This window comes from Pimephales promelas, chromosome 19, assembly GCF_988280905.1.
Source record: "Pimephales promelas chromosome 19, fPimPro1.hap1.1, whole genome shotgun sequence".
Taxonomy (NCBI): domain Eukaryota; kingdom Metazoa; phylum Chordata; class Actinopteri; order Cypriniformes; family Leuciscidae; genus Pimephales; species Pimephales promelas.
This window is the reverse complement of record NC_142787.1, coordinates 30,822,176-31,110,533: the sequence shown is the minus strand read 5'-3', so window position 1 is coordinate 31,110,533 and position 288,358 is coordinate 30,822,176. Positions and strand designations below refer to the sequence as shown.

Sequence of the window (288,358 nt, the reverse complement as noted above, 5' to 3'; positions counted from 1 at the left end):
TTTTTCGGGTCGAAATTTTGAGTTTCCATATCTCAGCTCTGGAAGGGTCTAGAGCCTCCATTTTTGCGCTCAGGTCGAAGTCTCGCGGCCCTCTTTCATAATCTAGAGTTTTGAGAAGATTGGAGAAACTTGATTTTTCGCCCAAAAACGAAAAAAAACGTAAGGGGTAACACTGTCGTTTTTTTTTCGGGTCGAAATTTTGAGTTTCCATATCTTAGCTCTGGAAGGGTCTAGAGCCTCCATTTTTGCGCTCAGGTCGAAGTCTCGCGGCCCTCTATCATAATCCAGAGTTTTGAGAAGATTGGAGAAACTTGATTTTTCACCCAAAAACGAAAAAAAACGTAAGGGGTAACACTGTCGTTTTTTTTTTCGGGTCGAAATTTTGAGTTTCATTATCTCAGCTCTGGAAGGGTCTAGAGCCTCCATTTTTGCGCTCAGGTCGAAGTCTCACGGCCCTCTATCATAATCCAGAGTTTTGAGAAGATTGGAGAAACTTGATTTTTCACCCAAAAACGAAAAAAAACGTAAGGGGTAACACTGTCGTTTTTTTTTTCGGGTCGAAATTTTGAGTTTCATTATCTCAGCTCTGGAAGGGTCTAGAGCCTCCATTTTTGCGCTCAGGTCGAAGTCTCACGGCCCTCTATCATAATCCAGAGTTTTGAGAAGATTGGAGAAACTTGATTTTTCGCCCAAAAACGGAAAAAAACGTAAGGGGTAACACTGTCGTTTTTTTTTCGGGTCGAAATTTTGAGTTTCCATATCTCAGCTCTGGAAGGGTCTAGAGCCTCCATTTTTGCGCTCAGGTCGAAGTCTCGCGGCCCTCTTTCATAATCTAGAGTTTTGAGAAGATTGGAGAAACTTGTTTTTTCGCTCAAAAACGAAAAAAAACGTAAGGGGTAACACTGTCGTTTTTTTTTCGGGTCGAAATTTTGAGTTTCCATATCTTAGCTCTGGAAGGGTCTAGAGCCTCCATTTTTGCGCTCAGGTCGAAGTCTCGCGGCCCTCTATCATAATGCAGAGTTTTGAGAAGATTGGAGAAACTTGATTTTTCGCCCGAAAATGAAAAAAAACGTAAGGGGTAACACTGTCGGTTTTTTTTTCGGGTCGAAATTTTGAGTTTCCATATCTCAGCTCTGGAAGGGTCTAGAGCCTCCATTTTTGCGCTCAGGTCAAAGTCTCGCGGCCCTCTATCATAATCCAGAGTTTTGAGAAGATTGGAGAAACTTGATTTTTCGCCCAAAAACGAAAAAAACGTAAGGGGTAACACTGTCGTTTTTTTTTCGGGTCGAAATTTTGAGTTTCCATATCTCAGCTCTGGAAGGGTCTAGAGCCTCCATTTTTGCGCTCAGGTCGAAGTCTCGCGGCCCTCTATCATAATCCAGAGTTTTGAGAAGATTGGAGAAACTTGATTTTTCACCCAAAAACGAAAAAAAACGTAAGGGGTAACACTGTCGTTTTTTTTTCGGGTCGAAATTTTGACTTTCGATATCTCAGCTCTGGAAGGGTCTAGAGCCTCCATTTTTGCGCTCAGGTCGAAGTCTCGCGGCCCTCTATCATAATCCAGAGTTTTGAGAAGATTGGAGAAACTTGATTTTTCGCCCAAAAACGAAAAAAAACGTAAGGGGTAACACTGTCGTCTTTTTTTTTCGGGTCGAAATTTTGAGTTTCCATATCTCAGCTCTGGAAGGGTCTAGAGCCTCCATTTTTGCGCTCAGGTCGAAGTCTCGCGGCCCTCTATCATAATCCAGAGTTTTGAGAAGATTGGAGAAACTTGATTTTTCACCCAAAAACGAAAAAAAACGTAAGGGGTAACACTGTCGTTTTTTTTTCGGGTCGAAATTTTGAGTTTCCATATCTCAGCTCTGGAAGGGTCTAGAGCCTCCATTTTTGCGCTCAGGTCAAAGTCTCGCGGCCCTCTATCATAATCCAGAGTTTTGAGAAGATTGGAGAAACTTGATTTTTCACCCAAAAACTAAAAAAAACGTAAGGGGTAACACTGTCGTTTTTTTTTTCGGGTCGAAATTTTGAGTTTCCATATCTCAGCTCTGGAAGGGTCTAGAGCCTCCATTTTTTGCGCTCAGGTCGAAGTTTCGCGGCCCTCTATCATAATCCAGAGTTTTGAGAAGATTGGAGAAACTTGATTTTTCGCCCAAAAATGAAAAAAAACGTAAGGGGTAACACTGTCGTTTTTTTTTCGGGTCGAAATTTTGAGTTTCCATATCTCAGCTCTGGAAGGGTCTAGAGCCTCCATTTTTGCGCTCAGGTCGAAGTTTCGCGGCACTCTATCATAATCCAGAGTTTTGAGAAGATTGGAGAAACTTGATTTTTCGCCCAAAAACGAAAAAAAACGTAAGGGGTAACACTGTCGTTTTTTTTTCGGGTCGAAATTTTGAGTTTCCATATCTCAGCTCTGGAAGGGTCTAGAGCCTCCATTTTTGCGCTCAGGTCGAAGTCTCGCGGCCCTCTATCATAATCCAGAGTTTTGAGAAGATTGGAGAAACTTGATTTTTCACCCAAAAACGAAAAAAAACGTAAGGGGTAACACTGTCGTTTTTTTTTTCGGGTTGAAAATTTGAGTTTCATTATCTCAGCTCTGGAAGGGTCTAGAGCCTCCATTTTTGCGCTCAGGTCGAAGTCTCACGGCCCTCTATCATAATCCAGAGTTTTGAGAAGATTGGAGAAACTTGATTTTTCGCCCAAAAACGGAAAAAAACGTAAGGGGTAACACTGTCGTTTTTTTTCCGGGTAGAAATTTTGAGTTTCCATATCTCAGCTCTGGAAGGGTCTAGAGCCTCCATTTTTGCGCTCAGGTCGAAGTCTCGCGGCCCTCTTTCATAATCTAGAGTTTTGAGAAGATTGGAGAAACTTGATTTTTCGCCCAAAAACGAAAAAAAACGTAAGGGGTAACACTGTCGTTTTTTTTTCGGGTCGAAATTTTGAGTTTCCATATCTTAGCTCTGGAAGGGTCTAGAGCCTCCATTTTTGCGCTCAGGTCGAAGTCTCACGGCTCTCTATCATAATCCAGAGTTTTGAGAAGATTGGAGAAACTTGATTTTTCGCCCAAAAACGGAAAAAAACGTAAGGGGTAACACTGTCGTTTTTTTTTCGGGTCGAAATTTTGAGTTTCCATATCTCAGCTCTGGAAGGGTCTAGAGCCTCCATTTTTGCGCTCAGGTCGAAGTCTCGCGGCCCTCTTTCATAATCTAGAGTTTTGAGAAGATTGGAGAAACTTGATTTTTCGCCCAAAAACGAAAAAAAAAACGTAAGGGGTAACACTGTCGTTTTTTTTTCGGGTCGAAATTTTGAGTTTCCATATCTTAGCTCTGGAAGGGTCTAGAGCCTCCATTTTTGCGCTCAGGTCGAAGTCTCGCGGCCCTCTATCATAATCCAGAGTTTTGAGAAGATTGGAGAAACTTGATTTTCACCCAAAAACGAAAAAAAAACGTAAGGGGTAACACTGTCGTTTTTTTTTCGGGTCGAAATTTTGAGTTTCATTATCTCAGCTCTGGAAGGGTCTAGAGCCTCCATTTTTGCGCTCAGGTCGAAGTCTCACGGCCCTCTATCATAATCCAGAGTTTTGAGAAGATTGGAGAAACTTGATTTTTCGCCCAAAAACGGAAAAAAACGTAAGGGGTAACACTGTCGTTTTTTTTTCGGGTCGAAATTTTGAGTTTCCATATCTCAGCTCTGGAAGGGTCTAGAGCCTCCATTTTTGCGCTCAGGTCGAAGTCTCGCGGCCCTCTTTCATAATCTAGAGTTTTGAGAAGATTGGAGAAACTTGATTTTTCGCCCAAAAACGAAAAAAAACGTAAGGGGTAACACTGTCGTTTTTTTTTCGGGTCGAAATTTTGAGTTTCCATATCTTAGCTCTGGAAGGGTCTAGAGCCTCCATTTTTGCGCTCAGGTCGAAGTCTCGCGGCCCTCTATCATAATCCAGAGTTTTGAGAAGATTGGAGAAACTTGATTTTTCACCCAAAAACGAAAAAAAACGTAAGGGGTAACACTGTCGTTTTTTTTTTCGGGTCGAAATTTTGAGTTTCATTATCTCAGCTCTGGAAGGGTCTAGAGCCTCCATTTTTGCGCTCAGGTCGAAGTCTCACGGCCCTCTATCATAATCCAGAGTTTTGAGAAGATTGGAGAAACTTGATTTTTCACCCAAAAACGAAAAAAAACGTAAGGGGTAACACTGTCGTTTTTTTTTTCGGGTCGAAATTTTGAGTTTCATTATCTCAGCTCTGGAAGGGTCTAGAGCCTCCATTTTTGCGCTCAGGTCGAAGTCTCACGGCCCTCTATCATAATCCAGAGTTTTGAGAAGATTGGAGAAACTTGATTTTTCGCCCAAAAACGGAAAAAAACGTAAGGGGTAACACTGTCGTTTTTTTTTCGGGTCGAAATTTTGAGTTTCCATATCTCAGCTCTGGAAGGGTCTAGAGCCTCCATTTTTGCGCTCAGGTCGAAGTCTCGCGGCCCTCTTTCATAATCTAGAGTTTTGAGAAGATTGGAGAAACTTGTTTTTTCGCTCAAAAACGAAAAAAAACGTAAGGGGTAACACTGTCGTTTTTTTTTCGGGTCGAAATTTTGAGTTTCCATATCTTAGCTCTGGAAGGGTCTAGAGCCTCCATTTTTGCGCTCAGGTCGAAGTCTCGCGGCCCTCTATCATAATGCAGAGTTTTGAGAAGATTGGAGAAACTTGATTTTTCGCCCGAAAATGAAAAAAAACGTAAGGGGTAACACTGTCGTTTTTTTTTTCGGGTCGAAATTTTGAGTTTCCATATCTCAGCTCTGGAAGGGTCTAGAGCCTCCATTTTTGCGCTCAGGTCAAAGTCTCGCGGCCCTCTATCATAATCCAGAGTTTTGAGAAGATTGGAGAAACTTGATTTTTCGCCCAAAAACGAAAAAAAACGTAAGGGGTAACACTGTCGGTTTTTTTTCGGGTCGAAATTTTGAGTTTCCATATCTCAGCTCTGGAAGGGTCTAGAGCCTCCATTTTTGCGCTCAGGTCGAAGTCTCGCGGCCCTCTATCATAATCCAGAGTTTTGAGAAGATTGGAGAAACTTGATTTTTCACCCAAAAACGAAAAAAAACGTAAGGGGTAACACTGTCGTTTTTTTTTTGGGTCGAAATTTTGAGTTTCGATATCTCAGCTCTGGAAGGGTCTAGAGCCTCCATTTTTGCGCTCAGGTCGAAGTCTCGCGGCCCTCTATCATAATCCAGAGTTTTGAGAAGATTGGAGAAACTTGATTTTTCGCCCGAAAACGGAAAAAAACGTAAGGGGTAACACTGTCGTTTTTTTTTTCGGGTCGAAATTTTGAGTTTCCATATCTCAGCTCTGGAAGGGTCTAGAGCCTCCATTTTTGCGCTCAGGTCGAAGTCTCGCGGCCCTCTATCATAATCCAGAGTTTTGAGAAGATTGGAGAAACTTGATTTTTCGCCCAAAAACGAAAAAAAACGTAAGGGGTAACACTGTCGTTTTTTTTTCGGGTCGAAATTTTGAGTTTCCATATCTTAGCTCTGGAAGGGTCTAGAGCCTCCATTTTTGCGCTCAGGTTGAAGTCTCGCGGCCCTCTATCATAATCCAGAGTTTTGAGAAGATTGGAGAAACTTGATTTTTCGCCCAAAAATGAAAAAAAACGTAAGGGGTAACACTGTCGTCTTTTTTTTTCGGGTCGAAATTTTGAGTTTCCATATCTCAGCTCTGGAAGGGTCTAGAGCCTCCATTTTTGCGCTCAGGTCGAAGTCTCGCGGCCCTCTATCATAATCCAGAGTTTTGAGAAGATTGGAGAAACTTGATTTTTCACCCAAAAACGAAAAAAAACGTAAGGGGTAACACTGTCGTTTTTTTTTCGGGTCGAAATTTTGAGTTTCCATATCTCAGCTCTGGAAGGGTCTAGAGCCTCCATTTTTGCGCTCAGGTCAAAGTCTCGCGGCCCTCTATCATAATCCAGAGTTTTGAGAAGATTGGAGAAACTTGATTTTTCACCCAAAAACTAAAAAAAACGTAAGGGGTAACACTGTCGTTTTTTTTTTCGGGTCGAAATTTTGAGTTTCCATATCTCAGCTCTGGAAGGGTCTAGAGCCTCCATTTTTGCGCTCAGGTCGAAGTTTCGCGGCCCTCTATCATAATCCAGAGTTTTGAGAAGATTGGAGAAACTTGATTTTTCGCCCAAAAATGAAAAAAAACGTAAGGGGTAACACTGTCGTTTTTTTTTCGGGTCGAAATTTTGAGTTTCCATATCTCAGCTCTGGAAGGGTCTAGAGCCTCCATTTTTGCACTCAGGTCGAAGTTTCGCGGCACTCTATCATAATCCAGAGTTTTGAGAAGATTGGAGAAACTTGATTTTTCGCCCAAAAACGAAAAAAAACGTAAGGGGTAACACTGTCGTTTTTTTTTCGGGTCGAAATTTTGAGTTTCCATATCTCAGCTCTGGAAGGGTCTAGAGCCTCCATTTTTGCGCTCAGGTCGAAGTCTCGCGGCCCTCTATCATAATCCAGAGTTTTGAGAAGATTGGAGAAACTTGATTTTTCGCCCAAAAACGAAAAAAAACGTAAGGGGTAACACTGTCGTTTTTTTTTTTCGGGTCGAAATTTTGAGTTTCCATATCTCAGCTCTGGAAGGGTCTAGAGCCTCCATTTTTGCGCTCAGGTCGAAGTCTCGCGGCCCTCTATCATAATCCAGAGTTTTGAGAAGATGGGAGAAACTTGATTTTTCGCCCAAAAACGAAAAAAAACGTAAGGGGTAACACTGTCGTTTTTTTTTCGGGTCGAAATTTTGAGTTTCCATATCTCAGCTCTGGAAGGGTCTAGAGCCTCCATTTTTGCGCTCAGGTCAAAGTCTCGCGGCCCTCTATCATAATCCAGAGTTTTGAGAAGATTGGAGAAACTTGATTTTTCGCCCAAAAACGAAAAAAAACGTAAGGGGTAACACTGTCGGTTTTTTTTCGGGTCGAAATTTTGAGTTTCCATATCTTAGCTCTGGAAGGGTCTAGAGCCTCCATTTTTGCGCTCAGGTCGAAGTCTCGCGTTCCTCTATCATAATCCAGAGTTTTGAGAAGATTGGAGAAACTTGATTTTTCACCCAAAAACGAAAAAAAACGTAAGGGGTAACACTGTCGTTTTTTTTTTCGGGTCGAAATTTTGAGTTTCCATATCTCAGCTCTGGAAGGGTCTAGAGCCTCCATTTTTGCGCTCAGGTCGAAGTCTCGCGGCCCTCTTTCATAATCTAGAGTTTTGAGAAGATTGGAGAAACTTGATTTTTCGCCCAAAAACGAAAAAAAACGTAAGGGGTAACACTGTCGTTTTTTTTTCGGGTCGAAATTTTGAGTTTCCATATCTTAGCTCTGGAAGGGTCTAGAGCCTCCATTTTTGCGCTCAGGTCGAAGTCTCGCGGCCCTCTATCATAATCCAGAGTTTTGAGAAGATTGGAGAAACTTGATTTTTCACCCAAAAACGAAAAAAAACGTAAGGGGTAACACTGTCGGTTTTTTTTTCGGGTCGAAATTTTGAGTTTCATTATCTCAGCTCTGGAAGGGTCTAGAGCCTCCATTTTTGCGCTCAGGTCGAAGTCTCACGGCCCTCTATCATAATCCAGAGTTTTGAGAAGATTGGAGAAACTTGATTTTTCACCCAAAAACGAAAAAAAACGTAAGGGGTAACACTGTCGTTTTTTTTTTCGGGTCGAAATTTTGAGTTTCATTATCTCAGCTCTGGAAGGGTCTAGAGCCTCCATTTTTGCGCTCAGGTCGAAGTCTCACGGCCCTCTATCATAATCCAGAGTTTTGAGAAGATTGGAGAAACTTGATTTTTCGCCCAAAAACGGAAAAAAACGTAAGGGGTAACACTGTCGTTTTTTTTTCGGGTCGAAATTTTGAGTTTCCATATCTCAGCTCTGGAAGGGTCTAGAGCCTCCATTTTTGCGCTCAGGTCGAAGTCTCGCGGCCCTCTTTCATAATCTAGAGTTTTGAGAAGATTGGAGAAACTTGTTTTTTCGCTCAAAAACGAAAAAAAACGTAAGGGGTAACACTGTCGTTTTTTTTTCGGGTCGAAATTTTGAGTTTCCATATCTTAGCTCTGGAAGGGTCTAGAGCCTCCATTTTTGCGCTCAGGTCGAAGTCTCGCGGCCCTCTATCATAATGCAGAGTTTTGAGAAGATTGGAGAAACTTGATTTTTCGCCCGAAAATGAAAAAAAACGTAAGGGGTAACACTGTCGTTTTTTTTTTCGGGTCGAAATTTTGAGTTTCCATATCTCAGCTCTGGAAGGGTCTAGAGCCTCCATTTTTGCGCTCAGGTCAAAGTCTCGCGGCCCTCTATCATAATCCAGAGTTTTGAGAAGATTGGAGAAACTTGATTTTTCGCCCAAAAACGAAAAAAAACGTAAGGGGTAACACTGTCGTTTTTTTTTCGGGTCGAAATTTTGAGTTTCCATATCTCAGCTCTGGAAGGGTCTAGAGCCTCCATTTTTGCGCTCAGGTCGAAGTCTCGCGGCCCTCTATCATAATCCAGAGTTTTGAGAAGATTGGAGAAACTTGATTTTTCACCCAAAAACGAAAAAAAACGTAAGGGGTAACACTGTCGTTTTTTTTTCGGGTCGAAATTTTGAGTTTCCATATCTCAGCTCTGGAAGGGTCTAGAGCCTCCATTTTTGCGCTCAGGTCGAAGTCTCGCGGCCCTCTATCATAATCCAGAGTTTTGAGAAGATTGGAGAAACTTGATTTTTCGCCCAAAAACGAAAAAAAACGTAAGGGGTAACACTGTCGTCTTTTTTTTTCGGGTCGAAATTTTGAGTTTCCATATCTCAGCTCTGGAAGGGTCTAGAGCCTCCATTTTTGCGCTCAGGTCAAAGTCTCGCGGCCCTCTATCATAATCCAGAGTTTTGAGAAGATTGGAGAAACTTGATTTTTCACCCAAAAACTAAAAAAAACGTAAGGGGTAACACTGTCGTTTTTTTTTTCGGGTCGAAATTTTGAGTTTCCATATCTCAGCTCTGGAAGGGTCTAGAGCCTCCATTTTTGCGCTCAGGTCGAAGTTTCGCGGCCCTCTATCATAATCCAGAGTTTTGAGAAGATTGGAGAAACTTGATTTTTCGCCCAAAAATGAAAAAAAACGTAAGGGGTAACACTGTCGTTTTTTTTTCGGGTCGAAATTTTGAGTTTCCATATCTCAGCTCTGGAAGGGTCTAGAGCCTCCATTTTTGCGCTCAGGTCGAAGTTTCGCGGCACTCTATCATAATCCAGAGTTTTGAGAAGATTGGAGAAACTTGATTTTTCGCCCAAAAACGAAAAAAAACGTAAGGGGTAACACTGTCGTTTTTTTTTCGGGTCGAAATTTTGAGTTTCCATATCTCAGCTCTGGAAGGGTCTAGAGCCTCCATTTTTGCGCTCAGGTCGAAGTCTCGCGGCCCTCTATCATAATCCAGAGTTTTGAGAAGATTGGAGAAACTTGATTTTTCGCCCAAAAACGAAAAAAAACGTAAGGGGTAACACTGTCGTTTTTTTTTTTTCGGGTCGAAATTTTGAGTTTCCATATCTCAGCTCTGGAAGGGTCTAGAGCCTCCATTTTTGCGCTCAGGTCGAAGTCTCGCGGCCCTCTATCATAATCTAGAGTTTTGAGAAGATTGAAGAAACTTGTTTTTTCGCTCAAAAACGAAAAAAAACGTAAGGGGTAACACTGTCGTTTTTTTTTCGGGTCGAAATTTTGAGTTTCCATATCTTAGCTCTGGAAGGGTCTAGAGCCTCCATTTTTGCGCTCAGGTCGAAGTCTCGCGGCCCTCTATCATAATGCAGAGTTTTGAGAAGATTGAAGAAACTTGATTTTTCGCCCGAAAATGAAAAAAAACGTAAGTAACACTGTCGTTTTTTTTTCGGGTCGAAATTTTGAGTTTCGATATCTCAGCTCTGGAAGGGTCTAGAGCCTCCATTTTTGCGCTCAGGTCGAAGTCTCGCGGCCCTCTATCATAATCCAGAGTTTTGAGAAGATTGGAGAAACTTGATTTTTCGCCCAAAAACGAAAAAAAACGTAAGGGGTAACACTGTCGTCTTTTTTTTTCGGGTCGAAATTTTGAGTTTCCATATCTCAGCTCTGGAAGGGTCTAGAGCCTCCATTTTTGCGCTCAGGTCGAAGTCTCGCGGCCCTCTATCATAATCCAGAGTTTTGAGAAGATTGGAGAAACTTGATTTTTCACCCAAAAACGAAAAAAAACGTAAGGGGTAACACTGTCGTTTTTTTTTCGGGTCGAAATTTTGAGTTTCCATATCTCAGCTCTGGAAGGGTCTAGAGCCTCCATTTTTGCGCTCAGGTCAAAGTCTCGCGGCCCTCTATCATAATCCAGAGTTTTGAGAAGATTGGAGAAACTTGATTTTTCACCCAAAAACTAAAAAAAACGTAAGGGGTAACACTGTCGTTTTTTTTTTCGGGTCGAAATTTTGAGTTTCCATATCTCAGCTCTGGAAGGGTCTAGAGCCTCCATTTTTGCGCTCAGGTCGAAGTTTCGCGGCCCTCTATCATAATCCAGAGTTTTGAGAAGATTGGAGAAACTTGATTTTTCGCCCAAAAATGAAAAAAAACGTACGGGGTAACACTGTCGTTTTTTTTTCGGGTCGAAATTTTGAGTTTCCATATCTCAGCTCTGGAAGGGTCTAGAGCCTCCATTTTTGCGCTCAGGTCGAAGTTTCGCGGCACTCTATCATAATCCAGAGTTTTGAGAAGATTGGAGAAACTTGATTTTTCGCCCAAAAACGAAAAAAAACGTAAGGGGTAACACTGTCGTTTTTTTTTCGGGTCGAAATTTTGAGTTTCCATATCTCAGCTCTGGAAGGGTCTAGAGCCTCCATTTTTGCGCTCAGGTCGAAGTCTCGCGGCCCTCTATCATAATCCAGAGTTTTGAGAAGATTGGAGAAACTTGATTTTTCGCCCAAAAACGAAAAAAAACGTAAGGGGTAACACTGTCGTTTTTTTTTTTCTGGTCGAAATTTTGAGTTTCCATATCTCAGCTCTGGAAGGGTCTAGAGCCTCCATTTTTGCGCTCAGGTCGAAGTCTCGCGGCCCTCTATCATAATCCAGAGTTTTGAGAAGATGGGAGAAACTTGATTTTTCGCCCAAAAACGAAAAAAAACGTAAGGGGTAACACTGTCGTTTTTTTTTCGGGTCGAAATTTTGAGTTTCCATATCTCAGCTCTGGAAGGGTCTAGAGCCTCCATTTTTGCGCTCAGGTCAAAGTCTCGCGGCCCTCTATCATAATCCAGAGTTTTGAGAAGATTGGAGAAACTTGATTTTTCGCCCAAAAACGAAAAAAAACATAAGGGGTAACACTGTCGGTTTTTTTTCGGGTCGAAATTTTGAGTTTCCATATTTTAGCTCTGGAAGGGTCTAGAGCCTCCATTTTTGCGCTCAGGTCGAAGTCTCGCGTTCCTCTATCATAATCCAGAGTTTTGAGAAGATTGGAGAAACTTGATTTTTCACCCAAAAACGAAAAAAAACGTAAGGGGTAACACTGTCGTTTTTTTTTTCGGGTCGAAATTTTGAGTTTCATTATCTCAGCTCTGGAAGGGTCTAGAGCCTCCATTTTTGCGCTCAGGTCGAAGTCTCACGGCCCTCTATCATAATCCAGAGTTTTGAGAAGATTGGAGAAACTTGATTTTTCGCCCAAAAACGGAAAAAAACGTAAGGGGTAACACTGTCGTTTTTTTTTTCGGGTCGAAATTTTGAGTTTCATTATCTCAGCTCTGGAAGGGTCTAGAGCCTCCATTTTTGCGCTCAGGTCGAAGTCTCACGGCCCTCTATCATAATCCAGAGTTTTGAGAAGATTGGAGAAACTTGATTTTTCGCCCAAAAACGGAAAAAAACGTAAGGGGTAACACTGTCGTTTTTTTTTCGGGTCGAAATTTTGAGTTTCCATATCTTAGCTCTGGAAGGGTCTAGAGCCTCCATTTTTGCGCTCAGGTCGAAGTCTCGCGGCCCTCTATCATAATCCAGAGTTTTGAGAAGATTGGAGAAACTTGATTTTTCACCCAAAAACGAAAAAAAACGTAAGGGGTAACACTGTCGTTTTTTTTTTCGGGTCGAAATTTTGAGTTTCATTATCTCAGCTCTGGAAGGGTCTAGAGCCTCCATTTTTGCGCTCAGGTCGAAGTCTCACGGCCCTCTATCATAATCCAGAGTTTTGAGAAGATTGGAGAAACTTGATTTTTCGCCCAAAAACGGAAAAAAACGTAAGGGGTAACACTGTCGTTTTTTTTTCGGGTCGAAATTTTGAGTTTCCATATCTCAGCTCTGGAAGGGTCTAGAGCCTCCATTTTTGCGCTCAGGTCGAAGTCTCGCGGCCCTCTTTCATAATCTAGAGTTTTGAGAAGATTGGAGAAACTTGATTTTTCGCCCAAAAACGAAAAAAAAACGTAAGGGGTAACACTGTCGTTTTTTTTTCGGGTCGAAATTTTGAGTTTCCATATCTTAGCTCTGGAAGGGTCTAGAGCCTCCATTTTTGCGCTCAGGTCGAAGTCTCGCGGCCCTCTATCATAATCCAGAGTTTTGAGAAGATTGGAGAAACTTGATTTTTCACCCAAAAACGAAAAAAAAACGTAAGGGGTAACACTGTCGTTTTTTTTTTCGGGTCGAAATTTTGAGTTTCATTATCTCAGCTCTGGAAGGGTCTAGAGCCTCCATTTTTGCGCTCAGGTCGAAGTCTCACGGCCCTCTATCATAATCCAGAGTTTTGAGAAGATTGGAGAAACTTGATTTTTCACCCAAAAACGAAAAAAAACGTAAGGGGTAACACTGTCGTTTTTTTTTTCGGGTCGAAATTTTGAGTTTCATTATCTCAGCTCTGGAAGGGTCTAGAGCCTCCATTTTTGCGCTCAGGTCGAAGTCTCACGGCCCTCTATCATAATCCAGAGTTTTGAGAAGATTGGAGAAACTTGATTTTTCGCCCAAAAACGGAAAAAAACGTAAGGGGTAACACTGTCGTTTTTTTTTCGGGTCGAAATTTTGAGTTTCCATATCTCAGCTCTGGAAGGGTCTAGAGCCTCCATTTTTGCGCTCAGGTCGAAGTCTCGCGGCCCTCTTTCATAATCTAGAGTTTTGAGAAGATTGGAGAAACTTGTTTTTTCGCTCAAAAACGAAAAAAAACGTAAGGGGTAACACTGTCGTTTTTTTTTCAGGTCGAAATTTTGAGTTTCCATATCTTAGCTCTGGAAGGGTCTAGAGCCTCCATTTTTGCGCTCAGGTCGAAGTCTCGCGGCCCTCTATCATAATGCAGAGTTTTGAGAAGATTGGAGAAACTTGATTTTTCGCCAAAAAACGGAAAAAAACGTAAGGGGTAACACTGTCGTTTTTTTTTCGGGTCGAAATTTTGAGTTTCCATATCTCAGCTCTGGAAGGGTCTAGAGCCTCCATTTTTGCGCTCAGGTCGAAGTCTCGCGGCCCTCTTTCATAATCTAGAGTTTTGAGAAGATTGGAGAAACTTGTTTTTTCGCTCAAAAACGAAAAAAAACGTAAGGGGTAACACTGTCGTTTTTTTTTCGGGTCGAAATTTTGAGTTTCCATATCTTAGCTCTGGAAGGGTCTAGAGCCTCCATTTTTGCGCTCAGGTCGAAGTCTCGCGGCCCTCTATCATAATCCAGAGTTTTGAGAAGATTGGAGAAACTTGATTTTTCACCCAAAAACGAAAAAAAACGTAAGGGGTAACACTGTCGTTTTTTTTTTCGGGTCGAAATTTTGAGTTTCATTATCTCAGCTCTGGAAGGGTCTAGAGCCTCCATTTTTGCGCTCAGGTCGAAGTCTCACGGCCCTCTATCATAATCCAGAGTTTTGAGAAGATTGGAGAAACTTGATTTTTCACCCAAAAACGAAAAAAAACGTAAGGGGTAACACTGTAGTTTTTTTTTTCGGGTCGAAATTTTGAGTTTCATTATCTCAGCTCTGGAAGGGTCTAGAGCCTCCATTTTTGCGCTCAGGTCGAAGTCTCACGGCCCTCTATCATAATCCAGAGTTTTGAGAAGATTGGAGAAACTTGATTTTTCGCCCAAAAACGGAAAAAAACGTAAGGGGTAACACTGTCGTTTTTTTTTCGGGTCGAAATTTTGAGTTTCCATATCTCAGCTCTGGAAGGGTCTAGAGCCTCCATTTTTGCGCTCAGGTCGAAGTCTCGCGGCCCTCTTTCATAATCTAGAGTTTTGAGAAGATTGGAGAAACTTGTTTTTTCGCTCAAAAACGAAAAAAAACGTAAGGGGTAACACTGTCGTTTTTTTTTCGGGTCGAAATTTTGAGTTTCCATATCTTAGCTCTGGAAGGGTCTAGAGCCTCCATTTTTGCGCTCAGGTCGAAGTCTCGCGGCCCTCTATCATAATGCAGAGTTTTGAGAAGATTGGAGAAACTTGATTTTTCGCCCGAAAATGAAAAAAAACGTAAGGGGTAACACTGTCGTTTTTTTTTTCGGGTCGAAATTTTGAGTTTCCATATCTCAGCTCTGGAAGGGTCTAGAGCCTCCATTTTTGCGCTCAGGTCAAAGTCTCGCGGCCCTCTATCATAATCCAGAGTTTTGAGAAGATTGGAGAAACTTGATTTTTCGCCCAAAAACGAAAAAAAACGTAAGGGGTAACACTGTCGTTTTTTTTTTCGGGTCGAAATTTTGAGTTTCCATATCTTAGCTCTGGAAGGGTCTAGAGCCTCCATTTTTGCGCTCAGGTCGAAGTCTCGCGGCCCTCTATCATAATCCAGAGTTTTGAGAAGATTGGAGAAACTTGATTTTTCGCCCAAAAACGAAAAAAAACGTAAGGGGTAACACTGTCGTCTTTTTTTTTCGGGTCGAAATTTTGAGTTTCCATATCTCAGCTCTGGAAGGGTCTAGAGCCTCCATTTTTGCGCTCAGGTCAAAGTCTCGCGGCCCTCTATCATAATCTAGAGTTTTGAGAAGATTGGAGAAACTTGATTTTTCGCCCAAAAACGAAAAAAAAACGTAAGGGGTAACACTGTCGTTTTTTTTTCGGGTCGAAATTTTGAGTTTCCATATCTCAGCTCTGGAAGGGTCTAGAGCCTCCATTTTTGCGCTCAGGTCGAAGTCTCGCGGCCCTCTTTCATAATCTAGAGTTTTGAGAAGATTGGAGAAACTTGATTTTTCGCCCAAAAACGAAAAAAAAACGTAAGGGGTAACACTGTCGTTTTTTTTTCGGGTCGAAATTTTGAGTTTCATTATCTCAGCTCTGGAAGGGTCTAGAGCCTCCATTTTTGCGCTCAGGTCGAAGTCTCACGGCCCTCTATCATAATCCAGAGTTTTGAGAAGATTGGAGAAACTTGATTTTTCGCCCAAAAACGGAAAAAAACGTAAGGGGTAACACTGTCGTTTTTTTTTCGGGTCGAAATTTTGAGTTTCCATATCTCAGCTCTGGAAGGGTCTAGAGCCTCCATTTTTGCGCTCAGGTCGAAGTCTCGCGGCCCTCTTTCATAATCTAGAGTTTTGAGAAGATTGGAGAAACTTGATTTTTCGCCCAAAAACGAAAAAAAAACGTAAGGGGTAACACTGTCGTTTTTTTTTCGGGTCGAAATTTTGAGTTTCCATATCTTAGCTCTGGAAGGGTCTAGAGCCTCCATTTTTGCGCTCAGGTCGAAGTCTCGCGGCCCTCTATCATAATCCAGAGTTTTGAGAAGATTGGAGAAACTTGATTTTTCACCCAAAAACGAAAAAAAACGTAAGGGGTAACACTGTCGTTTTTTTTTCGGGTCGAAATTTTGAGTTTCATTATCTCAGCTCTGGAAGGGTCTAGAGCCTCCATTTTTGCGCTCAGGTCGAAGTCTCACGGCCCTCTATCATAATCCAGAGTTTTGAGAAGATTGGAGAAACTTGATTTTTCACCCAAAAACGAAAAAAAACGTAAGGGGTAACACTGTCGTTTTTTTTTCGGGTCGAAATTTTGAGTTTCCATATCTCAGCTCTGGAAGGGTCTAGAGCCTCCATTTTTGCGCTCAGGTCGAAGTCTCGCGGCCCTCTTTCATAATCTAGAGTTTTGAGAAGATTGGAGAAACTCGATTTTTCGCCCAAAAACGAAAAAAAACGTAAGGGGTAACACTGTCGTTTTTTTTTCGGGTCGAAATTTTGAGTTTCCATATCTTAGCTCTGGAAGGGTCTAGAGCCTCCATTTTTGCGCTCAGGTCGAAGTCTCGCGGCCCTCTATCATAATCCAGAGTTTTGAGAAGATTGGAGAAACTTGATTTTTCACCCAAAAACGAAAAAAAACGTAAGGGGTAACACTGTCGTTTTTTTTTTCGGGTCGAAATTTTGAGTTTCATTATCTCAGCTCTGGAAGGGTCTAGAGCCTCCATTTTTGCGCTCAGGTCGAAGTCTCACGGCCCTCTATCATAATCCAGAGTTTTGAGAAGATTGGAGAAACTTGATTTTTCGCCCAAAAACGGAAAAAAACGTAAGGGGTAACACTGTCGTTTTTTTTTTCGGGTCGAAATTTTGAGTTTCCATATCTTAGCTCTGGAAGGGTCTAGAGCCTCCATTTTTGCGCTCAGGTCGAAGTCTCGCGGCCCTCTATCATAATCCAGAGTTTTGAGAAGATTGGAGAAACTTGATTTTTCACCCAAAAACGAAAAAAAAACGTAAGGGGTAACACTGTCGTTTTTTTTTTCGGGTCGAAATTTTGAGTTTCATTATCTCAGCTCTGGATGGGTCTAGAGCCTCCATTTTTGCGCTCAGGTCGAAGTCTCACGGCCCTCTATCATAATCCAGAGTTTTGAGAAGATTGGAGAAACTTGATTTTTCGCCCAAAAACGGAAAAAAACGTAAGGGGTAACACTGTCGTTTTTTTTTTCGGGTCGAAATTTTGAGTTTCCATATCTCAGCTCTGGAAGGGTCTAGAGCCTCCATTTTTGCGCTCAGGTCGAAGTCTCGCGGCCCTCTTTCATAATCTAGAGTTTTGAGAAGATTGGAGAAACTTGATTTTTCGCCCAAAAACGAAAAAAAACGTAAGGGGTAACACTGTCGTTTTTTTTTCGGGTCGAAATTTTGAGTTTCCATATCTTAGCTCTGGAAGGGTCTAGAGCCTCCATTTTTGCGCTCAGGTCGAAGTCTCGCGGCCCTCTATCATAATGCAGAGTTTTGAGAAGATTGGAGAAACTTGATTTTTCGCCCGAAAATGAAAAAAAACGTAAGGGGTAACACTGTCGTTTTTTTTTTCGGGTCGAAATTTTGAGTTTCCATATCTCAGCTCTGGAAGGGTCTAGAGCCTCCATTTTTGCGCTCAGGTCAAAGTCTCGCGGCCCTCTATCATAATCCAGAGTTTTGAGAAGATTGGAGAAACTTGATTTTTCGCCCAAAAACGAAAAAAAACGTAAGGGGTAACACTGTCGTTTTTTTTTTCGGGTCGAAATTTTGAGTTTCCATATCTCAGCTCTGGAAGGGTCTAGAGCCTCCATTTTTGCGCTCAGGTCGAAGTCTCGCGGCCCTCTATCATAATCCAGAGTTTTGAGAAGATTGGAGAAACTTGATTTTTCACCCAAAAACGAAAAAAAACGTAAGGGGTAACACTGTCGTTTTTTTTTCGGGTCGAAATTTTGAGTTTCGATATCTCAGCTCTGGAAGGGTCTAGAGCCTCCATTTTTGCGCTCAGGTCGAAGTCTCGCGGCCCTCTATCATAATCCAGAGTTTTGAGAAGATTGGAGAAACTTGATTTTTCGCCCGAAAACGGAAAAAAACGTAAGGGGTAACACTGTCGTTTTTTTTTTCGGGTCGAAATTTTGAGTTTCCATATCTCAGCTCTGGAAGGGTCTAGAGCCTCCATTTTTGCGCTCAGGTCGAAGTCTCGCGGCCCTCTATCATAATCCAGAGTTTTGAGAAGATTGGAGAAACTTGATTTTTCGCCCAAAAACGAAAAAAAACGTAAGGGGTAACACTGTCGTTTTTTTTTCGGGTCGAAATTTTGAGTTTCCATATCTTAGCTCTGGAAGGGTCTAGAGCCTCCATTTTTGCGCTCAGGTCGAAGTCTCGCGGCCCTCTATCATAATCCAGAGTTTTGAGAAGATTGGAGAAACTTGATTTTTCGCCCAAAAACGAAAAAAAAACGTAAGGGGTAACACTGTCGTCTTTTTTTTCGGGTCGAAATTTTGAGTTTCCATATCTCAGCTCTGGAAGGGTCTAGAGCCTCCATTTTTGCGCTCAGGTCGAAGTCTCGCGGCCCTCTATCATAATCCAGAGTTTTGAGAAGATTGGAGAAACTTGATTTTTCGCCCAAAAACGAAAAAAAAACGTAAGGGGTAACACTGTCGTCTTTTTTTTCGGGTCGAAATTTTGAGTTTCCATATCTCAGCTCTGGAAGGGTCTAGAGCCTCCATTTTTGCGCTCAGGTCGAAGTCTCGCGGCCCTCTATCATAATCCAGAGTTTTGAGAAGATTGGAGAAACTTGATTTTTCACCCAAAAACGAAAAAAAAACGTAAGGGGTAACACTGTCGTTTTTTTTTCGGGTCGAAATTTTGAGTTTCCATATCTCAGCTCTGGAAGGGTCTAGAGCCTCCATTTTTGCGCTCAGGTCAAAGTCTCGCGGCCCTCTATCACAATCCAGAGTTTTGAGAAGATTGGAGAAACTTGATTTTTCACCCAAAAACTAAAAAAAACGTAAGGGGTAACACTGTCGTTTTTTTTTTCGGGTCGAAATTTTGAGTTTCCATATCTCAGCTCTGGAAGGGTCTAGAGCCTCCATTTTTGCGCTCAGGTCGAAGTTTCGCGGCCCTCTATCATAATCCAGAGTTTTGAGAAGATTGGAGAAACTTGATTTTTCGCCCGAAAATGAAAAAAAACGTAAGGGGTAACACTGTCGTTTTTTTTTTCGGGTCGAAATTTTGAGTTTCCATATCTCAGCTCTGGAAGGGTCTAGAGCCTCCATTTTTGCGCTCAGGTCAAAGTCTCGCGGCCCTCTATCATAATCCAGAGTTTTGAGAAGATTGGAGAAACTTGATTTTTCGCCCAAAAACGAAAAAAAAAGTAAGGGGTAACACTGTCGTTTTTTTTTCGGGTCGAAATTTTGAGTTTCCATATCTCAGCTCTGGAAGGGTCTAGAGCCTCCATTTTTGCGCTCAGGTCGAAGTCTCGCGGCCCTCTATCATAATCCAGAGTTTTGAGAAGATTGGAGAAACTTGATTTTTCGCCCAAAAACGGAAAAAAACGTAAGGGGTAACACTGTCGTTTTTTTTTCGGGTCGAAATTTTGAGTTTCCATATCTTAGCTCTGGAAGGGTCTAGAGCCTCCATTTTTGCGCTCAGGTCGAAGTCTCGCGGCCCTCTATCATAATCCAGAGTTTTGAGAAGATTGGAGAAACTTGATTTTTCGCCCAAAAACGGAAAAAAACGTAAGGGGTAACACTGTCGTTTTTTTTTCGGGTCGAAATTTTGAGTTTCCATATCTCAGCTCTGGAAGGGTCTAGAGCCTCCATTTTTGCGCTCAGGTCGAAGTCTCGCGGCCCTCTTTCATAATCTAGAGTTTTGAGAAGATTGGAGAAACTTGATTTTTCGCCCAAAAACGAAAAAAAAACGTAAGGGGTAACACTGTCGTTTTTTTTTCGGGTCGAAATTTTGAGTTTCCATATCTCAGCTCTGGAAGGGTCTAGAGCCTCCATTTTTGCGCTCAGGTCGAAGTCTCGCGGCCCTCTTTCATAATCTAGAGTTTTGAGAAGATTGGAGAAACTTGATTTTTCGCCCAAAAACGAAAAAAAAACGTAAGGGGTAACACTGTCGTTTTTTTTTCGGGTCGAAATTTTGAGTTTCATTATCTCAGCTCTGGAAGGGTCTAGAGCCTCCATTTTTGCGCTCAGGTCGAAGTCTCACGGCCCTCTATCATAATCCAGAGTTTTGAGAAGATTGGAGAAACTTGATTTTTCGCCCAAAAACGGAAAAAAACGTAAGGGGTAACACTGTCGTTTTTTTTCGGGTCGAAATTTTGAGTTTCCATATCTCAGCTCTGGAAGGGTCTAGAGCCTCCATTTTTGCGCTCAGGTCGAAGTCTCGCGGCCCTCTTTCATAATCTAGAGTTTTGAGAAGATTGGAGAAACTTGATTTTTCGCCCAAAAACGAAAAAAAAACGTAAGGGGTAACACTGTCTTTTTTTTTTCGGGTCGAAATTTTGAGTTTCCATATCTTAGCTCTGGAAGGGTCTAGAGCCTCCATTTTTGCGCTCAGGTCGAAGTCTCGCGGCCCTCTATCATAATCCAGAGTTTTGAGAAGATTGGAGAAACTTGATTTTTCACCCAAAAACGAAAAAAAACGTAAGGGGTAACACTGTCGTTTTTTTTTCGGGTCGAAATTTTGAGTTTCATTATCTCAGCTCTGGAAGGGTCTAGAGCCTCCATTTTTGCGCTCAGGTCGAAGTCTCACGGCCCTCTATCATAATCCAGAGTTTTGAGAAGATTGGAGAAACTTGATTTTTCACCCAAAAACGAAAAAAAACGTAAGGGGTAACACTGTCGTTTTTTTTTCGGGTCGAAATTTTGAGTTTCCATATCTCAGCTCTGGAAGGGTCTAGAGCCTCCATTTTTGCGCTCAGGTCGAAGTCTCGCGGCCCTCTTTCATAATCTAGAGTTTTGAGAAGATTGGAGAAACTCGATTTTTCGCCCAAAAACGAAAAAAAACGTAAGGGGTAACACTGTCGTTTTTTTTTCGGGTCGAAATTTTGAGTTTCCATATCTTAGCTCTGGAAGGGTCTAGAGCCTCCATTTTTGCGCTCAGGTCGAAGTCTCGCGGCCCTCTATCATAATCCAGAGTTTTGAGAAGATTGGAGAAACTTGATTTTTCACCCAAAAACGAAAAAAAACGTAAGGGGTAACACTGTCGTTTTTTTTTTCGGGTCGAAATTTTGAGTTTCATTATCTCAGCTCTGGAAGGGTCTAGAGCCTCCATTTTTGCGCTCAGGTCGAAGTCTCGCGGCCCTCTATCATAATCCAGAGTTTTGAGAAGATTGGAGAAACTTGATTTTTCGCCCGAAAACGGAAAAAAACGTAAGGGGTAACACTGTCGTTTTTTTTTTCGGGTCGAAATTTTGAGTTTCCATATCTCAGCTCTGGAAGGGTCTAGAGCCTCCATTTTTGCGCTCAGGTCGAAGTCTCGCGGCCCTCTATCATAATCCAGAGTTTTGAGAAGATTGGAGAAACTTGATTTTTCGCCCAAAAACGAAAAAAAACGTAAGGGGTAACACTGTCGTTTTTTTTTCGGGTCGAAATTTTGAGTTTCCATATCTTAGCTCTGGAAGGGTCTAGAGCCTCCATTTTTGCGCTCAGGTCGAAGTCTCGCGGCCCTCTATCATAATCCAGAGTTTTGAGAAGATTGGAGAAACTTGATTTTTCGCCCAAAAACGAAAAAAAAACGTAAGGGGTAACACTGTCGTCTTTTTTTTCGGGTCGAAATTTTGAGTTTCCATATCTCAGCTCTGGAAGGGTCTAGAGCCTCCATTTTTGCGCTCAGGTCGAAGTCTCGCGGCCCTCTATCATAATCCAGAGTTTTGAGAAGATTGGAGAAACTTGATTTTTCGCCCAAAAACGAAAAAAAAACGTAAGGGGTAACACTGTCGTCTTTTTTTTCGGGTCGAAATTTTGAGTTTCCATATCTCAGCTCTGGAAGGGTCTAGAGCCTCCATTTTTGCGCTCAGGTCGAAGTCTCGCGGCCCTCTATCATAATCCAGAGTTTTGAGAAGATTGGAGAAACTTGATTTTTCACCCAAAAACGAAAAAAAAACGTAAGGGGTAACACTGTCGTTTTTTTTTCGGGTCGAAATTTTGAGTTTCCATATCTCAGCTCTGGAAGGGTCTAGAGCCTCCATTTTTGCGCTCAGGTCAAAGTCTCGCGGCCCTCTATCACAATCCAGAGTTTTGAGAAGATTGGAGAAACTTGATTTTTCACCCAAAAACTAAAAAAAACGTAAGGGGTAACACTGTCGTTTTTTTTTTCGGGTCGAAATTTTGAGTTTCCATATCTCAGCTCTGGAAGGGTCTAGAGCCTCCATTTTTGCGCTCAGGTCGAAGTTTCGCGGCCCTCTATCATAATCCAGAGTTTTGAGAAGATTGGAGAAACTTGATTTTTCGCCCGAAAATGAAAAAAAACGTAAGGGGTAACACTGTCGTTTTTTTTTTCGGGTCGAAATTTTGAGTTTCCATATCTCAGCTCTGGAAGGGTCTAGAGCCTCCATTTTTGCGCTCAGGTCAAAGTCTCGCGGCCCTCTATCATAATCCAGAGTTTTGAGAAGATTGGAGAAACTTGATTTTTCGCCCAAAAACGAAAAAAAAAGTAAGGGGTAACACTGTCGTTTTTTTTTCGGGTCGAAATTTTGAGTTTCCATATCTCAGCTCTGGAAGGGTCTAGAGCCTCCATTTTTGCGCTCAGGTCGAAGTCTCGCGGCCCTCTATCATAATCCAGAGTTTTGAGAAGATTGGAGAAACTTGATTTTTCGCCCAAAAACGGAAAAAAACGTAAGGGGTAACACTGTCGTTTTTTTTTCGGGTCGAAATTTTGAGTTTCCATATCTTAGCTCTGGAAGGGTCTAGAGCCTCCATTTTTGCGCTCAGGTCGAAGTCTCGCGGCCCTCTATCATAATCCAGAGTTTTGAGAAGATTGGAGAAACTTGATTTTTCGCCCAAAAACGGAAAAAAACGTAAGGGGTAACACTGTCGTTTTTTTTTCGGGTCGAAATTTTGAGTTTCCATATCTCAGCTCTGGAAGGGTCTAGAGCCTCCATTTTTGCGCTCAGGTCGAAGTCTCGCGGCCCTCTTTCATAATCTAGAGTTTTGAGAAGATTGGAGAAACTTGATTTTTCGCCCAAAAACGAAAAAAAAACGTAAGGGGTAACACTGTCGTTTTTTTTTCGGGTCGAAATTTTGAGTTTCCATATCTCAGCTCTGGAAGGGTCTAGAGCCTCCATTTTTGCGCTCAGGTCGAAGTCTCGCGGCCCTCTTTCATAATCTAGAGTTTTGAGAAGATTGGAGAAACTTGATTTTTCGCCCAAAAACGAAAAAAAAACGTAAGGGGTAACACTGTCGTTTTTTTTTCGGGTCGAAATTTTGAGTTTCATTATCTCAGCTCTGGAAGGGTCTAGAGCCTCCATTTTTGCGCTCAGGTCGAAGTCTCACGGCCCTCTATCATAATCCAGAGTTTTGAGAAGATTGGAGAAACTTGATTTTTCGCCCAAAAACGGAAAAAAACGTAAGGGGTAACACTGTCGTTTTTTTTCGGGTCGAAATTTTGAGTTTCCATATCTCAGCTCTGGAAGGGTCTAGAGCCTCCATTTTTGCGCTCAGGTCGAAGTCTCGCGGCCCTCTTTCATAATCTAGAGTTTTGAGAAGATTGGAGAAACTTGATTTTTCGCCCAAAAACGAAAAAAAAACGTAAGGGGTAACACTGTCTTTTTTTTTTCGGGTCGAAATTTTGAGTTTCCATATCTTAGCTCTGGAAGGGTCTAGAGCCTCCATTTTTGCGCTCAGGTCGAAGTCTCGCGGCCCTCTATCATAATCCAGAGTTTTGAGAAGATTGGAGAAACTTGATTTTTCACCCAAAAATGAAAAAAACGTAAGGGGTAACACTGTCGTTTTTTTTTCGGGTCGAAATTTTGAGTTTCATTATCTCAGCTCTGGAAGGGTCTAGAGCCTCCATTTTTGCGCTCAGGTCGAAGTCTCACGGCCCTCTATCATAATCCAGAGTTTTGAGAAGATTGGAGAAACTTGATTTTTCACCCAAAAACGAAAAAAAACGTAAGGGGTAACACTGTCGTTTTTTTTTCGGGTCGAAATTTTGAGTTTCCATATCTCAGCTCTGGAAGGGTCTAGAGCCTCCATTTTTGCGCTCAGGTCGAAGTCTCGCGGCCCTCTTTCATAATCTAGAGTTTTGAGAAGATTGGAGAAACTCGATTTTTCGCCCAAAAACGAAAAAAAACGTAAGGGGTAACACTGTCGTTTTTTTTTCGGGTCGAAATTTTGAGTTTCCATATCTTAGCTCTGGAAGGGTCTAGAGCCTCCATTTTTGCGCTCAGGTCGAAGTCTCGCGGCCCTCTATCATAATCCAGAGTTTTGAGAAGATTGGAGAAACTTGATTTTTCACCCAAAAACGAAAAAAAACGTAAGGGGTAACACTGTCGTTTTTTTTTTCGGGTCGAAATTTTGAGTTTCATTATCTCAGCTCTGGAAGGGTCTAGAGCCTCCATTTTTGCGCTCAGGTCGAAGTCTCACGGCCCTCTATCATAATCCAGAGTTTTGAGAAGATTTGAGAAACTTGATTTTTCGCCCAAAAACGGAAAAAAACGTAAGGGGTAACACTGTCGTTTTTTTTTTCGGGTCGAAATTTTGAGTTTCCATATCTTAGCTCTGGAAGGGTCTAGAGCCTCCATTTTTGCGCTCAGGTCGAAGTCTCGCGGCCCTCTATCATAATCCAGAGTTTTGAGAAGATTGGAGAAACTTGATTTTTCACCCAAAAACGAAAAAAAAACGTAAGGGGTAACACTGTCGTTTTTTTTTTCGGGTCGAAATTTTGAGTTTCATTATCTCAGCTCTGGATGGGTCTAGAGCCTCCATTTTTGCGCTCAGGTCGAAGTCTCACGGCCCTCTATCATAATCCAGAGTTTTGAGAAGATTGGAGAAACTTGATTTTTCGCCCAAAAACGGAAAAAAACGTAAGGGGTAACACTGTCGTTTTTTTTTTCGGGTCGAAATTTTGAGTTTCCATATCTCAGCTCTGGAAGGGTCTAGAGCCTCCATTTTTGCGCTCAGGTCGAAGTCTCGCGGCCCTCTTTCATAATCTAGAGTTTTGAGAAGATTGGAGAAACTTGATTTTTCGCCCAAAAACGAAAAAAAACGTAAGGGGTAACACTGTCGTTTTTTTTTCGGGTCGAAATTTTGAGTTTCCATATCTTAGCTCTGGAAGGGTCTAGAGCCTCCATTTTTGCGCTCAGGTCGAAGTCTCGCGGCCCTCTATCATAATGCAGAGTTTTGAGAAGATTGGAGAAACTTGATTTTTCGCCCGAAAATGAAAAAAAACGTAAGGGGTAACACTGTCGTTTTTTTTTTCGGGTCGAAATTTTGAGTTTCCATATCTCAGCTCTGGAAGGGTCTAGAGCCTCCATTTTTGCGCTCAGGTCAAAGTCTCGCGGCCCTCTATCATAATCCAGAGTTTTGAGAAGATTGGAGAAACTTGATTTTTCGCCCAAAAACGAAAAAAAACGTAAGGGGTAACACTGTCGTTTTTTTTTTCGGGTCGAAATTTTGAGTTTCCATATCTCAGCTCTGGAAGGGTCTAGAGCCTCCATTTTTGCGCTCAGGTCGAAGTCTCGCGGCCCTCTATCATAATCCAGAGTTTTGAGAAGATTGGAGAAACTTGATTTTTCACCCAAAAACGAAAAAAAACGTAAGGGGTAACACTGTCGTTTTTTTTTCGGGTCGAAATTTTGAGTTTCGATATCTCAGCTCTGGAAGGGTCTAGAGCCTCCATTTTTGCGCTCAGGTCGAAGTCTCGCGGCCCTCTATCATAATCCAGAGTTTTGAGAAGATTGGAGAAACTTGATTTTTCGCCCGAAAACGGAAAAAAACGTAAGGGGTAACACTGTCGTTTTTTTTTTCGGGTCGAAATTTTGAGTTTCCATATCTCAGCTCTGGAAGGGTCTAGAGCCTCCATTTTTGCGCTCAGGTCGAAGTCTCGCGGCCCTCTATCATAATCCAGAGTTTTGAGAAGATTGGAGAAACTTGATTTTTCGCCCAAAAACGAAAAAAAACGTAAGGGGTAACACTGTCGTTTTTTTTTCGGGTCGAAATTTTGAGTTTCCATATCTTAGCTCTGGAAGGGTCTAGAGCCTCCATTTTTGCGCTCAGGTCGAAGTCTCGCGGCCCTCTATCATAATCCAGAGTTTTGAGAAGATTGGAGAAACTTGATTTTTCGCCCAAAAACGAAAAAAAAACGTAAGGGGTAACACTGTCGTCTTTTTTTTCGGGTCGAAATTTTGAGTTTCCATATCTCAGCTCTGGAAGGGTCTAGAGCCTCCATTTTTGCGCTCAGGTCGAAGTCTCGCGGCCCTCTATCATAATCCAGAGTTTTGAGAAGATTGGAGAAACTTGATTTTTCGCCCAAAAACGAAAAAAAAACGTAAGGGGTAACACTGTCGTCTTTTTTTTCGGGTCGAAATTTTGAGTTTCCATATCTCAGCTCTGGAAGGGTCTAGAGCCTCCATTTTTGCGCTCAGGTCGAAGTCTCGCGGCCCTCTATCATAATCCAGAGTTTTGAGAAGATTGGAGAAACTTGATTTTTCACCCAAAAACGAAAAAAAACGTAAGGGGTAACACTGTCGTTTTTTTTTCGGGTCGAAATTTTGAGTTTCCATATCTCAGCTCTGGAAGGGTCTAGAGCCTCCATTTTTGCGCTCAGGTCAAAGTCTCGCGGCCCTCTATCACAATCCAGAGTTTTGAGAAGATTGGAGAAACTTGATTTTTCACCCAAAAACTAAAAAAAACGTAAGGGGTAACACTGTCGTTTTTTTTTTCGGGTCGAAATTTTGAGTTTCCATATCTCAGCTCTGGAAGGGTCTAGAGCCTCCATTTTTGCGCTCAGGTCGAAGTTTCGCGGCCCTCTATCATAATCCAGAGTTTTGAGAAGATTGGAGAAACTTGATTTTTCGCCCGAAAATGAAAAAAAACGTAAGGGGTAACACTGTCGTTTTTTTTTTCGGGTCGAAATTTTGAGTTTCCATATCTCAGCTCTGGAAGGGTCTAGAGCCTCCATTTTTGCGCTCAGGTCAAAGTCTCGCGGCCCTCTATCATAATCCAGAGTTTTGAGAAGATTGGAGAAACTTGATTTTTCGCCCAAAAACGAAAAAAAAAGTAAGGGGTAACACTGTCGTTTTTTTTTCGGGTCGAAATTTTGAGTTTCCATATCTCAGCTCTGGAAGGGTCTAGAGCCTCCATTTTTGCGCTCAGGTCGAAGTCTCGCGGCCCTCTATCATAATCCAGAGTTTTGAGAAGATTGGAGAAACTTGATTTTTCGCCCAAAAACGGAAAAAAACGTAAGGGGTAACACTGTCGTTTTTTTTTCGGGTCGAAATTTTGAGTTTCCATATCTTAGCTCTGGAAGGGTCTAGAGCCTCCATTTTTGCGCTCAGGTCGAAGTCTCGCGGCCCTCTATCATAATCCAGAGTTTTGAGAAGATTGGAGAAACTTGATTTTTCACCCAAAAATGAAAAAAAACGTAAGGGGTAACACTGTCGTTTTTTTTTTCGGGTCGAAATTTTGAGTTTCATTATCTCATCTCTGGAAGGGTCTAGAGCCTCCATTTTTGCGCTCAGGTCGAAGTCTCACGGCCCTCTATCATAATCCAGAGTTTTGAGAAGATTGGAGAAACTTGATTTTTCGCCCAAAAACGGAAAAAAACGTAAGGGGTAACACTGTCGTTTTTTTTCGGGTCGAAATTTTGAGTTTCCATATCTCAGCTCTGGAAGGGTCTAGAGCCTCCATTTTTGCGCTCAGGTCGAAGTCTCGCGGCCCTCTTTCATAATCTAGAGTTTTGAGAAGATTGGAGAAACTTGATTTTTCGCCCAAAAACGAAAAAAAAACGTAAGGGGTAACACTGTCGTTTTTTTTTCGGGTCGAAATTTTGAGTTTCCATATCTTAGCTCTGGAAGGGTCTAGAGCCTCCATTTTTGCGCTCAGGTCGAAGTCTCGCGGCCCTCTATCATAATCCAGAGTTTTGAGAAGATTGGAGAAACTTGATTTTTCACCCAAAAACGAAAAAAAACGTAAGGGGTAACACTGTCGTTTTTTTTTCGGGTCGAAATTTTGAGTTTCATTATCTCAGCTCTGGAAGGGTCTAGAGCCTCCATTTTTGAGCTCAGGTCGAAGTCTCACGGCCCTCTATCATAATCCAGAGTTTTGAGAAGATTGGAGAAACTTGATTTTTCGCCCAAAAACGGAAAAAAACGTAAGGGGTAACACTGTCGTTTTTTTTTCGGGTCGAAATTTTGAGTTTCCATATCTCAGCTCTGGAAGGGTCTAGAGCCTCCATTTTTGCGCTCAGGTCGAAGTCTCGCGGCACTCTATCATAATCCAGAGTTTTGAGAAGATTGGAGAAACTTGATTTTTCGCCCGAAAACGGAAAAAGACGTAAGGGGTAACACTGTCGTTTTTTTTTTCGGGTCGAAATTTTGAGTTTCCATATCTCAGCTCTGGAAGGGTCTAGAGCCTCCATTTTTGCGCTCAGGTCGAAGTCTCGCGGCCCTCTATCATAATCCAGAGTTTTGAGAAGATTGGAGAAACTTGATTTTTCGCCCGAAAACGGAAAAAAACGTAAGGGGTAACACTGTCGTTTTTTTTTCGGGTCGAAATTTTGAGTTTCCATATCTCAGCTCTGGAAGGGTCTAGAGCCTCCATTTTTGCGCTCAGGTCGAAGTCTCGCGGCCCTCTATCATAATCCAGAGTTTTGAGAAGATTGGAGAAACTTGATTTTTCGCCCGAAAACGGAAAAAAACGTAAGGGGTAACACTGTCGTTTTTTTTTCGGGTCGAAATTTTGAGTTTCCATATCTCAGCTCTGGAAGGGTCTAGAGCCTCCATTTTTGCGCTCAGGTCGAAGTCTCGCGGCCCTCTATCATAATCCAGAGTTTTGAGAAGATTGGAGAAACTTGATTTTTCGCCCGAAAACGGAAAAAAACGTAAGGGGTAACACTGTCGTTTTTTTTTCGGGTCGAAATTTTGAGTTTCCATATCTCAGCTCTGGAAGGGTCTAGAGCCTCCATTTTTGCGCTCAGGTCGAAGTCTCGCGGCCCTCTATCATAATCCAGAGTTTTGAGAAGATTGGAGAAACTTGATTTTTCGCCCGAAAACGGAAAAAAACGTAAGGGGTAACACTGTCGTTTTTTTTTCGGGTCGAAATTTTGAGTTTCCATATCTCAGCTCTGGAAGGGTCTAGAGCCTCCATTTTTGCGCTCAGGTCGAAGTCTCGCGGCCCTCTATCATAATCCAGAGTTTTGAGAAGATTGGAGAAACTTAATTTTTTGCCCGAAAACGGAAAAAAACGTAAGGGGTAACACTGTTGTTTTTTTTTCGGGTCGAAATTTTGAGTTTCCATATCTCAGCTCTGGAAGGGTCTAGAGCCTCCATTTTTGCGCTCAGGTCGAAGTCTCGCGGCCCTCTATCATAATCCAGAGTTTTGAGAAGATTGGAGAAACTTGATTTTTCGCCCGAAAACGGAAAAAAACGTAAGGGGTAACACTGTCGTTTTTTTTTCGGGTCGAAATTTTGAGTTTCCATATCTCAGCTCTGGAAGGGTCTAGAGCCTCCATTTTTGCGCTCAGGTCGAAGTCTCGCGGCCCTCTATCATAATCCAGAGTTTTGAGAAGATTGGAGAAACTTGATTTTTCGCCCAAAAACGGAAAAAAACGTAAGGGGTAACACTGTCGTTTTTTTTTCGGGTCGAAATTTTGAGTTTCCATATCTCAGCTCTGGAAGGGTCTAGAGCCTCCATTTTTGCGCTCAGGTCGAAGTCTCGCGGCCCTCTATCATAATCCAGAGTTTTGAGAAGATTGGAGAAACTTGATTTTTCGCCCGAAAACGGAAAAAAACGTAAGGGGTAACACTGTCGTTTTTTTTTCGGGTCGAAATTTTGAGTTTCCATATCTCAGCTCTGGAAGGGTCTAGAGCCTCCATTTTTGCGCTCAGGTCGAAGTCTCGCGGCCCTCTATCATAATCCAGAGTTTTGAGAAGATTGGAGAAACTTAATTTTTTGCCCGAAAACGGAAAAAAACGTAAGGGGTAACACTGTTGTTTTTTTTTCGGGTCGAAATTTTGAGTTTCCATATCTCAGCTCTGGAAGGGTCTAGAGCCTCCATTTTTGCGCTCAGGTCGAAGTCTCGCGGCCCTCTATCATAATCCAGAGTTTTGAGAAGATTGGAGAAACTTGATTTTTCGCCCGAAAACGGAAAAAAATGTAAGGGGTAACACTGTCGTTTTTTTTTCGGGTCGAAATTTTGAGTTTCCATATCTCAGCTCTGGAAGGGTCTAGAGCCTCCATTTTTGCGCTCAGGTCGAAGTCTCGCGGCCCTCTATCATAATCCAGAGTTTTGAGAAGATTGGAGAAACTTGATTTTTCGCCCGAAAACGGAAAAAAACGTAAGGGGTAACACTGTCGTTTTTTTTTCGGGTCGAAATTTTGAGTTTCCATATCTCAGCTCTGGAAGGGTCTAGAGCCTCCATTTTTGCACTCAGGTCTAATTCTCATGGCCCTCTATCAGAATCCAGAGTTTTGAGAAGATTGGAGAAACTTAATTTTTTGCCCCCCCCCAAAAAAACGTAAGGGGTAACACTGTCGTTTTTTTTTCGGGTCGAAATTTTGAGTTTCCATATCTCAGCTCTGGAAGGGTCTAGAGCCTCCATTTTTGCGCTCAGGTCGAAGTCTCGCGGCACTCTATCATAATCCAGAGTTTTGAGAAGATTGGAGAAACTTGATTTTTCGCCCGAAAACGGAAAAAAACGTAAGGGGTAACACTGTCGTTTTTTTTTCGGGTCGAAATTTTGAGTTTCCATATCTCAGCTCTGGAAGGGTCTAGAGCCTCCATTTTTGCGCTCAGGTCGAAGTCTCGCGGCCCTCTATCATAATCCAGAGTTTTGAGAAGATTGGAGAAACTTGATTTTTCGCCCGAAAACGGAAAAAAACGTAAGGGGTAACACTGTCGTTTTTTTTTCGGGTCGAAATTTTGAGTTTCCATATCTCAGCTCTGGAAGGGTCTAGAGCCTCCATTTTTGCGCTCAGGTCGAAGTCTCGCGGCCCTCTATCATAATCCAGAGTTTTGAGAAGATTGGAGAAACTTGATTTTTCGCCCGAAAACGGAAAAAAACGTAAGGGGTAACACTGTCGTTTTTTTTTCGGGTCGAAATTTTGAGTTTCCATATCTCAGCTCTGGAAGGGTCTAGAGCCTCCATTTTTGCGCTCAGGTCGAAGTCTCGCGGCCCTCTATCATAATCCAGAGTTTTGAGAAGATTGGAGAAACTTGATTTTTCGCCCGAAAACGGAAAAAAACGTAAGGGGTAACACTGTCGTTTTTTTTTCGGGTCGAAATTTTGAGTTTCCATATCTCAGCTCTGGAAGGGTCTAGAGCCTCCATTTTTGCGCTCAGGTCGAAGTCTCGCGGCCCTCTATCATAATCCAGAGTTTTGAGAAGATTGGAGAAACTTAATTTTTTGCCCGAAAACGGAAAAAAACGTAAGGGGTAACACTGTTGTTTTTTTTTCGGGTCGAAATTTTGAGTTTCCATATCTCAGCTCTGGAAGGGTCTAGAGCCTCCATTTTTGCGCTCAGGTCGAAGTCTCGCGGCCCTCTATCATAATCCAGAGTTTTGAGAAGATTGGAGAAACTTGATTTTTCGCCCGAAAACGGAAAAAAACGTAAGGGGTAACACTGTCGTTTTTTTTTCGGGTCGAAATTTTGAGTTTCCATATCTCAGCTCTGGAAGGGTCTAGAGCCTCCATTTTTGCGCTCAGGTCGAAGTCTCGCGGCCCTCTATCATAATCCAGAGTTTTGAGAAGATTGGAGAAACTTGATTTTTCGCCCGAAAACGGAAAAAAACGTAAGGGGTAACACTGTCGTTTTTTTTTCGGGTCGAAATTTTGAGTTTCCATATCTCAGCTCTGGAAGGGTCTAGAGCCTCCATTTTTGCGCTCAGGTCGAAGTCTCGCGGCCCTCTATCATAATCCAGAGTTTTGAGAAGATTGGAGAAACTTGATTTTTCGCCCGAAAACGGAAAAAAACGTAAGGGGTAACACTGTCGTTTTTTTTTCGGGTCGAAATTTTGAGTTTCCATATCTCAGCTCTGGAAGGGTCTAGAGCCTCCATTTTTGCGCTCAGGTCGAAGTCTCGCGGCCCTCTATCATAATCCAGAGTTTTGAGAAGATTGGAGAAACTTAATTTTTTGCCCGAAAACGGAAAAAAACGTAAGGGGTAACACTGTTGTTTTTTTTTCGGGTCGAAATTTTGAGTTTCCATATCTCAGCTCTGGAAGGGTCTAGAGCCTCCATTTTTGCGCTCAGGTCGAAGTCTCGCGGCCCTCTATCATAATCCAGAGTTTTGAGAAGATTGGAGAAACTTGATTTTTCGCCCGAAAACGGAAAAAAATGTAAGGGGTAACACTGTCGTTTTTTTTTTCGGGTCGAAATTTTGAGTTTCCATATCTCAGCTCTGGAAGGGTCTAGAGCCTCCATTTTTGCGCTCAGGTCGAAGTCTCGCGGCCCTCTATCATAATCCAGAGTTTTGAGAAGATTGGAGAAACTTGATTTTTCGCCCGAAAACGGAAAAAAACGTAAGGGGTAACACTGTCGTTTTTTTTTCGGGTCGAAATTTTGAGTTTCCATATCTCAGCTCTGGAAGGGTCTAGAGCCTCCATTTTTGCACTCAGGTCTAATTCTCATGGCCCTCTATCAGAATCCAGAGTTTTGAGAAGATTGGAGAAACTTAATTTTTTGCCCCCCCCCAAAAAAACGTAAGGGGTAACACTGTCGTTTTTTTTTCGGGTCGAAATTTTGAGTTTCCATATCTCAGCTCTGGAAGGGTCTAGAGCCTCCATTTTTGCGCTCAGGTCGAAGTCTCGCGGCCCTCTATCATAATCCAGAGTTTTGAGAAGATTGGAGAAACTTGATTTTTCGCCCGAAAACGGAAAAAAACGTAAGGGGTAACACTGTCGTTTTTTTTTCGGGTCGAAATTTTGAGTTTCCATATCTCAGCTCTGGAAGGGTCTAGAGCCTCCATTTTTGCGCTCAGGTCGAAGTCTCGCGGCCCTCTATCATAATCCAGAGTTTTGAGAAGATTGGAGAAACTTGATTTTTCGCCCGAAAACGGAAAAAAACGTAAGGGGTAACACTGTCGTTTTTTTTCGGGTCGAAATTTTGAGTTTCCATATCTCAGCTCTGGAAGGGTCTAGAGCCTCCATTTTTGCGCTCAGGCCGAAGTCTCGCGGCCCTCTATCATAATCCAGAGTTTTGAGAAGATTGGAGAAACTTGATTTTTCGCCCGAAAACGGAAAAAAACGTAAGGGGTAACACTGTCGTTTTTTTTTCGGGTCGAAATTTTGAGTTTCCATATCTCAGCTCTGGAAGGGTCTAGAGCCTCCATTTTTGCGCTCAGGTCGAAGTCTCGCGGCCCTCTATCATAATCCAGAGTTTTGAGAAGATTGGAGAAACTTGATTTTTCGCCCGAAAACGGAAAAAAACGTAAGGGGTAACACTGTCGTTTTTTTTTCGGGTCGAAATTTTGAGTTTCCATATCTCAGCTCTGGAAGGGTCTAGAGCCTCCATTTTTGCGCTCAGGTCGAAGTCTCGCGGCCCTCTATCATAATCCAGAGTTTTGAGAAGATTGGAGAAACTTGATTTTTCGCCCGAAAACGGAAAAAAACGTAAGGGGTAACACTGTCGTTTTTTTTTCGGGTCGAAATTTTGAGTTTCCATATCTCAGCTCTGGAAGGGTCTAGAGCCTCCATTTTTGCGCTCAGGTCGAAGTCTCGCGGCCCTCTATCATAATCCAGAGTTTTGAGAAGATTGGAGAAACTTGATTTTTCGCCCGAAAACGGAAAAAAACGTAAGGGGTAACACTGTCGTTTTTTTTTCGGGTCGAAATTTTGAGTTTCCATATCTCAGCTCTGGAAGGGTCTAGAGCCTCCATTTTTGCGCTCAGGTCGAAGTCTCGCGGCCCTCTATCATAATCCAGAGTTTTGAGAAGATTGGAGAAACTTAATTTTTTGCCCGAAAACGGAAAAAAACGTAAGGGGTAACACTGTTGTTTTTTTTTCGGGTCGAAATTTTGAGTTTCCATATCTCAGCTCTGGAAGGGTCTAGAGCCTCCATTTTTGCGCTCAGGTCGAAGTCTCGCGGCCCTCTATCATAATCCAGAGTTTTGAGAAGATTGGAGAAACTTGATTTTTCGCCCGAAAACGGAAAAAAATGTAAGGGGTAACACTGTCGTTTTTTTTTCGGGTCGAAATTTTGAGTTTCCATATCTCAGCTCTGGAAGGGTCTAGAGCCTCCATTTTTGCGCTCAGGTCGAAGTCTCGCGGCCCTCTATCATAATCCAGAGTTTTGAGAAGATTGGAGAAACTTGATTTTTCGCCCGAAAACGGAAAAAAACGTAAGGGGTAACACTGTCGTTTTTTTTTCGGGTCGAAATTTTGAGTTTCCATATCTCAGCTCTGGAAGGGTCTAGAGCCTCCATTTTTGCACTCAGGTCTAATTCTCATGGCCCTCTATCAGAATCCAGAGTTTTGAGAAGATTGGAGAAACTTAATTTTTTGCCCCCCCCCAAAAAAACGTAAGGGGTAACACTGTCGTTTTTTTTTCGGGTCGAAATTTTGAGTTTCCATATCTCAGCTCTGGAAGGGTCTAGAGCCTCCATTTTTGCGCTCAGGTCGAAGTCTCGCGGCACTCTATCATAATCCAGAGTTTTGAGAAGATTGGAGAAACTTGATTTTTCGCCCGAAAACGGAAAAAAACGTAAGGGGTAACACTGTCGTTTTTTTTTCGGGTCGAAATTTTGAGTTTCCATATCTCAGCTCTGGAAGGGTCTAGAGCCTCCATTTTTGCGCTCAGGTCGAAGTCTCGCGGCCCTCTATCATAATCCAGAGTTTTGAGAAGATTGGAGAAACTTGATTTTTCGCCCGAAAACGGAAAAAAACGTAAGGGGTAACACTGTCGTTTTTTTTTCGGGTCGAAATTTTGAGTTTCCATATCTCAGCTCTGGAAGGGTCTAGAGCCTCCATTTTTGCGCTCAGGTCGAAGTCTCGCGGCCCTCTATCATAATCCAGAGTTTTGAGAAGATTGGAGAAACTTGATTTTTCGCCCGAAAACGGAAAAAAACGTAAGGGGTAACACTGTCGTTTTTTTTTCGGGTCGAAATTTTGAGTTTCCATATCTCAGCTCTGGAAGGGTCTAGAGCCTCCATTTTTGCGCTCAGGTCGAAGTCTCGCGGCCCTCTATCATAATCCAGAGTTTTGAGAAGATTGGAGAAACTTGATTTTTCGCCCGAAAACGGAAAAAAACGTAAGGGGTAACACTGTCGTTTTTTTTTCGGGTCGAAATTTTGAGTTTCCATATCTCAGCTCTGGAAGGGTCTAGAGCCTCCATTTTTGCGCTCAGGTCGAAGTCTCGCGGCCCTCTATCATAATCCAGAGTTTTGAGAAGATTGGAGAAACTTAATTTTTTGCCCGAAAACGGAAAAAAACGTAAGGGGTAACACTGTTGTTTTTTTTTCGGGTCGAAATTTTGAGTTTCCATATCTCAGCTCTGGAAGGGTCTAGAGCCTCCATTTTTGCGCTCAGGTCGAAGTCTCGCGGCCCTCTATCATAATCCAGAGTTTTGAGAAGATTGGAGAAACTTGATTTTTCGCCCGAAAACGGAAAAAAACGTAAGGGGTAACACTGTCGTTTTTTTTTCGGGTCGAAATTTTGAGTTTCCATATCTCAGCTCTGGAAGGGTCTAGAGCCTCCATTTTTGCGCTCAGGTCGAAGTCTCGCGGCCCTCTATCATAATCCAGAGTTTTGAGAAGATTGGAGAAACTTGATTTTTCGCCCGAAAACGGAAAAAAACGTAAGGGGTAACACTGTCGTTTTTTTTTTCGGGTCGAAATTTTGAGTTTCCATATCTCAGCTCTGGAAGGGTCTAGAGCCTCCATTTTTGCGCTCAGGTCGAAGTCTCGCGGCCCTCTATCATAATCCAGAGTTTTGAGAAGATTGGAGAAACTTGATTTTTCGCCCGAAAACGGAAAAAAACGTAAGGGGTAACACTGTCGTTTTTTTTTCGGGTCGAAATTTTGAGTTTCCATATCTCAGCTCTGGAAGGGTCTAGAGCCTCCATTTTTGCGCTCAGGTCGAAGTCTCGCGGCCCTCTATCATAATCCAGAGTTTTGAGAAGATTGGAGAAACTTAATTTTTTGCCCGAAAACGGAAAAAAACGTAAGGGGTAACACTGTTGTTTTTTTTTCGGGTCGAAATTTTGAGTTTCCATATCTCAGCTCTGGAAGGGTCTAGAGCCTCCATTTTTGCGCTCAGGTCGAAGTCTCGCGGCCCTCTATCATAATCCAGAGTTTTGAGAAGATTGGAGAAACTTGATTTTTCGCCCGAAAACGGAAAAAAACGTAAGGGGTAACACTGTCGTTTTTTTTTCGGGTCGAAATTTTGAGTTTCCATATCTCAGCTCTGGAAGGGTCTAGAGCCTCCATTTTTGCGCTCAGGTCGAAGTCTCGCGGCCCTCTATCATAATCCAGAGTTTTGAGAAGATTGGAGAAACTTGATTTTTCGCCCGAAAACGGAAAAAAACGTAAGGGGTAACACTGTCGTTTTTTTTCGGGTCGAAATTTTGAGTTTCCATATCTCAGCTCTGGAAGGGTCTAGAGCCTCCATTTTTGCGCTCAGGCCGAAGTCTCGCGGCCCTCTATCATAATCCAGAGTTTTGAGAAGATTGGAGAAACTTGATTTTTCGCCCGAAAACGGAAAAAAACGTAAGGGGTAACACTGTCGTTTTTTTTTCGGGTCGAAATTTTGAGTTTCCATATCTCAGCTCTGGAAGGGTCTAGAGCCTCCATTTTTGCGCTCAGGTCGAAGTCTCGCGGCCCTCTATCATAATCCAGAGTTTTGAGAAGATTGGAGAAACTTGATTTTTCGCCCGAAAACGGAAAAAAACGTAAGGGGTAACACTGTCGTTTTTTTTTCGGGTCGAAATTTTGAGTTTCCATATCTTAGCTCTGGAAGGGTCTAGAGCCTCCATTTTTGCGCTCAGGTCGAAGTCTCGCGGCACTCTATCATAATCCAGAGTTTTGAGAAGATTGGAGAAACTTGATTTTTCGCCCAAAAACGAAAAAAAACGTAAGGGGTAACACTGTCTTTTTTTTTCGGGTCGAAATTTTGAGTTTCCATATCTCAGCTCTGGAAGGGTCTAGAGCCTCCATTTTTGCGCTCAGGTCGAAGTCTCGCGGCCCTCTATCATAATCCAGAGTTTTGAGAAGATTGGAGAAACTTGATTTTTCGCCCAAAAACGAAAAAAAACGTAAGGGGTAACACTGTCGTTTTTTTTTTCGGGTCGAAATTTTGAGTTTCCATATCTCAGCTCTGGAAGGGTCTAGAGCCTCCATTTTTGCGCTCAGGTCGAAGTTTCGCGGCACTCTATCATAATCCAGAGTTTTGAGAAGATTGGAGAAACTTGATTTTTCGCCCAAAAACGAAAAAAACGTAAGGGGTAACACTGTCGTTTTTTTTTCGGGTCGAAATTTTGAGTTTCCATATCTCAGCTCTGGAAGGGTCTAGAGCCTCCATTTTTGCGCTCAGGTCGAAGTCTCGCGGCCCTCTATCATAATCCAGAGTTTTGAGAAGATTGGAGAAACTTGATTTTTCGCCCAAAAACGAAAAAAAACGTAAGGGGTAACACTGTCGTTTTTTTTTTCGGGTCGAAATTTTGAGTTTCCATATCTCAGCTCTGGAAGGGTCTAGAGCCTCCATTTTTGCGCTCAGGTCGAAGTCTCGCGGCCCTCTATCATAATCCAGAGTTTTGAGAAGATTGGAGAAACTTGATTTTTCGCCCAAAAACTAAAAAAAACGTAAGGGGTAACACTGTCGTTTTTTTTTTCGGGTCGAAATTTTGAGTTTCCATATCTCAGCTCTGGAAGGGTCTAGAGCCTCCATTTTTGCGCTCAGGTCAAAGTCTCGCGGCCCTCTATCATAATCCAGAGTTTTGAGAAGATTGGAGAAACTTGATTTTTCACCCAAAAACTAAAAAAAACGTAAGGGGTAACACTGTCGTTTTTTTTTTTCGGGTCGAAATTTTGAGTTTCCATATCTCAGCTCTGGAAGGGTCTAGAGCCTCCATTTTTGCGCTCAGGTCGAAGTTTCGCGGCCCTCTATCATAATCCAGAGTTTTGAGAAGATTGCAGAAACTTGATTTTTCGCCCAAAAATGAAAAAAAAACGTAAGGGGTAACACTGTCGTTTTTTTTTTCAGGTCGAAATTTTGAGTTTCCATATCTCAGCTCTGGAAGGGTCTAGAGCCTCCATTTTTGCGCTCAGGTCGAAGTTTCGCGGCACTCTATCATAATCCAGAGTTTTGAGAAGATTGGAGAAACTTGATTTTTCGCCCAAAAACGAAAAAAAAACGTAAGGGGTAACACTGTCGTTTTTTTTTCGGGTCGAAATTTTGAGTTTCCATATCTCAGCTCTGGAAGGGTCTAGAGCCTCCATTTTTGCGCTCAGGTCGAAGTCTCGCGGCCCTCTATCATAATCCAGAGTTTTGAGAAGATTGGAGAAACTTGATTTTTCGCCCAAAAACGAAAAAAAACGTAAGGGGTAACACTGTCGTTTTTTTTTCGGGTCGAAATTTTGAGTTTCCATATCTTAGCTCTGGAAGGGTCTAGAGCCTCCATTTTTGCGCTCAGGTCGAAGTCTCGCGTTCCTCTATCATAATCCAGAGTTTTGAGAAGATTGGAGAAACTTGATTTTTCACCCAAAAACGAAAAAAAACGTAAGGGGTAACACTGTCGTTTTTTTTTTCGGGTCGAAATTTTGAGTTTCATTATCTCAGCTCTGGAAGGGTCTAGAGCCTCCATTTTTGCGCTCAGGTCGAAGTCTCACGGCCCTCTATCATAATCCAGAGTTTTGAGAAGATTGGAGAAACTTGATTTTTCGCCCAAAAACGAAAAAAAAACGTAAGGGGTAACACTGTCGTTTTTTTTTTCGGGTCGAAATTTTGAGTTTCCATATCTCAGCTCTGGAAGGGTCTAGAGCCTCCATTTTTGCGCTCAGGTCGAAGTCTCGCGGCCCTCTATCATAATCCAGAGTTTTGAGAAGATTGGAGAAACTTGATTTTTCACCCAAAAACGAAAAAAAACGTAAGGGGTAACACTGTCGTTTTTTTTTCGGGTCGAAATTTTGAGTTTCCATATCTCAGCTCTGGAAGGGTCTAGAGCCTCCATTTTTGCGCTCAGGTCGAAGTCTCGCGGCCCTCTATCATAATCCAGAGTTTTGAGAAGATTGGAGAAACTTGATTTTTCACCCAAAAACGAAAAAAAACGTAAGGGGTAACACTGTCGTTTTTTTTTTCGGGTCGAAATTTTGAGTTTCCATATCTCAGCTCTGGAAGGGTCTAGAGCCTCCATTTTTGCGCTCAGGTCGAAGTTTCGCGGCCCTCTATCATAATCCAGAGTTTTGAGAAGATTGGAGAAACTTGATTTTTCGCCCAAAAATGAAAAAAAACGTAAGGGGTAACACTGTCGTTTTTTTTTCGGGTCGAAATTTTGAGTTTCCATATCTCAGCTCTGGAAGGGTCTAGAGCCTCCATTTTTGCGCTCAGGTCGAAGTTTCGCGGCACTCTATCATAATCCAGAGTTTTGAGAAGATTGGAGAAACTTGATTTTTCGCCCAAAAACGAAAAAAAACGTAAGGGGTAACACTGTCGTTTTTTTTTTCGGGTCGAAATTTTGAGTTTCCATATCTCAGCTCTGGAAGGGTCTAGAGCCTCCATTTTTGCGCTCAGGTCGAAGTTTCGCGGCACTCTATCATAATCCAGAGTTTTGAGAAGATTGGAGAAACTTGATTTTTCGCCCAAAAACGAAAAAAAAACGTAAGGGGTAACACTGTCGTTTTTTTTTCGGGTCGAAATTTTGAGTTTCCATATCTCAGCTCTGGAAGGGTCTAGAGCCTCCATTTTTGCGCTCAGGTCGAAGTCTCGCGGCCCTCTATCATAATCCAGAGTTTTGAGAAGATTGGAGAAACTTGATTTTTCGCCCAAAAACGAAAAAAAACGTAAGGGGTAACACTGTCGTTTTTTTTTCGGGTCGAAATTTTGAGTTTCCATATCTTAGCTCTGGAAGGGTCTAGAGCCTCCATTTTTGCGCTCAGGTCGAAGTCTCGCGTTCCTCTATCATAATCCAGAGTTTTGAGAAGATTGGAGAAACTTGATTTTTCACCCAAAAACGAAAAAAAACGTAAGGGGTAACACTGTCGTTTTTTTTTTCGGGTCGAAATTTTGAGTTTCATTATCTCAGCTCTGGAAGGGTCTAGAGCCTCCATTTTTGAACTCAGGTCGAAGTCTCACGGCCCTCTATCATAATCCAGAGTTTTGAGAAGATTGGAGAAACTTGATTTTTCGCCCAAAAACGAAAAAAAAACGTAAGGGGTAACACTGTCGTTTTTTTTTTCGGGTCGAAATTTTGAGTTTCCATATCTCAGCTCTGGAAGGGTCTAGAGCCTCCATTTTTGCGCTCAGGTCGAAGTCTCGCGGCCCTCTATCATAATCCAGAGTTTTGAGAAGATTGGAGAAACTTGATTTTTCACCCAAAAACGAAAAAAAACGTAAGGGGTAACACTGTCGTTTTTTTTTCGGGTCGAAATTTTGAGTTTCCATATCTCAGCTCTGGAAGGGTCTAGAGCCTCCATTTTTGCGCTCAGGTCGAAGTCTCGCGGCCCTCTATCATAATCCAGAGTTTTGAGAAGATTGGAGAAACTTGATTTTTCACCCAAAAACGAAAAAAAACGTAAGGGGTAACACTGTCGTTTTTTTTTTCGGGTCGAAATTTTGAGTTTCCATATCTCAGCTCTGGAAGGGTCTAGAGCCTCCATTTTTGCGCTCAGGTCGAAGTTTCGCGGCCCTCTATCATAATCCAGAGTTTTGAGAAGATTGGAGAAACTTGATTTTTCGCCCAAAAATGAAAAAAAACGTAAGGGGTAACACTGTCGTTTTTTTTTCGGGTCGAAATTTTGAGTTTCCATATCTCAGCTCTGGAAGGGTCTAGAGCCTCCATTTTTGCGCTCAGGTCGAAGTTTCGCGGCACTCTATCATAATCCAGAGTTTTGAGAAGATTGGAGAAACTTGATTTTTCGCCCAAAAACGAAAAAAAACGTAAGGGGTAACACTGTCGTTTTTTTTTTCGGGTCGAAATTTTGAGTTTCCATATCTCAGCTCTGGAAGGGTCTAGAGCCTCCATTTTTGCGCTCAGGTCGAAGTCTCGCGGCCCTCTATCATAATCCAGAGTTTTGAGAAGATTGGAGAAACTTGATTTTTCGCCCAAAAACGAAAAAAAAACGTAAGGGGTAACACTGTCGTTTTTTTTTTCGGGTCGAAATTTTGAGTTTCCATATCTCAGCTCTGGAAGGGTCTAGAGCCTCCATTTTTGCGCTCAGGTCGAAGTCTCGCGGCCCTCTATCATAATCCAGAGTTTTGAGAAGATTGGAGAAACTTGATTTTTCGCCCAAAAACGAAAAAAAACGTAAGGGGTAACACTGTCGTTTTTTTTTTCGGGTCGAAATTTTGAGTTTTCATATCTCAGCTCTGGAAGGGTCTAGAGCCTCCATTTTTGCGCTCAGGTCGAAGTCTCGCGGCCCTCTATCATAATCCAGAGTTTTGAGAAGATTGGAGAAACTTGATTTTTCCCCCAAAAACGAAAAAAAACGTAAGGGGTAACACTGTCGGTTTTTTTTCGGGTCGAAATTTTGAGTTTCCATATCTTAGCTCTGGAAGGGTCTAGAGCCTCCATTTTTGCGCTCAGGTCGAAGTCTCGCGGCCCTCTATCATAATCCAGAGTTTTGAGAAGATGGGAGAAACTTGATTTTTCGCCCAAAAACGAAAAAAAACGTAAGGGGTAACACTGTCGTTTTTTTTTCGGGTCGAAATTTTGAGTTTCCATATCTCAGCTCTGGAAGGGTCTAGAGCCTCCATTTTTGCGCTCAGGTCAAAGTCTCGCGGCCCTCTATCATAATCCAGAGTTTTGAGAAGATTGGAGAAACTTGATTTTTCGCCCAAAAACGAAAAAAAACGTAAGGGGTAACACTGTCGGTTTTTTTTCGGGTCGAAATTTTGAGTTTCCATATCTTAGCTCTGGAAGGGTCTAGAGCCTCCATTTTTGCGCTCAGGTCGAAGTCTCGCGTTCCTCTATCATAATCCAGAGTTTTGAGAAGATTGGAGAAACTTGATTTTTCACCCAAAAACGAAAAAAAACGTAAGGGGTAACACTGTCGTTTTTTTTTTCGGGTCGAAATTTTGAGTTTCATTATCTCAGCTCTGGAAGGGTCTAGAGCCTCCATTTTTGCGCTCAGGTCGAAGTCTCACGGCCCTCTATCATAATCCAGAGTTTTGAGAAGATTGGAGAAACTTGATTTTTCGCCCAAAAACGGAAAAAAACGTAAGGGGTAACACTGTCGTTTTTTTTTTCGGGTCGAAATTTTGAGTTTCATTATCTCAGCTCTGGAAGGGTCTAGAGCCTCCATTTTTGCGCTCAGGTCGAAGTCTCACGGCCCTCTATCATAATCCAGAGTTTTGAGAAGATTGGAGAAACTTGATTTTTCGCCCAAAAACGGAAAAAAACGTAAGGGGTAACACTGTCGTTTTTTTTTCGGGTCGAAATTTTGAGTTTCCATATCTTAGCTCTGGAAGGGTCTAGAGCCTCCATTTTTGCGCTCAGGTCGAAGTCTCGCGGCCCTCTATCATAATCCAGAGTTTTGAGAAGATTGGAGAAACTTGATTTTTCACCCAAAAACGAAAAAAAACGTAAGGGGTAACAATGTCGTTTTTTTTTTCGGGTCGAAATTTTGAGTTTCATTATCTCAGCTCTGGAAGGGTCTAGAGCCTCCATTTTTGCGCTCAGGTCGAAGTCTCACGGCCCTCTATCATAATCCAGAGTTTTGAGAAGATTGGAGAAACTTGATTTTTCGCCCAAAAACGGAAAAAAACGTAAGGGGTAACACTGTCGTTTTTTTTTCGGGTCGAAATTTTGAGTTTCATTATCTCAGCTCTGGAAGGGTCTAGAGCCTCCATTTTTGCGCTCAGGTCGAAGTCTCGCGGCCCTCTATCATAATCCAGAGTTTTGAGAAGATTGGAGAAACTTGATTTTTCGCCCAAAAACGGAAAAAAACGTAAGGGGTAACACTGTCGTTTTTTTTTCGGGTCGAAATTTTGAGTTTCCATATCTTAGCTCTGGAAGGGTCTAGAGCCTCCATTTTTGCGCTCAGGTCGAAGTCTCGCGGCCCTCTATCATAATCCAGAGTTTTGAGAAGATTGGAGAAACTTGATTTTTCACCCAAAAACGAAAAAAAACGTAAGGGGTAACACTGTCGTTTTTTTTTTCGGGTCGAAATTTTAAGTTTCATTATCTCAGCTCTGGAAGGGTCTAGAGCCTCCATTTTTGCGCTCAGGTTGAAGTCTCACGGCCCTCTATCATAATCCAGAGTTTTGAGAAGATTGGAGAAACTTGATTTTTCGCCCAAAAACGGAAAAAAACGTAAGGGGTAACACTGTCGTTTTTTTTTTCGGGTCGAAATTTTGAGTTTCCATATCTCAGCTCTGGAAGGGTCTAGAGCCTCCATTTTTGCGCTCAGGTCGAAGTCTCGCGGCCCTCTTTCATAATCTAGAGTTTTGAGAAGATTGGAGAAACTTGATTTTTCGCCCAAAAACGAAAAAAAACGTAAGGGGTAACACTGTCGTTTTTTTTTCGGGTCGAAATTTTGAGTTTCCATATCTTAGCTCTGGAAGGGTCTAGAGCCTCCATTTTTGCGCTCAGGTCGAAGTCTCGCGGCCCTCTATCATAATGCAGAGTTTTGAGAAGATTGGAGAAACTTGATTTTTCGCCCGAAAATGAAAAAAAACGTAAGGGGTAACACTGTCGTTTTTTTTTTCGGGTCGAAATTTTGAGTTTCCATATCTCAGCTCTGGAAGGGTCTAGAGCCTCCATTTTTGCGCTCAGGTCGAAGTCTCGCGGCCCTCTATCATAATCCAGAGTTTTGAGAAGATTGGAGAAACTTGATTTTTCGCCCAAAAACGAAAAAAAACGTAAGGGGTAACACTGTCGTTTTTTTTTTCGGGTCGAAATTTTGAGTTTCCATATCTCAGCTCTGGAAGGGTCTAGAGCCTCCATTTTTGCGCTCAGGTCGAAGTCTCGCGGCCCTCTATCATAATCCAGAGTTTTGAGAAGATTGGAGAAACTTGATTTTTCACCCAAAAACGAAAAAAAACGTAAGGGGTAACACTGTCGTTTTTTTTTTCGGGTCGAAATTTTGAGTTTCATTATCTCAGCTCTGGAAGGGTCTAGAGCCTCCATTTTTGCGCTCAGGTCGAAGTCTCGCAGCCCTCTATCATAATCCAGAGTTTTGAGAAGATTGGAGAAACTTGATTTTTCACCCAAAAACGAAAAAAAACGTAAGGGGTAACACTGTCGTTTTTTTTTTCGGGTCGAAATTTTGAGTTTCATTATCTCAGCTCTGGAAGGGTCTAGAGCCTCCATTTTTGCGCTCAGGTCGAAGTCTCACGGCCCTCTATCATAATCCAGAGTTTTGAGAAGATTGGAGAAACTTGATTTTTCGCCCAAAAACGGAAAAAAACGTAAGGGGTAACACTGTCGTTTTTTTTTTCGGGTCGAAATTTTGAGTTTCCATATCTCAGCTCTGGAAGGGTCTAGAGCCTCCATTTTTGCGCTCAGGTCGAAGTCTCGCGGCCCTCTTTCATAATCTAGAGTTTTGAGAAGATTGGAGAAACTTGATTTTTCGCCCAAAAACGAAAAAAAACGTAAGGGGTAACACTGTCGTTTTTTTTTCGGGTCGAAATTTTGAGTTTCCACATCTTAGCTCTGGAAGGGTCTAGAGCCTCCATTTTTGCGCTCAGGTCGAAGTCTCGCGGCCCTCTATCATAATGCAGAGTTTTGAGAAGATTGGAGAAACTTGATTTTTCGCCCGAAAATGAAAAAAAAACGTAAGGGGTAACACTGTCGTTTTTTTTTTTCGGGTCGAAATTTTGAGTTTCCATATCTCAGCTCTGGAAGGGTCTAGAGCCTCCATTTTTGCGCTCAGGTCAAAGTCTCGCGGCCCTCTATCATAATCCAGAGTTTTGAGAAGATTGGAGAAACTTGATTTTTCGCCCAAAAACGAAAAAAAACGTAAGGGGTAACACTGTCGTTTTTTTTTTCGGGTCGAAATTTTGAGTTTCCATATCTCAGCTCTGGAAGGGTCTAGAGCCTCCATTTTTGCGCTCAGGTCGAAGTCTCGCGGCCCTCTATCATAATCCAGAGTTTTGAGAAGATTGGAGAAACTTGATTTTTCACCCAAAAACGAAAAAAAACGTAAGGGGTAACACTGTCGTTTTTTTTTCGGGTCGAAATTTTAAGTTTCGATATCTCAGCTCTGGAAGGGTCTAGAGCCTCCATTTTTGCGCTCAGGTCGAAGTCTCGCGGCCCTCTATCATAATCCAGAGTTTTGAGAAGATTGGAGAAACTTGATTTTTCGCCCGAAAACGGAAAAAAACGTAAGGGGTAACACTGTCGTTTTTTTTTTCGGGTCGAAATTTTGAGTTTCCATATCTCAGCTCTGGAAGGGTCTAGAGCCTCCATTTTTGCGCTCAGGTCGAAGTTTCGCGGCACTCTATCATAATCCAGAGTTTTGAGAAGATTGGGGAAACTTCATTTTTCGCCCAAAAACGAAAAAAAACGTAAGGGGTAACACTGTCGTTTTTTTTTCGGGTCGAAATTTTGAGTTTCCATATCTCAGCTCTGGAAGGGTCTAGAGCCTCCATTTTTGCGCTCAGGTCGAAGTCTCGCGGCCCTCTATCATAATCCAGAGTTTTGAGAAGATTGGAGAAACTTGATTTTTCGCCCAAAAACGAAAAAAAACGTAAGGGGTAACACTGTCGTTTTTTTTTTCGGGTCGAAATTTTGAGTTTCCATATCTCAGCTCTGGAAGGGTCTAGAGCCTCCATTTTTGCGCTCAGGTCGAAGTCTCGCGGCCCTCTATCATAATCCAGAGTTTTGAGAAGATTGGAGAAACTTGATTTTTCGCCCAAAAACGAAAAAAAACGTAAGGGGTAACACTGTCGTTTTTTTTTTCGGGTCGAAATTTTGAGTTTCCATATCTCAGCTCTGGAAGGGTCTAGAGCCTCCATTTTTGCGCTCAGGTCGAAGTCTCGCGGCCCTCTATCATAATCCAGAGTTTTGAGAAGATTGGAGAAACTTGATTTTTCGCCCAAAAACGAAAAAAAACGTAAGGGGTAACACTGTCGGTTTTTTTTCGGGTCGAAATTTTGAGTTTCCATATCTTAGCTCTGGAAGGGTCTAGAGCCTCCATTTTTGCGCTCAGGTCGAAGTCTCGCGTTCCTCTATCATAATCCAGAGTTTTGAGAAGATTGGAGAAACTTGATTTTTCACCCAAAAACGAAAAAAAACGTAAGGGGTAACACTGTCGGTTTTTTTTTCGGGTCGAAATTTTGAGTTTCATTATCTCAGCTCTGGAAGGGTCTAGAGCCTCCATTTTTGCGCTCAGGTCGAAGTCTCACGGCCCTCTATCATAATCCAGAGTTTTGAGAAGATTGGAGAAACTTGATTTTTCGCCCAAAAACGGAAAAAAACGTAAGGGGTAACACTGTCGTTTTTTTTCCGGGTCGAAATTTTGAGTTTCCATATCTCAGCTCTGGAAGGGTCTAGAGCCTCCATTTTTGCGCTCAGGTCGAAGTCTCGCGGCCCTCTTTCATAATCTAGAGTTTTGAGAAGATTGGAGAAACTTGATTTTTCGCCCAAAAACGAAAAAAAACGTAAGGGGTAACACTGTCGTTTTTTTTTCGGGTCGAAATTTTGAGTTTCCATATCTTAGCTCTGGAAGGGTCTAGAGCCTCCATTTTTGCGCTCAGGTCGAAGTCTCACGGCCCTCTATCATAATCCAGAGTTTTGAGAAGATTGGAGAAACTTGATTTTTCGCCCAAAAACGGAAAAAAACGTAAGGGGTAACACTGTCGTTTTTTTTTTCGGGTCGAAATTTTGAGTTTCATTATCTCAGCTCTGGAAGGGTCTAGAGCCTCCATTTTTGCGCTCAGGTCGAAGTCTCACGGCCCTCTATCATAATCCAGAGTTTTGAGAAGATTGGAGAAACTTGATTTTTCGCCCAAAAACGGAAAAAAACGTAAGGGGTAACACTGTCGTTTTTTTTTCGGGTCGAAATTTTGAGTTTCCATATCTTAGCTCTGGAAGGGTCTAGAGCCTCCATTTTTGCGCTCAGGTCGAAGTCTCGCGGCCCTCTATCATAATCCAGAGTTTTGAGAAGATTGGAGAAACTTGATTTTTCACCCAAAAACGAAAAAAAACGTAAGGGGTAACACTGTCGTTTTTTTTTTCGGGTCGAAATTTTGAGTTTCATTATCTCAGCTCTGGAAGGGTCTAGAGCCTCCATTTTTGCGCTCAGGTCGAAGTCTCACGGCCCTCTATCATAATCCAGAGTTTTGAGAAGATTGGAGAAACTTGATTTTTCGCCCAAAAACGGAAAAAAACGTAAGGGGTAACACTGTCGTTTTTTTTTCGGGTCGAAATTTTGAGTTTCCATATCTCAGCTCTGGAAGGGTCTAGAGCCTCCATTTTTGCGCTCAGGTCGAAGTCTCGCGGCCCTCTTTCATAATCTAGAGTTTTGAGAAGATTGGAGAAACTTGATTTTTCGCCCAAAAACGAAAAAAAAACGTAAGGGGTAACACTGTCGTTTTTTTTTCGGGTCGAAATTTTGAGTTTCCATATCTTAGCTCTGGAAGGGTCTAGAGCCTCCATTTTTGCGCTCAGGTCGAAGTCTCGCGGCCCTCTATCATAATCCAGAGTTTTGAGAAGATTGGAGAAACTTGATTTTTCACCCAAAAACGAAAAAAAAACGTAAGGGGTAACACTGTCGGTTTTTTTTCGGGTCGAAATTTTGAGTTTCATTATCTCAGCTCTGGAAGGGTCTAGAGCCTCCATTTTTGCGCTCAGGTCGAAGTCTCACGGCCCTCTATCATAATCCAGAGTTTTGAGAAGATTGGAGAAACTTGATTTTTCGCCCAAAAACGGAAAAAAACGTAAGGGGTAACACTGTCGTTTTTTTTTCGGGTCGAAATTTTGAGTTTCCATATCTCAGCTCTGGAAGGGTCTAGAGCCTCCATTTTTGCGCTCAGGTCGAAGTCTCGCGGCCCTCTTTCATAATCTAGAGTTTTGAGAAGATTGGAGAAACTTGATTTTTCGCCCAAAAACGAAAAAAAACGTAAGGGGTAACACTGTCGTTTTTTTTTTCGGGTCGAAATTTTGAGTTTCCATATCTTAGCTCTGGAAGGGTCTAGAGCCTCCATTTTTGCGCTCAGGTCGAAGTCTCGCGGCCCTCTATCATAATCCAGAGTTTTGAGAAGATTGGAGAAACTTGATTTTTCACCCAAAAACGAAAAAAAACGTAAGGGGTAACACTGTCGTTTTTTTTTTCGGGTCGAAATTTTGAGTTTCATTATCTCAGCTCTGGAAGGGTCTAGAGCCTCCATTTTTGCGCTCAGGTCGAAGTCTCACGGCCCTCTATCATAATCCAGAGTTTTGAGAAGATTGGAGAAACTTGATTTTTCACCCAAAAACGAAAAAAAACGTAAGGGGTAACACTGTCGTTTTTTTTTTCGGGTCGAAATTTTGAGTTTCATTATCTCAGCTCTGGAAGGGTCTAGAGCCTCCATTTTTGCGCTCAGGTCGAAGTCTCACGGCCCTCTATCATAATCCAGAGTTTTGAGAAGATTGGAGAAACTTGATTTTTCGCCCAAAAACGGAAAAAAACGTAAGGGGTAACACTGTCGTTTTTTTTTCGGGTCGAAATTTTGAGTTTCCATATCTCAGCTCTGGAAGGGTCTAGAGACTCCATTTTTGCGCTCAGATCGAAGTCTCGCGGCCCTCTTTCATAATCTAGAGTTTTGAGAAGATTGGAGAAACTTGTTTTTTCGCTCAAAAACGAAAAAAAACGTAAGGGGTAACACTGTCGTTTTTTTTTCGGGTCGAAATTTTGAGTTTCCATATCTTAGCTCTGGAAGGGTCTAGAGCCTCCATTTTTGCGCTCAGGTCGAAGTCTCGCGGCCCTCTATCATAATGCAGAGTTTTGAGAAGATTGGAGAAACTTGATTTTTCGCCCGAAAATGAAAAAAAACGTAAGGGGTAACACTGTCGTTTTTTTTTTCGGGTCGAAATTTTGAGTTTCCATATCTCAGCTCTGGAAGGGTCTAGAGCCTCCATTTTTGCGCTCAGGTCAAAGTCTCGCGGCCCTCTATCATAATCCAGAGTTTTGAGAAGATTGGAGAAACTTGATTTTTCGCCCAAAAACGAAAAAAAACGTAAGGGGTAACACTGTCGTTTTTTTTTCGGGTCGAAATTTTGAGTTTCCATATCTCAGCTCTGGAAGGGTCTAGAGCCTCCATTTTTGCGCTCAGGTCGAAGTCTCGCGGCCCTCTATCATAATCCAGAGTTTTGAGAAGATTGGAGAAACTTGATTTTCACCCAAAAACGAAAAAAAACGTAAGGGGTAACACTGTCGTTTTTTTTTCGGGTCGAAATTTTGAGTTTCGATATCTCAGCTCTGGAAGGGTCTAGAGCCTCCATTTTTGCGCTCAGGTCGAAGTCTCGCGGCCCTCTATCATAATCCAGAGTTTTGAGAAGATTGGAGAAACTTGATTTTTCGCCCAAAAACGAAAAAAAACGTAAGGGGTAACACTGTCGTTTTTTTTTCGGGTCGAAATTTTGAGTTTCCATATCTTAGCTCTGGAAGGGTCTAGAGCCTCCATTTTTGCGCTCAGGTCGAAGTCTCGCGGCCCTCTATCATAATCCAGAGTTTTGAGAAGATTGGAGAAACTTGATTTTTCGCCCAAAAACGAAAAAAAACGTAAGGGGTAACACTGTCGTCTTTTTTTTTCGGGTCGAAATTTTGAGTTTCCATATCTCAGCTCTGGAAGGGTCTAGAGCCTCCATTTTTGCGCTCAGGTCGAAGTCTCGCGGCCCTCTATCATAATCCAGAGTTTTGAGAAGATTGGAGAAACTTGATTTTTCACCCAAAAACGAAAAAAAACGTAAGGGGTAACACTGTCGTTTTTTTTTCGGGTCGAAATTTTGAGTTTCCATATCTCAGCTCTGGAATGGTCTAGAGCCTCCATTTTTGCGCTCAGGTCAAAGTCTCGCGGCCCTCTATCATAATCCAGAGTTTTGAGAAGATTGGAGAAACTTGATTTTTCACCCAAAAACTAAAAAAAACGTAAGGGGTAACACTGTCGTTTTTTTTTTCGGGTCGAAATTTTGAGTTTCCATATCTCAGCTCTGGAAGGGTCTAGAGCCTCCATTTTTGCGCTCAGGTCGAAGTTTCGCGGCCCTCTATCATAATCCAGAGTTTTGAGAAGATTGGAGAAACTTGATTTTTCGCCCAAAAATGAAAAAAAACGTAAGGGGTAACACTGTCGTTTTTTTTTCGGGTCGAAATTTTGAGTTTCCATATCTCAGCTCTGGAAGGGTCTAGAGCCTCCATTTTTGCGCTCAGGTCGAAGTTTCGCGGCACTCTATCATAATCCAGAGTTTTGAGAAGATTGGAGAAACTTGATTTTTCGCCCAAAAACGAAAAAAAACGTAAGGGGTAACACTGTCGTTTTTTTTTCGGGTCGAAATTTTGAGTTTCCATATCTCAGCTCTGGAAGGGTCTAGAGCCTCCATTTTTGCGCTCAGGTCGAAGTCTCGCGGCCCTCTATCATAATCCAGAGTTTTGAGAAGATTGGAGAAACTTGATTTTTCGCCCAAAAACGAAAAAAAACGTAAGGGGTAACACTGTCGTTTTTTTTTTTCGGGTCGAAATTTTGAGTTTCCATATCTCAGCTCTGGAAGGGTCTAGAGCCTCCATTTTTGCGCTCAGGTCAAAGTCTCGCGGCCCTCTATCATAATCCAGAGTTTTGAGAAGATTGGAGAAACTTGATTTTTCGCCCAAAAACGAAAAAAAACGTAAGGGGTAACACTGTCGGTTTTTTTTCGGGTCGAAATTTTGAGTTTCCATATCTTAGCTCTGGAAGGGTCTAGAGCCTCCATTTTTGCGCTCAGGTCGAAGTCTCGCGGCCCTCTATCATAATCCAGAGTTTTGAGAAGATTGGAGAAACTTGATTTTTCACCCAAAAACGAAAAAAAACGTAAGGGGTAACACTGTCGTTTTTTTTTTCGGGTCGAAATTTTGAGTTTCATTATCTCAGCTCTGGAAGGGTCTAGAGCCTCCATTTTTGCGCTCAGGTCGAAGTCTCACGGCCCTCTATCATAATCCAGAGTTTTGAGAAGATTGGAGAAACTTGATTTTTCGCCCAAAAACGGAAAAAAACGTAAGGGGTAACACTGTCGTTTTTTTTCGGGTCGAAATTTTGAGTTTCCATATCTCAGCTCTGGAAGGGTCTAGAGCCTCCATTTTTGCGCTCAGGTCGAAGTCTCGCGGCCCTCTTTCATAATCTAGAGTTTTGAGAAGATTGGAGAAACTTGTTTTTTCGCTCAAAAACGAAAAAAAACGTAAGGGGTAACACTGTCGTTTTTTTTTCGGGTCGAAATTTTGAGTTTCCATATCTTAGCTCTGGAAGGGTCTAGAGCCTCCATTTTTGCGCTCAGGTCGAAGTCTCGCGGCCCTCTATCATAATGCAGAGTTTTGAGAAGATTGGAGAAACTTGATTTTTCGCCCGAAAATGAAAAAAAACGTAAGGGGTAACACTGTCGTTTTTTTTTTCGGGTCGAAATTTTGAGTTTCCATATCTCAGCTCTGGAAGGGTCTAGAGCCTCCATTTTTGCGCTCAGGTCAAAGTCTCGCGGCCCTCTATCATAATCCAGAGTTTTGAGAAGATTGGAGAAACTTGATTTTTCGCCCAAAAACGAAAAAAAACGTAAGGGGTAACACTGTCGTTTTTTTTTCGGGTCGAAATTTTGAGTTTCCATATCTCAGCTCTGGAAGGGTCTAGAGCCTCCATTTTTGCGCTCAGGTCGAAGTCTCGCGGCCCTCTATCATAATCCAGAGTTTTGAGAAGATTGGAGAAACTTGATTTTTCGCCCAAAAACGAAAAAAAACGTAAGGGGTAACACTGTCGTCTTTTTTTTTCGGGTCGAAATTTTGAGTTTCCATATCTCAGCTCTGGAAGGGTCTAGAGCCTCCATTTTTGCGCTCAGGTCGAAGTCTCGCGGCCCTCTATCATAATCCAGAGTTTTGAGAAGATTGGAGAAACTTGATTTTTCACCCAAAAACGAAAAAAAACGTAAGGGGTAACACTGTCGTTTTTTTTTCGGGTCGAAATTTTGAGTTTCCATATCTCAGCTCTGGAAGGGTCTAGAGCCTCCATTTTTGCGCTCAGGTCGAAGTCTCGCGGCCCTCTATCATAATCCAGAGTTTTGAGAAGATTGGAGAAACTTGATTTTTCACCCAAAAACTAAAAAAAACGTAAGGGGTAACACTGTCGTTTTTTTTTCGGGTCGAAATTTTGAGTTTCCATATCTCAGCTCTGGAAGGGTCTAGAGCCTCCATTTTTGCGCTCAGGTCGAAGTTTCGCGGCCCTCTATCATAATCCAGAGTTTTGAGAAGATTGGAGAAACTTGATTTTTCGCCCAAAAATGAAAAAAAACGTAAGGGGTAACACTGTCGTTTTTTTTTCGGGTCGAAATTTTGAGTTTCCATATCTCAGCTCTGGAAGGGTCTAGAGCCTCCATTTTTGCGCTCAGGTCGAAGTTTCGCGGCACTCTATCATAATCCAGAGTTTTGAGAAGATTGGAGAAACTTGATTTTTCGCCCAAAAACGAAAAAAAACGTAAGGGGTAACACTGTCGTTTTTTTTTCGGGTCGAAATTTTGAGTTTCCATATCTCAGCTCTGGAAGGGTCTAGAGCCTCCATTTTTGCGCTCAGGTCGAAGTCTCGCGGCCCTCTTTCATAATCTAGAGTTTTGAGAAGATTGGAGAAACTTGATTTTTCGCCCAAAAACGAAAAAAAAACGTAAGGGGTAACACTGTCGTTTTTTTTTCGGGTCGAAATTTTGAGTTTCCATATCTTAGCTCTGGAAGGGTCTAGAGCCTCCATTTTTGCGCTCAGGTCGAAGTCTCGCGGCCCTCTATCATAATCCAGAGTTTTGAGAAGATTGGAGAAACTTGATTTTTCGCCCAAAAACGGAAAAAAACGTAAGGGGTAACACTGTCGTTTTTTTTTCGGGTCGAAATTTTGAGTTTCCATATCTTAGCTCTGGAAGGGTCTAGAGCCTCCATTTTTGCGCTCAGGTCGAAGTCTCGCGGCCCTCTATCATAATCCAGAGTTTTGAGAAGATTGGAGAAACTTGATTTTTCACCCAAAAACGAAAAAAAAACGTAAGGGGTAACACTGTCGTTTTTTTTTTCGGGTCGAAATTTTGAGTTTCATTATCTCATCTCTGGAAGGGTCTAGAGCCTCCATTTTTGTGCTCAGGTCGAAGTCTCACGGCCCTCTATCATAATCCAGAGTTTTGAGAAGATTGGAGAAACTTGATTTTTCGCCCAAAAACGGAAAAAAACGTAAGGGGTAACACTGTCGTTTTTTTTTCGGGTCGAAATTTTGAGTTTCCATATCTCAGCTCTGGAAGGGTCTAGAGCCTCCATTTTTGCGCTCAGGTCGAAGTCTCGCGGCCCTCTTTCATAATCTAGAGTTTTGAGAAGATTGGAGAAACTTGATTTTTCGCCCAAAAACGAAAAAAAAACGTAAGGGGTAACACTGTCGTTTTTTTTTTCGGGTCGAAATTTTGAGTTTCCATATCTTAGCTCTGGAAGGGTCTAGAGCCTCCATTTTTGCGCTCAGGTCGAAGTCTCGCGGCCCTCTATCATAATCCAGAGTTTTGAGAAGATTGGAGAAACTTGATTTTTCACCCAAAAACGAAAAAAAACGTAAGGGGTAACACTGTCGTTTTTTTTTCGGGTCGAAATTTTGAGTTTCATTATCTCAGCTCTGGAAGGGTCTAGAGCCTCCATTTTTGAGCTCAGGTCGAAGTCTCACGGCCCTCTATCATAATCCAGAGTTTTGAGAAGATTGGAGAAACTTGATTTTTCGCCCAAAAACGGAAAAAAACGTAAGGGGTAACACTGTCGTTTTTTTTTCGGGTCGAAATTTTGAGTTTCCATATCTCAGCTCTGGAAGGGTCTAGAGCCTCCATTTTTGCGCTCAGGTCGAAGTCTCGCGGCCCTCTTTCATAATCTAGAGTTTTGAGAAGATTGGAGAAACTTGATTTTTCGCCCAAAAACGAAAAAAAACGTAAGGGGTAACACTGTCGTTTTTTTTCGGGTCGAAATTTTGAGTTTCCATATCTTAGCTCTGGAAGGGTCTAGAGCCTCCATTTTTGCGCTCAGGTCGAAGTCTCGCGGCCCTCTATCATAATCCAGAGTTTTGAGAAGATTGGAGAAACTTGATTTTTCACCCAAAAACGAAAAAAAACGTAAGGGGTAACACTGTCGTTTTTTTTTCGGGTCGAAATTTTGAGTTTCATTATCTCAGCTCTGGAAGGGTCTAGAGCCTCCATTTTTGCGCTCAGGTCGAAGTCTCACGGCCCTCTATCATAATCCAGAGTTTTGAGAAGATTGGAGAAACTTGATTTTTCGCCCAAAAACGGAAAAAAACGTAAGGGGTAACACTGTCGTTTTTTTTTCGGGTCGAAATTTTGAGTTTCCATATCTTAGCTCTGGAAGGGTCTAGAGCCTCCATTTTTGCGCTCAGGTCGAAGTCTCGCGGCCCTCTATCATAATCCAGAGTTTTGAGAAGATTGGAGAAACTTGATTTTTCACCCAAAAACGAAAAAAAACGTAAGGGGTAACACTGTCGTTTTTTTTTTCGGGTCGAAATTTTGAGTTTCATTATCTCAGCTCTGGAAGGGTCTAGAGCCTCCATTTTTGCGCTCAGGTCGAAGTCTCACGGCCCTCTATCATAATCCAGAGTTTTGAGAAGATTGGAGAAACTTGATTTTTCGCCCAAAAACGGAAAAAAACGTAAGGGGTAACACTGTCGTTTTTTTTTTCGGGTCGAAATTTTGAGTTTCCATATCTCAGCTCTGGAAGGGTCTAGAGCCTCCATTTTTGCGCTCAGGTCGAAGTCTCGCGGCCCTCTTTCATAATCTAGAGTTTTGAGAAGATTGGAGAAACTTGATTTTTCGCCCAAAAACGAAAAAAAACGTAAGGGGTAACACTGTCGTTTTTTTTTCGGGTCGAAATTTTGAGTTTCCATATCTTAGCTCTGGAAGGGTCTAGAGCCTCCATTTTTGCGCTCAGGTCGAAGTCTCGCGGCCCTCTATCATAATGCAGAGTTTTGAGAAGATTGGAGAAACTTGATTTTTCGCCCGAAAATGAAAAAAAAACGTAAGGGGTAACACTGTCGTTTTTTTTTTCGGGTCGAAATTTTGAGTTTCCATATCTCAGCTCTGGAAGGGTCTAGAGCCTCCATTTTTGCGCTCAGGTCAAAGTCTCGCGGCCCTCTATCATAATCCAGAGTTTTGAGAAGATTGGAGAAACTTGATTTTTCGCCCAAAAACGAAAAAAAACGTAAGGGGTAACACTGTCGTTTTTTTTTTCGGGTCGAAATTTTGAGTTTCCATATCTCAGCTCTGGAAGGGTCTAGAGCCTCCATTTTTGCGCTCAGGTCGAAGTCTCGCGGCCCTCTATCATAATCCAGAGTTTTGAGAAGATTGGAGAAACTTGATTTTTCACCCAAAAACGAAAAGAAACGTAAGGGGTAACACTGTCGTTTTTTTTTCGGGTCGAAATTTTGAGTTTCGATATCTCAGCTCTGGAAGGGTCTAGAGCCTCCATTTTTGCGCTCAGGTCGAAGTCTCGCGGCCCTCTATCATAATCCAGAGTTTTGAGAAGATTGGAGAAACTTGATTTTTCGCCCGAAAACGGAAAAAAACGTAAGGGGTAACACTGTCGTTTTTTTTTTCGGGTCGAAATTTTGAGTTTCCATATCTCAGCTCTGGAAGGGTCTAGAGCCTCCATTTTTGCGCTCAGGTCGAAGTCTCGCGGCCCTCTATCATAATCCAGAGTTTTGAGAAGATTGGAGAAACTTGATTTTTCGCCCAAAAACGAAAAAAAACGTAAGGGGTAACACTGTCGTTTTTTTTTCGGGTCGAAATTTTGAGTTTCCATATCTCAGCTCTGGAAGGGTCTAGAGCCTCCATTTTTGCGCTCAGGTCGAAGTCTCGCGGCCCTCTATCATAATCCAGAGTTTTGAGAAGATTGGAGAAACTTGATTTTTCGCCCAAAAACGAAAAAAAAACGTAAGGGGTAACACTGTCGTCTTTTTTTTCGGGTCGAAATTTTGAGTTTCCATATCTCAGCTCTGGAAGGGTCTAGAGCCTCCATTTTTGCGCTCAGGTCGAAGTCTCGCGGCCCTCTATCATAATCCAGAGTTTTGAGAAGATTGGAGAAACTTGATTTTTCACCCAAAAACGAAAAAAAACGTAAGGGGTAACACTGTCGTTTTTTTTTTTGGGTCGAAATTTTGAGTTTCCATATCTCAGCTCTGGAAGGGTCTAGAGCCTCCATTTTTGCGCTCAGGTCGAAGTTTCGCGGCCCTCTATCATAATCCAGAGTTTTGAGAAGATTGGAGAAACTTGATTTTTCGCCCAAAAATGAAAAAAAACGTAAGGGGTAACACTGTCGTTTTTTTTTTCGGGTCGAAATTTTGAGTTTCCATATCTCAGCTCTGGAAGGGTCTAGAGCCTCCATTTTTGCGCTCAGGTCGAAGTCTCACGGCCCTCTATCATAATCCAGAGTTTTGAGAAGATTGGAGAAACTTGATTTTTCGCCCAAAAACGGAAAAAAACGTAAGGGGTAACACTGTCGTTTTTTTTTCGGGTCGAAATTTTGAGTTTCCATATCTCAGCTCTGGAAGGGTCTAGAGCCTCCATTTTTGCGCTCAGGTCGAAGTCTCGCGGCCCTCTTTCATAATCTAGAGTTTTGAGAAGATTGGAGAAACTTGATTTTTCGCCCAAAAACGAAAAAAAACGTAAGGGGTAACACTGTCGTTTTTTTTTCGGGTCGAAATTTTGAGTTTCCATATCTTAGCTCTGGAAGGGTCTAGAGCCTCCATTTTTGCGCTCAGGTCGAAGTTTCGCGGCACTCTATCATAATCCAGAGTTTTGAGAAGATTGGAGAAACTTGATTTTTCGCCCAAAAACGAAAAAAAACGTAAGGGGTAACACTGTCGTTTTTTTTTCGGGTCGAAATTTTGAGTTTCCATATCTCAGCTCTGGAAGGGTCTAGAGCCTCCATTTTTGCGCTCAGGTCGAAGTCTCGCGGCCCTCTATCATAATCCAGAGTTTTGAGAAGATTGGAGAAACTTGATTTTTCGCCCAAAAACGAAAAAAAACGTAAGGGGTAACACTGTCGGTTTTTTTTCGGGTCGAAATTTTGAGTTTCCATATCTTAGCTCTGGAAGGGTCTAGAGCCTCCATTTTTGCGCTCAGGTCGAAGTCTCGCGTTCCTCTATCATAATCCAGAGTTTTGAGAAGATTGGAGAAACTTGATTTTTCACCCAAAAACGAAAAAAAACGTAAGGGGTAACACTGTCGTTTTTTTTTCGGGTCGAAATTTTGAGTTTCATTATCTCAGCTCTGGAAGGGTCTAGAGCCTCCATTTTTGCGCTCAGGTCGAAGTCTCACGGCCCTCTATCATAATCCAGAGTTTTGAGAAGATTGGAGAAACTTGATTTTTCGCCCAAAAACGGAAAAAAACGTAAGGGGTAACACTGTCGTTTTTTTTCCGGGTCGAAATTTTGAGTTTCCATATCTCAGCTCTGGAAGGGTCTAGAGCCTCCATTTTTGCGCTCAGGTCGAAGTCTCGCGGCCCTCTTTCATAATCTAGAGTTTTGAGAAGATTGGAGAAACTTGATTTTTCGCCCAAAAACGAAAAAAAACGTAAGGGGTAACACTGTCGTTTTTTTTTTCGGGTCGAAATTTTGAGTTTCCATATCTTAGCTCTGGAAGGGTCTAGAGCCTCCATTTTTGCGCTCAGGTCGAAGTCTCGAGGCCCTCTATCATAATCCAGAGTTTTGAGAAGATTGGAGAAACTTGATTTTTCACCCAAAAACGAAAAAAAACGTAAGGGGTAACACTGTCGTTTTTTTTTTCGGGTCGAAATTTTGAGTTTCATTATCTCAGCTCTGGAAGGGTCTAGAGCCTCCATTTTTGCGCTCAGGTCGAAGTCTCACGGCCCTCTATCATAATCCAGAGTTTTGAGAAGATTGGAGAAACTTGATTTTTCGCCCAAAAACGGAAAAAAACGTAAGGGGTAACACTGTCGTTTTTTTTTCGGGTCGAAATTTTGAGTTTCCATATCTTAGCTCTGGAAGGGTCTAGAGCCTCCATTTTTGCGCTCAGGTCGAAGTCTCGCGGCCCTCTATCATAATCCAGAGTTTTGAGAAGATTGGAGAAACTTGATTTTTCACCCAAAAACGAAAAAAAACGTAAGGGGTAACACTGTCGTTTTTTTTTTCGGGTCGAAATTTTGAGTTTCATTATCTCAGCTCTGGAAGGGTCTAGAGCCTCCATTTTTGCGCTCAGGTCTAAGTCTCACGGCCCTCTATCATAATCCAGAGTTTTGAGAAGATTGGAGAAACTCGATTTTTCGCCCAAAAACGGAAAAAAACGTAAGGGGTAACACTGTCGTTTTTTTTTCGGGTCGAAATTTTGAGTTTCCATATCTCAGCTCTGGAAGGGTCTAGAGCCTCCATTTTTGCGCTCAGGTCGAAGTCTCGCGGCCCTCTTTCATAATCTAGAGTTTTGAGAAGATTGGAGAAACTTGATTTTTCGCCCAAAAACGAAAAAAAACGTAAGGGGTAACACTGTCGTTTTTTTTTTCGGGTCGAAATTTTGAGTTTCCATATCTCAGCTCTGGAAGGGTCTAGAGCCTCCATTTTTGCGCTCAGGTCAAAGTCTCGCGGCCCTCTATCATAATCCAGAGTTTTGAGAAGATTGGAGAAACTTGATTTTTCGCCCAAAAACGAAAAAAAACGTAAGGGGTAACACTGTCGTTTTTTTTTTCGGGTCGAAATTTTGAGTTTCCATATCTCAGCTCTGGAAGGGTCTAGAGCCTCCATTTTTGCGCTCAGGTCGAAGTCTCGCGGCCCTCTATCATAATCCAGAGTTTTGAGAAGATTGGAGAAACTTGATTTTTCACCCAAAAACGAAAAGAAACGTAAGGGGTAACACTGTCGTTTTTTTTTCGGGTCGAAATTTTGAGTTTCGATATCTCAGCTCTGGAAGGGTCTAGAGCCTCCATTTTTGCGCTCAGGTCGAAGTCTCGCGGCCCTCTATCATAATCCAGAGTTTTGAGAAGATTGGAGAAACTTGATTTTTCGCCCGAAAACGGAAAAAAACGTAAGGGGTAACACTGTCGTTTTTTTTTTCGGGTCGAAATTTTGAGTTTCCATATCTCAGCTCTGGAAGGGTCTAGAGCCTCCATTTTTGCGCTCAGGTCGAAGTCTCGCGGCCCTCTATCATAATCCAGAGTTTTGAGAAGATTGGAGAAACTTGATTTTTCGCCCAAAAACGAAAAAAAACGTAAGGGGTAACACTGTCGTTTTTTTTTCGGGTCGAAATTTTGAGTTTCCATATCTCAGCTCTGGAAGGGTCTAGAGCCTCCATTTTTGCGCTCAGGTCGAAGTCTCGCGGCCCTCTATCATAATCCAGAGTTTTGAGAAGATTGGAGAAACTTGATTTTTCGCCCAAAAACGAAAAAAAAACGTAAGGGGTAACACTGTCGTCTTTTTTTTCGGGTCGAAATTTTGAGTTTCCATATCTCAGCTCTGGAAGGGTCTAGAGCCTCCATTTTTGCGCTCAGGTCGAAGTCTCGCGGCCCTCTATCATAATCCAGAGTTTTGAGAAGATTGGAGAAACTTGATTTTTCACCCAAAAACGAAAAAAAACGTAAGGGGTAACACTGTCGTTTTTTTTTTTGGGTCGAAATTTTGAGTTTCCATATCTCAGCTCTGGAAGGGTCTAGAGCCTCCATTTTTGCGCTCAGGTCGAAGTTTCGCGGCCCTCTATCATAATCCAGAGTTTTGAGAAGATTGGAGAAACTTGATTTTTCGCCCAAAAATGAAAAAAAACGTAAGGGGTAACACTGTCGTTTTTTTTTTCGGGTCGAAATTTTGAGTTTCCATATCTCAGCTCTGGAAGGGTCTAGAGCCTCCATTTTTGCGCTCAGGTCGAAGTCTCACGGCCCTCTATCATAATCCAGAGTTTTGAGAAGATTGGAGAAACTTGATTTTTCGCCCAAAAACGGAAAAAAACGTAAGGGGTAACACTGTCGTTTTTTTTTCGGGTCGAAATTTTGAGTTTCCATATCTCAGCTCTGGAAGGGTCTAGAGCCTCCATTTTTGCGCTCAGGTCGAAGTCTCGCGGCCCTCTTTCATAATCTAGAGTTTTGAGAAGATTGGAGAAACTTGATTTTTCGCCCAAAAACGAAAAAAAACGTAAGGGGTAACACTGTCGTTTTTTTTTCGGGTCGAAATTTTGAGTTTCCATATCTTAGCTCTGGAAGGGTCTAGAGCCTCCATTTTTGCGCTCAGGTCGAAGTTTCGCGGCACTCTATCATAATCCAGAGTTTTGAGAAGATTGGAGAAACTTGATTTTTCGCCCAAAAACGAAAAAAAACGTAAGGGGTAACACTGTCGTTTTTTTTTCGGGTCGAAATTTTGAGTTTCCATATCTCAGCTCTGGAAGGGTCTAGAGCCTCCATTTTTGCGCTCAGGTCGAAGTCTCGCGGCCCTCTATCATAATCCAGAGTTTTGAGAAGATTGGAGAAACTTGATTTTTCGCCCAAAAACGAAAAAAAACGTAAGGGGTAACACTGTCGGTTTTTTTTCGGGTCGAAATTTTGAGTTTCCATATCTTAGCTCTGGAAGGGTCTAGAGCCTCCATTTTTGCGCTCAGGTCGAAGTCTCGCGTTCCTCTATCATAATCCAGAGTTTTGAGAAGATTGGAGAAACTTGATTTTTCACCCAAAAACGAAAAAAAACGTAAGGGGTAACACTGTCGTTTTTTTTTCGGGTCGAAATTTTGAGTTTCATTATCTCAGCTCTGGAAGGGTCTAGAGCCTCCATTTTTGCGCTCAGGTCGAAGTCTCACGGCCCTCTATCATAATCCAGAGTTTTGAGAAGATTGGAGAAACTTGATTTTTCGCCCAAAAACGGAAAAAAACGTAAGGGGTAACACTGTCGTTTTTTTTCCGGGTCGAAATTTTGAGTTTCCATATCTCAGCTCTGGAAGGGTCTAGAGCCTCCATTTTTGCGCTCAGGTCGAAGTCTCGCGGCCCTCTTTCATAATCTAGAGTTTTGAGAAGATTGGAGAAACTTGATTTTTCGCCCAAAAACGAAAAAAAACGTAAGGGGTAACACTGTCGTTTTTTTTTTCGGGTCGAAATTTTGAGTTTCCATATCTTAGCTCTGGAAGGGTCTAGAGCCTCCATTTTTGCGCTCAGGTCGAAGTCTCGAGGCCCTCTATCATAATCCAGAGTTTTGAGAAGATTGGAGAAACTTGATTTTTCACCCAAAAACGAAAAAAAACGTAAGGGGTAACACTGTCGTTTTTTTTTTCGGGTCGAAATTTTGAGTTTCATTATCTCAGCTCTGGAAGGGTCTAGAGCCTCCATTTTTGCGCTCAGGTCGAAGTCTCACGGCCCTCTATCATAATCCAGAGTTTTGAGAAGATTGGAGAAACTTGATTTTTCGCCCAAAAACGGAAAAAAACGTAAGGGGTAACACTGTCGTTTTTTTTTCGGGTCGAAATTTTGAGTTTCCATATCTTAGCTCTGGAAGGGTCTAGAGCCTCCATTTTTGCGCTCAGGTCGAAGTCTCGCGGCCCTCTATCATAATCCAGAGTTTTGAGAAGATTGGAGAAACTTGATTTTTCACCCAAAAACGAAAAAAAACGTAAGGGGTAACACTGTCGTTTTTTTTTTCGGGTCGAAATTTTGAGTTTCATTATCTCAGCTCTGGAAGGGTCTAGAGCCTCCATTTTTGCGCTCAGGTCTAAGTCTCACGGCCCTCTATCATAATCCAGAGTTTTGAGAAGATTGGAGAAACTTGATTTTTCGCCCAAAAACGGAAAAAAACGTAAGGGGTAACACTGTCGTTTTTTTTTCGGGTCGAAATTTTGAGTTTCCATATCTCAGCTCTGGAAGGGTCTAGAGCCTCCATTTTTGCGCTCAGGTCGAAGTCTCGCGGCCCTCTTTCATAATCTAGAGTTTTGAGAAGATTGGAGAAACTTGATTTTTCGCCCAAAAACGAAAAAAAACGTAAGGGGTAACACTGTCGTTTTTTTTTTCGGGTCGAAATTTTGAGTTTCCATATCTTAGCTCTGGAAGGGTCTAGAGCCTCCATTTTTGCGCTCAGGTCGAAGTCTCGCGGCCCTCTATCATAATCCAGAGTTTTGAGAAGATTGGAGAAACTTGATTTTTCACCCAAAAACGAAAAAAAACGTAAGGGGTAACACTGTCGTTTTTTTTTCGGGTCGAAATTTTGAGTTTCATTATCTCAGCTCTGGAAGGGTCTAGAGCCTCCATTTTTGCGCTCAGGTCGAAGTCTCACGGCCCTCTATCATAATCCAGAGTTTTGAGAAGATTGGAGAAACTTGATTTTTCGCCCAAAAACGGAAAAAAACGTAAGGGGTAACACTGTAGTTTTTTTTTCGGGTCGAAATTTTGAGTTTCCATATCTTAGCTCTGGAAGGGTCTAGAGCCTCCATTTTTGCGCTCAGGTCGAAGTCTCGCGGCCCTCTATCATAATCCAGAGTTTTGAGAAGATTGGAGAAACTTGATTTTTCACCCAAAAATGAAAAAAAACGTAAGGGGTAACACTGTCGTTTTTTTTTTCGGGTCGAAATTTTGAGTTTCATTATCTCAGCTCTGGAAGGGTCTAGAGCCTCCATTTTTGCGCTCAGGTCGAAGTCTCGCAGCCCTCTATCATAATCCAGAGTTTTGAGAAGATTGGAGAAACTTGATTTTTCACCCAAAAACGAAAAAAAACGTAAGGGGTAACACTGTCGTTTTTTTTTCGGGTCGAAATTTTGAGTTTCGATATCTCAGCTCTGGAAGGGTCTAGAGCCTCCATTTTTGCGCTCAGGTCGAAGTCTCGCGGCCCTCTATCATAATCCAGAGTTTTGAGAAGATTGGAGAAACTTGATTTTTCACCCAAAAACGAAAAGAAACGTAAGGGGTAACACTGTCGTTTTTTTTTCGGGTCGAAATTTTGAGTTTCGATATCTCAGCTCTGGAAGGGTCTAGAGCCTCCATTTTTGCGCTCAGGTCGAAGTCTCGCGGCCCTCTATCATAATCCAGAGTTTTGAGAAGATTGGAGAAACTTGATTTTTCGCCCGAAAACGGAAAAAAACGTAAGGGGTAACACTGTCGTTTTTTTTTTCGGGTCGAAATTTTGAGTTTCCATATCTCAGCTCTGGAAGGGTCTAGAGCCTCCATTTTTGCGCTCAGGTCGAAGTCTCGCGGCCCTCTATCATAATCCAGAGTTTTGAGAAGATTGGAGAAACTTGATTTTTCGCCCAAAAACGAAAAAAAAACGTAAGGGGTAACACTGTCGTTTTTTTTTCGGGTCGAAATTTTGAGTTTCCATATCTCAGCTCTGGAAGGGTCTAGAGCCTCCATTTTTGCGCTCAGGTCGAAGTCTCGCGGCCCTCTATCATAATCCAGAGTTTTGAGAAGATTGGAGAAACTTGATTTTTCGCCCAAAAACGAAAAAAAAACGTAAGGGGTAACACTGTCGTCTTTTTTTTCGGGTCGAAATTTTGAGTTTCCATATCTCAGCTCTGGAAGGGTCTAGAGCCTCCATTTTTGCGCTCAGGTCGAAGTCTCGCGGCCCTCTATCATAATCCAGAGTTTTGAGAAGATTGGAGAAACTTGATTTTTCACCCAAAAACGAAAAAAAACGTAAGGGGTAACACTCTCGTTTTTTTTTCGGGTCGAAATTTTGAGTTTCCATATCTCAGCTCTGGAAGGGTCTAGAGCCTCCATTTTTGCGCTCAGGTCAAAGTCTCGCGGCCCTCTATCATAATCCAGAGTTTTGAGAAGATTGGAGAAACTTGATTTTTCACCCAAAAACTAAAAAAAACGTAAGGGGTAACACTGTCGTTTTTTTTTTTGGGTCGAAATTTTGAGTTTCCATATCTCAGCTCTGGAAGGGTCTAGAGCCTCCATTTTTGCGCTCAGGTCGAAGTTTCGCGGCCCTCTATCATAATCCAGAGTTTTGAGAAGATTGGAGAAACTTGATTTTTCGCCCAAAAATGAAAAAAAACGTAAGGGGTAACACTGTCGTTTTTTTTTCGGGTCGAAATTTTGAGTTTCCATATCTCAGCTCTGGAAGGGTCTAGAGCCTCCATTTTTGCGCTCAGGTCGAAGTCTCACGGCCCTCTATCATAATCCAGAGTTTTGAGAAGATTGGAGAAACTTGATTTTTCGCCCAAAAACGGAAAAAAACGTAAGGGGTAACACTGTAGTTTTTTTTTCGGGTCGAAATTTTGAGTTTCCATATCTCAGCTCTGGAAGGGTCTAGAGCCTCCATTTTTGCGCTCAGGTCGAAGTCTCGCGGCCCTCTTTCATAATCTAGAGTTTTGAGAAGATTGGAGAAACTTGATTTTTCGCCCAAAAACGAAAAAAAACGTAAGGGGTAACACTGTCGTTTTTTTTTCGGGTCGAAATTTTGAGTTTCCATATCTCAGCTCTGGAAGGGTCTAGAGCCTCCATTTTTGCGCTCAGGTCGAAGTCTCGCGGCCCTCTATCATAATCCAGAGTTTTGAGAAGATTGGAGAAACTTGATTTTTCACCCAAAAACGAAAAAAAACGTAAGGGGTAACACTGTCGTTTTTTTTTCGGGTCGAAATTTTGAGTTTCATTATCTCAGCTCTGGAAGGGTCTAGAGCCTCCATTTTTGCGCTCAGGTCGAAGTCTCACGGCCCTCTATCATAATCCAGAGTTTTGAGAAGATTGGAGAAACTTGATTTTTCGCCCAAAAACGGAAAAAAACGTAAGGGGTAACACTGTAGTTTTTTTTTCGGGTCGAAATTTTGAGTTTCCATATCTTAGCTCTGGAAGGGTCTAGAGCCTCCATTTTTGCGCTCAGGTCGAAGTCTCGCGGCCCTCTATCATAATCCAGAGTTTTGAGAAGATTGGAGAAACTTGATTTTTCACCCAAAAATGAAAAAAAACGTAAGGGGTAACACTGTCGTTTTTTTTTCGGGTCGAAATTTTGAGTTTCATTATCTCAGCTCTGGAAGGGTCTAGAGCCTCCATTTTTGCGCTCAGGTCGAAGTCTCGCAGCCCTCTATCATAATCCAGAGTTTTGAGAAGATTGGAGAAACTTGATTTTTCACCCAAAAACGAAAAAAAACGTAAGGGGTAACACTGTCGTTTTTTTTTCGGGTCGAAATTTTGAGTTTCGATATCTCAGCTCTGGAAGGGTCTAGAGCCTCCATTTTTGCGCTCAGGTCGAAGTCTCGCGGCCCTCTATCATAATCCAGAGTTTTGAGAAGATTGGAGAAACTTGATTTTTCACCCAAAAACGAAAAGAAACGTAAGGGGTAACACTGTCGTTTTTTTTTCGGGTCGAAATTTTGAGTTTCGATATCTCAGCTCTGGAAGGGTCTAGAGCCTCCATTTTTGCGCTCAGGTCGAAGTCTCGCGGCCCTCTATCATAATCCAGAGTTTTGAGAAGATTGGAGAAACTTGATTTTTCGCCCGAAAACGGAAAAAAACGTAAGGGGTAACACTGTCGTTTTTTTTTTCGGGTCGAAATTTTGAGTTTCCATATCTCAGCTCTGGAAGGGTCTAGAGCCTCCATTTTTGCGCTCAGGTCGAAGTCTCGCGGCCCTCTATCATAATCCAGAGTTTTGAGAAGATTGGAGAAACTTGATTTTTCGCCCAAAAACGAAAAAAAAACGTAAGGGGTAACACTGTCGTTTTTTTTTCGGGTCGAAATTTTGAGTTTCCATATCTCAGCTCTGGAAGGGTCTAGAGCCTCCATTTTTGCGCTCAGGTCGAAGTCTCGCGGCCCTCTATCATAATCCAGAGTTTTGAGAAGATTGGAGAAACTTGATTTTTCGCCCAAAAACGAAAAAAAAACGTAAGGGGTAACACTGTCGTCTTTTTTTTCGGGTCGAAATTTTGAGTTTCCATATCTCAGCTCTGGAAGGGTCTAGAGCCTCCATTTTTGCGCTCAGGTCGAAGTCTCGCGGCCCTCTATCATAATCCAGAGTTTTGAGAAGATTGGAGAAACTTGATTTTTCACCCAAAAACGAAAAAAAACGTAAGGGGTAACACTCTCGTTTTTTTTTCGGGTCGAAATTTTGAGTTTCCATATCTCAGCTCTGGAAGGGTCTAGAGCCTCCATTTTTGCGCTCAGGTCAAAGTCTCGCGGCCCTCTATCATAATCCAGAGTTTTGAGAAGATTGGAGAAACTTGATTTTTCACCCAAAAACTAAAAAAAACGTAAGGGGTAACACTGTCGTTTTTTTTTTTGGGTCGAAATTTTGAGTTTCCATATCTCAGCTCTGGAAGGGTCTAGAGCCTCCATTTTTGCGCTCAGGTCGAAGTTTCGCGGCCCTCTATCATAATCCAGAGTTTTGAGAAGATTGGAGAAACTTGATTTTTCGCCCAAAAATGAAAAAAAACGTAAGGGGTAACACTGTCGTTTTTTTTTCGGGTCGAAATTTTGAGTTTCCATATCTCAGCTCTGGAAGGGTCTAGAGCCTCCATTTTTGCGCTCAGGTCGAAGTCTCACGGCCCTCTATCATAATCCAGAGTTTTGAGAAGATTGGAGAAACTTGATTTTTCGCCCAAAAACGGAAAAAAACGTAAGGGGTAACACTGTCGTTTTTTTTTCGGGTCGAAATTTTGAGTTTCCATATCTCAGCTCTGGAAGGGTCTAGAGCCTCCATTTTTGCGCTCAGGTCGAAGTCTCGCGGCCCTCTTTCATAATCTAGAGTTTTGAGAAGATTGGAGAAACTTGATTTTTCGCCCAAAAACGAAAAAAAACGTAAGGGGTAACACTGTCGTTTTTTTTTCGGGTCGAAATTTTGAGTTTCCATATCTCAGCTCTGGAAGGGTCTAGAGCCTCCATTTTTGCGCTCAGGTCGAAGTCTCGCGGCCCTCTATCATAATCCAGAGTTTTGAGAAGATTGGAGAAACTTGATTTTTCGCCCAAAAACGAAAAAAAACGTAAGGGGTAACACTGTCGGTTTTTTTTCGGGTCGAAATTTTGAGTTTCCATATCTTAGCTCTGGAAGGGTCTAGAGCCTCCATTTTTGCGCTCAGGTCGAAGTCTCGCGTTCCTCTATCATAATCCAGAGTTTTGAGAAGATTGGAGAAACTTGATTTTTCACCCAAAAACGAAAAAAAACGTAAGGGGTAACACTGTCGTTTTTTTTTCGGGTCGAAATTTTGAGTTTCATTATCTCAGCTCTGGAAGGGTCTAGAGCCTCCATTTTTGCGCTCAGGTCGAAGTCTCACGGCCCTCTATCATAATCCAGAGTTTTGAGAAGATTGGAGAAACTTGATTTTTCGCCCAAAAACGGAAAAAAACGTAAGGGGTAACACTGTCGTTTTTTTTCCGGGTCGAAATTTTGAGTTTCCATATCTCAGCTCTGGAAGGGTCTAGAGCCTCCATTTTTGCGCTCAGGTCGAAGTCTCGCGGCCCTCTTTCATAATCTAGAGTTTTGAGAAGATTGGAGAAACTTGATTTTTCGCCCAAAAACGAAAAAAAAACGTAAGGGGTAACACTGTCGTTTTTTTTTCGGGTCGAAATTTTGAGTTTCCATATCTTAGCTCTGGAAGGGTCTAGAGCCTCCATTTTTGCGCTCAGGTCGAAGTCTCGAGGCCCTCTATCATAATCCAGAGTTTTGAGAAGATTGGAGAAACTTGATTTTTCACCCAAAAACGAAAAAAAACGTAAGGGGTAACACTGTCGTTTTTTTTTTCGGGTCGAAATTTTGAGTTTCATTATCTCAGCTCTGGAAGGGTCTAGAGCCTCCATTTTTGCGCTCAGGTCGAAGTCTCACGGCCCTCTATCATAATCCAGAGTTTTGAGAAGATTGGAGAAACTTGATTTTTCGCCCAAAAACGGAAAAAAACGTAAGGGGTAACACTGTCGTTTTTTTTTCGGGTCGAAATTTTGAGTTTCCATATCTTAGCTCTGGAAGGGTCTAGAGCCTCCATTTTTGCGCTCAGGTCGAAGTCTCGCGGCCCTCTATCATAATCCAGAGTTTTGAGAAGATTGGAGAAACTTGATTTTTCACCCAAAAACGAAAAAAAACGTAAGGGGTAACACTGTCGTTTTTTTTTTCGGGTCGAAATTTTGAGTTTCATTATCTCAGCTCTGGAAGGGTCTAGAGCCTCCATTTTTGCGCTCAGGTCTAAGTCTCACGGCCCTCTATCATAATCCAGAGTTTTGAGAAGATTGGAGAAACTTGATTTTTCGCCCAAAAACGGAAAAAAACGTAAGGGGTAACACTGTCGTTTTTTTTTCGGGTCGAAATTTTGAGTTTCCATATCTCAGCTCTGGAAGGGTCTAGAGCCTCCATTTTTGCGCTCAGGTCGAAGTCTCGCGGCCCTCTTTCATAATCTAGAGTTTTGAGAAGATTGGAGAAACTTGATTTTTCGCCCAAAAACGAAAAAAAACGTAAGGGGTAACACTGTCGTTTTTTTTTTCGGGTCGAAATTTTGAGTTTCCATATCTTAGCTCTGGAAGGGTCTAGAGCCTCCATTTTTGCGCTCAGGTCGAAGTCTCGCGGCCCTCTATCATAATCCAGAGTTTTGAGAAGATTGGAGAAACTTGATTTTTCACCCAAAAACGAAAAAAAACGTAAGGGGTAACACTGTCGTTTTTTTTTCGGGTCGAAATTTTGAGTTTCATTATCTCAGCTCTGGAAGGGTCTAGAGCCTCCATTTTTGCGCTCAGGTCGAAGTCTCACGGCCCTCTATCATAATCCAGAGTTTTGAGAAGATTGGAGAAACTTGATTTTTCGCCCAAAAACGGAAAAAAACGTAAGGGGTAACACTGTCGTTTTTTTTTCGGGTCGAAATTTTGAGTTTCCATATCTTAGCTCTGGAAGGGTCTAGAGCCTCCATTTTTGCGCTCAGGTCGAAGTCTCGCGGCCCTCTATCATAATCCAGAGTTTTGAGAAGATTGGAGAAACTTGATTTTTCACCCAAAAACGAAAAAAATCGTAAGGGGTAACACTGTCGTTTTTTTTTTCGGGTCGAAATTTTGAGTTTCATTATCTCAGCTCTGGAAGGGTCTAGAGCCTCCATTTTTGCGCTCAGGTCGAAGTCTCGCAGCCCTCTATCATAATCCAGAGTTTTGAGAAGATTGGAGAAACTTGATTTTTTGCCCGAAAATGAAAAAAAACGTAAGGGGTAACACTGTCGTTTTTTTTTCGGGTCGAAATTTTGAGTTTCCATATCTTAGCTCTGGAAGGGTCTAGAGCCTCCATTTTTGCGCTCAGGTCGAAGTCTCGCGGCCCTCTATCATAATCCAGAGTTTTGAGAAGATTGGAGAAACTTGATTTTTCACCCAAAAACGAAAAAAAACGTAAGGGGTAACACTGTCGTTTTTTTTTTCGGGTCGAAATTTTGAGTTTCATTATCTCAGCTCTGGAAGGGTCTAGAGCCTCCATTTTTGCACTCAGGTCGAAGTCTCGCAGCCCTCTATCATAATCCAGAGTTTTGAGAAGATTGGAGAAACTTGATTTTTCGCCCGAAAATGAAAAAAAACGTAAGGGGTAACACTGTCGGTTTTTTTTTCGGGTCGAAATTTTGAGTTTCCATATCTCAGCTCTGGAAGGGTCTAGAGCCTCCATTTTTGCGCTCAGGTCGAAGTCTCGCGGCCCTCTATTATAATCCAGAGTTTTGAGAAGATTGGAGAAACTTGATTTTTCGCCCAAAAACAAAAAAAACGTAAGGGGTAACACTGTCGTTTTTTTTTCGGGTCGAAATTTTGAGTTTCCATATCTCAGCTCTGGAAGGGTCTAGAGCCTCCATTTTTGCGCTCAGGTCGAAGTTTCGCGGCCCTCTATCATAATCCAGAGTTTTGAGAAGATTGGAGAAACTTGATTTTTCGCCCGAAAACAAAAAAAACGTAAGGGGTAACACTGTCGTTTTTTTTTTCGGGTCGAAATTTTGAGTTTCCATATCTCAGCTCTGGAAGGGTCTAGAGCCTCCATTTTTGCGCTCAGGTCAAAGTCTCGCGGCCCTCTATCATAATGCAGAGTTTTGAGAAGATTGGAGAAACTTGTTTTTTCGCCCGAAAACGAAAAAAAACGTAAGGGGTAACACTGTCGTTTTTTTTTCGGGTCGAAATTTTGAGTTTCCATATCTCAGCTCTGGAAGGGTCTAGAGCCTCCATTTTTGCGCTCAGGTCGAAGTTTCGCGGCCCTCTATCATAATCCAGAGTTTTGAGAAGATTGGAGAAACTTGATTTTTCGCCCGAAAACGAAAAAAACGTAAGGGGTAACACTGTCGTTTTTTTTTCGGGTCGAAATTTTGAGTTTCCATATCTCAGCTCTGGAAGGGTCTAGAGCCTCCATTTTTGCGCTCAGGTCGAAGTCTCGCGGCCCTCTATCATAATCCAGAGTTTTGAGAAGATTGGAGAAACTTGCAATCGCAAGATGCAATCGCAAGATGGCCGCGGCGTGAGTGAACGCGTGTCAAGCTCTACTCAAGCATAGTAACTTTTTGGATTACACAATTGGCGCAATGGAGGACTCGCATATCTCACTTCAAACTCTGTGGAACGCTATTCAGCAGAGTAAGACTGATATGCTGACTCATCTCGATGTAAAAATGGACGGCATTTATAGCAGACTGACAAGTATTCAGGATTCATTAAGCACTTTGGGAGATCAAGTTAATTTGTTAGAGCAACGTGTTGGGGCGAATGAGGACAACGTGCAAGTATGTGTCGCTCGGATGCAACAACTGGAGAAAGACAACTCCTACCTGCTGGACAAAGTTGACGATTTGGAGAATCGTAGTCGACGTTCTAATCTCCGCTTCGTTGGAGTTCAAGAGTCATCGGAAGGCAGTGATATTGCTGGCTTTATGTCCCGGTTTATTCCGCAGCTTCTGGGACAAGATAACTTTTCCACTCCGCTGATCATTGAGTGGGCTCATCGCTCTCCGACAGTCCGTCAAAGCGATAGAACCAGTCCTAGACCTATTATGATCAAGCTCCTTAATTTCCAGGACAAGGTGAAAATTCTTCGCATTGCGAGGGAGAAGAAGAAGCTCGAGTATAACGGGGCACGCGTATATATCTATCCGGATTTCAGCGCGGACCTGATGAAGAGGCGCAGGAGCTTTGATCCTGTTAAACGAAAGCTACGCGAACTTAATATGAAATACTATCTTCGATATCCTTGCACGTTGTGTGTTTTTGTTGATGGCAAACAACGGTGTTTTAGTTGCCACAAAGATGCTGAAGCTGTCTACATGTCACCTCAGATTTCACCAAGATAATAATGTTTGTCGAGGTGAGGCTTGATTTTTCTGATAAACGAAATTTGTTAGTAGCACATTTATATTTATTGTGATTGAGGTAGTCTTATGATGTTAAATTAATTTTTGGAGCGTTGGATTTTGTATTACCTCACAGTGCTACTGTTTGGCATAGCTGATATTTTCCTTTATTTTATATATATATAGCTTATATATATTTTTTCTTCCCTTCTATTTTATTTTCATCAAGTTACATTCTTCTTCTTTTTTTATTATCATTATTGCTGTTTGAGTTGAGTTAATGAGACGGCTTTTGGTCTACTTGGTTTACTCACTGGAATGCCCTGGAACATGGTTTCTAGGGCAGCTGGGTTATTCTTGATGGGTGTTGTGTTTTTATGTGTATATGTTTTGTTTGTAAGTGTTATGTTTGTTTGTTTCATTGTGAGCAGTTTATTTGATAATCTTTGCACCTTTCTCATGAATTTTTGGGTTCAGTTGTTTGTGTCCTTATATTCGACCGGACTTTCTTTATGCTGGATAAGGTAAAGGGATTAAAAATCATTCACTTGAATATTAGAAGTCTGGTGTGTAAAATTGATTTACTTCGTGCGTGGGTTGAATTAAATAAGCCTGATGTTATCACACTTTCGGAAACATGGCTCAATAGCAATGTTTCAGATGTCGAAATTAATTTAACCAATTATGTAGTTTATAGATTGGACAGGTGCTCTAGGGGTGGAGGTGTGGCTATATATGTTTCTATAAGTCTTGTTTCTGAATTAATTATACCCTCAGTTGATCCTTTATATTCTGAATGTATTTTTGTTAAGGTGGTTTTTCATTTAAATAAATGTATTATTATTGGTAGCATATACAGGCCACCCTCCGCACCAGTTGAGTCTTGTAACTGCCTGATATCTACTATTAATTCAGTTTTTGGTAAAAATGAGTTAATTTTATTAGGTGATTTCAATAAGAATTGGTTGGATACATCATGTAATAAAGAGAAAAATATGTTTAATAATTTAAATCTTACCCAATTAATTACTGAGCCTACTAGAATCACTTCTCGCACACAATCTCTTCTTGATTGGATACTTGTTTCACATCCAAATAGATTTTTAAAGTCAGGTGTGATGCCTGATTGTTTTAGTGATCACTCGATTATATTTTGTGTATGGAAAATTAAAGTACCTAAATTGCCACCAAAATTAATTAAAATCAGACAATATAAAAAACTGAACTTAGATTTATTTATTCAAGATTTGATTTCTGTTAATTGGAATAGATATAATTTAATTCCAAATGTTCAAGACGCTTGGGATTTTTTTTATACTGAGTTTATAAATGTTGTAAACAAGCATGCACCTTGGAAAACTGTTAGGGTTAAGGGCAATCATCTTCCTTGGATTAATTCAGAACTTATTAGTCTCTTTAGGGAAAGGGACAAAGCATGGACAAAATTTCGTCAGACAAGAAGTAATGTTGATTGGGAAGTTTATAGGCATTTGAGAAATTCGAGCAAGACAAAAACTAGAAATGCAAAGTCTAATTACTATAAAGAATGTCTTTCTCTTCATTATAAAAATCCTAAACAATTTTGGAATAAAATGAAAGACATTATTAATACATCAAATAAACATTTCGTTAATCAAATTAGAGTTGATAATACTATACTTCATGACTCCTTATCTATCGCGCAAAAATTTAACCAGCATTTTTCTTCAGTTTGGTCTTCTTTAGTATCTGCCTCTTACTTGAACACTAATATTTCTAATATGACTGCATCGTGCAATAGTTCATTTTCATTTGGGAAGATTGCTCCAATTGATGTTCAGAGTGCCATCGATGAATTAAAATTGACCAGTGGTGCAGGACTAGATGGAATTGAAAATAGGTATCTTAAATTAACTTCACATATTCTTATGTATCCACTAGCTGATTTATTTAATCTTTCTTTGTTTACATGTGAATTGCCGGCGATCTGGAAATGTGCACGTATTACTCCACTTTATAAGGGAGGTGATGTACTTGATATCAATAATTACAGGCCAATATCTATTATATGTTCTATATCCAAAGTTTTCAAAAAAATAATTCATAAACAACTCTCAAATTATTTATGTATTAATAATATTCTATCACCATCTCAATCTGGTTTTAGGAGTAACCATTCTACAACTACTGCACTACTAAAGTTTACAAATGATGTGTTTTCAGCTTCAGATAACGGCAAGCTCACAGGTGCTATTTTTCTTGATTTGACTAAAGCTTTTGATTTGGTTGATCATTATTTGCTTTTAGATAAACTTTATGCTATTGGTTTTTCAAAAAATACTATTTTGTGGTTTAATTCATATCTGCACAATAGGAAACAATGTGTTGTCTTAAATGGAAACAAATCTGATTTTTTGGTCCAACAAAGTGGTGTGCCTCAAGGTTCTGTTTTGGGACCACTTCTTTTTTCCATTTATGTGAATAATATACCATTGCTTCTCAATAATTGTCAAGTGCAACTTTATGCGGACGACACTGTCATATATACTTCTAATTCAGATCCTATACAAATTCAATTATTTCTTCAATCTGATTTTAATAGTCTACAAGACTGGCTTTTGGCTAATAAATTAGTACTGAATAAAACCAAGTCATACATCATGATCTTTGGTTCTAGACATAAACTTAACTCAAAAGCCTGTTCTTGTGCTATAACATGTAAAGACAGCACTCCTCTGCATAGAGTTGATACTATTAAGTACCTTGGTGTATGGCTTGATTCTGAACTCTCCTTTAAACCTCACATTAATCATGTCCTGCGAAAAGTCAATGTTGGGATGAGTATTTTGTATCGATCTCGAAATTGCTTTACTTACAATGTTCGTAAGAAACTAGTTGCTCAATTAATATTTCCGTTTTTTGATTACTGTGATATAGTTTATCAGACGGCATTAAAATCTGATCTTGTTTTACTTAATTTAGCATATAATAGAATTTGTAGATTTGTTTTAGGATGTTCTTTTTCCACTCACCACTGTACAATGTATGATGCACTTCAGTGGTCACCCTTGAATGTGAGAAGGCAGATGCATTGGCTCCAATTTATATTTAAATGTATCTACTTTGATTATCCTTGTTATTTACAACAATATTTTGTACTCTTTTCCTCAAACTATCAAATTAGGCATTCCGTCCAGACTTACTTTTTTGTTCCTCGTGTTAAAAGAACAATTGGTAAGAGAGCATTTATGTTTAAAGCTCCATTAGACTGGAATAATTTACCTACAAGTATTAGATCCATTACTTCACTTCGGTTGTTTAAACAATCTTTATTACTTTATTTAAAAGTAGACTGCTCATGTTATTATTGAAACTGGTGTTGTAGCTTTGTGTATTGTTGTTGTGTATTGTTGCTTATATGTATGTGTGTGCATATATGTATGTATATGTATACATTGTTTTTTTTTTTGTTTTTTTTTTGTTTTTTGTTTTTTTCTGTATTGTTGGTGTCTTGTTTCATGTACTGTAAATTGTAATTTGTTATGTTTTTGTTAGTTCTAATTGTTTCACTGTAAGGACCCCCTCGAAAACGAGATGATACATCTCAAGGGGTTAATCCTAATAAATTCTAATAATAACTTGATTTTTCACCCAAAAACGAAAAAAAACGTAAGGGGTAACACTGTCGTTTTTTTTTCGGGTCGAAATTTTGAGTTTCCATATCTCAGCTCTGGAAGGGTCTAGAGCCTCCATTTTTGCGCTCAGGTCGAAGTCTCGCGGCCCTCTATCATAATCCAGAGTTTTGAGAAGATTGGAGAAACTTGATTTTTCACCCAAAAACGGAAAAAAACGTAAGGGGTAACACTGTCGTTTTTTTTTTCGGGTCGAAATTTTGAGTTTCCATATCTCAGCTCTCAGAGCCTCCATTTTTGCGCTCAGGTCGAAGTCTCGCGGCCCTCTATCATAATCCAGAGTTTTGAGAAGATTGGAGAAACTTGATTTTTCGCCCGAAAACAAAAAAAACGTAAGGGGTAACACTGTCGTTTTTTTTTTCGGGTCGAAATTTTGAGTTTCGATATCTCAGCTCTGGAAGGGTCTAGAGCCTCCATTTTTGCGCTCAGGTCAAAGTCTCGCGGCCCTCTATCATAATCCAGAGTTTTGAGAAGATTGGAGAAACTTGATTTTTCGCCCGAAAACGAAAAAAAACGTAAGGGGTAACACTGTCGTTTTTTTTTCGGGTCGAAATTTTGAGTTTCCATATCTCAGCTCTGGAAGGGTCTAGAGCCTCCATTTTTGCGCTCAGGTCGAAGTCTCGCGGCCCTCTATCATAATCCAGAGTTTTGAGAAGATTGGAGAAACTTGATTTTTCGCCCGAAAACGAAAAAAAACGTAAGGGGTAACACTGTCGTTTTTTTTTCGGGTCGAAATTTTGAGTTTCCATATCTCAGCTCTGGAAGGGTCTAGAGCCTCCATTTTTGCGCTCAGGTCAAAGTCTCGCGGCCCTCTATCATAATGCAGAGTTTTGAGAAGATTGGAGAAACTTGATTTTTCGCCCGAAAACGAAAAAAAACGTAAGGGGTAACACTGTCGTTTTTTTTTTCGGGTCGAAATTTTGAGTTTCGATATCTCAGCTTTGGAAGGGTCTAGAGCCTCCATTTTTGCGCTCAGGTCAAAGTCTCGCGGCCCTCTATCATAATGCAGAGTTTTGAGAAGATTGGAGAAACTTGATTTTTCGCCCGAAAACGAAAAAAACGTAAGGGGTAACACTGTCGTTTTTTTTTTCGGGTCGAAATTTTGAGTTTCGATATCTCAGCTCTGGAAGGGTCTAGAGCCTCCATTTTTGCGCTCAGGCCAAAGTCTCGCGGCCCTCTATCATAATCCAGAGTTTTGAGAAGATAGGAGAAACTTGATTTTTCGCCCGAAAACGAAAAAAAAACGTAAGGGGTAACACTGTCGTTTTTTTTTTCGGGTCGAAATTTTGAGTTTCCATATCTCAGCTCTGGAAGGGTCTAGAGCCTCCATTTTTGCGCTCAGGTCGAAGTCTCGCAGCCCTCTATCATAATGCAGAGTTTTGAGAAGATTGGAGAAACTTGATTTTTCGCCCGAAAACGAAAAAAAACGTAAGGGGTAACACTGTCGTTTTTTTTTTTCGGGTCGAAATTTTGAGTTTCGATATCTCAGCTCTGGAAGGGTCTAGAGCCTCCATTTTTGCACTCAGGTCTAAGTCTCGCGGCCCTCTATCATAATCCAGAGTTTTGAGAAGATTGGCGATACTTAATTTTTCGCCCAAAAAAAAAACGTAAGGGGTAACACTGTAGTTTTTTTTTTCGGGTCGAAATTTTGAGTTTCGATATCTCAGCTCTGGAAGGGTCTAAAGCCTCCATTTTAGCACTCAGGTCTAAGTCTCATGGCCCTCTATCAGAATCCAGAGTTTCAAGAAGATTGGGGATACTTAATTTTTCACCCCCCCAAAAAAAACGTAAGGGGTAACACTGTCGTTTTTTTTCGGGTCGAAATTTTGAGTTTCGATATCTCAGCTCTGGAAGGGTCTAAAGCCTCAATTTTTGCACTCAGGTCTAAGTCTCATGGCCCTCTATCAGAATCCAGAGTTTCAAGAAGATTGGGGATACTTAATTTTTCGCCCAAAAAAAAAACGTAAGGGGTAACACTGTGGACGGGTGGGTCCCCACTAATTTTTGCCATGGTCGATATTGTCCCCACCACTTTTTAAAAGCTCTCGTGGCACGGATAGCTAACAGTAGAAATAAATAAAACATCTCCAACTGGCAGACCATTCATTTAGTTCGTTTGTAGAATAAAAGAAGCGATCTAGCCCTGAAATACGTTGTTTTTTAAATAAGCGATCAAAGTGCTCCTTGCCGCCTGCGATCGGTGGAGCGGTTACAGTCTATCTCGTGGCTCACGCACAGTCTTCACATGCATGTGCGCTTCAATCCGTTCCGGAGACTATTTGTTCGTTCCGGTGCAGAGCATATGAGCGGGAGCGAGCGGGCGAATCTTGGACAGAGCGCAGAGGGGCATTTTTAAAAACACGGAGTGTCGTCGCCCTATTTCCCGCTCCAATTTCGCTCCGCTCACCTCACACCACGAGTCTGGCAGAGGGCAGAGAGGGTTTTCTCCGCAACCACCGCATGAGTCTGAATCCTCAGACATTGTCCAAACTTGTGTTCTTGAAGGTGAACTCAAAAGAACTGTAGATAAGGAAAGCAATTCATTTTCTTTCTTTCTTTCTTTCTTTTTTTTAAAGGTTTGACAACATAAGCCATTTAAATTGTAATCCATGTGCACTCTGCATGCGCAAAAGTTCAGTTATACGAATTTTGGCCTAATAGTTCATTTAGCATACTTTTAAAACGTTGATGTAGCCTACTGTATGCCTATAGCCTGTATATTTCTATTTATATATAATTAGGCCCATTGATTCGTTTAATTTTACAGCATTTTTTTTTTGGCACAATTGATATAAGCATAATTTTATATTATCTGTGCAAAAGTTTAGTTATCAAAATGTTCGCCTAATAGTTAATTTACTTTTTAAATGTACTTTTAAAATGTTTATGTAGGCCTTTATTTTTTTTACATTTTTGTTTATACACTTTTTTTAATCTTTATTTATATTATTAGGCTTATTTATTCGTTTAATTGTACAGCAGTTTGTGTGTACAATGGAGAGGCTATAAGCCAATTTAAATTTTAATCGTGCACGTTCCACAAAAAAAAACAGTTATCAAAATTCTGGCCTAATAGTTAATTTACTTTTAAAACTTTTATGTATATTTTTGTTTATATAATTTTTATTCATATTATTAGGTCAATTTATTCGTTTAATTTTACAGGACTTTCTGTATAGGCTATTTCCATTGGACATGTTGTAAAGTCGGATCTATGTTTTTATTAACGCGTCACGTGATTCATTCATTTATACATATGTCCCACCCACTTTTTGAAACAAAGTTACGCCACTGTTAACACACATACCTCTGTTATAATCTCAGAAAATTTGGTTTGGGGTTTCATGACCCTTTAATGTTAATAGTTTTAACAAACAATAGTTATTTAAAAATAGAAATATCACATACTGATAAAAGCATGTTATACAGTGTTCATATGCTTTTGCAAATTAAGACTATGTAATAATAATTCACCAAATTTTAAACATGAATGTCCATTGGACTGCAAAATCCAAGAGCAAGACGAGGTTTCTCATTTGAGAAGTCCACCACAAGCCTCTGAAATTACATCTACTCTAACTGCTATTTAATGGAGATCGGTATATTTTCACATGCATAAAGGTCAAGTCGGGTCATTATTGAAAAAGTAAGAGCCTTTCATTAGAAGTTATCACCAAAAACTTCAAAAGTTAGTCGAATACTAATAACCTTAACGCTTCATTTTGGCTGCTACAGTATACTATTAAGCCACAAATGGGCTTTCTAATAAAATCTCAAAATATATGCAGTAGTGAAGTTAGACAATTTGTTCTTTGTCATTACATTGGACTTTTTCAATCAAAGCACCCGAGACACTTCTATTACACTTTAATGCTACATTAAACGCTTTGACTTTTGGTTAACAGGTCCTTGATGAGCTCAGGTTTCATTTGACCTTACTGTTAGCAATAGGTGGAGACTGATATTGACTTAGTTAAGGTATATTTGGGTTTTCAAACCATGTTCACAAGGGAATCATAGGTACATTTATATTATATTTTACCAGTTTATGCACTCCCTGGGAATCAAAGCATGACCCCGGTGTTACTCGTAGCGCATACTTTTTGAGCTACAGAAATGCCCAAGGTAACTTCAGTCGATCATTATTTGATCAATGCATCATTGTCTATGTCCCCAGCTGGCTTTTTTTCTTTACACATACTGTATACCGTCATGAATAATAAAGCAAGAATGTTATATATCCGTCTGTTTGTGAAATAAGAATGTTGTCGAGGTGTACAACACACTAAAATCTGGTTGATCTGTGTGTCTAGAGAGCAATGCATCAACAACAACAAAAAGACTGGTACTTTCAAGCCTTAGTCCAGTCGAGACAGTTTACTACTCTGAGTTCTTTAGACTCACAACGGTAGCAGGAAAGAAAAGCATCTACCTCTGACCAGAGGCTTCTCTGTGAATAAATTCTCTACTCTGTCAGTTTTGCAGCGTATACTATCCCCGACTCAACAATGCACCGAGATGGGAATTAATTCAGCAGTTTTGGAGGACGCAATCTAGAAGCTCCTCTGACTTTCTAGTGCTTGTATTAGATGAAATCGATACTTGGACAACTACAGCTTTAGAGTTTGTGACAGTGTGAGAGTTGACCGTTGTTTCGTTTGCTCCGCATTTGTTTTCTTCCTTGCACTTTTACATTTAACTGAGGGACGAGTTTAAATTACTGTATATCGATAGAGAGGTTGAAAGTTTCTGTTTTTAACCTGGAGGACTTCTGCAAGGAGAAATCGCTCCCCATACATGTCAGACCCGCTTGTAGGGGTGTGAAGTATCAAATAACAAATACTCACGTTACTGTAATTAAGCAGATTTTATCCGAAATCTTTACTTTTTTAAGTTTTACCTGCACTGCAGAGATGCATTTACAGTAGCACTACTGCTTTTGCGTAAACAGTAAAATACTGCAAATGCCCATATACAGTAAGATACTGTAAATTTCATTAAAAATACCCACAATGCAGTGCATATTACAGCAGTTAACTGTAAATAATATAAACGGTATTTTACTGGGCTTTTTTGCGGTAAGTAACTGTAAAATTACGGCAAAGTCTAACAGTGTGTGTAAATTTTAATGGATATAAATGGTGTAAGCTATGCCATAACCATGCTGGATAACAACGCATTCTCACCCCAAGGCGTCACCTTTGACCATGCTTCAATATTTGACGTTTTAGGCGCCCTTTAGCGTCACTTACATGACGCGATCCTACGGCGTCATCTAACTGACGCTAAAGGAAAGCGTCAGTTAGAGGACGCGGTTAGGTTTAGGTGTGGGGTGGGGGTAGGGTACACGCGATCCTAGGGCGTCATCTAGCTGACGCTAAAGGGCGCCTAAAGCGTCAGATATTGAAGCATGGTCAAATGCTTCCCAAGGCGTCAGTTAGGTGACGCCTTGGGAGTGAGAATGGGCTGTGGATAAAGCAGCCAAACCCTAACCCAGAGAGATCAGTGTTGGCCAATTACTTTTAAAAAGTAATTTACAGTTACTAGTTACTTCTTCCAAAAAGTAACTAAATAAGTTACTCAGTTACAAATTTTAAAAGTAACCAGTTACTTAAGAAAGTAACTATTGCGTTACTTTCAAGTAAAAAAAATTTTTACAACTTGCATTACTTTCAAGTAAAATTTTAATTTTAAAATTTTAAATGCTCAAATGTGACTCCACCTCTACCCCTATTTAATGGAACTTAAAACACATGTGCATGTTCAATTATTTATGATAAATTTTATAATGAAATGGACACTTAATACAATACATTATTAACAGAAGCATGAAACATTGTACACACAACTAAAAAAAAGTGAGACTAGCCTCCAATCAAATCCCATGTATGTAGATATTATGTTCAACAGGTGCCCTCAACAGGGCACAATTGGGAAAAATTAAATTAAGCTTGTTAAGCTGTTGAGTTATCTGTTCTCATTAACTATATTATTTTATGTTTCTTACTGTTATTTAGTTTTTCTTTATGCTATTGACTGTTGTATACAAAAAATGTGCAAGAGTTCATTGTGCGCATGTGTGAACAAATGGGGACTTTTATTTTGACTCAACTTGTGTTTGTGCTGCTGCTCCCTGAAAACTAACAAATAAATAACACTGAGAAATTATATCTGGATTGTTCTTTAGTGGATGGATGATCGCAACATATTGTGCATGGACATGACGGACGGAAATGAAGACTTAACATAAGCAATATACCATTTAGAGAAGGCTACTTTTGGATTATTTGGACTCGTCGGCATACCTGTCTCTCGTTGACTGACTGGCTTTTGTTGTTCCTTGTGTGCCCTGTCCTGTCCGACTATGCGTTATGATGGGTCGTTCGCAATTCATGAGCGTGTTATTGATGGGTCGTTCGCGAAAGCGTTAGTGATGATGGATCGACTCGTTCGCGAATGAGCTTTTGATTGGTCGTTCGCGATTCGCGAATGAGCCGGCTCTTTTAAGTGAACGTCGAGAGCTGGCTCGCATATCTGAAGAGCCGACTCTATTTTTACAAATTTAGCCTATAGAAATTAAATAATTATGTAATATAAAATGAAATATTATAGTCAAAGTCATTTAAAGAGCCGTTTGTGAGCAAATAGAGCCGGCTCTTTTCAGTGAGCCGAGTCAAAAGAGCCGAATGCCCATCACTACTGTATGAATGAAATTTGGACGCATTACATCCGAATAGTGAAACAAATTGCTGTTGCCAGGAAGTAATAAGTAAAGTAATTACATTAGTTTTAAAAGTAATGTAATGAGTGTTAAATTAATTTGTGAGCCCAAAGCTTCAAGTAATGAAAGAATCTAAAGCAAACATCCTGAAACACATGACTTTAGTTTGCTTAACAACACTGTTCAGCTGGGGTGTGTAATCACTATACAATGAAGTGCATTTATTACTGCAACGTAAAGTGATCACTGAAGCCCTATTTAAAAGTCTCAAAGTGTGGTGTGGAGCAATGGTGTGAAAGAGACAAATATGAGAAAACTGCAGCTTTAATCAAAGCGAACAGAGAGCTGAGGAAGAGTCCAGAATGAATTCTTGCTGGGAAAAGGGAGGCGAGGATGAACAATTACACCCTAAGGGAATGCAGCTGAGTCAAGTGAGACATACTGTACTGTAGGGTTTGTTTACGCATACACGAGCATGACTAGTATGGCACATGTGCAGCTTACAAATGAAGAACTTTTGCTTTGCGGCTAGAGCCCCCCAAATGGGAATGATCGCGAGTCGTTGCGCAATTTGCTGTTGACCCACTGGACCCACCAATCAAATCGTTGCTTTTTTCCACCAGAAACTGTACATAAGTTGATCCAATTATTCACATGTATCATACATTCCATTTTTTCCAATGATTGCACAAGTACTGCAGGAATTCAGAGCTATATAGACCCAATCAATATGGGTGTCGGGAAAGATCATGTGGTCTTGTTGAATTGATTGAAGTCATGGCAAGTGAAGTTTGGTTTTAATGAATGCATAGATTTCCTTTACCATATCATTATACCACCACCGCAAACCCCAAGGTCCACCATGTCATCTGTTTTGCATTTAAAAACACATACTGCTTGAATAAATCTTTATCAGAGCAAAGATAACTGCATAAGACTCTAAAAAATTAATGCAGTGCATTGCAAATTATATTAGCCTATACTGTTCCGTATCAGGGTGAAAATAATGAGCGTTTTTTTCCCATAACATCTGTCCTGTGAGTGTAACCTTTCCCCTGAGCAAATCGCTGCCAACACAAAAGAGTGATTTACCGCGTAAAGAAAATATACAATGAAGGATTTTCACTGTCGCTTGCCAATCAGATTCATAGTGGGCAAAAGCGGTGTTGCTAATGTGAACCAGATGACTGTTAAGCAATCCTTTACAGGCTCGTCCATGAATTCCACAGGACCGTAATAATCCTAAAAATTCACAAGTGGATTTTTGTACGTCAGTCAACAATGTAGTGCACTTCACAGATAGATTTCATGCATATTTATGATATTTAACGTAATGTTGAATAGTTTGGGGAAAAAAACATTAAGTATCAGTGTAGGTATCAATTTTAAATGTGTAATAAATGGCTTGTTAACATTATATTATGTATTTTAAAAATGTTAAATAACATACATTAACTCACATGTATACATATAGTCTATGATTCCCTGTTAAAAATGCAGGTTTTTGAGGTATTGATGTGGTAACAAACAAACATAAACGTGTAGCCCTCAAACCGTATTCACTTTATAGCCCTTAATCCTGTAATTGTGGATTACAGGTGTGATACAAATTTTTATTTATTATAAATGTTATATCACTGTCTTCGATAAAGTTTTTTCTATCCATTTATGGTGTTTTTTTATTTTGGGGGTATTTTTGAATTTATTTACTTCAAAAAGTACCATATTTTCTATGTAAATTATGCTTATTTTTATGTTTTTTTTTTATTTGTTTGTTTTTTTAACAACCGGTACATTAAAATATCATTCCAAAAAGTTCTTAGAGCTAAAACCTAAAGATGAAGTGACTTTGCTGTCACCTGGTGTCTTATTTTGGCTTATTTTAAATTACAGTTTTTCCCATTCATTTCTATGGGTGCCCATTTTTGACCCAAATACAAGATTAAGGAGGTTTTTTTTCACCCACATTGTACATTGTAGAATTGAGTCAAAAAATTGTGTGTGTTCAGGAGGCAAACTTAGGAAAAGTAGCCAAGTCTTGTACCGCTCAGATCAATGGAAGTATTTTAAAAAAAATTAATCAAAACTATTTTGCCCATGCACATTTGTCCAGAATACAGTTTTAGGGTTAAGGAAAAAAGTTCACGCAGTGACCTAAATATTCAGTGGATTTGGTTTGTGTGTGTCAATCAACAATGCCAGTTCATGATTCTTTCATAGAAAGAAACCTAATGAAAGAATCATGAACTACTGTTTCATCCCGAAAACAGTCATGCAGAACTCCATGTTTAGTCGTGAGGAACAAAGCTGACGATAAGACATTGCTAATTATATTTCACTGTTGAGATGAATGCGCATTTGAAGTTTCAACAAGCTTGCACTCTGTCCAAAGTTTCTGCAAACAGTAATACTGTGCCGTTCCACTTGTGGAGAAGAGTTCAAATAAGGAGGGAGGCAGGATGTCTTTTTAGCCGTCTGACAAGTCCCACGGATTATTTTCACTACGGAAGGCCATGCATTTTTAAGCTGTGGTTTAAAGTTTAAAAAGACAGATGGGTAGGAAACGACAGCAAAAAAAATAAACAAAGATGGCAGAATCTGTTGCTCATGTTGGGTATTTGGTGTGTTAACACAGAATTGAATTATGCCTGACATATGGCAGCAGAGCGTCTGTGCCAGTAACATGCCATGATCCGGACTGCCAGAAGCTCAACATATTCTCTAGGGCAGGACGAATCTGCCCGGGTCAGTTTATGTGTTCATGTGTTTGCTCTGGCAACAGGACGTACTAGTAAAGCTGCTTTGTAGACCTGAAACCTGGAAATAAATGTGTCATTTTGAACAATGGGTTCCTCTATATGATTGGATCATTATCATGATTCATAACAGTGATTATTGTGTTTCTAGCATTTTATATCTGGCAACAGTTCTTCTAACCCTAACTGATGGAGTGCGTAACTTTTCATTTCTTAAACAAGCATGTAGGAAGACTCATCACGGCCATAACCCAGGATGAAAATGTCAAGATTAAATTCTTAAATTGTGAAAGAATGTTTGGGAGGAGCATGAAGGATCGTTTTCACACATGAATCCAGACCTTAAATTCATTGAAAGTCTTTGGGATGTGTTTGAGATCTTGAGCAAACATTTAAAATAACATCACAAAATTTTAATCCAAACAGCGACTTTTTGTTTGGCCAGGCAGTGTATACACATACATTTGCTCATTTATGTAAATGCAACTTTAAATGTTAACGTTTTTAAAAATAAATTAAGCACTCATGTTTGTTAATGTTTGCAACTTAATATTCGAAGTGTGATTGTAGTTTATTTTATAGAACAAAAAGCAAATGTCTCTTCGAGTAATGTGATCGGAATTAAATCACTGCAATAAATCATATTCTTGCAGTATTACTCAAAACATTTTAAATTGGAAGCAAAATTAAATACACATATAATCTAAATAAATCTTTAAAACTTGTTTTCACATTTTAAACAAATCTCTCTATATTTGGTCAGACTTATGCGTAAAAAATATTGTTGGTTTAACTTAAAAAAAAGAAGTAACCTGATCGCCTTAAAATTTTAAGTTCATTGAAATGGAAAATTTGAGTTAATACAATGAAGGAGATTGATTTAATCATCAGAAACTCAAAATATTATGTTATCTGAACTACATGAATTATCTAAGTCGATTTGACAAAAGAAAAAATGTTGTGATTACAAATCATGAAAATATTTTTTTTACAGTGTACATATTTTATGCAATTTTGCTCACAAAACAAAATCTTAATATATGGATAATTAAATATTTGCGGCGTACAACAAGAGAAAAATATGAATTAAGAAAATGACACTGTGTAAGCTAGAACCCATGGGATTAGAGGACGACATAAGAATGAATCCTGAAACAATATTGTTGGGATATTTAACTGAAAATATTATGTTATATTAACTACATAAATTATTTAAGTTGATTTGATTACAAATCATGAAAATATTTTTTTACAGTGTACAAGAAAATTCAATATTTTCATGATTTGTAATCACATTTTTTCTTTTGTCAAATCAACTTAAATAATTTATGTAGCTCAGATAACATAATATTTAGAGTTTCTGATGCTTAAATCAATCTCCTTCATTGTACAAATTCAATTTTTCCATTTCAATGAACTTAAAATTTTAAGGCAACCATCTTACTTCATTTTTTAAGTTAAACCAACAATATATTTTTACAGCGTAATTGTAAATGTCATCCTTTGTAAGCACATTAAGAACTTAAAAAAAAATCCAGTCACGACAGATCGGACAGATCCGTTTAGTAAGGAACCAAATTGTTTGTTTGGAATCAAAGAGCCAACGTCAAAAGAGCTGACATATAAAAAAACAGAGAAGTTCTCCTGTGAAAAGGGAAGTCACGGTAAAAACAAAACGGCTGGAGAAAAAGCAAAGATAAAGAAAAAAAGGGGACCGTCCTTGCACAGTTCCCCACCCTTCATCAAAAGAGACATCCAAACATAACATTTAATGATCGTGTATGACTGCGGACTTTATCTTCGAGATGAGGAGGGGTGGTGACGCTTAACCCCAAGTAGATGCTATTTCCTTTTCAGGCTCCTCTGACCCCTAACTTAAGAGGAAAAAAGTTTTCTCCCCCTTTCCTTTTCACTCTCTCTCTCTCTTACACAATCTCATTTTAGAGGGTGTCTGCAAACTACATGCAGACTTTTTGCATCAAGTGTCAGGCTAGCAAGAAGAAACCTCCTTCTCTGTGGACTCCCAGCTGGACTCGACCGCGCTCAGATGGAGTGAAACGCCACTGGAGAGCGTATGGATATGGCACACATGGTGAAAACTCCACTCAGGAGGTCTTTTAGCGAGCACGTGAAGGATTCAACTAACAAAGCTTGGGATACATTTTGGAAGAGTGCACGTGAGAAGCGGCTCTCAGGTAAAGAGATTGTGGCTTTCTCTGTTGTGCCTTGGTGGTCCATTGACGCTCTTGCTGTATGATTTTGGTGTAATGACAAGCTAAACGTTTGTTTAAGCATACCAGGAGTGCGCATTGGGAATTCTCCGGTTTCAATGGTTTATATGAAGAGTTCAGATGCGAAAGTCTCTAAATGCCATTGGAAATTTTCTTCTTTAATGATGATTTTTATCAAACGTTCAGTAATTTCACTTAAATAACAATTAATAGGTAATTATCATTGCCATTTAAGTGAAATTACTGAACTTGCTTGATAAAAATGACCATTCTAGAAGAAAATTTCAAGGCTTTTGCATCTGAACTCTTCATATGTGAATTGCAACTAAATATTGATACATGTGTCATCAACTTCTCAAAGTTGTCAATGACGATGGCTTTCCAAATGTCTAAAATGGTTTGAAACGTTTCTGTTCAATTGCTCGGATATCTCTGGCACCAAGGCACCGCAGGAAATGGCCTTCGGTCGATAAGAGGGCTAAATCTTCCTTGATAGTTTTTCTATCTCGTGGGACACTCCTCTCGAGTTCGTCATACATTACAAGCCTGTCCTAATATTTACGCCCTGACCCAGCGTGTCATAACTCGGTGTAAACACGGTCGCACGCGCATAGATCACGATGTGCATCCAGATGCGGCTCATAAACGCGCGAGAACTCATTAGTGGGAGAAAAGCTTCCAATTAAATCAGATTGTTGCCAAACACGAACGCACCCCAATTAAATGCGGCACAGCGACTCGCACTTCGCACGACACCACGGACAAGTGAAATTACAATGCGGCACTTGCAAAAATGATGGTCTGGCATGTGCAGTAAACATCTGGCCGGGAAAGATTGGAGCTTTTATCGACGTGGGCTGACGTGTGAGGTATTGAGGTATCTGGGTTACGTCAAAGTCGGAACGCAACGATAATTGCTTTTCCTTCTTTTCTATTGTATTGCTTCACTTATTTTTTTTTTTACCTGAGGTTGAACAGATTGTCCTCGCCATTCACGGTCAGCTCTCGTTTCACCCATGCCAAGAGGCATTACCTCATCGCAGGAACCGGAGCCACGTGTTTTTTTGTGTGCCTGTCAGAGCGGGTGTTTGCGTGTGTGAACGATAGAGGAACTGTGTATAAAGAGTTGTGAGCTCCATTATGATGGAGAGCAGACCTGTTAGCTCCAGAGATTACTGTGAGAAAGCCTCACCAGATGTTGCAATCTTTAAAAAAAAGAAAAGAAAAGAAAGAAGATTGGGTGGGGGGGTTATGGGGAAGAAGAGAAACATACACAGCTGGGAGAAAAAAAAGGAAGGAAATGGGGTCAGATTCCACATTTTCCTAAGCTACAATAACAGAATCTCTGAAAAAATAATAAGTTCTTCTTTTTGCCACAGCCATGAATATTTTGCAAGTCGCTTTGAGGAATTGTTTAATTTTGAAACATCACATATGGGAAATCACTGTTCTTCTGAATTCCTGAATTGAAAATGTCATGACTGTTAATATATATATATACACTCTAAAAAATGCTGGGTTGTTTTAACCCAATTTTTGGGTCGAATATGGACAAAACCAAATGTTGGCTTAAAAATGCAATGTAAAAAATTTTCCATATTTTGTCCATATTTGACCCAAAGTTGGGTTAAAACAACCCAGCATTTTTTAGAGTGTATATATATATATATATATACATACATATTACAGACCCTTCACTCTAAAAAATGCTGGGTTGTTTGAACCCAAATTTGGGTAAAATATGGACAAACCTAAATGTTGGGTTAAAAATGTAACTTCAACTTTCACTTTCAACTGTAAATTTTTTTATTGCATTTTTAACCCAACATTTGGGTTTGTCCATATTTGACCCAAATTTGGGTTGAAACAACCCAGCATTTTTTAGAGTGTTCTAGTTTGGAATATTCTGGTGTTAAATTTGTTTTTAACACCGTGTCCTAACCAGACATGATAAGTGATTTTGGAGTGGAAGCAGCATCACACAGGTGCAACATTTTGGTTATCATTACCACTGTAGAAATATTATTCAACGACATATTCATCACACATCAGTCATTTATTCTGCCACCAAAACTATGCATCAATTAGGACGGATATCAAGTGTTTTCAAAATGGCAGCCGACATGTTTTCATCTTATGGAAGCCTGTTTCCATCAATACACCAATGTATTTGATAAAGTGTAAAGTAAACATTTCAACTTTTTTGAAAATGTTACACTCTAAAAAATGTTGGGTTGTTTCAACCCAAATTTGGGTTGTTGGGTTAAAAATGCAATTAAACATTTCACGATACTAGAATTTTCAATCCAAATTTGGGACAAATATGGACAAATCCAAAAGTTGGGTTAAAATGTAATTTAAAAAAAATTACAGTTGAAAGTGAAAGTTGAAGTTGGGTTACATTTTTAACCCAACATTTGGGTTTGTCCATATTTGGCGCAAATTTGGGTTAAAACAACCCAGCATTGTTTAGAGTGTATGATTTTGAAATAAAAGAATACAATAAGTTGTAGATATGAACAAGAAATGTGAGATATACATATAGGAAGTCACAATGAAATAAATAAAATTTAGTAAACAAAGTAAATCTCAATTATGAGATTATAAATCACAGTGAATATTTCTTTTCTCTGGGGAAGTAATGTCCTTCCCCAGCACATCACAACACCTTTTTTTTCCGCCCACAGTTGAATTGACTATATCATTTTCAGAAGCAGAATTCTTTTGAGTCTGTTAATGTTTTTCACAAGTGGCGTTGCTGGAATAACTGCAGGGCATCAGTAAGACTATAAATTCCACTGACTTGTTTTTCAGAGCCTTTGCAGGTCTCCATTTCATAGGCTTTACCTAATAGGCAAAAGTATTAAAACATATTTTATGGCATCTTATATGTACAGCAGATTACTAAAGGTTTTAAAAGGTATGTCACTGTTTACTCACTCTCACGTTGTTCTAAACCTGTATGAGTTTCTTACTTCTGTTGAATTCAAAAGAAGATATTTTGAAGAATGTTGTTCATGTTGTCAACTCTCTGGTTACAAACATTCTTCAAAATATCTTCTTTTGTGTTCAGCAGAAGTAAGAAACTCGTACAGATTTGGGAAAACGTGAGGGTGAGTGAATTACAATATCATTTACATTTTTAATGGACTGTTACTTTAAGAAAGACCAACGTAAACAACAGAAGTCCGCTGACTTCTCTTGGAACTAAAAATACAGAAGAACAGTCAGGAAGAATCTCTGAATGATCAACTTCTTAACACTGTCTGCCCTGTATTAAACCAAACATTGAGAAATTGATCGCATCTGTCAGCAATTTACCATAAAAAATGTAAATAGGTGATTAGAGTAACAGATTTACGCGTAGACCCCTCTTTAAATTGGGCTCAAAGGTTAGGTGGGCATGAGGTAGGCGTTCACACACTCGCATAACCATATATAATCTGGCTTCTCATTGCAGGCCAAGGCTCATTAAACCGGCTGCAACTCAGATTTACTGCTCAGTCTCCCTCTATTGTCCCATGTGACCAGGGGTTCGTTGGACATCGGATGTGTTGGAATTTGTGCTGCTCCGGTCAATGGCCGTCTGTGCGACTGTTAAATGAATGAATGAATGGTCTGTGTTAAATGATCATACTTCATTTTGACAAAGACTTTTTTCTAAATGCAGAATTACAACGCACAGGGTGTTATAACCCCTCAATCGATTAATTAATTCAATAAATGGTTTATTAAAATAATAATTTCATTTAATCCATCAATCAATCAATCAACCCATCCATCCATTAACCTGTCAACCCATCCATCCATCCATCAATCAGTCAACCCATCCATCTACCCATCCATCCACCCATCAATCAGTCAACCCATCCATCCACCCACCCACCCATCCATCCATCCATCCATCCATCCATCAACCCATCCATCAGTCAACCCATCCATCCATCCATCCATCCATCAATCCATCCATCAATCAGTAAACCCATCCATCCATCAATCAACCCATCCATCAATCCATCCATCCATCAATCAGTCCACCCATCCATCCACCCATCAATCAGTCAGCCCATCCATCCATCAATCAATACATCCATCCATTCATTCATCAATCAATCAATCAGTCCACCCATCCATCAGTCAACCCATCCATCCATCAATCCATCCATCAATCAGTAAACCCATCCATCCATCAACCCATCCATCCGTCAACCCATCCATCCATCCATCCATCAACCCATCCATCCATCCATCCATCCATCAATCAATCAATCAGTCAACCCATCAATCAATACATCCATCCATTCATTCATCAATCAATCAATCAGTCCACCCATCCATCAGTCAACCCATCCATCCATCAATCCATCCATCAATCAGTAAACCCATCCATCCATCAACCCATCCATCCGTCAACCCATCCATCCATCCATCCATCAACCCATCCATCCATCCATCCATCCATCCATCCATCCATCCATCAATCAATCAATCAGTCAACCCATCAATCCATCAACCCATCAATCCGTCAACCCATCCATCCATCCATCCATCCATCCATCCATCAATCCATCCATCATTCAACCCATCCATCCATCAACCCATCCATCCGTCAACCCATCCATCCATCCATCAATCAACCCATTCATCCATCAACCCATCCATCCGTCAACCCATCCATCCATCCTTCCATCCATCCATCAATCCATCCATCAATCCATCAACCCATCCATCCATCAATCCATCCATCCATCTACCCATCCATCCATCCATCCATCCATCTACCCATCCATCCATCAATCAATCCATCCATCAACCCATCCATCCATCAACCCATCCATCCGTCAACCCATCCATCCATCAATCAATCGATAAACTGATTCAAATTTGCTCTAGGTTATATTTGAACACCACTTGGGCCAATAATCAAAGGGTGCATGCCTTAAAACTTGAAGCATGTTTCCTGTTTTTCATAACTCGTCAGTCGTATATTATTGCCTCAAGACTCTAACAAGACATTTATGCTACATTTTATGAATGCTGAGGATCAGTTTCCAACTTGAAAAATGCAATACTGTTAATACAATAATACGTTTGCTAATAAAACATTTGAGAATACTATGCTACCCCACAACTCATAGATTAAAGTTAACATGCATGACCTCTGTAACGGCCGAAATGTCCTCCATATGACTCTCAGGCCACCGTTTATGACTTTTCTCTCTCTAATGACCTCATTTTCCTCCCCTTAAAGCGTTTTCAAAAAAGAAAGTCTCTTCAGCTTTCCTTCATGTTTATCCAGTTCAAAAGGATCATCTGGAATTATGGCCTAATCAAAAGTATCTTCCCTGAAGGAAGGATCCAGATCCTTCATTACCTTTGATGATGCATAAAATTGTCATCTCTCAGTGCTTGCACGGCCAAGGCGACTGTCTCTACGGCCCCACGAGTTATTAAATCAATACTTGCTGAAGCTCTACACCGTTGAGAACATGCCAAATGACCGTCACAAATAAGAGTCTCGCAACGTCAAGTCCGACTTAACAATGAAATGAAAAATATTCCAGCGTGAAGTGCTTCTTTTACCATCCCTTGCCACTCGAAGACTATTTTTATGGAAATTACAGTGCCATGTTGAGATCATGTAAAGCTCTTTAGATGAATAGAAATGGTCATGTGAACTTGATCCTTTTGACGCACACCCTTGACTTTATGAGATCATTTGACCATGAAAACACAACTTTCTCAAAGTAAACAATGAGCAAATGGGAATAAACAGCTTACATAAGCCAGTCAAACAGACTAGCCATGAGAGTGCACTGAAATTGAATGGCACTTTCCACAAACATGACTTTAACAACCATATTTGGCACAAATCCCATGTTTATATATTTTATTTTTTACATAAAATCATCCATCTGTATACTCCTTTTGGCCTGTCTCACCTCAGAGGTCTTGTCCTTTTTGAATGTACCCAAAAATAAAAACATTGTCCAAATGTACAATTTTGAAACTTCTGAATTTATATTAAATAAATAAATAAACTTAAATTTTATAAATAAATAAACTTACATTTTATAAATAAATAAACAAATAAATAAATAAATTTATTTATAAACAAATAAATTTTATAAATAAATAAACTTTAAAACGTAATTAAAAAAAATACATAATTTTAACGACCAAGCTTTCTGAGTTCAGCCCTATTGATGCAACATTTTTTTACACAAAAAAGATAATTTCTTAAAATTCTGTATTGCAGAAAGTAGTAAATAATCTCATTCTATTTTCTCAAATTTTACTAATATTGTTGTGTTGAGATTTCTTGCTATCTACTGTATGAATGTAAAAATATATTTTTTGTAGAAAATTAGTTTATCAGTAATTACAAACAAACATTTGGTCCACTTAAATCTCTAACCGTGTGACATTTAAAATATTTTGTCTATTTAATTTGAATGTTTATTTAATGATTTAATCTCAATAAATCAATTCCTTATTTAAAAAAAAACAAACTCCTAAAATCATCAGTTTGACTTCTTATTCAGATATATTCAGAAATCTAAAGGTTAAGCACACATTTTTTAGGCTGTATTTTGTACATCTTGAGTAAAAAGAGCTGGCTGATCTTCAAAATAATGACTTCTTTTCTTTACATTAAAATACTGACAAAAGCAACATCTAAACAGTAACTTTCACTGTAAACGATCAATACAGTCCAAATCCCAAACTTTTATACGGAGACATCCAGAAGAGAGCAGAACAAGCTAACTTTTCCATGTTGCGAATCAAGGCTTTAGCATAATTTGAGACCAGAGCTTTATCATTGAGATTAGCTGAAAGGTTTGTTCTATTCTGGTTCAACCCTGATAAGTAGCATGTCTTCCTTACAGGAGTTTGCATCATTAGTATGAGTTCCAAAGGTGCAGGTCGCCTAATGGTTTTTCACACTGCAATCTGCACAGTGTCTTCTATAGTGTCACTTGGCAAGCATGTCTATTATTAAAGGCCTGAGCTTCAGTGTCTTTCTCAAGCGCGGAGAGTGTCATAACCTTAAATGGCTAGACACCGTCTGGGAGACATCCAAGAGCCTAGTTTCGGAGTAGACTGTTAACCTTCAACAATTTCCTCAAATTTGTTCAGTCTACTTCCTGCATCCACTTGTGCAATGTTTTGAGTATCTACAGAAATGCAATATGAGTAAAATAAGTTTTGAGTATCTACAGAAATGCAATATGACATCCATAATGTGTTCAGTGTTGTATGAAGAACTTACTTAATAAAGAATGAGACATTCTTTAGAATTAAGGCAGTTCTGAAGGCGAAAGGGGGTCAAACACAGCATTAGTATAGTGTTCCTAATAATCCTTTAGGTGAGTGTATATTAAGACCCTTGATCCTGGTTTATAATAGACTGTGGTACAGAAACAGGGCCCTATGAAATCCGTTTTATTTTTTTCCCAAATTCCGTTTTTTCCATTTTAATTTTTGGGAATTAGTTTTTTTTTTACCCTTGACTGTTATTTTAGTTGTAAAAAATAGTATGCTTCTAAAGTTAATGATTAAAATGTATTTAAAAAATACAAATAAATTAGGAATGACCTTAAATTTATTGAGGTAATACAGACATTTACTCATTGGACTGGCTCAAGAAGACGTTTGGCAGATTTTTGTCGAAGTGAAATAAATTAAGAAAATGAAACAGAAAAAAAGTAATAGAAGTTTGAGTTTATGGAAATGAACAATTTTAAAAAAAATATTCACATTTTATATAAATATATATTTTCAAAACCTGGGCTACAGACATTTACTCAGGAGCCTTTTCAGGACGAATACTGGACTCTTCAAGTAACAACAAAATATTGGTTATGAGCTTTAAACTGTAATATAAATTATATTTGTTTATATAAGTTTAAATAAAGTCACACTCTGTCTCTCACGGAGTTCGCTTCGCTTAATTGTCCAGTCCGGCGCCTCATAGACAGACGCGGTGTGCACGTTGTGTGTGTGTGTGTGTCGGAGGGACGGACGGAGAAATACAACTGAAAGAATACGCTGCGTGTTTAATAGTGTTAAAAACCGAAACGCAGTATGTGGCGGCGAATTAGTCAATGTGTGGGAAACACTGCATAAGTCACGTGCGAACTGCTCGGCTCGGCACTGACCGCTTATAGCGTCGAGTTTCTTAACTTTTAGCCGATGAAAGCAGAGCCATGGAGAGCCGCTTCGCCATTCTTTCATTGATTTGATGTCGTCATTGGAGCTGAAATGACGGGTTGAGGGGTTTGTGTCACCCAGATTTGCTTCCCCTGGTCTGCATTTTCACCAGACATGCGTTCATCTCCCACACAAAAACAGAATTTCACACCAAATATGTAAAAATCCACGAAATTCCGCGTTAACACTAGATTCCGCGTTAATTGGCCAATTCCGCGATTCCGTCCGTGATTTTGTTATCGCGGAAATCATAGGGCCCTGTGTTACACTCTCTTGACTTACTCTGGCTATTCTCTGCTGTCTCAGACGACGATATGTTTGTCCCGTTTTAGTCACCGTAGCTTCTTCGAAAGGGAGCCCTTAGTGCAACTCGCAACCGAACCACTAGATGTCGATAAAAAAATACACACTGCACCTTTAAGTCTGATTATTATATCAGTATATATTCTACTGATGCTCTCTTAACCCTCTGGGGTTGTTCAGCCCAAATGGACCCGAAGAATTTAAATAAAATTTTTTTTAAATCACAGCTTCCTCGGAATGGTCCAAAATTTGGTGACTTTGTTGGTATTTGGTATTTGAACACCCCAAAAAATTGGGGACAGGATGTGAGTAGTCTAAGTGGTTGTAAAAAAAATAGTCACACTTGGGGTGTTCAGGTCCAAATGGACCCACATGGAAAATGAATAGGAAATTGGCAAAAATGTGAAAAAAGTTTTTTTGTGCGTACAATCTACAAATCATCTACGATCTTGAAAAAAGCACACAACAGTGAAGGGGTGAATCTATAAAACATCAAGAGTGCAAAACAGACACATCCAAACACACTTTTATACACAAACACACCAAAAAATTAAGATTATACATGTGTTTTACATTTTTAAAATGCTCAGTTTGTCCACCAGATGACATCCATCTCATTTCAAAAATTACTTTTATGAGGCCTAGGCTTGACTCTAAAATGAAATACAGCTTTTTTTTTTTTCTAAAAAAATATATTTTTTTAAATATATTTTCTATTATGTTCAATGGGGGGAAATTTTGTCATAATTATTGCATTAGTACTAATTATAATTTTTTTTTTTTTTTTTGAAATTTTCTCAAAACACCAAAAAAGAAAAGAAAAAATATTATAAAAAAACAAGTAAAAAAAAAAAAAATCATGATTTTTTTTTTTTAAATATGAATCCCACCCTTTGGGTCCATTTGGACCCGAACACCCCAAGTGTGACTCTGAAACAAACAACCCCAGAAGGTTAAGAAATAAAACTACCCCACTGTTTTGTTTTGTTTTTTTTTGGAGCTTATATAACTTTTACAGTGCCTTGTATTTATTCAACATGGCTACAGGGCCCACTCATATTTTTCGTTATGTCTTCTGATTGCTGATAACAGAATGTTAGACAGCTAATCCCCATTGGTTCCTGAACAACAACCAATTCTTAGACCAATTCATCTGCATGCCGGGCCGCATGTGGCGGGTGACAATAAAGGAGGAGCCGTTGAAACGAAATCATTGGCGCTTCCCAACGTCTCCTATTAGTTTTGATCTCAATCTAGTTTCACGCACAGCTGGAGAGAGATCGCAGATTATTTCCAGTAGACTCATGGAAAGTAGAAAGATAGAATCGCTTGATTATATTCTGATACTGGGCTGTGTGTGAACCCTGAAGCACTATTGTGTGTGCAGAATGAACATGCAAACAGGAAGTGACAGTTGCGTGTTCGTGTTGAGCTCCTAATGCATACTTCCACTTTTGGGACCCAGAGAATATGTGAAACAGTTTGTTGTCTTGGGGAGTTTCACATAATACGTGAAATGGATTAACTGTTTAATCTGGATAGTGAATAAAATAAGTCATGTATCTATAAAATAACCTTCTGTTTATTGGTGATTTACTAATACTGTAAATCCGTACAATTCATACAGTCATGGCACATTTATTTACAGTAGTGGGAGTTGAGAAAAAGGGCCTGAAACTGATGAAAAAAAGATTTTTTTTTTTTAAATGGTCAGTAAAAGGAATTGTTTGTTTGCGGTTATATAAAATATTGACAAATCATTAACAAACTAGTTTAAAGTTATTTAACATATTGTAGTATCTGTGCTAGTATCCCAACCTGTTAACTGACTGTCACCCCCCTTTTTTTAATAGACATGGAAATGCACATTTCAAACTTAAATAGTTGTAATTCAGGAATGCTTTGGAATATAGACGTAATTGGTCTCGTTTTAAAGAAGACGTTTGGCAGATTTTTGTCGAAGTGAAATAAATTAAGAAAATTAAACAGAAAAAAAGTTATAGAAGTTTGAGTTTGTGGAAATGTACAATGTAAAAAAAAAATATTCATATTTTATATGAAATATATATTTTCAAAACCTGGGCTACTGTAAAATTGCAGAAAAATGAAAGCCAAAAATCTGAACAAGTTGTGTTTCAAATTTTAGGTTGATATCTCAAAGAAATGAGCTTTCAGTGAGATTTTGTTTGGGCGCAGTACCGAACGCTTCCACTAGGGCACAACCAGACTCCATTACTGCCCATATACGGGCGCCTCAACTTCCATATGTGCTTTGAGTGATATGAACAATTATTTCAACAATTTTCATACAATTTATGAAGTAGAGATCCTATTTAGAAGTAATATGGGATGTTTAGCAGATTTTAATATGAATTCAACCTCTAAGAAATGCATACAAAGAACACGCATGTGCATTATAGCTTCCTGCCACATCACAAATGGTGAAATTTTTTTTACATTTTTTTAGACCTTTTTTGTAAAAGAATTGAATGGATGCAATCTTTTGAACTCTTGGCATGAAAACAAACTGAGGTTTCTACCTTTTTTTCATGTTCATCATTTTTTCAAAATAAAGGTCTGAACATGCTTCATGAGTATGAAAATATTCTTGTTGCAAATTGATAAATTAAGAACATTTTCTAAGATATTATTATTTTAAAAATATAATAGCAAGCATCCCACCTGTGACAGTTAAGGGTTATAAAGGCATTGTCACTGTAACCAAATTATTCTTGTTTAATTAAACAAATGTTGTTGATATATATATATATATATATATATATATAGGGGAAGGGCTAGTGTAAGGGGATAGAAAATACAGTGTGTACAGTATAAAAACTATTATGCCTTTGGAATGTTCCCATAAACTGCATGTGTGTGTATTTGTAAGCATTTAAAGGAACACTGAATATGAATGCGATTAATGTGCAATGAAGGTTGGTTTAAAGCACTTAATTACCGTAATGACATTTTCCCATTTCCCTTGACCTAATCTAAAGTGAGAACTATTTACTCATAATGACCAATTAAAAAGTCCTTTAAAGCTAATTAAACACAGTTTAATTAATGAAGAACTCACTATTTGTATATACAATCTAAAAAATACTGGGTTGTTTTAACCCAATTTTGGGTCAAATATGGACAAACTCAAACGTTTGGTTAAAAATGTAACTGAAAAATGTAACCCAATAGCTGGGTTTGTCCCTATTTGACCCAAAGTTGGGTTAAAACAACTCAGCATGTTTTAGAGTTTCTCCTATTAATAAATTAGCAATGTAGAGACTACAATAAACTATGAACTATAATGTAAGTTTGTTAATAATTTGTAAGTACTTATTATTAAAGCGTTCCCAAATGTAGGAATAGAGACACATTTTTCTTATGTTGTATTTATGAGTTCTCAGGCCGAACATGATGTTTATAAACGGATCAGCAGATGTACCATATTCATGGAAAGCACAGGGAATCATTTAAGCGTTACAAATAGAGAGCAGTAGTTTGGTGTCGTGCCTTCCACTGCCAAAATGATAGTATGTCTATCTGTGTTTCCTCAGCCTTAAGTCTATGTGTGTGTGTGTTTGTATTAAATCACAGCACGAGGGTGAATGAACCTGCTGATTTACAGAACAGGTCCGTAATGATGACTAGAGCTCACGATACGCCATCAAACTCTCATCAAATCTGTCTTTTAAAACCTTTGTTTGTGGGCTCAGGTGTGTGAGCCCTATTTGCCCTTCATGGGCCTCAGGTTAGATGTCTCTGTCAGCAGCGTCTAGACACCCAGTCGGACAAACAATAAAACCCCTCCGCCTCTGTGAATGAGGATGCAATGGTCAAGAACTACAGCAGTGACACTATTATTGATGTCATACAAACTCCGTCACACAGTCTTCAGACAACAGATGAAATGTCTCGCTCATACTCTTCTCCCGTTCCCCACATTTGAACCCGCAGAGGCAAACATTTGTCGGTTCTTTCAGAAGTCATTCCCGTTGAACCCTCCTGTGTTTCTCCATTTATTACCGTAGGCTCTCTGCAGTCTTATCAGAAAGATCGCTCTCTCCCGCCCGCGCTGTGCCGCTTCTCTTATCCTCCCTCACACACTCAATCTCTCTCCTCACCCTTCTTGAGGAATCGCCAGTGTCTCCTTTCTGCGAAAAGCGGTTCAGGGCCCCGGCTTGATTGATTCGGGCCGACAAAAGACACTCTCGTTTTGGGGTGAGACGAGGGCCGAATAATGCTGGATAAGCAGGCCTGAAGGAACAGGGCACAGATCGAGAAAACAGCTGACTATAAACGCTAAGAAGGAGAGAGTGTAAATCTACCCGGTGAGAGAAAATAAGCTGCTGGTAAACTGGCAGGAAAGGTCACTTTACACATTTGATCCTATTTGTAATATTGACATGGGATAAGACCAGGCAAACACTGAGCTGCCAGTCAAAAAGCAGAGATACTGACACTGAGTGTATAGGCTTATGTTGAAATTAAAACGGAGAATTATGTAGGTGGCATTTTGATGTAGGAGCTTTATAGCCAAACAAAAAAATATATTAACTGGATATATATATATATATATATATATATATATATATATATATATATATATATATATAGTACACTACCAGTTTTTGATCGGTAAGATTTTTAATGTTTTTAAAAGAAGTTTCTTCTGCTTGCCAAGGCTGCATTTATTTGATTAAAAATACAAATACAACAAAATAATATAAATATTATTACAAATTATATCAGCTTATATAGTAAAGTGTAATTTATTCATGTGATCAAAGCTGAATTTTCAAAGCTGAATTTTCATTATACACAGTGGTGCACTGTGTATATAAATAAATATATACAAATACACATAAATATATAATAAATAAATATATATAAATACACACACATGCATGTATATTTAAGAAAAAATATTATTTATATATAAAATAAATTACGAGATTTTCTCAGAAATACGAGATAATTTTTCATGGAAAAAAAGATTTTGCTCAGTTTTTTTCTAAATTAATGAGTTAATTATCTCAGAATTAGGAGATCATTTTTCATGGAAAAATGTTTTTGCACCGTTTTTCTGAATTAACAAGTTAATTATCTCAGAATTACGTTATAATTTTTCATGGAAAAATGTTTTTGCAACGTTTTTCTGAATTAACGAGTTAATTATCTCAGAATTACGCGATAATTTTTAATGGACAAAAAAGGTTTTTGCTCTGTTTTTCTGAATTAACGAGTTAATTATCTCAGAATTAGGAGATAATTTTTCATGCACAAAAAAGGTTTTTGCACCGTTTTTCTGAATTAACAAGTTAATTATCTCAGAATTACGAGATAATTTTTCATGGAAAAAAAGTTTTTCCACCGTTTTTCTGAATTAACGAGTTAATTATCTCAGAATTAGGAGATCATTTTTCATGGAAAAATGTTTTTGCACCGTTTTTCTGAATTAACAAGTTAATTATCTCAGAATTACGAGATAATTTTTCATGGAAAAAAGTTTTTGCACCGTTTTTTCTGAATTAACAAGTTAATTATCTCAGAATTACGAGATCATTTTTCATGGACAAAAAAGGTTTTTGCTCTGTTTTTCTGAATTAACGAGTGAATTATCTCAGAATTACGATATAATTTTTCATGGAAAAAAATTTTTGCACCGTTTTTTTGAATTAACGAGTTAATTATCTCAAAAATTCATTAATTCAGGAAAACAGAGCAAAAACTTTTTTCCATGAAAAATGATCTCGTAATTCTGAGATAATTAACTCGTTAACTCAGAAAAACAGAGTAGATTTTGTTTCCTCAAGAGAATGCGATACGCTTCCATATTGTTCAGTCAGTGCACCCTGTTTAAGTTTAGTTGAAGAAATGGTGTTCCTGATGTACAGAGCGAGGTCTGTTTCGCTGCTCACGGCTGATCACTTTCTTTGCCACTTGCTGCAAAAATTCTCGAAAGAGCAGGAAAAAAAATGTCTAGCACTCTGCAGGACACAAACGCAAGAGTTAACCTAAAGGCCATGTAACAACAGGAATCGTAATCTTCCAGAGTCAGCACAGCTTGAGTATCATCATGTACACACTGTAGTGACCTGCATGCCATGGGCTGGTGTGGCTTTCGCCTGCTAGCCACTGTCCAGAGCTTCTGAAGAAGAGTTTCATAGTGAGAAACTTATAAAGCTAACAGAAAAAAATATCCAAAATAGACTTTTAATCTATCTTTTAGAGCACTTTCTATTTGTGTGTGTAGATTTCAATTACAGTATCTTTAAAAGCGAGTTTTTCCTCCAAAAATGTTTACTTCAGTAACACTCACAACAAACTTCCAGTTTTATTCTTATCTATATTCTGAAGGTTTTTTACAGAGGGGTTTGATCATATATAATTTTCCAGATTTTGTACAGCATTTCATTTCTGTGTGATAAATAATAAAAAAATAAAAATAAAAAATAAAAAATAAAATGCTGGGTTATTTCAACCCAAATTTGGGTCAAATATGGAGAAACCCAAATGTTGGGTTGAAAATGAAATTTAAAAAAAAAAATCATAGTTGAAAGTGAAAGTTGAAGTTGGGTTAAAATTTTAAATGTCATTTTTAACCCAAATTTGGGTTGAAACAATCCAAAAATAAAAAATGCTGGGTTATTTCAACCCAACATTTGGGTCAAATATGGAAAAACCCAAATGTTGGGTTGAAAATGACATTTTTAAAAAAAATCATAGTTGAAAGTGAAAGTTGAAGTTGGGTTAAAATTTAAAATTTCATTTTTAACCCAAATGTGGGTTGAAACAATCCAGCATTTTTTAGAGTGTAGAGATATTCACAATCTCCACTGTAAAAACCTTATATAGGTTAGATATGACTCTAATATATAAAAAAAGAATTTAGAATTTTGTCTTCATCCAATGTTCAGATTTCTGTTCAAAAAATGTATGCAAATTAGGGCATATTTAATTAGATAATGCTTAATTTGCATATTTAAACATACAATTCCAGAAAAATTTTAATGCCATTTTTTTGGTGCAATTATTAATGTAATCAATCAACTGGTGAAGTATGGTGATATTTATTCGTTTTTTTGTTTTTTTTTTGTTTACCTTATTCACCTGGGGTGTCTCGACTTTTGCATATTTTAAATGTCGCAATATTACTGTTTTACTGTATTTTTGATCAAATAAATGCAGCCTTGGTGAACATAATGCCCTAAAGATTTTTTTGTCTGTTACGATAGTCACTGTTTCAGATTACGCGATTTTGACTCCTTAAATCTTGTCGTGTCGTGGACAAGACAAATGTCAGACTACACGTCGCTTCCTGAGCCGCGCGTGATGTCATCGAGACGGCGAAACTAGTAGCGAGTGGCTTCCGGAAACGAACGTAAACACACAATGGGTGAAGCTGGCTGTCCTGTGTTCAGAAAAAAGTAAAAAAGAAAACCCGACAATGGACACGTTCCCGGATTGCTCGAAGAGGACAGTATGGGCTGTCAATCCTCCAAAGAGAACTTGAGGTAAAATATTGTTTTCCCTACTTTTTAGTTTTAACGTTAGCACCATCGTCTCTCTTTCGTTTCGCCATTTTTGGAAGTTGTGTACGGAAAAGATTCTGTGCTCCTATTGGTCAACCTCATACATGTGACGCAACTGTCGTTTAAAATGAAACATGCTAGACTTTTTGTGGTGAAGCATCGTAGGTCGTCGCCCACTATGACACACTATACAAGATGATACGATTGAATCTTGCGTCCCGACGCCCGTTGTTGTTTACGAATCCCCACGACACCCTACGTCAAACGGATCGTGCCAAAATCGTGTAATCTGAACCAGGCATTAGAGACATCTTTCACAATCTTACTGACCCTGACAAACAAACACTGCAAAGCCTATAAACCAGGCAACCCTAACAATAGACTAGTTGACCATCGTGGCTGATCCCTCGAATATTACAACACAATATTGTACAGATTAGATCACATTTGATTATTCAGTGCCCATCCCGCATGGTGTCCTATCTTGTCTGTCTTCGTGAGCCAGGGGAGAGCACGCCACCTGCTCAGGCCTGATGTCGGGAACGCTCCTCTCGTTCACCATGACGGATGAGCAGTCTGCAGGGCCATGTTAACCATAATGGAAACCATGATCACGACCGAGCTTTGGCGCTCCAATCCCAGAGTCCATAAAAAGCCCCCTAACCTTGAAACTTCAGTCAGCTCTGCTTAGTTTCCGAATCTATCACAGACTGCAGGCTTGAATAATAGATGAGAATAACAATAACGCTTAATAACTGATTCACCCGTTCAACATGATCGGTGGCCTTTCTTTTCGGATAGTCTCCACAACGGTTTTGTTCCTCGAGTCGAGATTAAGATCGATTCATACCGCGAGGCAGTTAAGAGTGGCCCGTTTGACTCTGTATTATTCTTCTCGAAGAAAAACGACTGATGTGTGCTTTAAATATCTGGGGGATTTTTGGAAATACCCTTCACAGGGGAGTAATGTCAACAAGTCGGCAGGTGGTGGGAATCAAACAGAACCTATTTATCAAGCTAAATGACTATGGCTTGGAGACCAGACCCAATCATTTGCTTGGTAACACTTCCAAATTTTTGTCTGTCCTGGATGTTGCCTGTCACGCTTGGGATCCTTATTGACTGGGAGTGCAACGTTTAGAGGACCATAACAAATCAGTTTCAGGAGAACGTTGCCTTTCGCTCTTAACCCAACAGGCCAAATTTAGAAAACAACTGAGAGAACAATTCCTGAATTAAACAACCAAATCGATTGCTGATCTTACAGTAACCACGATACTTGCAAAGCATTAATGCATGCATTCGTGTGCGGTCATTTGTATGCCAACCAGGCTCTTCGGAAAAACGTTGGAATTTCTGCTAAATGAAATTAAGATTCTTGCTCATTTCACAACACTTTTAAAGTGAAATTTCTTTAAAAGCATTCAGTTTTATTTGGAACAGATGAATCTGAAAACGTTATTATTTACAGGTCGGAAATTAAGTGAACATTGAGTGTTTTTAAAAGGTTAATGCGCAATCGTGTTCGAAAATTATAGTACTGTACACGAAACTGTGTTAACAGAAGCAAACTTGAGATAAAAATGCATTTGCTGAAGCAACCCAGCCATTTTAGTTTGCTTCCTTGAGTTTTTTTTGCAGGAGTAAAAAATAAAAACGTAATTTTTACCGTTAAAAAACGGCAGCTGTGGTTGCCAGAACTTTATCGTTAAAAATACGGCACACTGTAAAAAATAATCCAGTAAAAACGGTAAACTACTGGCAGCTGTGGTTGCCAGCATCATACTGTAACTATACGGTGTGTAACTGTTTTTGTGTTAGAGCATATAGCTGTTAAATTAAAGTTTATATACTGTAGCTGACAATACAGTATTTACCTGTTAATTTCAAAAACAGTAACACACCGTATTTTTACGGTATAGTTTACTGTTTTTTTTACTGGATTTTTTTTTACAGTGACATTAATGGTTTTACAGACTTCGCTTAAAATTTACAGTAATAAACCGTATTTCATTATCTGATAAAATGTTGGTTTACCAACCACTTGATAAATTGATGTCTGTTTTGTACCATTGTAATTAGGGATGGGCAACGATTAATCGCATCCAAAATAAAAGTTTGTGTTTACATGATATATGTGTGTGTGGTGTGTATAATTATTTTGTATATATAAATACTAACACATGCATGTATATATTTAAGAAAAATGTGTTCTTAATACTTATACTAATATTCATTATGTATAAATATATATAAAGTATATACATGCAAATATTTCTTAAATATATAACATGCATGAGTGTGTATTTATATATACAAAATAATTACACACAAATATATTATGTAAACACAAACTTTTATTTTGGATGCGATTAATCGCGATTAATCGTTGCCCATCCCTAATTGTAATAAACTGACAACCAACAATCATCACTGTAGCATTTTTACAGTCTATTTACAGTCTTTTACCATTAAAATCACGATTATTTTTTAAAGTGTGCATCAGAAATTACTGAGCATGTTTCCTGTATCAGAAAAGCCATATACTGTATAAGCAATGCAAACATCAAATCATGCACTACGATAAAAGTGTTTAGAGGTCACAGCATAATATTATGCAAGTAACTGTGTGAAAATAAGTCTATTAATTGATAATCTGCCCTTATAATCATCATCAGTGTGAAAAGGAATAAAAGTTGTATGTTGTCTTGTTCATTTCAACTGGAAAGGAAAGTTTTTTTGGAGAGAGAGAGAAAAAAAATAGGTAGAGGCATGTCTTTCAATGAGTCTATGTTGTTTGTATGCCCAGACATCAACTTGACCCAGACATGCAAGGATAACACTGTGACAAAAAAACTCTTGAGGAATAATTACGAGGAGAAACACGTTCAGAAACAAACCATGGAAAGTTCCACTGAGCCGTATCTCGCAGATTGATAGGACTTCCAAAGACTGCATAACAAACGCATTACCATTCCTGCCATTTGTTTAGTCTCTTCAAGCATTCACTTCATTTAACTGCTGCAAAGGACATCTCCTCTGCCCTTTCAGGTGTGACAAATAAACAACAACACTTCAAAATGGAGTTTTCCACTGCGTCTGACCTGTATGCAAATGGAAAACTCATTTTGGGCTGGTGGGATTTAAAGCTTTATTGATTGGCATTTGTCATATCAATAAGCCGGGGTGTCAAAGGAAGAATAACAGTTGAGTATGTGTAGCATTACCTATTATAAGGAATAGTGAAGCACGATATATCGGCCGCCGATATAATATCGGCCGATTTGGTCAATTTTTTACACATCGGTATCGTTCCGATGTCAAAATAGGGCCGATGTGAACAGGCCGATGATCATTCTATTTGACGTGCGTGGGGGCGGGGGTGTTTGTTTTTGCACGCGTATTAAAAGTGCAAGTGCGTTTAAACATCAAGCGCACGAAGACTGGAACTGGTGAGCTGTTTTCTGCCAGCCTTCCTAATGCGTATTTTTGTCCCCCCCAAAGCCATATTTGACCGGTAAGTGATGTAGATGAGTGACTGGTGCGCTTGTTTAACTGAGGGAACGAGAGTCAATTAAAGCACCGGTCACGCGCGCCGCCTTCCAAATGTCTTTCGCTTGTTTAACTCAGGGAACAAGAGAGAGTGAAAGCACCGGTCACGCGCGCCGTCTTCAAAATGTCTTTCGCTTGTTTAACGGAGGGAACAAGAGAGAGTGAAAGCACCGGTCACGCGCGCCGTCTTCAAAATGTCTTTCGCTTGTTTAACGGAGGGAACAAGAGTGAAAGCACCGGTCACGCGCGCCGTCTTCAAAATGTCTTGCTCTCTCTCCCCCTCACGCATGTTTATGAATTGAGTTGACTGAATATCTTTGAGAATACACGATGGTAAAAGGTCGGAAGACCGAAGTTTTTTTCTTCTGAACTACTGGTTGTGAATTGTGAAACCACACTTTCAATAAACCAAAAAAAAAAAATCTATCGTGTTGATGAAATGTTTTCTGTGTCGACTGTCGAGACCATAGACTGTAAAAATAAGTCGAGACAAATCTCGTGCGATGTTCTAAACTGCCTGGATAATCACAACGTGTGCCGTGGTTCCGTTAATGACACGTCCGATTCGCGAACTAATGACTCATTTGAACCGATTCACTTTAATGAATGGTTAAAACAACTGATCTGTCCAACACTGAGCTCAAGATACATAAATCGGAAACACTTTACAATAAGGTTCCATTTATTAAAGTGTACATTAAATGAACACTTTAATAAATGGAACCTTCTTGTAAAGTGTAAGGTTAATAGTTTAATAGAATGTTAACAAATTTTGTTAACATTCTATTAATATTAGTTTCTGTGGATATACTCCATGACAAAACTACCCCAGTCATTCTAGAATGATTCATTCTTTCCAAATAGAGCAATTCAAGTAATCTGGTGAAATTGTTTTTATATCACAATATATATCGCAGAAAAATAAAATATCACAATGTCATTTTTTACCAATATCGTGCAGCCCTAATCCTCGCTATGTGTTTTCTATACAGGGATATCGACATCGGTAAATATCGGTATCGGCCATAACAGCAATGTTAATATCGGTTATCGGTATCGGCCACAAATTTTCACATCGGTGCATCACTAATAAGGAAGCAATATACGGTGCTTTAAAGGTTATGAGGACAATATTTCTGAATGTGCTATGAAAACCGCCAAGTCAAAATTATTGCCTTTTGTCTGTAACAGAGTAAAAAAAGGTTGCAAAAAGTATTTAATAAAATGGTCAACGTGTTTTTGGAGAAAAGCATTTCTTTCATAATGTGATTTAACCCCCCACTTTCAATTCTTTTACAAATCCATCCAATTCATCGTTTTTTTTCTTACTAAGTGGAAGCCAACTAGAGGCATTCATCATATTGCCATATGGCTGGACATCCTCCACAAGAGCTGAAAATAGGAATTGCATAATTGATGTGGATTTGGAAAATGAGCTGAAAATATAATAATAATGATTTGTCTCTAGAACTGGTACAAAATAAATGTTTTTTTTTTTTTTTTAAATCACACTTAAAGAGGACTAATAAAAGACGTGGCTGTGGTTACAAGAGGTAAAACGATATAAATACAGTTCGTTTTCTCACACAAACCGCTCGTTTCATGTCTTAGGCCATCAATGTGTACTTACATTTACGAGTCATTAAATCATATTTAATTTGGACTTCTCTGTGCATGCTCTTTGAGGTGGTGACCATAGACCTCAATTATATGACTGACAGACAAGAATGGTTTGACCTAAAAATATCAAAATTGAAACTACTGCGGAAACAAAGACACCTACATCTTGTATGCCCTTGAGGTAAGATAAAACACACCAAAAATTAATTTCAAAGTGAACTATCCCTTTAATATGGTAACTGAAGAAGAATGGCGGGAAAACAAGACGTGACTGAGAATGAAAACAAACTGAAAGCCACACTATGCATTTCTGATGTTTTTGTAAAACAGTGACCCCTAGAGCCGCTGAGGTGAACTTGCACTGTCGTAATTAACTGTTGTCACTGCATATCAAAGCTACTGAACTGTCAAGTGTTAGACTTCTTTCTAATAATAAAGTTGCCTATTTTCTGGCTTATAACGTTTTTACATGATTTCTGCTAAATCACAAGTAAATAGCCTATACTGTAGGAACACTGTAGTTTCATTTGTGTTTTTTGATTGTAATGTAAACATTACAAAATGTCAGATGACATCAATAAAGTTAAATGTACGTCGCATTATTTCATAACCAGTGGCTGTTATGATTTCATTAGACATGATTATTACAATTTATCATAATAGTTATCAAATTGTGTTACATTTACAATCTCTAGGCTTGATATGTCCTAATAATAATAATAATAATAATGTGAGATATTGACTATTCTCATGATAATCGCAGGAATCAACATCAACATCGTCAAGATTTAATTAACTCATAATTAATACAATTTGAAGAAAAATTACAGTCTGGAAGTGCACTGTTACTGTTAGTCAGATGAAGTTTGTATAATAGCCTAACTTACGCACGCGATAAACGTGATAAATACACATCACAGCACCTGAGTTCAGCTGGCAAACTATCTCTTGTACCAAGATCGGCAATAAAACATAACAAAAAAAACAACAACAAAACTAAGAGAAACGACTGTTTATTAGGATGTCTGCTTACAGCTCTGGTAATCGAAATCTACATCTGTGAGAAAGAATTAGGCTATTGAACTGGTCTAATTATCAACAACGGATGAATGAACAGCACCATAAAAATGACATAATATAAGCCAGCGCAGCAACATACAACAGTGAACGCAAACAACTTTACAAATAAGAGATTCATTTACTTACAAGTCCGTCAACAAGATCGCCAGATCAGCATCGCGCCAACGAGTGAAAGCCCGACCGAGTGGACTCTTGTCCGGTTTCTGGCACGGTCCGATTTTCTTTTCCTTTTTCTGGACACTTCTGACTGAGTTTTCTTGGATGCGCAAATGGCTTCAGTATGTTGTTGTTGATGTGTGTGACGTCGTTGCCGTAAAACATTTCGTCATTCTCGCGCGATTTGTCAGGGGCGCCAAGGATGATTCGCCCACCGAAACGACTTTGAAGCTGTTATATTAACCCTTGTGCATCCTTATGGACATTTTTGTCCTTTTCAGTTTTGTTTTTTTTTTGATCACTTTGCCTGTGTTAAAGCTAACTGCAAAAAACTTGGCACAGGTGTGTATTTTTATTGGAATTTTACTATTTCACCGTCATTTTCTTAAAAAAAATATTATTTGCATTAGGTACAAAAAAATACTCCCTCTCAGCACCGTTTGGACAAAAATGTCCCCATTGAAACCCATTAAAACTGCCATTTTTAATCCCCGGTTCAGTTAACTATAAAATTATGCAATCTTTTTTTGAGAGGCTTTCATTCTGATGGCAAGGCTTCAAAATTTTATTTTTTACTATTTTTTTATCAGATGGTGCCATTTTTTTTAAAGTTTGACCTATAGAACAAATATCGCTTTATTCCTGTTTTCTGGTTCGGCATATTATAGAGCCAACTGGATAAATTATGCAACAATATTTGTGTGGGTGTGTTGGTATGGATGTCAGAGTGTGGTTAGTATGTGTGTTATAAAAAAATATGTGTGTGTGTTTGTAATACTGAGAGAGAAAAACTGCAAATTCAAATCCAATCACTGTGAGCTCCAGTGGGGTTTTGCTGGCACCCAATGGGGAAAATATGTTACTACGCCCAAACAAACTGTTACCGAAAGCTCATTTTTTAAGATATCATCCTCAAATTTGGAACACAACCTATTTAGATTTATGGCTTTGATTTTATTGCAGTTTTGAGTTTAACCTGATTTATAAAATATATATTTTATATAAAATATTTTTTATAAATAATTTTCATAAAAAATACCTATATAACTTTTTTTTTGGATTTACTTATTATTATTTTTTTTACTTCAGCAATAATCCACAAAGGGTCTTCTTTAAAATGATACCAAACTTAAGTCTGTGCTCCAAAGCGTCACATTTTTATGAGTTTTTTGACATGGACATTTTTGTCCTCTTTTTACCTATGTGTAACTTTTTTTAATTAATGCACAAGGGTTCAGATCTTGCAAATGTGCCTTGAAGATCTAAACAGACACAAACGTGACACTGCTTACCCTCAATAATATTATAAATATTTGTTAATAATATTGTAAATACAGTTTGCAACCAATATTTTGTGTTTCTATGGAGAACCAGCAACTTCATTGAACAGACTCCATGCATGTCAGGGTTTGTTAGTAAACACCAGACTGCACAAATATTCCATAATCTCACAAACACTGATTGAACATGTTCAGTCTGTAAAAACAAACACAGACATGATTAACACAACAATCTTGAGAAATTGGGGTTCGTTGGAGCGGCATGAACTAGCTTTACCTCTAAAAGAGGAGTTGCCCTCAAGAAGAATTTGTTTATTTTTACTTTAAGTTATTGCTGCTAAATATAGTTGTACAATATGCAATATACACTACCACACTCTAAAAATGCTGGGTTGTTTTAACCCAAATTTGGGTCAAATATGGACAAACCCAGATGTTGGGTTAAAAATGTAATATAAACATTTAACCCAATGGCTGAGTTTGTTCATATTTGACCCAAAGATTGGTTAAAACAACCCAGCATTTTTTAGAGTGCAGTATTATTAGTAATACTTGTATACGGCATTAAAATGATGAAAAGTGACAATAAAAATTGAATACATTTTATATTGTGTCACCTAATTAACCTGGTAATGTCCTCTTAGATAATTAGAGTTGTAATTTGTTTTCTGCATGACCAAATAAGGTGACACTGAACTTGCCAGACATTACATCAGATTCGAGTGACCTCTTATATCCCCTTTTGGCCACTAGGGGAGTAATAAACTCATTATGATTATTCCCAAAAACCCTAAAGCTAAATCCCAAACGAGACTTTAAAGTTTTAGGCACATGGCCCATACTACATGTGAGGACACAAGGTATAATTCCCAGTGAGATATGATGTCTACTGGTGCTTATGCAAGATGCAGCTGTGACTGATGGGACTGTGACTGTTTATATATAGCTTGAAGTATTGCTCAACAGAGAGGTTTAAAAATAAATAAATAAATAAAATCCTAGAAAAATAGTGATTCCATGGCGAGATTATCATTTAAATCAACACTCTCTGGATTCCTATAATTCATATTGACCATGAATTACTGTCAAAGAATAGGACATCAATGGGGTCATGCATCAATATCTGGACAGCTCTTGTGAAACGTTGTCTCCTTATCAGCTGATGAATGGACATCCCGTCTATGATTTTTTCTCAGGCACCAATGGGACAGCCACATTAGGACTCAGTGTTGGCCAGAGGGCATCTGTGCTTACTTGTACGATGTTTATGTACCCGTCTAGTTCCTTAATGTCATGATCTTTAAGGTGTTAATGATTTTCAATAAGAAAAGATGGTGTGACATTTTCATCAAAGCCTGGCTCATCCAACAATTTGGGAGAAAGGTTATGAGTATTGGCATGTTACTTCCTCGACATATTTATTCTGTCATCCGCATCCTTTCCTTCCAATTTAAACTGGTTTAAAGGATTCTACCTTATTAATGTCTAGTCTCATTAGTGTAACAGTAAATACTGGCTCATAAGAGAATATTGACAGTAACACATGATACCGTTCTGTTTATTATGGTTATGTTTTCTGCTGCTTTAAATGCTTCTGATAGGCTGAGAAGTGTTTTTATTGTTCATGAAAGTGATTCTAACAATATAATTTTTCTGCCGCTATGGTTTGGACTTCCCCATTGCCATAGAATTAGAAGCATTATAAACACAGTTCACTTTTTAAAAAACTTTTGCTGATAATTTACTCACCTCCATGTCATCCGAGATGTCCATGTCTTTCTTTCTTCAGTCGAAAAGAAATTAAGGTTTTTGATGAAAACATCTTTTTCTTCTTCATCTTTTTTCATGTCATTTGGTTCATTCAACAAAGGAAATGAACGAGTTGACTCTGGAAAAGATTCGTTCATTTTGATGAATGAGAATGAGTTCGAACAGGAGAGTCACGAACGCGCATCACAGAACAGAGCAAGGCGCCACCTAGCCGCCTGGAGTGCATACTACATTGAATTTCACACACTGTTGCGTCACCATATGCACGCGGATTTCCCACCCAAAACGCTCGTCTAAACGAAGAATAAAAAGTGATAACGCAACGCCACTTTTGCGTTTTCTCTTCAGAATCGTTTCAGTGTAAACATAGCCTAAATGTGCAAGATCTTGAATCAGTCAGATTGCAAAAGAAATAATAGATTATATTTATCCACCAAAGCGTTTTTATCCAGCTGAAAACACCAGACGCTCTGCTGAAGACGCCGTGATTGGGCGCTTGAGAGCGTTTTGGCAGCGCGGCGTTTTTTCTGTTGAGACGTTTCGTTGCTATGATACAGAATATACGCAGCAGTTTGAATGTTGTGACAGTTGGTCGGTGTGCTTTAGTCCCGCCCCTCCTCCACTGTGATTGGACGGCTCGGAAGGTGTGACAGTGATGAGCGCTGCGTTTTATCCAAAGTTGAACATTTTTCAACTCTCAGCGACCAGTAAAAAACGTGAAAAAAGTCAGAAAAAAACGCTCAGAGCCTCGGTACGCTCATGGCGTTTAAAAAACGCGGCGCTCCCATTGAAAACAATTGAAAACATACGCCAGGGGCGTGGAAAAACGCTTTGGTGGACACACGGCCTAAAGGGAAATATTTTACAGACATCAAGCCATTTTAATGCAAAGTTCCAAGTCATATTCACTTATCACCACTAAATTAACCACGCTGTTTAGGTTTCAATACATCATTATTGGGGAATCTGACACTCTTAAGGAGCTGGTTTATAATTACATCTGGGCTCCACACTAAATTGTTCTTGTTCTCGTAGCTTAAACACTCAGTTAAACAAAAGTCAACCTAATGAAGACACACAGCTCTTGTTACTCAACAGCTTCTAAATGACTCCATTTTTTAAATTTGGGTATGATATCTGGCACCTAGAGCACTGAATAGGCCACCTTAAAAGCACCGATTATGACAGATTTCACTTAACATGTTACTCAAACTAAATAGTTGCGCATTTCCAAATTACACAAGAAAGCACTCAAAGATAATATATTGTTCGCGCTACTTTCCATGTGACGATACTTTGACCAGCGCCAGCTTTCTTTAATCTCCCTATAAAAAGGTCACAGCACAGCATTTCAGCATTTTTTTATTTCAAGGAACTTCGCCGTCCTTGGGAGTTGGCCATGTCCGTTCCTAAAATAAGCATTAAAGATTTAATATATCTGCTGGGTGCGTGTATTAAATTTGGCAGTTTAAATATGGTTCTCCATTAACACTTCAAAACAGGATTATGAATGACCAATAACTATGAGGAGTAATTTTTCCTCTGAAATATCAGTCATCTTCCTATCAAAGGTTTATGGGGCCCATGAGGGTTTGGAAATATGATGTTGGAGCGCCGCTCTAGTCCTGTCAAACACAATTAGCGAGAGCCCGGTCGGAGTGATTCAGTCGAGTCCAGTCCTAACTCCTCGTATCTTCATCTCATGGACATCTGTCCTTTCGTAAAGCTCCTCATTCATTACTTATCTTTCTGTGTCGGTCTCTCTCTCTCTCTCTCTCTCTCTCTCACCTTGGGACTAAACAGGAAAGGGCTGGGCTCTGGGCCTGAGGGCAGGACTTGGTTAATCAGGCGAGGATTTCCTCTGGAGACAAACTTCTATAAACGGCAATATCACCGCTCAAGATCACACAGTTCAGTTTCCATCATTACATCCTGAGTGTCACTGACCGATCTCTCCTCATAAATCAGCGGCGGACACATATTTGGCAAGCGCGCATTTTTACATGCATACAGACCCAGACTTTTGTCCTCAGACTTTATAGAAGTACATAAAAAGAGATGCGAATTCAAAAGCACTAGTTGAAACATGAGGAAGTTTTATTAAAACGTCCCTTTGTTTTCGATCCATTGTTATGGTTAAATTGGGGGTGACTGTTCCTTTTTTTTGTTAAATCTTGGGAACTAATTCACACAATGTTCTCATGTTTTAACTGATACAAAGGAATGATTTAATTAAAATAGAACAATTTCTTCATAGACAATATATATTTATGGCATGTCATGTCGACACTCTAAAAATGCTGGGTTGTTTCAGCCTCAAATATGGACAATCCCAAATGTTGGGTTAAAAATTTAAAAATAAAAAAAATAAAAATAAAATAATTTTTTTTTAAAAGTACAGTTGAAAGTGAAAGTTGAAGTTGGGTTAAAACTTTAAATTACATTTTTAACCCAACATTTGGGTTTGTCCATATTTGACCCAAATTTGGGTTGAAACAACCCAGCATTTTTTAGAGTGCAGGGCTCTCGGGAATAAAACGTTAAGATAACAAATAAAGTGTGCTCATATTAAATAATAATTTCTATTTTTTATAATTTTTTATTTTACAGCATAATGCACACCTCTTTGATGTGTAAAATCTAAAATGCTGGCTATTACTGCACAGTAAAAAAATAAGCATGCATGCATCTTTACTGTAATATTTCACCACAGTATAATACTGTATGCCAGTTCAATTCAGCGATTCATTCAGGTATCCAGAAGCTTTTATTTAGTTGGGATTATGTAATGTAAGACTTCATATTCAGGCTTGTCATTTAACATTCCCAAAATATGCCGCCACTTTTGGATTCTTCCCAAATTAAAGGGTTAGTTCACCCAAAAATGAAAATAATGTCATTAATGACTCTCCCTCATGTCGGTCCAAACCCGTAAGACCTCCGTTCATCTTCTGAACACAGTTTAAGATATTTTAGATTTAGTCTGAGAGCTTTCATGTGTGTACGGTATACTGTCCTTGTCCAGAAAGGAAATAAAGACATCATCAAAGTAGTCATGTGACATCAGTGGGTTAGTTACAATGTTGTGAAGCATCGAAAATAGGCTACATTTTGGTCCAAAAATATCAAAAACTACAACTTTATTTAGATGTATTGTCTTCCCGATGTGGTTACAGTAAATTATTATATCTTGTGAGCGATTTTATATTATAGTTTGAACAGTTAGATGATGCATGGGTGCATGTACAGTATATGTGAATGAGTGTTTACAGTTTTGGCATTGCTGACTGAAACCAGCAAGATATTACGCGAAGTTGAACCTAAACAGTTTGCATATTGTGAACTCACGCTGTGAATACTGGCTCCAGGCCTCCTGAGAGTCTGACAGCTGGCATTGCAACTCGACTAGAGAAACAAACACATACTCTCTCTTTCTCTCTCTCTCTGCTCTGTTTTACTGTGTGCAAACTGTTTGAATACAGCCATCCCCTCAATTGCTGCGATTCTGCCATTTCCCTCTCATTCAAAATCAGACATTAAAGGGATAGTTGTCTTTAAAAATTAATTTATGGTATGTTTTATCTTACCTCAAGGGCATTCAAGATGTTGGTGTCTTTGTTTCCGCAGTCGTTTCAATTTTGATATTTTTAGGTCAAAGCGTTCTTGTCTGTCAGTCATATAATGGAGGTCTATGGTCACCACATGCACAGAGAAGTCCAAATTAAACATGATTTAATGACTCGTAAATGTAAGTACACATTGATGGCCTAAGACACGAAACGAGCGGTTTGTGTGAGAAAACGAACAGTATTTATATCGTTTTTACCACCACGTCCAAGTGATCTGAGGCCGCGGGCGCTTTGTGGCTGTGGTTACAAGAGGTAAAAACGATATAAATACAGTTCGTTTTCTCACACAATCCGCTCATTTCGTGTCTTAGGCCATCAATGTGTACTTACATTTACGAGTCATTAAATCATGTTTAATTTGGACTTCTCTGTTCATGCTCTTTGAGGTGGTGACCATAGACCTCCATTATATGACTGACAGACAAGAACGCTTTGACCTAAAAATATCAAAATTGAAACGACTGCGGAAACAAAGACACCTACATCTTGGATGCCCTTGAGGTAAGATAAAACATACCAAAAATTAATTTCAAAGTGAACTATCCCTTTAAGCGGAATTTGTAATCTTGTTGTCTCCAAAACAGAAAAATAAAGCTCAATCTTTGTTTCCCTGGATATAGGATATAAAGCAGCAATATCAATTTAATGTCAGGTTTTGGGTGTCGCTGGCATGAATGTAAAGTCATTCTGTATGACTTTGGGACCAAACAGCCGACTAGCTCACTCCTACAAGGACATTCCCGCAAAACATATGGGGATTATGGGCTTGATGCTAAACACTAAAAGTAAAACGTTTATGGTAAAATTTCTCTTCACTTCCTGTGAATAAAAGCACTATGTTTGCCCCTGATGCCAACAGCAGGGCTGGCATGGAGATATGGGAACACTCGGTCCCTCATCAACAGAACACAGTGTCCTTCATGCCAACAAGGCTGAGTATTTTCCACAAAATGCAACAACAAGAACAACTGGATAACTTTAAAGCCATGGTTCCCAAACAGAAACAGATGCTTCCCAAACGATCACCGTCAAATGATGCCTGTGTTTTAATTTCAGGCAGGCATCAAATGGAGAATCAACCAATCATCTCAGAGCTACCCAGAATAACACAAAGTTCAGACTCTAAATTAATTGATCACAAGATGAAAAGGTAGTAGTAAATATATGGCAAGCCATCTTGGCTTTTAGTAGTAATTCAATTTAGACATTCATGGCTTTATCAACCCCAAAAGTGGAGTCACGGTTTGATGCGCGCCTCGGTTCGGTACATTTATATGTTCGCTCAATTTCAATATCATTCAAAACTTTAAAGGGTCTATTTTTAATTTTTTATAATGTGGGACTGTGATCGATGTGCTATATGGGAAAAGACATTCAGCTTCAGTCACAGAAATGCACGTCCATTGAAATGCATTGCAGTTAGTCAGTTTTCATTCGTTTTTTCTTGTCATTTTAAGTTTAAAATATCATTCCTGGATCATTGAGTTATTGAGTTCAACTCAAGAACCACATCAGTCAGATTAGTGAATGACACATTAAGAATCAATGGATTCATTGATCAACGATTAGTTCACGAATTTACCTATGGCTAAGCCACGCCCTCAAACGCGATGAGCCAATCACAGTGCGCAGCTGACATTCTCCGCTTCCACGTCTATTGAAATGCATTGCAGTTATTTAGTTTTCATTCGTTTTTTCTTGTCATTTTAAGTTTAAAATGGTCAAGCGGTGTGCATGCAACTCCGACACTATATAGGTTCCCGAGAGGCTGGGCGACGGTGTGTGTTTTTACCCTTTCCCAAGCCACATCTCAACCGAGATAAGTGTCTGCTCTGGATTAAGTTACGCGGACCACAACAACAACAAAACGTGGATAAATTAAACGAGGATGTCTACATCTGATCGAAGTTCAGTCAACAACGTATGTGAGCGTTATCTCTAAAATCTCTAACGTAGCGTTAGCCTAACATAGGAAAACGTCAACATTAGCTTCTAGCTACGTTGTATATCATGTAACGTATCTGTAAATAACCGGGATAACAAATGTTAACAATGTTGTGCTGAATGATTCATCATGTAAATACTGTAGCACCAAACGCTGATGGCAACGATATGCGGTTTATCACGTTTACACTGAAGCTTTTCATCGACCTTCTCAACAATACAATTATTAATATAACCCTCCAATGAATAGTTAAGGCGCTTTAGGTGACTTCGAGATGATATATAATCTTTCTGTCTACAAAAATCACCAATTGCCTCCTGGGAAATGTCTCCTACTGTGACGGCTGCATACGCCTTATTCACGGCAGCGCCATCTTTGATTTTTATTGAGAATGAAAGCGAGGCTGTGAGGGGATAGACATGCATCTCTTCAATGGGCTGTACTGTTATTTAATGTGTTTTCGGATTGTTCTGCTCATGAAACACTGGAAAATATCTTTCCAAGAAATGTCAGTTGACAAAAAACTCCCGACAATGTAAGCTGTGGAAAATTGTAAGTGATCTAGCCGCTTTATTCAGCTCTTTACAGCGGATGCCATTGGAAACACGGTAAGTCTATCCCTCACAGCCTCACTTTCATACCTGTCATGGCGCTGCTCTGAATAAGGTCTATCCACAAGTTTCCTACGCCCCATGAGGCCTTGCGTCAAAAGTGGGCGCGACTTCCGGTTGGAAGTAAACAAAGCGCGATTTGACATGCTTGACACTCGTTCATTCAACAGTTGACAGTCATTCAAGTTATAGCGATCCAAACTAGCTAACGATGTGGGAACACAACCTCAACGAAATTAAAAAGGGTGAAATAGCAGTACCTTTACCCTCCGCAGTAGTTGATTGGGAGTATTATAATAACATTATTAATAATCAATACTCATCAAGGCATGGTGACAGACAGTTGTGCGAGCTGACAAACAATTAAAATAAAAAATACACACTTAGTCATTGTGCTTTGGAGTTTATTCAAAATTATAAATGAATGTGCTACTTGAATACATTAACTGGCACATTTGGTATTCTGTCAACACAGGCTTTGATCCTGAGTTTAGGTGTAACATCAGTAGAAAACAGCCAAACACATGCTGATAGAGTTTATAGAACGTTAAGAATTTAAACAAATGTACACAGGAAGATTCGTCGTCTTTTGGGAGGTGATGAAAACTACAGTCGTTGGCAGGATCAGAGACGGGCTCTGGCAGGATCTCTGTGATTTCGTTTTCAGCTTATGTTCAAAACAATCCCGTTTAAGCCACTAAATTAGTTTAGTCCGGTTATACATACAACCGCGAGCAGCACATGTTGTCCCTGAGCTCCGTAACGACATCTCTCAGAAAGATTTGCGTCTTTAAATAGTAAAATAATTCTCCGAAAAACAGCTAGCCTCTTCGCTAACTAACACACAAAATACCATTGGAATGCTACTTCCGCCGCCTCACCGGAAGTTTCACCCACTTTATTTTTTACAGGAGCGCCCCTCGGAAACTTGTGGATAGCGCCTGTGTGTCCGACTGAGTGGAGGGGGCGGGGCTTAGCCATAGCTCAATTAGACGGCGTGCTTCATCGTGGGCCGACAGGTTGACGTCCCTGGTGGGAATAGCCCCATAGGGATCTGTTGTTTTGACCCAAGAGCGTCACGTCGTACACGTTGTACATTCGCATCGTGAAAGGCCCTTAATAAGACATTTTCTTTTCACAAAGTTCTGACTGCAAAGTTCAGGACGTGCCTGATTTAGTGCCGCATAAAACCCGAGGGCCAGTTGGACTGACAGTAGATTGCCATTTCTTTCAAGGCCACAGGAAACACTAAGTGCCACAGATCAGCAATGAGCGCTTGTTAATGTAATCTCTAATCATATTCACTCCTAATTGAATCTCATCTGGACCCGAGCCCACTGCATCTCTTCTTGCCCCCGCACCAGATTGATTAGATGGCTCTCTCAGTTCTGCAAGGCTATTACTTGGAGAAAAAGTCTGGAATATAGTCATCTCCACAGTCGGGATTATCTCGATAATGTATTTCACACTCTTAATTTCCTATCTCCACCGCCCCTTCGAGAAGGTCAAAGTCGCAAAACCAGAGAAGATTACGACCGCACAACAGTCAGATCAGGGGCCCATGGAAGTGGAGCCGATAGTCGCTGCTGCCATTACATAGTGAGTGTGTGTGTGTGTGTGTGTACAGGATATGGCAAGCCGTTTTAACTTTAAATCATTTGGATATGAATTCTTGATATCAACAATTACATTTTCACTAGTTAATGTAATAGTTATTGATATCAGGAATTCGATTTCTTATAGTAACAGTATCAGAAATTACATTTCAACCATGATATCAACAATTCATTTTTAACTTGTAAAAACTACAATTCTTGATATTAACAGTTGAATTTCAACTAGTAAAAGCTATAATTCTTGATATTAACAATTTATATCCTGGGAATGGTATGGCAAGCCATTTTGACTTTTAATCATTCGCAGGATATGAATTCTTGATATCAAAAACTACATTTTCACTATGGCAAGCCGTTTTAGCTTTTATTCATTTCCAGGGTATGAATTATTGATATCAAGAATTCAATTTTTGATATCAAGAATTCAATTTTTCATATCAACAATTGTATTTTCACTCGTGAAATGTCACAAAATCAATTGTTGATATCAAGAATGGATCTCTTACTTGTGAAATCCCAATTTCACATATCAGAAATACAATTATTACTAGTAAAAACCTTTATTTTTGATATCTAGAATTCAATTGTTATAGTTGAAATGTCTATTCTTGATATCCACAATTGAATTGCTACAAGTAACAATGTTCATTTTTGATATCAATAATTCAATTTTTACTAGTGACAATGTTAATTTCTGATATCATGAATGTGATTGTTATTAGTAAGAAAGCCATTTTAGATATCTGAAATAATATTGATATCAGAAATACATTTTCCAGATATCAAAAATGGTAATTTTCACTAGCAACAATTAAATTGTTGATATCAAGAATAGACATTTCAACTAGTAACAATATAATTATTGATATCAAAAATGATATCTCTACTAGTAAAAAATCAATTCTTGATATCAACAATTCATTTTGAATGGCAACCTATGCCGTTTTAGCTTTTATTCATTTCCAGGATATGAATTCTTGATATCAACAATGCCATTTTTTGATATCAAGAATTGAATTGTTGATATCAAGAATTGAATTGCTGATATCTGTAATTGTATTTTCACTACTGAAATGAATTGTTGATATCAATTTTTACTAGTGACAATGTTAATTTCTGATATCATGAATGTGATTGTTACTAGTAAGAAAGCCATTTGAGATATCTGTATGGCAAGCCGTTTTAACTTTTAATCATCCGCAGGATATGAATTCTTGATATCAACAATGCCATTTTTTGATGTCAAGAATTTAATTGTTGATATCAACAATTAAATTCTTGATATCAACAATTAAATTCTTGATATCAAAAAATGGCATTGTTGATATCAAGAATTGAATTGTTGATATCAATAATTTAATTGCTGATATCTGTAATTGTATTTTCACTAGTGAAATGTCACCATAGGCTGGCAAGCCGTTTTAGCTTTTATTCATTTCCAGGATATGAATTCTTGATATCAACAATTACATTCTTGATGTCAACAAATACATTTTTTGATATCAAGAATTACATTTTTGATATCAACAATTAAATTATTGATATCATCAATTCAATTCGTGATATCAACAATTACATTTTTGATATCAAGAATTCAATTGTTGATATCAAGAATTACATTTTTGATATCAAAAATGTAATTCTTGATATCAACAATTGAATTCTTAATATCAACAATTGTATTTTCACTAGTGAAAATACAATTGTTGATATCAAAAATGTAATTGTTGATATCAACAATTGAATTCTTGATATCAGAAATGTATTTGTTGATATCAAGAATGTAATTGTTGATATCAAGAATGTAATTGTTGATATCAAGAACATAATTGTTGATATCAATAATTTAATTGTTGATATCAACAATTAAATTCTTGATATCAAAAAATGTAATTGTTGATATCAACAATTGAATTCTTGATATCAAGAATTCATATCCTAGAAATGAATAAAAGCTAAAACGGCTTGCCATATATCTGAAATAATATTGATATCAGAAATACATTTTCAGATATCAAAAATATAAAATGTTACTAGTAGCAATTGAATTGTTGATATCAAGAATAGACATTTCAACTAGTGTCGATTTAATTATTGAAATTTTTACTAGTGATATCAACAATTGAATTCTTGATATCAAAAAATGTAATTGTTGATATCAAGAATTCATATCCAGGAAATTAATAACAGTTAAAACGGCTTGCCATATACAGGAAGGACAGCCAGTTCTTGGAGCAGAACGCTTACGGAAATATAGGAAATACCACTGTAGAGACTCAAGTCGGCCAGTTCTTCCTCGCATTTACAAAAGAACCCATCTATAAATATAACCAAAACAAGGGGCTCACCCTTTAATAACATCACAAATATATCTTTACGGTCATCCCTGAAAAGGAAACGTGCTTGTGTAACCTCTGTAAAGGGTGATGAAGGGGTCAACAGACACAAATTTACGATCACGCAAACAGCAGGTTCACTTTGACAGATCGAGGAAGACTATCAGCCGTCAGCCATCTGTCGCTTTGCATACAAACGTCCAAAACAAGGCCATTCATCTCCATTCGAGTTGGAACACTTTTTGTCTCGATCACCTCACGCCGTTCTTTCACGGTTCGATCAAACAGATGTTTTCGTCTTTAATGAAAGCAGAAAGCTGCCACCGGAGTAAAGTAGCATGTTGTGTTCTCTTGAAACGAAACACGCTGATAGTCCTGCCACCGCTAGTTCACGTCAGCGCGTCCGAAAACACACAATTATGTGAGCTGAGCTGGAATGATTTCTACATTCACGTCTGCTCACCGAACGACTATTCTTCTCAGACGCACTCCTTCATGAAGAGATCTGACAAGTCCGTGACAATGCAAATGCCAGGCGGGACACAAAAACAAACCTTAAACAGAGCTGTAATTATCCCCGGTGTCCAAACAGCTCTATACCCAGAACAACTGGAAATAAATAAATGACTTTTTCAAGCGATTGAGTGCATCGTTTATGATGTCCAAAGAAGCAATCTGGAAGTAGCCTACGTTATATTTGCTTTGTACTGTCAGTAAAGCTTTTGACCTTTTGACTTATTCACTTCAATTCAGCCTGAATACATATTTTTCCAGTCTCTTTCATTTTGTAAATAGTAATTGAGTTTTTTTAGATTACAGAAATTGCCATGGAAACCAGGCAGTGTATGATTTATACACTTATTATGTAAAATGTCAGCACTTGTCCTTATCAAATAAACATTATTAAGAATACTGACTCAGTGTGAGCAGTTCACTTTTAAAAAAGCTTTTGCTAATAATTTACTCGCCCCCATGTCATCCAAGATGTCCGTGTCTTTCTTTCTTCGGTCGAAAAGAAATTAAGGTTTTTGATGAAAACATTCCAGCATTTTTCTCCATATAATGGACTTCAATGGGGTCCAAATGAGAGTTTCAGTGCAGCTTCAAAGAGCTTCAAACAATTCCAGACGATGAATAAGGGTCTTATCTAGCAAAACCATCGCTCATTTCAAAAATAAATAACAAAGTTTAAGTTTTATAAGCTCAAATGCTCGTCTTGCTCTATTCTGATGCGCGTTCGTGACTCTCCTGTTCGAACTCGTTCATCAAAATGAACGAATCTTTTTTCGAGTCATTTCGTGCTTATAAAACTTAAACTTTTTTATTTATTTTTGAAACGAGCGATCGTTTCGCTTGATAAGACCCTTATTTATTGTCTGGTGTCGTTTAAAGCTGCACTGAAACTGGCTTTTGGACCTTGAACCGTTTGGACCCCATTGAAATCCATTATATGGAGAAAAATGCTGGAATGTTTTCATCAAAAACCTTAATTTCTTTTCAACTGAAAAAAGAAAGACATGGACATCTTGGATGAAATGGGGGCAAAAGTTTTTTTTTTTTTTTTTTTTTAAATATGTGTAAACGTAACATACCAATAGCTGAGAATATCAATAAGATCAAGCTGAACAGGCGCCATAGTTCATCTATAGAAGTACTCTTCTTCTATCCAATTGAACAGGCTTTTATAGTGACACTTGAAACGATTTGAAACGGAGCCAGAGAGGAAACTGCAGTGTTAGTAGCGCTGGCGAATGACTCCATCAGCCTTCAGCGAGGGTGGGACAGGCTGGGGACACGACGGAGCCAGGAACGCCGGTCATGCCTTCCGCTAACTTATCACATTGCATGCTTTGTTATTCCTTCCTCTTTCTTTCCACTGGACACTGATATTTTTAATACAAAACAACAGATTTGTCTGCTCTTATAAGAACTGACAACTACACTAGATTTGCATAGCAGTGCATTTATTACAAAAACCCTCTCTTAGTTTTCTCTAATCAAGTTCAGGAAATGTTCGCGGAAACAAAGTAAAAGTAAACCGTGCTGTCCTCATCTGTACTTTCAACATTTCGAACGAAGAAACTTAAGGCTTTCTCGCTTAAGAGGATGTAATCAAACGCCGGTGTGTTTAATGAGAGCCATTAGTGCTAATGGGTTACTATGGAGTAAGTCCTGATGAAGCCTCAGAGTCAAAAACTATTAGCTGTGATGGGCTGTGTCGATATCCTTATGGGATTAAGGGCACTCATTAGCGTCATAGCTCTGCGAAGACATGCAAGAAAAGAGCAGATGTTCAAATCTAAAACCCTTTCACCAAACTTTCATTTAGGCATCAGTGAATTGCCACTATCTAGACATAATATATCAAGATTGAGTGCTGATATAACCCTCTGGGGTTCTTCGGGTCAATAATGACCCGAAGCGTTTAAATAAAAAAAATGTTACAAATCGTAGCTTCATCGGAATGGTCCGAAACTTGGTGACTTTAATGGTACTTGGTATATGAACACCCAAAAAAAAAAAATGGGGACAGGATTTGAAAAGTCTAAGTGGTCGTAAAAATAGTCTTTGGGTCAAAAATGACCCACATTGGAAATGAATGGGAAATTGGCAAAAATGTGAAAAAACTAAGTTTTTTTGTGCGTACAATCTACAAATCAGCAACGATCTTGAAAAAAAGCACACAACAGTGAAGGGGTGAATCTATAAAACATCAAGAGTGCAAAACAGACACATCCACACACACACACACACTTTTATACACAAACACACCAAAAAATTCAGATTATACATGTGTTGTGGATTTTTAAAAAGCTCAGTTTGTCCACCAGATGGCATCCATCTAATTTCAAAAATTGCTTTTATGAGGCCTAGGCTTGACTCTAAAATGAAATACAGCTTTAAATTTTTTTTTTATTTCTATTATATTCAATGGGCGAAAATGTGGTCATAATTATTGCATTAATACTAATTATAAATTTTTTGTATTTTTGAAATTTTCTCAAAACACCAAAAAAGAAAAGAAAAAATATTATAAAAAACAAGTAAAAAAAAAAATTAAATTAAAATTAAATATGAATCCCACCCTTTGGCTCAATTTTGACCCGAAGTTACCGAGTGTGACTGTTAAACGAATGAGGGATAAGGGCGTTTTCATGGCTTGCCTCAACATTAGCGTTTGAATAGCGCACGCTCTCAGTGGGCGGGGTCACATTAACATGTCATACGCTGTAAGATTAAAGGAAAAAGACTGACATCTCTCTCTTTTCATACAGATTACATCAACTGAGAATAGTTGCTTTTTTTATACAAATTACTTCATTTAAAAGAAGAGAATTTCAGCTTCATAAAGAGAGATCTTTCGTGTCTCTGTGACAAGTATTTACTGAGTTACAGTTCATTTTTCGGACGCGTTTCAGAAAGATTTTTGCGGAGACAGAGTGTTTATTTGATTTGAAACACAAGTTTTTTTTAGTGCTGTGCAAAAATTAATTGCGATTAATCGCATCCAAAATAAAAGTCTGTGTTTACATAATATATTTGTGTGTGCAGCATTATTTTGAATATGTAAATACCTATGCATGCATGTATATATTTAAGAATTATTTGCGCTTACATTCTGTATATATACATAAATACATAATCTATATTATATAAATATAAATATTTTATATATCAATAACACATTTTATTAAACATATACATGCATGTGTGTGTATTTATATATACAAAATAATTATGTACAGCACAAATAAATATATTATGTAAACACAGACTTTTATTTTAGATGCGATTAATCGCAATTAATTTTTGCACAGCCCTAGTTTTTTTTTATGCACACAAAAAAGAAGACCCATATAGTTTATAATCATGTACTGATTTTATTTAAATTACCATTAAAGACGTAGTATTTTTGCAGCTTTGTGAAAAAACACAGAGACGCGGTTTTGGTTCTCATGGGGTTAAGGCAAATTCCTAATAAACTAAAAGGTTATACAGTGCAATGCCTTAGATTTATACACATATATACAAGCCATTCAACATACTTACTACATGAATGACCAAACATAACAATTTTCAACAGATGCTTAATAATTCGAGGCATTCACTGTAAATAACCCAGGCAAAAGTCATTGTTTACTTTGGGATCAACCCACCCAGTCAAAGTTGAGTTTGGTTTGGTCCAGTGAGGAAAGAGGGGAATGCCTTTCCTGTGATTTCATTATGATGACCAGTGTGAATGAGTAGCTTTCTCCATAAAGTAGCAATACTTTGCATCTATTATTTGGAAGCTTGAAGCTTCTTGCCAAGATTTATTTATTTATTTTATTTTTTTTTTTGTGTGGTAATGTCTAAAACTATTTGCTACACTTAGTTTTTTGTATGACATTTCTCCGTAAGAACCAAACGAACAACAATGCTCATTACAAGTAAGTAATAATCTTTATGTCTGCTCATTTTTATTTTAACCTTCAAATGGTCTTCGATTCCTGTTTACACTTCTGGGCTTCAGGGTCTATACAACCCCAACAATTTATTGAGTAATTGTACAAAAAATATACATTTTTAATCATACAAATTATATCTATTTTTTTTTTTTTTTTACTTCTCATCTATTCATTAATGCTGTGTTTTTTAGTACTTTTGTATCCAGATACCACACAATTCCTCAACTACACCATTTTTTAATGATTAATGATACATTGCATGTATGCTCTATAGGCCTTCATTTCTGTGTAAAAAAAAAATTAATTTAAATTTTTTTTGACACATGAATAAAATATATTTAGTTTTTTCACATTTCCCATTCATTTCAAGGTGGGGTCATATTGACCCCGAAGACCAGAAGTATAAAATTTTTTCTTACATACCTTCAGAACAACCGAATCAAGCCCAGTTTTGTGTGTGTGTGTGTATATAGATAGATAATGTATGAAAAGTCACAAAATCTTATTCCACTGAGATGAAGGGAAACTTTTTTTATGAAGTAAAAGTCGATTGGGGTCGAATAGATCCACTGTAAAAAAAAAAAAAAAATCTTTTCATGATTTGTAATCACAATATTTTTTTTCTTTTGTCAAATCAACTTAAATAATTTATTTAGTTCAGATAACATATAATTTTGAGTTTCTGATGATTAAATCATTCTCCGTTGTATTAACTCACTTTTTCCATTTCAATGAACTTAAAATTTTTAAGGCAACCAGGCTACTTACTTTTTTAAGTTAAACCAACAATATTTTTTACAGTGGACCCCATGACCCGATTGAGGGTTAAACGATGCTTAAGTTTTATGTCAAATGAATCTAAGGCTGATCTGAGCCATTTTATGACTATTTTATGTGTGGCCACATCTAATAAATATAGCAGAACAAGCATGAACATAATTTAATTGGATGAATACAACTGTTCGATTGAAAATCAGAAGCCCACTTAGTAATCAAGAGTGCATACTTTGTCACTGAAAAACAAAGTAAGTGTTATTAGAGGATGTTGCATGTTATTACCTGTCTTTACCTGTCTATGCTTTAAATTGAGCATTATCAGCGATATATCTGACAATTTGCAAAGATTTGTACATGCAGTAATGATCTCTGATTAACTGTCACAGAGTCTCTCATCTGATCTATGAAAATATTGTTGTTAGCAACCAGGAGTAACAAGAGTGTGTCTGAACAATTATCCCAATGACCTCATTGTTCTGTACCTGCCAAGATTTTCATCGAAATCAGTCCCGTCACTGATGAAATGGGGCATATTTGTCAGAACGAAAACAGCTGTGCGGGTTCATAGTTATGGAAAATGTGTTTACATGACTCAAAAACTTTTTCGGCCACATCTGGAGATTATTACAAAGCTCGTCACTTTTACTCTTGATGTATCAACTGTGAGAGGGGTGCATTTGTTTAGAACTCTTTAAAAGTTCCGCATAATTAAGGGCGTGGCCACTTGAGTGACGGATGGATTGCCACTGCTGTCAGCTGATCTTCAAAAAGATTTGAATTAGGTTCTGTTCCTGTTCTGGAAAATTTGGATTACAGTGTAAGATTAAATTGGATTAGGTTCATAATCATTTGCATTTTATAGGTCCATATTTAGCAAACTGCCACATCCCGAGGAAAACAAAATACATATTACATAAGTAATGGATTTCTTTTTATTAATTTTAAATTGTAGCTTTGTTTATACAGTACGTCACACTTTGAATAGAGAGTTGTTTACATTTAGAGTTGTTTATATTTGTTTACATTTACATTTAGACGCTATCAATACTTTGCATATTAGTATCTGACTGAGTAATGCAAGTAAATGGGCGTGTGGTTAAACCAAATTTTACATAAAATACATGCAAATATTCATGAGAACACATTGGAGCAGCAGACCTTCTCCCTGTGGGGCGTTTGACTTGCACTGCTGTCAAAACCCAATTTAAAAAGATTTAAAGGGAGTAAAAAATCCCTCATCGTTTAACTGGCTTATTTAAGCCGTGAATCTCAGTTATCTTCCACACATTCAATTTTACAGGTTTGTACCAACTCTACGAATGAATATGAAATGTGATCATCTTGGATGTGAATACAGGTTTTATAAAAGTACAATGACAAATCAAAACTATTAACACATTAAGTCCTAGAGATACTTTTTGAATGAAACGAATGAGACCTCTATTTTATTGAACTGTACTTGCACTGTATTCTATTATTATCAAACATAGGCTAAGTACATACGTATATATTCAGACAATTGAATCTTAACGCAAATATACTTCTCTAGACTTCTCACGAAACCTTTAGTTCTCTTAAAGGGATAGTTCACTTTGAAATTAATTTTTGGTATGTTTTATCTTACCTCAAGGGCATCCAAGATGTAGGTGTCTTTGTTTCCGCAGTAGTTTCAATTTTGATATTTTTCAGTCAAACCATTCTTGTCTATCAGTCATACACTGGAGGCTAAGGGGGTCCACCAAAACGCATGCACAGAGAAGTCCAAATTAAACATGATTTAATGACTCGTAAATGTAAGTATTGATGTATGATGGCCTAAGACACGAAACGAGCGGTTTGTGTGAGAAAACCAACAGTATTTATATCGTTTTTACCTCTTGTAATCATCGCCATGACAAAATGATCTGACAGCACGGGCGCTTCGGTCTGGAAGTGATCGCTTGCGCGCCGACGTCACTCTTTGTTTATACAGAGATTTCGGAAGTTTTACCTTTCACTAAACATATTTAGATATACGGGAAACCGCAATGGAAGACGATTTCGGTAAATCTAAATATGTTTAGTAAAAGGTAAAACTTCCGAAATCTCCGTGTAAATATTGAGTGACGTCACACGCAAGCGATCACTTCCGACGTAACATTGAACTGATTCAGTTCGGTTCAGTTGGACATTGAACAACTGATTCAGATCACGGTGATTACACGAGGTAAAAACGATATAAATACTGTTGGTTTTCTCACACAAACCGCTCGTTTCGTGTCTTAGGCCATCAATGTGTACTTACATATACGAGTCATTAAATCATGTTTAATTTGGACTTCTCTGTGCATGCTCTCCCTTCACCTCCAGTGTATGACTGATAGACAACAACGGTTTGACTGAAAAATGTCAAAATTGAAAATACTGTGGCAACACTACATCTTGGATGCCCTTGAGGTAAGATAAAACATATCAAAAATTAATTTCAAAGTGAAAAATCCGTTGAATTTCTTCCTAAACTTATACAAAAGCTAAAGGTTGCTCTGCTTGAGACTCTCCAGGTTAGAACTGTTCAAGATGTCAGCCAAACATGATGTTCACCACCCCTCAGGGGTCCCATAGATGCATTTCTCATGTCAATCGACTCCTCTGAAGATTGGTGTTTATGGCAGTCGCTGAATCCCCAGGGGTCCTGCTGTAGCACTTTATTACGTGGCTTCGACCTGGAGTGAGATATCAGCCAGCCAATCTAACAGCGTTTTGTATCATTCATAGCTTACAGCCTGTGCAGCACGTAGCACCATTAGCCAAGACCCTCCCAGACCATTCAGATGTTTGTAGAGGACAATCACAAGCCACATCTGTTATCAGCATCCAAACCCTACAAGCACAACTTCCTGTAGGGCCGCCTGAGGTATTTAGAAAAGGAAGTGCCTTTCCCTGCTCAGCTCTATTAAACAGTGGAGAGGCATTGTGATACGATCACACTTACATAATTCCCATGCTAGAGTTCTAAGAAAATGGCTGGAACTGGGTAATTTGCAGCGGTAGCAGTTATTGCATCAGAGTATGTGCCTTCTAGATTCACACCCACTGTCTGAGAAACTTCTGATCTGCAATGCTCATTTATTCAGACCAGAATTCAGCAGCCCCATGCTGACCTCATGAAATTGCGTGTGTATGACACGCCAATTCGTATTTCCATTTTTGGCGCGCTATCAACACGCATAATCACTTTTCAGCGCATTTATGAACGCCGTTGACTTATTACTGCATATATAAATTAGAACCCGACCGATACCGATACAAATATTTGTTGGTTTTAAAATCCGATATATCGGCCGATATTTGTTTTAAATTTCAGAAACGCGCAACAAAACTAACAGATTTCCCTAACATTAGTTATTTGTAGTTATTTATGAGTTTTAACTACAATAATATGATAATGCATTTTAAAAAGAAACTTGTTTCTATTGTCACAACAGAACAGAGCAACATCAAAAGTTCTGATAAATAAAATAATAATTAGTCCCTACATTGCCTTATAAGCTACCTTATAATTACAATATCAGCTTGCTTATCCCTTTACCTGCACTTTTTTTTTAAAAAATTCTTTCCATCAAGCTACATCAAACCATTTTCAATCATCAGTTGCTGCCTGCCTTTTAAAACCTACTACGTTGGTGTGAATAAGTGTTGGCACCCATGCTAAAGCTGCCTAAAAAGAGGAATAAAAAATCGTCTTTTGGATATTGATCTTAATGCCTTAATTAGAAAAATGAGGAAAACTCCAACCTTTAAGGACACCAATTTTCTTTGTGAATGAATAATGTATCATAAATAAATAAATGTTTTTCCTTAAAATACAGGGTGCATAAGTCAGGGCACCCCTATGTTAAATTCCCATAGAGTCAGGCAGATTTTTATTTTTAAAAGCCAGTTATTTCATGGATCCAGGATAATATGCATCCTGATAAAGTTCCCTTGACCTTTGGAGTTAAAATATCCCCACATCATCACACACCTTCCACCACACCGAGAGATTGGCACGGGGTACTTTCCATAAGATCATCTTTCAATGCAAATCAAACCAGCTATTAGGCTAACTGAAGTAAAACCGTGCCAATCTCTAGGTGTGGTGAATGGAGTGTAATGATGTGGGGATATTTTAATCCCAAAGGCCAAGGGAACTTTATCAGGATGCATATTATCCTGGATCCATGAAATAACTGGCTTTTAAAAATAAAAATCTGCCTGACTCTATGGGAATTTAACATAGGGGTGCCCAGACTTATGCACCCTGTATTTTAAGGGAAAACATTTATTTATTTATGATACATTATTCATTCACAAAGAAAATTGGTGTCCTTAAAGGTTGGAGTTTTCCTCATTTTTCTAATTAAGGCATTAAGATCAATATCCAAACGATGATTTTTTATTCCTCTTTTTAGGCGACTTTAGCATGGGTGCCAACACTTATTCACACCACTGTATTTAGCGATTCTAAATCCATTACAGAACGACAGTCTGCAACGCACACTTGGCGTTGGATTTCACACACATGTAAAAGAAAAGCTAACTTTTATGCATAGGATGTGTGCCGCGTTATTTACGAGAGTTGCCAACAGGGACGGTGTATAGCGCCCTCTGGTGGACAAACTATACAACTCCAACACTCATGACATTATTGAAGCGAGTTTCGTCCATTTTTATTTTATTTTTGAAATATTCATTTATTATATTCATTATAACTGCCGATGCCGATAGTTTGGAAAACGCCTAATATCGGCCGATAAATCGGTCTGGCTCTAATATAAATATATGATTGACCCCAACCCCCACCCTAAACCTACCCGTCACTGGGGTTAATAGCATTTATAAGTCTTCCCCTACCATCCTAGGGAAAAAAAATATCGCTCCCCAGATGTAGATCTACATTTTGCTTCGTTTCACTCGTACATTTAACGGCGTGTACATGCACGCACACACACACACATACACGTGGATAGCTCAAAATGCGTATAGATAACACGCCAGTTGACTTGAAAGTGGCGTGTATGTTTACGCAAAAGTCATGATGTCATGTTGGCAGCCCAGATAAGCTACAGTAATGCAAGCCATGGTGGTAACCTACAGATTGTCTGCTCAGCTACATGACTTTACAGGCCACTTCTGCGTCAGAGCAGGGAGTGGCGGCATTAACTCGGTCCCTGTGTTTACATATCTGAGCCATCTGTTCTTCGCAGCACAGATCCAGCTGTCTTCCCCTGACCCCTTCGCCACTCATGAGAAAGATAGACTCCTATGCAAAGGTTTTATGGATCGCCAGTCAGTGCAAAGAAAGGATTTGTTTCCACCATCTGTTCCTGGCAGTGTTCAGGAAGGAAAAATGTGAAAGCAAATGAGTGACAGAGGAATAGAAGCAGCAAGAAAGGCTGAAACCATATGTCTTCTTTTGGTCAACCATGTAAAAGCCAAAGACATTCAATTAGCAGCAAATTAGCCAGCCTCCACTTTTAATCCACATGAAATTAATGAAATGAGAAGATGGTTGATAATAAACTTGGGGTGGCTTTGAACAAAAAAAATGCTCCACTTTCAATGTTAATTAAAAAATAAATTGAATTAAGTGGTAATAGTTTGCCTCTTAAAAGCTAAACAACCAGAAATAACATACTTCATATGCGCTGATTCTCTTTTGTAGAGATAGAAGCGAAGGAGGCTTGTGATTGGCTCCATGCAGCTGGTTTCCCTCAGTATGCACAGTTATTCACCGGTAAATATTTATTTTCATAATTTCTCATTGCATACTTTAATGTGTCCTAATAGATTGCAAATATTATTGTACTGCAATTCAATTTAATTTGTTTGCTTTCCAGATTGCTGTTTCCCTATTGACATAGACTGGGTGAAGAGTGATCATGAATTTCTGGATAAGGATGCCTTAGATTCTCTATGCAGGTAGTGCTTTTGAGACTATGCTGACGTAGAACGAGCGCTTCTTGCTAATCACAGTGGCAGGAATTTGAGGGGAACATCATGCTGTCTTCCTGTTTGACATCAATGTTTTCTTTTGCCTTCAGGAGATTAAGTACCTTAAACAAGTGCGTGGAGATGAAGCTGGAGTTGAGCCGGTCCAAAAGAAGAGTAAGTGTGAGAGAAAACTCTAAGAGAAGATGCATGTAAACATAGTAGATAAACAAAAGAAAGCCTGAGCAAAAGTTTCCTTTCCACCATCCTTCGCTGTGTATAAGCCAACACATTCTCATCCTTTAGGCCTGTTCACACCGGGACGAATTTCGCACACGTTATTCGCCGACGTTTAACAAAGGGCGCCAATGTGAGTGTGCACACCGACGCGTAAAAGCATAATTAAAAAAAAAAAGCCTCGGGTTCATTTTTTAGTTTGACGCGCGCCGTCAAAAACCATCCGACCAATGAGATTGGCGCTTTTGCTCACGTGTTTGGAGCTTCTGAAGTTACGGTAAAACACAACTTGGGGGCGCTCAAACACAAAACGGTCTTGCCGAGCACGCATACATAACGGCGAAGAAGATATACGCCAAGTAGCTTCGCCGTCTACACCATAGATATCTATATAAAGGCTAGATGTGTTACGGCGGAGTTTCCATCGTCATCACCGGCGGCCATCTTGTCACAGGCAAGCTGATGTAAGATGAGTTGGTCAGCACGAACACAAATACTCTTATCTCGTTTAAATCTTGACGGATTTACAAACGGTTTGGTTTCTTACAAACGTTATTAACGTGGCTATAATTATCTGGATGATTATTTTTTATACATTTATTATTCATAAGTATGCAGTGTCATAACTACATCTCTGACGTTTATAACAAAACAAACCGTTCGGTAGAAAATTGAGCAAGTTATGGTCATTTAAATAGTACATGTACCATTAACACAATGTTACGAGTGAGCGAGCTGCCTGTGACAAGATGGCCGCCAGGTGCAGACGTCGACCTCCATTGGCCAGCAGCGTGGACGATATATCTAGTCTTTATATAGATATCTATGGTCTACACTGCCAGGAAGACAAACACGACTGTGACTACAAACATCTTGATAAAAGAGAACTGTTATTGCAGAGCAAATTGGCGCCATCTAATGTCAGGGAATGAATTTGCATGTTCACTCGGCTCATCGTCAGCGAAAATCGCTTGGGTGTGAACACAAAAAACGCGCTGAAAAACGCTGACGAATAACGCGCGCCAATATTCGTCGCGGTGTGTACGAGTGACGGGTCATATAAGTAACGCCATATGACATTTCGTCGAAATACTACGCACATGGCACCCTTTAGCGTCAATATAACACGCACTGTTATGGGCAGTGGTGGAACGTAACGAAGTACAAATACTTTGTTACTTTACTTAAGTACATTTTTCACGTATCTTTACTTTACTTAAGTAGAATAAATAGTGCATACTTTTTACTTTTACTTCGTTACATTTTGCAGCAATTATTAGACTTTCTACTCCACTACATTTCTACAACTTCTGTTATATTTTCATTACATTTTCTGATCAGTTTTCCCCTGCCAAAACGTAATCTGACCGTCCGTTCGTTGCACGTTTGTCTCACCAGTGACGTTTGGTTGCCATAGATACATCAACTAAATGCGTCTCGGACGCAGTGTGTTTATCGTGCAATTTATACGCGAAAATTTGTTTTTACGTGTCTACTGCCAAACATAGTTATTAACATACAGTAAGGATAAGCATGGTTTATATTGCCGAATTGCAAGCTTGTTTCAGAAATGGTGACAACATTTTTTTTTCCATCATTATTGAACATCATTATAGGAGTATTAGGTTGAATGAGTTAGAATTAAATGATTAGAAAATGGTCATTAAGAGAATCAATTGTTATGCAAGTACTTTTACTTTTAATACTTAAAGTACATTTAAAATCAGGTACTTTTTACTTAAGTATGGTTGTCATTGTGTTACTTCTACTTTTACTAAAGTAAATATTTATCTGGTTATTTGTACTTTTACTTAAGTACTGAGATTCAGTACTTCCTCCACCACTGGTTATGGGTAGGTTTAGGTCTGGGGTAGTGTCTGAGTCTCATTTTGACGATAAAGGATGCCTCCTCTATGAAGCCTTGGGTTCTGCGTGTTATATTGACGCTAAAGGGTGTCATGTGCGTAGTATTTCGCCAAAACGTCATATGGCGTCACCTATATGACGCCAAAGCATGAGAACAGGCTCGTATAACCCATTGATTTGTTCATGTAGGGAGATGAAGAGGAGGAAGAAGACGTCTATGCAATCAGCCCAAAATGGTCATTCGACAGAAAGAGCCGGCGATGGATACGTGTGGATGACGAGCACTCACCGAACAGCCCCGTTTCAAGTTATAGGAGATGCTGTGAGGCCTCTCTTTCCGATAGCGGTGAATGCCATGAGCTTTGCTCCACTCATAGCTCCAGTAATGCGGACAGCGATGGGGGAAGCGCTCCCAACACAACGGCAGAGGAACCCGAGAAAAGTCGTAGCTCCTCCAGATGCTCCTCGAACTACAAATCGTCCAGCAGACCTCCGTCCCCTAGTGAACATCACCCGTTGGGCAGTGAAGAGTGCCTTGCTGAGAAGCCTCCAGTTAAAAAAGGAAAAAGCCTTCTCCGAAAGATGGAGAAACTCAGATTAACCGGAGGCACACTACACCCACACACCAGAAGCATAAAAGCAAGACTCGTCATAAGTGGACCAATTATCCAGGAAGGTCTTGGCGAGGAAAGGCTAAAGCATCTCCAATGTCTAGATCTAGCAAGGCTCCAAGACAAGACCGAAAGTCCTGCATCCAGCACACCGCCCTCGGGATCCAGTAGCAGTCCCTCGGAAAGCAGCAGCACGGTCAGCACGCCTAGCCCAGTGACCAAGGTGCGGAGCAACTGCAAACGCCCCGGGCCGACCAAACAAGACGACGGCCACACACAAATCAACCCCATCTTTGAAATTCCCCATGGACACAAGCCAGGCACATTCCCAACTGTGCTCTCCCACGACAACGCCTTCTCACCCATCGACAACACCTCGGTCAACTGGAGGACCGGAAGCTTCCATGGTTACCGAGGCAGAAGCAGTAGCTCCAAGGACCAGGAACAAACATGCAGCCCATTGGCTACTTGTGATCACCGCGTCAGCATTTATGACAACGTCCCAGTCCCAGATCACATGCAGATTTTGGACGACGACGTCTTCTCTGCTTTGGACAGTGTGATGGAACGCATTTGTGGCCTGCAGCAGTTGGTGACCTCGTGGACGGATAAGTTGTCAGAGGATGGGGATTCAGATTTTTCCCACTCGGGTTCCCCCTCGCCCTCCTCTCTGACTGACATCCACCTTGAGATCAAAGAGCCAGAAGAGACGGATGAAGCGTTTGCACACACTGCTCAGCCTACAGAGCACAGTGATCACAGGTAAGAGACACAAACCACCATTTTATGAAGGCAGCTGGATCTAGTGCAGGGGACCACTATTCGTAATCAAGAATTTTCACGGACCACCTCATAATACACATATTATGATATTACACATTATAATCAGGTTCCTTTGAACCACAGGCTTATTTCCAAATCTATACAGTAATGAGAACACAGCATTTCAAAACCTTTATCGATTTTATTAACGTTAATCTACGGAGTTCTACGAGTCCTCAAAAAGTAGGCTTGAGTTTGTCCACTTAACAGCACGTCCGCAAAACATTTCAGAGAAACTAACGTTAACTGGAAATTAAAATAATAACAGGCCTTATTCATTCCATTTATAAACATTTCGTTTCATATAGGCCTAAACTGCCTATAAAGGCTATGCATGTGATTTGATAATGAGAACATATTTGCCTCTGCCCTATAACGTTACACATTTAAAGCAAACACAGTAGGCCTAACGTTATTCCAGATTAAAAATAAAGTTGTCAAAAGGAAAAGCCATTGGAGTCTATTTGCCAGCCCGATGTTGCAACACTATCTCACGACTAGGGTTGGGTATCGTTTGAATTTGAACGATTCTGATTCCGATTCCTTGTTTCGATTCCGGTTCCTAACGATTCTCGATTCCGATTCTTTTAAGAGGCGGGGTCAGAAAAGTTTAGCTAACCTTGCTAACCAACGGCCTTTCTGAAGGAAATACTCCTTCTGTCACAAATTTTGCATTTTGCCGAGATTTCGTTATTTTTAGAAAAGTGAAGCCACACTTTGGACCGCCGACGTAAGCTACTCATGTTCGACTCGCGCGGTTATGCCAACACTTCCGGTAGACGCTTCTTCGTTGGTGTTGTTCGGCGGTTTCTTCTTCCACTCGGCGGACTGTGAATATCGAAACTGGGAATCGAAATTTTAACTTTTGAACGATTCCGGGAAAAACGAAAAGTTAGTCCTGATTCCAATCGATACTCGATTCTCGATACCCAACCCTACTCACGACCAATTCGTACGAATTCGACGCATGATTAAAAAGTGTCTAATTCGTGCGACCTCACTCGTACTAATTCGTACGATTTGTCTAAACCCACGTGATGGTTAGGTTTAGGGGCGGGGTTAGGGGTAGGTCATTTGTACGAATTCATAATTCGTAAAATATGTACGATTTAGCAAAATCGTATTAATTCAGATATGAACGTAATATCCCCCTTTGTCACCCTCCACATCTCTACAATTTAATTTACATTTTATATAAATAAAGGCCTACATATTCTTTTTCCTTTTTTTAACGGGAATTTCTTGGTAAAATATTTTATATTTTATTTTGCCTTTTCACGGACCACCTGCAGTACCCTCACGGACCACAGTTTGGGAATCGCTGATCTAGTGTACACGCATTTGATAAAGAGCAAAGCGTATTCATGCAAAAGTTGGTTCGCTTCCTACATTTCAGAATTCAGAGGCCCCACTGGTCCAGTGCACAGATGCTTTCACTGAGCAACCCCAGCACGGGCATACAGGCAAAATCAGCACCACATGTCTCCATGCTGCAAAGACTGAGCCTTCTCCGGCTCACGGCTCTGATGGACAAGCACTCACCCTTCAGCAAACAAGGCTGGAACTGGTAAGATGGGAGGGGAAGAGGGATAGACACAATCTGGTAAAAGTAGCTTGCTAGACAATGAGAGTGAGAGACCTGCGGTTTAGAGATTCATTCATTATTAATGCTGAGTTGCAACCTTGGAAAGTCTCCCAGCAGACAAAATAGACGAGGTTTCGAGAATAGTGAGTGAGTGAACCCTCTCACACCATAGGTTGCATGACACAGCATGAGTCTTGCTCTTTTTTACCATTTTGGAAGACACTCTCACACTGTGATTCGAGATATAAATTAACAATGAAAATGAGTCCATTGATGTCCAATTCATGAGTAACAATGGGTTCTTAAAGGAGAACTCCGGCGGTACCTAGTCAACATCGGTACCTAGTCAACCGTTCTCTGAGATTTGTTTTCATGACAATCGAATGTAAAGAGTTGTATCTCTAAAAACTGTTTAGCGTATATCCCCGAACGCCGTTCATACAGTTCAGCTCACTCAGCACGACGTTCGGGGATCGACTTATCGAGACTATTTTTTAAGATGGCTCCTGTCTGTATACGCGAAGTGAACCGTCTTTATAAAGTATCTTTTTATTAAACGGTCTGTACACTTACAAAGTTCTCAATGCTTCGTTTTGCGTGTATGGAGCCTCATTATGTTACTGTGTTAGTGTGGGGCTATTTTGAGCCTTATTAGTGGTATAAACTAGCGAGTTCTTTTTACTTAGTCAATGCCCCCATTACTAGCATTATACGCTAAATAGTTTTTAGAGATAAAACTCTTTACATTCGATTATCATGAAGAACGGTTGACTAGGTACCATTTTTTTTTGTAGACCAAAGGTTCATTTTTTGCCGGAGTTCTCCTTTAAGAATTGTTTTTCTCCCCAACTCACGTCATCTTATTAAAAATTAAAGGTTCGATGTCAATTTTCTCCGATTGCAGTTTAACAGGTTCGCGTTCCCCTGAAAAGTGTATAAACAAGGGCTGTCAGTTAAGCGCGTTATTAACAGCGTTAACGCAAACAGCGTCAATTTTTTTATCGCGCGATTAACAATCTTTTTGGCCTAGCAAATTTTTTTGTTATTTTTTGCACGTTTTTGCATCACGGTATGCGTGACGACCGACGACTAAAACGCAAGCGGATCTAGCTAGACCGTAAACAAAACAACAGACACGGCACACACACTCGTTTGGGCTTGCGAGCCGGCCAAATAGTTGATTAACGTTGCGTTTTGAGTGGATGACGAGCGCGAGACGCTAAAATGGATGCCAATAAGATCCTGAATGGAAAGTTTACTTTACTAAAAAGTTGCCAAATGGTTCAATTGACCAAAAAAAACAAAGCGATCTGTGTGTTTTGTCGTTGTGAACTGAGCAATCATCATCGCAGCACGTCCAGTCTGAAACGCCACTTGATTGCCAAGCACACAGACGATGCAAATTCTCCGCCCCCTCGTCAGTATTTCGCTCACCCTTTTATTGATGGACAGCGTTACATTGCGTGAGAGATTATTTGCTCCAAGTGAGAATATTAGTGTGAAATTGAACACCGTATATGCCAATGTTGTTTTAAATAAAAAAACATTTGCACAAAGCAATCCGATCCACTTGATTGCCAAGCACACAGACGATGCAAATTCTCCGCCCCCTCGTCAGTATTTCGCTCACCCTTTTATTGATGGACAGCGTTACATTGCGTGAGAGATTATTTGCTCCAAGTGAGAATATTAGTGTGAAATTGAACACCGTATATGCCAATGTTGTTTTAAATAAAAAAAACATTTGCACAAAGCAATCCGATCCACTTTTCTACGTTGATAAGAGCATTAAAATCAAGAAAAAAAGAAATCAAGAGACATTTAGAATAGATAAAAATCGAGCGATTAATCGCGAGTTAATGCGATTAATCGCGATTAAATATTTTAATCGTTTGACAGCACTAGTATAAACTGTTACTCTGTGGCAATACTAGAGTATTATGGGATGAATTTGTGACAGACTAATGGTAGATGGGGGTTAGTGTGCAGGAAATACTTATCTATTGGCTATTGATGACACTCCCGACAAGTCAACACACATGAAGTACATTTCAATATGTTTAAGGACTCTTTGATCAGATCAGATAGGAAATGTTTCCCTTTTGCCTGCCTGATATTGTAACCCAAATCTGAGAACTAAGCTCCCCATGGAGCAATTAATAACATGTTTGAGATTACACATTTGTGTAGTTAACTGGACAAAAAAGAACAATTGCTAAAGCTGAAGAGGAGAGGATAATTGACATCTTGGGAGATGAATAATTGGGCTATTTGTTTTAACAACCACTGAGCTAACTACAAAAGAAACCGCTTTTAAGTCTAGCCCCACATTCATATTGATCGCTTGCTTGAGTATTCAGCATCTTAACTGCGTGTCAGCTCACTCGATTTCAGATAAGCCGTTGATTCAAAATCTTTAATTGTTCATTTATTTTCTTCTACAATAAGATGTGAGACTGGCTATTGCTAATTTTTGCAGAATGCAGAGCCTCTTGAATCTAAACAATCACATTGTGACACTAGGAGTGGATATTGATATTGTCTTTAATTGAACAACCAAGCTTGATGTTGAGGAGAGTTGGGCTAGAAGATAAATGAAGGGGTAATTGAGGCTAACGCTATCAAGAGAACCTAGATTGTATGAAATTTTGAAAATCCAATTTTTTTGACGAATTAGTTGGCGAATTTAATTGGCTTTGAGGTCCCTGAACCTGATTTATATAGAAATAATGAGAAGCAGGACTTAAATTGCTGTCAGGTTATCTTCTCTACTACACCGTCTAATGAAAAAAGGCCTTTCATAATGTAAATCAATATGGGCTTTGCTAAACGAAAAGGACAGTTCGAAATTCATCACGAGCCTTTCGCCAGCAGGCCAATATGTACTCAAAGATTAAAACCACTACATCCATTTTAATTGCTTTATTTCTTTACTACTAGATCATACACAGAAAACAACAAGAAGCTTATCACAGCAAACAAATGAAATGTCAGTTCAACACATGCAAGCAATTATAGCCGATGCCTCACAACACTGCTGATAAATCCGCTAATTTAGCACAACATATCATTATCTCAGACTAATGTAGGTGAGTAATCTCAAAATACATCATTCTGCACTTCTGCCATTCTAGGACTGTGCCGAAAGTCTACCGAAAGGTTAAACCTTCAGAACATAAGAGCAGGAAGGTGTTTGAGGTGCCTTTGCTCCAGAGTGTCCAGCAATCGGGAAAACCTTTACCACCGAGCATTTTGAGAGCAATGGAGTACTTGAGGACAGAGTGCTTGGATCAGGTATGCCGACCAAAAATAGAGACTGAATGTACAAAGTTAAATTTGCAAAATCATCCGAAAATTAAGCTATATTGAATCGCAGTTATTCTTGCAAAAGGGAAGTATTATTCTCATAAACATCAACAAATAAATACTGCATAAAAGTATTTCTCTGATGTTTTCTCAAAGAGTGCAAACATAGTATTTCACAACCACTCTGATACTAAGATACAGCGAATTTGAACTGAGGCGTACTAAATATACGTAGAGTCACGTTATTTCCCATGAGACTAAAGTGTACGTGCGCCCAAAAGCCAAAATTGGTGTATATGCCAACAAATATTCAGATTTATAAAACCGTTCGAACGCCAGAACCTGCGCAGAATTCACTTTATAAATCCCAGTCAGACGAAGATTGTGCGCATGTGCGTCTCCTCCCCGAAATAACCATATATGGAGCTCACAACGCCTAGTTTAAATATGCATATCCTCATCTGCATATGATTATTCATCCACGTGATACCATGTTAAGGTATAAGACTTTAGGAAAATATGAAATATTGTTATTTATTTATTTTTTTAGTAGTCGATATCCTTGCCTTCTTTAGTGTACAATTTGAGATTTTCTCAATCTTTTCCACTGGCCTATATAAATTTATATTTTTAATGGAAACAGATAGACATGGTTTTATTGCATTATTTGCATGGACCTATTTTCTCAGACAATCTGCTATTATCATGATTAGCAATTATTTCTAGTGAAAACATTAAAACACAGCATGCCAGAGAAAAAGTGTTCAAAAGCATTGGATCTGCAACAAATAAATATTTCTATTTATTGAATATATATATACAGTATATATATATATAACCCAATAATATATATAACACAATAATATAATATATAATAACGATTACAAGTAACTTCGCGGTAATGATTTCATGTAGTTTAAGTGTTTAACTCCATTAATGAGAATGGGATATTTAATCTAAATGTTTATATCAGAAGTAAAACATAGTTTAAATCATTCTTTTATTTACTGTTATTGAGAACATGCACTGTATTTCTTAGAAATCGTGAAGATTTGCGGTTTTACTTCATCTGCCGTTAGATTATAGGCTATATGTGCGTCAGTTTCACTAACGGCCCAACGCGCTCGTTAGCGCGGACATTTAATAAGGGCTGGATATTGGCTTCAAGCGATAAGCTTGGTGAGTGAAATTTTAATTGTAGGCTATTATCTTTCTGTAGCTTATAGGCTATAATTTTCTTTCGATTTTCGGTCAAAAAGTGACCAAAAAAACATTTAACTCCAGCTCACCATCGGTGTCGCCAATTCCCTTTGTGTCCAGAATGTGCGCACGCACGGCTCAGAGTTTGCCATGTTATTTTATCATAGATCACAACCTTTGCGTGGAAACTGGCGTACGTACGTTTACAGCCCCGTTTGTGTATGCACGCTTCATAAATGAGACCCCTGCACTTTATAAATGTGACATATCTCGACAGGTTGGGCTCTTCCGAAAGTCTGGGGTCAAATCCCGCATTCAAAATTTAAGGGAAATGGTGGAGGCTGACCCCGAGGGCGTGTCCTTTGAAAATCAGTCGGCTTTTGATGTGGCTGACATGGTGAAGCAGTATTTCAGAGACCTACCCGAACCCATCTTCTCCAGCAAACTGTGCGAAACCTTCTTGCACATCTACCAATGTAAGTTGAAAAGAGTTTAAAGGGTTAGTTCACCCAAAAATGAAAATTCTGTCAGTATTTACTCGCCCTCATGTTGTTCCAACCCCGTAAGACCTTCGTTCATCTTCGCAACACAAATTAAGATATTTAAGATATTAAGATCGCTCCTGTATACTAGTCCATAGGCTTCTTGAGGGAATGACAATTGATGGCCTCGAAAAGTCATTAAAGACATCGTTAAAATAGTCCAAGTGACTACAGGGGCTCAATCTTAAGTTTATCAAACGACGAGAACACTTTTGTGCGCAAAAAAACAACAAAAATAAGGACTTTATTTCAACTATTGGTTTATTTCTCCCTCTGCGCGAGTCAGGTTACTAGTTTAATAGCGTAAGCTTCTGTTATTGTACGTCACACGCATCACACACACATGACCAGCGTCGGCCAATAGTGAGCCTTCGTGTGACGTAGCTTTACGCAATCACACTACGTTAACTGACTACAGGCCCATGGAGAAGGAAGTGAATAGTTGAAATAAAGTCGTTATTTTTGTTGTTTTTTTGTGCACAAAAGTGTTCTCGTCGTTTGATAAACTTAAGATTGAGCCCCTGTAGTCACTTGGACTATTTTAACGATGTCTTTAATGACTTTTCGAGGCCATCAATTGTCATTCCCTCAAGAAGCCTATGGACTAGTATGCAGGAGCGATCTTAATATCTTAAATATCTTAATTTGTGTTGCGAAGATGAACGAAGGTCTTACGGGGTTGGAACAACATGAGGGTGAGTAAATACTGACAGAATTTGCATTTTTGGGTGAACTAACCCTTTAAGAAACCGCTGAAATTGATTGTTTTGAAACAAAGTGAAGCATCTGCTTCCAAGCTCTTATTCTGCATTGATGATTTCCCTACAGACTTCCCCAAAGATCAACAGTTTGTGGGGGTTCAAGCAGCCATTTACCTCCTGCCTGATGAGAACAGGGAAGCCCTTCAGAGCCTCCTCCTCTTCCTCCAGGAGGTGGTCTCCTGCGTGAAGGAGAACCAGATGACTCCGACCAACATCGCCGTGTGCTTGGCGCCCTCTTTGTTCCACCTCAACTCTTTCAAAAGAGACAGAACCAGCATGAGGTAGAGTTTATTTTTTTAATATAATATTGCATTGGTTGCAACGTCCAATACACATTTTTATTGCAACCAGCTCCAGATTTTATGCACCATTTTGGCGACACTTAAAGGAGTAGTTCACTTTTTAAAAAAACTTTTGCTGATAATTTACTCGCCCCCTTGTCATCCAAGATGTCCACGTCTTTCTTTCTTCAGTCGAAAAGAAATTAAGGTTTTTGATGAAAACATTCCAGGATTTTTCTCCATATAATGGACTTCAATGGGAACCAAATGAGAGTTTCAGTGCAAACTGTTCAAACGATTCCAGACGATGAATAAGGGTCTTATCAAGCGAAACGATCGGCCATTTAATAAATAAATAACAAAGTTTCAGTTTTATAAGCACAAATGCTCGCCTTGCTCTGTTCTGTGATGCGCGTTCGTGACTCTCCTGTTCAAACTCGTTCATCGAAATGAACGAATCTTTTCCAGAGTCAACTCGTTCATTTCGTTCGTTGAATGAACCAAATGACACGAAAAATGATTTGTTGAGCAATCGTTTCGCTTGATAAGACCTTTACTCATCGTCTGGAATCGTTTAAAGCCCTTTGAACAGTTTGCACTGAAACTCTCATTTGGACCTTGAACCGTTTGGACCCCATTGAAGTCCATTATAGAGAAAAATCCTGGAATGTTTGCATCAAAAACCTTAATTTCTTTTCAACTGAAGAAAAAAAGACAAATTATCAGCAAAAGTTGTTGTTTTTTTTAAAGTGAACTACTCCTTTAAGACTCTTTCGTAATATTACAATCAATTTCAGTCGAAAAGTCAAAATCTTTTTGTATGGCAGAATTTTTGGGTCCGTTTTGTGGGAGAGCTGCTTATGTAACAGCGCAATTCAACATCTGGCTTTAATTTCACAGATAACGGAGATATTGTATCTGTAATACAGTTCATCTGGTTAATGAAACACTAGGAGAGAGAGAGGCGATAGATTCTAGAAGAAATCTGCTCCCTTCAAACTTTATTTCGGAGAAGATAAGGACTAATGTTTGGCATGTGTTCCACAACAAGTTATCTAATACTTTTGGCTCTGAAGTATAGGGATGCTATAGACACTCGTTGGTTTTCTGGAAAGCGAGACACTTACGTCACGTTCCTGCCTGGGCAAACGCATTTAAGAGGCTGACTTGAAGAAACTCCCCCTATTTCTGCAAGCCAGCTGCCACGGAGCCAACGCGCTCTCTTCACCCTCCCGCTGAGCAGATTCAGTGCGCTGCTATAAGAAGAACCACTAGAAAACAAACGAATTGACTAAATGTGTTGTGAAATGCAGTCTTTGTGTCAGCAAACCCATTCCTCATTTCAAATTCTCCAGACAGAAAACATAAGAAACCCAAGTGTCTAATAGCATATCAATACCCCTTTTCCCTCTGGGTCAATGTTAAAGCATATAGGTGAGTGTTACTAACTTGGAAGGCAGCTCTGTGTGAAACGTGTGCTATTTCTGCTTTTGGACACAGGTCCAGACAAAGGAAATACAGCTTGGGGAGGCCGGACCAGAGAGATCTGAGCGAGAACCTGGCTGCAACACAGGGACTGTCTCATATGGTTTCTGAATGCTCTCGCCTTTTCCAGGTACAAAGCATCATGTGCATTGAGTTCAGTACTAATGACTATCAGCACTTCCAGCGGCATGCAATCTCAATCTAGAGCTCTCTTGCACAATTGTTTTTGTTGTTGATTTTTAATCTCAGGTGTCATAAGGGGAAAAAAAGTTCCAAACTAGGGGTATTACAAAATACACATACACACACTTCCTTTCCTGTATTTTTATATTTATTTAAATATGCATTTAATTATTTTATATGTATTGAAATATTTATTTGATTAGTTATTCTGTATTTATTCTGTATATGACTTGCATTTAGTTATTAAAAATATTTAATTATTCATTCAGCTGAAATTAATGTGCCACATTTTTAATAATAAGAAAATTATTGTAAAATTATTATATATGTATTTTTGGAAAAACAAAAACTGCTACTTATTTTTAACTACTGCAACAGTTTTTGCTGATAATTTCCTCACCCCCATGTCATCCAAGATGTCCATGTCATTCTTTCTTCAGTCGGAAAGAAATTAAGGTGTTTGATGAAAGCATTCCAGGATTTTTCTCCATATAATGGACTTCAATGGGGTCCAAACGGTTCAATGTCCAAATGAGAGTTTCAGTGCAAATTGTTTAAACGATTCCAGACGATGAATAAGGATCTTATCAAGCGAAACGATCGGCCATTTTAAAAAAAAATAACAAAGTTTAAGTTTTATAAGCTCAAATAGTTGCCAAAATGAACAAATCTTTTCCCGAGTCAACTCGTTCATTTTGTTCTTTGAATGAACCAAATGACACGAAAAAAGATTCGTTCATTTTGATAAACGAGTTCGAACAGGAGAGTCCCGAACGTGCATCACAGAACAGAGCAAGGCGAGCATTTGAGCTTATAAAACTTAAACTTTGTTACTTATTTTTTAAATGAGCGATCGTTTCACTTGATAAGACCCTTATTCATCGTCTGGAATCATTTAAAGCCCTTTGAACAGTTTGCACTGAAACTCTCATTTGGACCTTGAACTGTTTGGACCCCATTGAAGTCCATTATATGGAGAAAAATCCTGGAATGTTTTCATCAAAAACCTTAATTTCTTTTCGACTGAAGAAAGAAAGACATGGACATCTTGGATGACATGGGGGCGAGTAAATTATCAGCAAAAGTTTTTAAAAAAAAAGTGAACTTCTCCTTTAAAGGGGTCCCTCACAATGGTTACTAGACTAGTCAAACCTATACCAAAGCTTCTTAAGGGGCTGGGAAATTTTAAATGCAAGCATAAACATATCTGTAATCAATACAGATCCCGAAATACTGGGAAGAGCAGGGAGCCGGCAGCTTTACTGAAGATTCGCAGCAAAATGATGCAGGTCTAAGTTCTGTGTCTCACTGTGGAGAAAATGAACTTCCAGACCGTGCCAGGCTGTTTCTACTCACACAAAAACTCTTGAAGGAGGTCAGAGACAAGTCTAAAAGGTGGATCTCCTGTTCGAGCTGTGATCATGTGGATGTGGCGAATAAAAAGGTTTGTATGTGCTCCTCCGACTTACATCCTAATATCGGGTTTAGAGACCCAAATTAGACTCTACTCGCATTCCCGCCTCTAGAGAAAGTCGTCTAACGCCTGGTTCAGATTACACGATTTTTTTTTTCTTTCTTTCAATATATTTATTAACTTTTTTACCAACATATAAAACACACACCCAGAACAAAAATACTAAATACAGTATAGACACATATTGATGTCTTTCGCATCATTACAACTTAGCATATCTCAATTTGTACAGGATTCGCATCTTCAAGATTAATGAACATAAAAAAAAATAAAAAATTAATAAAAAAAAAAATAAAATAAATAAATTTAAAAAAAAAACCGTACAAACTATTAAGGCCTCCTAATACAAATATATCCTATAAACTCATATCTTCAATTGTCTCTTAGATTACACGATTTTAGCGGGATTTTGGCACGATCCGTTTGACGTAGGGTGTCGTGGGGATTCGTAAACGACAACGGGTGTCGGGACGCAAGAATCAATCGTATCATCTCGTATAGTGTGTCATAGTGGGCGACAACCTACTTCACGACATCACAACGAAAAGACTAGCATGTTTAATTTTTTTACCGGTCATCCATGACGGTTGCGTCACATGTATGAGGTTGACCAATAGGAGCACAGAAGCTTTTCCGTACACAGCTTTCAAAAATAGCGAAACGAAAGAGAGACGATGGTGCTAACGTTAAAAGTAAAAATCTATAAGAAAACGATATTTTACCTCAAGTTCTCTTTGGAGGATTGACAGCCCATACTGTCCTCTTCGAGCAATCCGGGAACGTGTCCATTGTCGGGTTTTCTTTCTTTTTTTTACTTTTTTCTGAACACAGGACAGCCAACACAACACTCGCCGCTTCATCCATTGTTTGTTTACAGAAGTCACTCGCTACTAGTTTTTGCTTTTAAAATTGCATATTGTGATATTGTACAGCACTTTGGCGCAACCCTGTTGTTTTTAAATGTGCTATAGAAATAAAATTGGACTTGACTTGACTAGTTTCGCCTTCTCGATGACATCACGCGCGCCGATAAATACAGGTCAGGAAGCAACGTGTGGTCTGACATGTGTCTTGTCCATTTTAGGAGTCAAAATCGCACAGAACAGACAAAAAAAAAATTGTGTAATCTGAACCAGGCATAAATATATTATGCGCACAAAGGATGCCATAATCAGTTGCAATTCCTCTTTATAAACGTCCTGCAAACCAAGATAAGAAGGTGATGACTCTGATGTGATTTTTGAAGGTGGAGGATGGTTACCCTTTGCGGCTGTGGAGAGGAACGACAGAACTGGACGCTCCGCAACAGGAAGTCTTCCACCACGTGTTACGAGAACAGAGTCAGTGGCAGAGAGACCTCTTGCACAGCGAGGTGGTGGAGACTCTGGACAAGGATGCAGACGTGTACCATTACATACTCCAGGCTGCAGGGGCCCGACCACCACTACAACATGTTCTGTTACGGTAAAGAGTTACTCGACAAGTGTGTTTGGCTAGTTTCAGCCTGACGCAATTATCATTTTTAAGTTGTTTAAACAGCAAATGCATTTGCGCCAATGGCCGTGCTGGTCTGAAAACGAGGTGTATACGGTCGCATTGTTGGCGTCTTTCTATTTTCAGGCAACTGAAATAGTCAAATGGCGCTGTATTTGTTTTTTATTTAAATAGCGTTTTAGTAATGTGCGGGTCCACAACGCTCATACACTTAGTCGCATAGATGGTCTCCTCGCGATTGTTTCCTCGCTAGAGAAGCGTTCAGTTTTCCGCTCGCAAAGTCCATCATGTAAATTAACTCTAATTAGTTTTATTGCACGTCATGACCAAAACACACCTATTCCCCTTTAAAGGAGCAGTTCACTTTAAAAAAAACTTTTGCTGATAATTTCCTCACCCCCGTGTCATCCAAGATGTCCATGTCTTTCTTTCTTCAGTCGAGAAATTAAGGTTTTTGATGAAAACTTTCCAGGATTTTTCTCCATATAATGGACTTCAATGGGAACCAAACGGTTCAAGGTCCAAATGAGAGTTTCAGTGCAAACTGTTCAAAGGGCTTTAAACGATTCCAGACGATGAATAAGGGTCTTATCAAGCGAAACGATCGCTCATTTAATAAATAAATAACAAAGTTTAAGTTTTATAAGCTCAAATGGTCGCCTTGCTCTGTTCGAACTCGTTTATCAAAATGAACGAATCTTTTTTCGTGTCATTTGGTTCATTCAATGAGTTGACTCGAGAAAAGATTTGTTTGGTTCCCATTGAAGTCCATTATATGGAGAAAAATCCTGGAATGTTTTCATCAAAACATTAATTTCTTTTCGACTGAAGAAAGAAAGACATGGACATCTTGGATGACATGGTGGTGAGTAAATTATCAGCAAAAGTTTTTTTGATTAGGGACAAACCTTTTAGACTATTTTTCCCGTCGTTAAACTAGCAAAAGTTGACTTGCGCCGTGCACTTTAGATCATGCACATAGATTGTTAAAATAGGGTCCTATATATTATCATCCTTAATGATAACAATTCAATAACAGGGGGGGAAATTGAAAACTATTACAATAGAAATATTTAGAAGGTCAAACGTTCAACCAAACTCAAGGCTTATCACCCAAAGGCAATAAAGTACTTTGAAATGGAACGACGCTCACAGAATGAGCTTTGCTCTTCATATTTGCATAATTCCCTGCATTAGCATCTGGGACAAATTATACTGATGTCTAAAATACCTTGCTGGAATGATAATAGGTGAACCTCTCAGCAGAAAATTGAAACTTAACACGGGTCCCATCCTGGATTTCATTTTGCAAATTCGGTGACAAATTAGCACAGTAAAGAGTAAATCCCTTAACAACGGCACGTCATGGCATGCTCGTGTAATCCCGTTAACCGCTGCCATGGCTGTAATCCAGCCACCCCACATATATGAATACGCCTGCACTGTCGCCCTACAGGATCTTTCAATTACAACTTTTCCGTCTGTTCCTGCAGGACGTGGCAAACGGATCATCCCACGGGGTCTATGTTTGTGTCCTCCACCTCGGTCGAGCACGCCGCGGTGGCTGTCAGAGGAGTACGGGCGCAAGTTTTCTGCAGCTTCTTTTTAATCGAGCCGCTGGGGTCGAAAAAGTCAAGAGTCACGCACCTCTGCCGGACCGACACGAGGTGTGTATTTCAGGCTACAAATTTATGGTTGGCTCAAAGATTTCGTTACTTTTACCATCAATTTGTTCCCTGCTGGTCTACAAGTGCCCCTATAGATTCATATTGTAGGGTTGACTCAATGAAACACAGGAATGTAATACAGAAAACTGTATGTCATTGAAAATTGAGATGCGTTCCTGGGGATGTGATGTGACAGCGCAAACATGCGGCACAATCATTGAGACGTATTATATTACCTCCGCCGGCTGGAACTTGTCTAGCTGGCATATTTGAGAGTGCAGGTGAAGGGAGACACTATACGTTATTGTGACTGCTGCATGTATTTGTCCTGTCAAAACAAAGTTAGCATTATATTGCCGAATACTGATTGGTGGGTTGGGAGTGTTTTGAAAACGTGTTTCAAAGAGCACGTTTTTTTAAAAAAACAATACCGTTACGTGTTTGCTGGGCGGTTTGACCAAAAATTTATATCAGTTTTTTTTCAACGTTTTTTTTTTTTTTTTTTTTTTTTTTGCAGAACCCTTAAACCGCATTCTGGACAAATGTGGGCAAATTAGTTTTGATTTATTTTTTAAAAAATACTTCCCTTGATCTGAGCGGTACAAGACTTGGCTACTTTTCCTTAGTTTTCCTCCTGAACACACACATTTTTTTTTTGACTCAATTCTACAATGTTAAGTGGGTGAAAAAAAAACTCCTTAATCTTGTATTTGGGTCAAAAATGGCCACCCATAGAAATGAATGGGAAAAACTGTAATTTAAAATAAGCCAAAATAAGACACCAGGTGACAGCAAAGTCACTTCATCTTTAGGTTTTAGCTCGAAGAACTTATTGGAGTGATATTTTAATGTAGTTAAAAATTAAAAAAGAAAAAAAAAGCATAAAAATAAGCATAATTTATTTTACACAGAAAATATGGTACTTTTTGAAGTAAATAAATTCAAAAATACCCCCAAAATAAAAAAAAAACACCGAAAATGGATAGACAAAACTTTATCGAAGACAGTGATATAACATTTATAATAAATAAAAATTATAATCACACCTGAGTCCTCTGTGCCCACATTTGTCCACAATTACAGGATTAATAACTATAAAGTTTTTATAAAAAACTTTTGCTGATAATTTACTCACCCCCATGTCATCTAAGATGTCCACGTCTTTCTTTCTTCAGTCGAAAAGAAATTAAGGTTTTTGATGAAAACATTCCAGGATTTTCTCCATATAATGGACTTCAATGGGAACCAAACGGTTCAAGGTCCAAAAGACAGTTTCAGTGCAAACTGTTCAAAGGGCTTTAAACGATTCCAGACGATGAATAAGGGTCTTATCAAGCGAAACGATCACTCATTTAAAAAAAAAAAATAAAGTTTAAGTTTTATAAGCACAAATGCTCGCCTTGCTCTGTTCTGTGATGCGCGTTCGTGACTCTCCTGTTCGAACTCGTTCATCAAAATGAACGAATATTTTTCGAACGAGTCAATTTGTTCATTTCGTTCATTGAATCAACCAAATGACTCGAAAAAAGATTTGTTCATTTTGATGAACGAGTCCGAACAGGAGAGTCACGAACGCGCATCACAGAACAGAGCAAGACGAGCATTTGAGCTTATAAAACGTAATTTTTTGGTTTCGCTAGATAAGACCCTTATTTATCGTCTTTTAAAGCCCGTTGAAGCTGCACTGAAACTCTCATTTGGAGCTTGAACCGTTTGGACCCCATTGAAGTCCATTATATGAAGTAAAATCCTGTAATTTCTTTTTTCGACTGAAGAAAGAAAGACATGGACATCTTGGATGACATGGGGGTGAGTAAATTATCAGCAAAAGTTTTTTTAAAAGTGAACTACTCCTTTAAAGCTTCGGTTTACGTTATGACGCGACATGAACCCCTATATTGACTTTTCACTCTTTTCTCTTTCATCAGAGGTCGATCGCCAGAATGGCACCATAAAGTCGGAGGACACCAGGTATCATCTGTGTTGATGGCCATGAAAGACTCTTTTAGACACAAAACAAAAGACTCAAAGCATACTAAGGAGTCCAAAGAGTAATCCATTAAAGCTCAGACAGCTTTCCAATCCCAGAGCTACGAGTGGGCTCGAAAAACAAAGAAATAAAGTGAGTGTGAGCGAGCGAATGGGGTCCAAAGCTCTGAGATGATGAAGTGAAATCTTCAAAGTTGTTCCAGACTCTCGGTACCGTGGAGACTTACGGGACCATTTCAATGCAAAGACAATTCAGCCTGCAGACACTGAACAACAGCAGTGTGATGAGGTGCACCAGGAGAGCCGGTGCACTTCGCATTATCAAGACTGACAAGAGAGAGTGTCAGAGTAATGAAATGTCTCATCCCATTTAAAGGACCGTTCCACGGGACTCTCAAACTCTCAAATCCTGCTGTTCTTAAGCATTAAAGGATGGACTGGGTGACTTGATCTGGAACTATATCACACTTTCATCATAAACATGAGAAACACTGTGTACAGAAGCCGAGACTCTGATCCACAGGCGCGTTTTTCAGTTGCCATCGCTTTAATTTATTTGTGAGATTATCTGATTGACCATTTGGTGATATACATGACCTGGCGCATTATAATTATATTGCATTTTAGTTTTATCATGAACTATACGATCAAATTGTGATTCTACACATTTGATCAAATCAAAATATTATAATTATACTATAAATATTGACTTTATAAGAGGAATTTCTAATATAACTTATATTTTTGTGATGGTATTGTTGATATGTTACAGATTTTTATTTAAATATATATATCATTGAAGTACACCATGGCTTGACTTATTTCTTGATGCTCTGATGACTTTATGGAATACTTGATTCTGATTGGTCGATCACTAGCCTGACTGTTTTTTACATTGTAATACACCATTTTAATTCTTATCTGATCTTTAAAGGGTTAGTTTACCCAAAAATGAAAATTATATCAACGATTTACTCACCCTACACCCATCCTATAGGTGTACGCTATATGACTTTGCTATCTCACGACCAATTCGAATGAGTAAAAGGTGGCTAATTCGTTCGATTTCATGCTATTTGTCTAAACCCGTGTTAGGTACACTGTAAAAAATATTTTCATGATTTGTAATCACAACATTTTTCCTCTTGTCAAATCAACTTAGATAATTTATGTAGTTCAGATAACATAATATTTTGAGTTTATGGTGATTAAATGACTCTCCTTCATTGTATCAACTCAATTTTTCCATTTCAATGAACTTAAAATTAAAGGCAACCCGGTTACTTACTTTTTTTAAGTTAAACCAGCAATATTTTTTACAGTGTAGGTTTATTTAAATGCATACGAATTGGGCAATTCGTAAAATATGTACGAATTCGTACAATTTTTGCAAAATCATACAAGTGAGGTCGTATGAATTCGTACGAACTAGCCACCTTGTAAAATTCGTACGATCGGATTGGTCAAACACAGAGTTGAAAATAAACCCATGAAGTATACGGATGCCCTTGGAGTAGCTTAGAAGAAAAATAATGGATTCGCCAAAGACTCGACCAGGTAATTAAGTGTCCAGATCTTTAATTCTGATCTGAGACCTGAAATTATCACGAAAATCCCAGTTGCAAAACATCCAACGGGTAAATAACCACTGACCCTGCGAGTGAATTAAATCATTCCTCTTAATCTTCATCCAGATTATCAGGTGCGGACGGACGCTGCATTTATCACCCACAACTAATTAAATCCTAATGGCAAGAGAAAAAACTCTATTAAAAATCTTAAATGAAATCTCAAACTGAATAATGCGCCGAAGGTCTCAAGCGAGAGCAGATACAGGAATACACCAGTGACTACAAACACATTACAAAATTGATTTATTGCATTACAATTCAAAGGAGAACAATATTTGATGCATATTGTGGAATAAAAAGTAAGCAAAACTGTTGTAAAATCTTTAGGTCAGGGGTGTCCAATCCAGCTCTAACCCCAATTAAACACACCTGAACCAGCTAATCAAGGTCATACTAGAAACTTCTAGGCAAGTGTGTTGAAGTTGGAGCTAAACTCTCCAGGCCTGTGTCTGAAATCAGAACTTAAAATTTAGCAAACTGGCGCTCCAGTAGTAATGATAAGATTTAGTCATGGAAACCTTACATAAACCTTAAAGGAGTAGTTCAATTTTCTACTTCTTCTAAAAAAAAATTTGGTTAATAATTTACTCGCCCCCATGTCATCCAAGATGTCCATGTCTTTTTTTCTTTGGTCGAAAAGAAAGTAAGTTTTTTGATGAAGACATTCCAGGATTTTCTCCATATAATGGACTTCAATGGGGACCAAACGGTTCAAGGTCCAAACGACACTTTCAGTGCAAATTCCGAACTGTTCAAAGGGCTTTAAACGATTCCAGACGATGAATAAGGGTCTTATCAAGCGAAACGATCGCTCATTTAATAAATAGATAACAAAGTTTAAGTTTTATAAGCTCAAATGCTCACCTTGCTCTGTTCTGTGATGAGCGTTCGTGACTCTCCTGTTCGGACTCGTTCATCAAAATTAACGAATATTTTTCCAAGTCAATTCGTTCGTTAAATGAACCAAGTGACACGAAAAAATATTTGTTCGTTTTGATGAACGAGTTCGAACAGGAGAGTCACAGACAGAGCAAGGCGAGCATTCGTGCTTATAAAACTTTATTTTTTAAATGAGTGATCGTTTCGCTAGATAAGACCCTTATTCATCGTCTGGTGTCGTTTAAAGTCCTTTGAAGCTGCACTGAAACTCTCATTTGGACCTTGAACCGTTTGGACCCCATTGAAGTCCATTATATGGAGAAAATCCTGGAATGTTTTCATCAAAAACCTTAATTTCTTTTCGACTGAAGAAAGAAAGACATGGACATCTTGGATGACATGGGGGTGAGTAAATTATCAGCAAAAGTTTTTTTTAAAGTGAACTACTCCTTTAATTAAACAGTTTTTTTAATAATTAACTAAAAAGGAATTTATTCCTATAATATATTACATTGGGCCAGCGGTTTTGGACACCCCTGCTTTAGGTGAACCAAAATTCTTCCTGCTAGACAAAAATAAGATTCAGACTTGTTATATAGAAGGGAAAGGTTTAACAGATTGACTTTTTGGCAGTTTTCAGGGTCCAGTTGGCTAATCTGACATTTAAGTGAGGAGAAATGACCAGGAAAATCAAAGTTTTTTTTTTTTTATGGACAGTCGAATGACTTTTATTTGGCATACCATAAGAATCCGTCGGGACATGTGTGTTTTTGAGAGAAAGGTCTTGAGTTCAGAGGAGGAAGGCATTGATCAATTCACATCCTCTGAACTGGATTGATACCCAGAATGTCAAAGCCTTTGGCCATCACAGCTGCGGTGGCTTCACAGAGGAGCATCCGCCACATGTTGACTTTGACCACTTCCCCTGAGGAGAATGATTTAGAGCCGTCATTAGTCAAACAGGCCATTTTCAAAGGTTCATTTCAATCAAATCAATGACGTTTAGTCACGTCTTGGTCATTTAGGAAATTAAAATGTCATTAAAGGATTAGTTCACTTTTAAAAAAAAGATTTTGCTGATAATTTACTCACCCCCATGTCATCCAAGATGTCCATGTCTTTCTTTCTTCAGTCGAAAAGAAATAAAGGTTTTAGATGAAAACATTCCAGGATTTTTCTCCATATAATGGACTTCAATGGGGACCAAACGGTTCAAGGTCCAAAAGACAGTTTCAGTGCAGCTTCAGTTGAATGAACGAAGTAACTCGAAAAAAGATTCGTTCATTTTGACGAACGAATTCGAACAGGAGTCACGTACGCGCATCACAGAACAGAGCAAGGCGAGCATTTGTGCTTATAAAACTTAAACTTTTTATTTATTTTTTAAATGACCGCTTGTTTCGCTTGATAAGACCCTTATTCATCGTCTGCTGTCGTTTAAAGCTGCAGTGAAACTGTCTTTTGGATCTTGAACCGTTTGGTTCCCATTGAAGTCCATTATATGGAGAAAAATCCTGGAATGTTTTCATCAAAAACCTTAATTTCTTTTCGACTGAAGAAAGAAAGACGTGGACATCTTGGATGACATGGGGGTGAGTTAATTATCAGCAAAAAATTTTTTTAAGTGAACTAATCCTTTAATTTAATTTAATTTAATTTTAGAAAGTTTACTTTCTAAACTTTAGAAAAAAATGGTCTAATGCACTACCAATAAAAATAGTTACAAAGCCTTTATTATAGTTTTAGCTGGTTACAATTGGACGTTAAATTTTTAATTTTTTTTTTTTTATATTTTAATCTTTTTTTATTGTGGAACTTAGCAGTTAATTGCACTTACACCTGTAACATTTTTGCTTTCTGACCCAATCTGAGGAAGACTTTATGCAAAAATGCATCAATGTGCAGTTTTAGTTTTGTTTTATATTTTCAGTGCCCTCATGTGACCAACTAATTTCTGTTGTTTTAATACTTTAATATTTTTTTTTAATTTAATATTTTTAATTGACTAGTTTAAAGTGACACATTAGTCACCCAAAATACACTATTCAGGAAATTTGAAAATTATTTTTGCATTTGATGCCACGGAAATGACATTTTACCTTTAAATCCATGAGCTTTTAAAGTACTGTGCATAAACAAAAGGAAACCCAAAAGTCCCACAAGCAGCAGTCTTTATCAAACTCACAGTACAGCTCATTTCATTAGTCTATATTAAAAGACTAAAGAAGCTGTACGATTCAAGAGACGGTGCTTAAGTAACTAGTTTTTAATGGGAGAAAAAAAACAACCAAGGGACTTTCTATCTGATATTATCCCATATTAGATTTCCCAGTTCAAATGAATCATTTGTTGTTCGTTAAAACATATTGCAACAGTAAATTATTACATCTAAATTAAAACTCCTCTATTTAGCATCTTTCACTGCAGTATGAAAGTTTATACTGGCCTATGAGTTGAAACTAAACACATTTCTGGACCAATTACACTCCTGACACATCTTCTAAAGAGCATATGCTCCAAGTACATGGATTTATTTAACCATTAAAGCCTCAAGGTTTTGGGCACCGAATCTGTTTTTCTTTCTGGGCGAGCTACACTTATTTGTATTCTCGTGTCGGGCTTCAGGGTACGCACCTGTCTGCCGGTCCTTCTCCACGCAGTAGCAGCTGTCGTAAAACTCGGTGAAGGTGGTGGCCAGCTCGTACAGGTAGTCGCACAGTGTGTGAAGCAGCAGGTCGTCTGTGATCTTCTGCAGGATCTCGGGGAAGCGCAGGATGCACTTACCCAGTTTCCACTCCTTCTCATGGTCCAGTAAGACCTCTGTGGTCTCGGCTGCTTTGCGCAGGACGGCCTCCTGGATGTTAGCCAGTCTAGCTATAGACCTGCAGGTAGACCGAAGAAGAATGCGTCTTATAAAACATACTATACATTTCAGCATGGTCAAACTGGGTACATCAACATTTGATCTTGGAGAAAATTTACTTTATATATTATATATATATAATTTATTTATAGTTTATTTCATTTTTATTATAGTTCAAAAGCACTTTGAAATGAATTTTTGGTGTGTTTTATCTTACCTCAAGGGCATCTAGGATGTAGTTGTCGCAGTAGTTTCAATTTTGATATTTTTAGGTCAAACTGTTCTTGTCTGTCAGTCATATAATGGAGGTCTATGGTCACCACCTCAAAGAGCATGCATAGAGAAGTCCAAATTAAATTTAATTAGATTTAATGACTCGTGAATGTAAGTACACATTGATGGCCTAAGACACGAAACGAGCGGTTTGTGTGAGAAAACGAACAGTATTCATATCGTTTTTAACAACAAAAACCTGCGCTCTCAGATCACTTGGACGTGACTGTGGAGGTAAAAACGATATAAATACTGTTTGTTTTCTCACACAAACTGCTCGTTTCGTTTCTTAGGCCATCAATGTGTACTTACATTTACGAGTCATTAAATCATGTTTAATTTGGACTTCTCTGTGCATGCTCTTTGAGGTGGTGACCATAGACCTCCATTATATGACTGACAGACAAGAACGGTTTGACCTAAAAATATCAAAATTGAAACTACTGCAGAAACCAAGACACCTACATCTTGGATGCCCTTGAGGTAAGATAAAACATACCAAAAATTAATTTCAAAGTGAACTATGCCTTGAAGTATTTTAGGGCTGCCAAAATGTACACCGACCGCCTATACTGTGCATCATTTAAAAATGCTTAATGCCGTTAATAGTCTAAGTAATAAACGTGAGGGTATTTTTAAAAAGTATTTAATCATCTTGATGCCATGCAGGCTATTTACATGTACTGTAGTCATCAACGAACTATGCTGCCATGCCCAAATTACATTTTAGAGGGTTGGTGTTTAAAAAGGTTTTTATATAGCATAATATTTTAACATCCGTTTCTCACTAAAATCACAGAAACCAGCTCGTACGTCATTTAGTAAAAAACTTTTATGATGCTTTTTTTTGTCCATTTTGGATCTTGACAGCCACTGTGTATATTTTTACAATGTGGGGAAAAGCACTTCTTTTGTGTTTCATATAAAGAACAACGATGACGTCATTTTCATTTTCAAACAAGCTATTCTTTTAAATGGTCAACTATTGAGATCAACACAAGATGACAAAAAGCTAAACGTACACAAGAAGTGACATTTAACTGTAACAAACAGCTCACATAATTAAGAAAACATGTTACGAGAAAGAATCACCATGAGTAAGTGTCTAAAAGGCCCTTCTGCCAGAGAAATAGAGGATCGGGTTATATTGGCTGGATTCTGAGAAACGAAACACTGAAATCCCCATCAACTGCTGCCATGGCCAATTATTATTTTTTTGGCTCCTTCTCCTGTCATTGGCTCTGATTTCTACCTTCGCTTCTCCCAAATATGATTTTCTGTTAGCAATTGTTTTGAACAGCCAATTAAAGAAGACAGGAATAAGCTCTCCACGAGAGGGATTGTGGTACCCTACGCTCCTGACATCAGGTCAACAGCCCTCCTGAGACAGAAGAGCAAACACAAGGTGATAAAGAGTGAGAACAACAGAGCACATCCACTCAGGGGCCAGCAGAAGTAGATCTGTCACAAACACACACATTTCAGCCAGAAAACACACTCGCATTCGCCCCCGATTCCCACACACATCCCATTCCCACACAGCAGCACGGTTAAAACTGCCAGGACAACAGATAAACCGACTACCATTGAGAATGAACATGAAGGGCCGTTCAACAGTGTTGGTGAGCTCTATCCCAACATCCATGTGGGAAACATTCACGCCAACGTTTCCAGTACAGACCCACGTAAACATATCCCAGAATGCCTCACCTGAGGCACAATGGCTCAATACTTGTGTTGTCAAAATATTCGGTACCAAGTCGGTACTAAAAATTTTTAAACGTCACGGTACCAAGTCCCTGTTCTGGATGCGCATGATTTTGCTGATAATTTACTCACCCCCATTTCATCCAAGATGTCCATGTCTTTCTTTCTTCAGTCGAAAAGAAATTAAGGTTTTTGATGAATTGTCCATATAATGGACTTCAATGGGGTCCAAACGGTTCAAGGTCCAAATGAGAGTTTCAGTGCAAACTGTTCAAAGGGCTATAAACGATTCCAGACGATGAATAAGGGTCTTATCAAGCGAAACGATCGCTCATTTAAAAAATAAATAACAAAGTTTCAGTTTTATAAGCTCAAATGCTCGCCTTGCTCTGTTCTGTGACACGCGTTCGTGACTCTCCTGTTCGAACTCGTTCATCAAAATGAACGAATCTTTTCCGTGTCATTTGGTTGATTCAACGAACGAAACGAACACATTGACTCGGATTGATGAACGAGTTCGAACAGGAGAGTCACGAACGTGCCTCACAGAACAGAGCAAGGCGAGCATTTGAGCTTATAAAACTTAAACTTTGTTATTTATTTATTAAATGAGCGATCGTTTCGCTAGATAAAACATCACGCGATATCCAAAATGGCAGCTAGCGGCTAAATTATGGACATCAAGAGGATAAAACTTGGATATGAGTCTCCGGAAATACTCCGGAAGGATGCACGGCTACGAAAGTTCCAGGCTGGATAGAAAACCTTCTGGAAAGGCTAGAAAGACACCCCCGTGATGGCTAGCGCTAGCTCTTTAGCTTTCTGCTGGAAAAAAATGGTAAGAAAATTGATAAATCTGTCATCGAGTCGGAGGTGCCACGTGGCGTCGTGGACGATGCCATCGGTCTCTGAGGGTTCGCCATTTTTAAATACAGATTTGACTCGCTTTTGCAGCCTGCCTCAAGTGGCCACTCGATGAACTGCAGTTTATTTCACTTCCGTGTTGGCTTCACGAGAGAGACGGGGAGGTTGCCGCTTGGTTGAAACTCGCGGTTATGTTAAGGGGACAGACATACGGACTGGGAAAATGAAATGGAAAATACATTCAAGCATGAAAACCTATTCTAATAGACCCAAAACTTTGAAAAAGTCCATAACAGGTCCCCTTGAAAATACTCGAGTACCACATTAACGCAGATCAATACCCAGCGGGATTAATCCAATCCAATCCAATCCAACTTTATTTCTATAGCGCATTTTATAAACAGGAAGTTTCCAAAGTGCTGCACAGATGATTCATACATCCAGATCAATTAGCATACAATAAAAACAAAGAACAAAATAAAAACATCTCAGTCCAAGAATACAGTAAAATAATAACAGACATCAAAAGACCGATTAAAGACCTTAGAGATTAAAGACTGAGTGCTCACCTGATGCGTGTGAAGGCATAGAGGAGGTACGCTGCGGTGTTGCCCCGGTCGTCCAGCATCTTGTCGAAGGAAAAGACGTAGTCGTTGATGCGGTTGTGCGAGAGGTCTGCATATTTAATGCAGCCAAAGGCCACGGCACGCTGAGCCTTTACCAGCTCCTCCGGGGTCAGCACCTGTAACACACACACTTTCAATGTGGGGTTGAACAGCCAAGACCTTCAGAAAAACAAGTTACCCAGTATGTGCCGAATATGCAATGAGGATAAAATTACCAACGTAACTTCTGGAGCTGCCCTCCACTCGTTTATTTAGTCGACTAATCGCGCATTTATAGACCATTTCACAAGATGTAAACAACACTGGTCCAGAAGCACTTCCTGTTTCAGTTTTTTAACACTACATAAAAGCTGGGATAAAATACAACCAACAGAACATGTAAAACTGAATCAAAAAGTTAAACAAACATGTGAAATAAAGAAAACAGTTACAAACTGAAACAGGAAGTGCTTCTGGACCAGTGTTGTTTACATCTTGTGAAATGGTCTATATTAAAAAAAACATAAATCATAATAATGAGCCTTTAACTGCCAGGAACACATAAAACGTGCCACATGATTATGAGTGTGTGAACATGTTAATTTATTAATAATCTTTTTCTGTGTTTTTGGCTGCAATAGGTCTGAAGAAAAGAGAGGTTGTCCCGGTATATTTTTCTGTAGATATGAAAAAAATCAGATACGTACTGGTTAATTATGTATATGAACAAATGAGCAAATCTTTTTTCGAGTCATTTGGTTGATTCAACGAACGAAATGAATGAATTGACTCTAAAAAAGATTCGTTCGAACAGGAGAGTCACGAACGCGCATCACAGAACAGAGCAAGGCGAGCATTTGAGCTTATAAAACTTAAACTTTTTTATTTATTTTTTAAATGAGCGATCGTTTCGCTTGATAAGACCCTTATTCATCGTCTGGAATTGTTTAAAGCCCTTTGAAGCTGCACTGAAACTCTCATTTGGACCTTGAACCGTTTGGACCCCATTGAAGTCCATTATATGGAGAAAATCCTGAAATGTTTTCATCAAAAACCTTAATTTCTTTTTGATCTTGGATGACATGGGGGTGAGTAAATTATCAGCAAATGTTTTTTTTAAAAGTGAACTACTCCTTTAAGCCCTGTATGTGTGTGGAATTGCAAAACTACAGGTGTTGCAACAAAAAAACGTTGCCAGAAAACCAGAATTGCTCCATAATCGCGATGCCCCTAGTGTTCAGAGTGCTTTAAAAAGAAGAAAAAAATAGCGTCAGATCAGATCAAATATTGGCTCTGTCCTACATCACTAACTATGCTCACAGGATCGTTGCACGATTACACGCCTGCTAACTTCTTTGCCTAATTTAATGCAGCATATGCTACTTTCAATATTCCTGACAAATAAGGCACTTGGCAAAAGTCTGATTCACTTTAGGGAAAGCAAGTCTTTTTTTATACTTGGTACATCTGTAAAATAATAAAATCTACACAAAAAAAAAGTTTCCAAGTAAGGCTATTCGAGGACATTTACTTTGCTTACTTGCGTCTGAAACAATATAATGGTCTTTTACGCTCAGAAGCTCACTCGTTTGGGTGAGTGAGCCATTAGCATGCTCTTCATTTCTGAGCACAAAGGAGTTGTGAGAAATATAGGCAGTGATTGTCATTAGCACATCTGGTCTCATTTGAGATCCATCGATCTCTTCTGAATCGAGCTGACGGACTCAGGCACACAAAAGGAGTTGGATGAAGCTTTCAGGACGAGAGGCATTCGAAGGTGGCTCACCTTATCTCTCTCCTTCTCCTTCAGTTTGTCCATGGATCTCTTCAGACCCTCCTCCAGAAGGTCCATTAATCGCACCGTGTCCCCTGAACGAGTCTTGAACTTTTTCCTGGGATGGAAATTCCATGTTTATTAAAAAAAGACTCAAATAGCTCATCCAAAACAATATTTCTATGACAGCTAAAACCAGTGCTACATGAGCCACTAGCTGATTTACTGAACTGATTAATCAATTATTTCTTTGATAAATCGTACATTAAATTTTCTATTGGGTACCTTGCAAAGTTTAAAGTTATGGTTTAAAACGTAAAAAAGTCAAAACAAAGTAATTGGAAAAAAGACCTTTCAGCAGATAAACCACTAATGCTAGCACACATCTCCTCTGAACACCGAAGTGTAATTATTTTTCATTAATTTATATTATTTATATATTACAAATAATAATTTAAATTAATAATTAAATTATTTTAATTAATAATAATTTATATATTATATCAACATTTATATTTTGCCAAAATGTTGATAATATAATGAATTTGTACACTGTATTTACCTAAAGGATTTAGCGATTTATATTGTTTTATTGTTTTTATATTTTCCTTGTAAAGTTTTAACTGCTGTTTTTTTTTTTTTTTTTTTAAGTTAGACAATATTAACATCTGTCCAGGGACAATGGATGAAAAATAGCCTTTTGGCTAATTCTAGTACATTTGCAGTAATGCTAATTAATGTACACTGTCCCTGTCAAATAAATAAATAAATAAATAAAAATAAATAAAAAATAATCCTTCCGTAATCCACCTATCATTCATATAAAAATACTATTTTTGGCATTTCATCAAATCTGAAGCTGAACAGAATCAAAAATTCATTGCATTAATGTTACCAAGTGTCAAAGTGTCGCACTGATAGTGACAGTTAATTACACTTTTTTGCCCAAATAGAAATGCATTATAAGAATATACTCAAAAGTTAAGGTTCGGTAAGATTTTGAATATCTGCATTTGTTTGATCACATGTAAAATAAAATAAAAAAATAAATAAAAAGTTTTAAAAGTTTTTTTAAAAATAAACTGTAATATTGAGAAATTTTATTACAATGTTTTCTATCTGAACATGTGTGAATGTGAATTACTCCAGTCTTCAGTGTCACATGATCCTTCAGAAATCTTTCTAATATGCTGCTAAACATTTCTGATTGTTATCAGTGTTTGAAAACATTTCAAGTTGTAACATTAACTACGTTTTTACGGTCAGTTTACTGATCGACTTTACTGAATAAAAGAATTAGAGCGCAATTCGAAAGTAAATGCAAATGTTTTGTTTCTCATAGAAATGCATTTAAACTAATAGGGTCACACCACAGCTTTGTTGTGGTCACGCACAAAGATTTTGTTGATTATTTTCTGAATCCATTGTTATGCATATTATTGATTACTAGTTGTTGCAACACTATGGGTCAACATGATGCTGACAAAAGCTGACTTCCATACTGATCAATGCACTTACTTGTCCTCCCCGAGCACCACGCCGAAACCGGCATGCTCAACCCGTGTGACCTTGGGATCATACCAGCCTATCAACTGAGCAGCAGCAAAGACCACCTGGAAGTGCATTGCCTGCCGAACATCGTAAAAAAAAACATTATTTACATGACCATTAATACAAATAACACACAGTTCTACACAGTTTGGATGAAGATCCACTTTTTGGATTTTGGATAAATCCTTAAAGGGACACTTCACTCTGGAAAGATGAATGTGTATTTAAAATGGTTAATTTATGTATAATAAATGTGAAATTATGTTTTAATGGAGCTTTCTAGGCTGAGAAAAGGCAGAAAATGTATTTTTGGCTTATGTGGATGAAAGACAACAACTCCCAGAATGCACTTGCTTGTCTGAAATAAATAAATTAGATTGAAATAAAAGCTGTGCATGTAAACAATGAATGGCGACTGCAGAAATCCTGAATCCCGGACATGTCCGTGAAAAAGAGGATGGTAACCCCGACTACTCAGCTTTCGCCACAGAACAAGAGCCTGCTAGCTTAGCTTCCAAAAAAAGATGGCCGACACTATGTGTTCATTCTGTGAGTGAGATCGCCCTCTATGGGCGGGTTGAGGACCTGCGGGACAGACCCTACGACTGACTGTAGTCTGATCTCTGATGACGAAAAATTACGATTTTTGCGTCATCTGAGGATTTTTTACAGACAAAAAAAATACATAAATCTCTCGTCTCAGGGGGATATGCACTGTAATTCAAAAACACTACAGGTTTTCTACTAATACAAAGCTTAATGCTAAATCCTGAAGTATCCCTTTAATCAATTTTAAGCAAAGAAAGCATATTTCTTATCTAAACAAAGCAGAATTTTAAACTAGCAGTGTTGATAGAGATGCGAGCAGACCGTGTTCCTGACCTATGCCGACATTAATATTTGAATAGGTGGGGAGTCTATTGCACACATCTATAAACATACACAAATATGAATTCTGTGTCTCGCCCAGCATCAGATAACTTTGGGAAGGTTTTGTTCCCCAACACTCTCCATTACAAACCCATACACCCACACACCTGGCCGCTGTCAGTCACGTAGATGATGATGTCAGCTTTCTCGTCAAACAGACGATTTTTGATGGCAGCCAGATCGGAGGTATCGTATGTATAGCCTCCGTCCGATTTGACAACCGTCAGGGGAATAGACTGGCCCGGAGCAAAAACTATCTTCCTGCCCTCGTCCAACTCCACCAGCCCTGGCGAGAGAGAAGAGCATCAGCAGGGAATGTGAAATTGGATGTATAGTAAAGTCTAAAAATCTATCTTGGAACAACACTGCCCCCCAATGGACATGTGCGGATTGACATGCAATGCTTTTTTTAAAGGGATGTCCTGGGTCAATCAATTTTTGTCGATTGGCACAGAGTCGGTTTGTAAAAGCAAACGAAAATTGTGTTTACAGTATTGTACTTACGGTTGCACTGCACCAGAGTAAACATTAAACACTGGTTTGGAAGAAAAGACACTAGTACATGACACCAGTGCAATAAAATATAGACATTTTGCCTGTACAACGTTATATTCAATCTTAAAAAACATGATGTCAATGTAAATCTTCACAAGGATAACTGGGACTGTTCACTTGTCAATTATTCTTCAGAACAAACACTCAAATAAATATTAAGCAAGCAATTAAAAATAATAAATTAACAAAAAAAATTAAATATTAAATAAATATTACATTTAAAAAAAATTAACTGATACAAATAAAAATGTAATACATTTTAAAGTAGCAAAAACTAAATTTTAAAATGTGTTAATCAACTAAAAAATAATAAATAAAACAAAAGATACAAATAAAATAATAAATATGAATAAACTAAAAATAAACACAAACTAAATTATTTTATAAATAAAATAATAAAATAGTAAAAAAAAAAAAAAAAAAAAGCAACAAAAATCCCACAAACTTTATTTTTTCCCCATCTTAAAAGTGAAGTCCATTATTTTGGTACCACTAGCAGCACAAGACTTCCTGTTTGTCTGAACAAAAAAAGATTTGAAAAATTATTTATGCAAAAAAATAAAATATTAAATAAATATAAAATATTAAAAAATATATATTAAATAAATATTACATTTTTTTAAAAAAGAACTGATACAAAGAAAAAAGTAATACATTTTAAAGTAGCAAAAACAAAATTTTAAAATTGAAAAAAATATGTTAAATCAACTAAAAAATAATAAATAAAACAAAAGATAAAAATAAAATAATAAATATGAATAAACTAAAAATAAACACAAACAAACTAAATTATTTTATAAATAAAATAATAAAATAGTAAAAAAAAAAAAAAGCAACAAAAATCCCACAAACTTTATTTTTTCTCCATCTTAAAAGTGAAGTCCATTATTTTGGTACCACTAGCAGCACAAGACTTCCTGTTTGTCTGAACAAAAAAAGATTTGAGAAATTATTTATGCAAAAAAATTAAATATTAAATAAATATTAAATATTAAAAAAATATATTAAATAAATATTACATTTAAAAAAAAATGAACTGATACAAAGAAAAAAGTAATACATTTTAAAGTAGCAAAAACAAAATTTTAAAATTGAAAAAATATGTTAAATCAACTTAAAAATAATAAATAAAACAAAAGATAAAAATAAAATAATAAATATGAATAAACTAAAAATAAACAAAAACTAAAAATTTTATAAGTAAAATAACAAAATAGTAAAAAAGATAAAAGCAACAAAAACCCCACAAACGTTATTTTGTCCGTTATTTTGGTACCACTAGCAGCACAAGACTTTTTGTTTGTCTGAACAAAAAAAGATTTGAGAAATTATTTATGCAAAAAAATGCATAAAGGGGTCATGAACTGGCTTTTTAAAATTTTATTATATTGTTCTCTGAGGTCAACTTATGACATTTGCTTGGTTTTTACATTCAAACACATCAAAATGAATAAGTAATGGGCTATTTTCTACATAAGTTTTATACCTAGCTGAAAAAAAAACCGCTCGTTTGCGTAAAGTTTTTTAGTGCGCTCGCATAATTGCAGTGTGAAATCAAACCAAAACTTTCTGAAAGTATAAAATGCATCAAAACGTGAACTTTAGTTTTACACTTTCAGGGGTGAAAACGCCCTAAGACAACAACAGACTAAAGAAAGAGTCAAAGAGCTCTCCACCTGTACCTTTTTCCTCAAACTCCTTCACCACGGCGGTCATCATGTCCTGGTAGAAGGACTCTCCTCGCTCTTGTATGCGAATTTCCAGGCAGTCGTAAATCTTCTGAAACTCTGCATCAGCAAAGCGGACAGAAGCGGAAGGGACAAGACGGTTTAATTACAACAGTCACACCACAGGGAAATCAAACGCAGCACCCTCCTGGTTTAGCAAAGCCTAGCAGAAAAAACACACACTAATTGACCTTCATTAGGCAAGCCTCAGCGGGGGAACGAGGTTTGATTAAAGGGTAAAGGTGGATGCCGTCACATCAGAGTCGAGATCTGCTGTCGCCGGATGTGTTTAATGTGTCCCAACTTGACTTAACAAACATTTTTCCTCTGCAATAAATGTGTGAGTAATGTCTCAGCTTAACCCTAAAACCGTATTCTGGACAAATGTGGGCAAATTAGTTTTGATTTATTTTTAAAAAATACTTCCATTGACCTGAGCGGTACAAGACTTGGCTACTTTTCCTAAGTTTGCCTCCTGAACAAACATTTTTTTTGACTCAATTCTATAATGTTAAGTTGGTGAAAATAAAACTTCTTAATCTTGTATTTGGGTCAAAAATGGGCACCCATAGAAATGAATGGGAAAAACTGTAATTTAGATCATTCTAAAATAAGCCAAAATAAGACACCAGGAGACAGCAAAGTCACTTCATCTTTAGGTTTTATCTCTAAGAACTTATTGGAATGATATTTTAATGTAGTTAAAATAAATAAATAAATAAAACGTAAAAATAAGCATAATTTACATAGAAAATATGGTACTTTTTGAAGTAAATAAATTAAATTTATACTGATCTACTGTCCTAAAACATTAGGTAACATTTCAGAATAATGGTCCGTCATTATTAGGTAAAGCAGGACAAATGAGTGGCACTACATTAACACTTCAGATACTATTATTAACTAACATGGAAACAAGATTAACTAATCAGTGGATGAACCAAACATTACTTAGACTCTAAACCCTGGTGATGTCAAAAGTGATGTCATTGTTCGGTCTCGTGATCCTAAATTTGGTCAATGTGCACTTTTAGGCTTCAATCCCATTGGAGGAATATGAGGGAAGTGTGCCGGAGTAGATAGATGCTACATAGAGAAGAAAATTATGTTTTTATGCTAAAAATAAAAGCATAAGACTGAAGACTGCAGAAATTCACATTCACACATATTCAGATAGAAAACATTGTAATAACATTTCTCAATATTACAGTTTATTTTACTTTTTTTTATTTTTAAAAAACTTTTAAAACTTTTTATTTATTTTTTTATTTTATTTTACATGTGATCAAACAAATGCAGATATTCAAAATCTTACCGAAACTTAACTTTTGAAAATATTCTTATAGTGCAAGCATTTCTATTTGGCAAAAAGTGTAATTAAATGTCACTATCAGTGCGACACTTTGAATACTTGGTAACATTAATGCAATGAATTTTTGATTCTAGATTTGATGAAATGCCAAAAATAGTATTTTTACATGAATGATAGCTGGATTACGGAATGATTATTTTTTTATTTTTTTTTATTTTTTTCAAATTTTCATAATGCATTTTCATAAAATGTCAAATAAAAATCTACTTAGATTGATATAAGCATTTTTAATTTATTAATATAGTTTAAAACTGTGAATGCAATAAACAAAAATGTATTACATTGTGAATATAGACTGCAGTTGGCAATATATTTTAAAGTCGAACCAAGGCGTCATTTAATTGATCAAAAATACAGTACAATGCCAAGTAACCATTATCAATTTTAATGTATTTTATTCCTGTGGAGGCAAATATGAATTGCTCCAGTCTTTAGTGTCACATGATCCTTCAGAAATCATTCTAATACGCTGATTTGTTGCTCAAGAAAGATTTCTGATTATTATAAATGTTGAAAAGTCTCATATTTCTGTGGAAACTGCGATACGTTTTATTCAAGATTCCAGTGAGATCAAAAGAACAGCATTTATTTAAAAAAAAATTTAAACAAAATAAACATTTTTAATTGTAATTTTTGAACAACTTAATAAATCCTTGCTGAATAAAAATATGAAAAAGTTATAGGTTGTTTGCATCTTTGATATTTTGCATAGCTTCCTTTACCAGTTAACAGCTCACATGATCCTGAGATAAATACAGTTAAAGTCCCCGTGAAATCAAAATTGAACCTATTTACTTTGTTAGTGCATATTACTAGTCTTGTGGTGAACAATTAATCCGTGCAAGTAAATATATATTAAAAAAATGTTTTACCTTAGTAATCTTTAATAAAAATCGGAAAAGTTACTTCCGGTCTGGAACGGTTTCTTTTTCTGATGACGTAGGTTTCACAGTTTGGGTGGGGAAACGCTTAACCACTCCCCTCAAACCGTTAGTTTGCTATGAGCGAGAGATGGAGAGGAGGAGCGCTAGAGTAAAACCCTGCCCTCTGTTCAATATTCCGTTTCACTTGGAAATACGTCACAGCACTGGAGAAAAATCGTTTGCAACTTCCGGTTCACGGGGACTTTAATATGTACATTTTAGGTGCTAATATGTACATTTTAAGTGTTAATAGGTGCATTTTAGGTTCTAATTTGTACATTTTCGGTGCTAATATGTACATTTCAGGTGCTAATATGTATATTTTAAGAGTTAATATGTGCATTTTAGGTGTTAATAAGTACATTTCAGGGGCTAATATGTCTATTTTAGGTCATAATATGTACATTTTAGGTGCTAATATGTACGTTTTAGGTTCTCATTTTAGAAGTTAAAGTCCCCGTGAAATCAAAATTGAACCTATTTACTTTGTTAGTGCATATTACTAGTCTTGTGGTGAACAATTAATCCGTGCAAGTAAATATATATTAAAAAAATGTTTTACCTTAGTAATCTTTAATAAAAATCGGAAAAGTTACTTCCGGTCTGGAACGGTTTCTTTTTCTGATGACGTAGGTTTCACAGTTTGGGTGGGGAAACGCTTAACCACTCCCCTCAAACCGTTAGTTTGCTATGAGCGAGAGATGGAGAGGAGGAGCGCTAGAGTAAAACCCTGCCCTCTGTTCAATATTCCGTTTCACTTGGAAATACGTCACAGCACTGGAGAAAAATCGTTTGCAACTTCCGGTTCACGGGGACTTTAATATGTACATTTTAGGTGCTAATATGTACATTTTAAGTGTTAATAGGTGCATTTTAGGTTCTAATTTGTACATTTTCGGTGCTAATATGTACATTTCAGGTGCTAATATGTATATTTTAAGAGTTAATATGTGCATTTTAGGTGTTAATAAGTACATTTCAGGGGCTAATATGTCTATTTTAGGTCATAATATGTACATTTTAGGTGCTAATATGTACGTTTTAGGTTCTCATTTTAGAAGTTAAAGTCCCCGTGAAATCAAAATTGAACCTATTTACTTTGTTAGTGCATATTACTAGTCTTGTGGTGAACAATTAATCCGTGCAAGTAAAAATATATTAAAAAAATGTTTTACCTTGGTAATCTTTAATCAAAAACGGAAAAGTTACTTCCGGTCTGGAACGGTTTCTTTTTCTGATGACGTAGGTTTCACAGTTTGGGTGGGGAAACGCTTAACCACTCCCCTCAAACCGTTAGTTTGCTATGAGCGAGAGATGGAGAGGAGGAGCGCTAGAGTAAAACCCTGCCCTCTGTTCAATATTCCGTTTCACTTGGAAATACGTCACAGCACTGGAGAAAAATCGTTTGCAACTTCCGGTTCACGGGGACTTTAAAGCTGCAGGTTCAGCTGATATTCTGACTGTTGTTTCAGAGAATAATGTGACGCAGAGCGTGTGAATGCCTCTAGAGGGCACATGCTGTCTGTGGAGGTTTGTGCTAGCATTAATGTGGAAGGCTTTGGTCTTTTCAATACTTGATAAAGTGAGAATGACATCATTAGTGTGCCTCGCACGTACCGTTCCGGGACACGTCACAGATCAGGTTCCAGGCTTTGATGAAGTCGGGCTCTTTGCTCTGGAGTTTAACCACACACTGGTAGGCTCTCTTCTTAAACTCTTCATCCTCATCAAACCTCTTCTTAGACTCCTGATAGCCATGAGAGAAGAAACGAGTTGAACAGCTTTGAAAAAGCTCTTAGATTGCTTCAAAGCCTCCTGTAAAGACTACAGGGTCCCATAAAAATACAAAATGCAAACAGATCTAAATTAAAGCATGACTCAATCAGTATAGTGTGCCAAAAAGAAAATAAAAATTAATAATAAGAGGGTAAAGACTGTCAAACTTCACTTTCATTTCTTGGCACACAGCAGTTTTGCAAGGAAACATTGTGTTGGGTAAGCAAAAACGGCTCTGTAAGCAATAAGCATCAAATGCATCGCAACAAATGAAAAGCACAAAGTGTTCGGACAGACCTGCAGAAAACAGCTGATTCTTGCACTCTGTGTGCTTTTTATTTGAGAATTTTGACTATTTTTATGACAGAGCCAGGAAATTACAGGAGTTTTTGAGTAACACTTTATCTATGCAGTAGTTAAGCATTAACACACCGCTAGTTCATGATAGCAAAGGCATATTTATGCAGTAGATAAGCTTTTACATAATTAAATGAACACATATTAACTAAGGGTATATTAAAGGGATAGTTCATTTTGAAATTAAAGGAGTAGTTCACTTTAAAAAAAACTTTTGCTGATAATTTACTCTCCCCCGTGTCATCCAAGATGTCCATGTCTTTCTTTCTTCAGTCGAAAAGAAATTAAGGTTTTTGATGAAAACATTCCAGGATTTTTCTCCATATAATGGACTTCAATGGGGTCCAAAAGACAGTTTCAGTGCAAACTGTTCAAAGGGCTTTAAACGATTCCAGACGATGAATAAGGGTCTTATCTAGCGAAGCGATCGATCATTTAATAAATAAATAACAAAGCTTAAGTTTTATAAGCTCAAATGGTCGCCTTGCTCTGTTTGACTCGGAAAAATTGACTCGGAAAAAGGTTTGTTCATTTTGATGAACGAGTTCGAACGGGAGAGTCACGAACGAGCATCACAGAACAGAGCAAGGCGAGCATTTGAGCTTATAAAACTTAAACTTTGTTATTTATTTATTAAATGAGCGATCGTTTTGCTTGATAAGACCATTATTCATCGTCTGGAATCGTTTAAAGTCCTTTGAAGCTGCACTGAAAGTGTCTTTTAGACCTTGAACCGTTTGGTTCCCATTGAAGTCCATTATATGGAGAAAAATCCTGAATTTCTTTTCGACTGAAGAAAGAAAGACATGGACATCTTGGATGACATGGGGGTGAGTATATTATCAGCAAAAGTTTTTTTTAAGTGAACTTCTCCTTTAATTTTTGGTATGTTTTTACCTCAAGGGCATCCAAGATGTAGGTGACTTTGGTTCCGCAGTCTTTTTATTCAGTATATAAGAAATATTTAGCTTTTTATGTTAAATTAATACCATGAGAAATTTATATATAAATTTATATAGATATATCGTGCACCAATATAAAGTACAATAAATGTTAGTGAAACATCAGCAAGTCCGATCATTTTTAAACACACCCCTTCAGGTTGTATATAACATGTACTCACTTTGTAGAAAGACTGAAGGTCACAAATAGGCGGGGAAACACTGAGATAATTTGGGAACTTGTCTTTCAAATGAGCAATGAGCATCCCGAACTGTGTCCCCCAGTCTCCAACATGGTTCAACCTGACAGATAGAGATAGAGGAAGAAAGGATTAAAGAGATGCACTCCAACACTAATGAACACACAGATTACTGCTGGCCAATTCATTCAGTAGCACCTCATTGCAGTACACGAGATCCAGGGGGCGGAGTCGGATCCAGATCTGAGGGGTGGAGTTGGGTAGGTTAAGGGGTGGGGTTAGGGATCAGGGGGTGGAGATGGGTAGGTTTAGGGGTGGGGTCAGGGATCAGGGGGTGGAGATGGGTGGGGTTAGGGATCAGGGGGTGGAGCTGGATAGGTTTAAGGATTAGGGAGTGGAGATGGGTAGGTTTAGGGGTGGGGTTAGGAATCAGGGGGTGGAGATGGGTAGGTTTAGGGATCAGGGGGTGGAGCTGGGTAGTTTTAGGGGTGGGGTTAGGGATCAAGGGGTGGAGATGGGTAGGTTTAGGGATCAGGGGGTGGAGCTGGGTAGGTTTAGGGGTGGGGTTAGAGATCAGGGGGTGGAGCTGGGTAGGTTTAGGGGTGGGGTTAGGAATCAGGGGGTGGAGCTGGGTAGGTTTAGGGGTGGGTTTAGAAATCAGGGGGTGGAGATGGGTAGGTTTAGGGATCAGGGGGTGGAGCTGGGTAGTTTTAGGGGTGGGGTTAGGGATCAAGGGGTGGAGATGGGTAGGTTTAGGGATCAGGGGGTGGAGCTGGGTAGGTTTAGGGGTGGGGTTAGAGATCAGGGGGTGGAGATGGGTAGGTTTAGGGATCAGGGGGTGGAGCTGGGTAGGATTAGGGGTGGGGTTAGAGATCAGGGGGTGGAGCTGGATAGGTTTAAGGATTAGGGAGTGGAGATGGGTAGGTTTAGGGGTGGGGTTAGGGATCAGGGGGTGGAGCTGGGTAGGTTTAGGGGTGGGTTTAGAAATCAGGGGGTGGAGATGGGTAGGTTTAGGGATCAGGGGGTGGAGCTGGGTAGGATTAGGGGTGGGGTTAGAGATCAGGGGGTGGAGATGGGTAGGTTTAGGGGTCCTCCCCGTGGATTTCATGTTCTGCAGTAAGGACAATCTCAATTCATTCCCATGTGTTACGCAGCACGTTTGAGGTTCATCCTCGTGTCACGAGTGAAGACGTGACGTGGTGGACTGACTGCTTTAGGCCCCATCCACACTACTATGTTTTAGTTTAGAAACAGAGAGCTTTTTGCTACGTTTGCACCTCCCGTCCAGACTAAAACGGAAAAAACGAAGGACTTTAGAAACGATGACGGAGGGGCTCACGCTCGGCTCTCTGATTGGGTGTCATCAGTCATGGCGTGTCCTTCCCTGAAGCGTTACTGACTGTCTTTGCTAGCAGCTGTTGTGCCGTTTTATAATACCTCTCACGCGACCATTAAAGATTTCCACGCAATTTCTCCCGACAGCAAAAAAAAAAAAAAAACGCAACGGCTAAGCCGGTTTTTCCAGCAATCAGTAATCATCATCGGTCGATATTTAAATTTGATGAAAGCTCACAGTTGAGCTTTACTAACACACACCAACCTTAGCACTTCATAACCCAGGAACTCGAAGAGTCGACACATGCTGTCTCCAATAATGGTGGAGCGCAGGTGACCGACATGCATCTCTTTGGCAATGTTAGGTGAGGAGAAGTCCACAATAACCTGAAAAACAGCAATAAGAGTAAAGACACTGCTTTATAGAACGATTTTGTGAAACATTTCATCAGTGAAACTCCTACCTTCTTTTTCTTCACCAGTGGTGGAGGCTGAACGCCATTCACAAGCAGGTTTGAGAGAAGTTTAGAGACAAACATTCTCTTGAGATGAACGTTGATAAACCCTACAACGCAATATGTACTCGGTTATTTATTATAAATCTTTAGAATGATTATTTGTGAAAATGATGTTCTGAACAAACCTGGTCCTGCGATTTCTGTTCTCTCAATTAACTCGTTGTTGGGAACGTTTTGGATAATCTTCTCTGCTATCTCCCTGGGGCTGACCTTCTGTCCTTTAGCTTTCATCATCTTAAAACATGCATTTGCAAATATAATTCCATACAACTGGACAAAAGAAACAATATTCTTTTCTTTCAACAAAAAGTTTGGAATGATATTAAAGAGGAACATCAGACAAGTTCACCCAAAAAATGAAAATGTGGACATCATATAAAGAAAACTGACCTGAGACATGGCCATGGCACTGTTACACTGATAATCGCCAAACTTGGCCTGCTGGTTGGGCGAGACCGAAAGTGGCGGGTTCTCCAGGTCCGGGTAGGCTGTGCTGATGGCCTTCCCAAAGATCTGCTGCAAACTCTGGTTGATGTTCAACATCGCCTTGCCGTCTTGGTTCATCTCCTCCTGTAAACTCTGAGGAAACACAGTAGCAACAGATTTAATTACGGTGTTATTTTAGTATATACTATGTATATGTTCACACAGCAGCAGAATATGGTTGTCAGTCCTGTAATTAAGTCCTTAAAGGAGTAGTTCACTTTTAAAAAAAAACTTTTGCCGATAATTCACTCACCCCCATGTCATCCAAGATGTCCATGTCTTTCTTTCTTTAGTCGAAAAGAAATTAAGAAATTTCAGGATTTTTCTCCATATAATGGACTTCAATGGGGTCCAAACGGTTCAAGGTCCAAATGAGAGTTTCAGTGCAGCTTCAAAGGGCTTTAAACGACACCAGACGATGAATAAGCGTCTTATCTTATCTAAATTACAGGATTTTTCTTCATATAATGGACTTCAATGGATCGTTCATTCAACGAACAAATTGAACAAAAAGACTAGAAAAAAAGATTAGTTCATTTTGATGAACGAGTTCGAACGGGAGAGTCACGAACGCGCATCACAGAACAGAGCAAGGCGAGCATTTGGAGCTTATAAAACTTAAACTTTGTTATTTATTTTTTTAAATGAGCGATCGTTTCACTTGATAAGACCCTTATTCATCGTCTGGGATCGTTTAAAGCCCTTTGAACAGTTTGCACTGAAACTGCAGATGAAAATTCGCCTGTATGGCTAAATCTGGCACACTTACATGTTGGACCTTGTACTCATGGTAATTAATGTGCATTGTCCCTTTAAATAAAGAAACTCAAACTCTCATTTGGACCCTCAACCGTTTGGACCCCATTGAAGTCCATTATATGGAGAAAAATCCTGAAATTTCTTAATTTCTTTTCGACTGAAGAAAGAAAGACATGGACATCTTGGATGACATGGGGGTGAGTAAATTATCAGCAAAAGTTTTTTGAAAAGTGAACTACTCATTTAAGTGAGTGTAAGATGATGACAAAAATATCCAATATTGACACAGATTTTTTTTTTTTTAAATCTGATAACCGATATGCCATAATGCATAATTACAGTGTAGATTGTTTTGTGATCCTGTTGCAATGTACTAAAGCTTTGCAAATACAAGTTTTACAGAACATTATACCACAAAAATAAAATGTGCTCATGACGAGTCCAAATTATTGTGTTTTATTCTTACATTAGCTCCTGACACAAAATTGAATATGTGAAATTAAATGAAACGTGCATTGAACATTGGCAGTGAAGGTCAAACGGTCACAGATTACAATCATCTCATTTAAAGGAAGAGCACATCACACTCACGGCTCTCAGGATGTTGAGGCGGTACTTCAGACGGGAGTTCTCCTCTCGTAACTCATCCAGCTGTGAAGAAGTGAAGTCCGGCTGCTGTGGATCTCTCAGTCTTTCGATTTCGTCTTGGAGTAACTTGATTTCTCTCTCCTACATGGCATATTGAAAACAGAAAATCTCAGGAAGGCAAGGGACAAAGATCACACAACCATCAGATAGCACACATCTCAGTTATAAGAAGTATTCCAAAGTGCAAGCTGATTGGGGCAGTACCAATGAGACACGTGACGTCACTAATATTGTTTGGTATACTACACATTTCTATTTCAGTTTCACTTTGACTGGTTACTTTGTGGCTTTCTGTTCAAAGTAGGTACAAAAAAAACACCACATTCACAAGCATACGTCTTTGCATTTAAGCATTAGCTGTGGACTTCAGTTTCATGATGCTCATATTGTCAAAGTACACACAATAACTCAACGCATCCTAGCTCTGCAGCTCACTAGATATTAAGGCACACTCAGTACAGTACGTCATGATCTATTCTCCCCATATTTAAATAAAACAGTTAGACTAAAGTATTTTACATCCCATCCGAGCCGAATGTGTAGGTTGAACGATCATGACTGTCAGACCTGATGCGTGTTTCAGTCCCTTACGTCAGAACACGAGAAACACATGGAAACATGAACACAACTTTTAACTGTACAACTTTTAATGCAAAGCTGACCTGTCGCTGAAGTCGGGACGTGTGCTCGCCAACGGGGTCGCCCATTTTTTTCCGATAAAGTTAGGTAAAAACAGCCACAAATTCTATAAATGTGCACTTCTCCAACGTGAAGAGTCGCTTTCGCCGGCTTCGTTGCGTCACTTCCGTTTTAGCAGCGAATGGTGAATCAGTTGGACGGGGATCAATCAAAAGCATAAAATCAAAGCGTTTTCTCCATAAAGTAATTGATTTTTGGATTTATACCCTACAAACCTTTAAAGAAACATTTACAGTGAGCGAAGTATAACGTTATTTGTTTTAATAATATCGCACACCATGGTGAGAAACTACATTACCCATGATTCTGTGTACTTTTTGATCTTGTTTGGAATGGTGTGATGAGAGTTTTATTTATTTATTTTTTTCAAGCGAACATTTTGATTTTGGATCGATTTTTCAATTTTCGTTTGTGGGTCATGGGTTCGACATTTTATTTGCAGACGTGGGCGGTGCTGAAACGCTCCTTTCATCTGATTGGTCAAACCGCTCCGCCTTCAGGACCGTTCAGGGGTGCGTTTCCCGAAAGCATCGTTAGCCAACTATGGTCGCAATTTCCATTGAACTCTATTGGAAAACGACGGAACTTGCGACCATAGTTGGCTAACGATGCTTTCGGGAAACGCACCCCAGGACGAGCTTTTATTTTTATTTCTCTCTGCCGCTCAAACACACACACACGCACAGATTACTTTTTACCAGCAGGTGGCAGTAGACGCAGCAGTCAGCCAATCATAAGCAAACTCAGAGAGAAGAAGAACAAAGCAAAGCAAATCTTCTAGCGGTGCCTGCTGTAGTCAGCCTGAGCTTTGAATGAACTGGATCATATAGCCTATATATACACGTGAGAAACCTTTCCCTAATCTTTTTGTCTGTTTAGCATAGCTGTTTTAGATTAAATTATGTAGAAGTGAATGGCGTGATCACGAATATCAGATCAGTTTTCATTAATGCATTACATGCAAAACAACTTAATGACTTAAAAGCTAATGAAGCTAATGCATGCTTTGTCATTAATGCAATTTGCTAGACCCATCTATCCCTTGATCGAGGGCTTTGAGATGTAGAATTGCAAAACAACTACATCAACTAGTTAGTTACACTTTTTTTTTTACCAACATGGCATATGCTTAGCTTGTATTTTATTAGATTGCATTTTTTTTTAGCTGAGGTTGTTGTTTGCAAAAAATGTTTTACAGTGATGTAGCACCTGACCCATTTGTCTTGTGTACTGAACAGTGGATGCTGATGTTGGTGTAACGTTTCCAAGGTAACACATCCAGGGGTTAGACAATGAAACCGAAACATGGTTCAAACATTGTGTTATCAGGAAGATATCGCACCAATACACACAGAAAGACTTGCGATAGAAAAGTTTGAAATCTCGAAATATTTCTGAGCCACTGTAAGGGGTATTTTAGTTAAGCAAGTCACAGTGACATTTGCTGCAAAAGGAAGCCCTATACCATAATAATATATTATCGTGGTCTAAAACTAGATGTTTCCGTTTCATCGTCCAACCCTATGTATGCTGATGAACTCCATAAAGTGTTCATTGTGTTTCTGACACTTGATTTCATATCAAAAATCATTCCAATGACGTGCTAATAACACAAAACCGCCTTTACAGCTCATCCACCAGCATGTCTGTTTCGGTCATTATCAAGTGGGGTGGGCAGGAGTACTCCATTAGCACACTGTCTGAGGAGGACACGGTGTTGGATCTGAAACAGTCCATTAAATCCCTCACAGGAGTTCTTCCAGAACGACAGAAGCTCCTGGGGTTGAAAGTCAAAGGTGAGTGGTGTTAAAAACACACTCTATTTCTGATACACAATATGCAAATAAAAACAGAAACGTTGTTTAACCTTCTACTGTTGTCAGGTAAACCAGCAGATGATGAAGTCAAACTGGGGGACTTGAAATTGAAGCCCAATACCAAAATTATGATGATGGGCACCAGAGAGGAAAGTTTGGTTGGTAAAATTATTAAGTGTAATTGTATTTATTTTTTAAATATTCTACCTGATTTATGCATGTATGTGTGATATAATATATATATATATATATATATATTATGCAATATCTAATATATAGTGTATGTGTACACATTATATATAGCCAATAGCAAAGTCGTGTGTGTATGTAAATATATTATATGTGTATATAACCTTTCTATATATCCCATAAACTTTGATTTTCCTCTCCATAGGAAGATGTGTTGGCGCCTCCACCAGAAAATGATGATGTGGTCAATGACTTTGACATTGAAGAGGAAGTGACTGAGGTTGAAAACAGGTCAGTGAAACCCTGCTATTTATTCCACATTCAAGAGTCTGGGGTCAGTAAGATATTATATGTATAAAATTAATAAACTCTTTTATTCAGTAAGTATGCATTGAATTGATCACAAAGGCATTGAATACATTTTAATCTGACAAAATTTCAAATAAATGCTGTTTAATTGAGGCTTTTTCTATGAAAAAATAAAGTATGGTTTCCATAAAAAATATTAAGCATCACAACTCAACATTTATGATGATTTTTTAAGCAGCAAATCATCATATTAGAGGATCATGTGACACTGAAGACTGGAGTAATGATGCTGAAAATTCAGCTGTGATCACAGGAATAGATTAAATTTGATATTTAATTAAATATTTAAATAGGAAACTGCATGTTAGATCAAATAAACGTACTGTTTGTGAGAATAAGAGACTCAAAAACCATACAGACCCCACACTTTTGAACGGTATTTTTAAATAATTGTCTTTTTACTTGTATACATTTACTAAAAAGCCACTGTCATACATTTGGAAACAATATTATTCAGCCCACTGTTCTGAATTAACCTTTTATATTTGTTTTCCTTTCATACAGGGAGGAGAATTTGGCCAAGATAGCCCGTCGAGTGAAAGATTATAAAGTTGACGAGTTAAATCCCCCAAGACCAGGAAAGAGATTGCTTGTTCTAGATATTGACTATACACTCTTCGGTGAGTCTTTGAAACCCAAACCACGTGCATCTGATCATATAAGAAGCACTGGGTAAATCCGTCTAGCCAATTATAGCAAAGTCGTCATTAAATCAAAACTTACCCTCGTAATCTTCTTGCAACGACATTTTGATGACTTGTTCGCTGGTGTAAGGGGCGGGACAACCTGTCAATCACATGACATCACACCAATAACAAACCACACAACCATCCAGACAATTCCAGATGGACAAAATCAAGTCCCGCTCTACATTTCGTCTAGTTTGAGAAGTTGTTTCACTTGAATATTCAAGAAAAGACTTCCGTTTCATGCTGACCTTTAAATTGAAATGCAAAGATCTGCTCTGCTTGAATTGTTTAAGCAGTCCCTCCAGAAAAACGCGATTATGCGATCGCTGAATTTAAATGCAAAATCAGCCAAAGTCCGCATATTTATGCGGGGGCCGCATTTTTTCAAATACGCCGCACTTTCGCCGCATAAATTGCCGATTTACGTGCAAAATATGCGGAGTTTGCATAATTTCATAATCCTCGCATTTTCGTTGCAAAAAAGTCACATGTATCTTATCAGAAAGTTGAAAAATGTTGCGTTTGCTTCACATAAGAGCAGCCATTTCCCCCTGTTTCCATGGGAACGTTATGAAGTGACGCAATTACACGACGCCAGACAGACTCACGGAGGCGATTGACATCTCACAAATCGAACTGTCACATCGTTACTTAATAAACAACATAAGATAAAAGAAGTAGCATCAAACAGAAATTAACCGCACACATGGGGTGTACGAGGCGCACATATAACAACGCAGAGAGTTCAACAGGGAGCGCGCAGCTCTTAAAGGGGCCACGCCTTATTTACACTCTTACAGTCTGAAATAAAACAAGATGAGAAATTAAACATTCCCAGCACTTTCTATGATGTAGTATGCTTGTTTATCAAAGGAAGTAATAAGAAATGACTCTTACATTAACAGGATGTTGGGGGAATCACTTTTTTTCTCTTTTTCATCAAACCGCAATTTTTGCAAGTTCCCTCAATTTTTGCAAATTCCTGCAATTTCATCGCATAAAATTGCATAAATATCCCGCATATTCCATCGCATTTTTAAAGAAAACGGGCCGCATAATCAATCAATTTTTGCCCGCAACAATCACAAAAAAAAACGTTTTTCTGGAAGAACTGAATACTATTATGGTAAATGTTAAATATAAATCGCTAATTTTTTCACAAATTTTGGGAAATTACCACCACAAAATCAGTCATTTTGATCGCAAAAAAATCACAAAAAAAAAATCGTGAAATCCTGGAGGGACTGTTTAAGGTCCCTTGAAAGAAAAATCAACTAAATATAGAGCGAACACAAGCGTCTTGCTTATAGTATCTGCATCGGGCACTTTTTTGACATGATGCACAACCCAGCATACCCAGTTAAAGAAGTCACCGCTTGCCACTGATTTATGTATATAAACGTATTTGTTTTTTCTTCTTTAAATGTAGATCATAAGTCCTGTGCAGAGACGGGTCAGGAGCTGATGAGACCGTACTTACACGAGTTTCTTACATCAGCATATGAGGACTATGATATTGTCATCTGGTGTAAGTATCCATCTAGATAATGAAGTTTTGTGGACTCTTCAAGACGCTCAGAGACTTAGATCTGCTGTTTCTCTTTCATTCCTTTTTAGCTGCTACAAGTATGAAGTGGATTGATGCTAAAATGAAAGTAGGTCCTCGTTTTGTTTTCCACATTACAACAAAAACGCAAATCTGTGAAGATGATGATGTCATCCTCGCGTGTATTACGTGTTCAGTCAACAGTAGTAGTAAAATCTTTTTTTATTTTGAGGTTGAAGCAATTTAAGTAACTTCAACCTCACAAAACATACGAATTTATAAAAAAAAACAGCAAAAACATCAGACATAAAAAAAAAAAAAAAACACAAACCCCGGGCATTTATAAATTTTAGTCTAGCTGCTATTTAAAATTAAAATTCATTCACGAATTTTAATTTATCAATCGAATTCACGAATTTTTTTCGTGAAGTGTGTCATCGCCACCTACTGGTCTAGCAGCCAAAGGAGGCGGGGCTCATTTGCATATTCATAGAACCGCATACACTAAATGAAGCAAGGGTGTCGAGTTACATTCACGCTATTTTAAGGCATGATGAATATTTTTCAAGGAAAAAAAGCACTTTTTGGAGTTTTAAGGGATAAAATTCTGGGGGACTAAACTTTACTTTATTATTACTGACATTAACATAATCCAATACCTGTGGTCTTTTAGGAACTGGGAGTGACGGACAACCCAAACTACAAGATCACCTTCATGTTGGACAGTGCAGCGATGATCACTGTACACACACCGAAAAGAGGAGTCGTAGAGGTCAGATTCTAGTAAAAAAACATGCCATTGTCTCTACATTTGATTTGCATGATGCATAATGTCTGCTTGGCATGTTTCAGGTGAAGCCTTTGGGAGTCATATGGGGTAAATATAGCGAGTTCTACGACAGGAAGAACACCGTTATGTTTGATGATATCGGAAGAAACTTCCTCATGAATCCACAGAATGGACTGAAGGTATGCTGGAGTCTATGTTTACGGGTTATTTCTGATTCAAGTTGGGGATAAATAAAGAATTATGAAGGCACCTTGTGATCTGATTTGACCTGATTCTTATCATTAATTATTCTAAAGTAATATACACTTCTGTAAGATTTTTATTTGTAAAAGAAAGTAATACTTTTATTTGTCACGGATGCATTAAATTGACTTGTATTGTTAGAAGAGTTCAGATGCAAAAGTCTCTAAATGCCATTTGAAATTTTCTTCTTTAATGATGATTTTTATCAAACTTGTATATTTAAGTTCAGTAATTTCACTTAAATAACAGTTAATAGGTAATTATCATTGCCATTAAAGTGAAATCACTGAACTTAAATATACAAGCTTGATAAAAATGATCATTCTAGAAGAAAATTTCAAACGGCACTTAGAGGCTTTTGCATCTGAACTCTTCATATATATATATATATATATATATTATTTTTTGAGGAATTTGGGGTTTTCATGAGCTATATGCCAAAATCATCTGTATTAAAACAATAAAACACCTGAAACATTTCAGTTGCTGTGCAATGAATCTAAAATATATGAAAGTTTAATTTTTATCATTACATTATGGAAAATAATTACCTTTATCACAATATGCTAATTTTGAGAAGGACCTGTATTCTTTCTCTTTGTATTTTTATATCAACGTGGTGGAAGATTATCCGATTCAATTTAATGTGATTTAACGAGCCAGGTCAAAAGTAATCTGATTATATTACCTAAAATATGCAATGTAATGGATTTCAATGGATAGTTACCAGTGGTGGAATGTAACGAAGTACAAATACTTCGTTACTTTACTTAAGTACATTTTTCACGTATCTTTACTTTACTTAAGTACAATAAATAGTGCCTACTTTTTACTTTTACTTCGTTACATTTTGCAGCAATTATTATACTTTCTACTCCACTACATTTCTACAGCTTCTGTTACATTTTCGTTACATTTTCTGATCAGTTTTTCCCCTGCCAAAACGTAATCTGACCGTCCGTTCGTTGCACGTTTGTCTCACCAGTGACGTTTGGTTGCCATAGATACAGTATATCAACCCAGTCATACTAAATGCGTCTCACACGCAGTGTGTTTATCATGCAACTCATACGCGAAAATTTGTTTTTACGTGCATAGGAAACACACCGTGTGTAATATGTTTGGTTTGGTTAGGATTATGGCAAGCCAAGAGGCTCAGAATTACACCATAAATGAATCGCGTTTACTGCCAAACATAGTAATTAAATTAACATATAGTACTAAGGATAAGCATGATATTGCCTAATTGCAAGCTTGTTTCAGAAATGGTGACATTTTTTTCCCATCATTATTGAACATCATTATAGGAGTAGGCTATTAGGTTGAATGAGTTAGAATTAAATGTTTTATTAATCATTAGAAAATAGACATTAAGATAATAAATTGTTATGCAAGTACTTTTACTTTTAATACTTAAAGTACATTTAAAATAAAGTACTTTTTACTTTTTACTTAAGTATGGTTGTCATTGTGTTACTTCTACTTTTACTAAAGTAAATATTTATCTGGGTATTTGTACTTTTACTTAAGTACTGAGATTCAGTACTTCCTCCACCACTGATAGTTACTAACTACAATTTGTCGTGTGATTTGGAAGCCGTAACCAACTACAATTTGTAAGTAATCTACCCAGCTGTTGTTTTTTTCTCCCACCACTAGTATCTCTCTGTTGTTTTTGTGTCTGCGTTATAAGAAAGTGTATTAAATGTTTTTAAAGATGTATTCTCCTCCATGTATTGGTCACAGATCAGACCGTTCATGAAGGCACACTTAAACCGTGAGAAAGACAAAGAGCTCTACAAGCTGTCTCTGTATCTGAAGGAAATCGCTAAACTGGAGGACTTCTCGGGTCTCAACCACAAGCACTGGGAAAGGTGATTCTTCATGCCTTACAGCACTCTATAAGCCTCATTTAGTACACGCAAATCCATGAATATGCTAACTAGCCCCATGTCCACTCACTCATGTCAGGTCAGAGACTTGATTACAAGGTTGTTTGTGACGTCAGAAACACCAGCGATTTCAAACCATGCTTTGAGACTCTTTTTTTAAGACATATAAACAATATTAAATACATGATTTTCATCAAAGGGGGACTTTAAAACTAAAAGGGATACTCCACCTTTTTTGTTAGCACTTAGCTTAGCCCAGTTCATTCATTAGGATCCAAGCAGAGAAGCGGCCAAACACCTCCACGTTTTCCCTATTTAATTACAAATAGGAGTCAAAGTGCTCCCAATCACTTGCTGTGGTATTCTGCCAAACATTATAGTTCGAGTACACTACTCGTGTAACTGGTTTTAAATAGGGAAAACGTGGAGGTGTTCGGTCGTTTCTCTGCTTGGCCCATATTGAATGAATCACGTGAAAATTCTCACCACTTACAACATATATTAGATCTCATTAAACGACAAATTAAACACAATGTACTATTGAATACCATGTAACACGACTCCACAAGTACTCCACAGCGACTCTAGGGGGCGCTGTTTGACAAAAAGGGGATTCCTGCCTGGTGTGCCTTTTTAATATGGAAATAAAACACACGTTGTCTCTTCATTCAATGCTGTTGTCTTCCACAATAATGTAGCGTATTTGCTGTAATAAAATCCCTTAAAAAGACGCTACACGCGACTATCACTTTGACTCGGTAATAAGCATGTCAAGTGTAATGTGACGAATGATTTGTCTCCGACAGGTTCCTCTCCAAGAGGCAGAATCAATGACATGTCCAGCACTGAGTCTAGAAGGTACCTGACCAAACAACTGCTGCTCCACGTCATCCGCTTCTCTGTGTCTCGCGTCCTTCATCTCCTTATAGTCGCTCGTTACAAATATTCTAGCATTTGGACTCCTGAAAACACTATTTACCTCAACAGGTCAATGAAAAGCATTTCAACAATTAATAGCATCGAGCATGACGGTACTTTGACCTCATCCCCCGCCTGACACACTTCCTGTAATTCACTTTTTTTTTGGGTGGATGCAAATGTAATAGTTTTTTGCTAAATCTTACGTCACAGGAAGGCCGTGTGTTAACAGAAGCGGTAATTCTGGCCTGGCTGCTTCGTTCTTTGTCTGTTAGAGATAAACGTACATTTGCAGCTTCGTCGGCAGATAAAAACACTTCTCCAAATGAACAATGAGGATATTTGACATGTTTACATGCATGTTTTTTTTTTTTTCTAAATGCAGATGATGTATGTTTTATGTTCATAAAGCGGTCACATGATAATGGGGAGAAAAAGAGATATCAAGATTTTTTTTTTTTTTTTTTGTCATAACATTGAAGCTTGTTGGTGTTTCCCCCACTTCTGTTTTAAACACAAAGTATGTGTTGTCATCGATTTCGATAGATATTAACTATGTAAACAGTATTGCGTTTTGTGTAACTGCATTTCATCCGGTGCTCAGATGTGGGTATTGGATTTATGGTTGTAACCTTAATGTAAATTAAACTTTAATGGTTTTACAGTAGTTTGTGTGTAGTTTGTCTAAAATGAAAAGTTTATATATCAATCAAGATTTTATACACATTATTTTTTTTATACGTCCTCTTATATATATGAACGTTGCTGTGTATTTATGCACGTTTTATCATAAATAATGCTATATATAGTATATGATGTAAAGATAATATTTTTCGTTAAGGTTCAAAAATAAGTAATATGAACTTCTAAAACATTTACTAATCTTAATTTTAATAATTGTCAATTTTATTGTTGATTTGATTATTCAAATCAAAAGTGGATGTTGATTGGACCTGAGCTAATATGGGCAACAAATAACAATGATCAGTCGAAAACTAAAATCAACAAAGATTAAGTACTGCAACAAATTTAATAATTGTTTACTAATGTTAACTTGTCTAGTAAAATATTTCAAAAGGGCTGGGCAATGATTAATCGCATCCAAAATAAAAGTTTGTGTTTACATAATATATGTGTGTATAGTGTGTAAAATTATTTTGTATATATAAATTCACACACATGCATATACATAATTTATATTAAATATAAATATTTTATGTATTAATAACACATTTTTCTTAAATATACATGCATGTGTGTGAATTTTTATATACAAAATAATTATACACAGTGCACCCACATATATTATAAACACAAACTTTTATTTTGGATGTGATTAAACTGATAAAACTGAAATATGAAGCCATTGAGTATTTGAATGATCTGGAAAATTTATTGCAAAAATCAATTTTACAGTGGCACATACAAGAAAATGAATATAAATATGAATAGCTGCAAGCGAACTGATGTATCCCTCGAGACCGGCTGCATTCATAAAACAAAGAATCGAAATGTCAATAACTGCACTAGCATACATCATCAATTAAAAATTATCAATATGTTCATTAAAAACAAATCAACACACCTTTTATTGCTCCGAAGTGTGCCGGTGTTTCCTTCTGTTACACAAAATATACACAATGTAAAGCTGAATATTTTCATAAAATATCAAACACTACTGCAGGTCAAAGTTTACTTACATATGATGGCGACTCCAGTCACTCCAAAGTGTTTTGGCTATTTTGTCCTGAGCTCGGACGCAGAAAGTGTATGGTTTTTTGGCGTTCACCTTGTAATGCGTCTCAATGGTTTCCACTTTCTAATATTACCAGAAATGAACATCTTTAATGTTTTTGATCTTGAAAATAAAAAAAATAACAAAAATAAAGGACGTTGTCTTACTTCGACACGACTTCCTGTGGAGTCACAGCTATGATTGTTGGGAACCACTTTGACCTCGTAGGACAGGGGAAAGAAACTGCAGGGGAAACTCCACGTCTCAGGGGGGCGCCACTCAAACACATCGTCCTGGATCTTGGTCATATTTACTTTATCTGGTTGGACTGAGAGTTAGAGTTAGAGTTAGGACAGAAGGAAGAGTTGAGGACATTAGTTCCCAACCAGGGCCCATTTAGATTTAGTAAAATCGTACAACGTCATGGGCATTTTTATAATGAATACAGATTTTACTATTTACTCCAAACTCCAAAATATTTTACTAGTTACAAATTTGTGAATAAAAAAATATTTTTATTATTATTTTTTTTATATATTTAAATACATGACATACAAGTTTCAACAGAAATGACATTAATGTAACTTTAGTTTACTATAATTGAATTACATTTAATATAAATTTAACCTAAACTATACGTTTAGTTATAAATAACATGCAATTAAGTGTCTGAAAGCACATTCTTTTAAAGTGTATTATTTCTGTAATATTCCATAATGCATTTTTTTTTTTAGAAGTATGCTAAAGTGTAATTTTTCACAAGAGTATTTATTTACACGTAGTGCCCACAAAAATGATTTGGTCACTATTTCTTGCGTCAAATACTAAATCAACAGATATACTCATCAGAATTAATATAGTTAGTTCACTTTTGAAAAAACGTTTGCGGATAATTTACTCACCCCCATGTTATCCAAGATGTCCACGTCTTTCTTTCTTCAGTCGAAAAGAAATTAAGGTTTTTGATGAAAACATTACAGGATTTTCTGCATATAATGGACTTCAATGGGGACCAAACGGTTCAAGGTCCAAAAGACAGTTTCAGTGCAGCTTCAAAGGGCTTTAAACGATTCCAGACGATGAATAATCTTCTCTAGGACCCTTTGAGTCATGACTCGAAAAAAGATTCGTTCATTTTGATGAACGAGTTCGAACAGGAGAGTCACGAACACGCATCACAGAACAGAGCAAGGCGAGCATTTGAGCTTATAAAACGTAAACTCGTTTATTTATTTTTGAAATGTCCGCTCGTTTCGCTTGATAAGACCCTTATTCATCGTCTGGAATCGTTTAAAGCCCTTTGAAGCTGCACTGAAACTCTCATTTGGTCCCCATTGAAGTCCATTATATGGAGAAAAATCCTGGAATGTTTTCATCAAAAACCTTAATTTCTTTTCGACTGAAGAAAGAAAGACATGGACATCTTGGATGACATGGGGGTGAGTAAATTATCAGCAATAGTTGTTTTTTTTTTTTAAAGTGAACTACTCCTTTAAGTATCATGTATTAGTGTTCATATAAATGATGAGTCCAATACATGTGGTGACCACCCGGGGGCGCACATCTCTCACCAATGTCCCGGATGAAGAAGGTCCTCTGGTGTTCCTCCAGCCGATACAGGTTTCTGACGAACAGAGTGAGGTTGATGCTCCTAGGCTCTTCAGAGTACCGACAGTAATCCCCGTCGATACACGTCAGTCCGGAGATATCCGAGTCCAGAGTGCAGTTGATCAAACTAGAGTTCCTGTATGAACGCATGCCCAGTTCAGCTCTGGTTTGCTCTTTCAACACAAGCTGGTTTCACTTTATTTTGATGGTCCTTAACACATATTCTGTTGGCTATAAGTAACATTGCACTTATATGTCTACTAACTCTCATTAGAGTTTTACTAGAGTATTAGTAGAATGGTAGGGTTTGGGATAAAATAAGTTGGAGTAGTTTCAGTAGTTTCAATTTTGATATTTTTAGGTCAAACCGTTTTTGTCTGTCAGTCATATAATGGAGGTCTATGGTCACCACCTCAAAGAGCATGCACAGAGAAGTCCAAATTAAACATGATTTAATGACTCGTAAATGTAAGTACACATTGATGGCCTAAGACACGAAACGAGCGGTTTGTGTGAGAAAACGAACAGTATTTATATCGTTTTTACCTCTTGTAACCACAGCCACAAAGCGCTCGGATCACTTGGGCGTGGCTGGTGTTACAAGAGGTAAAACAATATAAATACTGTTGGTTTTCTCACACAAACCGCTCGTTTCGTGTCTTAGGCCATCAATGTGTACTTACATTTACGAGTCATTAAATCATGTTTAATTTGGACTTCTCTGTGCATGCTCTTTGAGGTGGTGACCATAGACCTCCATTATATGACTGACAGACAAGAACGGTTTGACCTAAAAATATCAAAATTGAAACTTCTGCAAAAACAAAGACACCTACATCTTGGATGCTCTTGAGGTAAGATAAAACATACCAACAATTAATTTTAAGTGAACTATACTCTAATAATTGGCAAAGCTACTTATAGTCAACAGAATGTTCAAAAGTGACCATCAAAATAAAGTGTTATTATTAATTCTTGTTCAATGATTATCCAGAATAGTTACCGTATTGCTGCGAAATACACCACGGCTCTTTCTTTCCGCTCCTGATGCCACTTCCAAGAGCAACGAAACCGTCCGTTATAGTTCCTCGCAGAACAAGAAACAAACTCTACACAGACAATAAAATAAAAATAAAGTTGAGCAGTTCTGAACAGTGAGGAAAACAAACAAATCATTTGTTTAAATCAGTTTAAATCACTGAATCTTTTAAATCACTGAATTAATCTTTTACTCAACTTGTTTTTTTAAAGTATATATATATATATATATCATGGACACGAATTATGGACTTTTAACACTGTGAGGTATTGTGTAATTAAATATGCACTTGGCTATTTCTCATTTCCAGAACAGAAATCTAAAGATTGGATACAGCCCGTTTCATTGTGTTGACATGTTGGAGTTTAACCCTAAAACCGTATTCTGGACAAATGTGGGCAAAATGATTATTTAAACTTTTTGATTTATTTAAAAAAAAAACACTTCCCTTGATCTGAGCGGTACAAGACTTGGCTACTTTTCCTAAGTTTGCCTCCTGAACACACACATTTTTTTTTTGACTCATTTCTACAATGTTAAGTGGGTGAAAAATAAAAACTCCTTAATCTTGTATTTGGGTCAAAAATGGGCACCCATAGAAATGAATGGGAAAAACTGTAATTTAGAGCATTCTAAAATAAGCCAAAATAAGACACCAGGTGACCGCAAAGTCACTTCATCTTTTGGTTTTAGCTCTAAGAACTTAGTGGAATGATATTTTAATGTAGTTAAAAAAAATTTAAAAAATAAAACATAAAAATAAGCATAATTTACATAGAAAATATGGTACTTTTTGAAGTAAATACATTCAAAAATACCCCCAAAATAAAAAAAAAACACCATAAATGGATAGACAAAACTTTATCGAAGACAGTGATATAAGATTTATCATAAATAAAAATTAGAGTCCTCTGCGCACACATTTGTCCACAATTACAGGATTAAGGGCCATAAAGTGAATACGGTTTGAGGGCTACGGTTGTACACAACCTCCATAAATAAGAAAAAACAGGCAGATTTTTTTTTATTACTATTTAAATCATATGAAAATATGAAAAATATTTTTTTATATAAGAGCTACTAAAGTGCAGATTTCTGACTCTTCTGGGTTTTTTTTTTTAAAAGAAGAGCCTCTTTTACTTATTTTAAAAAACAGATAAAGTGCAGTTAACATATATTTGTATTTTTTGGATATTTTCTTCCCACAAGTCTGCAAAATAACCCGTATTTTTAAACTTTATGTGTGCATCTTGACTGGCAATTCCCAAAACGTTAAATAGGAACAGAATACACTGCTTCAGCACATTCCTATAGGCACGTGTGTGTCGCTATGCATACAAATTTTCCAAAAGGCAGATGTCAAGGGCTTTTGATATCGCGTTTAAAAGCCAATGAATATCCCACAAACTCGCACATTTATTTGCATGTATTTTTTTTTTTAAAATAGACCTATATTTTAAGATTTAAGACATTTAGTTCAAGATAAAAATGTTTTATAATAAATTTCTATTAAAAACTTGTCTTTATAGCTAGATATTAGTATATATATATATATATATATATATATACACACACATGCTGTTGAACTATTTTTTGGGACCAGAAAAGATGTCCTCCTATTACTTGAACACAGAAATGTTCTTTATATGTACCTCCGTGAGCAGATTGTGTAAGAACTCCTTTAGGAAAGTTGACGGGATGGACCAGTAACAGCGTGTAGTTCAGGGTCTCTCTGTGATTGGCTCTGTGACACGTGAAGTTTCCCCCCCGCAGCCCGTCTATGGTGACAGTGATGCGGTTTCCTGTCTCAGAGATGCTTTTCTCGTTCCTCTCCCAGCGGATCTGCTCTCCTTCATATTGCTCTCCACAATGCAGTGACACATCCGAGCTGGACAGATCCGACACGTCCAGAACCATGACTACAACACAAAACCTCCATCAGACTCGCCACGGGAAACCAATAATGCATACTTTCAAAAATGTAAACTTAGGTCGTATTAAATTGATCAAAATGTATAATATTCACTGCCGGTAAAAGGTTTGGGGTTGCACGATTTTTTTAACATCTTCTGCGGCATTCATTTGATTAAAAATACAAAAAACCCTAAAATTGTGAAATATTATTACCATTTGAAATGACTGTTTTCTATTTGAATATATTATAAAATGTAATTTATTCCTGTGATCAAAGCTGAATTTTCAGGATCATTACTCCCGTCTTCAGTCCCATCACTCTAATATGATTATTTGCTGCTCGAGAAACTTTTCAAAATTATTATTATCAAAAATTTTCTTAATTTTTTTTTTTTTAAACAGCATTTTTCTGAAATAGTAATAGTTTGTTTATAATAGGGCTGTCAAATGATTAATCGTGATTAATCGCATCCAAAATAAAAGTTTGTGTTTACATAACATATGTGTGCACTGTGTATAATTATTTTATATATATATATATATATATATATATATATATATATATATATATATATAAATACACGCACATGCTTGTCTATATTTAAGAACTATTGTCATGTATATAGATATATTATATATATAAATATTTTAAATATAAATGATATTTTCTTTCTTAAATATACATGCATGTGTGTGTATTTACAGTATATATACAAAATCATGAATGTGATTGTTACTAGTAAGAAAGCCATTTTAGATATCAGAAATAATATTGATATCAGAAATACATTTTCAGATATCAAAAATGATCATTTTTACTAGCAATTGAATTGTTGATACCAAGAATAGACATTTCAACTAGTGACAATTTAATTATTGATATCAGGAATTCACATTTTTACCAGTAACAATGTAATTATTGATATCAAAAATGATATTTCTACTAGTAAAAAATCAATTCTTGATATCAACAATTCATTTTGAATGGCAGCAATTATAGAAATCAGCAATTAAATTGTTGATATCAAGAATTCATATCCTGGAAATGAATAAAAGCTAAAACTGCTTGCCATACACACACACACACACACACACACATATATACATTGTTTAAAGAAATCAGCTAAAGATACCAATAAATGAGATTTAATCAATATTCACCGTTTTCCTTGAGGATCCTCAGTGAAGTGCCGGCTGTCGACTGAAGGACAGCTTGCAGAATGAGAAACACAATCTTGTTCATCTAAACAAAACAATTAAATGTTAATATTATAGTGTTATTGTGTCAATTAAAGTAAATATTAAAAGAAAAGCATTATATCAATATTTCTTGATGATATCTGAACCGGCGGTCACACACATCTGTGTATGTGAGCAGTGCAGATGTGGAGGAGTCTTACCTTGAACTGAATGAGTTGTGGTGACCCTTCCTTTCACTGCTCTTTTAAACCTGAGATATGAATGCGAGACAGAAGTGTGAATTTCCAGAAAGCAGAAGTGTCGCGCTGTAAACAGAGGGATGTGGAAACCATGTGGTGCAGCCAGTTTATTTGGGATTTCCATGAGCTGTGTGACCGTGTGTGTGTTGTGTGTTAGGGGTTTCAGCGGGAGTGCTTGACCATAAGAATGAAACACCTTACAGGTCATCAATTCAATCAAATTGGTAGATTTTTTTTTTGTGTGTGTGTGATTCATACTTTCACTGCTGTTACATGATGATTATTTGTTTGTATGTATATATATATATATATTAGATTGTATATATGTATATATATATATATATTAGATTATATGTGTGTGTGTGTGTGTGTATGTATATATATATATATATATATATATATCCAAATTAAAATCACTATATATATATATATATATATCCAAATTAAAATCACTATATATATATATATATATATATCCAAATTAAAATCACTATATATATATATATATATATATCCAAATTAAAATTGCTATATATATATATATATATATATATATATATATATCCAAATTAAAATCACTATATATATATATATATCCAAATTAAAATCACTATATATATATATATATATATATATATATATATATAGCCAAATTAAAATTACTATATATATATATATATATATATATATACAAATTAAAAATTAAAACTACATTATTAATATAATATACATATATGCTGGATATATTAATATGTATGTATGGATCTATAAATGTATGGATGGATGGATGGACAGTAATTTATAAATATAAGGTTGTAGGATTTTATATATATGCAAGGCTTCCATATGGAAGTATATAGCAATTTATAAACATTGTAATTTTTAAATATATTACTTTTTTTCATAAATGAAAGGCATCAATATGGGATCATATATTGATTTATAAATATATCATAATTTATAAACAATTACATATTTTTTACATATATAAAAGGCATCAATGGGAGCATATATGATTTTATAAATATATTACATATGAAAGGTTTCTATATGTGAGCATAGAGTAATTTATATTATAAATATATTAGAATTTCTAAATATATAATTACATATGAAAGGCATCATTATGGGAGCATTTTTATTTATGAGCATAGAGTAAGTTATAAATATATCATAATTTCTAAATATATATTTACATATGAAAGGCATCATATATATATATATATATATATATTAATAGATTTCTATATGGGAGCATAGACTAGAGTAATGTACTAATTTATAAATATATAATTACATATTTTTACATTTATGAAAGGCATCATTATGGAAGCATATAGTAATTTATAAATAAATTATATTTTATAATTTATAAATATAATTTTCATATTTTTACATATGAAAGGTTTCAATATGAGAGCATATAACAATTTATAAATAAATCATAATTTATAAACATATAATTACATATTTTTCTCTATATAAAAAGCATTCATCTAATTTATAAAAATATCGTAACGAGTCTCTTCGAATGGCTCTGTTTGTTTATAAATATAAAATGACACATTTTTGATTACAATTATGTATATTTGTTCCTTCAAATGAAGTGAATTCGGTCGCTGCTGCCGAATGCGTGTGGATTTGAACATTATGAAAGCATCACCGTGGAGATATTTCAGTAGTTATGCAGATATCATAGTGTGACTTACACATTTTAGTGTAGTGTAAAAGCACCAACCACAAGAGAAAGTGTGTACATTGTCACGCGACGTTCAACCACAAACCACAAATGTATTTTTTTGACATTATAAAGTAGGTTGGGTAACATAGGCCATATATAAATCTAAAAGGGTAAATTGTTGAACGTCATCATCATTAAGATGACACAAATATTTTCTAGATCCCTAACAACCATCCACTCAAATCCTGCCTCAAAATCAATAATAACGAGGAGGAAGTTTAACGTGATGCTTCTGGACCACAAATGCATCCGCAATAAAGATTTCTTCTCAAACCTTTGGTTAGTTGTACATTAGCAGCATTGTCATTCTAGCGTAAAGTTCCACAGTTCCTCTATTATGTGAATTGATAATAGCGTAAAAAACAAGTTTATTAATTATTAACAGCAACACGTGTATGAAAACCTCTTTTATAAATGTCAAAGTAATAAAGCAGAGGGAAAAATCAGTTCTCTCAGGAAACAAAGAAGATCCAGGGAGAACTGCAGCTTCCCCATCCTAACACAATGGACTTTTTGAATGGGCTGAATAATAAAGTACATATTTTTAAACTGAATGAAAGCATGTATTTAACTTGGTTTAGAGTTGAGGTTCGCAAAAAATCCAAGCCAATTGTGTAATTGAACATGAAATGTTATTCATATTTAATTTAAGAAAAAAAAAACAACATAATTTTGTGTATGGTTACCACTTAGCAGGGTCAAATAAATAGGCCTAGAATAGACTGAATATTACCAATAATTCATTAATAGAAATATCAAACCACGTGGCAACAGCAAAATGTTAAATATAAATTAATTACAGTACCTTTTTTAAATATGTAATATTGCTTCAAATACATATTTAAAGTAATTATTCTATGAATATTCCTAAATATGCATGTGCACACACTTTTTTTAAAATATGAATATACATTTTAGTGTGGGGTAGGTAAGATTTTATTTTATTTTAGGGGAAAAAATTATACTTTTTGATGCATAAAGGTGACAAGGCTCAGAACTTTGCAATCACAGGATCATTGCAAAATATATTAATATTAAAAATATTTTTTAATTAAAATTGTAATATTTATATAATAAATTGTATTATAGTTTTTACATGCCTTTTAGCGTTTTTTGATAAAATAAATGCAGCATTAGAGACTTTAATTGAAGCATTCAATGAAACTTTTAGAAAAATTCTCCCACTGTAAAAATTATTTTCAAGATTTGTTATCACAACATATTTTCTTTTGTCAAATCAACTTTATAATAATTTATTTAGTTGAGATAACTTATCATTTTGAGTTTCTGGTGGTTAAATTAATCTCCTTCATTGTATTAACTCACTTTTTCCAGTTCAACGAACTTAAAATTTTAAGGCAACCCAGGTTACTTACTTTTTTAAGTTAAACCAACAATATTTTTTTACAGTGTAATAATCACAACATTTTTTCTTTTGTCAAATCAACTTTATAATAATTTATTTAGTTGAGATAACTTATTATTTTGAGTTTATGATGGTTAAATTAATTTCTACTTCATTGTATTAACTCACTTTTTCCAGTTCAATGAATTTAAAATTAAGGCAACCCAGGTTACTTACTTTTTTAAGTGAAACCATCAATATTTTTTTACAGTGTACCGACCCCAAAGTTTGAATGGTATGTGAATATATATATAATATATATATTTATTTATTTAAAATATATTAAATGTATTTTATAATACTGTAACAAAATCAGACACAGCAATACTGAGGTGTACAAATGTTTCATCCTCTTTTAATTAAAAACGCATTCTGTATCATTAAAATATGCAAATGTTTTGAAATTCTCTTTCGTCAGGACAAAGTCTTGAATCCTCTGAAAAACACTGCTAGCGGTTAGCGCCCGTGCTACGACATATTGAGCTGTTTGAGTCAATTTCCTGTCCTACTATCCCTCTCAACATAAAAAATAACAAAACAAACCATGTATGTAGAGTACGTTGTGAGATTGTGGTTCATTCAGAGCTCCCTTCCAACCCTTATATATCCCTTCAGGCAAAGCTGAATAAAATCATAAAAGTGCCTCAAATTACAAGGAATCCAAATGGTTGCGCAGGTAATAACTGAAATACCGATTTTACACTTTTGCGAAGACGGCGTGAGAAAGTCAAATACGTTATCGGTGAAGGATATCGATCTCTCTGAACTGAAAGCTATCTGAAAATGTGACGACCGCCAGCAAGTATGGGGGGAAAACATCCCCTCTTTTGAAATGAACGCTGTTTAAGAACAAGGATCAAATATGGTGGGGTGGTTTTTTTGCAACATGTAACAGACCTCCTCTTAAAAATCTTAATATATTTTTGGTTACAGAGTTTCTAATAAAAACAAAAATTAATAAAAGAGTCCAACAAGTGATCCTCCTGTTGCTGAAAGCCAATAGCGGTTCATAAAGTCCAATTGGCCCCAAGTGTCTCCGTTTCAGACAGACACGGGTCGGTCCTCGCTCCTGGTCTGCCTTGCAGACATATGCTCTGGTCACAAGAAAAAAAAAAGACAAAAAATAGAATATGAAGAGTATAACTCCATAATCTTGAAAGATATCAAGTTTCCCATATCCTCGTCGTTGGACCTCTATTGGTCAATTCAGGGCTCCAGTTTTCTAGACCTGAGACTTTTAACCAGAAAGTCTGCTGATGAAGAGCTGTCCAAGTCAAAGGCAGTGTGTTATTTAAAGGGAGAAGCCTCTAGAGACGTTCACTCTAGACTCAAACGGCCAATCCCGAATAGGAGAAATCCTGGTTCTCGCATACACACTCGGTGTGTAATGTCGGAGGCATTAGTTTTCCACAGGCGTGGGGTTTTGGGGCAGTGGTGGGGTTGCGGGAGGCTGGCTGACGATCACCTGAACGACATAGTCTCTGGAGATCTTCAGCTCTTCCAGCTTCATCTTGTCGGTGAGCGGTCGGCCGGAGAAGAACCAGCGCTGGCTGGTGGACGCCACGCCCTCCTGGGCCTGCAGACGCCGCTTCATCTGCTGGACGCTGTCGCTGGTGCGGACCGCCAGGCGCAGATCCCGGCCCGTGGAAAGACGGAGACGCAACTGGCACTCCTGGCCCTCGCAAGCTGGAGCTTCTGGGACCTCGATGGTCTCCGACTCGCTCTTTTCCTCGATCATGTTGACGGGTGGGGAGAGGCAGTAGACGGGCAGCTGGTAGCGGTTCCCCAGCTCATCATAGCACTCGGTCAGAGCGCCTGGAGATAGCAGAAAAACAAGCCATTTAGACATGTTTAGTCCCTCTTTGTTGACTTAATATTATAGGGGACCGTAATATTCTAATATAGAATGTCTAAGATGTAGTTGAATGCAAAAGTTTGAGATCAAAAAATAAATGTTATGATTAGGGCCGTGAAACGATTAATCGCATCCAAAATAAAAGTTTGTGTTTACGTAATATATGTGGGTGCACTGTGTATAATTATTATATTATAATATATATATATAAATACACACACATGCTTGTATATTTAAGAAAAAAATATTATTTATATATAAAATATTTATTAGGGCTGTCAAACGATTAATCGTGATTAATCGCATCCAAAATAAAAGTTTGTTTTTACATAATATATGTGGGTGCACTGTGTATAATTATTTTGTGTATATATATATATATATATATATATATATATATATATAAATACACACACATGCTTGTATATTTAAGAAAAAAATATTATTTATATATAAAATATTTATTAGGGCTGTCAAACGATTAATCGAGATTAATCGCATCCAAAATAAAAGTTTGTTTTTACATAATATATGTGGGTGCACTGTGTATAATTATTTTATATATATATATATATATATATATATATATATATATATATATATATATATATACACACACATGCTTGTATATATTTAAAAAATATTTTCCTGTATATACTGTATATAGATTTATATATAATTTATATTATATATAAATATAAATATTTTATATATAAATAATATTTTTTTCTTAAATATACATGCATGTGTGTGTATTTATATATATATATATATATAAAATAATTATACACAGTGTACCCACATATATTATAAACACAAACTTTTATTTTGGATGCGATTAATCTCGATTAATCGTTTGACAGCCCTAATATTTATATTTATTATAAATTAGATATAAATCTATATACAGTATATACATGAAAATATTTCTTATATATATATATAATAATTATAGTTCTGTGCTGTGTTTCGAACATTATTCAAATGAGCAAAATTCATGCACCTCCTTTGTATAAATTGTCAGATTTCCTTGCTTTCATTGAAGCTCAAGAAAATAAGCTTTAAATCATTCTCAAATGCTGGATAAAACCAATCATTTGTTTTTACACAAATTAAGAAGTTCAATCGATACCCTCATGTCACAACACAATATGATTAGGTAAGTTTACTAACTGTTGATTAAAATCATAATGCTAAATTTGATATTTACATCATGTGTGTAAATGAATAGGCTTGGACTTTGGCTGGTAACCCAATGCACAGGACCCAATAGTGACAACTGATTAAAAAATATTCATGATTCTGAAGCTGAAAACAATTATTTTACATGAATAAGCTTGCACTTTCACTGACTAGATATATTTTAAATAATATATAGGCCACTGTTTACCGGTAACATAAGACATTTGGCATTAAAAAGACCCACAAATATTCCCCCATTGCGTTATTATACATTATATTCAACATAGAAGTTTAATGTAGTTTTGACACTAAAACTTATAAATTATTCCACACACAGTAATTTTAATTTTGGGTGAACTACACACAATGCATTGTCACTATCTACGATACATATTTTTGATAATATAGTGACAAACCTAGTCCATAGATAAGTTGGATAGATAGACAGAGTACCACAAGGCTCAGTCCTGGGCCCGTTTTTATTTTCTTTAACCAAACACAACTTTGCATTTTATTTTTTTATGCTGGTGATATGGTTATCAATTGTGTGTCCGTCATCATCAAGGCCGAAAGAAACCGAACGAAAGCAGTTTTGTAAAACAAGTGTCTTACAAACCCCCCAGTGTTCAAGTGAAAGGTGAGAGTGGTGAGAAACTCCCTAAGATGTTTAAGAAGATGGGAAGAAAACCTTAGGAGGAACTAAGACTCAGATGGGGAAGCCCTCCAACTTGGATTGGCACAAATTTAAACTATGGCATAGAAACGTTAATGCAAATGTATTAAAACAGTATAATTATATTAAAATAATATTTTAAGAACCATCATAAATCCTCCAGGCTTTTGATTCTGTAGAACAGACACTTGGTGTGGTATTATTTGGTAGTTGTATTAAGGTTGTTCTAAAATCCTACAATTCCTACTAATAAAATGAACAAAGAAACGCATCACATGATTAGCATTCCTATGACATAGACTAGAGAATGACTGTGGATCTCTCAAGCAAAGAGGAAGTTGGAGTAATGAATTTACACCAAAGGAACAATAAGCTTACATCACTGGCTTCTTCCAAAGAGGAAGTAAGTCATTTTAATCATAATGAGCAACACCTCTAAGGAATTTAGCTAAAATTATTATGTAATTATCATTCTCTTATAATGACACAAGTAGGTTTTGTTTATATGGATTGTTTTTGTCGTATCAGTGATGAAAAATGTCATTAATTGTTTCTGAAACTTTCTGGTGAAACCCAGAAAAAAAAAGTTCAACAGTTCACCAAAAAATGAAAATGAAAAAAAAAATACTATACTATACTATACTATACTATACTATACTATACTATAGGCAAGGCAAGTTTATTTATATAGCACATTTCATACACAATGGCAATTCAAAGTGCTTTGCATAGAAGAAATTAAAATAATCAAAAGAAATCCGAATAATTAAAACAGTTTAGAATAAAAATAAAAAATTATGATAAAAATAAAATACAGTAAATTAAAACCATTTAGAATAAAATGAATTACAGTAAATATTCTATACTATACTCGTTCCATGCAGTGAAATCAAACATTAGAACAATAACTACACCTATTAAGTTTTTAAAAATCATCCAAAGAGAATATCAAAGTCCACACCACAACTCATTTGGCAGTTAAGTTTCCTAAAGACTCTCATTATAGCAGTATAAACATTTTAACTTATAAATATGAGAGCGTAATGAGACATTTTGATGCTTTAAAATCTCATGATGTTTGATTCTTTTCGCATTCATGTTCGATTCAATATCGTGCTGCATTTTTTATTGAAGTAGGAAATTCCCTCCATCTACTTTTTAAAGGAATGCTATTGATCTTATGGGGAAAGTTTCATCCATGCAAGTTTATTTATTCTATTTAAAATTTTTAGGCAATATGTCAATCTCCCAGTGAAACAACAGACTTGTCCAATCGTTTTATTAATTCAAGTCAAGTCACCTTTATATATGATTATTATTATATATTCTTTGTGTTTATTTAGCGTTAAGTAAAAATAAGGAAACCAAGCCTTAATTATAACTGCATTTTACTTCTTGCATAATACATTTTGAATGTCAGAAGTGGCCACCTCACTGCAGCACACGAGATCCAGGGGGCGGAGTTGGATCCAGATCCAATGGGTGGAGAATGGTAGGATTAGGGGTGGGGTTGGGGATCAGGGGGTGGAGATGGGTAGGATTAGGGATCAGGGGGCGGATATGGGTAGGATTAGGGGTGGGGTTAGGGATCAGGGGGCGGAGATGGGTAGGATTAGGGGTGGGGTTAGGGATCAGGGGGCGGAGATGGGTAGGATTAGGGATCAGGGGGCGGATATGGGTAGGATTAGGGGTGGGGTTAGGGATCAGGGGGCGGAGATGGGTAGGATTAGGGGTGGGGTTAGGGATCAGGGGGCGGAGATGGGTAGGATTAGGGGTGGGGTTAGGGATCAGGGGGCGGAGATGGGTAGGATTAGGGATCAGTGGGTGGAGATGAGTAGGATTAGGGGTGGGGTTAGGGATCAGGGGCGGAGATAGGTAGGATTAGGGGTGGGGTTAAGGATCAAGGGGCGGATATGGGTAGGTTAAGGGATCAGGGGGTGGAGATGGGTACGATTAGGGAAAGTGTTAGGGATCAGCGGTCAGAGATGGGTATGTTTAAGGGGTGGGGTTAGGGATCAGGGGGAAGATATGGGTAGGTTTAGGGGTGGGGTTAGGGATCAGGGGGTGGAGATGGGTAGGTTTAGGGGTGGGGTTAGGGATCAGGGGCGGAGATAGGTAGGATTAGGGGTGGGGTTAGGGATCAGGGGGTGGAGATGGGTACGATTAGGGAAAGTGTTAGGGATCAGCGGTCAGAGATGGGTATGTTTAAGGGGTGGGGTTAGGGATCAGGGGGAAGATATGGGTAGGTTTAGGGGTGGGGTTAGGGATCAGGGGGCGGAGATGGATAGGATAAGGGGTGGGGTTAGGGATCAGGGGCGGAGATGGGTAGGATTAGGGATCGGGGGTGGAGATGGGTAGGTTTAGGGATGGGGTTAGGGATCAGGGGGCGGAGATGGATAGGATAAGGGGTGGGGTTAGGGATCAGGGGCGGAGATGGGTAGGATTAGGGATCAGTGGGTGGAGATGAGTAGGATTAGGGATCGGGGGTGGAGATGGGTAGGTTTAGGGATGGGGTTGGGGATCAGGGGCGGAGATGGGTAGGATTAGGGGAAGTCTTAGGGATCAGGGGTCGGAGATGAGTAGGATTAGGGGTGGGGTTAGGGATCAGGGGGTGGAGATGGGTAGGTTTAGGGGTGGGGTTAGGGATCAGGGGGTGGAGTTGGGTAGGTTTAAGGGTGGGGTTAGGGATCAGGGGGCGGAAATGGGTAGGTTTAGGGGTGGGGTTAGGGATCAGGGGCGGAGATGGGTAGGATTAGGGGTGGTGTTAGGGATCAGTGGGTGGAGATGGGTAGGATTAGGGGTGGTGTTAGGGATCAGGGGGTGGAGATGGATAGGATTAGGGATCAGGGGGCGGGGATGGGTAGGATTTGGGGTGGTGTTAGGGATCAGGGGGCGGAGATGGGTAGGTTTAGGTATATGTGAGGTGGGAGGAGTTGGATCTGGATCTGCTCCCCCTGGATTTCCTGTTCTGCAGTGAGGACAATCTCAAATTGGTCAAATGGTGATTCCTCCCAATGAAGAAAAAGAGAACAAAAGGCAAAATTTGTGTTGCTATATCGCCCAGGCCTAGTGGACAGCGTCCTTGCAGATGTTTCAAATCAGCATCCTCCACAGTGTAAGGGATATTCATGTCCTAGTTGTGTCACTCAAAGTGAAGACCAAGCAAGGATGAAAGGAGTCGAGATGACACTGACCGACGTATTATTCCCTCCACATGAACCTCTTCTCTATTCAATCACAATCTTAAGTACCCCTCTCGTCATATTAATGTGCCTTTGACAAACGCCTTTAGATGGTTATTCAGCCAGTGAGAGTCAATAAATGTTTAAGAGCTGCTTCAGAGGCGATTTCTTGGCTCTCAGTCAAATACAGTACCTGTCCGAATATCAAGAGCCTGACCAGAGACCCAGGAAACAGCTTCAATGTAACAATACGTATATCTATTTTTATTTTTAATGGAACTGGTTAAAAAAAACGTTATGGAATCTGTCTACACTGTACAGAAAAAAATGAATGTATATTATCAAATTAATCATTTATGAGATCTTTTGTGAAAAAATATTAAACATATAGTATGGCTATTGTAGTCCAACCAATTTCTAAAAGAAGTGAAATATCTTATAAGCAAACATACAATGTAGTCTGATTCAGTGTTATACTAGTATCATTTATATACTATTAAAGTTAATTAATTTCTTCAATTTAAACTTTCTTCAATTTTAGCCATTTTGTTTTGTGATTGACATTTTTTTATTATTTACATTTAAGATTAATTTATTTTTATTTCAGTTTTAGTTCAATTTAGTTTCTATTTACTTCCAAATGCTGGGTTGTTTAAACCCAAAGTTGGGTCAAATATGGACAAACCCAACCGTTGGGTTAAGTCTTATATTTACATTTTTAACCCAATGTCCATATTTGAACCAACTTTGGGTTTAAACAACCCAGTGTAATATTAGTGCTTTAACTTAAACTTATGCCAAGGCAACATTTACATTTTTTGTTTAGTTTTCTAAATGAATCTAATATTCATATTTTTTTTATGTGGCTATATTTACTGTAATAAAAATCTGTTATAAATTGATATATCGCAAGTAAAAGCATTTATTTTCACTATTGGCCACGTTTTCTGAATTCAGGGATGTTGAAGTTAACGTAACAAAAAGATAGATAGATAAAGAGATAGTTATAATATTAGTTTAATAGTTTTAGTTAATAATATCTGGTCTGATTCCCAAATACTGTATATGACTTTATGAGTCAGTTTCTTTGAATTAAATCAAACACATGCAGGTTATTATAGTCACCACCAAAATGACTGAAACATCATTAAAAAGCTTTTTTTGAAAATTGTTTTAAGAAGTCTTTCAATTTGAAATGATGCGTTTCATCAATAACGCCCATTAAAAGGAATCAATTGATTCTCGTTGCTAGTTAGGACACATTTTGGTATCAAAACACACAAGGAATAACACGTTTGTGATTTAACTAAATATAAAAAGCTGCACTTGATCCTCTGGGATGAAAATGATAAAACTGGGTTAGACAAATGTTAGAGATGGAGAAATATGCTGAGATCAGCAGTTAAAGTAAAAAGGCCCGACGGTTCTGCAAGACTAGACACATTCAATGTCGTCTACAATACCAAGTTTCCAAACACTGAAAACAATGTGATTCAATACCAATACAGTGAATGAAAGTCAAATGCTCTTCGCATAAACGTGACCACAATTTCTCTGAAAGCAAGAGAAGTGCGTAACCCACCTCTGTTTACTCACACCCAGAGAAGAGAAAGTGGAGACTGGTTATGATCTGTGACCTTCTCACTGCTATAAATACACCCAGTAGCAAGTCCAACAACCACAGGCCCGATTCATGACAAGAGCGGCTGTAGGACTCCCCGAAAATCTCCCGCTGCTGATGCGCACTATGACTACATCGCTGCGTTTAACATGGCCTGGTCATCTGGTGTGGTGTGGTGGGGTTATACTTTGACATGGCCACTATGGGGTGAACGTTTTGGAAGCCGTGGGCTTATGAAGAATACGTGCAGGGAAAATTTGTACATTGCCGTTTATGATAAACGTGCCAAATTCATAAAAAAATAAACAACTTTTAATTTTAATGACTCGGAAATATGCCATGCGGTGTAACCATCGATTAAAAAAACATCAAACATATTTTTCTGGACCATGACATCATTTTTTGCAGAACTGCTTTATAGATGACATTAATTTAATAATTGGTGATCATGGCACCAGAACTGAATCAACACATCATTTTAATAAATAAAGATAACTTGACTTGTCAAATCAACATTTATATTAATAATAATGAGTCAAATGACAAATATTGTTGACACTTATGGAAGAAAACGTGAAAATTCATGAAAATGTAAATAAGTCGCATGAGGTCCTGAATAGCTTTTATACAATTTTTAAGGAAAGTTCTTAAGAATTTAAAGTCAAGTAAAAACTTTACAATTACACCTTAACATTTTTATTACACATTGAATAATTTTTTTAAAAAAGTTCAAATGTTTTTTTTAGGGCTGTGCAAAAATTAATTGCGATTAATCGCATCCAAAATAAAAGTCTGTGTTTACATAATATATTTGTGTGTGCTTTATAAAATTATTTTGTATATATAAATATTTATGCATGCATGTCTATATTTAAGAATTATTTGCGCTTAAATTCTGTATATACAAATACATAAATACATAATCCATATTATATAAATATTTTATATATGAATAACACATTTTCTTAAATATATACATGCGTGTGTGTGTATTTATATATACAAAATAATTATATACACATATTGAGAAGAAAATGCAAATTGTAGCCAACATGGTTTTAAAGCTGTTGTTATCTATTTTTTAAAAATTTATTTATTTATTTTTTTTTTTCACAACATCTTAAAATGCACATCTGTAGTTCAGAGAAATCCAAAATTGTCATCATAATTTTCATCATAAAGGAATTATGCTTAGGGCACCAAAATGGCTAGCAGCAGCACTGCTGTTGTACAGTAGTATTTAGATTTGTCCTGATCACAATAAATTAACCAATAAATCACAATAAATTATCATCAAAATTAATTTAAGGAATAATCAATTTTTCTTCCATGTTATAATTTTAACAGTAAAGCTCATTGTGCAGCATGTTATTTGATAAATTATCAAATTTGTGTTTTATGTAACAGAAAAAGATTTTTTCATTGATTTTTTTTTAAATGTTGTACAAGTTTAAATGATTCATATTACATAAATTACAAAAAAAAATGTACACCAGGTATCCGTAACACCCCCTCGTGTGTTTATAACGGAGGCGGTGCGCTGGTCTGTGAGATGTGCCTCTTACCGTGTGGTAACGTTATGCTGGCGCCATCAATGATGGCTTGAGCAAGTTCGTGGTCGTTGCTCTCGAAGGCCTGGGCAGCCGCCTTAAGTGCATCCCAGATTTCCTTGCGACCTTCAAAAGCCGGTGCCGTGTCCCAGAATTCATCACGCTTACTGCGCAGCTGGCCATCGGTCATTGGGTAGTCGCTCTTCCATTTGGGCTTCTCTCTCTTCAGGGGCTGGTTTCGGCCCAGTGCAACTGCAAAACACACACCAACAGGTCAAAACATATGGCAAATCAGATTTCAAAGCCTAAACTTTCCATGATATACATATTTATCATTGATGAGCTGATAGCATAAGGCAAAAATAATTAGGGCTGTCAAACGATTAATCACATCCAAAATAAAAGTTTGTGTTTACATAATGTATGTGGTATAATAATAATATTATAAATAATGTAATAATAATACATAATATAATAAATAATGTATATTTTGTGTGTGTGTGTGTGTGTGTATATATATATATATATATTTAAATACACACACATGCATGTATATTTAAGAAAAAAAAATGTATTTATATATAAAATATTTCTATTTATATATAATAGAAATTATATATAAATCTATATACAGTATATACATGAAAATATTTCTTAAATATACAAGCATGTGTGTGTATTTATATATATATATAAAATAATTATACACAGTGCACCCACATAAATTATGTAAACACAGACTTTTATTTTGGATGCGATTAATCACGATTAATCGTTTGACAGCCCTAAAAATAATATAATATAATATAATATAATATAATATATAACCCTGTGATCCAACTACATAGGACAAGCGGTATGGATGAAAAATAAATAAATAATAATTTATCAAATAAAATAAAATAAAAAAGTACATTTGAACATTTAGGACAATGATGGATATTATATTATATTATATTATATTATATTATCCAGTACACAATGTGCCTTACACAGCATAAACATAAAAGTAAATCTAAACAAAATAAGCAAACCATTTAACACACACAATATACACTCTACAGACACAGCGGAGCCTAAAACAATAACACAGTCCAGTGAGATGAATCACACACACATTCTTATATACCAGTCCAAGAGAATAAAAACTGGACAAATAAAAATGCCCAAACAAGGAATCCCTTACAGGCACAACATCAAATGCAAAACGCCTTTGCCAACACTAGTCTCTACAAACAGAGAACTTGAACGACCACTACAAACCACCAACAATACGTGAAAAGACGTTGAAATTGAATCCAAGAATGTTCTTTATATGAATATGAAGCATGACCAAAAATACAAAGTCAAACAAACAGCTTTTGGTTTTAATACAAAAACATGCATACAGGCCAAAAGGTGTCAGTATCGAGTTCAGTTACGAATAAAATGCTAACAAACAAAAACAGAAAGTCTACCGTTGGCATAAGAAAAGATATTTGGGGAAATCCAGGAAAAGGGTTGAGGGATCATACGGTTTCCAGGCGGTGCTGTGTGTGATATAAGACTTAGCTTAGTTTGGTAACAGATCATCTTGTATTCATCTTGCATGTCCTAAATTATTGAGGTCACAAGTCATTTTTGGGCAAAAAAGAAATTTTTATAGCAACATATTTTTTAAAGAAGTCACTATACATTTATATATAATAATAATAATAAGTTACATTTAATGTTTTTAATTTGCAATTACAGCTATAAAATGCAACTAATGTTACCTTGCTGACATATTTACAGCAGAATATGCTAAAACCTCACAGAATCCTAAATGTTTTCGAGTTTACAAAGCCTAAAACTGAAGCTCCATGCCATCTATATTAATAAACCATAAAAACAAGCCGTTTTAGCTTTTATTTATTTCCAGGATATGAATTATTGATATCAACAATTACATTCCTGACATCAACAATTACATTTTTTTTATATCAACAATTTAATTTTTGATATCCACAATTAAATTCTTGATATATCAACAATTGTATTTTCACTAGTGAAATGTCACCATAGGCTACCATTCAAAACCAATTGTTGATATCAAAACTTCAATTTTTACTAGTGACAATGTTAATTTCTGATATCATGAATGTGGTTGTTACTAAGAAAGCCATTTTAGATATCTGAAATTTGATTGATGTCAGAAATCAAAAATGATCATTTTTACTAGTAACAATTGAATTGTTGATATCTAGAATAGACATTTCAACTAGTGACAATTTAATTAATGATATCAGGAATTCACATTTTTACCTGTAACAATGTTATTATTGAGATCAAAAATTATATTTCAACTAGTAAAAAAAATCAATTCTTGATAAACAATTCATTTTGAATGGCAGCCTATGGTGAAAATACAATTACAGATATCAACAATTCAATTGTTGATATCAAGAATTCATATCCTGGAAATGAATAAAAGCTAAAACGGCTTGCCATAAAAACACCTCATATGAAAAGCAAGTGGATGTTAGTGGCACACGTTGTAACATTCTGTCCTTTGGGAATAGATATACCGCAGTAATGGCATTTGTTGAAAGCAAAACCTTGAGATGTATTGCACTCTCTATAAACCAGCACACAGACTACAGACACACAGACTCCCAGTCAATAACACTGGCAGAATTACCAAGGGCTGAAATCCAAGCAGTTACATCAGACGTCTTTGAGAAAAGGAGATTTATTGGGTAAAACATCTGGCTGCCATTATAAAACCTTTTTGGTCAGGAACGCAGGTTGCAGAACAACCAAAGCCTGTGATAATGCTACCCAACACTAAGATGTTCAGTGATGAGACACAAAAACAAGCATAAAACTCCAGACAAAGACTAAACCAGCAGCTGGCCATGAATAATTCAGCCACAGCCAATACACCAGTATAGCACTTTTTATGACCCAGAAACAATTTCAACAACCCAGAATCAATCCTTGTCGTTGATACAGCACCTTACTAACGCAAGACGGGATGATTGATTTCCTACATTCTGCAAATGAACTTCCTGTTTGTGTGCATTGTGAAGCGGGGCTAGTCCTAGGCGACAAAGCAGCTCTCTGATGACCTCTTCCTGTTGTCAAAGAGCCAGCAACACATGCAACTTCATGAATGAAACCAAACAAATGAAAAAAGTGTGTTATTGCAGAGTACAGACCATGGTCCAATCACAGGCTGTGAGGAGGAGACTGTGACTTTGGTTTTTGGATGTCTCCTACAGTAGGTTTACATGTAATTAAGATTACATTTTCTCAATATAAACATTGAATTGTCTCAAAATACCTGAAATCATGGAGACGGACCCATTATTTATCTTAGTGACACCTGTAAGATTGGATTAAAAACTGCCTTATCGGAGCCCGACCGATAAAGGATTTTGAAGGCCGATACCGATACAAATATTTTTGGGTTTTAAAATCCGATATATCGGCCGATATTTTATTTTTTTAAAGTGGAGATGATTAGTCACAAATTTTGTCCTGCTTATTTGAGTTAAGAGAACTGTTTTTTAATTGTTATTCAAGCAATGTATGTCTCGTGACCAACTCAACGAGTGTTGCCAACAGGAACGGTGTAGAGTGCCCTCTGGTGGACAAACTATACAACTCCAACACTCATGACATGGTTCAAGCGTGTTTCATCCGTTTTTATTTTATTTTTGAAATATTCATTTATCGGCCATTATAACTGCCGATAGTGATAGTTCGGAAAATACCTAATATCGGCCGATAATATCGGTCTGGGTCTAGCTGCAATACGCTGTGTTTTCCGCCAACTGGCAACCCGGGGTGTCGAAATACTATTGGGTGAATTGGCAGCAAGGTTATAATCGTTAACGAAAACTAACGAAAAAACGAAAACTAGATGGGAAAAACATTGTCGTTAACTGAAATAAAAATAAAAACGAGCCATTACAAAAAAACTATAACTAACTAAAACTGTAATGTCTGTTTGCAAAACTAACCAAAATAAAATAAAATTATAGAGCAAATGTCCTTAGTTTCCGTCTTTGTCAATGCCGTTAATTTTAACGTTATTTAAAACACGCAGTGTATTTGTTCAACTGCATTTCATTTCCCTGTAACGCTCTCCCTCCGTCTCTCTCACATGCACGCGCGCGCACACACAACTACACACACAGCCCCTCCCCCTCCATGCAGTACACACCGTGAAAGGTTGGTATCTCATCATGAACATCTTTACACAATCACACATTAAAAGGTGGTGTACAAATATTATAAATTCGAGAAGCGATTGAGCCTTCGTTAGAAAAAGTTAACTGACTTAGTCGCAATTTTGAGGTAAAATGCTGCTGGGTTGTCGATGTCAAAACTCTATAAGCTGTGATTCAAATATTAAATAATGTTATGTCATTATTCTACTCGGTAACACTTTATTTCGATAGTCCACTTTAGACATTCAACTGACTATAAGTAACTTGTCTACTACAAGTAAACTTATTCTCCTAACCCAAATCCTAACAATAACCATAATCTAACAGTCTACTGACAGTCTACTATAATATACTAATACTCTAATGAGAGTTGCTTGAAATGTAGTTGAAAAGTTACTTATAATTAGTAGAATGTCTAAAGTGATCGAAATAAAGTGTAACCGAAATTGTAAAGCTGTGGGATTTTTATATAGAAAATATGTAGATTGTTGGTACAGTAAAGGAATTTCACATTGTAGGCTATACATTTGGTTTTAATGTTGAATAGATATTTCTAAAAATGTATGTTTGTGTTGAGTTATTATTACACAATTCTTTTTCTGACCTTTTTCAACCTTGCCCCTGACAAATAACCCAAATTACAAAAAAAAAACTAAAACTAACACTAAAACTAATAAAAACTAAACTAAAACTAAGCATTTTCAAAAAATAGAAACTAAACTAAACTAGTAAACCCACTTTTAAAACTAATTAAAACTAAACTGAATTTGAAAACAAAAATTCAAAACGAAATAAAAATAAAAACTAATGAAAAATGCAAAACTATAATAACCTTGATTGGCAGTGGGCGGGATCACAGAGACCAAAACAAACACAGTCATTCTGACACAGAACGCACATTTTCGAAGTAGAATAACTGGTTGTAGCTTTGTTTTTCAGAGAAACGAGTTTGTGAACTTAGCATGTTTCTTAAATATATGCTATTTTTATGCTTTAGTACAGTCAAAAATACACAATACTGATTTGAAACGCTCCATGTAGGAAACAACTCTGTGTTCAGTAGAGTTTGATGTTAGCATGTGGCTAAGCTAACAATGAGATGCTGCAAAATTAATAAAAAAAAGTGAAAGAATGAACAAAGTGAAATAACAGTGACGGCAAGCAAATGAGACTGTACACACTACATGATTGTTACAGGCGCTCTCTGGGATTAAGCTCTCACCCAGACAATGACTCCAGCAGCGATATACTAGACTCTATACAAACAAATCACAGTGTAAATACACTAAGAGCCGCAAAAGTGACTCTCTATTCCTCGGGGGGGACGAGGACAGTCGCTCTTGGAGAGCGTGTGGACTTCCCTCAGGGCACACATTTCTCCATGCCGCTGACAGAAAATCTATAACATTACAGTTCTATTTCCTGTTTATAATGATGCACTAGCGGCACTAGTCTTTATTTATAAAGTGGGTTGAATGAGGTGACAAAAGCCCAGGGTTGTTTGGAATATCTTATCTTAATTTTTGTACAGTACATATAGTTAACAGGGTTTGAAATTAACTTTTTCAATATACATATGAAGAGTTCAGATGCAAAAGCCTCTAAATGCCATTTGAAATTTTCTTCTTTAATGATGATTTTTATCAAACTTGTATATTTAAGTTCCGTAATTTCACTTAAATGGCAATGATAATTACCTATTAATTGTAATTTAAGTGAAATTACTGAACTTAAATATACAAGCTTGATAAAAATCATCATTCAAGAAGAAAATTTCAAATGGCATTTAGAGGCTTTTGCATCTGAACTCTTCATATATATATATATATAGACACACACTCACCAAAAGGATTATTAGGAACACCACACTAATACTGTGTTTGACTCTTTCGCCTTAATTCTACGTGGCATTGATTCAACAAGGTGCTGAAAGCCTTCTTTAGAAATGTTGGCCTATATTGATAGGATAGCATCTTGCAGTTGATGGAGATTTGTCCACCACATCCCAAAGATGCTCTATTGGGTTGAGATCTGGTGACTGTGGCGGCCATTTTAGTACAGTCAACTCATTGACATGTTCAAGAAACCAATTTGAGATGATTCCAGCTTTGTGACATGGTGCATTATCCTGCTGGAAGTAGCCATCAGAGGATGGGGACATGGTGGCCATAAAGGGATGGACATGGTCAGAAACAATGCTCAGGTAGGCCGTGGCGTTTAAACGATGCCCAATTGGCACTAAGGGGCCTAAAGTGTGCCAAGAAAACATCCCCCACACCATTACACCACCACCACCAGCCTGACCAGTGGGAACAAGGCATGATGGGTCCATGTTCTCATTCTGTTTACGCCTCTACAAGGTGAGCCACAGATCAGGTACAGTTAGGGTTATATCGGCACCAGTTGGTTTGGCATGCTCTTGAAAGCACTTTTAATATGTTTTTGCGTTTTCATGTGGACAGAGATTTTCTTTTAACCGTGTTTGTGTGGACAAGATTTTTATTTTATTTTACGGAGTAGGGGTGTAAGTGGTGCATTCAGATTGATTTGAGAGCAAATTATCTCTATATATTATTAGGCGCACACTGCTGTGCTTCTTGTAAGTGCTCATAACATACTGTTCCTAATATATTAGCATTTACTACGCCAGCAGATTAGCTTTTAAAGCTAACTAAGTTTATACTATAAAAAGTGATTTGAGTTCTGCCAACTTATTTGGGTTTACAGTGTACTTCATAGATTTAAGTTATAGTAACTAATTAGTACTATTAACTTACTTGGAGTTACTTGGAAACAAATCAAATATTTTTTCATGCTTAAATTGTTTGAGTTTATAAACTTAAATGATTTAAGGCAATCGGTTTCCTCAAACGGTTTGAGTTGAACTAACTCATCAGGTTTTACAGCGAGTTTGATGCTAACATTAAGTGGCAAAAAGGGTCAAATCAGGACGCAATTCTATGGTAGCACACCAATACTACAGTACAACCCATAAGTGTATACTAAACAGTATAGCTGAGGGTAATGAATGGCTTCGGAATGATTTACAAGAGAATTAAACTTGAGGTCACCTGATGTAGACCATAGCTGTCTCACTTAAATAACAAAACCCAACAAGACTCATTTACAAGAGTTTAAAACACCTGAGAGGTATCTGGACAGATACAAACAAACCCTTATAGATTTTATACAGCTCTGGAGACCGCTGATTCAACCTAGTTTTTCTGCAGGATTGTGGATTTCATTTTCACAAGAATCCCGAAACGAGGACCATCTGGATTAAGCTCCGAAAGGAGAACATTTCGTGATGGCATGTGTGTGCGTGTAAAAAGCATCCTCACACGATTTTCCTCTTATTCGACTGCCGAAATCTTTGGTTTCATCCTCGTTCTTCTTTTTAATCCTTTCCTTCGTTCCTCCCCCAACTGAGAGTCAGCATCAAAAGCCCATTAGAGAAACCGTAGCCACCACACCCCCCATAAAAACACCGAGAAAAAGACTTCACCCGTATGGTATTTAATACTGCATGTACTTCCCATCAGGCCGGTCGGCCACAGGACGTTTGTGCGAGGACATCTGGGAACTATCGGGCCTCCAGATACACAAATGTGCAGAGAGAGGGAACCGGGGGAGAAAGGGTGAGACAAAAGAAAAGCCAGACGCAATCAAGTCTACCACATCGACCGAGGAGATCGGCCTTGTCGAGACTCCACACGGGGTGTCAATAATTCAATGGCGACTGGCACGAGCTTTGTGTCTCGTAGTCATCCGTCATTTGGTTTCTCTCAAGATGCATCATGTATAGCGGGAGATAAAATGATGGCAGTGGAAGAATGGTTCTCCTTTCAAAGGCCTACGTATGTCAGGATCACATGACAGATAGGTCGAATCGGTCCGGGAGAGGCGTCTCGGATCTCCGCGAGTCTCCGGAGACGAATACACCCATCTTCATCTCGGGTTCCACCTCTTCTCAGAATGGGAGAACTGTCCTCTCAAGGGCGAACTCAAGGAGAGACTGCATTTCCTCGTTTGATTCTTAACAACACAATGTATACCCCGTTGTTAGATATAATTTTTAGGGCTGGGTATTGACACAAATTTCACAATTCGATTCACAAGCTTGCAATTCGATTTCGATTCCGATTCGATATTGATTATTTTGGATATCAGTTACAATAAATGTCAAATTTTATCAAGGAAATCAAATCTCTTAACTAATGCCGTAAACTATGGGAGTCTAGTTGTAGCCAATAGGCTTCATTAGCCTAATATGAAGGTAATAATCAACTGTTTTGTAGCTATACAAACACTTAAATTACACTTTTATTTATTTTTATAATAAGAAGATCATATAAAATATAAACGTTTAAATGGTGGCTGTCAAAAACGTGCCGGATTTATTCAAATATGCATTAAATATTGAAGAACATTAAGATTATAATGCATATGTAATATATTTAGCAAGTTATTTTTTTCTAGCTGACTAACGAGTTTATGTTGGTTTTCTGAGGTAAATATGACGATACATTGATTACAAGCTGTTTAACTGATGTCTTTCCATGGTTGAAACGCTGATTGAGCGAATCAATGTGACATGATACGGATTTCGATAAGTTGTACTCTATCTTTAACACACTTTCAGGAGCTCGTTCATGTTTATTTGGCGCTGTGACTGGTATTATTAAGCCGGAAGAGAGATCAGCGCTGCTGCTTCTCCAGAGCGATCTCACGCCACAGCGACAAAACGCTATTTATGTTTTTGAATTTCTAACGAAAATGGACGTAATTTGAAAATTGAGACTTTGTTTCATATCAATAGTAACAAAGGACAAAGATTATTGCGATTTTTTGGATGCGCGCAGCCGCGATACAATGATCCATTCATTCAAATGAAACAGGATGACTAATCGATTCTTGAGATTTAAGAATCGATATCGGTTCGTAAAAATGAGAATCGATTAATATCGAGAAATCGATATCTATTACCCAGCCCTAATAAGTGTAATATTTAACAAATGAATATGTATTTCTTAAATACTGTGATTCCTAAATTTCCTTGTAGCATTGAAAATGATTCAAAATGTATGTGATTTAGAAAAAAATACTAACGTTTTAGTTAGTGGAGTTGCCGGAGATGAATTCCATTCGTGCCACTTTTACGTAAATCGGACGAATGTCTTTAGTTGTTGCATTAAGGCCTGTTCACACCACCGACGTTTAACGCCTGGTGACTAAACCAATGTGAGTGTGCACACCGACGCGTAAAAGCGTCATTTAAAAAAAACGCCTCAGGTTTATTTTTTTTAGTTTGACGCATCGTGTCAAAAACTACCCGACCAATGAGATTGGCACTTTTGTTAACGTGTTTGGAGCTTCTGAAATTGCAATAAAACACAACTTGGGGGGCGCTCAAACACAAAACGGTCTTGCCGCGCACACATATGCAACGGCGAAGAAGATAAACGCCAAGTAGCGTCGCCGTCTACACTGCCAGGAAGATGTAAGGCAAGATGAATGTAGAGCTGCTGGTCTCGTTGGTGCAAGAACATAAAGAGCTATATGACAAACCTAACAGCGACTACACAAATCTTGATAAAAGAAAACTGTTATTGCAGAGCAAATGGGCGCCATCTAATGTCAGGGAATGAATTTGCATGTTCACTCGGCTCGTCGTCGGTGAAAATCGCTTGGGTGTGAACACAAAAAAACGCGTTGAAAAACGCTGATGAATAACGCGCGCTGATATTCGTCCCGGTGTGTACGGGCCTTTACACCTCAAAACATACTGCAGGCCATCGTCATGTGACATGACTGACCATCTCACTGCCTCGTTACCGTAATTAAATTAAGCATGCACTACTATTTTAAATGTCACTAGCTTGACCTTGTATTTTCAAATAGGAACTGTTTGCTTCCAAACTGTAAAGTGCAATCACATATCGCACCCAATCAAAAAATAAAAACGTATACATATAAGGACATAATGGAATCTCAAATTTTCGCTACAGATAAAAATGAACGAATATGTGAACTGCGGAGTAAACCGTTTATCTTTGTCTTAATCACCTGACACTCAAAAAGAAGTGACATTTTATCAGTACGTGTTTAAATCTTTCTTCTGTTGAACTCATTCGCCGTCAATTCGTTCGTTGAATGAACCAAATAACTCGGAAAAAAGATTCGTTCATTTTGAGTCACGAACGCGCATCACAAAACGGAGCAAGGCGAGCATTTAAGCTTATAAAACTTAAACTTTGTTATTTATTAATTAAATGAGCGATCGTTTAGCTTGATAAGACCCTTATTCATCGGAATCGTTTAAAGCCCTTTGAACAGTTTGCACTGAAACTGTCTTTTGGACCTTGAACCGTTTGGACCCCATTGAAGTCCATTATATGGAGAAAAATGCTGTAATGTTTTCATCAAAAACCTTAATTTCTTTTCGACTGAAGAAAGAAAGACGTGGACATCTTGGATGACATGGGGGTGAGTAAATTATCAGCAAAAGTTTTTTGAAAAGTGAACTACTTCTTTAACTATGGAGAACATCAGTGTTTCAACACTTTCTGCGCTGCCTGAAATGCCCTTGCGAATGCCTCTGAATAACTTCCAGCTGTCTTGAATTCTCTGTTAGCTGGCCAACAATAAAACATCTTCTAACATGAAAGGAATTCTGGGAAACTAATGGCAAGCTGTCTGGGTTATTAACATAGGCAGGTATGGGTCACTTCACCGAGAACATCTGTAAGCCAATAGCTCGCGTTTCTGAAGTCATATTTCACTGTAATTAAAGACAAAGGCCCGGGGCATAATCATGCCAATAAAATGTATTTGTCACAGAGGAACGATTTTTTTAATCCTTACATCCTCCAGTAAATGAATAAACATTCCTTTAAGGGTATAAACTTAGACATTATGCAAGACGTCGGGCCGACTCCACGTTCCACATTCATCTCCATGACGACCCAATGATCCAGGTGAAGCGTGGCCTGGCACGAGGACTCCTGTGCCTGCTTGGAGAACTCGAACACTGCATAATGCAAGACAGACGAGACATGGCACTCGAGTTTCACCTCACAAACAGCCGGCATGAGCAGCGAACACACTGCTGACTCAGTGTTACGATGACAAAAATATCTGAGTGATAATGTATGAACAAGTTGCGTTCACACTTGTAGTTTGGTTCTCTTGGTTCTTTTGATCCGGACCAAAAAGGAAAATGGCTCGCTTTGCATTCACTCTACGTTTATAACACTGAGATATGAAACAAAACTGTATGAAACTGTAATGGGCATGATAACTGTAATGGGAGCGAACATATATCAGCGAATGTGTCCATCAGCGATATATTAGGGATCCGTTAACAGACGCCTGCTTTCAAACACTTCCATGTGCATCTAAGCGAACGGTGAAGACCGTCAAAAATGTCATTATAGCCAATCACAGACATTTATGTTGAATGCGTCAACACAATGGCCAATCAGAGGCGTTTAAGAATCGTTCAACAGCATTTTGACAACTCTAATACTTAAAGGATTTGATCACTTTAAAAAAAAAAATTTGCGGATAATTTACTCACATTACTGGATTGTTTCAGGATTTGAAAACATTCCAGGATTTTCTCCATATAATGGACTTCAATGGGGTCCAAACGGTTCAAGGTCCAAATGAGAGTTTCAGTGCATCTTCAAAGGGCTTTAAACGATTCCAGACGATGAATAAGGGTCTTATATAACGAAACGAGCACTCATTTAATAAATAAATAACAAAGTTTAAGTTTTATAAGCTCAAATGCTCGCCTTGCTCTGTTCTGTGATGCGCGTTCGTGACTCTCCTGTTCATCAAAATGAACGAATCTTTTTTTTTTCGAGCTATTTCGTTCGTTGAATGAACCAAATGACTCAAAAAAAGATTGGTTCATTCTGAGTTCGAACAGGAGAGTCATTTGGACCTTGAACCGTTTGGACCCCATTGAAGTCCATTATATGGAGAAAAATCCTGGAATGTTTTCATCAAAAACCTTAATTTCTTTTCAACTGAAGAAAGAAAGACGTGGACATCTTGGATGACATGGGGGTGAGTTAATTATCAGCAAATGTTTTTTTTAATGTGAACTACTCCTTTAAATAAAAGTTAAATTAAAAAGCCTAATATAAAGAATTAGCCTGTCAGTACACACTGAACTGTGTAAGTACAGAACTACACTATCTAGCTGCTGCGGTGTGTACGCGGCTATAATAAACGTCATATTCAACTCAAAGTTTGCTATTACTTCTTTGAAACATTAGCAATTCCTCCAGGCACAACTACCTCCTCCATCCCCAAGGAGCTGTTCAATTGTTGACATCCAAATCAAGCGCTGTGAGCCGTGGAAAATTAGCAGCCATTAAGTCCGCAGGTAACTGTCATTTTCAGGAACCGTTCAGGGTTTCATCTAAGGGTGCCGCTCTCATTACAATAATGACACATGGTGAGCAATTTAGTCCCATAGGCTTTGTCTAGAAGCTATTTTTGTTCATCATATGAGAGCCTGGAAGAGAAAAGCAGTAATTGCTGACATCTTATATATTGTTTTTATATCATCCATTTATTGTGATTTGGCACAAGCTTCCTGCACTTATCCGAACAAAAACACCAGTTTGATTGTGACTAGAGCGGGAAATCACGAGTGTCTCAACTATTAACAAACACAGACGACTTTGATGCTTGTGATGAAATAAATTCAGTTTTGTGGCTAATCCATGCATGTTATTGCAGATTTTCTCTTCCAGCAAAACAGACCATAAATATCAGTGACTCATTTGGCACTGGGTGATCATTCATTTTGTCTGAAGTGGTCAAGGTTTGGCCCTAGTCAATTAGCCCTATTATACAATTATTAAAATATCAGATGTTGTTGCAGATTGTCCTATGGTGATATAAAGATGACAATAACGATAACTAGCCTAGGGACACTCTGATATTGTTCCTCTTTGTCTTCATTGTTATAGCTGTGGTGTGTCTTCCCTATTCTCATTTAGAAATGATTATTAAATTGTTTAAATGATTTAAAAAAAATCTTTATTCCGACTGCAGGTTTATGTGGCCCAAATCAGAATAGTTTTGTTCATATGTGACAGGTCTGTTTTTCTCATGACAGTGTGAACAGATTTACAAGTATTACAGTGACAGCTCTATGAGCAAAACATGAAGGCTCGTATAATAAATGTTTAAAACTCTGGACACTTTTTTATGTCCTCTGTTTGCCTATGCAGGAGTAGTTCGCTTTTAAAACAACTTTTGCTGATAATTTACTCACCCCCATGTCATCCAAGATGTCCACGTCTTTCTTTCTTCAGTCGAAAAGAAATCATTCCAGGATTTTTCTTCATATAATGGACTTCAATGGGGTCCAAACGGTTCAAGGTCCAAATGAGAGTTTCAGTGCAGCTTTAAACAACACCAGATGATGAATAAGGATCTTATCAAGGACCCTTCAAGTCATGACTCAAAAAAAGATTTGTTCATTTTGATGAACGAGTTCGAACAAGAGTCACGAACGCGCATCACAGAACAGAGCAAGGCGAGCATTTGAGCTTATAAAACTTGAAATGTTGTTTATTTTTGAAATGGCCGATCGTTTCGCTTGATAAGACCCTTATTCATCGTCTGGTGTCGTTTAAAGCCCTTTGAAGCTGCACTGAAACTCTCATTTGGACCTTGAACTGTTTGGTTCCCATTGAAGTCCATTATATGGAAAAAAATCCTGGAAGGTTTTCATCAAAAACCTTAATTTCTTTTCAACTGAAGAAAGAAAGACATGGACATCTTGGATAACATGGGGGTGAGTAAATTATATATATATATTAAACATATCAGAGCGATAAATCGGATTTGAGCGTAGTGTGAACGTAGCCTTAGTTGCTCCACTCATATTCATGTTCCACAGAGTCACACAAATAGTTTATTTTCGGTTCTTTTGAAACTATATGAAAGTATTTTTGTTGGAGAAGAAAATATATAATTTAACTAACCAATTGAAACAAGTTACAAGTTGTATAAAAGCAATATCACACTCACCATCTGAATATCAGCACGGCCTTGCGCTTTATGGCCAAATCATGGCCATGCAGATATTCAGTATAACAGCACTCCTGTCCTGAGTGAGAGATACAATATTTGAAACCAAATGGTTTGCAATAAACAAGATAAAGATAAAGATGGAGAATAACACAGAATTTGTGCAATCCCAGACAAAACCATGACCCACATTTTACTAAAAAGAACAGAAACAGATCCACACTAGCCATGAAGCTAACTCTCTTTATATATAACACACAGCTAAAGCTAACCAGCTAGTAGGAAGGTGTTATATGCAAAAACGACTCAATGCACAAAGACAAAGAGCGGTGGGGGAGAATTAAGAAAATATTTGCATAATCACAAAATCACAGTCTTAATTGTCCCTACAGCCATGCGCGTGTCCGAGAGGAGCGATCGAGCGACGCAAAACCCAGCACGATGTTTCAGAGCACTAACTAACAAGCCGAGAAGGAGACAAGGGAAGCAACGCAGACCCAAAAAAAAGCACAAATTGAATCGCATTTCCTGGGTATGCTTCATTTCCTACCTCCGGTTCCGTCCGAGTTTTCGTTTAAACTGCCTGAAGAATCATGATGACTGCCCACACAGCCACCCATGGATGTTTTCATGCGCCTCTTCCCCCCGCGGACCCGCTCTGGTTCGGTTTCCCCCCGTCCTCTCCCTCTCTGCCGGGATAGAGATTGACAGGGCGCGGGCATCAGCTGGAGAGAGGCGGGGTGGGTGTATGCACACGCGGCCGTGACTCAAACCCTAGTGTGCTGCCTGCTCACAAAACCAATCGAGACGCGCACTTTATGAGCTTCCAAAATGTTATCTAGCTAGGCAGCTCACTAGGTTTTGGGACGCGGCCAATGTGATCGTCTCTAGTTCTATGTTGCAGTCTCACCTGAACTCGAGGTCTTGGATGCTGTTGGACACGTTAAACAGAATTTTATTCAATTCTTATGTAAAGTCACATTTAACTGTCTTTAAATTGCCAGTTAAAATTGACATGTAAAATAAAAGCACTTTTTTCAATTAAAACAATTGAGGGAGGAAAGAATATAGAGTAGAGTGGGTGAAAACGCCCCCTTGGGGTAAAGGGCCCCACTGTTTTTCCCAAAATAACTACTACGCTATAGCATACTATACTACTTCTGTTTTTCCCAAAATAACTAGGCTACTAGGCTATGTAGTATACTACTACTGTTTTGTTTGTTTGGGTTTTTTTTTTTTCAAAAATAACTACTACTATACTACTGTTTTTCCCAAAATAACTTCTATATACTTGTTTTTTTCCAAAATAACTACTAGTTTACTATACTACTGTTTTTCCCATAACAACTATATACTAGTGTTTTTCCATTTTGCAAGATGTAAACAACACTGGTCCAGAAACACTTCCTGTTTCAGTTTGTAACTGTTTTCTTTATTTCACATGTAAAGAAAACATCTTAAAGATGTTGTTTAACTTTTTGATTCAGTTTTACATGTTCTGTTGGTTGTATTTTATTCTAGCTTTTATGTAGTGTTAAAAAACTGAAACAGGAAGTGCTTCTGGACCAGTGTTGTTTACATCTTGCAAAATGGTCTATAGTAGTTATTTTTGGAAAAACAGTAGTGGGGCCCTTAAGTCTATAGACACGTTTTTGTTTTTGCTGACAAGACTGATGTAGAAGTTTTCATGGATTCAGATCTAATTTTCAGCAGTAAGAAAAATAGTGTTTAGGCATAGTGTTTAAAAAAAATATTTTTAACTCATGCTTTTTTGCAGAACATTACCGGTATTTATATAGTGATGCCTGTATAGGGAGTAATTTAAGAAAACTATAAATATTTTTAGAAGGACACTTTTTTCCTCAAACTATCTCTGGGGTAAAACGCCACAGAATAAAACATTTTAAAAGATGATTGCGACTTTTTTTTTTTTCTCAAAATTGCAATTACATCTCACAATTCTGAAGAATTTTTCTATTTCTATTTAAGACACATTCATTTATTAATATAATCACACATCCTTCTGAGTCTCCCTTTGAGTTCCATAAATTCCAGCAATTGACTCTTGACACCACATATTATAAACAAAATCTCCCAATATATTTATCATAAAAGAGTTCAAGTTCTCTATACTGAGTTATGCCTAGACTCAACACAGGGTGGCAGCACTCCACCACTAGAGATTTACTGAACAAGCGCTATTGAAAGAGCTGCTGAAATTGCATTCAACGTTAATATTATTATTTTATATTGTTTATTGTATTGTATCTGTATTGTATAAAGTGTTAGGCCTATATAAATAAATTTGACTAGACTTGACTTAAAAATAGGTATGAACTTGCATTTCTTATAGGCCTAAGTATTTCGGGGGGACCTTATAGTTATTTATAAAAAAGCTGGAATGCAGTCCATTATACTATTTATACTCGATCTATAACTATCTATAATTATTTTAAATAAATGTTATATAATTTATTATAATGCATAAACCAATCATATGCTTAAATCCCATCTTCTATGTGTAAACGACGATCGCCTATTTTTTTCTATATTATGTAGGCTATTCATTAACAGTTTTCTTCTTAGCCTACTTATTACATTCGTCTATGGGTTTTACATCAACGCATTCTCACCCCAAGGCGTCACCTTTGACCATGCTTCAATATTTGACGTTTTAGGCGCCCTTTAGCGTCACTTACATGACGCGATCCTACGGCGTCATCTAACTGACGCTAAAGGAAAGCGTCAGTTAGAGGACGCGGTTAGGTTTAGGTGTGGGGTGGGGGTAGGGTACACGCGATCCTAGGGCGTCATCTAACTGACGCTAAAGGGCACCTAAAGCGTCAGATATTGAAGCATGTCCAAATGCTTCCCAAGGCGTCAGTTAAGTGACGCCTTGGGAGTGAGAATGGGCTGTTTACATACACACACACACACACACACATATATATATATATATTACCATTTGCGTTTTAATTTGATAAAGTCCCAGGGTTCTGTTTTATTGATTTGATTTGTATAAATTATTTGGTTACCAACGCTTTAAGTCTCATTGTTAAAGATCTATGGTAAACGTGTTATGAACCAAGGTATTTCAAATAAAATAAATACATATAATGTGAAATAACAAATCATTTAAGCTTTCCTGTGGTCTAAAATGAACAGCACAAAACAGCATTAATAAAAAATGATTATTGATATATTGATGTATTGATTCAGTTCTTATAAATTAAACAGACAGTCTCCAAATATGCCTATAACATAAATTAGCGCTTTAATAAAATGTGCCAATGAACATATCTATGAAAATAAACAGGTTTACAGTCCATTTTTACATAAAGGACATGTAGACTGCAGTACAGTAAGTAGTTAAATGGAGATTAGTTTCATAATACAGCAACTGATTTTAACTGAAAGTTATTTCATAATGTGATTCAGAGATAAGAAATTAATGACGCTGTGCTGACATATTCTGACAGGTCCGCTCCTGGTCGTTTGCTTTTGTGTGTAGGCTGAACACCTGCTGGCAATGTGGAAAGCATTTACCACTCTTCTTTCAAGGCCTTTCAGACTGATCTAAAAACAGTTCATTCCGGAGATGAGTCAAATTATCTTCAGGGTGATGTTAAGAGTCTCTTGGTGAGCGTCTTTCTTTCCGCGCCTTGCTTCGATTCATTCATTTGCCATCTGACGAATTCTTTCGTTTGCTCTTTAATTCAGTCTTTCTTTCATGTCTCAAAATAGCTGGCTACAACTGAAAGTATAAAATGAGGTAAAAAAAATTGCCTGTCATTCACAACACAACTGAATAAAATAATAAAAATGTGAATTCATTCATAAGCCTCACCCTTTGGCCTTCAGAACTGCCTTAATTCTACGTGGCATTGATTCAACAAGGTGCTGAAAGCATTCTTTAAAAAAATGTTGGCCCATATTGATAGGATAGCATCTTGCCGTTGATGGAGATTTGTGGGATGAAGCTCCCGTTCCACCACATCCCAAAGATGCTCTATTGAGTTGAGATCTGGTGACTGTGGCGGCCATTTTAGTACAGTCAACTCATTGTCATGTTCAAGAAACCAATTTGAAATGATTCAGGCTTTGTGACATGGTGCATTATCCTGCTGGAAGTAGCCATCAGAGGATGGAGACATGGTGGCCATAAAGGGATGGACATGGTCAGAAACAATGCTCAGGTAGGCTGTGGCGTTTAAACGATGCCCAATTGGCACTAAGGGGTGTAAAGTGTGCCAAGAAAACATCCACCACACCATTACACCACACTCTCAGAAAAAAGGTACAAAAGCTGTCACTGGGGCTGTACCTTTTCAAAAGTACCTAAAGGATGCATACCTTAATGGTACATATTAGCACCTAAAATGTCCATATTAGCACCTAAAATGTCCATATTAGCACCTAAAATGTCCATAGTAGCACCTATGTACATTAGTACCTAAAATGTCCATATTAGCACCTAAAATGTCCATAGTAGCACCTATGTACATTAGTACCTAAAATGTCCATATTAGCACCTAAATGTCCATATTAGCACCTAAATGTCCATATTAGCACCTAAAATGTCCATATTAGCACCTATGTACATTAGTACCTAAAATGTCCATATTAGCACCTATGTACATTAGTACCTAAAATGTCCATATTAGCACCTAAAATGTCCATAGTAGCACCTATGTACATTAGTACCTAAAATGTCCATATTAGCACCTAAATGTCCATATTAGCACCTAAATGTCCATATTAGCACCTAAAATGTCCATATTAGCACCTATGTACATTAGTACCTAAAATGTCCATATTAGCACCTAAATGTCCATATTAGCACCTAAAATGTCCATATTAGCACCTAAAATGTCCATATTAGCACCTAAATGTCCATATTAGCACCTAAAATGTCCATATTAGCACCTAAAATGTCCATATTAGCACCTAAATGTCCATATTAGCACCTAAAATGTCCATATTAGCACCTAAAATGTCCATATTAGCACCTAAATGTCCATATTAGCACCTAAAATGTCCATATTAGCACCTAAAATGTCCATATTAGCACCTATGTACATTAGTACCTAAAATGTCCATATTAGCACCTAAAATGTCCATATTAGCACCTAAATGTCCATATTAGCACCTAAATGTCCATATTAGCACCTATGTACATTAGTATCTAAAATGTCCATATTAGCACCTAAATGTCCATATTAGCACCTAAAATGTCCATATTAGCACCTAAAATGTCCATATTAGCACCTATGTACATTAGTACCTAAAATGTCCATATTAGCACCTAAAATGTCCATATTAGCACCTAAAATGTCCATATTAGCACCTATGTACATTAGTATCTAAAATGTCCATATTAGCACCTAAATGTCCATATTAGCACCTAAATGTCCATATTAGCACCTAAAATGTCCATATTAGCACCTAAAATGTCCATATTAGCACCTATGTACATTAGTACCTAAAATGTCCATATTAGCACCTAAATGTCCATATTAGCACCTAAAATGTCCATATTAGCACCTATGTACATTAGTACCTAAAATGTCCATATTAGCACCTAAATGTCCATATTAGCACCTAAAATGTCCATATTAGCACCTAAAATGTCCATATTAGCACCTAAATGTCCATATTAGCACCTAAAATGTCCATATTAGCACCTAAAATGTCCATATTAGCACCTATGTACATTAGTACCTAAAATGTCCATATTAGCACCTAAAATGTCCATATTAGCACCTAAATGTCCATATTAGCACCTAAATGTCCATATTAGCACCTATGTACATTAGTATCTAAAATGTCCATATTAGCACCTAAATGTCCATATTAGCACCTAAAATGTCCATATTAGCACCTAAAATGTCCATATTAGCACCTAAAATGTCCATATTAGCACCTAAATGTCCATATTAGCACCTAAAATGTCCATATTAGCACCTAAAATGTCCATATTAGCACCTATGTACATTAGTACCTAAAATGTCCATATTAGCACCTAAAATGTCCATATTAGCACCTAAATGTCCATATTAGCACCTAAATGTCCATATTAGCACCTATGTACATTAGTATCTAAAATGTCCATATTAGCACCTAAATGTCCATATTAGCACCTAAAATGTCCATATTAGCACCTAAAATGTCCATATTAGCACCTAAATGTCCATATTAGCACCTAAAATGTCCATATTAGCACCTAAAATGTCCATATTAGCACCTATGTACATTAGTATCTAAAATGTCCATATTAGCACCTAAATGTCCATATTAGCACCTAAATGTCCATATTAGCACCTAAAATGTCCATATTAGCACCTAAAATGTCCATATTAGCACCTAAAATGTCCATATTAGCACCTAAAATGTCCATATTAGCACCTATGTACATTAGTACCTAAAATGTCCATATTAGCACCTAAATGTCCATATTAGCACCTAAAATGTCCATATTAGCACCTATGTACATTAGTACCTAAAATGTCCATATTAGCACCTAAATGTCCATATTAGCACCTAAAATGTCCATATTAGCACCTAAAATGTCCATATTAGCACCTAAATGTCCATATTAGCACCTAAAATGTCCATATTAGCACCTAAAATGTCCATATTAGCACCTATGTACATTAGTACCTAAAATGTCCATATTAGCACCTAAAATGTCCATATTAGCACCTAAATGTCCATATTAGCACCTAAATGTCCATATTAGCACCTATGTACATTAGTATCTAAAATGTCCATATTAGCACCTAAATGTCCATATTAGCACCTAAAATGTCCATATTAGCACCTAAAATGTCCATATTAGCACCTATGTACATTAGTACCTAAAATGTCCATATTAGCACCTAAAATGTCCATATTAGCACCTAAAATGTCCATATTAGCACCTATGTACATTAGTATCTAAAATGTCCATATTAGCACCTAAATGTCCATATTAGCACCTAAATGTCCATATTAGCACCTAAATGTCCATATTAGCACCTAAAATGTCCATATTAGCACCTAAAATGTCCATATTAGCACCTATGTACATTAGTACCTAAAATGTCCATATTAGCACCTAAATGTCCATATTAGCACCTATGTACATTAGTATCTAAAATGTCCATATTAGCACCTAAATGTCCATATTAGCACCTAAAATGTCCATATTAGCACCTAAATGTCCATATTAGCACCTAAAATGTCCATATTAGCACCTAAAATGTCCATATTAGCACCTAAAATGTCCATATTAGCACCTATCTACATTAGCACCTAAATGTCCATATTAGCACCTAAAATGAACAAAAGTTTTCCCTTTTGAAAAGGTACAGCCCCAGTGACAGCTTATATCTTTTTTCTGAGAGTGCACCAGTGCACCTTTCTTTTTCCTGACCAGCCTCCACAGTGGTAACAAGGCATGATGGATCCATGTTCTCATTCTGTTTACACCAAGCCACTGTCATTCGTCGTGCTTCATGGGAGTGTGTTCGTGTTCTTTTGGCTCAATTTGCTCGTCACAATTCTGGTAATGTAGTTTTTCCATCAGGAATTCAGCTGTTAAACATTATTAAACATAACATAATGTAGGCTGATGGAAACCACAGTAGTCTGTCTTTACAGGTTTATAAGATGTCATTAAAAATCAATACCCATGGGTATTAATGGGATTTTTTCTTTTTACTTCTCGAACCTGACTGTTGCACTCAAAATATATATAATTTTTCATTTATCTTAAATGTGATGTGACAGATTTAAAGTGCTAGTTTTCCCCAAAATGAAAATGTTTAATTACTCACCCTCACGTCGTTCCAAACCCGTAAGACTTTCGTTCATCTTCAAGACACAAATGAAGATCTTTTTGATGAAATCTGAGAGCTTTCATTCACATATAAACACAGAAGATCAGGTGAAATTGTGGTCAATAAACAAGCAGGATATCAGGACAGGAAGATCAGGAACAGACAAGGTCACAACAGTCAGGTAAACACATGGAAAAATGCTTGCAAATGTTCGCAGCAGCAAAACAAGACTTAGCCCAAAGTGTGTGAGTGTGGCTTAAATGAGTGCTTGAACAGAAGACTAATGGCACAGAAAAGATAATTATATGATAATTACTATTTAATAATTTATAATTAATGACAGAATTTACATTTAAAATGAACAAACCTTTTTCCGAGTCAATTCGTTCATTTTGTTCGTTGAATCAACCAAATGACACGAAAAAAGATTCATTCATTTTGATGAACGAGTTCGAACAGGAGAGTCACGAACGCGCGTCACAGAACAGAGCAAGGCGAGCATTTGAGCTTATAAAACGTAAACTTTTTTTTTTTAATGAGGGATCGTTTCGCTTGATAAGACCCTTATTCATCGTCTTGAATCGTTTAAAGCCCTTTGAACAGTTTGCACTGAAACTCCCATTTGGACCTTGAACCGTTTAGACCCCATTGAAGTCCATTATATGGAGAAAAATCCTGGAAAGTTTTCATCAAAAACCTTAATTTCTTTTCGACTGAAGAAAGAAAGACGTGGACATCTTTGATGACATGGGGGTGAGTAAATTATCAGCAAAACTTTTTTTTAAAAGTGAACTACTCCTTTAAGGTGAGATTCGAGATTCGGCCCTTGCCTGTGCTCTTTGGAGCAATAACACCAGTCAAACCCCAGTACACAATATAATCCAGTCTGTTTAAATGTTAAATGCATGGATCGACATCACTATATTAATACGATTTTTTCTGACTTTTTGTTGTTCACAGCATGCAACTTGTCACAATCTTCTATTTGTCTGTTGTTGCCAATTGAGCAGGACATGGTGTAAATATGAAGAGTTCAGATGCAAAAGCCTCTAAGTGCCATTTGAAATTTTCTTCTTTAATGATGATTTTTATCAAGCTTGTGTATTTAAGTTCAGTAATTTCAATTAATTGCCATTTAAGTGAAATTACGGAACTTAAATATACAAGTTTGATAAAAATCATCATTAAAGAAGAAAATTTCAAATGGCACTTAGAGGCTTTTGCATCTGAACTCTTCATATGTTTTTAAATGAACACTGCAAAAATGTAATGTATGATAACACACATCCTGCTTATTAGAGCCTATATTGAAGCAGTGGTGTCAGCGTATAGCTTTAAACCCTTACATGTTTGTCACACGTGATGTCGCATACAAAGATGAGGGCAATTTGCCATCCTTGTTAAGCACAGCATTACTAGAACATTGTGTTCAGTCAGATGGAGGAAGCTAATTAAGCTCACCTCACGTCTAGGCAGAGATTCAGTGTTTTAAACTATATCTCTATGCTTGCTGTATTTTTGACATGTCAAATACTATATTTACTCATTTTATATTGACATAATTGACCCTGAGCTGAGGCATATGTTAATTAGTTTTGAAGTAGCTCTACCTGACATTATCAGGTTTTAATCCATGAGGATTATTTGATCGTTGTTGACATTCATGAACGAATCAGCCATGCATAACCTCAGGGTAGGTTCATTCAGACAATTCACAGGCCGGCTACTGAGAAAAGTCAATATCTTGTGAAAGGTACATAGTCACCCAAGGGGATTGTCTGTAAAGTAACCAGTGTGCACGTATTTTGACGATCATTGTTTCCTGAGATACGCTGACATAATGTTATGTAACCTAATTCATGCTTCATATGTTTGCTTGTGATTAGGTCAAACACATTATGATTTAATCAACCTGATTACATTAGATTACACCAGAGTAGAAATAAAAATGTGACATTTTTTCAGCGCACTTAAACAAACCTTAATGGAAAATACAACAATTGAAAATACAAAAATTTGTATTAAGGTGCACGGGGAAATTGCATTGGTTTGATTGGTGCATGTTTATTGTGTCCGACATGCTTAGTTTCTTAAGAATATTGATATGGAACAAGTAATAATTGTAGTTCTTGAAAACTGATCAGTATCATTTCTCCATTCTCAAATATTTTGATTGAAATTCATCAAAAAATAATGATATTTGTTAGTTATTTCATAAAAAAAACTTAATAGATTTTAGACAAGATTTACCATTGGATTTTTATGCATTTATTTTGGTATGTACAACTCAAACAATCAGAGATTTTACGAAGGTAATATTATGCACTAAAAAACAAATGATGTGGAAATTGCTAAAATTCACAATTAATTACAAATAAAATACAAGTAACACTTTGAATTTAAGTATTTTCTTGTTAAACATACTCCAATAATCTTTGTTTTATTTACAACTTAAACTTTTTTACAGTGTAGTTATTTATGTGTAATTGTTACAGTCAAATTCCATCAATTTTGGCTTTAATTGATTATTTTATTTTATTTATTTATCTTACTTTGACATTGGACAGACATTTGGAGTCACAATATAACTCTTGCAAAACTGAGAAGCAATGGATTTTGTTGCAAATACCAAAAATATCAAACATATACCATTAATATTCACTTTTCTTTGGTGTTCTGATTGAATATCTACAATATCAGTCTCTTTACATTCAGCACAAAGTTATGAGAAGAAATGAAGGAGAAATGTATATATATACAGTATATATATATATATATATATATATATATATATATATATATATATAAGAAATGAATGAACCCTTCTCTGCAGGGTTTCCCCAGAAAAAGTAACACTCATGAGAGTCTAATTTCACCAATGAAGTGATTGCGATGAAAGCTCAAGAGCTATTGGGTTGTAGTTCATATCATCAGCCTTTTTCAGTGCTGATGGGAAAAGTAGGAAAAGAGAGATGGCATTAATGCTAATAATATGCATAAAGCGCTTTAAGTCTTGTTATAAATGAGCAAATGAGAGCCGAACGATGAGTATGACTATATTGCATGCTCTGTTTTTGAGTCTTGTGAGATTTTAAGAAACACAGACACCTGTCAGTGAAAACCTCCTGAAAGAGCCGCCACATGCTAGATGCTAGTGGCTAAGACAGCAGTGGAGTCGAAGGATTGATCTGTTGGTCCACCAAACAGCCTTTGGTTTGGGCAATGACCTTTAAGTCGATGGACTAATGCCCTGTGCTGCAGCAAAAAACAACAAAAAAGTTTACAAAACTCTTGATGTGCTATTTATTTCAGTGTTAGTTTAGTAACGCTTTAGATTACAGCCCAGAAAGTACTGTGTAATTACACTCTAAAAAATGCTCGGTTGTTTCAACCCAAATTTGGGTCAAATATGGACAAACCCAAATGTTGGGTTAAAAATTTAATTTTGAAATCTTTGAAATCTTCATTAAAAATTCATTTAAAACACTTACTCATAGGGCTGTCAAACGATTAATTGCATCCAAAATAAAAGTTTGTGTTTACATAATATATGTGGGTGCACTTATTTTGTATATATAAATAGACACTTGTATATATTTAAGAAATATTTTCATGCATATACTGTATAAAGATTTAAATATAATTTATATTTTATATAAATGTAAATATTTTATATATAAATAATATTTTAAAAATAAAATATACATGCATGTGTGTATATATATATATATATATATATATATATATATATACAAAATAATTATACACAGTGCACCCACATATATTATGTAAACACAAACTTTTATTTTGGATGCGATTAATCGCGATTAATCGTTAGACAGCCCTACTTACTCATGTGCAATAATGGGTGTTGATACTGTTTCTAATCCAATGATAAAAGCTTAAAAACTGACCATTTCAGACAGAGGGTCACAATGAGGATTGAAAATAATTGTTTTTCCACATATACAATTTTTTTTTTTTTTTTGGTGCAAAAAAAAAACAACCTTACATAATAAGCTAACCTCAAAGAACATATTAAAATAATAATAAATACAAAATTCCATGCATGACCCCTTTAAGCGTATATTGCACTCACTGATACAATAGTAGAATACATAACAGAGTTCATTGTTTATGTTCATATATCTGAACTTGTGTCTATAGAGGAAGTGGGATACATTAACTGTCCCAGTAAAATGACCTATGGCATGGTGCTAATGCTGTGGTCATGGGTTCAATTCCTAGGGACTGTGTGAATGCATACATTGAATGCTAGTTGCCAGAATTGTGAATCAATGTGTCCTGCATTCTCAGAAAAAAAGGTACAAAAGCTGTCACTGGGGCTGTACCTTTTCAAAAGGGCTGTACCTTTTCAAAACTTTTGTCCATATGTGTAATATGTACATTTTAGGTGCTAATATGGACATTTTATGTGCTAATATGTACATTTTAGGTACTAATATGGACATTTTAGGTGCCAATATGGACATTTTAGGTACTAATATGGACATTTAGGTGCTAATATGTACATTTTAGATGCTAATATGGACATTTTAGGTGCTAATATGGACATTTCAGGTACTAATATGGACATTTTAGGTGCTAATATGTACATTTTAGGTACTAATATGGACATTTAGGTGCTAATATGTACATTTTAGGTGCTAATATGTACATAGGTGCTAATATGGGCATTTTATGTACTAATATGGACATTTAGGTGCTAATATGTACATTTTAGATGCTAATATGGGCATTTTAGGTGCTAATATGGACATTTCAGGTACTAATATGGACATTTTAGGTGCTAATATGTACATTTTAGGTACTAATATGGACATTTAGGTGCTAATATGTACATTTTAGATGCTAATATGGACATTTTAGGTGCTAATATGGACATTTCAGGTACTAATATGGACATTTTAGGTGCTAATATGTACATTTTAGGTACTAATATGAACATTTAGGTGCTAATATAGACATTTAGGTGCTAATATGTACATTTTAGGTGCTAATATGTACATTTTAGGTACTAATATGGACATTTAGGTGCTAATATGGACATTTAGGTGCTAATATGTACATTTTAGGTGCTAATATGTACATAGGTGCTAATATGGGCATTTTAGGTACTAATATGGACATTTAGGCGCTAATATGGACATTTAGGTACTAATATGGACATTTTAGGTGCTAATATGTACCATTAAGTTACCAATATGCACCCTTTAGGTACTTTTGAAAAGGTACAGCCCCAGTGACAGCTTTTGTACCTTTTTTTCTGAGAGTGTGTAAGACTTATTCACAGGTTGTTGAAACTGAACAGGAAACAATTAACAAATAACATGATAGAAAACTATCATTTAGTACTTTATTTATTATGATTTAAATCCTATCGCTGACAGTTGTCATTGTGACAACATGTAAAAATACTTCCCAAGACTTCCCGGAAGTCTGTTAGAGAGCCATTAAATCTCTATAGATCGTCAGGCATGTGATGAATTACTTAATAGCACTGCTAGTCCCATTCAAATCTGCTGTAGGTAAATATGTGCCTGCATGCTGGCGTTCTTCCACTCAGAGTAAAGCTGTGATGCTTGTAAGAAAACATTACGGCTCATTTTGTAAGCGTGATCGGTCTATTTTCTAACCCCAAGGATCACTTTACCTGGCAGCACTTGGGATTGAGTTCAGAGCCAAGACTCTCTGTGAGGCACTGGCCTCTAAAAGGTCACTGGAGGATTGCCAGCACGCGCTGGGTTACGTTTATGTAAGACAATGTACTAATGTGAAAGTGTCTCACATGGAGAGACCGTGGCTTGTGCTGATAGATCTAAAATTGATTACATGTTTAGATGGATGGCAATTGAGATAGGCCAAAGGTAAATGGTAAGATGTACTCCTGGGAAATATGTAGCTTCTGTATATTAGTCTGAAATCAGCATTTGCTGGAATGGGTCAGGGTTTTAGGTAATGCTAGTCATAAAACAGGTCTCTTGGGGGGGGCATTTAAAAGGATAGTTCACTCTCAGAAAAAAAGGTACAAAAGATGTCACTGGGGCTGCACCTTTTCAAAAGGGAAAACTTTTGTCCATTTTAGGTGCTAATATGGACATTTTAGGTGCTAATATGGACATTTTAGGTGCTAATATGGACATTTAGGTGCTAATATGTGCATTTTAGGTGCTAATATGTACATTTTAGGTGCTAATATGGACATTTAGGTGCTAATATGTGCATTTTAGGTGCTAATATGGACATTTTAGGTGCTAATATATACATAGGTGCTAATATGGGCATTTTAGGTACTAACATTTTAGGTACTAATATGTACATTTTAGGTGCTAATATGTACCATTAAGGTACCAATATATGCACCCTTTAGGTACTTTTGAAAAGGTACAGCCCCAGTTACAGCTTTTGTACCTTTTTTTCTGAGAGTGTTCACCAAAATTGAAAATTATGTCATTCATTTTAATTATTTTCTCACCTTAATGTAATTCCAAACCAATGAAATGGCAGCAAATGGCATTGCGACTTGAATGCTTAAAAAAATTCGCCCAAGAATATCAGCAAAAAATAATTCATGCATTTGCAAGTGCTCTGATTGGTTTTGGTGAGAAACCTAATATGTAGGCTAATACATTTTATAGAAATTATTTTGATTAGCAGGAAATTATTTTGACCTGTGGTGGACATTTCTTTTTTTTTTTTTTTTTAAAGCCTAAAATATGGTTTAAAGTGGATGGAGCCAATGTGTAAATATTTAAATACTGTTTAAATAGGCAAACGATGTGAACAAAAACAGTGTGGAAAAGAAGTGTGCTAAATTGTAAATGTACTTGTAATATACTTATTGTATTTTAAATACATTTTAGCATATTTATTCTTCGCTAGGGAAGATTTAAACAAAGCCTAAAAAATGGAACTAGCAAAAACACTCAGCCAAACATACTTTAGTTAGTAGCTTGCTTATACTCGAATCAGTTGATGTAAATAATGAGAAATTACTCTTCATGCGCTGTACAACTTTGCATAAAAGCATTTAAATTTATATGGAAAGTCTGTTAATGTTTGCTATTAGCATTACATTGGTGAGCATGGGAGCACTAGAACCACAATTTGAATGTGTTTTACCAGCCTCATTTATTCCAGTTTTGAGAGAGGCACCTTAGCCTCAATCTAATAATATGTGATATAAAATAATCCAGCATTCATTTATTTTTCTCTTTTCCATCATTTGGTCTTCGCTTTCCCTGGACGCCGTCACCATGGTTACTGAAACACAGCTGATTGACTTGCCGTACATTAGTATTAAAACCATTATAATCTGACCACCAGTGCTGCCTGACACACACTGGTCAAGTTCTCTATCACCATGGTGATGTGATGTTGAAATGCTCATGGGACTGTACACAATGTACGAGAGCTGCTACTTGAAATTAATTTGCATATGTGGCCTGATATAGCCTACCACCGTCCATTTCAACAGAGATTTTTTTAGCTTAAACTCCAACAGTCAAGGCGTGACTCGTGCACTCATTGTCTCTCAACCCCATCAAAGTTATAATCAGGGGAAGTGTGTCAGACTAGTAACATTCTTTCCAAGACTTATGACTGGGTACACTGGAGCACATTGCGGCACAGTCATTCTCAAACACTTTGCTTCCCGTAACAGATAAGAGGACTGTCATTCACTGGAGGTGCAGGCATTGACTGGCAAAAAACAAAAAGAAAAAGAAATGACATGAAGCGCTCCCCCAATCACAAACGCATTCACATATTCATGTCTTTGTGAACAGACAGCCACACCCACATTTTACTTAAAGGTTAAAACTTTGATAGTGTTTTAAAAATGTCCCCCAATTCTGTCATCATTTACTCACAATGTTTCAAGATTAAAGTCGAAATATTTCGAGATTAAAGTTGAAAAATTTCAAGATTAATGTCGAAAAATTTCAAGATTAAAGTTGAAATGTTTTGAGATTAAAGTCAAAATCTTTTGAGATTAAAGTCAAAATGTTTCGAGATTAAAGTCAATATAATTCAAGATTAAAGTCGAAATGTTTCGAGATTAAAGTCAAAATATTTCAAGATTAAAGTCGAAATGTTTCGAGATTAAAGTCAAAATATTTCAAGATTAAAGTCGAAATGTTTCGAGATTAAAGTCGAAATGTTTCGAGATTAAAGTCGAAATGTTTCGAGATTAAAGTGGAAATGTTTCGAGATTAAAGTCGAAATGTTTCGAGATTGAAGTCGAAATGTTTCGAGATTAAAGTCGAAATGTTTAGAGATTAAAGTCGAAATGTTTCGAGATTGAAGTCGAAATGTTTCGAGATTAAAGTCGAAATGTTTCGAGATTAAAGTCGAAATGTTTCGAGATTAAAGTCGAAATGTTTCGAAATTAAAGTTGAAATGTTTCGAGATTAAAGTCGAAATGTTTCGAGATTAAAGTCAAAATATTTCGAGATTAAAGTCAAAATGTTTTGAGATTAAAGTTAAAATATTTCAAGATTAAAGACAAAATATTTCGAGATTAAAGTCGAAATGTTTCGCGATTAAAGTCAAAATATTCTGAGATTAAAGTCGAAATATTTCGAGATAATATTCTCAAAATATTTTTACTTTAATCTGGAAACATTTTGACTTTAATCTCGAAATATTTTGACTTTAATCGCGAAACATTTCAACTTTAATTTCGAAACATTTCGACTTTAATCTCGAAACATTTTGTCTTTAATCTTGAAATATTTTAACTTTAATCTCGAAACATTTTGACTTTAATCTCGAAATATTTTGACTTTAATCTCGAAACATTTCGACTTTAATTTCGAAACATTTCGACTTTAATCTCGAAACATTTTGTCTTTAATCTTGAAATATTTTAACTTTAATCTCGAAACATTTTGACTTTAATCTCGAAATATTTTGACTTTAATCGCGAAACATTTCGAGATTAAAGTCGAAATGTTTCCAGATTAAAGTCAAAATATTTTGAGATTAAAGTCGAAATGCTTCAAGATTAAAGTCAAAATAGTTTTTTAGTTTGTAGTTTTTTAACACTTTTTACTCGTGTTTGTAGTCCTAACCGAATCCTCGTTCAACGCGCGATGGGTTGAGGTATTATCAGCACTTTGGATTCTGACCGGATATAATAGACCATCCGGGTCTCTTTGAAACACTCATTTCAGCATACTACGATTTGGGACGTACTAATTCTATTTTCGAATAATATTTAGGACAGATAGTAGGCTATGGAATTAGGATGCAGCATTAGTCACGTTGTGGGTTTGTCTTGTCATGTTTAGTGGTTCCCTGTCCCAGGCAATATTATGAACTACTCGTCCCAGGTGTTTCCCATTAACCACGCCCCCTTGTCATCCTGTCTAGCTCGTTTACCCCTGTATTTAAGCGGTGTTTCAGCCCTGTCTTAGTGAGTTCTTGACGTTGGTTGTTCTGTTCCTGAGTCCTGTTTTCTGCTCCGAGTTTGTAAGTTTAGCCTCCTGTAGCCTAGTTAATAAAGTGTGCTTTTGAATCCTGCTTCCTCCCCTTGCTTCAACCACTTCATGACAGGCATCACCGAAGAAATTAAACCTGTCTATTGACTTTGAGGTAGTACAAAAAAATGTATAATGCTAAAAATGCAGTTTTGCTTAAAGAATTTGAAGTACTTTAAGACACAAAACAGATCTTTTGAAGCTTTTGCAAAACAAACTCATAATGGCATGGCCCTCACATCCAGTACTTTGAAAAATCCATTAATTATTTTAGAAGTGCTTATAATAACAGCCTGATAACAACTTCCAAACATTTAAAAGCATCCAGCGTGTCAATGACATTCTGTGTCAGTCTACATAATAACACTAAAGAATGACGCGTCTAAATTCCCAGTGTTTACAGTTCAAAACCATTGTTTTTAAACAGCCATATGTGATTTCTGATATTTAATGGATTAAACGATGGACCTTTTCAGTTTTAACTCCCATAATAATGAAAGATTTGACTCCTTGCATGTCATCTTTTATTTCAAAGTGCATCATATCCCAAAATTTTGTGAAAAAATATCATCACAAGCCATTCACAGAATCAGATTTCTGATTAATGTCTGCACTCTTAGAAAAAAAAAGGTTTTTTTATAGTTCCATGAAGCATTTCATTGCACAAAAAGGTTATTTTGTGGGAAAAAAGTTTCTATTGCAATGTACACACTAAGAAAAAAACGGACAGATTCTTATTAGGAACCAAAAACGGTCCTTTAATGGCGTCACTTCGACAAATCCACTTTTAAAACCTTTGTTTAAGAGTGTATATTCTAGCTAATATTCCTTTATACGTAACATATTCTACATAGCAACATAAGGCACACTTTTGTCCATTTTAGGTACTAATTAGTACGTTTTATGTGCTAATATATACATTTTATGTGCTAATATGTACATTTTTGGTGTTAATATGTACATTTTAGGTGCTAATATGTACATTTTAAGTGTTGATATGTACATTTTAGGTGCTAATATGTTTATTTCAGGTGCTAATATGTACATTTTAAGTGTTGATATGTACAGTTTAAGTGTTAATATGTACATTTTATGTGCTAATATATACATTTTATGTGCTAATATGTACATTTTTCGTGTTGATATGTACATTTCAGGTGCTAATATGTACATATCAGGTACTAATATGTACATTTTAAGTGTTAATATGTACATTTAGGTGCTAATATGTACATTTTACGTGTTAATATGTACATTTCAGGTGCTAATATGTACATTTTAAGTGTTGATATGTACATTTTATGTGCTAATATATACATTTTATGTGCTAATATATACATTTTATGTGCTAATATGTACATTTTTCGTGTTGATATGTACATTTCAGGTGCTAATATGTACATTCCAGGTACTAATATGTACATTTTAAGTGTTGATATGTACATTTTAGGTGCTAATATGTAAATTTTTGGTGCTAATATGTACATTTCAGGTGCTAATAAGTACATTTCAGGTACTAATATGTACAGTTTAAGTGTTGATATGTTCATTTTAGCTGCTAATATGTACCATTAAAGTACCAATATGCACCCTTAAGGTACAAAAGTGTACCTTTTGAAAAGGTACAGCCCCAGTGACAGCTTTTGTACCTTTTCTTCTGAGAGTGCATTTGCATTAAAGAGGCAAATAAAATCCAGTGAACAAAATTGTAATGTCACAATTGTACCATGATGTAAAATGCAAAAGTGTAGTATAAAGTATGCCAGCTTACTGTGTATTCATAAAGGTCATCATCTGAACATATTAAATGATAAAACATACTCCCCGACCCAGTTAGACAGACAAAAGAGGTATTTTCCGAAGCCAGAAACCAAATGGAAAATAAAAAAGGATGCAGACGTGAGAAAACCGCTTAACCTCCCCCTTTCATTTTCTCTTGTACACGCTTGAGTGCTTTGAGGTATTTCTAGGTCAGCATTTCTGACAAGTTTACAACTAACAACAGGCATCAAACACTGACGAGAATCACCATGTGCTCAGTTGAACTTGTATTGCTCTAATGTTGTTTTGTGACCTGACCCTTCACAATAGCTGCTAGCAGATCCACTAAATAGTAGCTTGAATAATCCCTGCTTGAGTTTCAGTTGTGAAAGATATCAAAAAGAGTTCATGGATCGTTTTTCTGTTTACCCTTCATGTTGTGAAATGGGGGTAAAGTCGCCCTCTAAATTGACTATATTTCGCTTGACCTCATCACAAAGTTTCCCATCTGCAAGAAAGCACTGCATGTGCAGGATTCGGGTGCATTAAAATAACAGCATTCTCTTATGGGGGATTGTAATCATTTATGTCAGGTCTGTTTGGAGGAGAATTGATTTTACGCTATGCCCTGTTTGATGTCCCATTACGGTCATGCTGATGCAAGGCTGTGGCTATGATGGTGAAAAATAGGATGCTGTAAAAAGTGGCAAGGAAATGAATTACACCTCAAGGTAATAGGCATGTTAAATGGTGTCGTTTGCCTGAAGTGGCCTCGGGTCATACAGTATATGGTGTGTTTGATAGGTAGTGAGTCAGTGACAAAACCAATTTGACTTTCGGTAACCTTTGTTTTTTATCTTACTTATGTGGTTCAGTTTTAGCTGAAGTGGTTAATAATGTGGTTGGTGGTGTTTTTGTGTTACCTCTTTGTATGTACTGTACCATTCATTCCTATCTAGTCCTCCACCACCCACCAGAGATACTCAGATAGGGAAGTAGGTATGCTTCCCAAAAGCATTGTGAGCCTAAGTAGACCGTAGAGCCTTTGCCACCAATGGTCTCTTCAATCAAATTAGCTCACGATGCTTTTGGGAAATGCCGCCGCGGGCAGTGGATGTGTTAGCATGCTTTAAGGAACTGCATGGATTAATTTATGTTTTTTTTTTCAGTAAAGAGGAAGATATTGGTAGTTTATGTTAATGTATAATGTTCAGTAATGCTAACCCAGATAGCAAACTGACATTGAATCAACGTGGAAACATGGCATCGAAACAACGTTGATCTGACATTGTTTTGCTCATCGAATTAACGTTGAACCAACGTCAGACGCGTCATTCTTTCAAAACTAGCGGAAAATCAACTTGAAATCAACGTTGTTTCAACGTTATGAAAGCAAACCAATTTTCGATTTTCGTTTAGCTTTGAAGAATGCCGCGTCTGACGTTGGTTCAACGTTAATTCGACGAGCAAAATCAACGTCGTTTCCACGTTGATTCAATGTCAGTTTGCTGTCTGGGAAGTTCACACTACAGGATTTTAAGCCCGATTTATGGCCGATTTGCAAATCGTTGAGCTCGCCGACAGGTCAGGGTGTTATCGCGTGCAAATCGCGGGGGATTAGCGGACGATGAACGCTTGCCAATCTGTTAGCATGAAAGAGCCAACAACGCAGCGAAAACGCTCGCAGACGCGTCGCCGAGCCCAGAAAAATATCTAGCCTGCTAGATATCCAGAGACGTTGCGCGACTCAAACTCAGTGATGTCATGAGTACAGCCAATCATAGCAACGCATGGGTTGAGGACACCACCCAGATAGCAGACTGACATTGAATCAACGTGGAAATATGACATCGAAACAACGTTGATCTGACATTGTTTTGCTCATCGAATTAACGTTGAACCAACGTCAGACGCGTCATTCTTTCAAAACTAACGGAAAAATCAACTTGAAATCAACGCGTTGTTTTAACGTTATGAAAGCAAACCAATTTTCGATTTCATTTAGCTTTGAAGAATGCCGCGTCTGACGTTGGTTCAATGTTAATTCGATGAGCAAATCAACGTTGTTTCAATGTCATGAGAGACATCGTTTCCACGTTGATTCAATGTCAGTTTGCTGTCTGGGCAGGTAAATCTTAGTTTTTCTATATTTTTTTTTTTTGGCATTTTTTTCCTCAGAGCAGATCGTCACGCAAACAGTGTGCAGCACTAGTTTCGCTGGGTATTGGCGCAATATTTATTTATTTGTTTTTTCGTGACAAAACGTGGTTTGCAGACAAGATAGAATCGTTGTTGTCAACTCGTTATTTATTTGATTATTTTCATGATTTAGACCGTACCATAGTACTGAAACAGCTCGCATTGAGTCACAAATGATTTGCTCTTATCATCCGATCGTGGTTGTATCTCTATGTAGTGCGTTGTCAGCTCGTGTGGTGCGTTACCTCCTGTTGCGGATCAATCACGTTGTGTTGTGTGAACAGCTAAACAACTTGAACACTCCTGATTTCACTGAGAGCAAGTCATGTAGTGTGAACCGCACAGTTCAGCCCGACGTTTTCAAATCATGTAGTGTAAACAAGGCTTTATGTTGAACATTTAGCACTTTCTGCTATTGAATGTTGTGGTTATTGTGCTAAAGAGTAGCACTGTCAATTGCAATATTGACTTTTACCCTTTTTCCATCAAAAAAGAACTAATTCGGTACTGGTTCTGGTTCTAAAGTGGGTTCAACTTGTGACCCTTCTCTAAATCTAAAATATCTTAAACTGGGTTCTGAAGATGAACGGAGGTCTGACGGGCTTGGGACGACATGAGGGAAAGACATTAATGACATCGTTTTCATTTTTGGGTGAACTAACCCTTTAAGGAAGTAATTACCAATTATTTGGATCAGTATTCTAAAGTGAAAAACTAATTTCGAAATTCCCAATAATGCAAATTCAGGTTAAAATGGCATGAAAATTCATAGAAAAAATGGCAAATGTGACCAAAACTCAAGAAACAAGAATGTGGAAAACTCTACACATTTTAAATTTGCGATAATGCCTCAGATTTGAAGTTTCCGTACACATCCGTATAAACATGACACAAGGATAAACCGTGGATAAACCAAGTCAAATGCAAATACTAAACTCTTTACCCAAAGAATTTGATTGCCCCCGACCCCTCCACCCGTGCTCCAGTTTTATGTGAGATCCTCCAGCAGTTTCCTGACCTACAGATATTAGAGGAAGACAGATGTGGCTCAGACCTTAGCCCTGACCCGCTTCACATCCGCTTTACATCAGAGTCACTGGCCCAATGTCTGTGTTGTCTGTTTAACTGACACATTGTGCATGTGCAGTTTAAAGATTTACAAAATATGGACCAAATCATGTGTTATTGTGAATAGTGTTGGTCTATAAATATTTATGAACATTAGGCAGGGACTTTGTAGTGTCAGGTTAGGTTAAATGCAAGTTTTACCTCAGACTAAACTAAAGAATCAGATTATATATTTATATAATTTTGTATAGTAGGTTTCTTAAAGTGTCAGATTAGATAATCTGTCAAGGTTAGTTAAAAAATTAAGGTTCATTAAAAAAAAAATGTTTGAAAACATTCAGGGAACCAGGTTTAAATTTAACAGGTTTGAATTTTGACATTTTCCAGAAACCAACATGAACACAAAGATTTCCTCTTAAAGTATCTTAAAGGGTTAGTTCACCCAAAAATGAAAATTCTGTCAGTATTTACTCGTTATTTTAGTTGTTTTTTGCGCCCAAAAAGTGTTCTCGTTGTTTGATAAACTTAATATTGAGCCACTGTCGTCACTAACGATGTCTTTAATAACTTTTTGAGGCCGGCAAGTTTCTATCCCTCAGGAAGCCTATGGACAATGCAGGAGTGATCCAGCTCTCAGATTTCATCAAAAATATCTTAATTTGTGTTCCGAGGATGAACGAAGGCCTTACGGGGAGTAAATACTGACAGAATTTTCATTTTTGGGTGAACTAACCCTTTAAACCAAGATTTTTAAAGGGTTCGTTCACCCAAAAATGAAAATTCTGTCAGTATTTACTCGTTATTTTCGTTGTTTTTTGCGCATAAAAAGTGTTCTCGTCGTTTGATAAACTTAAGATTGAGCCACTGTAGCCACTTGGACTATTTTAACGATGTCTTTAATAACTTTTTGAGGCCGGCAAGTTTCTATCCCTCAGGAAGCCTATGGACTAGTATACAGGAGTGATTAAATATCTTAATTTGTGTTCTGAAGATGAACAAAGGTTTTATGGGGAGTAAATACTGACAGAATTTTTATTTTTGGTTAAACTAACCCGTTCATTTTCAGAACACAAATTAAGATATTTAAGATATTAAGATCGCTCCTGTATACTAGTCCATAGGCTTCTTGAGGGAATGACTCTTGCTGGCATCTAAAAGTCATTAAAGACATCGTTAAAATAGTCCAAGTGACTACAGTGGCTCAATCTTAAGTTTATCAAATGACGAGAACACTTTTTGTGCGCCAAAACAAACAAAAATAAGGACTTTATTTCAACTATTCACTTCCTTCTCCATGGGCCTGTAGTCAGTTAACGTAGTGAGTAAAGCTACGTCACACGTAGGCTTACTATTGGCCGACGCTGGTCATGTGTGTGATGCGTGTGACGTACAATAACAGAAGCTTACGCTATTAAACTAGTAACCTGACTCGCGCAGAGGGAGAAATAAACCAATAGTTGAAATAAAGTCGTTATTTTTGTTGTTTTTTGGGCACAAAAGTGTTCTCGTCGTTTGATAAAGTTAAGATTGAGCCACTGTAGTCACTTGGACTATTTTAACGATGTCTTTAATGACTTTTCGAGGCCATCAAGTGCCATTCCCTCAAGAAGCCTATGGACTAGTATGCAGGAGCGATCTTAATATATTAAATATCTTAATTTGTGTTGCGAAGATGAACGAAGGTCTTACGGGGTTGGAACAACATGAGGGGGAGTAAATACTGACAGAATTTTCATTTTTGGGTGAACTAACCCTTTAACAAGATTTTCCTGGAGATCTTTGTCTTTGATTGTTTTTTCTTTGCTCTCTCTATACAAGAAAATACCAACTGGGCAGAAAAAAAAAGCATATTTTTAATTTATACTTTTAATTTTCCAGAGAGTTTCACTCAGATATTTCAGTCATACCCCTGTGCATTAAGAATTAATAGAGGGAGAGTCGGGTGCTTGACTAATGGAGCAGTTCTCTGTCCTGAAGGGCTGCAACAGTGCCACCGTCCCTTTGGAAAACCTGTAACCCAAAAGAGCCCAAAGATAAGGGTATGTTTCATCCAGGCACACAAATTATTAAGTTAAATAAGATTTTAGGCTGCTTATGCAAAGTTTGTCTTGATAGAATGAGTCAATTATTTTGGTCTGGTAATCAACATTATGCCAGTTTTACTTGTACTGAATTTCCTAGAATCAAATCTTTTACATTTTTTAGGCTCTCTAATAACACTTTAGAGAGGGTGGGGTGCAGGTTTTGGATAGTAATTGCTTCTGACATATTCAGGAATCATTACTAGTTGTTTACCATGATCTTCACTTTAGAAAACGTTCCAAGTAATTCCAAGATAAGGATGTTGTTGAGTGTTTGAGTCATCATTACTATCCATTATTATTACACAAAAGACACCAAGAAACAGACATGACAAGCCATGAGCGTGAGCTAACTAAACAAAACCAAAAACAAGAGCATGTGGCCAGCGAACACAATCACAAGCCATGCAGGAACACACAGCTAATGAGAACACTTATGAGCCGCATGTTCACGCAAAACATGACAACATGAAAGCACACAGCCAGTGAAAAACACAAGCACAGCACAAGACAGAACATAACATCCACAACACAACAACACGCACGCAATGAAAAGCACACGGCTTATGGCAAGCCGTTTTAGCTTTTATTCATTTCCAGGACATGAATTCTTGATATCAACAATGACATTTTTTGATATCAACAATTCAATTGTTGATATCTGTAATTGTATTTTCACTAGTGAAATGTCACCATAGGCTGCCATTCAAAATCAATTGTTGATATCAAGAATTGATTTTTTACTAGTAGAAATATCATTTTTGATATCAATAATTATATTGTTACTAGTAAAAATGTGAATTCCTGATATCAATAGTTAAATTGTCACTAGTTGAAATGTCTATTCTTGATATCAACAATTCAATTGCTACTAGTAAAAATTACCATTTTTGATATCTGAAAATGTATTTCTGATATCAATATTATTATTGATAGATATCTCAAATGGCTTTCTTACTAGTAACAATCACATTCATGATATGAGAAATTAACATTGTCACTAGTAAAAATTTAATTATTGATATCAAAAATGAACATTGTTACTAGTAGCAATTCAATTGTGGATATCAAGACATTTCAACTATAACAAATGAATTCTTGATATCAAAAATAAAGTTTTTTACTAGTAATAATTGTATTTCTGATATGTGAAATTGGAATTTCAACTAGTAAGAAATCAATTCTTGATATCAACAATTGGTTTTGAATGGCAGCCTATGGTGACATTTCACTAGTGAAAATACAATTGTTGATATCAAGAATATTACATTTTTGATATCAAAAATGTAATTCTTGATATCAAAAATGTAATTGTTGAAATCAACAATTGAATTCTTGATATCAAGAAATCATATCCTGGAAATGAATAAAAGCTAAAACGGCTTGCCATACACGGCTCGGACGAAGTTGAAACCACACGCTAACCATAACAAGACGATTGGAGTGTCAGAACTCCGTCACCAAACCACGAATAAACAAACGAAGTGACCTGACTAAGACAAAAGTGTATCTGAATTTACCTACCTTTTATATGTAAGTCTAAATTACATGACATTTCTAAATCATCCACTGATTTAAATACATAAATAATAGCAAAACCTGTTCCACTGCCTCAATCTCCTGCATATAAAGCTGCTTAAAAGAGGAAAAAGCAACTTTAGCTGACCTTCCCAGCCCACCTTACAAATCTCTCAACCAAAAAAAAAAAATCAGGCCATCCGTCCTCTGGTTTGCACCTGTCTTCTGTCGCGTCACGGAAAACATCCAAGATAATTTATCAAGAAATTCAGCCCAGCCCAGCTGAAAAGCTAATGAATCCTCTCCTGATAGCAATGACACCTGCTGTAAAACTATATGACCAGTCATGACCAGGAAATCTTCATCTGTGGACCTGTGAACCCTGAACTGACATTGGAAACCTTTGATGCATCAGTAGGTGTGGCACACTGAGGCTAGGCCAGGGACTTAGCAATCGTTTGCTAAACCTTGCTAACCTTTCCACAAACATTATCACATACTGGAAACCAAACATGAGAACACTCCAGAATTGCCAGACATTTAATGAGGATTTCTTCAGCTATTTTCAAGTTTTTGAAAAATGTCATTTATTAATTTCTTTATTTTTTTACCAATGGCAATTAAGTGGTTCAATCGGGCATAAAATGCATTTTATTATTAATAGCGATTGACGTGTTCGAATATATTTTTTACATTCATTTTTTTACATAGGGATTTTTACAATAAAAAAGTCTACATTAAAGAGTTATAAGCTATGAATCAAGCCAATCAGCTACAAGGTGGATCACAACACTACAAAATTAGATTTGAAGCAAATAAAAAAATAAAAAAGTAGGCTACCACCAAATATTTGGACAAAAAGACAAAGGTACAACAAGAGGGAAATACACATATACACGCTTGTTTCTACCCAAGTTTGGGTCAAATATGGACAAAATTAAAAACTGAAATTTTTAATTTTAAGCCAACCATTTGGGTTGTTCATATTTTTGTGTGCAATATATTTGAAGTTTGTTGCAAAATATGCATATAAAAACATTTCTGTATTTTGAGAGCGTATAGAGATCGACTCGATTACGTCATTTGCCGTGGTTAATGGGAGTGGGTGGAGCTAAAGAGCTATTTTGGCTAATTTCTAATCGCTGTTAAACACAATTAATTTTTAAATAAGCTGAAATAGCAAACAGCATTGCTTAACAACCTCGTTGCTCACAGTCTGTCTTTAAAAGTTTATAAGTTAGCGTTTAAACCCAACTCCTCTCTCCATACAGATCTATTCGTTGCACAATGGGCAAATGTTTTACTTCTGAAGGCCTGTTTTTTCTTTAGAATAAATCAGACAAATGTAAAGTTTCCCTTTTTAGACGCAACATTTATGGAAAGGGAGTATTGAAATGAATCAACGAAAGGTTTGCGCTCTTCAAATTACAGTGTTTGCGCCATTATTTACCGCCCCCAAAAAAGCATATCTTAAAACAGATGCTAATTTGCGCTGCTCTTGGTAGATTGCATTGGTCATTATGGAGATGATCCGGCTCCGTCTGTGTTCTTTAATGTGCGTCATCAGTAGGCTAGATCACACAGAAAACGTTCCACCTCCATCAGCGCTTTTTTGGGATTGCACTCTCACACTCTTAGAAGAAAAGGTTCTATATAGAACCATCAAGGTTCTATCAGCGCTATTTGGAACCCCTAAAAGGTTCTATACAAAAGAAGGGTTCCTATAGAACCCTGGGGTTCAATACTTGGCCAATAGAACCTTTTACCAAAAAAAATGGTTCTATATAGAACCATTTTGGAGTTCCATATATGAAGCGGGGGATGGAACCATTTCTGGTTCTAAATAGAACCATTTCTTCTAAGAGTGCACACTAATTTGCACTGTTTAGTAAATATGGCCCATAAAGTTTTAAATGATCTTTTTTCTTTACTTCATTGACTTTTGATTGTGTAGTGCTTTCATGCTGATTGAATCCAATTAAATACAATTCTGTGCTGGCATAAAAGCAATTCATTTAAATGCTACCCCATTAAGAACCACATTTTTTGGCAAACTATTATACAACAAAAATACAAAGTATTACGTAGAGGACACTTACTTGAATGAGATATTTTAATAAAATTACAAGCCTTTTCCATTTCCCATTGGCATTCTGTGGTCTTCAAAAAAAAATTAAATGAGAGACAAAGAAGCTAAAATAATCAAGCATAAAAAATATCCTAAAGTGAGCATGTGAGCGGACACAGGTCCGTCATGTACATCCTTTAATTGCTGTAGATTTATCTTCTTGATTGATTCTCTGGACAGTGAGCTTTTATCTGTAATTGACCGAAGTGCATCGCTGTCTGTTTCCATTACATTTTCACTTATTTTGACAATGTGCTCTCAACTGCATTCAAATGAGACATGGATCAGGGTGGCGTCGCTGTTTTGCACTTTCCGCCCATCACCGAATTTGTAAAGTTTTGGCCTGGAATTGGCCTGCACCGTTATCCTGCACATTGTCCAAGCAGGCAATTCAGCAAAACCAAGTTAATTGACCCTTCGTTGACCCTTTTAATGTCTAGTGCTGTTCCCTAAAATCAGCTCCAGGATTTTGAATGGTATTTGTGGCATAAGATAACATAGATGCAACATATATCATTTATTAGTCATGGCTGTGCATTGTATTTCTGGTCTATACGTATATTCATAGAAAAAATTGAAATTTCAGCATATTTATTAATTATATATACATGTGGTCCAGTATATATATTCATGGTTAGTGGTAGGTGATATACTGTAGAAATTATTACAGTCTGTGATGTAGCAGCATTTTCCATGTTTATTGTCTCCATATTTCCTGTATAAATTATGTTAATTGTAATAATTTGTGTGTGGAGTGTTCAATATCAATATGTGCCATGTAACAATTTTCATGTGACAATTGTTACACCACCAAATTAATCAAAATCAAATCAAGTAATCACATAAATACCAATATCAAATCAAACAAAGGTCTCATAAAGGTGTATGTTTCTGTCACAGAGTTAAAAAAGAGGTAATTGTTACTTTTTATGTGGCTTTATTTCTGAAAAAGTTTTACCGAGAAAAAAAAACCGGCTTCATGCAACTGGCCTCTGATTACATTTGCATAATTTACTGCTTGTCGACATTATAATGTATTGCACTGTAAAAAACAATAAGTAAAATTTACTTAATTTTTTCAAGGCAAGTTTTTCCACTGATATTTTTTGAGTAAATTTCACACATTAAGTAAACTATGCTTAACTAAGTTAAGTGAAAGTAACACAAGAAATTAAGTAATTTTTATTCAGCTAATTGAAGATTAAGTAATATCTACTCCATTTAAATGAATTTTTCAACATTTCACTCAAACAATATAACATTAAATTAGACCACACTGTTTAAGTAATCAATACTTGAATCAAAAAATGAACTCCAAATGTCACAAAATGGCAAATTACTAATCCTAACAACAAAAGTAATGATAAAATAATGTAAATACAGCTGGAAAACAGTGAGAAATCAACCTCATTAATTATTCATGGCCCAGTGCATGATGGGAACACCAGTATCAGAAAAGTTGAGTCATTTTACTTAATTTTATAATGTTGATATTTACGCTTTCATTTCTACACGATTGAATTGAGTTCTACTACTTATTTTTTTAATGCTTGCCTGAACTAACTTTTTTCATATAAATTACATTGTTTTTTTTCTGTAGTATTTACTTCACCACAAAATCATTTAATTTGTTAAATGTGGTCATTTCCAGATTTATTAATGTTATTTTTGCATCATATACTAGAAATTATGCCAATTAATCAATCTATGGTATATATTTGGACCATTCTTTTTTTTTTTCAAACTTAATAATATCTAATTTATGGTGGTTCACAGATGGACTGATCTGAACCCTGCTATTTCCTAAAGTTGAAACCAGTGTCAATTTACCGCATGTCCAGCATGCCTGACAAAATAGACAAGCCTGCAGCTTCCTCTCCACCCTCATTTCCCCGCAGGAACATCATCAGATCTCACTGGTTCTGAGTGGGAATGCATCTGGCATGCATGTCAAACAATGATAAAGCGGTTTTGGGAGGCATCCTGTGGAAAAACCTTCTCTTCGAGTGTTTCATTTCCATAACTGCTCTCACTGCTCTTGTGAAGTCGAGTATGTACGTGTGTTTGCATGTGCCCCTGTCTAAGGTTATTGTCATGCAGAGCCAGGAGATGCGCAAGTAAACCCGTTTGTATGGTGGATGTCCCTCCAAAGGAAACATCTACAAAACTCTTAGCCACTTCCTCATTGTTGGATTTTTATGCACCAGCAGCAGCATTGCTGTTCCTTGACGTTGCATGCATGCCACAGCACTTTCAAAGCCAATACTGTCTGGAAATGCTTAAGTGCTCTAAATTGTTTATGCCTTAACACTAAATTGTTTATGCCTAAAACAATTAAAACAACTTAATACCCTGATAACATGTTATGTTTTCATTATGCTAGCACAGGATGTTCAACCTAAAATTGACAGGTTGAAACTGGCTGTACACAAAGGCACATTTCATGCATATGTGCTTATAAACAGACTGAATACAAAAGGTTAACATAGGGCATCCACACACATATATGACATACCGCTTCAGATTTTTTATTTGCTCCAGTATCGGATGCTTTTGTGCATGTTTTGTTTTTACAACAACCAAGACAGTTAGCTTATTTGCACATATGGATGCATGGTTAATTCACATACACGGGGCACAGGTTGCAGAGTCTGGTGAATGATTAAACGTATATGTCGCATGGACATTTGACTCAGAAAGAGAAGCTACAAGGAGTTTAATGCTTTCATATTGTCTTATCTGATTGCGAATCCTTGAAATGAACTCTGCTTTGCTGAATGGCATTATGTAGGCTATTATACATCTTGCAACCAAATTCAGTGTACAGAACCAAACTGCAAACAACATGAAAGCGGAACAAGCAAATGCGTGCTTTTGTGCATGTAAGGGTTATTTAGTTCACCATTTAAAAAAAAAAAAATACGAAGGGTTACACTTACACATAACCCTATTTTTATTCCCGTTATTAGCAGATAGGGATTTTAGGAATTTAAAAAGCTAATTTGTTTTATACACTAAACATCCAAAACCTCTCATTTTGAGCATTAGTATATAAATATTAAGTTAATTTTGTTATTAGTGTAACCCAAAGATTAACGCTTGTGGATAGAAATATTGATCTTACATGGCTTAATGAGGGGATCTTCTCCAGGTACACAGAACATCCATATCACAGCAGAGATCATTAAAGAAACAGAACAAAACAAGCCCCTATCTGTCTGTCAATCAATCATAAATATATTTCGTCTTTTTGTTTTTTATTACAATACTTCTGAAAGTAACATCACACAGCTTCTTCTGTTTTTCTGCTTCTGTGCTCTGATTGGCTGCTGACAAACTCTGATGTCATCACCGGCTGTTTATAAGAGTCCAACTGACAGTCCGGAGCACATTTAGTCTACAGCCGAGAGTGCTGTGCACATGAGAGTAAAAAAAAACATGACCAGGTGATCAAGAGTCGAGTGAAAGAACACTATGTGAGACCAGAACACTTCCTAAGAGAAAAGGATTATTTTTGGATACCTTGACTCCTAATTTTAGTAAGTGACTTGACCCATTTTCTCATACTTTACTTTCTATTCGCTTGTGCTCTCTGAAAAGCGTTCCCTTTCCAGGCTAACAATACCTAATGTTGATTTTCCTTCCTCAGGTCAAAGCTCATGGAGGGAGGGGATAGGTTGAGCGTGGAGAACACCTCCCTGCACATGAATGTTTCATCTGGGCTAAACGACTCTTCTCCGGTGTCCGAATATAGCGACGCAGAGGTGGTCTTAATCAGCATCTTAATGGGGCTTCTGGTTCTAGGCATCGTCTTTGGCAACGTGCTGGTCATCAGCGCCATTGTACGATTTCAACGCTTGCAGACGGGCACCAACTACTTCATCAGCTCCCTTGCCTGCGCCGACTTGGTCATGGGCCTCATGGTGGTGCCGTTCGGCGCGTGCTACATCCTCCTCAACACGTGGCACTTCGGAAACTTCTTCTGCGAGTTTTGGACGGCTACGGACGTGTTGTGCGTGACCGCTAGCATCGAGACGTTGTGCGTGATCGCCCTGGACCGGTACGTCGCCATCATGTGGCCTCTACGCTATCAGTCGATGCTTACGAAGCGGAAGGCGTGCGGGATAGTCCTCGCGGTGTGGGCGGTGGCCGCCCTGATCTCTTTCCTGCCCATCCACATGGAGTGGTGGGTGTCCGACGACCCGGCTGCGCGGAGTTGCTTGAAGAACCCAACCTGCTGCGACTTCAACACCAACGCCGCCTACGCCGTGACCTCCTCCATCGTCTCCTTCTACATCCCGCTGGTCATCATGGTGTTCGTGTACAGCCGGGTTTTCCAGGAGGCCCGTCGGCAGCTTCAGAAAATCGATCGCATTGAGGGACGCATACGCACGCAGAGCTTCAGCACCCAGGAGGGGAACCGGAGGACCAAGTTCGGCATGAAGGACCACAAAGCTCTGAAGACCTTGGGGATCATCATGGGAACATTCACCCTCTGCTGGCTGCCGTTTTTCGTGCTTAACGTGGCGGCGGCCATTTGGAAGATGGAGAACATCATGTTGCCGTTCAGGATCTTGAACTGGATCGGATACGCCAACTCCGCTTTCAATCCCCTCATCTACTGCAGGAGTCCTGAGTTCAGGTGCGCCTTTCAGGAGATCCTGTGCCGGAGAACTTCTCACCTGCCTTCCACGAGGAATAACAAGGGATTTATATACAGCGGGCACAGCTGGAAAGTGCACACGAAGACCGCCAGACAACGAGAGCCCTCGCCAGCTTGCGAAACCGAAATGGGTGCGGGCAACGGGAATTGTAATAAAGCTGTGACGTCCGATTTTTAGCCAATTTTGATCGTTTTGAATATTCCCTGGAGCACTTGAGAGATTTCTGCAACCGCTTTTGTCTGTGACAAAACATGGTTTTTAGATGTCTTTGAAACCATGAAGGTTTTGCCCATATTTACACGATATTTACTGTTGATTAGGGTTGGGTATCGAGTATCGATTGGAATCGGGACTAACTTTTCGTTTTTCCCAGAATCGTTCAAAAGTTAAAATTTCGATTCCTAGTTTCGATATTCACAGTCCGCCGAGCGGAAGAAGAAACCGCCGAACAACACCAACGAAGAAGCGTCTACCGGAAGTGTTGGCATAACCGCGCGAGTCAAACATGAGTAGCTTACGTCGGCGGTCCAAAGTGTGGCTTCACTTTTCTAAAAATAACGAAATCTCGGCAAAATGCAAAATTTGTGACCAGAAGGAGTATTTCCTTCAGAAAGGCCGTTGGTTAGCAAGGTTAGCTAAACTTTTTTGACCCCGCCTCTTAAAAGAATCGGAATCGAGAATCGGGAATCGAAACAAGGAATCGGAATCAGAATTGTTCAAATTCAAACGATACCCAACCCTACTGTTGACATGTTGGCTCAGTGGTTCATGTAGGTTGTCTACAAACCGAAAGGTTGGTGGTTCAATCCTTGGTTCCAAGTGTCGAGGTGTCCGTGAGCAAGACACCCAACCCCAGCTGCTGGATGGCGCCTTGCATGGCTGACAAATGTAAAGTGCATTGGTGACCATTGGGTCTATGAAAGCGCTATATAAATGCAGTCCATTTACCATATTGTGATACTTGTATCGAGTCAAAACAAATGGACAAATGAGGAAAGAAAGCCAAGACAGTCTACCTCTGAATTCCACTTCCTACCTCAAGAACTGAAACCTCTGCATTTTATTCATTAATTCCTCAGCTTACAGAACAAAGCGTCTGGATTTGTACCGTAACACGTGGACTGCCGGACAGACTTGTTACATTCCATTAAATTGGACTCACTGGAAACCAGGGTCTTCGATATCTCCGAGCCCTCGTCCAGTCAGAGGAAATATAACCCTGTGATGAGGGGCAACAGGTGCACATTGCCGTCTGTGCTATAACCAGCTGTTCATGTCGAAAGGAAACGTCCCCCGTCCCCCCGTTAACATTTCCACTGGGAAATCATTTTGAGGTTATCTATAAAGGGTCATGTTTATAAAAGTAAGTACGCAAGTCTACACTCGCAGTCTGGGTGCAATGAATGTGCCAATGATTCTCATTGCTAAACAATATTTCAAACGTTTAATCGCATCCAAAATAAAAGTTTGAGTTTACATAATATATGTGGGTGCACTGTGTGTAATTATTTTATATATATAAATACACACACACATGCTTAAGAAATATTTTCATGATATAAATATTATATTTTTTTTAAATATACATGCATTTGTGTGTATTTATATATACAAAATAATTATACAAAGTGCACCCACATATATTATGTAAACACAAACTTTTATTTTGGATGCGATTAATCGCGATTAATCGTTTGACAGCCCTAATATATAGATGTTGTTGAGTATGTAAATCTGCATACTAATACAACTTCTGGCATCACATTTATGGGGGTAGGCATTCATAAGTGTTGTGTTTGTACTGTTTACAGATTCCTGAACAAACAGCCCTCTGGGCAAACAGCACAAACTCACCTGATATTGATCCGACGGTTGTTTATTTCCATCCGTTTAGCTTTATATAATAGCCCAGGCAATGCACTTCATTATAAAATATCTGGCATTACTAAAAGCTGACAAATGTACGTTTACGCAATGGCCTGGTGTTGTGCTATTTGAGCCCCCCATGTGTGCACGTATGTCATCATGGGAATATGAGAAAGGCATAAAAACACCTTGTGTGGCTCTAAAAGACTCATTGAAGTGCTATATTTATTTATTTTTTTGCCAGGAATAAAAACAAGGTTGTGATGGATAGAAGTACAGTCTGTTCAAAGAATTATAGTAAGACTTAATTTAAAATTAATAACTTGATAACGAAAGATATTTCCAAAAAGAAGTCATTACACAATAAAACAGTTTTGAAAGCTGTGAGTTTTGAAAAGTATGATCTAGGACCTCTATATGTAGTGCATGCTATTGAAAAGACTGAAAATCTATGCTCACACGGCATCAATTTCATACACATAGAATTCAGTATGGTGTGTTTACACTTTAAGATCTATTCCAGGAGGAAGGACATTGCTAGGAAAGACTGTATATGTTATATATATATATATATATATATATATATATATATTTCTTCCCTTGCAATGTCCTTTCCCCTGTTTATATATAATATATATATATATATATATATATATATATGAAGAGTTCAGATGCAAAAGCCTCTTGCCATTTGAAATTTTCTTCTAGAATGATAATTTTTATCAAGCTTGTATATTTAAGTTCAGTAATTTCACTTAAATGACAATTAATAGGTAATCTTCATTGTCATTTAAGTGAAATTACTGAACTTAAATACACAAGCTTGATAAAAATGATCATTCTAGAAGAAAATTTCAAATGGCACTTAGAGGCTTTTGCATCTGAACTCTTCATATATATATATATGTATATCAAATATCTATCTAGGATTGTTTATGTGAAATGCGTTCTTTGGGATAAAAACTGAAAAGCTTGAATCTCTTTCATCATGTGAAGCATTTTTGCTGTTTTGTTATTGGTACTATAGTAATGCTTCTCATTGGAGGTATTAGTCATCTATGTCAAACATTGTCTTAGGCACATGAAGTATTTACCACATTGATGGGCAAAGCAGTATGTGAATGTTGCCTAAAGTGTTACTGTGTTTTTGAACGCACATTTCTGAAATGGTATCTGCTTAGTTTGTGTCATTCCACGAAACAAATGATCTTGTTTTCCAAGTGCAAATGTTTCCTCTATGCTACTTCTACAACAAAAAAAAAATGTTTAGAGTTTTTTTAAGGTGTATTATTTTTGTTTATTTATTTTTGTCTGTCCAACCAGCTGCTTAATGTACAAAATGATAAAATAAACATGGTGGTTTGTAATGCTGTCGTACAGAGTCGTGTTCTTGTGTGCACACTTTACGCCACCTAGTGTTGACAGGAAGCATATAGGAAGACTTGTCTCAAACCTAATAATATTCACAATTTTAACTGCATCAAATTAAAGTAGAAATATATTATTTATCCCTAAACAGTAATTTTTTTTGTTTAATTGCGTCTGTATATATATATATATATATATATATATATATATATATATATATACATTGTCTTTTTGTATACTTGTATTGCTGTAATTTTTAACTCTTTTTTTTCTAGTTAAGAGCCTAATAACATCTGGCAAAGAAACTACCAATGAAAACTAGCCTTTGGGCTAATTTGGGTACATTTACATTTAAGAATGTTTATTAATGTACACTGTCCCTTTTCTAAATAAATAAATAAATAAATAAATTTCCAAAGTCGTTACAATCTAGACTAATAGAAAATAGCTATGAACATTTTATATTTGATTAGTAATAATAGAGTCCTTGTTGTCGCTCATTCTCAAGCAAAACTATTAAAACTTATTTCAGAAGAAAATTAATTCTGTGTTGCTTTAGCCTTCATATTGAAGCTAAAATTTCATTTAAAGGGACAGTTCACCCAAAAATGAAATTTACTCACACTCTAAAAAATGCTGGGTTGTTTTAACCCAATTTTGGGTCAAATATGGACAAACCCAAAATGCTGGGTTAAAAATGTAATGTAAAAATTTAACCCAACGGCTGGGTTAGTCCATATTTGACCCAAAGTTGGGTTAAAACAACCCAGCATTTTTTAGAGTGCACCCTCATGCCGTTCCAAACCCGTAAGACTTTTGTTAATCTCCATTAACGTAAATGAAGATATTTTTAATGAAAACTGACAGCTTTCTGTCCCCGAGAGTCTACAAAACTACCACTTGCAAGCCCCAGAAAGCTAAAGACATCATTAAAGTAATCCATGTGAATGAATCAACATGAGTTACCGCTCACCAGAACCAAATTAGTTTAGACTCATCGTTACAACGGGGTTACTTCATTCCCCACAGCTGTAGACAATTTGTCCAGGTTTAATCCAGACAGATGAAAGTACATCTCAAGATTCACAGTCCACAGATTAATGCTAACAGACTACAGCTAAATTAATAATTAGTGTGTTGAGTTGTGTATATATTTTCTCCTTGTGATTTCCCCAAGGTACAATAAAAGTCCATAGACACAAAGATGAATGAATGAGAGGCAAGATTAGAGAGTAGTCCACACAAACAAATAAATTGTGTCTCGCAATTAAATTCTTTAACACTAAATCTATAATAAGCAGTAGCCGTAACGTAAATCACAGGGAAATCTAATGAAATAATTATATATTCTAAATAATAATTATACATGAAACACCAAATGTTTTATTTTTTTCCCCCTTTATATTAAAATTACAAATTGAAAGAAAGAGTCTAACTTAACCTTGTTAACATGTTTGGGCATTTGAATAATGCTGTTAAAATCTTGATCATACTCTTGTTTTGTAGAGTTTAAGCTGTTTAATGGATGAGTGGGTGGACTAGACATTTGCCCTGTGACGTCCAAAGACGTAAATCTTTCGCAGAAAAAAATGCATTATCTGTTCACCCACCGACGAAGCCTGCAGGACTGATGATGACTCGATGTTTTATAAGGTTCTCCATATCATATTCAATAATATTATAATTGTTATATAGCCTATTTAAATAACTGATTTAGAAACAGATTTACAGCCACATATGTTTGCACACACAATAAGCCAAATTCCTTGTGTCGTGTGTGCAATCATACTTGCGATAAATCTCTTTGTTTCTGATTTTATTTTAATATTTTAAAATGTAATTCATTCATGTGCTGGTAAAGCTGTGTTCAGCATCATTACTCCGGTCTTCAGAGTCACAAGATCCTTCAGAAACCACTCTAATATGATTATTTTCTGCTCAAGAAACATTTATCATCACATCAATGTTGATATTTTTGTGGAAACAGTGATACAATTTTCCAAGGATTATTTGATGAATAGAAAGCTTAAAAGAACAGCATGCAGCATTTGACACCGAAGTCTTTTGAAACACTGTAAATGTCTTTACTGTCACTTTTGAACCATTCAATTAATCTCTGCTAATTATCCACTGAATTGTATGTTCAAACTATAATACAAATCATTGTGAAATATAACTAAATCAAGTGCCCAAACTCAAAAACTCAAAAAATATGTCATCTTTAATTAACTTTTTTATGTCAACAGATTGCACATAACTGGGTTACATTTAACAAACATAATTTGTTTATTTAACTTCAACACATTCAAATAAATGATAGAGCCCAGCTAAATCAAACAATGATCACCATAATGGTGACTTAAAATTTCCGGGTTTTCTCCTAAAGTGATTCTGCTTGTTATCATCAGGTGTCTTTAATAATGCTCAATCATCACTCAATTATGCACTTAATTATCTCATTAACTTTAACACTGCTTCAGTGTTCATTTAACACTCTGCTCAGAGTTTATATAATTCTCACTTCTCGGCTGGGCGATATTGTTATGCGCATCTAATCAGTAAAGTCGGTTCCTTGATTATAGTAAATCACCTTCAGCTGCTTTCAGATGGACGATATGATGCAGATATGAGTGTTAAATTAACAATCAAGACTGTTAAAGTTAATGAGATAATTAAGTGCATAATTGAGTGATGATTGAGCATTATTGAAGACACCTGATGATAACAAGCAGAATCACTGAAGGAGAAAATCACAAATTGTTATGACCACCGTTATGGAGATCAGTGTTTGCTTTAGTTTGACACTTATAGTTTCACTTTAACTTTTGTTTGTCTGCTGTTATTGGTTTATAACAGTCAAATGAACAAAATGAACAAATGAACAAACATCATGTTGTGATCTGAAAAAGTGAAACTTATTCAGATGATTTGGTTTAACTTGTTGACATAAAAAAGTTAATTAAAGCCAACATATATTTTTTAAGTGCATAACACACACACACACACACACAAAAGACCAAAATACATATAGTCAGTCATTTAGTGGATGGATTATAATGACTTCAATGATTTTAATCTCTCTATTTGCTGCCTGTACCCTGTTTCCAACTAAAGAGACCTTTTAAAAAAGAAGAAGACTGTCTAAAGAAGATGCAATTATGGGCACCTGCACACTTGTGTTTATGCTAATCAGTGTGCTTGTGTCTGTGGAGTTCAGTCTGCAAACTAAAAGACGATCTAATCAGGTTGAACACAGGTGGAAGACAGGCGCCTACAATACATAATTATCTTTAAGGAAGTCTGTGGTGACAATGACAATAACAGTCTTCATTTTGTAAACTTGTCATTTTAATTTACTGACATATTGCAGCATTATATTGACATATATAAAATTAAGACTTTATTTTCATAATACTACAACTGTATTCTCGTAATACAACTTTATTCTCATAATAGTACGACTTTATTAACATAATACCACGACTTAATTCTCGTAATACCACGACTTTATTCTCGCAATACTACGACTTTTATTATTGTAATTCTAGGACTTTATTCTCGTAATACCACGACTGTATTCTCGTAACAGTACGACTTTATTCTCGTAAAACCATGATTTTATTCTCGTAATACTACGACTTTATTCTTGTAAAATCACAATTTTATTCTCGTAATACTACGACTTTATTCTCGTAATACCACGACTTTATTCTCGTAATACTACGACTTTATTCTCGTAATACCACGACTTTATTCTCGTAATACTACGACTTTATTCTCGTAAAACCACAACTTTATTCTCGTAATACTACGACTTTATTCTTGTAATACCACGACTGTTTACTCGTAATACAACGACTGTATTCTCGTAATAGTACGACTTTATTCTCGTAATACCACAGCTGTATTTTTGTAATGCAACGGCTTTATTCTCGTAATACTACGACTGTATTCGCGTAATGCTACGACTTTATTCTCGTAATTTTTAGGGCACACCTTTTAATGCCACAACTTTATTCTTGAAATACTACAACTTTATTCTCGTAATACTACGACTTTATTCTCGTAATACTACGACTTTATTCTCGTAATACCACGACTATTTTCTCGTAATACTACGACTTTATTCTCGTAATACTACAACTTTATTCTCGTAATACCACGACTATTTTCTCGTAATACAACGACTTTATCTCGTACTACCACGACTGTATTCTCGTAATACTACGACTTTATTCTCGTAATACCACGACTTTATTCTCGTAAAATCACAATTTTATTCTCGTAATACTACGACTTTATTCTCGTAATACTACGACTTTATTCTCGTAATACCACGACTATTTTCTCGTAATACTACGACTTTATTCTCGTAATACTACGACTTTATTCTCGTAATACCACGACTATTTTCTCGTAATACAACGACTTTATCTCGTAATACCACGACTGTATTCTCGTAATACTACGACTTTATTCTCGTAATACCACGACTGTATTCTCGTAATACCACGACTTTATTCTCGTAATACAACGACTTTATCTCGTAATACCACAGCTGTATTTTTGTAATGCAACGGCTTTATTCTCGTAATACTACGACTGTATTCTCGTAATGCTACGACTTTATTCGCGTAATGCTACGACTTTATTCTAGTAATTTTTAGGGCACACCTTTTAAGGGGCACACAATTTCTCATCTTATGGCTGGGAGAATGAGACCATTTTATCAGGTGCACTTAAACATTTTAAATGATATGATACCAAACAAAGTTACGTATAGTACACACATAACATTGACATTTTAAAATATTTAATGCATTTGGTGGACAATTTTACCCAAAGTGACTCACAACTTCACAAGGTAAACATTTTTTCAAAGTTTTTGTTAAAGGTAAAGGTACAAAGATCTTGCTTTCCCTGGTAATTGAACCTATCACAGTCCCTTGGCATTTCTAGCACCATGCTCGACTGTTTGAACTACAGGAAAGCATTTTTACAATGGCACTATGCTGTCTGTTTCAATAGCATCAAAAATAGAGGTGCTTACTATTGATGTCCAAACTCTCAATTTGTTCAAACAAACTGTACAAGAGCTGTATGACCATTATAACCATACACTTCAAAAACCCACTAAAAACTGAAAGAGTTCCTGTAATGAAACTCTGCATGGTGCAAGCGGTATAAAGCTGAACACTTCGAGATCAGTAAGGGTGCTTCTGAAATTAGTGAGGGTGTTGTAGTAGTTACAGGACAGATATGAAGTACAAGCAACAGTACTTAACCCTTGCGCATTGTCCAAATTCACTACCCTTTCGTTATGTTATATTCGTTATCTCCTGAGTCAGATTTTTGTTTACTCCATGTAGTTGCTGAAATGCATATTTTAAGACGCACCAAGGTTCTCACACACTCTCTCTCTCTCTCTCTCTCTCTCTCTCTCTCACACACACACACACACACTTTAATACGCTATTATACTCCATATAACTCCATGTAAAAGCCAGAAACTAAGCTTTTTTTTTTTTTGCACAGGCCATCTAAAGGGTTAATGGTGCCACCTGGTTACCAACAGTAAAAATTACACATTTTACATCTTTCCAATAGGGAAAATCACCAACAATCAAAAATGCATGATTATATGGTGTCATGGCTTTGCAATCAAAAAATGTGGTTATAATGGAAGTCAAAGGGGCAAAAACAGCCAGGAACAGTAAATGAGGGAGAAAAAGTTCAAATGTTATGCTGCACAAAAACGAACAATGCATAAAAACCAATGTTTTTTCTAAGCTTTGACATGTCCAATAGTGTGATAAAAGGTTAATTTCAAAGTGCAAGTTTTTAAAAACGGTGTCTGTGTAAATAGCAAAAACAACGATAATTCACATGCGTATTATGTGTTCAGTCTATAGTGTTACATCGCCATCTAATGGCCTGGCAGCAGAATACAGCGTTTTTACACTGGAAACCCTAACCTGACTAGCCTGGATCTATGGGGAGGCTGCAGACCTGGAGCCGGCAGTTTTATGACCCTGACAGTTTTACGCCCCTGTTGTTCCTGATGCGTCCAGTAGGGGGAGACTACATTAGTAACGTCATATGAGCCTACTCCTATATCATAAAAGAAGCGTAACTTCATATGTCTTTTTTAAATGTAACTTTATATAAATTTACAACAACATAAATCACTCAGTTTCATGTATATAAAAACATTTTAAAAACAATTAATTCTACAGTAGGTCAAATATCATTACTTTGTCCATCTGATCCAACTATGTATTAATATTTTTTAAATTTACAAAAACAAATCTTCTGTAGGTTGAGTGAAGAGTGAAGCCCAACTGAACATCTGGATGTTTTAATCCTTAGTGCAGATAACTCCACTGTCTATAACGTTTATTTAAATAAACAAATACCTAAAAATTAGTAAAAGTCGGGACGGTTATTAACGTGTTTGTTTCCAGCGTCCTTTTATGTTATTTCGCCATATATCCTTCTCCCCCTACTGGACGCATCAGCAACAACAGGGGCGTAAAATTGTCAGGGGCGTAAATAATGGTGTCGCTCTTGCGCACCGAACGCGTCATTTTTGTCGTGCACCTTCGCGCTCGTGCGGACGCGTCGAGTATAAACAAGACTTAACTTTTAGAGCAAATCTAAATTTGCCTGAAGTTGTCTGGGTTTTCACAGGCTATGAAAAATGTAGACACTGAACAACTAACTAACAGTTGGTGCTTGTCACAGCCTTCCTTTCTCAGAAACGCTAAGGAGGAACACTGACTGACTTGGTTTAAAAAGGGTATGGGGAAAAAATCAGTGATTTAGTGGACTTTTTCACACCCTTTTTGAACCCAGTCAGTCAGTGGGTCTTAAAGAGCCGCATAATTCATAGCCTTATAAATATGATTTACATTTGATTGAGTGAGGAGCAGTGGCGGCTTGTCAATAGGGGGCGCTGGGGCGCCGCCCCCATCAAGAAATATACATATACAAAAATTATATAAAAATACAACAATAAAATATTTTTTTCATACGATGTACCGGCTGGTAGTAAGAAAAGCATCAGCATTTAATAAAAACTGGCTTTAATCGGTCAACTATTTTCTATGTTTTTCAATGTGTTTCATTGGGACGCCGGACTAATGGGTGTCTATGTGAGGCTTTAAATTTTCGTGCAACATGTGACCTGAAGCTGGCCTCTAATTGGTTTCTTAAAGATTCACCTCAGGGCGCAAGTCGTTGCGTCCCTGGCCAATCAGAATTTGATTCACGTTATTTTATCCAATATGATTGGTCTCGTCACCTGTCATTCAACTTCACGCTCTAGGCCACTACCAGAGCCGTTACTATACTATTTCGAGCGCGCAGACGACACCATTTCGACATTTTTTGTATAAATAATGGCAGCAGTTCATCCAAATTCTGTGATTTTTTTTTACAAAAAAACCCTTTCACAAGGCTTTCGCTGGAAGAAAAAAAAAGATAAAGGATCGAGAGGGGGTAAAATCTTTCCGTGGCAGGGACAGCTGCCACCGAGACCTGTCACTCCACCCGTCACCGCTAGTGGCAGCTGTCACTCGACCTGCCACCGCTATATTCGCCTGTCACTCGACCTGTCACCGCTATATGCGCCTGTCACCCGACCTGCCACCGCTATATTCGCCTGTCACCCGACCTGCCACCGCTATATGCGCCTGTCTCTCGACCTGCCACCGCTATATTCGCCTGTCACCCGACCTGCCACCGCTATATTCGCCTGTCACCCGACCTGTCACCGCTATATTCGCCTGTCTCTCGACCTGTCATCGCTATATTCGCCTGTCACCCGACCTATCACGGCTATACGCGCCTATCCCGTGATCTGTCACGGCTATATGCGCCAGTCCCGCGACCTGTCACGGCTATACGCGCCTGTCCCGAGTCTTGTCACGGCTATACGCGCCTGTCCCGCGATTTGTCCTGGCTATATTTTCCTGTCCCGCGACCTGTCACGGTTATATGCGTCAGTTCCGCGACCTGTCACGGCTATACGCGCCTGTCCCGACTCCCGCGACATGTCACGGTTATTTCCGCCAGTCCCGCGACCTTTCACGGCTATAGGCTACTATACGCGCATGTCCCGCGACCCGTCACGGCTTTATGCGCCTGTCTCTCGACCTATCACTGCTGTATACGCGCGTGTCCCGCGCCTCTTTCTCATGGTTAAATAAATCTAGATATGGGCTAGTTAATATTCTATGCAGCCTATTCTACACAATATAGTAGTAGGCCTAATAATGATTATATTTAATATAGGCTATATGCTGTTTGAGAAATATTTCGGAAAAAAAGAAACTCCTTTTATTAGCCTATTATAATTAGCCTATATACTATTAATAATTAGCCTATTATTTGCGAATTTCCCCACTGTAAAATAAAATAAAAACAATCAGGCGAGCTATCATGATTTCTGGAGCGCGTCTCATAAATGAACTGAAACAAAAGCCTATCTAAAGCTTGAAATATGCAAATGTCCACTTTAAACGAATTAAGCAAATACCGATTAGCCTAGCCTATACAGTCCGAAAGGTGCATTTCTCTAAAGCGCAGAGAGATATGTTTAGCCCACATAAAACAGTTTATTTAAACAATAAAAATCCATCTTTATTTTTCAGACACATTAATTATGATTAGCCTATAAATCACCTATAAATCATCTGTTAAATCATTTGCCTCGTCCCCAAAAATGTGCCGCATGATTCAACCATGCCTCCTGTTTAGATGCGGGATGCATTGCATTGTTTTTAAAATCCTTTTTTTAAAATGGATAATTTCTTGCATTTTCTAAAAAAAACTAGGCTACTTTTATCTTTAAAGTCCATTTTTAGAGGAAAAATCTCAGTAGGCTATACCAAGCGAAAAAAAATCTAATAAAATAATAGCACAGTTCAAAAACTGTAAAAGATTTGGTTATAAGTTATAAATAATTGTATGTTAAACATATTACTGTCTTCGGTGAACTCTAGTAATAAACGCAAATAATAAAGCTATCAAAATCCATTTAGATAGGCTAGGCCTAGCCTAAGACGTTTTTATCCACACAAAAAAAGAACAGAGCAATTCGTCAAATGTCAGTCTAGACAATAATAATGGGCTAAGATTATAATAAACACAGGTTTTGACGCATCCAAGTGTTTGTGGAGCGCGCATGCATGTCACTGAGTCGCAGCCGCAAACACTGGCATGTTCCTATCAACAGTGGAACAATTTAAAATAATCTAGCATTTCTGGTCATACAGAAAAAGTACTACATTAGCCTATAGGCTACATAATACATTATTTGTAACTACTTTTATTTGTGTAAACTCACAATAACAAGAAAACGGTGTATTTAATAACAAGAACGGTGTGTAAAAATAAAATAAAACAATCAGGCGCGTTTTTCTTTCATGATCTCCGGAGCGCGTCTCATAAATGAGCTGAAACAAAAGCATATCTAAAGCTTGAAATATCCAATTTTAAAGGAACAAATTCGAATCGAAAGCAATACCGTCTGATTATACAATCCGAAAGAGACATTTCTATCTAAAGGTGCATCCGCTTCACAGCGGAGATGGAGATGTTTAGCCCGTCACTAGAAAACTGTTTATTTAAACAATAAAAATCCATCGTTATTTTTTTAGACACATTTATTATGATTAGCCTATAAATCACTTATAAATCATCTCTATATGGTTCCCGAGACATGCTCTTCTCATTTAGCACTGCGGGCAAAATATAGTTTTTTTTTCTAATTTGATTTTAGAAAGTAAAAAAAAAAAAATTCCATATTAATTTGCGAATATTTTAAATGTTTAATAAAGGCAAAAAGTCAATGTTATTTATATTTTGTGCACAAACACTTGGATATGCGTCAAAATCTTGTGTTTGTTTGTGATAATCTCAGTATTATTATTGTCTAACCTGTATTATGACTGACATTTGACGAATTTCTTTGTTTCTTTTTTTTTTGATAAAAGCGTCTTATAAATATCTAAATATGTAGCCTAAATGTAATAATAATAGCCTAATTATTATTATTAGGCCTATTATTTGTGTTTATAACTTTAAATGAGTTCACTTAAGACAGGAATATGTTAATCATAAAACAATTTATGAATGTTTTATTTTTATAGGCCTATAACTTTGTGTTATATTTATTTATTTTTTGTATGTGAAGTCCTTTTAAAAACAATGCATCCCGCATCTAAATAGGAGGCCTGTTTGAAATTAATCATGCGGCACACTCTGGACGAGCCACAAATCCGTGAGTAGCCAACGGATTACAAACCCGTGAGAACGGATTGCGAAAGCGTGGGCACGGTTTATCAATTTAGGTACAGATTGCAAAAACTGAGGGCACGGTTTACAAATCTGAGAGCACGGATTAGGAACTCGTGGGTACGGTGTATTAATTCGTGGGCACGAATTGTTAAACCGAGGGAACAGTAGAATTCGTGAGTAGGCTACAGTTTATAAACTGAGGGGACGGATTGCAAAACCGTCACCTCGGATTGTTTTTTTTTCCCCACAGGTGACTTCCCGGGCTCCGTAAATAATATTGCGTTCATATTAATTTTGGACTCATCTTATTTTTTTTTATATAGGCTATGGTTTATTAATATGATTTGTACTGAGTTTGGTCTTTTAATATCACTGTCTTTAGTGCACTGAGCACGAAGCGTTTTTTCACGTTAAGCGTTATGTCCTGAGGGACAGGCGCGTAGCCGTGACAGGTCGCGGGACAGGCGCGTATAGCAGGGACAGTAAGCGGGACAGGCGCGTATAGCCGTGACAGGTCGCGGGACAGGCGCGTATATAGCAGGGACAGTTCGCGGGACAGGCGCGTATAGCCGTGACAGGACGCGGGATAGGCGCGTATAGCCTTGACAGTTCGCGGGACAAGCGCGTATGGCCGTGGCAGGTATACGGGACAGGCGCGTATAGCCGTGACAGATCGTGGGACAGGCGCGTATGGCCGTGGCAGGACGCGGGACAGGCGCGTATAGCCGTGACGGGTCGGGTGACAGGCGAATATACCGGTGACAGGTCGAGAGACAGGCGCATATAGCGGTGGCAGGTCGGGTGACAGGCGAATATAGCGGTGGCAGGTCGAGTGACAGGCGCATATAGCGGTGGCAGGTCGAGTGACAGCTGCCACTAGCGGTGACGGGTGGAGTGACGGGTCTCGGTGGCAGCTGTCCCTGCCACGGAAAGATTTTACCCTTACTGAAAGGATCTCGGACCGGACCAACCCGATTTACAAATTCAGCAGCAGGCCAGTGACAGGGGACGAAGCTACACACGAAGCTTCACCCGCGCGTGTTATGAGAAACGGAGGTGGCTGGCTGGATGTGATATTAGCAATTCTCTGTTTTGTTTTCCCTGCCTTTTATTTCAAAGTGTCGGCACTGAAGTTTTGTGGACAACAACGGGGGTAAGAGACCTCAAACATCTCTCTGAAAAATGCAAACGTACTTCTTTATTAGTATGAAATGTATATAAAAGAGAGCAATATGTTCAAGTAGGAAACATGCTTTCTGGTACTTCTTTATTGGTATTAAATGTAAATAAAGATCATACATTTATATTTAAGTAGTAGTCAACATGGTTTTTGGTACTGCTTTGTATTTATTTGCCCTCCTCAATAAAAAAAAATACAAATAAAAAATGCGCCCCCCCAAAAATAAATATCACCAGCCGCCACTGGTGAGGAGGTTAATGAATGTAATGTGAGACAAGTTTCAATTCCACTTTAGACTTTAGTGACATCTGGTGGACTGTTGGGGAAGTGACTAAATATTGACAAAATAGACAGAACGTATATTTCACTTTTAATTGTATTTTACGCATTACAATTTATAATAACTATAGTTAGTTTTGACCGTAAACACCGGGTTTGTGCTTAAGATAAATAAATATAATAAAATGTAGGCTATTGGAAATTATACTTTTTTGTGTGTGAAGCAAGCCCTGTGGACAAAATAATGGACCCTACCAGAATATAATACCGCAATATAATGAGATAGCCAAATGAGTCACAATAAAATGGTATTTTTGGAATTAGCAACGGAATCGGATGTTTGGGATTAGCACTATATGCGTGAGAAATTCACACAAGAGCATTTTAAGGACAAAACACCCCAAAATAAATTGAAATACATCGTCTGAGCAATGTTTTGAGGTGTTTTACGGTATTTTTCTAATAATTCAACCTTCCGTTGTCAATGATTCCTTGCTATTTTTGGCATAGGATTACACTGTGACTGGACCACCTTTGAGGAACCACGACCACAGAAATCGCATCATGTCCATTTGGTGACACTTTAATGCTCCGTCATTAAAGGAGTAGTTCACTATTAAAAAAAAAACTTTTGCTGATAATTTACTCACCCCCATGTCTTTCTTTCTTCAGTCGAGAAAAAATTGAGGTTTTTGATGAAAACATTTCAGGATTTTCAGGACTTCAATGAGTACCAAACTGTTCAAGGTCCAAATGCAAACTGCAAACTGTTCAAATGACTTTAAACGATTCCAGACGATGAATAAGGGTCTTATCAAGCGAAACGATCGCTCATTTAAAAAAAATAAATAAATAAAAACGTTTCAGTTTTATAAGCTCAAAAATGCTCGCCTTGCTCTGTTCTGTGGTGCACGTGAGTCTCCTATTCGAACTCGTTCATCAAAATGAACGAATCTTTTCCTGAGTCAACTCGTTCATATCGTTCGTCCTCACCTTGGATACGGCAGTTCATTGGAACGAATGCGTCAATAGAGCCGCCATCTTGAAACAGGGGAGCCCCTCCACTTTAATGCATCAGTGTCAATGTAGTAGACACAGGTCTAACGGAAATAAAATCACCATAAATCATCATGAATGCGATTTTTCTTGTTTTTTTGGTTTGTTCCAACGGTCAGACATGTATTTATCATTGATTACAGAAAGAAAAATTATTTATTTATTTATTTTTTTTAAACATTCTTCTTCGTTCAGATTTCATCCGTGAACATCATACGCTGCACAAAAGTCCGCCACCATCAATGAATTCGAAGTAAAGCTACTTCCTATGACAAGACCCCTGTTCCAAGATGGCGGCGGTTTTGACGCATGCTTAGAACCCCAAGGTGAGGTCAAGTGTATATGTCTATGCGTTGAATGAACCAAAATACACGAAAAAAGATTCGTTCATTTTGATAAACGAATTCGAACAGGAGAGTCACAGAACAGAGCAAGGCAAGCATTTGAACTTATAAAACTTAAACTTACATTAGGTTTAAATTACGTTTGTAAATCAATTTGACATAAATAGGTAGAAAAATAGTACCACAAAAATGTCAAAACAGTGAAAAATCCAGCACACAGAGCTCTTAACTTTGATTTTTTTTTTTTTTATTTAAAAATCCTTGAGTTGACAAATGTCACTTATATTATTACCACAGAGTACACCCGTTTGGCACAACTGAACAAATGGAATGTGTACAAGTTTAAGGCAAGCATGATTTATGCTCAGACTTTGGGGACACTCATTTTTTGGCAGAGGTCTGAGACATAAACTCACATCTAGTTAGACATTCATTCTGAGTTGTCACAGAATCCACTGATACAGTGTTAGAATATGTTTTCTTTGGGCAATGAGCTTACGTTTGGCACACACACACACACACAGTATAAACCTAGCTTACATTAGTTCATTCAGAACATTTACTAGAAAGTTTTAAAACAAAACTAGGCTACTCACAGGTTTTACATTGTTCCACATGTCAAATGTTATTGATCATCCCTGCTTTTCATACTGAGAAGTAATGCTAGTAAGAAAAGTGATATTAGTAGGGACAAACAAGGGGGAAAATTACCGAAAAAATAAAAATTAAAAAAATATTTAAAAAATTAGGGCTGTGCAAAAATTAATTGCGATTAATCGCATCCAAAATAAAAGTCTGTGTATACATAATATATTTGTGTGTGCTGTATATAATTATTTTGTATATATAAATACCTATGCATGCATGTATATATTTAAGAATTATTTGCGCTTAAATTCTGTATATATATATATATATATATATAAATACATAATCTATATTATATAAATATTTTATATATGAATAACACATTTTCTTAAATATATACATGCATGTGTGTGTATTTATATATACAAAATAATTATATACAGCACACACAAATTTATTATGTAAACAAAGACTTTTATTTTGGATGCGATTAATCGCAATTAATTTTTGCACAGCCCTAAAAAATATATAAAAAAAACAGAAAAAATAACAAAATCAAAGCAAAAATGTTACACAGTTGTAAAAAAGATGGAAAAATGAGAAAATAAAATAATTTAAAACAAAGTGGGAGTAATAGCATAATACACAGGTACATAAATAGCTATCTGCAGTCAGATAAACGAATTGTTAAACATTTTACTCCTATCGAAACTCAAGTAAGCCATCGTTCATCCTTCAAAAGTATATCATTCTGATTTATTTGAATGGTTTTTGTGCTCCATTCAATATTCTTTCTCTCATGTGCATGTTTGTGACACTTGTTTATCAGCGAGTCTTTGTCAGAGCTCGTCCTTCTGCTGATGCTCGTCTGATCTCCTCTCACAGTTACACAGAGCAGTGTGATCGGATGGCTGAGGCACTATTTCCATATCAGGATGGACTAGAGGCGGAGTGCTCTGGCGACTTGCGTAGGTCTGTAAAAGGACAGGACGCGCATATTGAAAACATTTACTACTTTCTCCGTGTTAGCTGTAAGTCTCGTTTGCTGACCCTGGTGTCAATAAAAGCTTTTATTGGACTAACAAGGACGTTTTCGGTTCTGAAACTTATAGGTTATTCTTATAATATAAAATTTTATTTTATAAAATTTTGATTTCTCAGTTCATCACCCTTTTAATAAAAAGGGCACATGTAGTAATAACATGGTAATATTTAAAACATTTTATAGACGGACATTTTCACTTCACTTGAGAAGTTATCCATCAGATAAAATATGGTTTTAGTTGAAAAATATTACAATTTTAAAACAAAGTTCAAGGCAATGCAAAAGCTGTCTAGTTTTTGAATGCACTTTACATTTATCAATACATTATTCAGCATTTATTGTTGTAAATGGCTGATTCTTACCTGAAAAACACTATAGTAGTAGCAGTAGAGTCTGTGAGGCTGAAGCAGATCTCTCACCACCGATTGTCCCGTTTTAGCTACGGCCTCTGCCTCTGTGTCATTGTTCTGTGTACATTAAGTACATATTCAAGCTCTAACAATTACATGTACATTTATGCTGTTACTACGTGCTCCAAAAGTAAGGACAGCGTTTGTACCTTAGCCCATTTGATCTTCTCGATGAGGTCAGAAAGGTCCCTCTTCACTGGGATGTAGTGCACACCTGGTTTCAGATGTGTGTAGAAGTGTTCGTAGTATGGTGAATCCTGTTTTAAGACCAAGCTGTTGCCCAGCATCAGGTACGGAAACCTATAGGCTGCCACTGTACCATCCACATTCACCTGGTATTTGTACTAGAGATTTTCAAGAGTAGACCCAAGCATGTCTCAATTATTCATTTGTATTATTTATTAAAGGGATTGTTCACTTTGAAATGAATTGTTGGTATTTTTGGTCTGTCAGTCATATAATGGAGGTCTATGGTCACCACCTCAAAGAGCATGCACAGAGGAGTCCAAATTAAATATGATTTAATGACTCGTAAATGTAAGTACACATTGATGGCCTAAGACACGAAACGAGCGGTTTGTGTGAGAAAACCAACAGTATTTATATCGTTTTTACCTCTTGTAACCACAGCCACGTCCAAGTGATCTGAGGGCGCGGGCGCTTTGTGGTTGTGGTATAACGTTATAAATACCAGGGATTAAAGTGAAAAAAATTCTTCAAAAAGTCATATTCCTGTAACTTTATTTAAATAGTCGAGACCAATGGCGTTTTAAGGGGAGATGTTTAAAACCGATCTAATATTGCCAGTTTGCGTAATTTAAAAGCTATTTTAATCTATGAAAAACAATTACTTATCTTGACAAATAATCAACCATATACATAATCTTATGAGACCAAACAATGCTAAACTATATTAATATATAGTTTGTGCCATGGCAAATTGTTTTGGCTGAGGGCAAAGTGAAGTTTTATAACTTTATTACGTAGGCTATATTTAACTTTAACTTTGTAGCCTATTAGAGAGCTGACTTATGTTTAACTGAATTGTTTGCTTTATTTCTCATTGTATAGCTTATTATAGCCTACCTATTAGGCTACTTATACTTTTGAACGGGATATTAGCATTAAAACTGACATTTAACAAAAAAGAGACATGGTTGTGTAATTCTAAAATATATAAAATATTATATTACTATGCATTCTCTTCACTGTATGTGTACGCATAATACAATAAAACGATACAACCCTGTCTGTTTGTTAAATGTCAGTTTTAATGATAAATAATGTTTCATATTTTTAAAATGAAAACAAAAAGAAGCAGGTTTGTGTTCGGACGGAGTACTGTTCGTTTACTCACACAAACCGCTCGTTTCGTGTCTTAGGCCATCAATGTGTACTTACATTTACGAGTCATTAAATCATGTTTAATTTGGACTTCTCTGTGCATGCTCTTTGAGGTGGTGACCATAGACCTCCATTATATGACTGACACACAAGAACACTTTGACCTAAAAATAACAAAATTGAAACTACTGCGGAAACAAAGACACCTACATCTTGGATGGCCTTGAGGTAAGATAAAACATACCAAAAATTAATTTCAAAGTGAACTATACCTTTAAGAAAAGAAAAGGCATATCACAACTTACCTTAAAAAAATCAAAGAAGCCGACCAGTGGTGTTTTTCCAAGTTCCTTCTCCCGTTCACGAAAGAAAAAAAACGCTGTTATTCCCGCATCGAGCAGCTCTGGATTTTCTTTGGACATGGTTACCAAACGCAAGCGCTCTTCTCGACTGTCCCTGCCTCTGAAAAACGCCTTTTCCGTTTTATTTGACCACTCAGGACCTGGGAAAACCAATAAAGAAGGTGAGACAAAGGAAAGTAAGACAATATTGGAGATTGACAGGAGCTGATGTTGGAAGAAGCACCTGTGTTCCCCTGGACTGACAGCAGGTCGTTTGTTACCCCTCTCATTGCCTCTAAGGATGAGTGCGTGATATCATATGTGGGAAGAATGATGTCACGCGTGTCCGTGGAGCCGCACCATGAGATAATAGGCACTGGTCCAGGTTTGTCATTCACTCTCCTGTTCTCCATTGGCCAGTCTCCTACGTTAATATAAAATTCCACATCAGGCATTTTCACCTGGTGGAGACGGGACAGATATGATGATAAAATAGTTGATATGACCAATGAATCAAAAATATAAATAAAATAATAAGCGCTGATGACGATTATAATGATTGTTTTTTTTCTATTCAATTAAAAAAAAAGCCAAATAGAAGCATATTCACTAATGGGTTTTATTTTGGACCCATTTTGGACAAATGTGAAAAACGAATAAAAGGTAAGAAATAACCAATAGCTCACCTTTCGAGCGAGGGAGAGCAGTATCTCATCCGAGAACATCTTGAAATCGGTGTACTTGCCCAGTGAGCGCCGATGCACCTGGTTGTTTAAGATGGTGTAGTGAATGAGTCCTCCTCGCTTTGCAAAACGCAGTGGAACCTCCTGCAGGAGGCGCTGCAGGTCAATCGATGGGAATGAACTGAAATCCTCTTGAATTTGGGGGTCTTCCTCTGGACACTGCATTACCCTCTGCCACGCTGCCACATTGGACTCTGGACAATCACAGTATTCATGATGAACTGGACCTGATGGAATTAAAAAGATTTTATTATGCACATTTTGCAGTGCACATGTGCTTTAGTATGTTATTAAACACATCAAAATAAGTGTACTTCTATAGAGGACAACAAAAGGAAAAATGTAAAAGTTTTTTAAATAATCAAGAAAGTGTCAGGTGCACTTTAGAGGTCTATTATATTATATATCTGCAAACTACAGTTTTTTTAAATAGACTTTTAATAATAATTGTGGAATCTCACTACAAGTGCGAAAGCAAAATATAAAGTTTTGTTGAGTAAAACTAAGCCTATAGACCACATTCTATCAATGTCCAAAAAAAACTTTACCTTTAACAGTGTATGGTGACTTTGCCACAGGCTTGCCTTGATACAAAACGTCAATCTTCAAACCCTTTGACGAACTTCCATAGAGTCGGTATCTGACGAGCAGGGAGCCGTCGCCCCGATCCAACGGCGCTGGGACATGGACACGAAGATACTCCTTTTCCAATGAGGATATCGTCACTTTGAAAGAGTCTTTGACTAAAAGAAAATAAAACAGTAAACAAAGTGTGCAAGAAAAGATACTGACATACATTGGTTTGAACTAAACAGATTTCAGTCAATTGACATGAAAGGGACAAAAAAAACTAAAAATTTATATTTGCATCGATTACTAATATTTTACAACTAAATACTGGCTTTTTAAGCCAGAACAACTGTGTATTACTGAAAAGGAGATCTAAAAAAATCTGGTAATTCGTAATAATAATAAAAAAGTCATTCAAAACACATACTACAAAAAACACCCTCATATATATATATATATATGTAAATTCTTCTTTTGGATATCCCCCTTGATACAATCAATTTTCCAAAAAACATTTTTGTATATGTATGATCAGTGTTGGTGTTGTTGATTAAGTTAATTAATTACTAGCTACTGTACTAATTGCATCTTAAACAGTGTAATTAGATTACTGTACTAATTACTCTCTCAAAAAAATATTGCATTATTAATTACTAATTACTTTCTAAATGCCATTTCAACCTCAACCAGTTGAAAAATTCTAACAGACATGAAACTGTAATTTTAATGTTTTCAAATAAGCAATGCAAAAATTGCATAAATTATTCTTGAACTGACAAAAGTCTGTAAAGGGAGGTTATATTTAAAACATATATTTTAACATAAAAGTTTAGTCTCGTAATGCAATCAGAATTAAATTATAGAAAAAAAAGTAATCCCAAAAGTAATTAGATTACTTAATTAATCACACACAACACTGTATATGATTATACATGTTTGTATTCTTACCAGGAGAGACAGTGATGTTTTCTCCTCGTGAATCAACTGTCTGAATGTAGAAGTATCTGACAGGAAGCACAACATCAGGATTCAGTCCAGGACCCCACACGACACATTTACCCGGATTAATATCAATACTCTGACTAAATCCTACATTTAAAACTGTTGTAATGACCAGGGCGAAGGCAACATTTGGCATATTTACCAAAGCGTTTCTAATTTTTATATGAGGGATCATTTTATCTGCTGTTCCTGTCGCTGAGCAAGAGAGGGAGTTGAATTAACGTTACACCTAAAGTTCGCTGCACAGCAGCTAATAATTTCTTGCCATGGTTAATACAAACGTTTTTGCTTTTTCCTGTTTTATGGACACGAACTTGTTGCATTAAGGTAGAAATAGCAATTAAAGCAAAAATTAGGGTGGCTTTTTGGCTTTTAAGTGTGGCGTTTGTGCTGCGGTGCGCCTCGATAATATACCCGGCGAGTTTCAAAAACTATTCAAGAGTTCCGGATCTTATGAGAATGGAAGTTCATAATGCAAAAATTAATCAAATTTTAGTTTTATAAAATTTTATAGGTGAAAAAAGTATTTTTTCATTGATTATCAAGGTCATTTTTTATATCCCGCAGAGAGCTTAGACAAAAGTAAAAAAGCATTACAAGCAATAATCTTTATTTATGATAAAATGTAAAACAACAGTAGCAAAACACATTAAAAATATTTCAGAAAATAATTAAACGTCACTCAAAACACTATTTAATCCAGAATTAATATTACAGTTGTTATTTATACTTTATAACTGTTTATGTCATCACATTTGGGTAGGCTGAAAATTACTGACTGGTTACTAGCAAATACATTTTCCTCCATTATTCACATTTACATGTTTTTAGCAATGACAATAAAGTGCACAAATGCTCTAGATGGTGATTACTCGTGGAAATCAATAAAACAATGTTTGTATACTACATAACATCACTGCATACTACATTTTATAACCCCTTCCAGTCTGAATAGAGCCGTCGGTTCTCTGCTACCCAGTCAACAAACTGACTGACGCGAGCATAAGCTCCAGGCCGCTGGGGTCGTCCACAGCCGATACCAAAAGATGTCGCCCCCACAAGAACCCACCGGCCAGCCTCTTCACACATCAGCGGGCCTCCAGAATCCCCCTGTCAAGAGCCCACAAAATATGCCAATACATTAAACAAAAATAACATTAATATTGCAAAAACATGTCCCTTTAATGATCATTTTGACATGTATGTATAGTATATGTACAGTCAAACCAAAATTTATTCAGACACATTCAACATTTCTCACATTATCACTCGCAATAGTTTAGAAAATGGTAATAAATATGAAAAGAACTCAGTGGTTTTGGCCGTCTTTCTGTTAGACTGTCTCACAAATGAATTATGTTGAATATCTGACAGCTGTTAAATTTAACTACACAATTAGATAATACCAATTTAGCTCAACCAATTAGCAAGCAATGCTTAATTTTGTTCAGTCTGTGTGTAAAAAGGTTGCATTAGCAATTAAAGAAAAGAAATAATCTTTATTAATAATTAAAATAATAATTTTTACTGGTAATCCACTGTATGAAGAATTTTTGGGTATAATATGTCACAGTTTACTTTATTTTGCTATCCTCACTTACATAAACGAACTAGAGTGTCCCGCACCCACTAGTAAAACATATATCAAAAATGATATCTGGTGTCTGAATACATTTTGGTTTGGCTGTAAATCTGACTTTATAGATTTCACAATTCTGACTTTATTTGTCACAGTAAGTTTATATGAGACATGAATGTTTGTCAATCTAATTAAATTAACAAAAAAAGAGAAAAGAAATATGAAAACATACTATATACCAATTAAAAATGTACACACCTTACAGGAGTCCACCCCACCCTCGGCATTCCCAGCACACAGCATGCGGTCTGTAATGTTGTACTCAGGCAGCCATTCCTGACACTGTGTGTTGCTTAAAAGGGGCACAACAGCTTCCTGTAACACATTAGCGACGTCGCCTGGAGATCAAAAACAAACAGCTTATACATGACCATCCAAAAGATTATTAAAGGGATAGTTCAATTTGAAATTAATTTTTGGTATTTTGGTGATTAAATCATGTTTAATTTGGACTTCTCTGTGCATGCTCTTTGAGGTGGTGACCATAGACCTCCATTATATGACTGACAGACAAAATATCAAAATTGAAACTACTGTGGAAACAAAGACACCTACATCTTGGATGCCCTTGAGTTAAGCTAAAACATATCAAAAATTAATTTAAAAGTGAACTATCCCACTATAAGAAAAAAACTGGAATATAATGCACAAATGTGTATATCTGACCATTTTCAGACAGCAATCCCCAGCCAGCAATAAAACACTTTCTCCCTTCTTCAATCTGTGCTCCAGGCGCTGGAAGGCAGATGGGCTGAATGTAATCTGGAAGAAAAATCTTTTTTAATACTCAGCAAATCTGACATCAAACTGTACAATATAATTTTACATGCAATCATTTATATGCTGATTTGGTGCTCAAGAAACATTTATTACCATCATCAATGTTAGAAAAGAGTTAAAGGAGTAGTTCACTTTTAAAAAAAAACTTTCCAAGATGTCCATGTCTTTCTTTCTTCAGGCGAAAAGAAATTAAGGTTTTTGATGAACACATTCCAGGATTTCTCTCCATATAATGGACTTCAATGGGAACCAAACGGTTCAAGGTCCAAAAGACAGTTTCAGTGCAGCTTCAAAGGGCTTTAAACGACTCCAGACGATGAATAAGGGTCTTATGTAGCGAAACGATCGCTCATTTAATAAATAAATAACAAAGTTTAAGTTTTATAAGCTCAAATGCTCGCCTTGCTCTGTTCTGTGATGCACGTTAAACTTTGTTATTTATTTATTAAATGAGCGATCGTTTCACTTGATAAGACCCTTATTCATCGTCTGGAATCGTTTAAAGCCCTTTGAACAGTTTGCACTGAAACTCTCATTTGGACCTTGAACCGTTTGGACCCCATTGAAGTCCATTATGTGGAGAAAATCCTGGAATGTTTTCATCAAAAACCTTAATTTCTTTTCGACTGAAGAAAGAAAGACGTGGACATCTTGGATGACATGGGGGTGAGTAAATTATCAGCAAAAGTTTTTTAGAAGTGAACTACTCTCTGTGATAATGTCTCCAAAATCCAACGTTTAAAAGAACACTATTTATTTGAAATCTAAAGCTTTTGTATATATAAATGGCTTTAACATATTTAGCCTTGGTAAAACCCAACATCTGTTTTGTCTACGTACCCGTGTAGTTGACAGGCGTCTGTAAATGCATTAGGGCAAAGTCAGACTCCTTTGTTACCCTGTTATAGCGCTTGTGCATGATAATCTGATCTATTAAACGGTCTTGTTTGTTGGGGTTATCCGTCCCAAACTGAGTGTGAAGACCCAACACAGCTGCCCAGTTTGACAGGTGAACGTTCTTTCTACGGGATCAAAATATAATTTAGTCTCTCAATGCATGTTTCGGTAACACTTTACTTGAAGGGGTGTGCGTAAGACTGGCATGACACCTTCATAACCATGACATGACATACAGTGGTGTGAATAAGTGTTGGCACCCATGCTAAAGTTCCCTAAAAAGAGGAATAAAAAATCATCTTTTGGATATTGATCTTAATGCCTTAATTAGAAAAATGAGGAAAACTCCAACCTTTAAGGACACCAATTTTCTTTGTGAATGAATAATGCATCATAAATAAATAAATGTTTTTCCTTAAAATACAGGGTGCATAAGTCAGGACACCCCTATGTTAAATTCCCATAGAGTCAGGCAGGTTTTTATTTTTAAAAGCCAGTTATTTCATGGATCCAGGATAATATGCATCCTGATAAAGTTCCCTTGGCCTTTGGGATTAAAATATCCCCACATCATCACACACCTTCCACCACACCTAGAGATTGGCATGGTTTTGCTTCAGTTAGCCTAATAGCTGGTTTGATTTGCATTGAAAGATGATCTTATGGAAAGTACCTCATGCCAATCTCTAGGTGTGGTGGAAGGTGTGTGATGATGTGGGGATATTTTAATCCCAAAGGCCAAGGGAACTTTATCAGGATGCATATTATCCTGGATCCATGAAATAACTGGCTTTTAAAAATAAAAATCTGCCTGACTCTATGGGAATTTAACATAGGGGGCAATGACTTACGCACCCTGTATTTTAAGGAAAAACATTTATTTATTTATGATACATTTTTCATTCACAAAGAAAATTGGTGTCCTTAAAGGTTGGAGTTTTCCTCATTTTTTCTAATTAAGGCATTAAGATCAATATCCAAAAGATGATTTTTTATTCCTCTTTTTAGGCAACTTTAGCATGGGTGCCAACACTTATTCACACCACTGTATGTCTTGAATAATGCATGTTTATGGCAAAAGTGTCTTTCGCTCAATAATGACATTTTGAATGCAAATATGGCATTGTTTGAGATATCCTTGTTATGACAGCTTGACATAAACCAATACATCATAACCTGTCAGTGTCGTTGTCATGACAACTCGACATTAAATGAAGTTAAACTGTCATGTGTTTGGCTTTGACATTGGCTGTCATGAGGCATTATAACTGTGTCATGAATATTTTTCGTGAGCTCAACTACAGTAGTACTAAATGAATTTGTCATTAAAAAGTTATAATGGCTTCATGACAGCCAATGTCAAAAACAACCACCTGACAGTTTAATGTAATGTTAACCAATAAAGCTAGTTTGATCATTAATCTGCTATGTCATGTTTATGACAGGTTGTGTTGTCTTAGTAATGTCATGTTGTCATGACAACGACACTGACAGGTTGTGATATATTGGTTTATGTCAAGCTGTCATAACAAAAACATCTCAAACAATGTCATATTTGCATTAAAAATGTCATAACTGAGTAAATGACATATGTCATGATTATGAAGGTGTCATGTTAGTCTTATGCACACCCCTTCAAGCTACAGCTTTATTTTTTACTACAGCCATAAATGCCGAGCAGCGCTTACCCATGAACACAGTGTGCCGCTGTTATCAACCATTCCCTGTCAATCAAACTGGCCCCGCAAACATGGCGTCCGAGCCACTTCAGAGACACTACCCATGGCCACGACCCTTCCCGTGCGTCCTGTCCTCCCACCACTCGGCCTGCTTGCTCTCGGTCCACTTCCACATCCGTCTCACTTTTTGAAGGCACTTTACGAACGCCACATGCTAAAACACAGAGTACACAACGAGAGATGTCGAATTCGTATCGATTAGCATGTGAGCTGCGGGTTTCAAACTTACGTTGATTGTTACAATCCAGCGACACGATCTTCTCATTGAGACATGCGTCACTTTAAAAAGAGACAAGATGAAATGAAATAGATCATTTTATGGGCCAATAAAAAAAAAAGTTCGGAAAAGTTATCATCGATTACCTGGGTTTCAGATCCAGCGAGCCATTAGCATTCACACTAACAGTGGTAAACGGACTATCTTCATCCATAGAGATGGAGAATGAGGCATTTCCTGACCTACGTACATCAACAAACATGTTATACTGTAAAACACAATTGGTATTATTTGACAAGCTAATTTATTCTTAACCCTATAAAGCCTGTGGTGTATTTGATACACAAATTTCTAAGATATTAAAGAAACTTAGCTGTTGTACACAATCTTCCACATGCCTTCTTTCCTATGATTTATGGTTTACACCAAATAATTCACCTTTAGGTTGTCTTTTTGATGGGAAATCTTTACTGATTTTTATAAAAGGAGACAAGAATAACTTTTATATTGTTAGTAATATTCCAAGTTAAACACTAACTGGACTGAAGTAACTTAGGTTTACTTGATTATTCATCTTTTTTCTTTAGAAATATGATACATCAGGCTTTTGAGGAGAGTTTATTTATTTATTTATAATACCTACTCACTGCATTATATGTTTTATGCCAACAATAAAAACTACAGAGCTTTGATCATAAAACTAAACATTTAAATGATCGCATCCAAAATAAAAATGTGTGTGTGTATACTGTGTATAATTATGTTCTATACATAAATGCACACACATGCATGTGAAAAAATTGGATTTTATATATATATATATATATATATATATATATATATACATAAATGATGTATAAATACATATACAGTATATACATGCAAATATTTCTTAAATATATGCATGCATGTGTGTGTATTTATATATATATACGTATACATACACAAAATAATTATACACAGTACACACACATATATTATGTAAACGCAAACTTTTATTTTGGATGCGATAATTTAATTGCTTAATTTTATGATTAATCATTTCCCAGCACTAATTTAAATATGTTCTTAGTAAGACATATTATTGGGAGATTAACTGATTTTTATATTTATTTGATGTAGTCTGCTATGCTGTTCTCATTAATTAATTTACATTAGAATTTCATCTTACTTTATGGCCATATTGCACAAAATTGCATATTTTTGGCCAGTTTGGCCATCTGAATAAAATTGAGCTGTTTTTCATACTCGATCATACTATCATATCATACTATATGAGCCATAAAAGCCTGATGTATCAAATATGATACTCGACAAACATGCAATTTTTGTATTCCTCAAGGTTTTAAAAATTAGATTTTCCTGACATTTTCTTTCTTTCGCATGGTTAATATTATAATATTCTTAATATTCTCTAGGGTTAAGCGTTTACCTGTAGCCCAAGTAGCGGCAGAAGAAGTCAGACAGCTGAGAGGTCCAGTCTTCGGCACATACCGTGTAAAGATCATTCTGAACCCGAAGTTTTAGCCGTTCAGTTCCAGTGACATCAGCTTTTATTAAATGCACTAAAATACAACAGCCTGTGATCAGCAGCATGATTTGGTTTGTGAGGTTTTGTGGTAGTTTGACTTGTTGATTTACCACAGTCGCCTTCATCGGAGCCATCGGAGCAGTTTTCTACACCGTCACACACACTGGCATTGGACACACACACTCCTGTGCCGCATTGAAACTGGCCACTGGGACAAGGATCTGGATATTCAAGAGAGTTTTTGCAGTTTATTAGGCCATCTCCAAGTTATTTATCATTCGCATGCCGTACAAAGCAGAAAAAACGAACCTGGTTGGCCAAGGTTAAGGCCTGTGCTAAAGTTGGCTAGAAAGCCTCTGTCATTGATAGAGGAGTCTGTGGAAAACATGACGGTCACCCGAGAGGTTGTGGAAAAGAGATCCGGGAAGGAACGTTCACCGGTTAGGACACCTTCAGTGACGAAACACACATTACTACATACAGAACCATTTATTTGTGTGCATTTGTATTTCAGATTATTGGTGAATGAAATAATACAGTTATCAAAATATATACATATATCAAAAGTTTGGAGTCAGCAAGATATATATATATAAATATATATATATGTGAAGAGTTCAGATGCAAAAGCCTCTAAGTGCCATTTGAAATTTGCTTCTAAAATGATCATTTTTATCAAGCTTGTATATTGAAGTTCAGTAATTTCACTTAAATTGCAATGAAGATTACCTATTAATTGTCTTTTAAGTGAAATTACTGAACTTAAATATACAAGCTTGATAAAAACGGTCATTTTAGAAGAAAATTTCAAATGGCATTTAGAGGCTTTTGCATCTGAACTCTTCATATATATATATATTAGGGCTGTCAAACGATTAATCGCGACACTGAAGACTGGAATAATGATGCAGTTTTACCATTTTTTTTTTTCAGAATTACAGTTTAAAATATATTAGAACAGAAAACAGATTAAATGATTGATCAAATATTTAAATATTTGAATACTTTTAAAACATTTTAAGAAATCTTACCGATCCCAAACTTTTTGAAAAGTAGCATATACGTTTTTAAAATGTAAAAATGTATCGAAATCCCCCTTTACCTATAATATAATTATAAATAAAATAAAAATTTCCCCAAAGATTCATGTTTTTCAAACAAAATTACCTAGCAACTCTGAATTCGGCTCCACTCCATCACGAATTTCCAAAATGTCACTACCAATCTCTAAAGCAACGTCTTGAAAATGCAATTGTATATTCTGTCCTTCCTTAGCATGTAAAGTCCACATACCTGTCCAAGATAAACCATAATATTCAAAACATTATATACATACATATTTAATTAGAATGAAAGTTAAATAAATATATATAGAGTTGTACTTACACAAAGCGTCATGTCCATAGCCACTGGGGTAGTTTGGGGAACTGAATGTTGAGTTTGACTCGTACAGATCAAAGGGTCCCCCACAATCCACTATCATAAATGTAACTCCTTTACAATTTTGTGCAAATAGACACAGCAACAAACTGACATCATTGTGAAAAGGGACTTGCCTTACCTGGTATGGGAGGGGGGGTGGTTGGGGGCGGGACTGGGGTCGGGTCAGGAGGGGCCTCTCCGCAGGAACCAGGCACTATGCTGATGTCATCCAGGGCGATATCATTCAGAAATCCCGCCTTCTTCCCCGCTTCAAACACCACCTAGGGCAGACAAGAAGCAGGCAAATGTATTTAGTGACTTTTTAACCGTTTAATGTCACGAACTAAGTTGATTTTGTACCACAGCATCTGCAGTGATGTTCAGTGTGGCTTGAGCATAGTTCCAGTTGTCACCATAGTTCCCTTCTTTCTGGAAGAGGACCGTGACGGACGAGCGCTCGTCTTTCGTGACCGTCAGACGCCACACCTCCTCCCCGAACATATGGTACCTAAAAGAGCACAGGTACAGTCATCAGTGGGGTTCAATCCCTTGTGAAAAAGTAGTACACCTCAGCATACTTTGTCTTTTAAGCATGAAATAATATTCTTGAAGCTCCGCCCTCTGTGCCGGGAGCAGAAACTCATTTGCATTTAAAGGGACACACACGAAACGACGCGTTTTTATAGACCCTCAAAAAGGGGCAACTTTAGCATACTATTTGATTGATTGATACAAGTTTATTGAATAGGACAAACCCCTTGAGATGGATCATCTCGTTTTCGAGGGAGTCCTATATACAATACAATCCAAAACAAAGGACAAATCAAACACATTACAATAATAAGACGTAAACAGTACCATAAGCAACACACTACCACAAACACAAAAAAAAAAAGTTAAGTATTTCGATAAATACAACCGGCTGTGAACAATTACTTGCCAGCAAAAGCAAAGAATAGAGTGACTTATATATATACTCATACTGTATTATACACGTCTGTAGTATCATCTGAAACATGAACAATTTAGTTCAAAATAAGAAGACAAACTATTTTTAAATATGTGAAATGATGTTAAAGATCGTATATTTAAAGGTAATTTATTCCAGTCTGAAGGAGCCTTAAACATAAATGCTCTCTGTCCTATGGCTTTTTTGACTATAGGAGTGAAAAAGAAATATTGAAATACTATACAAAATTATAAATGGGGTAAAACTTCACATACATCAGAGGACATCAGAGACTTATTTTACATATTGTAAAAAGGGGAATTATACCACCCCTTTAAAAATAGACTTAAAATCTGAAACACACTACACTCTTAGAAAAAAAGGTTCTATAGAACCTTAAAAGGTTCTATCAGCGCTACGTATTTGGAACCCCTAAAAGGTTCTATACACTCTTTAAAAAAGGGTTCCTCTGGGTTCTATATAGAACCCTGGGGTTCCATACTTGGCCAATAGAACCTTTTACCAAAAAAAATGGTTCTATATAGTTCCATATATGAAGCGGGGGATGGAACCATTTCTGGTTCTAAATAGAACCAGTCTACAAGTGCACTTTCAAGCGCACTTCTTTTTCACGAGAGGCGGAAACATACTTGACTACTTCGACCATCGTATCATCTTAACCCATTTTAATTTGCCTTTATAAGACACATTTTTAGAAAAATGTGCATGTACAACTTAAGCTAAATGTTTCCAAGCATTACCCCTGATAAAGACTAACCAGAATTGCAGACACATTGCAGATTCATTTGAAGGACTCAGAGGAAGACTGTAGATACGAAATTTTTTATCCCAACTTCCAGGAGCCCGAGGCGTCACAATGTAGTACCCTATGAGATAACAATGTCAAAATGTCATCAATCAGAAAATCAATGTATAATACATTTTCAAGTGTTTGCTAACAGCAGATAAATTCCATGTTTAGTCTTTAATAGCATAATGTATGAAATGGCACCTGATTGGTTGTTGCCCATTGAGTGATCAAAGCTCGGGCCAGTGTCTGCTGGAGGAGTAGCGCCTTGTGCTCGAATCCAGTCGCCTTCGTCATCAAATTCTTGCCTCCAGAGACACAAGTCTACTTCAAACGAACAGCCTATCTTGTCCTCATCTAACAAAGACGATAGAGTTATGATTTTTTTTTGACTGAAATAAAAGTTAGCATTTTTGCACATTGAGCTGAATGTGTAAGAAATCATAAACTTTTCTTTGCTTATTTTCCGCAATAATCCAAAAAGCCAATGGAAGAATCCTATGTGGTTTTCGTCGAGAGAACCAGGGTGATGCCGACTACAAAAATACGTCGTCACCATAACGGTTCAAATGCTGCTTTTCTGCAGTATCAAAACTGTGCGTTCTCACTCTCTCTTCTCTCCGACAGCGAATCGACACACATCGGCATCCTCTCTCACTCACTCACTCGTAATATCGTAAAACCAAATTGACTTCTTTTTCGTGGCTTATTGCACTTAAAACGGTCAAATACATACAAAATGATGTCAAAACGTCCGTCTTTCTGAGTATATCGGGTAAATGCAGTCAGTTCTGGAACGTAAATGTGTTGTGTAACAGTCTATTGGATCTGTGCATAAACTCTTAAAGTGACAGCAGCCCAATAAACCTGCTTATGTCTGTCATGTTAATCCAAGAACAAAAGACAAAGAGAAAATCACTCTCTGCTCTCGACTGAATAACTTTTGTAACTTTAAATAAGCATTAATCTGCACTTTATTTTATTTTTTCATTTGATTACTTTCATTTCAGCAGTATTTCTTAGCTGAACACTACTCCAGGGTTAAAAAAAATAACCACACCGCTGGGTCCACTATTGGACAGAACACTTGCTGGGCTGGTTTGACCTTCATTCAAAATTTGCATTCAAAATAACCCAACAAGCTGTTTATTTGTGAATTACCCCCTTAAAACTCATTTAACCCAGCATGAGCAACCCAATAATGTGTTTGCAGTGCCCCAAACAACCCA

The 288,358-nt window shown here is 37.7% G+C and overlaps 8 protein-coding genes across 14 annotated transcripts in view; 3 read left to right on the top strand and 5 right to left on the bottom strand.

The window, feature by feature from the left end:
- Positions 1–86,149: 86,149 nt before the first annotated feature.
- Positions 86,150–153,748, top strand: LOC120482760 (rho GTPase-activating protein 7). 2 transcript variants are annotated; one of them, XM_089123600.1, is made up of 14 exons: positions 86,150–86,585; positions 133,174–133,245; positions 133,349–133,430; positions 133,553–133,616; positions 135,732–136,915; positions 138,372–138,542; positions 141,695–141,854; positions 143,344–143,542; positions 144,437–144,650; positions 146,151–146,265; positions 147,541–147,762; positions 149,039–149,256; positions 150,780–150,953; positions 152,882–153,748. In XM_089123600.1, the coding sequence occupies exons 1-14, from the start codon at positions 86,465–86,467 to the stop codon at positions 153,006–153,008; spliced, it is 3,123 nt and encodes a 1,040-aa protein (XP_088979726.1). In that variant the 5' UTR covers positions 86,150–86,464; the 3' UTR covers positions 153,009–153,748. The 2 variants fall into 2 exon arrangements, with proteins under 2 accessions (XP_088979726.1, XP_088979727.1); XM_089123601.1 differs by lacking the exon at positions 86,150–86,585 and adding an exon at positions 126,484–126,695.
- A 1,051-nt stretch (positions 153,749–154,799) lies between these two features.
- On the bottom strand, positions 154,800–178,436 carry rars1 (arginyl-tRNA synthetase 1). The gene is made up of 15 exons (XM_089123883.1): positions 178,279–178,436; positions 177,560–177,697; positions 176,114–176,302; positions 175,849–175,957; positions 175,670–175,770; positions 175,471–175,592; positions 173,853–173,973; positions 172,214–172,343; positions 168,257–168,361; positions 166,127–166,305; positions 165,057–165,166; positions 163,551–163,656; positions 161,729–161,901; positions 158,087–158,334; positions 154,800–156,377 (listed from the first exon to the last, which is right to left on the bottom strand). Exons 1-15 carry the CDS (start codon positions 178,321–178,323, stop codon positions 156,268–156,270), a joined length of 1,986 nt encoding a protein of 661 aa, XP_088980009.1. The 5' UTR covers positions 178,324–178,436; the 3' UTR covers positions 154,800–156,267.
- A 436-nt stretch (positions 178,437–178,872) lies between these two features.
- ublcp1 (ubiquitin-like domain containing CTD phosphatase 1) lies at positions 178,873–187,435 on the top strand. Of its 5 annotated transcripts, none has more exons than XM_089123884.1 (12): positions 178,873–179,156; positions 179,554–179,584; positions 179,945–180,111; positions 180,199–180,285; positions 180,531–180,612; positions 181,195–181,310; positions 182,809–182,907; positions 182,997–183,034; positions 183,599–183,697; positions 183,778–183,894; positions 185,705–185,832; positions 186,657–187,435. In XM_089123884.1, the coding sequence occupies exons 3-12, from the start codon at positions 179,958–179,960 to the stop codon at positions 186,682–186,684; spliced, it is 948 nt and encodes a 315-aa protein (XP_088980010.1). In that variant the 5' UTR covers positions 178,873–179,156; positions 179,554–179,584; positions 179,945–179,957; the 3' UTR covers positions 186,685–187,435. The 5 variants fall into 5 exon arrangements, with proteins under 5 accessions (XP_088980010.1, XP_039525062.1, XP_039525061.1 ...); XM_039669127.2 differs by having other exon boundaries at positions 178,876–179,152; positions 180,199–180,290; positions 180,527–180,612; XM_039669125.2 differs by having other exon boundaries at positions 178,876–179,156; positions 180,199–180,290; positions 180,527–180,612.
- A 699-nt stretch (positions 187,436–188,134) lies between these two features.
- Positions 188,135–194,551, bottom strand: il12bb (interleukin 12B, b). Its single transcript, XM_039669145.2, has 9 exons — positions 194,465–194,551; positions 194,226–194,307; positions 192,803–193,069; positions 191,115–191,220; positions 190,075–190,247; positions 188,671–188,831; positions 188,469–188,587; positions 188,354–188,387; positions 188,135–188,253 (listed from the first exon to the last, which is right to left on the bottom strand). The coding sequence occupies exons 2-8, from the start codon at positions 194,305–194,307 to the stop codon at positions 188,357–188,359; spliced, it is 939 nt and encodes a 312-aa protein (XP_039525079.2). The 5' UTR covers positions 194,465–194,551; the 3' UTR covers positions 188,135–188,253; positions 188,354–188,356.
- A 4,348-nt stretch (positions 194,552–198,899) lies between these two features.
- On the bottom strand, positions 198,900–222,809 carry ubtd2 (ubiquitin domain containing 2). The gene is made up of 3 exons (XM_039669146.2): positions 222,518–222,809; positions 207,728–207,964; positions 198,900–199,464 (listed from the first exon to the last, which is right to left on the bottom strand). Exons 1-3 carry the CDS (start codon positions 222,687–222,689, stop codon positions 199,049–199,051), a joined length of 825 nt encoding a protein of 274 aa, XP_039525080.2. The 5' UTR covers positions 222,690–222,809; the 3' UTR covers positions 198,900–199,048.
- A 30,289-nt stretch (positions 222,810–253,098) lies between these two features.
- adrb2b (adrenoceptor beta 2, surface b) lies at positions 253,099–257,230 on the top strand. Its single transcript, XM_039675828.2, has 2 exons — positions 253,099–253,584; positions 253,695–257,230. The coding sequence occupies exon 2, from the start codon at positions 253,705–253,707 to the stop codon at positions 254,884–254,886; it is 1,182 nt and encodes a 393-aa protein (XP_039531762.2). The 5' UTR covers positions 253,099–253,584; positions 253,695–253,704; the 3' UTR covers positions 254,887–257,230.
- A 14,950-nt stretch (positions 257,231–272,180) lies between these two features.
- poglut3 (protein O-glucosyltransferase 3) lies at positions 272,181–277,553 on the bottom strand. Of its 2 annotated transcripts, none has more exons than XM_089123742.1 (8): positions 277,094–277,553; positions 276,124–276,318; positions 275,519–275,802; positions 275,077–275,293; positions 274,797–274,993; positions 273,297–273,479; positions 273,100–273,204; positions 272,181–272,666 (listed from the first exon to the last, which is right to left on the bottom strand). In XM_089123742.1, the coding sequence occupies exons 1-8, from the start codon at positions 277,320–277,322 to the stop codon at positions 272,532–272,534; spliced, it is 1,545 nt and encodes a 514-aa protein (XP_088979868.1). In that variant the 5' UTR covers positions 277,323–277,553; the 3' UTR covers positions 272,181–272,531. The 2 variants fall into 2 exon arrangements, with proteins under 2 accessions (XP_088979868.1, XP_039531524.2); XM_039675590.2 differs by having other exon boundaries at positions 272,182–272,666; positions 273,297–273,491.
- A 187-nt stretch (positions 277,554–277,740) lies between these two features.
- tmprss15 (transmembrane serine protease 15) overlaps positions 277,741–288,358 on the bottom strand; it is a 17,085-nt gene continuing 6,467 nt past the window's right edge. Inside the window, exons 10-25 of the mRNA XM_039678144.2 lie at positions 287,334–287,486; positions 287,100–287,208; positions 285,733–285,880; positions 285,512–285,653; positions 285,337–285,426; positions 285,118–285,243; positions 284,260–284,400; positions 284,061–284,171; positions 283,852–283,984; positions 282,566–282,661; positions 282,432–282,481; positions 282,152–282,356; positions 280,407–280,588; positions 279,453–279,548; positions 278,985–279,124; positions 277,741–278,257 (exon numbers count right to left, since the gene is read on the bottom strand). Of these exons, the coding sequence (XP_039534078.2) occupies positions 278,078–278,257; positions 278,985–279,124; positions 279,453–279,548; positions 280,407–280,588; positions 282,152–282,356; positions 282,432–282,481; positions 282,566–282,661; positions 283,852–283,984; positions 284,061–284,171; positions 284,260–284,400; positions 285,118–285,243; positions 285,337–285,426; positions 285,512–285,653; positions 285,733–285,880; positions 287,100–287,208; positions 287,334–287,486 (2,102 nt within the window). The 3' untranslated portion in view covers positions 277,741–278,077. The remainder of the gene's footprint in view (positions 278,258–278,984; positions 279,125–279,452; positions 279,549–280,406; positions 280,589–282,151; positions 282,357–282,431; positions 282,482–282,565; positions 282,662–283,851; positions 283,985–284,060; positions 284,172–284,259; positions 284,401–285,117; positions 285,244–285,336; positions 285,427–285,511; positions 285,654–285,732; positions 285,881–287,099; positions 287,209–287,333; positions 287,487–288,358) is intronic.

What these genes read in the sequence shown, in the direction of transcription:
- LOC120482760 (XM_089123600.1), top strand. Translation starts at nt 86,465, where the DNA reads ATGGATATGGCACACATGGTGAAAACTCCACTCAGGAGGTCTTTTAGC. An exon ending in AGAGACAGAACCAGCATGAG is followed by an intron (nt 144,651 to 146,150) that starts GTAGAGTTTATT and finishes TTTTGGACACAG; the next exon opens with GTCCAGACAAAGGAAATACA. An exon ending in CTACAACATGTTCTGTTACG is followed by an intron (nt 149,257 to 150,779) that starts GTAAAGAGTTAC and finishes CTGTTCCTGCAG; the next exon opens with GACGTGGCAAACGGATCATC.
- rars1 (XM_089123883.1), bottom strand. Translation starts at nt 178,323, where the DNA reads ATGGGCGACCCCGTTGGCGAGCACACGTCCCGACTTCAGCGACAG. An exon ending in CGTCCCGACTTCAGCGACAG is followed by an intron (nt 177,698 to 178,278) that starts GTCAGCTTTGCA and finishes TATGCCATGTAG; the next exon opens with GAGAGAGAAATCAAGTTACT. An exon ending in CACTGGTGAAGAAAAAGAAG is followed by an intron (nt 175,593 to 175,669) that starts GTAGGAGTTTCA and finishes GCTGTTTTTCAG; the next exon opens with GTTATTGTGGACTTCTCCTC.
- ublcp1 (XM_039669128.2), top strand. Translation starts at nt 179,958, where the DNA reads ATGTCTGTTTCGGTCATTATCAAGTGGGGTGGGCAGGAGTACTCCATT. An exon ending in GGATTGATGCTAAAATGAAA is followed by an intron (nt 183,035 to 183,598) that starts GTAGGTCCTCGT and finishes GTGGTCTTTTAG; the next exon opens with GAACTGGGAGTGACGGACAA. An exon ending in ATCCACAGAATGGACTGAAG is followed by an intron (nt 183,895 to 185,704) that starts GTATGCTGGAGT and finishes TATTGGTCACAG; the next exon opens with ATCAGACCGTTCATGAAGGC.
- il12bb (XM_039669145.2), bottom strand. Translation starts at nt 194,307, where the DNA reads ATGAACAAGATTGTGTTTCTCATTCTGCAAGCTGTCCTTCAGTCGACA. An exon ending in TACACAATCTGCTCACGGAG is followed by an intron (nt 191,221 to 192,802) that starts GTACATATAAAG and finishes TTGTCTGTGTAG; the next exon opens with AGTTTGTTTCTTGTTCTGCG. An exon ending in GTGTATTTCGCAGCAATACG is followed by an intron (nt 190,248 to 191,114) that starts GTAACTATTCTG and finishes GCGTTCATACAG; the next exon opens with GAACTCTAGTTTGATCAACT.
- ubtd2 (XM_039669146.2), bottom strand. Translation starts at nt 222,689, where the DNA reads ATGCCCGCGCCCTGTCAATCTCTATCCCGGCAGAGAGGGAGAGGACGG. An exon ending in AAACTCGGACGGAACCGGAG is followed by an intron (nt 207,965 to 222,517) that starts GTAGGAAATGAA and finishes TGTGTTTTGCAG; the next exon opens with TTGCACTGGGCCGAAACCAG. An exon ending in CAGCATAACGTTACCACACG is followed by an intron (nt 199,465 to 207,727) that starts GTAAGAGGCACA and finishes TGCTATCTCCAG; the next exon opens with GCGCTCTGACCGAGTGCTAT.
- adrb2b (XM_039675828.2), top strand. Translation starts at nt 253,705, where the DNA reads ATGGAGGGAGGGGATAGGTTGAGCGTGGAGAACACCTCCCTGCACATG.
- poglut3 (XM_039675590.2), bottom strand. Translation starts at nt 277,322, where the DNA reads ATGATCCCTCATATAAAAATTAGAAACGCTTTGGTAAATATGCCAAAT. An exon ending in GTCAGTCCAGGGGAACACAG is followed by an intron (nt 274,994 to 275,076) that starts GTGCTTCTTCCA and finishes TGGTTTTCCCAG; the next exon opens with GTCCTGAGTGGTCAAATAAA. An exon ending in ACTACTATAGTGTTTTTCAG is followed by an intron (nt 272,667 to 273,099) that starts GTAAGAATCAGC and finishes GTCCTTTTACAG; the next exon opens with ACCTACGCAAGTCGCCAGAG.